Source organism: Canis lupus, chromosome 2 (genome assembly GCF_011100685.1).
Source record: "Canis lupus familiaris isolate Mischka breed German Shepherd chromosome 2, alternate assembly UU_Cfam_GSD_1.0, whole genome shotgun sequence".
NCBI lineage: Eukaryota > Metazoa > Chordata > Mammalia > Carnivora > Canidae > Canis > Canis lupus.
In genome coordinates this window covers 84228624-84472416 of record NC_049223.1, presented here as the reverse complement: position 1 = coordinate 84472416, position 243793 = coordinate 84228624, and the positions used below count along the sequence as shown (strand labels likewise).

At 53.8% G+C, this 243793-nt stretch overlaps 7 protein-coding genes, 4 long non-coding RNA genes and 1 other non-coding gene across 24 annotated transcripts; 7 read left to right on the top strand and 5 right to left on the bottom strand.

The window, feature by feature from the left end:
* The first annotated feature begins 561 nt into the window (after positions 1–561).
* Positions 562–12957, top strand: TARDBP (TAR DNA binding protein). Of its 4 annotated transcripts, none has more exons than XR_005356200.1 (8): positions 562–675; positions 928–1180; positions 3729–3892; positions 5267–5407; positions 6135–6305; positions 6698–6824; positions 7767–7906; positions 8638–12957. XR_005356200.1 is itself a non-coding variant. In XM_038532040.1 (7 exons), the coding sequence occupies exons 2-7, from the start codon at positions 943–945 to the stop codon at positions 7820–7822; spliced, it is 897 nt and encodes a 298-aa protein (XP_038387968.1). In that variant the 5' UTR covers positions 562–675; positions 928–942; the 3' UTR covers positions 7823–8617. The 4 variants fall into 4 exon arrangements, 2 of the variants coding, with proteins under 2 accessions (XP_038387968.1, XP_038387967.1); XR_005356201.1 differs by having other exon boundaries at positions 9696–12898; XM_038532040.1 differs by lacking the exon at positions 8638–12957 and having other exon boundaries at positions 7767–8617.
* Positions 10010–22273, bottom strand: MASP2 (mannan binding lectin serine peptidase 2). 2 transcript variants are annotated; one of them, XM_038532037.1, is made up of 11 exons: positions 22198–22273; positions 21896–22124; positions 21605–21782; positions 21160–21291; positions 19413–19609; positions 19192–19339; positions 16460–16578; positions 15294–15372; positions 13909–14043; positions 13342–13416; positions 10010–12108 (listed from the first exon to the last, which is right to left on the bottom strand). In XM_038532037.1, exons 1-11 carry the CDS (start codon positions 22200–22202, stop codon positions 11345–11347), a joined length of 2061 nt encoding a protein of 686 aa, XP_038387965.1. In that variant the 5' UTR covers positions 22203–22273; the 3' UTR covers positions 10010–11344. The 2 variants fall into 2 exon arrangements, with proteins under 2 accessions (XP_038387965.1, XP_038387966.1); XM_038532038.1 differs by lacking the exons at positions 10010–12108; positions 13342–13416; positions 13909–14043; ... (2 more) ...; positions 19192–19339; positions 19413–19609 and adding an exon at positions 20492–20608 and having other exon boundaries at positions 22198–22268.
* A 3275-nt stretch (positions 22274–25548) lies between these two features.
* On the bottom strand, positions 25549–28946 carry SRM (spermidine synthase). Its single transcript, XM_038529659.1, has 8 exons — positions 28706–28946; positions 28246–28366; positions 28053–28145; positions 27247–27400; positions 26661–26744; positions 26142–26287; positions 25935–26057; positions 25549–25830 (listed from the first exon to the last, which is right to left on the bottom strand). The coding sequence occupies exons 1-8, from the start codon at positions 28876–28878 to the stop codon at positions 25810–25812; spliced, it is 915 nt and encodes a 304-aa protein (XP_038385587.1). The 5' UTR covers positions 28879–28946; the 3' UTR covers positions 25549–25809.
* Positions 28947–29194: 248 nt separating this feature from the next.
* LOC106558426 lies at positions 29195–30521 on the top strand. 3 transcript variants are annotated; one of them, XR_005356199.1, is made up of 3 exons: positions 29195–29507; positions 29995–30132; positions 30434–30521. It is a non-coding gene; the product is annotated as an uncharacterized LOC106558426 (long non-coding RNA). The 3 variants fall into 3 exon arrangements; XR_005356198.1 differs by having other exon boundaries at positions 29856–30132; XR_005356197.1 differs by lacking the exon at positions 29195–29507 and having other exon boundaries at positions 29731–30132.
* A 3266-nt stretch (positions 30522–33787) lies between these two features.
* On the bottom strand, positions 33788–55140 carry EXOSC10 (exosome component 10). Of its 2 annotated transcripts, XM_038532034.1 has the most exons (25): positions 54983–55140; positions 53361–53497; positions 51578–51701; positions 50044–50148; positions 49610–49775; positions 49339–49453; positions 48178–48253; positions 47863–47973; positions 47521–47664; positions 46816–47006; positions 45723–45879; positions 45421–45569; positions 45192–45242; positions 44484–44595; positions 42295–42345; positions 42059–42137; positions 41863–41972; positions 40093–40188; positions 39705–39779; positions 38298–38385; positions 37259–37332; positions 36513–36684; positions 35762–35823; positions 34528–34601; positions 33788–33928 (listed from the first exon to the last, which is right to left on the bottom strand). In XM_038532034.1, the coding sequence occupies exons 1-25, from the start codon at positions 55091–55093 to the stop codon at positions 33898–33900; spliced, it is 2661 nt and encodes an 886-aa protein (XP_038387962.1). In that variant the 5' UTR covers positions 55094–55140; the 3' UTR covers positions 33788–33897. The 2 variants fall into 2 exon arrangements, with proteins under 2 accessions (XP_038387962.1, XP_038387963.1); XM_038532035.1 differs by lacking the exon at positions 53361–53497 and having other exon boundaries at positions 54983–55122.
* A 3512-nt stretch (positions 55141–58652) lies between these two features.
* On the bottom strand, positions 58653–178743 carry MTOR (mechanistic target of rapamycin kinase). The gene is made up of 58 exons (XM_038532031.1): positions 178624–178743; positions 176431–176606; positions 175691–175799; positions 174752–174984; positions 172854–173054; positions 171873–172007; positions 164228–164503; positions 164023–164131; positions 160932–161118; positions 159924–160052; positions 158763–159007; positions 157482–157697; positions 156936–157141; positions 154534–154656; positions 153841–153930; positions 153624–153716; positions 152787–152921; positions 152418–152547; positions 150840–151090; positions 139746–139832; positions 137098–137265; positions 136497–136609; positions 135803–135965; positions 134619–134711; positions 133609–133755; positions 129701–129843; positions 127004–127166; positions 126730–126875; positions 98952–99027; positions 95518–95657; positions 89762–89862; positions 87882–87997; positions 86604–86681; positions 86304–86411; positions 82839–82964; positions 82615–82746; positions 79172–79287; positions 78132–78249; positions 75709–75960; positions 74979–75079; positions 73984–74080; positions 73623–73721; positions 73198–73320; positions 72863–73045; positions 72350–72484; positions 71964–72138; positions 70405–70540; positions 69744–69891; positions 68987–69109; positions 67389–67471; positions 66222–66294; positions 65566–65640; positions 65048–65183; positions 64345–64410; positions 62354–62434; positions 62056–62136; positions 60122–60227; positions 58653–59563 (listed from the first exon to the last, which is right to left on the bottom strand). Exons 2-58 carry the CDS (start codon positions 176590–176592, stop codon positions 59548–59550), a joined length of 7653 nt encoding a protein of 2550 aa, XP_038387959.1. The 5' UTR covers positions 176593–176606; positions 178624–178743; the 3' UTR covers positions 58653–59547.
* On the top strand, positions 96910–100690 carry LOC119870513. The gene is made up of 2 exons (XR_005356196.1): positions 96910–98156; positions 99131–100690. It is a non-coding gene; the product is annotated as an uncharacterized LOC119870513 (long non-coding RNA).
* On the top strand, positions 114320–121044 carry ANGPTL7 (angiopoietin like 7). 2 transcript variants are annotated; one of them, XM_038532033.1, is made up of 5 exons: positions 114320–115159; positions 117578–117683; positions 118261–118455; positions 119096–119294; positions 119896–121044. In XM_038532033.1, the coding sequence occupies exons 1-4, from the start codon at positions 114790–114792 to the stop codon at positions 119268–119270; spliced, it is 846 nt and encodes a 281-aa protein (XP_038387961.1). In that variant the 5' UTR covers positions 114320–114789; the 3' UTR covers positions 119271–119294; positions 119896–121044. The 2 variants fall into 2 exon arrangements, with proteins under 2 accessions (XP_038387961.1, XP_038387960.1); XM_038532032.1 differs by having other exon boundaries at positions 114331–115159; positions 117578–117678.
* On the top strand, positions 129362–129468 carry LOC119870597. Its single transcript, XR_005356248.1, has one exon. It is a non-coding gene; the product is annotated as a U6 spliceosomal RNA (small nuclear RNA).
* On the top strand, positions 131783–140399 carry LOC119870512. Of its 2 annotated transcripts, none has more exons than XR_005356195.1 (2): positions 131783–132163; positions 137970–140399. It is a non-coding gene; the product is annotated as an uncharacterized LOC119870512 (long non-coding RNA). The 2 variants fall into 2 exon arrangements; XR_005356194.1 differs by having other exon boundaries at positions 137058–140399.
* Positions 178744–184614: 5871 nt separating the features above from the next.
* UBIAD1 (UbiA prenyltransferase domain containing 1) lies at positions 184615–194255 on the top strand. Of its 3 annotated transcripts, XR_005356193.1 has the most exons (3): positions 184615–185155; positions 189683–189933; positions 191179–191316. XR_005356193.1 is itself a non-coding variant. In XM_038532030.1 (2 exons), exons 1-2 carry the CDS (start codon positions 184630–184632, stop codon positions 193961–193963), a joined length of 540 nt encoding a protein of 179 aa, XP_038387958.1. In that variant the 5' UTR covers positions 184615–184629; the 3' UTR covers positions 193964–194255. The 3 variants fall into 3 exon arrangements, 2 of the variants coding, with proteins under 2 accessions (XP_038387958.1, XP_038387957.1); XM_038532030.1 differs by lacking the exons at positions 189683–189933; positions 191179–191316 and adding an exon at positions 193950–194255; XM_038532029.1 differs by lacking the exon at positions 189683–189933 and having other exon boundaries at positions 191179–193687.
* A 12285-nt stretch (positions 194256–206540) lies between these two features.
* On the bottom strand, positions 206541–210350 carry LOC119870068. 2 transcript variants are annotated; one of them, XR_005355118.1, is made up of 4 exons: positions 209561–210350; positions 209079–209293; positions 207205–208994; positions 206541–207005 (listed from the first exon to the last, which is right to left on the bottom strand). It is a non-coding gene; the product is annotated as an uncharacterized LOC119870068 (long non-coding RNA). The 2 variants fall into 2 exon arrangements; XR_005355117.1 differs by having other exon boundaries at positions 207205–209293.
* Between the last annotated feature and the right edge of the window lie 33443 nt (positions 210351–243793).

Genomic DNA, 243793 nt, shown 5'->3' with positions numbered 1-243793 from the left:
ATCTCTAAGGACTCACAGAACACCTGGTACGTCGCAGGCGCTGTCATTTGTTTATTTGAAACAAAGTCATTGCTCCCAGGTGTGGAGGTTGCCTGGGGGAGGGCGGAGAGGATGCACCCACCTGGCTGCTTAAACAAAGGGTGCCTGGCTCAAGCCTCCCGAAGGCCCGGCTCCCCGCCCGTGCTTGGCCACGCCCCCGTGCGGCGTGGCCCCGCCCACGGCCACGCCCTCTGGCCCCGCCCCGCGCCGCCTGGCCACGCCCCCGCGCTAGTCTCGCGCACTTTCAGAGTGCGCGAGCTCGGGCCGGGACCGGGGGCCGACGGTTGGTCGGGCGAGACCATCTGTCACGCTGCGTGGGGGGAGCCGACGGCCTGGGCCTCCGCGTTTTCTCAATTTTCAGCGTTTCTGGCCCCGGTGCTGGCGTTCCTGCGGCCTTTCGGTGCGCGCCGCCCTCCCGGCCTGCGAGCGGGAGCCCCCGGCCTCCGGGGAGGCGGTCGTCGTGGCCCCGCGCGGCCGCCCCCCCTCCGGACGCGGGGCCGGTGGGACAGGACGACGGCGGCGGGGGGAGGCGGCGGCCCTGGCGCCATTTTGTGGGAGCGAAGCGGTCGCGGGGCTGCTCGCGGGTCGGTCGCTGCTCCGGTTTCCGTGTCGGGCCTCCCAGCCGCGGGCTCGCGGGTGAGTCGCGGACGCCTGTCGCGGCGCCCGCCCGGGGAGGGAGCGGCGGGGCCGGGCCTGGGGGGGGGGGGCGGGGCGCCGGGGGGCGCCGGGCCGCGCGGGGGCTGCCGGGAGGAGGGCCCCGGCACGACCTGGAGCGCCGGCCGCGTTCCCCGGAGGCCCTGGAGCCCCGACGCGCGCGGTGAGCCGGGGGCGGGAAACGGTTGCTCGGACACGGGCGTGCGTCACGGGTGTTGATCTTCCCCGTTTCAGAGCCATAAAGAGAAGATGTCCGAGTACATTCGGGTGACGGAGGACGAGAACGACGAGCCCATCGAGATCCCGTCGGAGGATGACGGCACCGTGCTGCTGTCCACCGTCACCGCCCAGTTCCCCGGGGCGTGCGGGCTGCGCTACCGGAACCCGGTGTCCCAGTGCATGCGGGGCGTGCGGCTGGTGGAGGGGATCCTGCACGCCCCCGACGCCGGCTGGGGCAACCTGGTGTACGTGGTCAACTACCCCAAAGGTTCGCAGCCCTGGGCCCTGCGGCGCTGGGGGCACGGGGTCGGGCCCGGACGCGCAAGCGGCCCGGGTTCTTCTTCATTCGTTATTATTTGTTTTTTCCTTCGGAGATCTTACTTATTCATTTATTCATGAGACGCAGAGAGAGAGAGGGGCAGAGACACAGGCGGAGGGAGGAGCAGGCTCCATGCGGGGAGCCCGACGCGGGACTCGATCCCGGGACCCCCCCCCCCCCCCCCGGGGTCACGCCCTGAGCTGAAGGCGGCACGAAACCGCTGAGCGCCCCCCCCCCCACCCCGGGCTGCCTTCAAGTACTTCTTTAAACGCTGCTGTCAGACTGGTTTGGAATGCCGCTAAATTAATTGATGGAAATTGGAAATACAGAACAGTTTCTTATTTTTAAGACTTACTTATGATAAACACACAGAGAAGAGAGAGAGGGAGAAGCAGGCTCCATGCAGGGAGCCCGATGCGGGACTCGATCCCGGGTCTCCAGGATCACACCCTGGGCCTAAAGCAGGCGCTAAACCACTGAGCTGCCCAGGAATCCCCACTTTTTTTTTTTTTTTTTTTTAAATTTTTATTTATTTATGATAGTCACAGAGAGAGAGAGCGAGAGGCAGAGACACAGGCAGAGGGAGAAGCAGGCTCCATGCACCGGGAGCCCGATGTGGGATTCGATCCCGGGTCTCCAGGATCGTGCCCTGGGCCAAAGGCAGGCGCCAAATCACTGCGCCACCCAGGGATCCCTCTTTTTTTTTTTTTTTTTTAGAGATAAAAACTGTGTCTTTGATTATCTGAGCAAGTGTCGCCCGGTAATGCCAAACTTAAGGAGCTACTAAGAATACTTTTGCCACGATCAGTCTGTAGTAGTGAGTAGGTTCTTTTGAAGTGCCCCGACATTTCTGGGTTTTGTCCCTGTAGGCTTCTACCATTCATTCGGTTAATCTGACTTTTCCCTCCTTAAGTGAATATCAGTTGCAATCACCCAGATCCTGAACTAGTGCAATTAAAATTTGGGGATTTGGTCTTATTTTCTCACTGCCTGTTGTCACTGATGTTGTAAACCTAAAAAAAAAAAAAGGAAACGTGAAGGTTGCCAAGGAAGTAAGCACATTTTAGCAGTAACAAGTTGCTTTAGTTGATCTATGTGTTACTTTTATTATAACTTGATGTTGCAACAAAGTGTATTACTTGCTTAGCGTTCAAGACCTTGACTTAGACTTTGAGACTATCTTTCTTTTAACAGCATCAGCTTGGGTTTTTTTAGTATGCTCTTTCTTGAGCCATTGGCTGTAGATTAATACTTATCCAAATTTAAGACGTTTTTTAGATGATGTGTTAGTGTAGGTTCATCAGTTGTAACAAACTGTACTGTCCTGGATGGGGCGGATATGGATAATGGGGGAAGCTATGCACCTGCGGAGGTAAAGGGGCGTGTTGGGAAATCTCTCCTTTCCTTTCCATTTTGCTGTGGACCTAAAACTGCTTTAAAAAATAAAGTCCAGGGATCCCTGGGTGGCGCAGCGGTTTGGCGCCTGCCTTTGGCCCAGGGCGCGATCCTGGAGACCCGGGATCGAATCCCACGTCGGGCTCCCGGTGCATGGAGCCTGCTTCTCCCTCTGCCTGTGTCTCTGCCTCTCTCTCTCTCTCTCTCTCTCTGTGGGACTATCATAAATAAATAAATAAAAATTAAAAAAATAAAAAATAAAGTCCAGGGCAGCCCTGGTGGCTCAGCGGTTTAGGGCCACGTTCAGCCCAGGGCATGATCCTGGAGACCCAGGATTGAGTCCCACGTCAGGCTCACTGCGTGGAGCCTGCTTCTCCCTCTGCCTGTGTCTGTGCGTCTCTCTCTCAGGAATAAATAAATAAAATACTTAAAAAAATAAGTAAGCCCATTTTTAATTAATATACTTTAGAGATTTTATTTGCTTAGTTGAGAGTGCAGGGGAAAGCGCACAAATACGGTGAAGGGGGGCAGAGGGAGAGAGAGCAATGGACTCTGCTGAGCAGGGAACCCGGTACAAGGCTCTGTCCCAGGACCCTCGGATCATGACCTGAGCCAAAGGCAGATGTTTAATCAACTGAGCCACCCAGGCACCCTAAAGTCTATTTTTTTTTTAATGTCTATTTAGTGCTTCCTTTTCCTTTACAAATACAGGTTTTTTAAAATAACCCAAGATTTTTTTAACTACAAAATCAACATGAATTAAAAGGAAGAAAATTGAAATCACTCTTAAATCCACAGCAGGGGATAAAAGTTTGATCATTTTTGGTATGTGACTTTTATAAAGTCAAATGAAGTAGAATCATTTTTGTTGTGATGTACCTTTTGAGAGAGGAGAACAGATCATCATAACCTGGAGATATCACAAAACCCGAAGTGGGAGTCCCTTTCTTTGCACCAGCAAAGCCCCTCAGCCACTTCCTTAGTCCCTCTGTCGGTCTTTGAGAGCTCATCATCTTTTTGCTTATCGTTGTTAGGTGTAGGGGTTAATGTGTTCTTAGACCTGTTACATGAGGAGTTCTGAAAGGTTTCTCATTTTGTTTAGATAACAAAAGAAAAATGGATGAGACAGATGCTTCTTCAGCAGTGAAAGTGAAAAGAGCTGTCCAGAAAACTTCTGATTTAATAGTGTTGGGTCTTCCGTGGAAAACGACTGAACAGGATCTAAAAGAATATTTTAGTACCTTTGGAGAAGTTCTTATGGTTCAGGTAAACTTTGATTTTATATAATAATTTCTTCTGGTGAATGAACATCCAGAACTCTTATAGTTTGGTAACACTGCCCTTCATGCTCAGCAGACAGTAATTTGTTTTTAAAGACTTTATTTATTCATGAGAGCCACACAGAGAGGCAGACACATAGGCAGAGGGAGAAGCAGGCTCCCTGCAGGGAGCTCGATGCGGGGCTCCATCCTGAGACGTCCTGAGTTCAACCAGTGAGCCACCCAGGCTTTCCCAGCAGACAGTATTTTTAATATTTATTACATGCACATAAGGGATCCTGAAAAGAAATATGGGTTGGGGCCCCTAGCAGGCTCAGTGGGTAGAGCACATGACTCTTTTTTTTTTTTTTTTTTTTTTAAGATTTATTTATTTATTCATTCAGAGAAAGCGAGAGAGAGGCAGAGACACAGGCAGAGGGAGAAGCAGGCTCCATGCAGGGAACCCGATGTGGAACTCAATCCGGGGACTCCAGGATCACACCCCGGGCTGCAGGCGGTGCTAAACTGCTGCGCCACCAGAGCTACCCAGCACATGACTCTTGATCTCAGAGTTATAGGAGTTCAAGCCCTGTATTGGTCCTAGAGCCTACCTAAACAAAAAAACAGACAAAATTTGGGTTATATTCTTTCTCTTTACACATATATCCTGTATTTTTGCCTTTATTGTTAATAAAACCGTACTGCATAAGGGCTTAAGGGAAGAAGGTGACATTAGCCTGTTTCTTTTTAACTTAAATTGCTGGGAGATTAAAAAACACTTACTATTAAAGTGGGGTGGGGAGGGTGCCTGGCTGGCTCAGTCCAGGAAGCATGTGACTCTTGATCTCAGGGTCAGGAGTTGGAGCCCCACACTGGGTGTAGGGATTACTAAAATAAATAACTTTAAGGGTGCCTGGATGGCTTAGTCAATTGGAACATTTGCCTTGGGCTTAGGTTGTGATCCTGGGGTCCTGGGATTGAGCCCCAAGTGGGGCTCTGCTCAGCAGGAAGCCTGCTTCTTCCTCCCCCTCTGCTCCTCCCCCCTACTCATGCTTTCTCTTTCAAATAAATAAAATCTTCTGATAAAAAAATAACTTTTTTAAAAATCCACTTATTTTCTGCCTTTCCCACTTAAGATTTGTAGACATTAGATCTAATTTATTTTAGGATTCTAAAACATTGTTAAAATTCTGTAACATGATTATTACATGATCTGGATTTGACGTTTATTACCCTCCTGTTGCTTTTACCTCAAGAATAATTTGGTTTAAGTTTTAATTAAGCAGCTCCATCAAAGTGAAGCCATTGAAATTCTCAAGAAACTGATTTGGTTGTGTGTGTGGTTCTAGTAAATTTCAGTGATTTTTTTTTCCCCCCCTAGGTCAAGAAAGATATTAAAACTGGTCATTCAAAGGGGTTTGGCTTTGTTCGTTTTACGGAGTATGAAACCCAGGTTAAAGTAATGTCACAGCGACATATGATAGATGGACGGTGGTGTGATTGTAAACTTCCTAATTCTAAGGTATTTTTGCTCTTTTCCCCATACTTTGGGAATTTTTGCTGACAAACTCCCTTAGAAGGAAGACACTGTAAAATGTTGCACAAAATGCCCTTGGAAAAGGTGGTGGCAGGATGTAGTCCTGAAGCCTTTTGCCTTGTTAATAAAACCGTATGATTGTGATGCATGCCGAATATCTTATGTTTGAAAGGTTTAGTTTATTCCCCCTTGAAACTAAAAGTTTGTTCATTTTATTGTTATTTCTAGTGAGCAAACAGATTCTTGGGTAGTTACGTGTTAAAATTCAAGGACAGCTAGAATCCGGTAATCTTGTCGGGATGGCCTGACTTGTTCCAGGCAGGCAAGCCTGATTTGGAGAGTGAGCATCTTTACCAGGGCATTTCTGTCATTGACTTTGCTTAATCCAAACACACGGTCTTGAACTTTAAACTTTAAAGCGTTGGGGGCACCTGACGGGCTCAGTCAGTAGAGCGAGTGACTCTTGATCTCGAGATTGTGGGTTCAAACCCCACACTGGGTGTAGAGATTACTTAAAAATAAGGTCTCTTGAAAAGTAAATATTATTCTTCCCTGAAGTCTTAAAGAGAAGTGCTAACGCAGAAAACTAAGAATGTACCTACTTTTTAATGATAGAAAAGGCAGGTAGCTTTTGTTATATCCTCTATCATATAATGCTCTTCATCACTCATAAAATACTTTTCATGTTCTTCTTTTCTTTCGATTTGACCAGCAAAGCCCAGATGAGCCTCTGAGAAGTAGGAAGGTGTTTGTTGGGCGCTGTACGGAGGACATGACCGCCGACGAGCTGCGGCAGTTCTTCTGCCAGTACGGAGAAGTGGTAGACGTCTTCATTCCCAAACCGTTCAGGGCCTTTGCCTTTGTTACATTTGCAGATGATCAGGTATTTTTCTCTTTAATAATTTTGTCCCAGCTATTTAGGTAATTTGTCTTGAATTTCTCCCACCCCGCTAATTGCCATCCTTAGCTGAGCTCTCTGGCCTTGTGAGCTGTGGGATATGTAGGTTTACATAGTTGTGATAGACACTTGAGATATTTCTTCAGTACCTGGCATTTAACTGGGAGTGTTGTTTTACATCTTTTGAAAATAAGGTGAAAAATCCCTGTTGTCTTACTAGAGCTAAAGGCGATTTTATGCATTTAAATTAAGTGAGCGTTTGTTGCTAATTTTTTCTCCAGCTTAGTCAATGGCTTGAAATCTTAAGTGTTATTGCTACTTTTGCTGTGTGAGTCAGTGGTTTAATCTCCTTTATTTACACCCCTTATTTCTTATAGGTTGCCCAGTCTCTTTGTGGAGAGGACTTGATCATTAAAGGAATCAGCGTACATATATCCAATGCTGAACCTAAGCACAATAGCAATAGACAGTTAGAAAGAAGTGGAAGATTTGGTGGTAATCCAGGTGGCTTTGGGAATCAGGGTGGATTTGGTAACAGTAGAGGGGGTGGAGCTGGTTTGGGAAACAATCAAGGTAGTAATATGGGTGGAGGGATGAACTTTGGTGCTTTTAGCATTAATCCAGCTATGATGGCTGCGGCCCAGGCAGCGCTGCAGAGCAGCTGGGGCATGATGGGCATGTTAGCCAGTCAGCAGAACCAGTCAGGCCCATCCGGTAACAACCAAAGCCAAGGCAACATGCAGAGGGAGCCAAATCAGGCCTTTGGTTCTGGAAATAATTCCTATAGCGGTTCTAATTCAGGTGCAGCGATTGGTTGGGGATCCGCATCAAATGCAGGGTCAGGCAGCGGTTTTAATGGAGGCTTTGGCTCAAGCATGGATTCTAAATCCTCTGGCTGGGGGATGTAGACAGTGGGGTTGGTAGAGACTGGTGGGAATTCAAATTTTTCTAAACACATGGTAAGTATATTGTAAAATACATATGTACTAAGAATTTTCAAAATTGGTTTGTTCAGTGTGGAGTATATTCAGCAGTATTTTTGACATTTTTCTTTAGAAAAAGAGGAAAAGCTAAAGGAATTTTATAAGTTTTGTTACATAAAGGGTTGAAATATTGAGTGTTTGAAAGTGAACTGCTGTTTGCCTGATGGGTAAAAACCAACACACTACAATTGATATCAAAAGGTTTCTCCTGTAATCTTTTATCCCTGGACTTGTCAAGTGAATTCTTTGCATGTTCAAATGGAAACCATTGATTAGAACTACATTCTTTTCTCCTTGTTTTAATTTGAACCCCACCATATGGATTTCTCCCTTAGGAAAATCTCCTTTTTGGAGATCATGGTGTCACAGTGTTTGGTTCTTTTGTTTTTGTTTTTGTTTTTTTAACACTTGTCTCCCTTCACATGCAAAAGTACAATATGAAGCCTTCATTTAATCTCTGCAGTTCATCTCATTTCAAATGTTTATGGAAGAAGCACTTCATTGAAAGTAGTGCTGTAAATGTTCTGCCATAGGAATACTTCTGTCTGCACGCTTTCTCATTCAAGAACTCGTCAGCACGCTGCACAGGCCGCGTCTTTGACGGTGGGTGTCCCATTTTTATCCGCTACTCTTTATTTCATGGAGTCGTATCAACGCTATGAACGCAAGGCTGTGATATGGAACCAGAAGGCTGTTTGAACTTTTGAAACCTTGTGTGGGATTGATGGTGGTGCCGAGGCATGAAAGGCGAGTATGAGCGAGAAAAGGCGAGAGCGCGTGCAGAGACTTGGTGGTGCATAATGGATATTTTTTAACTTGGCGAGATGTGTCTCTCAATCCTGTGGCTTTGGTGAGAGAGTGTGCAGAGAGCAATGATAGCAAATAATGTACGAATGTTTTTGCATTCAAAGGACATCCACATCTGTTGGAAGACTTTCAGTGAGTTTTGTTCCTAGGTAACCCACGTTAGTTGAATGTGTTAAGTGAAACGATACTTGTACTTCCCCACCCCTTTGTCAACGGCTGTGAATGCTGTATGGTGTGTGTTCTCCTCTGTTACTGATCTGTAAGTGTGCTCATGTGACCTGAAGCTGGTGGGTTGAGAACATGGACTGAGCTTGTGGTGTGCTTTGCAGGAGTACTTGGAAGCAGAGTTCACCAGTGAGCTCGGGGTGTCGCACAGAAGGGTGGAAGTCCTAATGTCTGTTAGCTCCCCTAAGAATGCTGTCTGAGGCAGTTCTGTGTCCTGTGCTTGGATGCTTTTTATAAGAGTTGTCAATGTTGGAAATTCTTAAATAAAACTGATTTAAATAATATGTGTCTTTGTTTTGCAGCCCTGAATGCAAAGAATTCATAGCAGTTAATTCCCCTTTTTTGACCCTTTTGAGATGGAACTTTCATAAAGTTTCTTGGCAATAGTTTATTTTGCTTCAAATAAACTTATTTGAAAAGTTGTCTCAAGTCAAATGGATTCATCACCTGTCATGCATTGACACCTGATACCCAGACTTAATTGCTATTTGTTCTTGCATTGTCCAAAGCGAAAAGTTTTTTTTTTTTTCTTTTTAAATCTAGTTTTTAATAAGTCTGGGTGACCACACCTAAAATGGTAAGCAGTACCCTCCAGCTTTTTATTAGTGCCTCTGTGCATTTGGGTGATGTTCTATTTACATGGCCTGTATAAACCTCCATTGGGAATCCTGCCTTCTAAAAATATTCTTATTTGGGGGAGTGAGAAAAAAACAATGTTAATTATTTTGAAATGCTTTGTAGCAAAGCATAGCAGTCGAAAAGAAGGGAATACCAGCACCTTTCGAGTTTGGGATTTGAAAAGTGGAATTAATTGCAGTAGGGATAAAGTAGAAGAAACCACAAATTATCTTGTGCCTGAAATCCATTACAAAGCCTGATAGCTTTAAGAACTAGCAGGGTGGGTCGTCTGTCTGGAAGTGTTAAGTGGAGTGGGCTCTGTCCTCCACAGGTGGGGGAATAGAGGAAGGAATGTTGGACAAAATCGTTTACAAACTCAGATTAGACTCTCACGACGCATTGTGAAGAATGTGAAAGCAATAATCTATTGATCCTCTGTTGTACTTTTTATGTAACTACTGTGAGAGTTGAGCTTGTTTTCTGATGGAAGAATGTTAACAGTTTTTGTGTTGGTAGTTTTACCTGATGCCCTTATCTGATTAGAGTATGATAAATAGGTTTGTCATTTTGCAAGTTACGTGTTTTAAACTTTTAGAAATGAAGTCGTCCTTTAGACTTGTGATCGCCACGTTGTTTCGTTATTCAGTTTCTTCTGTAAAAGGATCTTGCGTTGTTTTAATTTTTTTCTGCATCTAAGTTGCATGATTTCCAAACCCTGTACCATCTGAATTTTGCATTTTAGCACTTGCACTATTACTCAGCAGCAGTAACATGGTAACACTTAAAATGGTATTCGGGGACCTCCAAAGACTAAACTGACAAGCCTCCAAGGAGCCCAGGGGTAAGTTCACTTGTCAATGGCATGGTTTTAATCCCTTATTTACACTTGTTGTAAATCTAGTTACCAGTCTTAGAAGGCTTTCAATGTGGAGCAGCCTTCTGTTAACATGTTTGTGGTACCAGTAGCTGTGGGTATTTAATTCTACCCTAAAAACTTAAAAAAAAAAAAAGAAAAGAAAAGAAAAAGAAGTCTAAAAGTAAACTATTTGGCAAAGATTTGTTTTTAAAAGTCTATTTGGTCATCTCAATGCATTCATTCTCAAGATTTTTTTGAACCCGTTGAATAAAAAATTTGTTGCCACCACAGTTTAGTGTCTGGAGTCTTACTGGAAAAAAAAAAAAAAAAACAATTTCTTTTTTATATGTGACAAAGGTGATGGAAAGTTACCTTTAACGTGCACAACAGAAATTGGGCCAAAACTCACGATGAATTTTTACATGAGTGGTAATTATTTGGCTAGAATGAAACCCTTTGTTGAAGGTCACCTATTAAAACTTGTCCAGGGAACATCCACTGAAAGTGACATGAGATCTTAAAGGTTAAACCAGAACCTAAATTGTGTCCTTAGGAAAAAGGATGATGTATGTGATAATTAGAGTCCTTTGTTGTTGAGTACTAGGTGAGTAGCTCTTCGCTGTGTGAGTTCTCTACTCAGCTGTTGTATGATTTGTGCTGTTGTTGTTAAGCGTGCCCAAGTATTTCCATGTTTATTGTAAGAGGGGAGAAAAACCCACTAGATCTACCTATAATAATATCACCATTTAATTCTGATGTGTTTCTTCTTAAGGAAATGCCACATTTGATTCCGCTGTCTTCTGTATGTGAACATTATTTAGGTTATTTCCAAGCACCACGAACATCCTCCCAGCTAAATTAAATTATTAACATTGGAATTACTAGGTCAGAGACCATGCATGCTGTCAAGGCTTTTCAGATCTATTGCCAGATTGTCCTTTAGAAGATGTTCTTTAACAATGCGAAATAGTGCTGTTCCATGTTCTCTTCGTCTGCCAATTTGAGGAGTGAAAAATTGTATCTCACCAATTTGTGATACTGGTTTTTAAACCTGGGAGTCGATCAATACCTAAGCTTAAAGTATAGATGTTTCCAATTTAAAAAAAAAAAAAAAATCACCATCCAAGGTTATTCCTGCGCCAATACTGCTATAATACACAAAGCCATGTTAGAGATCAGTGAGAAGCAGCCCCAAATGGTGGAGAAGTAGAGAACACAAACAGGTGGTTTATAGAAATGTAGATATCCGGTACAAAAGACTGGACTTTGTAAGTAAGTAAATGCAGATTTAACCAGTGAGTTTCTGTTGGATTGGGGAAGGTGATGCCACTTAATCGTTTGTATCCCCTTGGATCAAAGAGTGGGGGTGGGGTGGGAAAACTGGCAGGTGAGGAGCACCTGTGATGACCGTCTGGCCCGTAGGGTGGTCGGGGGTGTTCACGTCTCTCCGGTCACAGTGCTGCCAAGATCGTTTACAGGGATGTTTTAACTAAAGAATTGGTTGATTAAATCAATTGATTATGCAGACATACAAATTAAAAATTATTAATTATGTTCTCGATCCAGGGAATATAGTTAATGACTTTGGTATACACCCCATACTGATTGGCTTCCCCGCAATTAGTGGAACCCCAGGACACTATTCCTCCCACAAACCATCTCTGTGTCTCATTGTCTAGAAACACTAATGCCCCCCCACTGTCCCCTCTGCAGCTGTCCTTGCCCCCACCTTCTAAGCCAGCGCAAAGCATGTTCTCCGTGACCCTCCCCCCCGGGTAGGACAGCTTTTCATACGCAGCGGTACATTTCTGATGGTCGACAATTGGTATGTCAACAAACATTAGGTGTCTGGCAAGAAAACCCCTCTGGGTCAATCCCCATCCAGATGCGGTTCCAATGTCCTCTGACCTCATGAAGGATTCCGCTTCCTTTCTTGGCAGACAGATAGGCAGGACGTTGCTATTGATTACAACTCTGTTCTTCAACTTAATCAGTGCTATGTCGTTGTCAAAGCCAGCATCAGGAGTGTAGCCTTCGTGTATAAAGATGGCCTCGGCCCGGGCCTGGGTGTACTGAGCCGACAGTCTCTTCAGGGCACCCATCCTGATGTCCAAGGAGGAGGCAGCTGCCTTCTGTGTATACACCGCGTGGGCCGCGGTTAGGATCCAGTTGTCCCGCAGGAGGGCGCCCGCTGCCGTAGTCCGGCCCAGCAACAGGACTTGCCAGGGAAAGTCCCCCAGCTTGGCCTTCTGCCCTCCGTATATACGACCTTCTGTGGTGCGAGTGGATACTCCACAGACTGGGGAAAGAAGCAGATACACAGCCTTTGTAGCAACCCAGGGGCGTTACCTCCCCGCGATTAGTGCCACGTTGGATTTGGGTCTGACGTCACCCGGAGGTTGCAGGGGGTTATTAGGGCGTCCACCTAGACAGGCAAGTGAGGAGGCTCTAAGACCGTTCAAAGACCCGATAAAACCTCTTGGTATTAGCGCCTCATAAAATGAGGTGAGTGGAAATTAACTTTTAGAAACTAATTTGTTTTGCTAAAATAATTTGGTCTACACGATTGGGAAAATTACTTAATAGGGCAAACAGGAATTGTCTGAGCTGATGTACTGGGTGATGTGATTAGAGAGTAAAAGGAAGTGACCTTTTTCATTGCTTCTGTTTTCCTACTTGTAAAATTAAGTATTTACCTTGTAGTTCTGGGAAAGAGGAACTAAAGTCGCTATCCCAGGATTTGAAAATTCCTTGCACCTTTGAACATCTAAATGTTTTAAAAATCAGAATGTTGCACTTGTAGCCAGGAACGTCCAGGTCCAGGAATTCCTATTTTTGGTCTAGTTGATTCTTCCAGACTAAATTTTACTGTGTATCTGCTCATTAACGTAACAACTGTGTTTCTCCTTGTGGCAGAGAACTTGGATAGGACCCGCGGATGTTGTGTCAGCTACGATGTAGGGTCTTTCTTTGAACTGAGCCAGATAACACAGGAGTAATGACTACGTTACTACCTTTCTGATTTTTTTAATCACTGAACTCAACTATATCTCCAGAGCCAATTCTAGTAAAAAAAAAAAAAAAAAAAATTTAAGTACTATTAAAAGGCAAATTGCATTAATGTTTAAAGACTAGATGTCATTGAAAACAATTGCTTAGGGAAATAATGAAGTTATTAGCTTTGGGTTTTAATAGCAGTTTTACAGAGAAGAAAAGCAGCTCCGCAGCAGAACTCGTGTTTATAAATGTATAAATGGTTCAAGATAATTTTTAAAATCATTTAATTTTTTATGCTTGCCTAGTTGTAAGGTCAGAAATAATCAAATGAATGACGCAGTCAGCACCTAGCAACCTCTCCGCCCAGAAGGGGGATAATGAGAACGTATTATTTGGAAATAACAACTTGGTCTAAGAGCCAAGTGCTGAAGTTCATTTCTGCCTACCGCAGCGAAAGCCCAGAAAGCTCCGCTATCGTCTCCCACCCGCTTCTACTTTCCATCAATTACGAATCTCGTACAAACGTGTCCATTACCGGGCTCACAGACTGGGGGCGATTTTTCTCCTTTGGAGCTCGTCCAGAATCCATCAGCCTCACACACATATTTACCTGCAAATCATTGGAAAAGCAGAAATGTTTAACTGCATGCGTAAGGTGGTTGTCATTTGCTTGAATACCCCCTTGAAAAATGTTGATTCTTGAGCATCAGTGGGAAATAGAGGTGTCTGAATAACCATTTTACATGATTTCATAAATAGGAGGTCTCTGCATTAACCATGTTTGCTTGCAAAGTGGAAACCTTTTAGACGTGTAACTTGAATATGTATCAAGATCTCAAGTGCTTAATGATAAGGTTTTGACTTGTTAAATTAAACCATTTGGAATATATTGTGTGTTTGTAGTAGTCATTTACTAGATAAGATCTGTTTTCAGATTCCTGCAAATTGACATTAAAGTCACTTCAGCTGTGATACTTCACTTAGCGGGTGGGAGAAGTGCCTTTTAATCTTTTGTGTGGCCTTGGCCGAAAATGCTCCCGTTTATCTTCAGATCGTGCGGGCCTGGGCCCGCGAGCGACCGCCGCCCACCAGGTGTGCTCACCGTCGCCCGCGGTCATGGCGTAGAAGCTCCCGTCACAGTGGTAGCGGATCCCCGCTCCGTACGTGGTCACCCCGGGGCCTGTGAGGAACTCCACGCGGCCGGCGGGCAGGTCGTCGGGAGGGCCGCAGTCTACGGCTGGCACGGGAGGGCCGGTGAGCGGCGCGGCCCCCGCCGTCGGGCGTCTCCCCAAAGCGGGGAGTCGTTGCCCTGGCACGACTTTAAGGCCTGCCCCACCCCCCCACCCCCACCCCGTCGGGAAGCGCCTGGCTGCAGATAGGCGGGGCCCCGGGGGTGCCCTTCAGAGCGGGAGGGGCTTGAGCCACTCAGGGCTCCGTGTCGCCCTGGTCGGAGCCTCGAGGTGGCCGCTGAGCAGCCCTGCAGGGCCCTGGAAAGCGGTCCCGGCCTCAGTTGGGGCGGCCTGGGCGCGGCAGCACCAGCGAGGGCTTGGCCGCTGCTCGGGCTCCCCCCGGAGATACTTAGGACACCTCGCGCCGCGTGGGAATGGGCGCTCGTGGGACGGAGCCACTGTGGGCACTGCCGGCGGGAGCATGGCAGCGGCCCAGACGCCCCGGCCGTCCCCGCGCACCGCTCTACAGACCCATGTGTTTCTCGGGGCGTTTTTAAGGGTCACGCTTAGTTTTCCGCAACTTCGGGGCTGTGCGGCTGGTCCGGTAGGTGAGCTGCTGCAGCCGCCCCGCTCCGGAGGCCGAGCCGGGGCGCGGACCTGGCCCTCGGCTCCCAGCTCTGCCGCCTTCGCACTAAGAACCGACTGTCTCCTGGTGAGTGTGAATTCACGATAGGAAGATACTCAGCTTCCCTAGCAGTGTGTAGAAGCCTTTGCACGAAGTGTGCGCAAACCAATAGTGAAATGGGTTCGTGTACACAGCCTCGGAATGGAGGGATGGGCCCCGAGTCCTCAGTGGTAGTTTGGGGATTTGGGCAAGAGGCTCTCACCATGTTTTTGTGAATTTGTTCCAACTTACATGTATTTTCTAAGAAAAAAAGATTGAAAAGATGTGATTCTTACAGAATGGGAATGTCCGCGCTCACCCCAGCTTGGTGAGCCCCGTCCCTGCAGCTGGTGCCTGTACGTGTTTACACGCGTGTGCGAGGCGTGTGTGAGGAGGGACGCGGTAACGGTGGCATTCTGGGCATTAGGGGGTCTGGCGTTCGGTTTCCCATCCTCAACGAATGTTTTACACTTGGAAAAATGTTTTTTAAAGGTCACACTTTTCCAAAGGCAACACTCTGCCTGGTTACGTGGTCCCATCCGAACCCGTAAGAGCACGAGAGGCCCGGAGCTGGGATTCGAGCCCTGGCGGCCCGTGGGAGAGAAGGCGGCGGCAGCGGGGGGAAGCGGGACGCGGGGGCGGCCGAGGCCTTACCGCTGCAGCGCGGCGGCGGCTGGTCCCAGGACCCGTCCCTCTGGCACACGGCGGTGAAGGATTCCAGGGCCGAGGAACCCTGGACAAGCGTTCAGAGGACATTACTTCCCTGGTTTCCACCACGACGCCCCCCTGTGCCCGGCGGCAGCTCCCTGGGCACCCGGCGCACCCCCGCTGCCCGGTGTCTGTGCTCGCTTGTCCCACGCCCCGAGGGTCTGTCCCCTGTGGCTAGAGCCGCCCTTTCAAGGTGCCGCTGGCCCCATGGGAACCGGATGTCGGCCTCTGCAGCGATTTAGGACCGTCCCCCGCTTTCCACCGAATCCAAGGACAATCAGGCCTCACGAGACCCTGCTGCATTTGCCACCATTTCTTCACAGAAGGTGCCGACGGTGGTGGCCGAGGTTTGGGGAAGGCCAACGCCCTCCAACAGGGAGCAGAAGTGCCAGGGTTTCTCTAGGCCCTGGCCGTTACCTGGAGGACAGTCACTAAAAATACGTTGGTGGCCTTCACAGGTGCGCCGTGTTTATTGCTGGCATCGCTCACGGGCACGGGCACGGGGACGCTTTGCTCTAAAGGCCGTGAAACATCGCCTTGGCGGAGGGGCCTTTCTGCCTCACAGGACAGGACAGCGGGCTGCGGGGCTTTCCCAGATCAGACACCGACGAGGTTTGCGGTCCCAGGGGCTACGGGAAGGAGCCTGCGCGAGACACTCTGCAAGGCCGGGAAAGTGCCTTTTTCTTTTTTTTTTTTTTTGTGGCTTGGCCCCTCCGCGGGCGGGCTGAGCGGCCGCTATCCAGCGCTTCCGTGTTATTACTTTTTGCCGCTGGGACTCGGTGACAATTTTGAAGAACATAAAGAGGACGCGTTAATCTCTCACCTGCGCCCCTAAAGCAACATGCTAAGCATTTTTCAAAATTGTCCTCCCCCTGCCGGAACAGAGGTCACTATTTATAACTTCACAGCCTGCAGTTGCCCGCGGCCCGCAGCAGGTGCACCCCGGCCTCGCCTCCCACGAGCTGCCGCGCGGCGTCCACAGGGAAGCGTCCGTGGTGATCAGCAGCTTCCACTTGGGCCTTTGGAAAGCTTTCGGATCAGGGCCCGAGCCCGGGAATGAAGGCCCTCGGCCGCCCGCGCTGCTCGGCGCCGGCCCAGAAGCCGCCACTTACCCGGAGCAGCTCGTACCCGGGGTCGCAGGACACGGCCACGCGGTCCTCCAGCACGTACTCGGCTTGCACGGGGGCGATGCGGCCGTTAGGCGGCGCCACGGGACTGGGGCAGGGCCGAGCTGCGGGGGACGCGGGCTCAGGGCCACCGGCACCGGCACCGTGTCCCCCGGAGGGGAGCGCCCGGCCCCCCAGCGCCCTGGGCCTCGGTGGCCGCCCCCCCCGTAAGCTGGGGAGCCGAGACCAGCCCCTCCCGGGGTCGAGCCGACGGCCGAGGCCGCGCAGCAGAGCTGCTGTCTCGAGCGCCGGGCGGGAGCGGCCGCGGGCGGCCCCCACACAGCCCTTGGGCCGGGTCCACACGGCCGCCCGCAGAGGCCCGCGCTCCCCCTGACCCTGCGGCCTCCAGCCTTCTCCCTCCAGCAGCTGGTCCCCTGCAGGCACAGCCCCGGGCCGCCCGCGCCTCCCTCCTGCACCCCCCTGCCCCCACCGGCCTCAGGCCCGTCCTGGCCCTTCCCCCCGGCGAACCTGATGCCCCTGCGAGGGGCGCCGAAACCACACCTGAGCCGTGGAAGTCCTACTGCTCTGACCACGGGGAAAGCGAAAGACTTGCCAGAATGACCAGGAGACAGTGTTCTCCCTGCTGGACTCCCTCCTCCCGGCCAGTCCCGCCCCTTCCCACATTTCCAACAGGGGTGGCCCCACGGTTAATCTTTTTAAATCCAATTTTCTCACTTAAAAAAACTACTCCAATCCCTATAATCCAATTATCACTTCCCTGTGCCACACCCCGCACCCAGGGCTTTCCCCGCGGTAGCCCGTGCAAAACAGGTGTCCGCCTTTTGAAGGAGACATTTCCTCACTTAGAATAGTTGGGACATTAGGGCTCAGAGAAGTTATGTGAGAGGTTCGGTATCACACAGCTGGGACACAGGTGTGTGGCCGGACACCCAAACCTGAGCTCTGACCTTCCTGGGTGGATGGCTGGTTAGAGAGAAAGATGGAGGGAGGGAGGGAGGGATGGAAGGATGGATGGATGGAGGGATGGATGGATACAAGAAGGGAGGGAGCCAAAGAAAAAGAAAAAAGGAGAGGTGCTCTTTCCCTTAAGAGAAGGTGATCTTGCCCAGAACAATCCTTTCTTTTTAAAAAAATATTTTAGGGCAGCCCAGGTGGCTCAGCGGTTTATCGCTGCCTTCAGCCCAGGGCATGATTCTGGAGTCCTGGGATCGAGTCCCACGTCGGGCTCCCTCTGCCTGTGTCTCTCTCTCTGTCTCTGTCTCTCATGAATGAATAAATGAGAGACACAGAGAGAGAGAGGCAGAGAGAGAGACACAGGCAGAGGGAGAAGCAGGCTCCCTGTGGGGAGCCCGAATGCAGAACTTGATTCCGGGACCCCAGGATCATGCCCTGAGCTGAAGGCAGACATTCAGCAGCTGAGCCCCCCAGGAGTCCCCAGTCCTTTTTTTTTTTTTTTGCTTATAATTCCCTGCCCCACCTCCCTTCCTATGAAAACCCTCCATTGTGTACAACTCCCTTTGGAGCTCCTGGATGTACTCCCTTTGGAGTACATGGGATGCTGCCCAATTCACAGATTTTTGTTTTTTTTTTAAGATTTTATTTGTTCATGAGAGACACAGAGAGAGGGAGAGAGGCAGAGACACAGGCAGAAGGAGAAGCAGGCTCCATGCAGGGAGCCCGATGGGGGACTCGATCCCGGGTCCCCGGGGTCACGCCCTGGGCCGAAGGCAGGCGCTAAACTGCTGAGCCGCCCAGGGATCCCCACAGATCATTTAATAAAGCCCATCGGATCTTCAGATTTACTCAGTGGAATTTTGTTTCTTGTTTTTGATGAATGGACGTGAAGGGCAGCGGAACACACACTCCAAAATCCGCCTCTTCAGGGGCGCCCGGGGGCGTCGGTCAGCTAAGCATCTGCCTTCAGCTCGGGTCAGGATCTGGGGGGCCTGGGATCGAGCCCTGCATCTGGCTCCACACCTGGGGGGCCGTGGGGGGCCGTGGGGGGCGCCTGCTTCTCCCTCTCCCTCTGCCTGTCGACCCCCTCCCCCCCCCCGCCTGGGCTTGCTCTCTCTATCAAATAAACAAAAATCTTTTAAAAAATAAACAGAAAGTGCCTCTTTGGCGCAAGGGTTATTTTGAGCTGATATTTTCAGAAATAGCAGATGCAGGAGAAGCTCTGAACACAGAGAAGTTCTCCTCTTGTAAAGGGACTTTCTATTCACAAAGGAAACGTCCGTGTCGCGAGATCGGCTCCGTCCCTGTAGCAGGGGGACCACTAGGCACAGCCACGACCCCCCGCGGGCGGCCGGGCGACCTTCCCTCCGTTCACCGCCCCCCCAGCCCTCCCCCAGGCCCTCCTCTCTGTTGTCTTTAGCTGAAGCCGGTCCTGACGCCCGAGTCCTGGGTCCCCGTGTCCCTGGGGGATCTCCCCCGTCTGCACGACACACGCACCTTAACAAACTGGTTCCCCGTTTACACCTGCCGTAACTTTCCTTTTTCCCGCAACTGTGTCCTCTGCAAACCCCACACACGAGTCCGCAGGCCTCACTCTCCCTTTGGGCCTTTAGCTCCCCGTGAGGCCCCCCGGGCCCTGCCACCCGGAGCGTCGTCGCTCTCCCGGCCTCCCGGTGACCCGCCCTCTCCGTGTACCTTTGAGACCGGCCCAGGACCCCAAGAGGCGGGAGAAGCCCTCCGTGCCCCGCGCCCCCGGCCCTCACCCGAGCTGCTGTAGCGGATCCTCCAGCCCGCGTGCTCCCCCGACTGATCGGTCACAAAGCTGATGGCCACGGCGCTGCTCTGGGTCTCAATCCTCCGGGGCAACGTCGTCCCGCAAAACGGCCCATATTCCTCTTTGTCTGTTCGGACCTGAAAGCGCAAAGGGCCGTGTCACCCGAGGACCCTCCAGGGCCGGATGAGGCCCGAGGTCCCGGAGGCCGACCTGGAGGGAGTCGTAGGGGCACAGGGCGTCGGGGTGCGACTCCACGTCGAAGGGCGCCACGAAGTCCAGGACGATGCTGAAGCCCTCCTCCAGGCGGATGCTGTAGGTGCAGCTGGAGAGTTTGGGGTACGGCTGCGGGTATTCAGGGCTGCTGAGCACCCCCGACCGGCCGGTGAAGACCTGACCTGCGCACAGGGCTGAGGGGACGGGCCGCCATGAGCGGGTTGGCTCGCGGCACCACATCACACCGGACCCCCCACCCCAGGGCCAAGGAACCATCTAGAGTGTCTGGGGCTTCCTGGCTTTGGCTGAAACGGGCGGCACTCCGAGGCACGCGCTCCGGGCCCGCTCACACCCCCGGGGGCTCTGGGGGTGAAGAAGTGAGCGACGTCGACTCCCCAAGGGGGCAGGACAGAGGGGCGCCCTCATCCCCCCCCCAGCAACTCCCAAATTCACCCTCCGCGGGGCTCCCCGCGCACCCGCACCCAGCTCGGGCCGGTCCACCTTTCCGGGGTGCCCGTGGGGAGCAGAGGGGCCCCCCTGGGTCCTTCCCCTCCCACCCTGCGCCCGGCCCGGGCCCTGGGGGTTCGTCGAGGGAATTTCAAGTTCATGCGGAGCAAAGCACATCCGACGCCCCTTCCCGGGCCACGGCTCGCACCACTGCCCGCCCCGCCCCAGGCTGCCGGCGTTTGAACTGAGCGGGGAAGCTTCCAGAAGGGAGGCGTGGCTGTCCTCCCCCTGGCTGCTGGGACGTGGGGACCCAGGCCGCGCCCCCGTGGCTGCCCCCGGGCTCTGTGCCGTGGGCCGGGCTCCAGAGTCCTCCCCTGCGTAGGAGCCCGTCCGAGGGTGCTCCCGGCTCCGGCCCCGGGACCGGGGAGCACTCGGGCCTCCCTGCGAGCTCGGCCCGTCTCCATAATGGACTGGGGGTGCTGGGCAAGCCTTTCTGGCAAATCGGCCTGTGGCCCCACGGAGGGGTCCCACCAACTAAGCCTCACGCCACGTGACGGGGGGAGGGGAGGGGCCAGGGCGCACCCCACTGCCCTCGCCCCACCGCGGCACCCGAGACACGAAGCAGCTGCTGGAGGCCGAGGCAGGTTTATTGTTAGGTCCGTGGAGGGGGCGGGGGGGGGGGCTGCAGGCGGCATCGATCTCGGCCCGACCCAGGCGGGAGCCGGCGTGAGGCTAGGGGCTCTGCTCTGGAAGAGAGAACAGAGACAGGGAGAGACACTGGGGGAGACGCGGAGGGGGCAGGCGGGGCTGCTCCGAGGCTGGGGGCCGCCGCCTCCCCAGGGCCCCCGGGCTGCCCATCGGGGCACCTGGCACCTGGCAGGAGCTTGCAGGGAACGGGGGGGGGGGACGGGGGGGGGCGGGCGGGAGGGGCCGAGGGGGGCCCTTGGAGCACGGCCTGCGCCCCGGGGGTTTGTGCGGGAAGCTTGAGCCCAGCGCGTTCCCCAGTCCTCCACCTGGGAGCGCGAGGGGGCAGGGGGAGTACAGGGCCCAGAGCCGGACACAGGTACGGGGCAGCACGGGGACTCCACGAGCGCGCTGAGGGGCAAGGAGGGGGAGCCCAGGAGGGAAGGGGGGCGGGGGACTAGGGGCTGTGGAGATGGGCGGGCAGGAGGGGACAGAGGGGCGGGAGTGGTCCCTCCAGGCGCCCGGGCAGAGCGGTGGCCTTGAGGAGCTGCCTGGGGCCAAGGTGGGGGCTGGGCACCTTCCCAGCCGGGCTCCCCGAGCAGGTGCAGCTCACCTGAGCAGGTGCGCTTGTTCCTGTGGAGAACGTAGCCCTGGCGGCAGGAGCAGTAGAAGCCACCCAGGTGGTTGTGGCAGTGGTGGTCGCAGGGCGGGGCCTCTCCCGGGGACACCTGGCACTCGTCGATGTCTGGGCGGGGACAGGTCAGCCAGGCGGTCAGAGGCGGCGGGTGAGGCCGCCCTGGGGCCCGGGGGCAGGTGTCCGCTCGTGCCCGAAGGTGGCTGCCGTGCGGCCAAGCCTTTTACGGGCCCAGGTCGGCACATGGCCCCGAGGACACCCCCCGGGCGGTGGATGCAGGAGCCCAAGTGTCCCGCTCGTGGTCACCGCGCCAGTGGGCGGCAGGAGCCGCGGTCAGACGGCCGAGCGGGGCTGTGACCCGGTGCCAGCGGGTCCCGCGCGGCCTCCCGAGGTCTCACCCCTCCCGCCCCCTCCCCCGCCTCACCCTCTGCCGCATAGAAGGCCTCAAAGCCCGTGAAGGGCTGCTCGTTGGAGTAGTCGGAGCGGAAGGTGACGTCCAGGCTGGAGCCCGGCGAGCGGAAGGTGTCGTTGCCCGGGGCCCGCTCGGTGTCCGTGCTCTCCTGGCCGCACAGCGTGGCCAGCACCTCGGTCCCTGAGCTCAGCTGCGGGGGGTCGCGGGGGGCGGTGCTGGTGGTCTCCCCCTGACCTCCCCCCCCCGCCCCCCCGCTCCCAGGCCCCCGTCCCCGCCCACAGGGTCGCGGTCACCCGGCGGCACCTTGACAAAGTCGTACTCGCACAGGTAGGAGAGCTCCAGGTGGAAGTGGGTGAAGTAGAGGCGCAGGCGGTAGCCGGGGGGCGCCGTCAGGGCCCAGCGCCGCTCCTGGTGGTTGGCGTAGGCCCCGGGGAAGCCGGGGGACGCCAGGCGGCCGAACAGGGGCTGCGACCACGCAGGGCCCGGGGCGGCGGCCGCCCAGCCGCACAGCAAGCCCAGGAAGAGCAGCAGCCTGCGGGCGGGGCGCGTGAGGGCCGCGGGGGGCGCGGGGAGCCCCCACCCGCGGGGGACCCCGGGCCGCTCACCTCATGGTCCCGCGGCGCTCGGTGCCTCACCTTTGCCCTGTTTGCCCAGCGCCGGGCTGCCTGGGATTCCAGGAACTGGCCCCGTGACCCCGCAGGCCCGTGTCAGGCGTGGGGACAGGGGGCGCTGGGAGGCGGGGGCTGGACCCGGGCCACGAGCCCCCGGTGGGCCTCCCGAGGCCGCGGGGTGGGGGCCACGGTCAAGGCGGGCCGAGCTTCTGGGTGCAGGTGGGCACAGGCGCCTCTGCTCCCCCTCCTGCGTCGACTTCCCCCCCGGGACACGGACGGGGACACGGGGTGGGAGGCGGCGTCACCACTCGGAAACTGGGAAACGATGGACACGGAGGGGGGGGGGGACCGGCCTCGGGAAGCGACTCCAGGTCGGCAGGGGAATCGGGAACTGGCTCGGGAATCGCCAAGGCCCCAAGTCCTCCCCGGAGCGCCGGAAGCTGCCGCCCCCCGGTCCCGCCCCGACCCCCGCGGGAGCCCGGGCAGCTGGGACGAGGCCCCACCAAGGCGCAGGGACGCGTGATGAGCACAGGGCCGAGCGCGAAGGAACGAATGTCGAGGCCCAGCCTCCCCCCGATTCCAGTCCGAGAAGCCGGCAGCCCCTGTCCCTGGGCCGGCGTCCCCTGGCCTGGACCCCCCTGACCCTGGACCCCCCCTGGCCTGAAACCCCTGGCTCGGACCCTCAGCCTGGACCAGGGGGAAGGACGCCCCCTGGGAACCTTCTGGCAGCGAAGGGCTGGGCGGCCCCCGCGGTGAGGGCAGCGCCGGGCTCCCCCGCACGAGCAGAGCGTGAAGGGAGACCTCGGGGTGAGCGAGCCCGGAGCGGGGAGGAGGAAGCACCCCAAACCGAAGTGAGGCAAACATTACTATCTTCAGAGGGAAAAGGGAAACAAAAAGAGCAAACTATTTAAAAACAGCCTTCAGGGCGGTCCGGGGGGGCTCAGGGGCTTGGCGTCGCCTTCGGCCCAGGGCGTGATCCTGGGGTCCTGGGATCGAGTCCCGCGTCGGGCTCCCTGCGTGGAGCCTGCTTCTCCCTCTGCCTGTCTCTGCCTCTCTCTCTCTCTGTGTCTATCATAAATAAATAAATCTTTTTAAAAAAATCATGACAGAGAAACACACATTATGTATATTAATACTTCCTGTTAGTGAATATTCCATTAAGTGGGATAAAAATTAACTGTAAACTATAATGGGGTGAATACTAGGATCTCGTAACAAAAAAATTGATTAGCATTATGTGCAGATCCTCATGACGTGTATTGAGTCAAAAGATCTTTTTTTTTTTTAAGATTTTTATTTATTCATGAGAGACACAGAGAGAGAGAGAGAGAGAGAGGCAGAGACACAGGCAGAGGGAGAAGCAGGCTCCATGCAGGGAGCCCGACGCGGGACTCGATCCCAGGACTCCAGGATCACACCCCGAGTGGAAGGCAGATGTTCAACCGCTGAGCCCCCCACACGTCCCTGAGTCCAAAGATCTTAAAAAGAGTTTTTGAGATTTGGTAAAAAGTTCAGGGCTGAGCTGGTGATGAGTTTATTAAAAATGACGCAAATGTGAAGCTGCGCCTCCGGGGGAACAAGAAGCGGAGCAGGACGTGGGGTGTCTGGGTCCCCGGCCAGAGCCGAGGTGGGGTAGCCGCAGGCAGGGTGGGCTCAAGGATGGAGAGGACCGACCCCAGCCCCCTGCAGAGGGTCACCAGACTGGGGGGAAGAGGAGACCAACGTGGGGGAGGCCAGAGGCGTCAGCGGGCCGAGGGGCGCGGGCACCTTCCTTCCGACGACCCCCCCACTGCCGGGGCCCTGGAAGCGCGGGGCTCAGGAGCGCTCGGATCGGAGCTCGGGCTCCACGTGGGGCGCAGACCTTAGGGCAACAAACCCCGAGAAGCTGTAGGTGGGGCCGGTCTCGGCCTCGGGGTCCGGGATCCCTGGGACCTCGGGCCAGGGCCCTGCCTCGCTTCAGCCCGTGTCTACACCACGTCCGCGGGCTGTGGGGCGTCAGCCCCTGCTCGCTCCCTTCAGGGAGGCTGGCCTGAAAGCCGGGGCCGCAGGGAGACCTGCTGTGGGCACCTCTGGTGCCCGGCTTGGGCCCGACCCCCTGGGGGCCGCCGCTCCCCTCCCTCCACCGATGGGCGGTCCTGGCCCGGCCGCGTGACCTCCGCTGGGCTCCCGGAGCCCCTGGTGGCCTTGCTGGGCCCAGGGCGGCCGCTACTCCGCAGGGGCAGCTGTGGGCTCAAGGGAGGGCGGCTGCGTGGGGTCACGGCCCCACAGCGGCCGCCACGTCTTCCTTCCACGGACACCCGGGCGTGCGGCCCACGCAGGCCGAGCCTCTGCCTCACGCCCCTGGGCGGGGAGACCCGGGAGCAGCGTCTGGGGCGCGGAACGATGAAGCTCGCCTGCCACGTGCCACGGGCCAGACGGGGCTCAGGTCGTGAGGGGGGCGTGGAGCCCAGGGAGGGCAGCGGCTCAGGACGTGGGCCGTGCAGCCTCGGCGCCGCCCACCCCCACGACGGCCACGGGCCCAGGCCCTGGATGCCACCAGGTGTGCAGTGGTTCCCGGGGCAGGTGCGGGTGGATGGTGTCCCGGGCCCCGCCCCCTGCTGGGGCCACCCCCCCTTCCTGCCAAGTCTTCGGGGTCAAGCCGTCCAGGTGAAGGGCTGGGGAGGCCAGCTTTCCCCGAGAGTAGGGCCCCCTCCTGCAGACCCCAAGACACGCGTGGGCTGGGCCCTGTCACCCGCACCCCGAGGCGGCGGCGCCTGAACCAGGGCAGGTCTCGGGGTCAGGAGGGCGCGGGCGGGGCCCGGGGCGAGGCGCAGGTTCAGGACCTTGGAGAGGGCTCACCCCGCGGCGGCCGCACCCGCCCCATCCCTGGGGGCCACTGGATCTCGGGGAGCGCACAGGGGCAGGATCAGAGCCAAGTCAGGGCCGGCTGATGGGACCCCAGCCACGCAGCAGCGGCGGCCCCCCGTCACCTCCAGCGTCACCGCCACCCCCAGGATGGGCCCTGACAACCTTGCGAGTGACCCCAATTCCTCGGAGACAACACAGTCCCCGAGGGGCCCCACCGTGATCTCAAGCCCGCAGCCCGGGCCAGGCGGTCCCTCCATCCTCCGTGGGGCTGGGTAAAGGAACGGCCAGGGTCCGTCTGGTGACCGCTGTGGCCCCTGGCGCCACGAGAGGCCAGCCCAGGGATCCCCAAGGACCCCCAGGGAGGGCCGGGTCTGCCTGGGGACGCGGGGAGGACACCGAGAGGCCAGGCGGTGGCCGGCTCGGAGCCCCACACGCCGCGCCCGACAGAGGCCGATGTGCCACCTGCCCCGGCCCCACTCAAGGTCTGGGGACACACGATTCGAATTTGTTATAAATACACGTGTTTGGTGAGTGAGGGCGACAGAAGGTGGAGAAGGTGCTGTACACAGCTGGTCGAGGCTCGGAGGTGGACGCCACAGACAGACGGACAGTCCGCCCAGCAGGGCAGCTGGGGCAGCATCTGGGGCCTGTAACACTTGCTTGGTGGGCACGGCGGCGGGCGGGGGTCGCGTCCAGGGCTCGAGGCGCCCAGCACCCCGGAGGCTCCCGCGCAGCGCGGGCAGCGGCCGGCACCCGGGCTCAGCTCACGTCGTTCAGGGCCTGGGGGGACACAGGGCCTCATCAGGAGGATGCCGGGCCGCGTGAGGGCTCAGGTGGGCCCTCGGGGGGCCCCGGGTCCCCTGCCCCACCCCCCCGCAGCCCACCTTGCGGGCGAACTCGGGCAGGACGAAGGCCGCCTGGTGCACGTCGGAGTTGTAGTACTTCAGCTGCATCTGTTCCACCTGCTTCTGTGTCAGCTGCTGCACAGGCTTCTGGAAGTCGGTGCTCTGGGGCGGGGCACGCGGGCATCAGGGGGGCGCTCCCGGCGCCCACCCAGTCCCCTCCCGGCCCCAGGAGGGCGCCCAGCTCACCGGGTTTTTGCTGCACAGCATGAAGCCTATCTGGCCGCTGGGGTAGGTGGGGATGGTGCAGTAGGCGTAGGCCACCACGGGGAAGAGCGACTTGCAGAACTGCCGCATCTGCTTGATGAGGTCCAGGTGCAGCCACTGACACTCGCCTGCGGGGAGCAGGGGCCTGAGCGCCAGCCACCCGTCCCTCCTCTCCCAGGCTGCAGGACGGCGCCCTCCAGCCCGCTCACCCCCAGCCTGTCCCCCCACCCTGCATCCCCCCCAGCTTGTCCCCCCGTCCCCCCAGCCTGTCCCTCCCACCCTGTGTCCCCCTAGCTCATCCCCAGCCCGTCCCATCCCCCCATCCTGCTCACCCCCAGTCGGCGCCCCCAGTCCCCCCGCTGTGTCCCGCCAGCTCATCCCCCAGCCCGTCCCCACCCCTCACGCCCCCCAGCCCACTCATCCCCAGGCTGTCCCCTCAGCGCGTCCCCCATCTCATCTCCCTGGCCCGTCCCCCCCCTCACGGCCCCCCAGCCCACTCACCCTGGCAGCAGAGGACGCCGTTGTCCTTGAGGGCTGTCTTCATGAGCTGGTAATAGGACTCCTTGAAGAGACTTTCTGCAGGGCCTGTGGCGGTGGGGACAAGGGACAGTGAACATGCTGTTGCCCCACAACAGACCCGCGCGGCTGCCACGGGGGCAGGGCCGGGATTTGCGTCCTGGTCTGTGGATTCAGAAACCGACCACCAAGGGGGTGCTTGGGAGGAGCGCAGGGGGGTCCACTGGCCACTGCCTGGGGGGCTCCACGCTTCCATCCCATTCCCGGGATTTTCTCAGGTGTCAGGGACTGTCCACCCTGGGCCCTGGGTGGGGACTAGCTCCCACCCGCGCCCTGATGCTGCCTGTTAAGAGCAGAAAGGAAATCGGAGAGGAAGCTGGGGTCTCGGTGGGCCATGGCCAGAGCCCCCCTGTCCCCCATCAGCGTGTGACCTCGGGGCGGTGGTGTGCGCTCCCCCCTCGGCTGGGACACGTCTGGGGCTGGCCACACAGCAGGGGTGGGAAGGCACAGCCCTAGCTCTGGGCCGTCTGTCGTCCACTACGGGCGTGGAGGGAAGGCTGGCCCCGCTCACCCATGGGGTCTGACGAGTCCGTGATGATGACGTCAAAGGCGTCCTGGTTCTGCTTCATGAACTCAAAACCGTCACCCACGTGTAGGGTCAGCTTGGAGCTGGAGTAGCCCACGGCCATGCCCGGCAGGAACTTCTTAGAGACCTGGATGACGTCCTGGGGACGGAGGAGGGACCCGGCTGGGCCTGGGGGAACCCGCAGCCGCCCCCACGGCCCGCCCACTCGGGCAAGCCAACGGTTTGTGGCAACCGGCTCAGGAACAGGGGGCCGGCCCCTGCCTGCGCCTCGGCCCACATCCCACTGCCCACCTGTCCCTTCCCAGTGACTTTCTGGCTGCGTCAGAGGGAGGAGGACCTTCCGGCTGCCCATGGTCACCTGCTTCTCATCCAGGCCTCGCTGAGACCACCGGCCACCCCCTGAGCTGTGCACTGCCCCGCCTTCACCCCTGAGCCCGGGGTTGCCGTGCCTTCGCCCGGGCTCGCCCTCATGGGCCATCACCTCCGGGGACCGGTGCAGCGACTGGACCTGGCCGTCCACACCGTACCCCGCGCCCTGAGCACCGGCCGCCACGGAACAGACGCTCATTAAAAGCCCATGCGCGGCGCAGAGCGTGGGGGCACGGGCAGGCCTGGGGCCTCCCCGACCACCCCGTGGGGTCGCACCAGGGCCGGCCGGGCCACGCCGACTGCGCACCCCAGGCCCCTGCGAATCCTCCCAACGTGCTTCCCAGACGAACAAAGAGGCCGAGGGCTGGACCGGCGAGCGGCGGCCACCTCGGGGCAGGACGGCTTTGCCCGGCGGCGCTCACCTCGTCGATCTCGCACTGCACCACGGACTCCACGGACGAGTGCTTCAGCACCTCCCGCAGGACGCCCCCGTCGCCGCCCCCGATGATCAGCACCTAGGACGGGCTCGGTCAGTCGGGGGCTCCGGGCGGCTCGGCGGCCGCAGCGGGCCCGGCTCGGGCGGCTCAGGCGGTTCAGGCGCGGGCCTCGGCGTACCTTGCGGGGGTCGGGGTGGCTGCACAGCGGCAGGTTCGCGATCATCTCCTGGTAGGAGAACTCGTCCCGCTCGGTGCACTGGATCACGCCGTCCAGCACCAGCACGTTGCCGTAGCTCTTGCTGGGGGCGAGTGACAGTCGGGCCGGGCCTGCCCCCCCCCCCCCCCGCGGCCCGCGCCCAGGTCCCGGCGGACACGTGGCGGCGGGCGGGGCGGGTCCGACTGACGTGTCCGGGGCTGACACGTGGAGCGCGGCGCGTGGGGCCGGGGCTGTGCTGCCGCCCGGGGCCGCCCGAGCTCGGGGCCGCGGGGGGGGAGGGGAGGGGAGGGGAGGGGAGGGGAGGGGGGAGGGGGCCCGGGCCCGACGGTGCTGCGGGGGGCGGGGCGGGGCGGGGGCCGCGGGGCTCGGGGCTCGGGCCGGGCCGGGGCCGGGGCCGGGCCGGGGCCGGGGCGGGCGGTACCTGCGGAAGACGAGGATGTCCTGGTACCGCGAGCGCTGGTGGTGCAGCAGCTGCTCCACCTGCAGCGACAGGGCCTGGCCGGGCCACAGGCTGCACGTCTCGCGGAACCAGCCCTCGTGGATGTCGGCGGGGCCGAGGCCGAGGCCGGCGGGGCCGTCGGGGCGGGGCTCCATGGCGGCGGCGGCGGCGGGCCCGGGTGCAGGCCGCGCGGAGCCGCAGCACAACGGGAGCAGCTCCGCCCGCCGCCGAGCCGCAACCTAACCCGGGCGCGCGGGGCGGGGCCTCGGCGGGGGCGGGGCCGGGCGCGCTCCGCCAATGGGCGCGCGGTGGCGGGCGCGCGGCGCCGCCGAGGCCCCGCCCCCCGGCGTCCGGCGCGCGCCCATTGGCCGGCGGGGCTCGGCGCGGTGCCCGGAGGCTGCGCGGGCGGCAGAGGCGGCAGCAGGCTAGTGCGGCTCCGGGGCCACGTGGGGCCGGGCCGGGCCGGGCCGCGCCGCCGCCGCCGCCAACGCCGCCGCCGCGCCCCGAGCGCCCCCCCCGTTTCTATATTTACCAGCGGCGCCCGGAAGGGGCCGGCGCAGGCACGTCCAGCCCCGGGGAAGCCGGGCACGCGGGCTTTTTTTTTGATTTTTTATTTTTTTACTCTAGAAACGGCGTTGCCCTTTGGAGGGTGGGCGGGAACGTGCTGCTTTCAGGAAAATGTCCAGCCGCTTCTCGGAACCCACGGAGCCCGCCGACGACCACTATCCGGCGCTCACGGCTCTGCACGCAGTTGCCCGCGCGCCGGGGGAGGGAGACGCCGGGCGTGAGCTGCGGGGCGGCGGGGACGGGACGGGGACGGGGACGGGGGACGGGATGAGGACGGGGACGGGACGGGGACGGGACGGGGACGGGGATGGGGACGGGACGGGGACGGGGACGGGGGACGGGATGAGGACGGGGATGGGGACGGGACGGGGACGGGACGGGGATGGGGACGGGATGGGGACGGGACGGGACGGGGACGGGTCGGGGATGGGGACGGGACGGGGACGGGGGACGGGACGGGGACGGGTCGGGGGGTACAGACTCCACCTGGAGGCGGGAAGCCGTCCCCCGTGAGCCCCCACTACGCGCCGCCGGTGTGGGTGAGTGCGAACCCCCGGGCCCACAGCTACAGTGTATCCTGCTGGAGCTAAGCTACTGTTACGGGGAAGGGGAGCGAGTCCAATAAAAGAGCCACTAGTACAGGCCTCACACGAGGCTGTTTTCGGAGCCGGGTCATTCAGGTAAGACACAGCCCCTCTGCCCAGTTCCCGCAGGCCTGTCCGGCTTCAGTCCTACACTTACTTGGCTCGGGGTGTTTGCATCACAGCCTGTACTTCCACCATCAAGACACTGACCCCTCTGAGCTGTGACGGCCTGTTCGCCGCTGCGTCCCCAGCCACACTGTAAGCTCCAGGAGGCTGGGATGGTGTCCGGGGCCGAGCGCCGGCGGACAGGCTGAGCTGGTGCTGGAGGCCCGGGTGCTGGTCCCGGCACCTTGTAGTCAGCTGTCTTGGCTTTCCTCCAGGGACTGCACAGCTGAGCCCAGACGGGCCCTGGCATTCCAGGGTGGCCCCACAGCAGGGTGGGGGTGGGGGGCAGTGGGAGATCAAGTCCATCCCACTCCTCTTGCAAGCTGAACAAAGCTGCTCCAGCCTGTCTATGCTCAGGAGAGGACCATAAATGACACCTTACCCCCTCCTGCAGGAGGTGAAACCGCAGTTTGGGCCTCCACACCAACAGGGAATGGAGTCTCTAGGATGGTGTCAGCAGTAGCTCAGACCTTCCGAGTCCAAAGAAAACAAAGACCCTGAAGAAAAATACTGGCAGAAAGTCCCTAGATGTACGGGGCCACGATCCCGTAGATGTCACTCAGCTTCTGATCACAAGGAGCAGAAGCCTATGGTTGTGCCAGAAGTAACTGAGCCATCCCATCACAGCCCAGTCACATTCACGACGGATACGGAGGAAACCAAGGCAGAAGGTGAACGTTTCCCCGAATTCAGACCGATGCACAGCGAAGACTCAGTTGTGAGGCCGGGGGTCAGCACCCCAACCTGTCAGTGTGTGGGGACTTATCGTCGGGAAGGGGGGGGCGGGCAAATGGCCGAGGTCGGGGGCAGAGGCTGCGGTGGCTCCGCCGCAGGGCAGGTGTGGGTGTCAGGTCACCGGGAGACGTCAGCAGCTCATGCCCGAGCACCCTGTTCGGCCGGGCAGGCGGCCGGGGCTGCGAGAGCGCGTCAGCCTGGCCACTGCGCGGCGGGACTTGCTGAAAACGCTTGTGGCAGAGCCGAGGCACCCGACATCGGCGCGCCCCGGTGGGCAGAGGCCCTTGCGGTCTCCGTCCGCCTCCAGCCTGCGGGCCCTGCCACATCCCTCCCCCAGGGCCTCGGGATCCAGGCGCTCTCCCGGGGCTTGGAACTCCCGTGAAGGCCCTACAGCTTGTCTCCAAACATCCCCAAGGCTCTTGTCTCCATCCCGTGGCTCAGCCGTCCTGGACTTCGGGTTTCAGGGGCCAGTAACATTTCAAAGACCCATCTGGGGACCGACATCAGTTTGCCAACTCTTCCTTTTATGGGGATCCCTGGGTGGCGCAGCGGTTTGGCGCCTGCCTTTGGCCCAGGGCACGATCCTGGAGTCCTGGGATCCAGTCCCACGTCGGGCTCCCTGCATGGAGCCTGCTTCTCCCTCCTACCTGTGTCTCTGCCCTCTCTCTCCCTGTCTGTCTGTCATGGATAAATAAATAAATAAATCTTTAAAAAAAAAAAAAACAAAATTCTCCTTTAGAAAGGCCTCAACTAGCACTGTCTATGGCTCCCATCTTTTTATAAAACAAAAACACAAAACACTGCCACGGAGACAAAACGAGTAAGGGCAAATTCCAAACAAAGGACAAAGAATGGGGTGCCTGGTGGCTCAGCAGTTGAGCATCTGCCTTTGGCCCAGGGCGTGATCCTGGGGTCCCGGGATCGAGTCCCGCATCGGGCTCCCCGCAGGGAGCCTGCTCCTCTCTCTGCCTGGGTCTCTGCCTCTCTCTCTCTCTGTCTGCTGTGAATAAATAAATAAAATCTTCAGGGAGAAGAAACCAACAACCAAGGACAGAGAATCCCCTTACCTCTGTAAGAAACTGAACACGCTGTGTCCTTGCGGTTGTGTCACCTCCGGCCAGGGCTAAGCCCACCTGGGCTGCTCAGCAGGGCCCGGGGCACACGGCCGGCCCCACTCCGGAGGCTCTCCGAGTTCTGCCAACGGCACAGCGTGCGCAGCCCGGTCCCGGGGCCCCGTGCCGCCATCCGCCTGGCAGGTGTGGGGTGGAGCCCGGGCTTCCGCCTTTTGAAGCAGCTCCCGCCAGGTCTCTGGCAGAGTCCACACTCTTGAGTGGCAGTAATGACAAGGTCCTCAGGGATTTTCTCCCCTGCTCATCAAGGTCCAACCCAGACGGACCTTTCATGAAGCCTCCTCAGGCCATCCGCAGGAGAAAACCATTTTTCACTCTTAAAAATTCCCATCTGTCCTTTTTTTTTTTTTTTTTAAATCTAGCAGAGACTCTGCCATTTTGGGGGCAGACGGCTTATTGTGCCTCCATGTCTCTTCTCTCCAAATTCTGTACCAGAACCCTGGACCCAGAGGGACTCATGGACTGAAATGACTTTCCCAGCAGCCTCTGCCTGGTACGTGACTATGCGCCGGCCCACGGAAGTGCAAATGGGCTGCATCCTTTTTTTCTTTTTTTTTTTTAATTTTCTTTATTTATTCATGAGCGACACAGAGAGAGAGGCAGAGACACAGGCAGAGGGAGAAGCAGGCTCCACGCAGGGAGCCCGACGTGGGACTCGATCCCGGGACCCCAGGATCATGCCCTGGGCTGAAGGCGGCGCTAAACCGCTGAGCCACCCGGGCTGCCCGGGCTGCATCCTTTTAAAGGGACACCAGGTATGCATCTCCTCCTTCCTTCCTTCCAGCTGAATGGAATGTGGATGTGATGGACGGAGCTAGGCCAGCTACCTAGCCCATGAGGTGGGTGCCCCGGGTTCCAGGTGAGGACAGAAATGGAACAAGAGCCAGAGTGGGAACTGCCAGCGGCCACGCTAGCTCTGGACTGAGACTGAAGAGAGAAGAAAAACATCTGCTTTGCTAAGTCACCGAGAGTCTGGCTTTTCTGTCCGTTGCAACCATTCTAGTCCTAACTAGTCCAAACTTCAGCCCGTGTTGGGCCTGGGCTGCTGGCTGGCAGCAGGGCGACGTCGGGATCCATGCCCCCCAGGGTACTGCCCGCACAGCCTGCCCCTCTCACTCATCTGTGAGAAAAGCTTCTAAGAAAATACGTTAAGTGTCTGTGAAAACAAAACTAATGGCATCATTTTATGCTTTCTGGTTTCAATAGCCCATCCCAGGGTTAAAATCAAATGGAATTCTGAACAAGCTCCATGCCACGTTACTACGAAGGATACCAAAATGGAAACCTATGTGCTCAAAAATGGTGGTGGGGCTGGAGTGAATTTTGGGATGAGAAAAGACAGAACCTTGGAAAAGTGAAAACCTGTAGAAACATACACCCAAGTTCAGAAACGAAAATACACGTGGTACAAAGCGCTGACACTGGAGTGTGAACGCTGCCCTCGGGGTGGTGGGATTACAGAGGACGCGGTTCCTCTCTTTTCCTCATTTCCTACAGCGAATGTGCTATTACTTTTTTAATTGGGAGAAACAATGTTAAAAGCAAAAGGGAGCGAGACAGGAACGGGGAGGAGAGCCGGCCCTCTGGAGGCCACAGCCGGCTCTAGACTCCACCAGGAAATCCTCTGGGGCGTTTGTACCTTGTGGCTTCACTGGCAGGACCTGAAGGCACGTGACAGGCCGCCCTGACGTCCTGACAACGGAGAGTCCGTGCTCCCGCCTCGTGGACGCGCCCTTCTGAGACCCTGGATTTCTCCAGAGATCGCAGCGTCCTCAAGGGCACACTTACCCACAGGCAACTGAAGACGGTGACCTGAACAGGGTGGGGTCTGTCCTCTCCTGCCGGGACTGTGGTGGCAGCAAAGGAAAAGTCAGGAATCCCCCTTCTTCCAGTAAGAATTATTTTTAATGGCTTGAAAATGAGTCTGTACAAAACCAGCACCACCATTTGGTGCATCCGGTCCACTGGGGAATTCCAAGGGTCTCCTCCAACACTATCTCTTTGGCCAACTGTGCCTGAAACCCCTGCAGAGACGGTGGGAAAACAAGAGTTACGTCTTCCAGTTTGGCTGGAGGCTTATTCTCAGCTCGTTTGCAAAGTGCCGCAAACCCTACTAACCCACAACCGGCGGAGGCACGGTGTGTTCGGGGCTCCTGCAGAACGGGACTGCGCGGCCGCGTGACCCCCACGCCCGGGGACGGGACGGAGTGCACTGGGGAAGTGCCCTGGGGCCCTGGAGCAGGGCTGCGCCAACAGATCTAAGGGCAGTTTCCCTCCTCCGCAGGCCACACCCTAGGGGTGAGTCGACTCTAGGCTTTGCCCCGAGGATGTGGGTTTCATGTTTTTAATGGAAATATTCTTAAATGACAACCCGCATTTACTTATGGGGTTTTCCCCTCATTCCCCAGAAACGGGCAGGGCTGGGAAAGCTCTGAGCCTACCTGCTTGGAGGCGACCCGGGAAGCCGTATGGGTATAGGCAGTGAGTGACGGGGTCTGCGTCCTGGGACGCGGCGACGGTCGGGGGTGGCACCCGGCAAGGCCCTCCCCTCCGCCTGCCTCAGCTTCCAGAGTGACAGAGGGGCATCTGGGATCGCGGGGCCGCGCTGGCCTCGACCACGTACCTGTCTGACTTTCCGGTTGGAAAGGACATGCTTTTGTTTCCCGACTGTTTAAGTTTTTTGGGTGCGGCGCATTTCTGAAAAAGATAAAAACCCATTTGGGCCCAGTGACAACCTGACCACAGGACACACAGGAAACACTCATGCGCCCAGCTGGCCCATCCAAGACTCCGGCGCCACCGGTGTGACTGGTTTTCTCGCAAACGGACGTTTCTGGGCGCTTCTGAAGGCTGGGCCGGCAGGAGGAGCTACTACTGGGAACAGGGCTCCACGCACGCCTCAGCCTCCGCAAGCCAAACCTGTGGCCACACTTGGCTCCGACCGGCACCAACGCCCACGGGGGCAGATGCAGGCTTGTGCGGGCGCCCGGACAAGGGTGTGTGGCCTGCAGCTGTAATTCCCATGGTAGCAAACAGAAAACAGCCCTGCAAACCCCACACCCGCCTTCGCAGCCTCTTCAGCTTTCTTTTTATTGCTGGGGTAGCTGATGGGTATTGCGTGTACTGGGGAGAGGTGGGGGGAGGGAAAGGACGTGCAGAGGGAGAGGGCTGCTGGCCGGGCCGCCGTCTTCGCGGCAGAGGAAGAGGGGAAAAGCACCGTGGGCACGCGAGCAGGTGGCAGTTCTCATGGACGGGTTTCTTTTCTCTCTCTTTTTTTTTTAAATTTTTAATTTTATTTTATTTATGATAGTCACAGAGAGAGAGAAGAAAGAGAGAGAGAGGCAGAGACACAGGCAGAGGGAGAAGCAGGCTCCATGCACCGGGAGCCCGACGTGGGATTCGATCCCGGGTCTCCAGGATCGCGCCCTGGGCCAAAGGCAGGGGCCAAACCGCTGCGCCACCCAGGGATCCCGTTTCTTTTCTCTTTAGTGGCAACTTGTATTTTGTTTCTGAATTTTTTTTTTTTTTAAGTTTTTTTTTTAATTTTATTTATTCATGATAGTCACAGAGAAAGAGAGAGAGAGAGAGAGAGAGAGAGAGAGAGAGAGAGAGAAAGGCAGGCAGAGACACAGGCAGAGGGAGAAGCAGGCTCCATGCAGGGAGCCCGACGTGGGATTCGATCCCAGATCTCCAGGATCACGCCCTGGGCCAAAGGCAGGCGCTAAACCGCTGCGCCACCCAGGGATCCCATTTCTTTTCTCTTTAGTGGCAACTTGTATTTTGTTTCTGAATTTTTAGGCAACTCACAGCTGACATATATGACGTCCTTAATTGTATGTGTCGGGCGTATTTCTTACCTTGCCGGGCTGGGTCTGCTTATTTGGATCAAACTGGGAAGAAGGTTTGGATTTGCTGTTTCCTGGAAGGTAAGAGAGGCGATACCAGTGAGCACAGCGAGGCCGACTGCTGGGCAGGCACACGCGCCCCCGCGAGGGACTTAGGCTGACACGGATCACGTGTCGTGTGCTCCGTCCCGAAGGCAGTCCCTACAGCAGGCTCGTCTGTCACGGGTCTATCTCCGCGCAGGCAGGTGCTAAAGCGCCAGCTCCTCTCACTCCAAGGACATCCGTGCTGGTCCCTGCACGCCGGCCATTCCGTGCCACTGGCAGTCACGGGGCCCCGAGACACAGTCCTGCCCTGCCCTGTCTTCCAGACCGGGGCTCCTCCAAGGTGGGTGGACTCAGGGCTAAGGGGCCACGGAGCACCTCCCGGGCATCAGGTTTCTTCAGGTAACTCTGCCGTGTTTGTCTGAGAAAACGCGTTTCTGGGCACAAGCTACCGTGAAGACACATGGAGTCACTACTGGAAAGGACGGCACCTTGCTCGACTACCAGGGTGGCTACGGCGACTGAGCTCCAGCGCAGGGCGCCATGGGCGGTGCCTTCTGTCTGGCCCCGGCCCCGCTTTCCCTGGAGGGTGCGAGCCCTGCCTGCCCCGGGCTGCACGGGTGCCTATTCCTGCCTAATCCTGCCGTCTTCACTCCCAGCTCCCCCCCCCCCCGCCCCCCACGGCCCGACACTCCTTAAAGGGCACCAGTCCCGGCCTCACCAGCAAAAGCCTTGAAGTCCGACTTGCTGTAGTCGTAAGGGGTGAAATCTTTTTCTGGCGGATCTGGGTCTTTGGGCTTCTTAGCAGTTTTGAGTCGTTTCTTCTCTTGTTTCTGTTCTGTGGTCCTCGGGTCACTTGTGGTTCGCTCCCTCTTCTTGGCGGCACTTTCTAGCTGTAGGTGGGAACACACCGTGGGAAGGAAGCACGCGCGTGGAGGGGACAGGCCTACGAGCCCCCAGGCCTGCGCACCACTAGGGGGTCACCTGCCCACCGTGCCGGCACCTGTGGGCTCGCGGACAGGGAGAGGGTGCTGGCGGCCGAGAGCTGGGTGGGGCTGGTGCCAGGTGGGACAAGCTCCTCGCGGGAGGAGGACACCAGGTCATTGACAGGCAGGGGCTACGCAATCCGGGGGCTCGAGGGTGGTGGAGAACAGGAACACATGCGGGCAGAGCAGGACGCACAATGGGCTTGGCCACTAACGAGCTTCGGTCCCTTGTCTCCTACCAGAGTCGGGGGGACGGTCTGTTTACTATAAATCCAGCAAAACAAATCACCTAAGAGGAGTTCGGATGTAATCTTTTTTGAGGGAATGAGGAGGCACCGACTGATAACCAAGAGGAGCTAGAAAGACAAGTAAGCGTTATTTTGAAGTGCAGGGCAAGCCCTCCTGATGCGTGGGGAAAATCCTGACGGGGACCAGGGGCAACTCCTTTCTCAAAAGAAAAAGCAGAGGAGCCAGCACGTACGGCAGCCTGCTGTCGGACAGACACGGCCTGCTCCACGGTCGCTCTGTACTCTTCCTTGGCCTGGTCCCGGGCGGCTGCAAGAGAGCAGGGTCCATGGAGCTGCGGCCCCCAGCAGCCAAGCCTCCCCCCTCACCTGGCCGGGGCACCCCCTCCCCGCCCCCACCCCGGGAACCCAAACCGGACACGGCCAGCCCGGTGGTGCCTCTCCGAGGACCTTCCAGAGGGACGGCAACCAAAACACACCAAGGACCAGAACAAAACCATTTCCCCAGCGGGCTCTTGTGCGCGCTCACTCTGCGGCCGGCCACCCCGTCTAGTGGCTCAGGACCAGCCCTCTGGCCCCCACGGCTGCCCCTTCCTCCCCTGGGCCACAGGCCAATCGGTCCTCACGCGCTGTCAGCGTCACCATGGGGCCCATCGGCTTCGGGCCACCGCTGACCACCTCTGCTACCACGCTGCCCAACAGAGGCCCTCACCTGGCCTCCCGCCCTCGCCCTCTTTGCTGGACCCTCCACGGTCCCCAAGGGGGCTTTCTGAAGCTCAGTGCCTGTCACTGCTCCGCTCAAACCCTCCACAGCTTCCCAACCCGCTCAGAGTACAGGCTGCGTCCCGGCACCGGGTCCTGTGCCCCCCGCAGCCACACTGTGCCCCGGGGCACCCTCTGCGCACGCCCAGCGAGGAACCACCACAGGCCTTACACCCGGTGGGCCAACAGGACGGAGCACTCTTCCCCTGGAAGCTGCGGTCCTTGCGACTGTCACATTATCAGACCCGCTTCTGTAAACACCATGTGGAAGCAGCCACCGGGCCTCATGCCCACCCCGAGCACTTCCTACCCCGCTCCCTGCGGAAGCACCATCTGGGGGAATGTACATCACGGGTCCCTGACCCTATCCCCCAGGAAGAGGCCAGCGCACGGGGCGGGGGCTGTGCTTCGCCCCTGTCCCGCCGGCACTTTGTGGAACAAACAGAAGGATGTACGAGGCCCGTCCTCCGACAGACACTCCGATGGGCTCAGTCACAAGAAATCGAGTGCTACCTGTTTGCTCCGCTGCCTTCTCCTTGGCAGTTTCTTTAGGTTCTTTGTGTACCTGTACCTGGCTTGCCAGCTTCCAACGGTTGCTGATCTACAATGAAAACAAACAAAACAAAAACACTCCAAAACTCAGCCACCCAGGAATGCTTTATTTTTTTAATGAGGCGATGCCGGGCGTGCTAACCTAGCAGCCACGCACACTCCAAGTCACAGATTCCAAGTCTGAGGACACAAAAAATAAAATCTCATGCTGGCTTTTATAAAATACTGATCAAGAGGACAAAGCACCACAGTATTCCCAGCACAGGGCCGGACACCTTCCTGCTCATCCTCTCATCCAATCCCTTCTATGATCCCGGGAACAAGGCATTATCGTCACCCCCACTTTGAGACGGAAACAGGCTCTGAGAAGCTACGTCTGACGGGACACGGTTAGCAGACGGTAGAGCTGGGCTCCAAGGCAGGACTTCTCAGGGCGAGAGTGCTGCCGGGATACCTCACTTGGCTGCGGTGTTAGAACGCATCTCAGATACGACAGCTGGCGTGGGAAGGTGTGCCTGGGAGCGGGCCACAGCCAGCGGGGGAGAAAGGAGGCAAAAAATCCACTGGACTCCCCACCGCTAAAGACAACAGGCAACAGGCTAACACTAGCGACAGGAGGCCTGTGCGGTTCCGCCTGCGCTTGCTGCCTAAGGAGAGAGCGCCGGGCAGCGGGGGCCAGGCCCACCCGACCCGAGCAGGCACTTCCCGCAGGAAGGCTAACGATTAACACGCGGGCTCCCAGGAACATCTCATGGGGCTCCAGGGAAGGGGTTTCCTTATTCTTGTTCATAATGCTGTTAAAAACAAACCAACAACGGAAGACGGAGTGTTTTAAAACGTAAGCTGTCACCTGTGAGAGCCCTACAGTAACACTCGAACGTCCAGCGGTACGCCCAACACAGAACGCCTACCGCACGTAGGCTAAACTTCAATTAAAAGCCAAACGCAAAAACCAAAGGCCCGTTCAGGTTCCCAAATGCTTCTGAAAATCAGAATAAGGTTCTGGCCCCCCTCTCTCAAAACATTATCGGGACACCCGGGTGGCTCAGCGGTTGAGCAACCACCTTTGGCCCAGGCCATGATCCTGGGGTCCCAGGATCGAGTCCCGCGTCGGGCTCCCTGCAGGGAGCCTGCTTCTCCCTCGACCTGTGTCTGTGCGTCTCCCTGTGTCTCTCATGAACGAATAAAATCTTTAAAGTAAAAAAAGAAACATTGCTTATATATGTCTCTCTATATTTATACATGAAGTGTCCTTTGTATTCCTTTTCAGGAGGTTCAGGATGGGCTTAACAGAGACCTGGTTCAGATAATTAAGGAGTCCCCCCGTCTTAGAAAGTCCCTCTCGGAAAGGGTGACAAATCCACTTACTTCATAGATTTTTGACGAAGGATCAAACTTTGCTGCCTGAGAAACGTGAGCACGGTGTTCGAGGGAAGGCAGGAACTGGAGGAATGGAAGGAAACAGTCACTGAAACGCGCGCAGGCCCCGGACGGGGTTTCCTGTGGGCTGCACGTGGGAGGCCTGGTCCGTGCGTCGGCCCAGGCCACGGCTCCCGGACACCCGAGAGGCGTCCTTGCAGCTTTCGTCTTAGAGGACCCCGACTCTGTCCCAACCCGGACACCAGGCGCAACCGACACGCCGGGCTCAGAAGCTCCCTCTCCAGGACCGCTGGCCTTCCTTTCCGGGCAGGAGGCCCTACGAGCCGCAGAAGGCTGGGCCTACCGTCAGCCCCGGGCGTACACAGCGCTCCCTTACCATCTTAAACGGATTTTCGAAGGACTCCATTATGTTCTGGGCTTTCTTCTGTGCAACTGTTAATGGGCTCTTCCCGCTCTCTTCAGCACTGGGTTCCTGCAGGGACGGGCAGAAAAGGACCAACTTATCACCGCGACCGCTGTGTGGCTTCACGACGCAAGCCGCAGAATCCTCGTGGCGGCAGCAGAACAACCGCTACTCTTCGGGCCTCTCACACGTAGGGGGCCCTCTAGCAGCGTGGGCCAGCACGCAGGAGGGCGTCTTAACACATTTATTGAACCAGCGAATTCTCAGGGTGCCCTTATAACATATGAGGTATGTGGTATTATTCTCCCCACCTTACAGATGAGGAAACTGAGGCACAGTGTGGTTATGTCTTGCAGAGCCTGAGAGCTAACGGGGCAGGATGAAGACTGAAACCGGGTCTGGGTGGCTCTAGAACTTGAGGTTGTAAGCAGACACTTGCAAATTAAAAATCAGAAACCATTATGGGGAATCAGTAAAATCAGGCAACCGGGTGTTGCTTCCAACTGGGTTCAGAACGTGCTTTCCTTCTGCTTTCTCCGTGGCGACAGTCCCGCCACACAGCACAGGACACCCAAGCACAGCGCGCCCATGCTCACGCAGCCCAAAGCTCATGCTTGTATCTTTAGGGGCCGAGTCACCTCGTTGGCCCAGTTAAAGCTCGCGGACTGCTCTGCTCAGGAATAACCGAAGCAAGACCCAATCTAAATGTATGTGATAAGTGGGGAAAAAAAGTTAACTCTCGGGTAGTACATTTGCAGGTGGCATTTTGCCTTTCTGGCTTTGGCCCCGCGCTCTGGCACGATGGACCAGCTGTGACCTGTGATCCTGGAACCTACTGAACCACCAGCTGTTTCTCCCATGAACACGTGCTAAGCTGGATACTCGTCTTTATCCATACAGATCGTATGCTTGCTTCTCTTTCTTTCCAGAAATTGTGATTTTTCCTTTAGCACATCTGTTGTTTGCACTATTCAGAGTTTTATCTGTGCATTTTCCTTTCAAGCTGGTCATTTTAGTATCCACCCATCTTGACCAACAACTGCACCCTGGTCCTCCTCTTGTAAGGAGCCCGTAGTTCAAGCCCTGGCAGAAACAAGACAGACACCCGCTGGGTAGGACAGACTGGGACAGGCTCCGTCACCACCCGCTGCCGAGTGCAGGAGCACGGCTGGGCCCAGGTTGGCCACACGCGCTCCCGGACCAGACGGGGCCACTGTCTACCATGACGCAGCCCCTCTTTGGGATGGGAAACACATTTCTACCCACGTGCTGGTGCCTTCGTATCTTGCTCTTCACTGTCCCTACTCAGCCGCGCTGTACAGAAATGCTTTTCAAAGCCTCCTCTTTTTCAGCCTGAGCACGTGTAGGAGGCGCTGACTTGTGTCATTAAGGGACGCGCAGCCCCGTTGAGCAGGGGCTGAGGATGGGCTGTGCCTTCCCTGCAGCTGGAAGGGAAGGTCCTGCCTCTATGTCACCGCAGCCCACGCCCTCCTCCCGACTAGGCATTAGCCGGCGTCCAGATGTCAACCCTTCTTCGGGGGTTTCTTCTCCTGAGAGAACCCTCCACCCGCCTCTCATGGACCACTGGCAGATCTGTCCCCATGGCTGTTCCCACTGCTGCTGGCTTTTACTTCTGGCGTTAATCTCAAATGCAGATGCAGCAGGCCGGGCAGACACCTGTTTGATAAACCCAGTAACTGCCTACGGGTCTGCGTCACCTCACCGCCATCTCCTAGCACTCACGTTAAATAGTGTGATGACGGCAGTGGCGATGAGGCATCCGGTATCTGGCAGGGCCTCCTCTTCTCTTCGCTCAGGGAAGAGGCTTGCCTGTTTCTGCGCTGGCACAGGCCCTAGAGGGATGGAAGTCAGTACAGTCAAAGCCTCGTGGAGAGTGCGTGAGGCGGTTTCTGGGCCATTCCAGAGACCTCTACGTTACCGTTGCTTGGCATCATAGGGTAGCCGTCCGAAGAGGCGTGGGAGCAGTCGTGGGGTCCAAAGAGAACATTCTCCAATCTCTGCAGCAAAAAGAAACCCAAAGGCCTCGTGAAAGACTTGCAAGCATGCGGCAGCTCTGCTGCACGGCCGGGGGCTGGCTCTGACAGGGGGCTCATCCCGCCCTGGTGCCGACCAGTGTCCTCCCCCAGAACAGAGACGACAGACACAGCGCTCTACCTCGGGACCGGGCAGTGGGCCGCTCTTCTTCACGCCACTTGCGACTTCGGACTGGGGAAAAACAAAAGAGCATCTGAGGAAAGGTGCCTAGACGTGGCGACCACATTTCCCCAGCACAGACTGCGTCCCTCCACCGGACGCGCCTTACAAGAGCCCGCAGACGTTATGCCGCTCTTCATCCCTGACAGCAGTGCCTGGCACTATAACCACGTAGTGCTCAGCAATTATTTGTTGAATCGAAGAATGAATGAAAGAATGTCTCTATCACAAGACCCAATGCAGATTTCTGACAGCTTGAAAGAGAGTCTCCTCTAGAAACCAGGGCTTCTCTCTTTACTTGCCCAAACTGTAGACTGAATAAAAGAAATCTTTTTTTTTAAAGCAACGTTAACACGAAGACTGAAATGTGTATATCCTGACTTTCTTCTTTATCGCCCTAAAGGAACTGATTTAAGTCTTTCTGGATTCATAATCTCTCAAAAAATTGCTAATACAATTTATCATATACCAATATCACCACCGGGGCAACACAATAAAAAACTGTCCCCCCAAATTCAAATTGAAGCATGCAAATCTATCCGAGCACGTAGTCCCATCCCCAGAGGTGCGCGTGTGCACCCAGGCTGCTGTTCGCACCTGTGCACCGCGCGTGCGTGGAGACGCGTGTGTCTGGACTTTGAGCTGCACAGCCTGCCTTCACCCAAGTCTGCGGAAGTTTAGCATCTCCTTCATAAAATTAGTTCTTCCTGAATTCCCCATTTCTAGCCAAGGCTCTATCTTCCCAGCCACCTAGGCTTTATGTTGGGAGTGAGTTGTCTTTGACTCCACTTCTATCATCCTCCAATCTGCTTGCCGTTCAGAGAACGCTCTGGAGTACTTTGCAAAGTACTCAAAAAACCAGCAGCAACTTTCACGTCTGTTACTAAGTCACATTAACCCTTCTTCTGATAGTGCTTCTCATTTCTTTCTTTTCCTTTCAATTTCCATGACCACCAAACTCATGGGGCCTTATCATTTTACATCAGAGCATTCCAAAACATGCTCCTGGTACTGAGACCCCACTCCACTCTTTTTCTGAAGGTTGTTTTTGTTTTGTTTTTTAACTATTTATTTTAGAGTGAGACAGAGTGGGAGCAGGAGGGGGTAAGGGGAGGGAGAGAGGGAGGGGGAGAGAGAGAGAGAGAGAGAGAGAGAGAGAGAGAGAGAAGCTGACTCCTTGCTGAGAGCAGAGCCCAACGTGGGGCTCAATCTCACGACCCTGAGATCATGACCTAAGCCAGAATCAAGAGTTGGACACTTATCTGACAGAGCCACACAGATGCCCCTCGAGTTTATTTAAATAACCTCTACACCCAGCGTGGAGCTCAGACTCCTCACCCCAAGACCAAGGGGCACAGCCTTTCTGTGTGAACCAGCCAGGCGCTGTGACCCCCAATCCATTTTATCCCCAATCCAGATTAACTGCCTCTAAAGGATAGCTAACCGGCCTAGTCGTTAGACTTTACTTGATGATGGATTATCGAAGATAAGATCATAAACAAACAAGCAGGAATGGGGCGCCTGGGTGGCTCAGTCAGTTAAGCAACCAGACTTGACTTCAGCTCAGATCATGACTTCCAGGTCGTGAGACTGAGCCCCATGTCAGGCTCCAGGCTCAGTGCAGTTTGCTTGAGATTCTCTTTCCCTTTCCCTCCGCCCATCCTCCTCGATGGTGTGCACCCGCGTACATTCTTTTCTAAAATAAGTAAATAAAAGAAATCTTTAAAAAAAAAAGTAACAAGGAGTACATTTAGCTTTTGACCATCATGAAGAAGACATGTCAGGGTGCCTGGGTGGCTCAGTTGGCTAAGTATCTGCTTTCAGCTCAGGTCATAATCTCAGGGTCTTTGGATCAAGACCCGCATCAGGCTCCCTGCTCAGTGGAGAATCTGCTTCTCCCTCTCCCTCTGCTCCTCCCACTGCCTGTGCTCTCTCTCAAATGAATACATAAAATCTTTAAAGATTTTTATTTTTTATTTTTATCTTTAAAGATTAAAAAAGAAGAAGACACGTCTACTGCCTTTCCTAACCCCTATGATTTTCTCGGGGTTTTTTAGAATGGAGACCAGATCGTGTATGGAGAAGACCACAGGTGCCAGCAGAGAGAACAGGCCTGTCGACCTGGAACCTTTAGCAGCAAAGCTTCTTACCTTGAGCAGGGGCATCTCTCGAGCCTGCTGGATTAAAAGATGCATCTCATTGATCTGCTGCCGCACAAGAGGTGGAACAGGGTTACAGCAAGCTATGATACCCTGAGGTTCCCTGAAGACAAGAAAGAACACATTCAACTCGTCATTTAGGGACATGGTCCCCTGAGGTTCCCAGACGAGAACAGAGAACGACAACTAAGATGAAGACCCGGGAAACACATTCTTATCAGGGCAGCCTGGGCGAGTGGCTTCTAGGTGAGCTTTACTGCGCCAAGCTTGGAGTAGACACCTCTTGCCGCTCGCCTCCGGCTAGCAGGGAGAGCTGGAGAGGAGCCCCATAGCTCTACATGGTGCTGCAACGGGGTCAACAGAAGATTACGAACTTAGATTCTTTGGTTATTGTTCCATTAACACCAAAAAGCATTCACGATCGTTAAGATGTCTTGGTTTGGAACAAATTACAGCTCAGAGACACACTGAACCCCATCTGAGGCATAACCACCGAAATGGCTGAAGCTCAGGTTTAGTTCCTACAGGGTAGCCAGAGGGCAGAAATTCTACATTCCTTGGACCTGCGAACTTCCTTAGAGCACTAATCTTCTCTGAGTCAATAGCCTTGAGGTAAGAACTATCAGAGAAACTGATTCTGAAGGATAAAATCTGTCCCGCTGAGAAAGTCGGGACATAGCTACCAGTTCTCAGACTCACTTGGGCAGTTCTTCAGCTATCTTTAGCATCATGTGGTTTGGCAGTACGTATCTAGAACAAAACACACAGTGGGATCACGTTAAATTCTGCCAGAAAACCCCATTAAAGGCTACAACGCGAGGGAAAACGTAACCAACTTTCATGGCGAAAAGAAAAAAGGCCTTTATTTCCTTGTTACCCGAGCTGCTCGGTCTAGGAGCAGATATTAAAAGAATGTCTAATCCCTTACCCGTAACTTTCATCTTCCCTACGAGCTGTTTTATCCCTCCAGGCAAACAGCAGCTGAAAGGCCGTCAACTGCTGGGTGTTGAGATGCTTTTTCTGCTTCCTGTACAGTTCAAGGTAGGACTCATCCGTGAAGAGAGGTTTGACGAATTTCTGTAAAATATTACAGGACATTCAAGATCAATGGGCATCAGGATTGTGCCCTGGGCTCTTCAAAACACTTGGCTCTTTTCAGGAATGTAAAGACCAGAGCAAAGGATGAGGACCCTGTCAGAGACAGAGAGGCCGTGGCCGGCCAGGCTGTACCTTGAGGCAGATGTCCCTGCTGCGTTGCCACACCACCTGCAGCTGGACAGGCTGCTCGTTGCCTCGCTCCCACAGCTCCAGCCTCATTTTATCATAAATGTAAAGCAGGTAATGGGTGTCATCTCGGGCGTAGTTGAGCATTTCCTCAGGCAGAGGTCTAGAATTGCAACAAAGGAAATTATTTTGCTGCGAGGAGCAGCGACGTAATGATCCCTTTGATATCACAGCCAATGGCACAGGTATATCAATATATCCTCCATCTAATGTGACAAGCCATTGTTTTCACAGCTGGGAAGAGAGGGCAGCAGGATAACAATGTGGCTGAAAAGGGAGGCCCTGCCACCCTGAGTTTGAACCTCAGCTCTGCACACCTGTCCTTGGACAAGTCACTTAAGCTCTCTGGGCTCAGCTGCCTCACCTGCGGAACGAAAGGCACCTCACAGGCTGCCGTGGGACCACCCAGCACAACAGCCCTGAAGCTCTTAGCTCAGTGCTTGGCACGTGACAATGGCTTGGTAACAGGGGCTGGCGTTTAGACTTCTGTCAATTTTCATTTTCTATTTCCGCTTTATCAGATTCTCTTTAGAAATTCTGGCATGCGGACCTGGAGGGAAGTTGAGTGGCTTCTTCACACAACAGCTGCAGCCTCGGGGAGGAAGCTAGCCACCTGACAGTGATCGAGTGGAGCCCAAACTCCAGAAAGTGTCACAGGAACACCACGCTCTTACGCACTCATCACAAGGTGCAATCACCTACGTACCTTAGAATTCTCTCGGACCTCTGGGAGATCACCACACACCACCCCCATCCGTCCACTAGGGATCCGAGTGTCAAACCAGAGACTAACAGGGACGTAAATACTGACAAGGCACGCCTCTTCCAACCACTGTTTCCGCGAAGCACACACTCCACACGGCCACCCTAAAACTTCCAGCTGTGCTTATGTTGCTGAAAACAGCTGCAGGAAAGACTAGCGACATTCAACTCAAGATTCAGCTAAACGTCACAGCCTGCGCATAGGTCTGCGGGGCCGAGAGGCTGGTGAGCACCCACGCTTCCCGCTGCCGGCCACACTTCCCCATCAAGCACACACCGTATTCTCCAGTCGGCCAGCTGATACTGCTTGTTCGATTCCACACTGCAGTAGAGTTTGAGCAGATGGTCCAGGGAGTGCCGGCCCAGGTTAAGCAGGCGCGCTGCCTGATGGGTATCAAACATGTTCACTACGTACAATCCGAAGTCTTTCTGTAGCCATTCTATGTCTGAATCGGCACCATGGAAGACCTGAAGATAAAACAGGAGTCATGCGGCACAATGTGTACAAGGCCACTGTGCTCTGAAACAAACCCTGCCTCTAGGTTATTACAACATCGGAATTAGAAGCCAGAAGGAGGATTAAGATGGGTGCAGTTTTAAAAACTCCTTTTAATTTGGATCAGCGGCCTTCCGCACTCCTAACTGCACACTCGTAACGTCCGAAACTGCCAAGAGCCAGTGTTTCTAAGGAGGCAGCTCTACTAGCTATAAGGATAGTCATTAAGTCCAAAGGATCCTGATGGCTCGGGCTCGTTGCCGTAGTCATTAACATGATGTAACGTGTCGCCGGGTGGTAACGAGCTATAGCTTAAGCTGCTCTAATTGGGGCTTAGAAATAAAAGCAGTTTAGCGCGTGGGACCGGAAAGTAGGAAATTACAATTATTTCTCTCAACTTCACCAGGTCTGTGTTGAAATAATGATTCAGTAAACTGAGCAACACTTAAATCTCATGCACAAATGAGCTACAAAAGGCTGGCTGACCTTAACGATGGTGGGGTCTGTGAGGCTCTCGTTGAGGATGTACATGTCGCTTCGAAGCTCCAGGGTGTCGACAATGAAATCTTCTGTTCGGGTGGAGATTTGCATCAGGCAGGTCAGCCCCAGGAAGCTCCTGTATGAGTGGTGCTAAAACCCAGAAAGAGGGGAGGAGAGGGAAAAATGATTACACCAGGCTTTCCTTTACTGATTTCGGGAGGGCGGCTATAAAGGCAAAATTGTACGACTAATTTCTACCAAAACACGCATCTGCTAGTCTCAGTTTTATAATCCTCCGGTGGGAGAGAGCCCACAGAGAATGTAAAATTTCACTCAAGGTCAACGTACCTCTAAGTCTACCGCGAACTCTTGACAAGTCAAGAGCTTTTCATTAAGCTCCACCAGTTCGTCCAGGGAGGACACAAAATGGCAGGGCGTCTCTCCCACAGGCCTGTATAACTGGAGCATGAAAGCACAGGTAGAAAAAGAGAGGAACGTTATGAATCATCCTTCACTAAAGCACAAAATGAACTAGGAATTCAAGAAATGATCCGAAGTTGCAACATTTTACTTTAAAGTTATTTAAGGAAAGCCAAAATTGCACTGATTTGATTCTTCCTGGACTACTTGGATATCATCCACAAGCCAACTTTGGGTGCTAACCTGGGGTTGTGGCTTTTGAAGGACTGACTCTGGAGGAGTGAAGTGATCTAGTTCATACTGGTAAGGATGTGCAAACCTGAATAAAAAAGAAAAAAACCTTTTGATGAATTCTGTGATTCAAGGAGAAACGATGCTTTAATCCAATTTGTAAAAGCAAAGGAGGAGAGACCATTGTGAAAACATTTTCTTGCTATAAAAAGCACCATTATTTTAATAATTCAAGGGCATCAAAAAAAAGGTCATGCTGGTTCATGCTTATAATGTGATCATTAAAATTCTACTCATCTATAAAGATTTGAGCTCCTATTTCAAAACACTGCGTGGCTGCCATTGCGGATGATACGAAAACATGCAATGTGCAATTTCTTGTGGTCTGGAAAACACAACCCGTGGTGAGAGAGGGTGGGGCAGATATCTCAGTTGGTCAGATGCTAAATGCTATTTTTTTTGTTGTTGTTGTTCCTCTATCATCTCTACTTGCAGAAAAATCCTAAGTCTGAGTTCCTTGAGGGCAGGGCTGCCTCTCATCACCTGTATTTCTTTAGCACTTGGCCTGTGGCCTCATGGTGCAGAGCTGTGCCCGAAGGAATGCTGCTCAGGCCCATTCTGGCTCCGCGTGAGGAAAAGACCAACACTAGCAAAGTTCTTACCGTCTTTTTCCCTCGTGCAAGGTCCATTTGTCTACTTTAAGCAAGTGTCTTTTTTTTTTTTTTTCTTTAAGATGCTTATGCTGCCAGTGAAAACTGCCTTTTCTTTGCTGAGTTTATGAGCGGGCCCCTACCTCACTGTAGGAGTCATACCCGGTAAGAAAGGCAGAGCGGCAGGGGAGGAAGGACGGTTTTAAGAACACTTGGGGTTTCAAGTTCTGGTTGGATGGGAAGTCAGCACCCTTTGTTTTGTTTCTGCCTCTATACAGTGGGGGAGTGTGGTGGCTGCTTCCCAGGGGTGCAGTGAGGGTTACCCAAGACACCGTTTGTGCAGGCCCTCCATGAACACAAGCTGGAGGTTTTACCAAAGAGATCCACATTAGGATAAGGATAGCAATCACCCATTCCTCAGATTCTTTGTTTCATTTATGTATTTCACAAAAATGAAACCAAGTGAGAATGTGGCATAAAGGTTCAGGAGCCACAGCACGAAGTTCCAGCAGCAAATACTTACATGTCCTGCTCCACCTGCTGGGTTCTCTGTTGATGGATGAAATCAGCCAGGGCAGGGGGGACATCCAGGTCCTCCGGACGATCCTGCGGGCGCTCTCTCCTTTCTTTCGAGAGTGCTGGAGACCCAAGCAGTGACAACACCACCATCAAAAAAGAGGTGAAAACATTCACATCTTAACTCGTCACCGAGTGGCTAACTGGCTCTTTTAGAAGACAGAAAGGTGGGAGGGAGAGGTTTTCCTCTGTCCTTAGGCAGAGTTTGCATGCCTTACCCTGAGGGAGGGGTTTCTGAGCATTGGGCTTGATGAAGATCTTGGGAAGAAACGGAGTGTTGGAGTTGTCGATCTTTTCTCGGAATTTAAGCTGAGGCCGGACGATGTTTTTTGCATGAAGCAACCGAAAAGTTTCAGATTTTGTTTTTTTGCTATATTCTCCTGCCTGTGACAACAAGGAGTTTATAACATAGCAACTTGATGAATTAGAAAAGTAAATTCCCACTTATGCCTTCTGCAGGCATTCATTTAAGAAAGTATGTGTATGTGAGGTTGCGGGGTACAAAGGAGACAAGACGTAATTAGGTCATGTCTGTTTATGAGAACAAGTTGTGGAATGGCCAGTTCTGTGTCCAGTAAATCAGAACAGAAGAGGCAAAGGCCCTATTATAAAGATGACGTCTGAAGCTCCAGCCAATCTGAAAAGCCCTCACCTTACGGTTCCAGCTGGACACTATTGTTTTGGGAACCTGCAGTCCTGCCGGGAGGACAGGCTGTTGATTCTTATTCACACCTGATGCCTCATCCAGTAAAATACCCTAAGGGCAGAAGACATAATAGTTTAGCACCTTCCTTTCAGGGTTAACAAGTTAATTACCTAAGATGCTTAAGAAACAGATTCAGAAAATGACATGTAAAAATATTATATTATATTATACATTACATAATATATTAATTGTATTTAATTAATAATTATATTTATATATTATATACATGTTTAGCAGATACACACACACACACACACACACACACACACACACATATATACCTGAGAGAGTCATCCAAAGTAATTAAAGCATTATTTGCTCAAAGACGGGGCAGAAACTGGCCACTGCCCACCCCTGATCAACTCCCTTTACAGCTCTTGGTTGGGCTGACAAAGCAAAAGTGACTTACAGTGTGATGTGGCCCACCAAAAGAATGAAAAAGACCCTAGACTGTAGCTACTCAACACAAAAGGCTGGTACCCAGAGTGAGAATGAGGGTGCTCTGATCTACTCTGTCCCATCGAAGCGGACATGCAGTATCGGTTTGGGCGTCCAGGTCACAAGGAGTTACATGGCAGGACTTGAAACCATAAAATATGAGAAACCGCTGAAAGACCTGTGGGCATTTAGATTGTGGAAGAGATGACTTCACGGGACAGGAGAGCATGATTTAAACATCTGCAGGACCGACATGGTTGGGTGTTAGCTTTATTTTGGATGATCTCTACGTATTTCTGTAAATAATGTTCTGCTGTAGAGTTAGAGGAGGCAGAAGTCAGCTAGATCATATGATGCTCATTTCCTTCCAATCACACAAATCAGGCTGTTTAGCAGATTATAGATAACAGTAAAAAAAAAAAAAAAAAAAAAAGACTGTATTTTGGTTGGCCTCTTCCCTTGCCATACAATAGGATTTGCATATCTGGAACACAGATTTATAAGAGGCCTCCACTGAGCGGTGATAGGTTGAGGTAATATATCTGAAGACAACTGTAGTTTTTTCTTTGGGGAAAAAGAAGCCAGCTGTCAGGAAGGGAATGTTGTTGGAACAAGAAATGCTAAACTTGTCATTTCCTCGGATGTTCTGGTTTCTTTTGTTTTTTTATTTTATTTTATTTTTATTTATTTATTTATTTTTTCATTTATTTATGATAGTCACACAGAGAGAGAGAGAGAGAGGCAGAGACACAGGCAGAGGGAGAAGCAGGCTCCATGCACTGGGAGCCCGATGTGGGATTTGATCCTGGGTCTCCAGGATCGCGCCCTGGGCCAAAGGCAGGCGCTAAACCGCTGCGCCATCCAGGGTTCCCATGCGCCACCCAGGGTTCCCCTTTTTTAAGATTTTATTTTTAAGTAATCTCTATGCCCAATGTGGGGCTCAAACTCACAGCCCCGAGATCCAGTGTCACCTGTTCTTCTGACTGAGCCAGCCAGGAGCCCCTATTTATTAATTATCTCAAGAGTAAGATGAAACACTCACCACTCTTTCCAGAATGACATCATTGGTATCAACTAGTAAATCAAACTTATCCTCCAACTCTGTCACTTTACTTCGGTCCTTAATGTTGCTTCGACACCCGTGGTACTGCATTACCCTACTCATGCTAGGAAGGACAGAAAAACCAACGTTAGTTCATATACTTTATTCCATTTGTTCCCAATCTGAGAGAAGGCTTGAAAGGCTGGGCTCCGACTGTTCCCACTATTTTTTTTTTTTTTTTTAAGATTTTATTTATTTGTTTGAGAGAGAGCACATAAGAGAGATGAGGGGAGGAGCAGAGGAGGAGGGAGAGAGAATACCTGAAGCAGACTCCTCACTGATCGTGAAGCCCAACGCAGGGCTTGATCTCACAACCATGAGATCATGACCTGAGCTAAATTCAAGAGGTGGAGGCTTAACGGACTGTGCACCTCCCCAAATACTTTTTGATCAAACTAATAAAACCTGTACGGTCATAGCAGAAGCATTGCTAGTTGTGTGGTCTTGGACAATTCCCTAAATCTCACTCAGACTCCCTTTCTTCATCTGTTAATTGAAAGGGTGGAAGAAATTACCTCAAAGCTTCCTTCAAATTCTAAAAAATATATCATACTATGTAAATAATATACTTTGCATTCATTGCTTTATCATAAAATCTAAAATAGATGCTCTAATTTTTTTTTTTTAAGATTTTTATCTACTTATTCATGAGAGACATAGAGAGAGGCAGAGACACAGGCAGAAGGAGAAGCAGGCTCCATGCGGGGAGCCCGATGTGGGACTCGATCCCGGGACCCCGAGGGTCATGCCCTGGGCCTGAGGCAGATGCTCAACCACGGAGCCACTCAGGTGCCCCCAGATGCTCTAAATCTGTCATGCAAGTTAAACGAAATCACTATTTGTGTACTGTCCTCATACACTTATTAAAAAGCTAATACCCACGGCTCTGCAAGCTGTGTGAGAGAAATCTTGGCCTAGGCTTTCAAGTCCATCATTAACTCAAAGATTCACTGTCCAAAAATAGGTGCAAAAGTCAATATATTTATTATTTTTATTTTTTTAAAGATTTCATTTATTTACTTGAGAAAGAGAGAAAGAACACATGCAGGGGGAGTGGAAGAGGGAGAAGCAGGCTCCCCTCTGAGCAGGGAGCCCGAAGTGGGACTCAATCCCAGGACCCTGGGATCATGACCTGGGCTAGAGGCAGATGCTTGACTGTCTGTGCCACCCAGAGGCCCTGTCAATAATATATTTTTTAAAAGTTAAGCTCAAAATTTATCAAATAACATTCCCCTACTCAAAATAAAAAACATTTCCCAAATCAACATTGTGTAATTTATTTTTTAAAGATTTTACTTTTCTTAAGTACTCTCTGCACCCAACAAGGGGCTTGAACTCAATCCTAAGAGTCGTATGCTGTACTAAGCCAGCCCGCTGTCTCGTTTTTATATCTTATAGCTCTTTTTTAAAAAAGATTTATTTGAGAGAGAGAGAGAGTACGTACAAGCATGTGTGATTGCAGGAGGAGGGGGGCAGAAGGAGAGGGAGAAAAGCAGATTCTGTGCCGAGTGTGGAGCCTGACAACGGGGTCAAATGCACAACCTTGAGTTCACGACCTGAGCCAAACTCAAGAGTCAGACTTAACCAACTGAGCCACCGAGGTGTCCCCATAGCTCTTCATAGCACAGAAAAATACAGTTAAGAGAAAACCAATTTCAGGGGAAATTACCTATTTTTCTGTATTTGTATCTGTCGATATGAGAAAATAATAGATAGGACTTACCAGTGAAGCAACCTGTCTCCCTGTGTTTCGCAAAATGCCTGGAAGCCGGGAAAACTTCGGTAGAAATCATACTCGTCACCAAACTGTGGTAGGCCCCCGGATGCCTTGGTCACTGCCACCACCGACCCAAGGGCAAACTGTCAAAACCCAGAGAAACGAGCGTGGTTTACACACCCCTCCCCGTTCACTCGGTAACTCACTCCTCTCGAGATCTGCTGCACACGGGCAGCCCGCGGGGCTCAGCGGTTGGGCGCCTGCCTTCAGCCCAGGGCCTGACCCTGGGTCCCGGGATCGAGTCCCACGTCGGGCTCCTGCAGGGAGCCTGCGTCTCCCTCTGCCTGGGTCTCTGCCTCTCTCTCTCTCTCTGTGTGTGTGTCTCTCTCTCTCTATGTCTATCATGAATGAATAAATAAAATCTTTAAAAAAAAATTAGAGTAGGGATCCCTGGGTGGCTCAGCGGTTTGGCGCCTGCCTTCAGCCCAGGGCCTGACCCCGGGTCCCGGGATCGAGTCCCACGTCGGGCTCCTGCACGGAGCCTGCTTCTCCCTCTGCCTGGGTCTCTGCCCCTCTCGCTCTCTGTGTGTCTCATGAATAAATAGATAAAATCTTTAAAAAAAAAAGATGGGCCGCACACGGTACATTGTGCTGGATGGTGAGTCCGCCTCACAGTCACAGTCATTTAGCGCCGGTTTCAGCTCAGGCTCCGGGGATGCGGCGGCGGGCGCTGAGCGCGGAACCAAGTCTTGGAGCTCGCGGGCTTGGCAGAGTCGGAGGGAAGGACAAGAGCATCTCGGACAGACGCTCCACGCGGCCCGGGTTTCGTCTGGGCTCCGTTAGTCTTAACTGCGGTCGCGGGCAAGTGGTTTTTTATATTTTTATTTATATATATTTTTATTTATTTATTTACTTATTCACTTATTTATTAAGAGACTTTGTCCTTCATTCGTGAGAGACACAGGCGGGGGGGGGGCGGGGGGCAGGCTCCGGGGGCGCCCGACGCGGGACTCGATCCCGGACCCCGGGGGCGCGCCCTGGGCCCGAGGAGGACGCTCCGCCGCTGAGCCCCCGGTGTCCCTCGCTCCTATTTGTCGAAGATCTTCTTTACTTGTTTGTTCCCAAGAGACCGAGGGAGGCGGGGGGAGAAGCAGCGCCCGCGGGGAGACGGCGCGTGACGGCCGATGACGGCCGATGACGTCGGCGCAGAGCCGGGCGGGGTCCGCAGTGACGTCACCGCGCGCGGCCGCGGGCGCCGGCGGGGCTCCCGGGTAGCCGGAGCTCCCGGGAGGGGCCGGCGCCGGGGTCCGTCCGCCCGTATCTAGGGGGCAGCGCGCGGTTCAGACGGGGACGCGGTGACGGGAGTCGGGGCGGCTCCGACAGGTGGCGGGACCGGGAGGCGCGCGGGCGGGGCCGGAGCGGCGGGGGGCGGCGGCGGGGGCGGGGGGCGGGGGCGCGGGGCCCCGGGTCTGCAGCCTCCCCCCGGCGCCCCCCCGGGCTTGGCGCGGACGTGAGGACGGGCGGGCGCCCTGGGAAGCCGACCGCCCCGACCCGCGTGCGATCTGCGCCCGGAGAGGCCGCGGGGGCGCCGGCAGCCGCCCGTGGACCCCCGCGCGCCCGGAGCTCACCTTCACGAAGCTGTCCGCGTCCGGGAAGCCCGGCAGCACCATCTCCCCGTCGGGCTGCGCCGCGCTCGTGTCCGCCGGGGCCGCGGGCTCTCGCGGGCTGGGAGGCGCCATGTTTCCCGGCCTGGCGGGTCCTCTCGCGAGAGCGCCGAGGCCGCCGCGCCGGACGCCACTGCGCATGTGCGGGGCTGGCTCCCGGGGCCGAGCCGGCGGGGCGCGCGAGCCGCGTGTTGGCCCGGGTCCCCCCCCACGCGGGGCCTCAGGTCTCTGGTCCGACGCGGCGGGGCCCGGGACCGCGTTCCCGCCCTGCTAGGGCCGGCCGCCCCCACCTGTCCGCTCCCCGGCTCCTAGCGGCCACCTGCGGGGTCACCTGCGGGGCGCCCCACGAGCCCCAAGTGTCCCGCAGACGCCCTGGCGGCCCCACCGCGGGGAGCACGTGCCGCAGGTGGGGAAGCTCCGCGCCGGGCCCCTGGACTCCGGGGCTTCGAACGCGTGCCCTGAACGTCAGCCCGTCTCTTGTTCACGATCTTTTTTTTTTTTAAGGTTTTATCTATCTGTTGCGGAGAAACACAGAGAGAGGCAGAGGGAGAAGCAGGCTCCACGCGGGGGGCCCGACGCGGGACCCGAACCCAGGACCCCGGCGTCACGCCCTGGGCCGAAGGCTGACGCTCAGCCGCTGAGCCCCCGGCGCCCCAAGATGTCCTACTGCAGGAGACTTGCGTCCACCCCCCGCACCCAGCACGACAGAGACTAGCCCGGTCCATTTGAACAGCACGTGGTTTTGAGCTTATTCCACTTGGGTCAGCCCGACACCACCCGTCAGGCTTGCTCTGTGCCTCCCCTGGACTAGCTCAGCCTTAAAACCAGCTTTCGGGCTGCCTCATACCATTATCCGCAGGTTAAGGAACTTGTTCAGAGTCACACGCGGGTAGAATGGAGCACAGTTGAGATTTGAAAGTCGGGAATTTGAGGCCACAGCCTTAATTCTAGGTGCTTCCCAGAGTTCTGATGCCTTAGCCTGGAGAACCGTATCCCCCTGAGTGACTTATCTCACTTAGCATGATACTCCCTAGTTCCATCCATGTCATTGCAAATGGCAAGATTGTTTTTGATGGCCGAGTAATATTCCATTGTCTCTATGTATAGATCGCATCTTTTTTATCCATTCATCACCGGGTCCTGGGATCGAGTCCCACCTTGGGCTCCCCGCGTGGAGCCTGCTTCTTCCTCTGCCTGGGTCTCTGCCTCTCTATTTCTCCAGAATAAATAGATAAAACCTTAAAAAAAAAAAAGATACCATGATGGACGTCCGGGCTCTCTCCATAGTTCAGCTACTGTGGACATTGCTGCTGTGAACACTGGGGTGCAGGTGCCCCTACGGATCACCTTTGTATCTCTGGGGTAAATCCCTCGCAGTGCAATTGCTGGGTCTCAGGGTGATTGTATATTTGACTTTTTGAGGAACCTCCATCCTGTTTTCCAGAGTGGCTGCACCAGCTTGCATTCCCACCAGCAGAGTAAGAGGGTTCCTCTTTCTCTGCATCCTCATTGACATTTCTGTGGATTTTAAGAAACAAAACAGAGGAACACAGGGATGGGATGGGATGGGAAGGGACAGAAAAATAAAGCAAGACGAAGTCAGAGAGGGAAACAAACTGTAAGAGACTCTTAACCACAGGAAACACACTGAGGGTTGCTGCAGGGGGCCAGGGTAACCGGGTGTTGGGCACTAGGAGGGCACGTGACATAATGAGCACTGGGTGTTAAATCCAACTGATGAACCACTGAACTCTGCCTCTGAAACTAATAATACACTGTATGTTAATTGAATTTAAATAAAAAAAAGAATTGTACCAATGTGTGCAGGGATCCCGGAGGTCCTTCTTTGCCATATCCCTCCCTTCTCGCAGGGTTACGTGAAACCATCTGGATTGATAGGTTAATGACCCTGTCCTTCAAGGCTTCCATTAGCTCACGACCTTTGGTAATTCACCTCAACAAAGTTGGAAAGTTTTGTCTAGATGTAACTTGAAACCCTTTGGATTCACTAATGATCTTCATCCCAAGGACTCCCATCCTAAGGAGTAGGTCTTTCCAGTTGATGGCCACCATTCTCCGTAGTCCATTCATTCCCATACCCTTTATCTTTCACGAATGGTGACATCATCGGTCATTGATAGTTAGTTCTTGTAGATCCAAGAAAGTTACGGCGATCATATTTTCTGGAGCAAAAGAGTTGATGGTTTAGAATCATAGAAAATCTGAGGCCAGTATGAGACTTTCTCTCCGTGAAGGTTAGAACTTATCAGTATTACTATTGACATTTAAATTCATCTTTGGGGGACAGCCCAGGTGGCTCAGAGGTTTGGTGCAGCCTTCAGCCCAGGGCCTGATCTTGGAGACCCGGGATCGAGTCCCACATCGGGCTCCCCGCATGGAGCCTGCTTCTCCCTCTGCCTGTGTCTCTGCCTCTGTGTCTCTCATGAATGAATAAATAAAATCTTAAAAAAATTCATCTTTGGTTTTTGGGGCACCCGGGGTCATGATCCTGGGGGGGTCCTAGGATCGACCCTGTGTCTGGCTCCCTGCTCAGCGGCGTGTCTGCTTCTCCCCCTCCCTCCACCTTCTGCCCCCCCCCCCAACCCGTCCCAAAATAAATACCTAAAAAAAAAAAAAATGAATTCATCTTTGGTTTTAATAGAGGAGTTCTCCACCAAATGTGTACAGAGCACCACTGTGGTCCGGGGCTCTGGGAGATACGGGGTTACGCCATGTAAGACATGGTTCCCGGCCTTGTAACTCCTGCTCTCCCTGATGCAAGTCCTTTGACACTATCTCATGATTCAGTGTTTCTCACCGGGTGGCTGCGGCCCACAGGAATTTAGAAACAAAATTTGCTTGGACTGAAAATGCTGTTCTTCGGAAGCACGGTAGGCACGCTCTGTACAGCGGGCCTCTGTGGAGTACCGGCCAGCTGCGCCTAGCGTCTTCCCTCCCCGCTACTGTATGGTCCTTCACGAGGTCCTGCGGCGGCTACTTCCCCTTTACCTGTTTGACACTGGTTATCTTTTTAAAAAATACTACTCAGATTCTGCTTCTCCGTTTTAGAACTTCACACATTCCCTGTTGTCCCTGCATCAGGCTCAAACTCCTTGTTGAACCGAGGCAGGCCACTGACCCCAAACTCTCCTCTCTGGCCCCCCTTCAGTTGCTACCCTTCCCTTCGCTCTCTTCTGACCCCTCAGCCAGCTACGCCGAACCATCAGGCCCTTCTGTGTTTTCAAAACGGCCTAAGACTTGTAGTCGAATACGGTTCAGTACGTGCCATTCCTGCCAATATTGTGCTTTTCTGCTGAATGTCTTCGCTTGCTTCATCTGATAAACTCCATGCGTCCTTTGAAGCCCACGGCAAATGTCCCCTTTCCGTGTAGCTTTCCTGGCTCGCCCAGTGGAATTTGTGCCTCCTCCCACTGAGGCTCGCACCCTGGATGTGTTCTTCTCCCCGCGGAGCTTGGGGGGTCACCAGTCCACCCCGCCGCGATGCTGACCCCGCCACGTGGCCCCCATGTCTTGCACAGTCCTTAGTGTCACATGCCTGGTGGCTGCTGGCTGCTGAAGGATACCTGCTTCCTTTATAAACTTGTGACTATAGTAAAGACACACATACACGTGGTTTTAAAATTCTGATGTCATTTATTGGCACAAAAATTATTCAGATACAACATGGTGTCTAGAATGGCTACACTTGATACTTTGTGCATTTAGTTTAATATTTCTCTTGCTCAGAGCTCCCAGCAGGTACCAGACCTTCCTCTCCGTCAGCGGCCGCGGGAGGGACGGCATTTCTGTTTCCAAGCCCTTGCTCTAAACAGAGCGTCCCGACTTCACCGAGAACACCCCAGGGCCGTACTGGGGAAGGAAGGCCGCCGCGGGCTGCCCTACCACTCCGTGGTCTTCGTGCATCTGCTCCGCCGAGGCTGCCCAGCCATCGGAAGAAACTCCCCTCCCAGCATTCGGGTCTTGGGTTGAGGTGCCTAAGTCGCAGCGTCACAGGTGAGGCAGCGGACAGACACCTTCCCCCATTTGGGCGGCCAGTGAGGTAATGCGATGGGTGCGAGTGACCACGTCAGCTTCTGATTCCGAATACGTGTCCGCCATGGTCCGAGGCTTCTTGGCCGTGCAGTCTGCTGTATCCTTGTCGAGAGGAATGACGAGGCCACTCTTCTATCAGCAACGCTTATGGCGAGTTCTCTGATGAGTTAAGTCAAAACCCGTATTTCTAAGTTATGGATCTTCTGTTCCCCCGAATCAATGGCTTGATTTATGTCGTATCACCGTGTTGACTGTCCTGGGAACCAAATCAAGCCTTGTGTTTCTGACAATATATTCTTCAACAGCAGCTGGAGAGTTGGCTCAAACCAACCTTTACTATACAGTAGTACTTTTCATTTACATCTCAAGATATTTAACAAAGTCGAACTCTCTGACCGTGGTTTCAGTTTAGTGGAAGCGTATTCCAAAGCACGAAAGCCTCAGGAGAAACGCTGTGGGCATGTCTGGGCCTCGCGTTACCAGAAAGGACACCTAAGATGACGCAGAGAAAAGGATTATTTTAATAATTTGGGCTTTTTCAAAGCTTTTCAAACATACACTGACACTGGAGAGCCCAAGGTCTGACAACCCCGGGGACGACCCCTGAGATCTCCCTCGACTGTCGGACACACTCCTCACTTCTGGGGCTGAAGCCTGCTGCGGTCGCGGTCCCAGTCCCAGGAGGACGCTTCCCCGCCACCCTCCCTCTCTCCCTAGCTTCAGGCGCGCCCCAGAGTGGTCCTCGAGGCTACAATCCCACATCTTAGATCGGTCTTTGCATCTCTCCTCCTGTCGGCTCGGCGCTCTGTTCTCGGCCCTTCCCTCTTTCTCGGAATTGACGGCAAAAGTCCAAAGAGAATCCCTCTCCCTCCCAACAAAGGGGGACTCGCCTCTTTCCTAACCCATTTTTTAATGTAGATTTGGTGTTTCCCTCTGCACGTGCACCCACGTCTCTCAAGTTCCTCCCTTTTCAGGACCACGACCACCCCTCACGGTGCCCCCAGGCCCTTCCGGGCTCGCCAGGGCGGGGCACAGGTGGCGTCTGCTCACCAGCCGATGTAGCACTGACACAGGTTCTCGTGGGATGTGGCCTGTTTGATGAGCAGCTCGACTTGTGTCGGGACATCCAGGGTTTCATCGTGAGAAAAGTCCCGCCCTAGGAAGGAGAAACGCCGTTCTGCACCTGGCGTGGAACAAGGCCCTCGCCCGCTTCGCCGACCTGTGCCCGCCCTCGTCAGTCTGTCCTCGTCTGTGGGAATGAGCGCTGCGTGGCCGCTGGAGGTTAGATTCACCCCACGCGACGTGAATGCGCGCGTGTCCTGACAGACTTGGTTCAAGGAGGCCACGGGCGGGGTGGGCAGGGGGCGTCCGCGCTGCCCTCCCACCGCTGGGCCCCCTCCACCTGGGGGCTTGCGCCATCCTGAGCACGTCACCTCCTGCCCCGAGCGTGCTCCTGGAGCAGATGCCCCCGGGCTCCGTGCAGGCCGTGTCCGTCCCCCGCTGGCTCTCACTGTGGCACAGGCCCTCCCCCATCCTGCTCTGCTCGGGACCCACCTCCCCGCTCACTGTCTGGACTCGGGTGTCAGGCGGCGCTCCAGGCACTGCATCTGCTGGCGGGGGCACCCTCGGCCCTTCGCCTGTGACCCTGGGGACCCTCCGACCCCATGGCCTCCCGCCTCCCGGGGCTCCGCTGGGTTGCTGACCCCCTCGCACCACCCTTCAGACTTCCGCCCGCATCCTTGCGGCCCCCTGAGTGGCCAGGCCCCGTCCCACCTGGCGCCTCTCCGTCCTGAGACTCGTCCCTGCCGCGCTCGCCCTCCAGCCCCGCGGCCTGGCGCCCCGTCGTCGGCCCCTCGGGTTTTACCTCCCGAAGCCCTGGAGGCCACCTCCCTGGTCTAGTCAACTATCCAGCCGCAAATTTGGCAGCAGCCTCCCCCATCCACCCCCCCCACGCCGTCCCCCCATCCAGAGGAGGCAAGATGCGAACCCAGGGCCCAGGGCGAACCCAGGCCAGGGCGAACCCCTCACCCCCTCAAGCCCTCAGGGCCTACCCGCTGCCCTGAGGAGAAGGGAAGGAGAGGCTGTGTGTGACCCGCCCCAGCCCTCAGAGGGAAAGCACGGTGCCCTATGCTCCTCGCACCCCACTCTCGGGGCAGCCAGGCTCGTCTGCTTTCAGACCATTTTTCTGGCCAGGCCAGATCCCCTCCTACCACAGGGCCCTTGCACATGCTCGTTCCTTTATCTGCCCCTAATTATGTCCTCTTTCAGGTTTTAGCTCAAGGACTGTTTCTGGGGAAGCCTTCCTGTAACTCCGGCCCTTAAATTCCCTTGTGACCAGCATCACGGCTCAGGCCCTTTCTTGTAACTAAGTGTCCCCGTTAGATGCTGACCCCACGAGGGCAGGCAGTCTGTTGCTCTTACCAGCGTGCGCTTGTAGGTGCTCAGTAAATGCACCTCGACCACGACACTTCGGTGCCAGGCCCCAGTGCTGAGGCTTGGCATCCCACGTCTCATGGGAGCCACCTCCTGAGAGACAATCCTCCAGACGGACACACAGAGAGGCCCGGGGTCCCACAGGACGCGGGACAGCTGGGGTCTTCACCCCCCGACTCCCGTCTCCTGTCACACCCCTGGTCTACAGGACAGGTCTTGTTCTCACGAGTACACATTCCTGTCCCCCCACACGCTCGACTCCCTAACAGCCACCAAAGGGCAGGAGCGCCCGGGTTTGGTCAGGGTGGCTCCAGGATCAAGCCACGATAATGAGACGTTTCCCCGAATGTGGCTGACGTTGGACCCGAAAGAGCTTTACTCACCCCCGACTGCTAAAGTGAGAGGGGCAACATCACTCAAAGGAGTTCAGTGGCCGCGAGAATCCGAGCCCCCGGTGGCCGCAGGGCCAAGGCTTCGGGCCAGCAGCACTCCCTCACTCGGAGGGCAAGTCTCTCCAGGTTTATGTTCCTGTTCAGTGCACACACACTCACCAGTGAGCTTATCTCGAACCCTGTTAATTATCTGGATAGCTTTCTTATTTAGGGCCTCTGGCTTCACCAAACCGTCTCCAACTGGAAGACACAGAAGTAGAGACAACAGTCAGATCGGGGCGTCAGCACAGGTTCACCGGGTGCCCCTGCTCTTCTCCAATATTCACTTCTGAAACTGCCGAGTGAGTCTTCCCCCGCACCCGTCCGTGTTCGGGGCCGAGCGAGTCCACAGGCCGGCTTCTCGCCAAAGCCCCTCGCGGGCGCTCATCAGTGGTGCAGCTCCCCAGGGCGGACTTACTGAAAGAATGGATAGATTCCGGCACTGTGGTCCCTGTTTTCTTGTGGGCGGGTTCCCCAAGTTCCACACCATCCAAAATTTCTAGGAGAAAAAAGTCGATTGGCAGAACCGTCAGACAGCAAGAAGCCACGGCTGCTGCGAGCGTTTGCTCTGCTTCTTCCCACGCTGAAGTCCCTCCAACACCCGCCCTGCCTCAGAGGGGGAGGGAGAGAGAACGCTCACTATGTGTCTTGGAGATCTTACATCTCCAAGGCATGAATTCTCAAGCAAATTGCATTTTAAGTGTTCTGACAGAGAGAACAGGAGCATGAACGAATCCCTGGCGACAAAATCCATCAAAACCAAAACTGACGACAGTGTAAGGAGGACTGGCTTTCAGCAGGTCATGACCCAAGTGACACTCATGACCCAAGAGCTGTCCTTCGGAGGAATTTATACATCCTTTCTGCACAGAAAGTCCTGGGGCTTTAGGGTCACCCTCCACTGATTGTGGCCTCCAGGGGAGGAGTCCAGAAGCAGAGTATGAAGCTATTTACACACTGCCCTTCTATACCACAGGCCTTCAGAATGGACCCAGGGGCGAAAGACTTTCATGAATTACCACTTGGAACCTAACTTTGAAGCCACAGGAGAACCAGCCGGGGTAGCACTGTCTGGGGCCACCAGCACCAGCTGTCCTAGTCCCCCCGACACACCCCGATAGCACAGAGGAGTCCCCGATAATGTACTAACGAGGTGGGCCTGAGAGCTAAACCGACTAAGTCTCACATACTTTGGAGGAGACCAGCCACTTGCACAAGGTACCTGGACACCGGGAGTAGTTCAGGCAGTGTTCACAAACCCTGTCGGGGTGTCCAGGCTCGAGTCCACACCTGTTCCCACAAGCCGGGACCTCAATTTCTGGCCCAGGACACCCTCTTCCTTCTCCCCCATCCAGGAAGGCCAGCTTAAATCCCACCAGCCCAGGAGCTCCCTTCAACGACTGCTGTTCAGAGCGGTGCCCTCTTTCAGCCCCACGGCCTCTCCTGCCAGCCAAACTGCGAGCTGCTGGGTCACACGTGGACCTCACCGTTCTCTTACTAGTTCGTATACTATACAGTTTGGTCAATTCTATGATGTGACCCTGTGCTTCCCCATGGCAATCTCTGTGCGTCACTTTCCTTCTGCACTAACCTTACACATTATTTGGCTTAGCTAGGCAACTAGTTGCAAATGTTCCATAAATGTCTGTAGGGAATATTTACTTTTTTACACCTCAACAGTATTTCTCAACTTGTAGGACGTTGTTACAGGTTACGAGGGAGAAAGCAATGGGCTGGGGAGGGCGGTGCAGGGTGTGTGTGAGGGAAATAAAGTTAAACAGCTTTACTATGACACCTTTGAGAGGTTCCATACACAGACCTGCTCTGGCTCCTGGAGGGGCATTACCTTCTGGGACCCTATGCTGTGGACGCACTCTTGGGGAGTGTTTCCTATGGCTTCCCGGCCTCCTCCGCCAGCAGCGTGAATATACTCCTACTGCTTCCGCCATCCTATTCCCGAGCTGTTACCAATGCTCTAGGACCATTAATTATCTAATTAATTATCCTAGTCCCGACACCACTAAAGGGCATACTAAATACTGGCTAATATTCAGACATGCTTTTAATTGTGTTTTTATAGAGAGATCAGGCTCGGATAGTTTGATTAAAATTTCTGAGCCTTAGGTACCCACTCCATCCTGAAGGGGATGAAATAAAACATGCGCTCAGTAAATATTTCTAGACCGTCTTTCTGAAGTTAACTAAATGCTCATCAGATGCTATTTTGGCAGAATTGCTGCGGGACTGCAGCCCCGGTCAGAGCCTCTAGAAAACACGCTTCCTTCCTTCACGTTTGGCATCTGTTACCGTCTCCGCTATGCCTCCTAATAGCAATCACAAAGCTCGCCCTGTTCAAGACACTCTGGACAGAAGAGGACAGAACCTGCAGGCCCCAGGGGATGGACCCACCTACTGACTGGCCAGCAGAGTAGGAATCTGTCCTTGTTCGGGACCGCTTGTTGCCTTTGGTATTTGCTAGGGGAAGAAACAAAGAGAGGATAAACAGCACTTCAGACTTTGACTTGAAAGAAAGTTGGTTGATACGGTATTTTCTTACAGCCATAAAAATACAAGTTTACTAAAGGCCAAAGCCCCTAAGAGAGAACCCAGGATGGATCACTCAGGAGTCAGTGGGTGAGCACTGGCAGGGGCGTCCAATCCTATGGGACACTCTGTGTCGCTGAGCTGAGCTGAACTTGGACGCTGGGGACCAGACAGCCGAAGGCGAGAGTGGGACTGACTGGCAGTGGATGAGACATGGGGCTCGGTCCCCCTCTTCTGAGGAGGAGGAGCAAACGGGAGACGGGGATGCCTCTTCCCCAGCACACAACTGCTTGTGTGTCCTGTCGAGATTCCAGCTTGCTACTCTACGTGAAATCCAAACAAACACAAACCACCAGGGTTTATCCTGGAAGTACTGTAATTAATATCAATGGATGATTGGTGTGTTTTGTTCTAAGTAATAAGAAAAAATACTTGAAATTCATTTCTAGCCACTGGAACAGCTCTGTGAACACGTAACGCAACAGCCCAGTAATACAGCTCAGGTTCCAAGGTTCGTGAAATGTTCGGATATTTCCCGTTTGAGGCCCAGGCCCTCTCTGATACCCACTGTCCATCAGCCTCCAGTTCAGCAAGGGGTCGTAGACAAAGGCTTCCAGCACGGCCATGACGCTGTCCTTGTGTTCCCGAAGCACCTCCATCACCGTGTGGCACGTGATTCTGTAGTTGCCGTCCAGACCCGTAACCTGCAGGGCCCGAGCCAGTCACACAGAGGTCAGCCGCCCCCGCCCCGCCCCGCACGGCCTCAGGACCAGAAGCAAGTTGAGAGGGTCTGTCACCCGCACTAAGGAAGCAGACACAGGCCATTACTGATGTATCAGGCCAGGAATGTGGTCAGAGCCAGGGGTCAGGTCAGGCCTGGGATACGTAGGACACAAGGTCTGACGTGAAGGATGGTGAGACTCTCCAAGGTCGATCATTTCTAACACAATGAAAATACCAGGAAACAACCAGAGAACTAACCCAGGCGTTCGGGGGAACTGCTGAGACCCGGCAAGCCAGTCTGTGCAGAGCCGGTGCTGACCGTATTGGTCCCACTCCAAAGCCCTTATTCCCAGATCCACTCACCTCCATAGCATTGGTCAGCATTCTCGTTAGTCTAAATGGAATCTTCTCTGGGAATTTCTCTCTGGTCATAGCAACCTGTGGGGAAATGAAAGAGAAAAACCAAGGCCAATGGCTAGATGGTTTTCTTAACTTTCTTTTTTTTCCTTTGTTATTTTATTTTATTTATTTATTTTCCCCAGGCTAGATTGTTTTCTTTAACTAAAGCCAACAGAGGGCAGGTAGCTTTTCTTTGTATTGATTTCATTTGGGGCACAGAAATGAAGTAGCTTTAGTTTAGGGAGGGGACTTGTCACGGGGATTTAAAAACTAACTAAAAAAGAGAGAGAGACACACATACAAAGGGATAGAGGGAACAAAGAAAAAGGATAGATGTACATCACACCAGGGCTCTGGCCAGCGGGCCAATTCAGGGATGAAGATTCCTCCGCTCAGAAGGGGTGTGGACAGCGGCCCTCACCGTAAAAGGGGTTAGAGTCCAATGAGAGCAAGTATCAACGAGCATGAATTTCACTTCTGAGGTTGACTTTTTGTTGCTTTGGTAGGAGAGGCAGGGGTCAGGACAGTGCTTGTGGAACTCAAATTTGCCTGAAAGGTCAGACCACCAAAGTGTGACTGGAAAGGTGAGCTCTACATGGTGTTCTGGAACACGTGCTCACCTCAAAGCAGTCCCCAAAGTCGATGTGCAGGATCTTCCCACTCAGCCGGTCAAGCATCAGATTGGATGGGTGTCTGGGAAACAGAAGAGAGACCGTGGAGGGGTCACTAGAGCAGCACTGATGAATAAATCAACAAGGACATGATACTCCAGGCCCCATCCGCAGGCCAAAGCCAGCACCCCACCTGCGGGACACAGCCCTGCCTATTTGCCCCGTGTTGTCTTAGGCTGCTTTGGTGCTACAAGTGGACATGAGTAGCTGTGACACATCATATGGCCAGCAAAGCCTAAATTATTTCTTATCTGGCCCTTTACAGAGGAAGTTTGCTGATCCCCGCTCCAGGTCTGAAATAAAGTCTGGTGCCGGGGTCTCAGAGTGACAAGGCTCTATCTTTATCCCTCAGCACCCATCACAGGGTCCCATCTCCTGAGCCCCCAGACCCATGTAGGAAGGGTCACCTGGCTTTTGTCATTAGGAATTCTCCCGGCTCTTTTTAAAAACAAGGATTCATTGTTTTTGTGGGAAAAAATTATCTTTACTCTCAAATAACTGCACAAGACATGATCCCAGGAGAAAGGGTAGACATCAAGAAATTAATTTTTCAAAGACTTCTGGAGAGTCCATTTCTGAAATATTAACTATTTTTCTAGTCAGTACACGTGGATAAAATGTATTATGCAGAAATAATAGAAGGATCTACTTTGGTTGCTTTCAATTTCAGAAACAGAATTATTTATCTCAGCACAGTGATGACTGATAAATGTTTATTGACTCAGTAAAATCAATTGGATTCTTTAAAAAAAAATTAGATTCTTTTTTTAAAGTAAGCTCAGTGTGGCGCTTGAACTCACAACTCTGAGATCAAGAATTGTATGCTCCATCGACTGAGCCAGCCAGGAGCCCCTGACTGTGGTTTTTAACATATTAAACCAGCCTAGGGAGAAAACAGTGCCTTAGAACTAAGGTTTTTCTTCTCTTTAGTTTGCTGTGCTATTCTGTTGTGTGGATAATAAAAAAACACTAAAGCTGATGCTGAAAATAAGACCTGAAGGTATAAAATACAATTATTTTCCAAATGGTCATAAATCTTAGTAGGAAATAAAAGGAAATTGTTTAAGAAAAGTACAATGCAGAAAAAGACTTCGAAAACAAAATCAATTTACTCACCTATCTCCCAGGCCCAAAATATACCCAACCATGGACATGACCGCTAAAGAGCGGGTGTAGTTGGTTCTTCGGTCAAACCATACCTGGAACACAGGTGTGCACATGAACCGGGGCTCTGGACGCTAAGTAGCTTCAACATAATTACACCTCAATCAGTTGTTTCTTACGTTCCATCAGTAGCCAATTAATAACATATAGTGGAATAAAGATCTCATTTATAATTGGAACAACAATAAACTATGCTTGGAATAAACTTAGAGATGTACAGAACCTAGATGAATAAAAAAATTAACCTTTGCTTAGGAATATAAAAACCCAAGTAAATGAAAATATCGTAAAAATGTAAAAACCTTCCAAATTATTTGATACACTGAATGTAATTCCCCTTAAAATTCCGTAGTACTTTTTTGGGGGACCATGACAGAATGATCCCAAAATTTATTTGGAAGAAGAAAAAATTAAAATAGCCAATGAAAAGAGACTTTTTTTTTTTTTTTAAAGATTTTATTTATTTATTCATGAGAGACAGAGAGAGAGAGGCAGAGACACAGGCAGAGGGAGAAGCAGGCTCCATGCAGGGATCCTGGGTCCCCAGGATCGCGCCCTGGGCCAAAGGCAGGTGCTAAACTGCTGAGCCACCTGGGCTGCCCGAAAAGAGACTTTTCATTAATAGTTGTATTAATAGTATGGGACTCGAGGAAAAACAGGCTTAGAGAGATTAATGAAATAAAACAGAAGCTCCAGAAAGAATCCAATGGCATAAAAATATTTTTCGTATAAGAATAATGGACTCTCGAGCAGCCTGGGTGGCTCAGCAGTTTAGTGCCGCCTTCAGCTCGGGGTGTGATCCTGGGGTCCTGAGATCGAGTCCCACGTCAGGCTCCCTGCATGAAGCCGGATTCTCCCTCTGCCTGTGTCTCTGCTTCTCTCTCTCTCTCTCTCTGCCTCTCATGAATAAATAAATAAAATCTTAAAGAAAAAAAAAAAGAGTAATGGTCTCTCTTAAACAGCAGAGAAAGGGTGGATTATTTGGTGGATACTGTGGTGTTGGCTCAAAAAAATTTTTTTTAAATCTTAAATCCTGAATTGAGCCAAAGATTTAAATGGAAATACAGATTTTATAATAAGTACAAGAAAATGAATGTAAAAAGATATATAACCTTGAGGTGGGGAGGGCCTTTCCAAATATAAAGCCAAAGGCAGAAACTTCAAAGAAAATGATCAAAATTCAATAACTTCTAACTTTTAAAAATGCCCATATGCCAAAAACAAAACAAAAATCCCAAGCCAAGAAATATACCATAACAAAATTAAAAAGACAAATAAGCAGGAAATTTCTAACATATATGAAAAAGATTTAATATCCTTAGTATAAAAGCAGCTCAAATATTATTGTAAGAAACAGGAGAAACATGAATTTACTAAATCTGTATCTGCTAAACCGCATGGCTCACCCGCCTAATTTCTGTTAGAAAGGACTGCACATAACCTACAGCTAGTGGTCGCAAAGAAGAGTCCAGCAACAAACGCCCGTGAACAAACACAAAAGCCAGTCCCACTAGGAGCGAGGGGGCCCGAGGGCAGAGGGGTGCACGTACCTCGGAGCTAGGGCTTTTCAGCCACAGCAGCTTGGCCAGGTCGTCCCCGGCTGTGTTGTTGACGGCGTGCTCAAACACCTCCACCTTCTGCATCAGCGTCAGGTGATCGTAGTCTGGAGCCATCTGCATCAGGACACAGCATTCTGAGAGCAGCCCCAGCCTAGCAGCTTAACCCCAGGAAGAGGCGCCGCTCTGGGCCCGGGCAGAGCTGGGTTCTGATGGCACCACCCGAGTCCAAAGGAAAAGGAAGTAGGAATGGTGCGAAAGGAAAAACACGGGTGTGGCCCCTCGAACCTGCTGACCACGGGAAGTGCCAGGGGCTCCGGGTAAGTCAGCAGGCAGGGCCCACCCGAGCACAGGCCGGAGTACAGCCTGCTGGTATGAATGAGAGCCCTGGAGGCATCAGGGTTCTGAGTAACACACCAGTCTCTTTCTTAGGACCTGCCTACCTACTAACGTCATTTCCTCGTGTGACCAGTGCCCTGTATACATTAGGTGTTTGGTCCACACACGCTGCTTGATAAACACCGTCCAGTCTCCCCTCGAATGCTGAAAACCCAGTTTCTGGGCCTTAGGGTTCTGTGTCTCAGAGGTGATCTGCTTTAGGACTCACTTCATTGAATCTCCTTCAGTAGACAATTCTCCCAAACAGATTCTTCGGTGTTGTACACACAGAAGAACGACGAGCAGCTGCGTTCAGATTTCTCAACTTGGGAGTTGGGGTTAAGGCACTGGGTTTGGCAGCCTCATCACATACCCGCAACATGATGCGATGCTCGATGTTGAGAAGGATCTTCTTTTTCTCTCTGTAGTCCCGGATGAGGGCGTGCAGCGTGTCGCAGTGGGGGACCCAGCCAATGAGGCCCGAGTTGGTTGATAAGGGGATGACAGCGTACCTCTGGATGCTGGGGTTATGGGACAGGAAACGGGCCCACTCAGCACACACGGAAGCGGGTTGAAGGACGCACCCTGCACAGGGCTGAGCACCACCAGCCTCCTCAACCTGCCTGATGAACTCACAGCCCCGGGGGAGCAGCCTCGTGATGATTTCTAAGCCAAAACAACCTCCCAGCATAATACCCACGTTCTTAACAGGAAGAGGAGGAAGGGAGCAGGGCGGACGGGGAAAAGTGAAACACCCCAGATGCACAGCATCTCTAGTCTAGTGGCCATGGGCTGTTCCATTCCAGACCCTCTTTCTGGTGGCTGTTTCAGGCATTTCCCTAGAAAGTACGCTCAAAGTATGGATAATTCCTCTTGTTGTGTTTGACACCTTGGCTACTGACGACTTCCTGTCAGGTACGTTCGTCTATAGCTGATTTCGTGAAGGGACGTGAGCACATGGATGGGAAGTAAGGAAACCCTAGAAGACGGGTCAGATCGCTGCCCACCCCCACGCAGCACCGCGTCCTGGATACCTGAGGTTCTTGCGAAGAGACGTTGGGTCATTGGCCAGAAGGGTGTTCACCAGGCCGAAGAGCTGCATCACCCGCTCATCCTGCCGCAGGTCTTCGTGGCCCTTCAGGAGGAAAACAAACTCATGCCCGTTGCTGCCTGTGAGGAAGGTGGGAGCAGTTAGCACAACCAGCCCGGTACCCACAAGCTCCCAGAGACTACACGTTCCCTACCCAGCCCTATTTCCGCACAAATGCAAGAAAGTTCCCTAGAACTGATGCAAAGAATGGCCCTGCTCTTGATGTTCCCAATGAAATGTCGGTCAAATTAAAAACAAATACAATAAAAAACAGCCCTGTCCAGGGTCCCCGGGGGGCTGAGGCAGGTAAGCGCCTGCCGTCCGCTGAGGTCATGGTCCCGGGTCCCGGGTCCCAGGATGGAGCCCTGAGAGGGACTCCGAGCAGGGAGTCTGTTTCTCCGTCTCCCTCTGCTCCCCTGCCTGTGCGCTCTTTCTGTCTCAAGTAAATAAATACAATCTTCAAAAAGCAATGAAATAAAAACAGTTCTATGAAGATCAGGCGTGAGTGTGCACAGGGAGGCCATTCTGGATGCTCCCTCACAAGCCACTGTCTGCCCTTCTCGGTCTTGCTGGGGCCTGTGCAGCCTGAGCCCTAGAGACCGGGTCGCCCACCTTCCCAGCTGGGCCAACGGGGATACTGGCGGGAGGGAGGTCAGAGGGTGGGAGAGGGAGAAGCCAAGGGTTTGCCCCTGTCAGCCGGCCGGGCTCCCGTTCTAGAAGGTAGCAGAGTCCCCCCATCCGGGCTGTACTACTGGCGATGGCCTCTTTCCAGGTCGTGTGCTCTCAACAGGCTCCCCGGCCTTTCGGGCCAGGCGGGGGCGTGAGTCACAGCTTCCCACTGTGGGTTCTCTTGACTCTGTTCACAGCTTCCCTGGGAACAGGTCCTTCATCCGGGTCTCTGAGCAAATACCGTGGAGAGCCCGACTGACCCGTGTGTTCGTCCCAGGAGATGCCGGCCCACGGAGAGGCGGTCACTCGTGCCACGACGAACCGTGCTGAGTAACTACTGCATTTAAAACGCATGAGCCGTACGAGAGGAGAGAGCCCTCAAAGGGCCGCCAGGGCATCTGGATGTCCTGCAACTGCCCAGGTGCTCACGGAGCTCCCATGAGAACCCATTTCCACATCAGTTTGTTTCTCTTACAGAGTCATTTCCCACAGAGAGATACCCTGATGGTAAAAGAGAACATTCAAGAGCCCAGGAGCCCTTTCTTCAGCCCTGCTTGTCACCTGCCACACCTGCTGCACCATGTCAGTCCCCTGCAGTGCCTGCTGCCCCAGCTGCCCAGGCTGCACACCCTGCACGGCAGTGAGGCTTCCCATAAGCACGCACAATGGTCCGAGCACCAGGAGTCCGGAGGAGGATGCATGGACCTCTATTTCCCTCTCCACGGACACGGGAGAGGAGGGATACGAACGGCGAGCCGTGATTTCAGAAAAGTGGGGAGAGGTTCAGCCAGGGTGGGAGGGAGATGCAGGAGGCGGAAGCACACGTGTCCTTACCCATGAGCGTCAGCTTCCGGGGCCTCTGCTTGGAGGTGATGACCTGCAGGGACGGTGCTATGGACTGAATGCGAATGATGGGCTGGTTGGGGTCGTACGTTCCCGGCACGGCCAACTCAAGGTCCCGGCACATCAGAAGTTTGGGGGAAACATACTGCAGTTCCAGGGAGGTGAGCTGTGGATAATTACCACGGGGGTTAGCTTTCTGCCTCCAGGGAGGAGTGTAAATGCAGTCTAGGTCCTTCTCAATGGATTGCTAGTGGCAATGTCTTATCCCCACGTCTGCAGACAGCAGTGAGACCAGGTGCTTCGCAGTGAGGGCCAGGACGCTCTCAGCAAGAGAAGGGGCGATGACAGTTAATGCTGCTGGAACCGGACGTTCCTACCTGAGGCAGCTGCTTGGAGATCCGTCTGAACACGTGGTAATAGAGGTCCCAGGCCTGGGTGAGGTCCTTGACGTTCCCGGATTTCATGTACTTCCTGCACCACTCCTGGGCCTCCATTAAGTCTCGACCATATGCCTGCGGGAAGGCAGGGTGCAGACTCAGCCGCAGGTGAACCCCACGCACACAGCACAACTGCTCGGGCACGCGCTGCAGCGGCCGGACTCTGGCCCTCAGCCAGGCTCAGCAAGGGTGCAGCCCAGTCCTGGAGGCCCCCGCGTCAGGATGGCTCCCGGGCGCGGTAAGGAGAGGCAAGACGACCTCGGGAAGAACCTTGTGGTTTTCCGGGGAAAGCCTTGGAGGGTTCTCATAAGCTGGTGACAACGAAACTGCTGGGGTTTCTATGTTCTGCGACCTCCGTCAGAGTACGTTTTACTCAAGTCAGCACGAGGGCCGGGGGAAAGGGGTCTGGTACGGGCTTTGGGTCATGCCACGCCGTGCTTTCCTATCCCTTACCTGATTAAAAGATGTTTCCTTCAGAGTCTGGGGGCCCCGTTCCATCATAGCATGCAGGGGCTCCAGCACCTCAAACATGCCTTTCACGTTCCTCTCCCCAAAGTACAAACGTGACGCTTCTTCCAGGCCTTCGTGCCACATCTCGTGCCAGAGGATGGCCACGCGGATGAGCTCCTCACTCACCTGGACCAAAGTGGGGAGGGAGGGAAGGCGGACGATGAGCCCCCTCAGAAAGGCCCGTCTTGGAGACAGGAGCACCGTTGTGAGGAAGAGTCTCCCTGAAGACGTCGGCTAGGTGGTGGGTCGGCAAAGCCCCGCACTGCCCCCCGCCTCACCATCATGGCCTGCTGGACCAGGGTGTTGCTGTGCTCGCACATGTTCTTCAGAATCTTGTTGGCTGCGTTGTGGCGGGCCGTCGTGGTGGATTTAGAGGCCACGGTCAGGGGGTAGATGAGGGCCTGGGGCGGACACAGAAAGAACCCTCGCACACTCTCACTCTTGGGAGGACAAGAGAGGTGGAGAGGGTGCTGCTGACACTCATTTGAGGCCACCCGGCCGGGGCCACTCAACCTTGGGGTGGGTGGGGGCACCTTCTCTTGAGGGAAGCCCCGGGGCCGGGGCCTGGCAGCCGGACAGACGGGATGCCTGGCTCCTCGTTCCTGCACTGTGTCTCGAGAGCAGCTCTAGGGAAGGCTGCGATCCGGATCAAGAGGATCCGGATCCGCGGTTTGAGGAGAAACTGCCCCGGGGGCCCACATACCTGGGGGTGGTACCGGCCAATGTCTGTGAGAAGCTGGTGAATGAGGCGGCCCACCAAGGGCCGAGGCGTATCGATTCTCGCAATGAGCTGAGGTATAACCTGGCATTCGGAAAGACACGGTACGCAGCGCGTGAGATGCAGAAACAACTAGTTACGCTTCTGGGCAATGACCCGCTCTTGAAACTTGTTTGTGGGAGATGCTGTTAAGCTCTGAAACGGGTCACTCCCTTCAGTTCTCTGGGAGAAACTAAAGAAGATACGGGGTCTCGACCTTGGGACTGAGCCCCCTCTTCCCACTGTTCACCAAACACCGTGTGATGCGAGGGGGAGAGAGCAGGGGGGAGACCCGAGCCAGCCTCACCTGTAACCAGGTGTCGATCTGGATCGCTTTCACCCCCTCCACCAAGGCTTCGTTTACATCCGGCCAGTGACCATAGTCAAACCATAAGGTGAGGACTCTGGAGAAGAAAAATGAGAAAAATCACAGAAAATTTACTTTCTCACTTTTGTCTGTTTGGTTTTCTATCTTTAAGACTTGAAAAAAGACTAATCGGTGAAGGGGCATCTAGGTGGCTCAGCTGCTTGGGCGCCCAACCCTTGATTTTGGCTCAGGTCATGATCTTAGGGTCCTGGGATCAAACCCAGAGATGGGCTCCACACTCAGTGTGAGTTTACTTGAGCTTCTCTCCCCACCCCCACCTCTCCCTCCCCCCCTCACTCTCTCTCTCACTCTTTGTCTCAAATAAATAAATCTTTAAAAAAAAAAAGAAAAGGAATAACTGGCGGGGCCTCAAATCAGTGGTTTCCCCGCCCCAGACACGGTTCCCCTGTCTGGTGTCAGGACAGTGGTTGGCGATGGTCGTTAGTACTTGGCTCAACACAAGGAGGAGCATCCCAAGGGAAGGCTTACTTTATTCGAGATAATAGAGGGATCAGCGTGGCGTGAGCTCAGAAATCTCACAGATGAGCCCAGGGACGGTCCACGGACAATGTTTGCACATACAGAAAGCCATCTGTGGACCCGTGGCAACGGGGCAAACGTAGGACTTGGCTGTCCTAGTCACCCCGTCGTCTGCCGACCGGTCAGTCTGTGCCCTTTGTGTCGGCCTAAGTGGCCTCTAAAAGCTAAGGGGATCTCAGCACGACTGCCACAAACAGCTGCGCCGCCTCCTGCAGAGCCGAGCGCACTCCCACTCCCACTCTCAGGCCACGCCTCCCCCTCGGCCTTGGCAGGTGCAGGCTGCTCAGCGGCTACCCGGGGACGTGCTCATCGGGTGGGGAAGCAGAAGGGGACGTCGCGGTATTCTGTGTTCTGCTGCACGCATGGCCTGGCGGGGTCCCGCCCTCCTCTGATACCTCAGTGTGTCCTGGAGGTTGTTGCCTCGTGACAAGGAGATGGAACGGAAGAAGCCCTGGACGGCGGGGACCGTGTACATCAAGAGGGTCTTGGACAAATCCTGTTGGAACACACACGCCTGCCTTAGTGTTCTCAGCTGCCAAAGGGGCCTGACTGCACACTAACTGTCCCCGCCCTCAGAGATGCGACGAGGTTAAAGCAGTTACTGCGCCAGAAGCCTCTGGATTAGCAGCTGGCACGCAGCAGGCTCGCAGGAAATGCCAGCTGTGTCACGATCCCTATCATTGCAGGTTCGTGGTGGCTTCCTAAGCGGGCTGAGGCGGATCACGCGGCTCCCCGGGACTGCTGGCCACCCCGGGTCACTGGACGGACAACCGGAGGGGAGGGGGCCGCACGGGCAGAGGACGGATCCCGCGGGCCTCCGTTCTCAGGGGGAGCCGCACATGTGCACGGCCACCCACGCGCTCACAGGTGCAGGCTTTATGGGGATGACCTCATTCTTGTGGGAAGAAGGACCAGAAACTCAGTCTGCAGCTCGGGGGCTAGAGCCGCGCCTCAAACAAACACACGCGCGGAAGCTCCGTCTCCAACAGCGCCGGGTGGCAGAGAGGCCACACCGTCCGCCTGGTGGGGCCCCTCAGGGTGAAGCCCAGGCTCCTCCAGCGCCTTCCGCTCCTCGGAGCGCCTGCTGCCCCGCTCAGTCCTCGCTGGGGGAGGAGGGGAGGGTACCTCAGTGACCTTCTTCTGCAGAGGAGACGGGGTGGGGCTGTTCTCGGTGCTCTCGGCCTCACTCTCGCTGTTGCTGCCCTCGGTGCTGGTGGCCGTGGCCGTGGCCGTGGCTGCTGTGGTGGCGGCGGTGGTCGTGCTGGTGATGTTGGCCCCGCTGGCGTGACGCAGCTTCTTCTTCTCGTCCCGGGCTTGGTTCTGGTGTTTGTAGTGCAGCACAGCTTCAAAGTTCATCACCGCCCACGCATGCCAGGCCTGGTGGGGCGAGGGACGAGGAGGCTTGAGCGCCAAGGCCCTTAGGAGCACGAGGCTGAGGCCGAGGCCGAGGAAGGGCGCGGGGACTGCCCTTCTCAGTGGCCAGCAGAGCAGAGCCTCCCTCCACTGGAACCCTCGGGGGCGGGGCCCCTTCCTAGCTTCAGCCTGACTCGTTCACGAGGCCCTTAGGGCCTCAGGACTGCGGCGAGGGCGGCCGGGGAGGGCACCCGAGAGGAGCGAGCCAGGCACTTGCGTCGGGGACCTTGTGGTCTGCAGGGCAGGGGGCCTGCAACCCGAGGGCAGGCACATGTGAGGGGCAACGGGAGACGGACGCCGGGCAGCCCAGGGTCAGGGAAAGCTTCGTAGGAAGCAGGGATCTGGGGTAGGGACCGAGGACCAGCCTTCGATGGACAAAGTAGGGGACAAGAGGACAGCAGCAGGGACTTCCTGGCCTGGGGAGGTCAGGGATGAAGACGCAGGGTGGCCCGCACTGGGCGGCTCACAGGAAGCCAATCAACAGATCCGACTGGAGTGTGGTCCGTGCAGGAGGGAGGTGAGGGGGAGGGTTAGCAGAGTGGCAGGGTCGGATCGTGGACGGGCTAACATATTAGGCCGAGGATATTAGGCTGAGGAGGTCCCGTTTCGTTCTAGGTTTTAAAGATCCCTTTGGCAGCCGCATAGGATGCGCTATGCGAGAGAGCACAGGTGTAGGGGTGATGAACGTCGTAATCGGGTCCTAGGTCAGTGGGAAGGTAGTGGTCAAGAGCCTGCCACGGGGGAATGTGTGTCATCTGTCCAGCTCGCCCACCGGGTCCGTGGTGGCCTGTGCGAGAGCATGTCCACGCTCTGCAGTTGTGAGCTGCAGCGACACGAGGGCACAGCACGGCCTGGTGTAGACGGCATGGGGCACACTCTGGTTTGGGGCCCCGTGAGTTTGCAGCTGCGGCAGGACACTAAATGCTCCACTGAGTCGGGCTTTCTGGAAAACCGGGAGATTCCTTTGCATCCTTTGCTAAAACCTTTACCACAAATGTGTCCATTTTTCCACCCAAGCAGAGAAGGTTGGGTCAGATCGTGGATGAGTAACGACCCCGCAATGACCCAGCTCAGTCTCCCCTCAGCTTCACTTACTCAACAAGCAGCTCTTCTTCATCCACTACCTGCCGGGCACCGAGCCTGACACACCTGGGACCACACCACTGACAGCGACACAACATCAACCCCGAAGGGACCCGCACAGGGAAAACCTGAAATTCCCGGAGCCATTTTTTTCCCTCATAATCTGTTTCTTTTCTGAGATCTGAATGAAGGAAAGTAATCTGGTTGGAAGACACCTACTGACTGGTGAGGGGCCGGCTACTCCAGGGTTTACCGGATGTATTTTTGCAGCCTAGGGCGGAAGCTGTCCTAGATACAGTGGCTACTGCTGGTAGCACGGAATGGGCGTGTTTCAGATCAGAAGGAAGCACGCCTCCATCGGGAGAAGACTCTTACTGTAGAATGCTTCTGCGTCCTCAGATGCACGTTTTGATCTCAGAGGGTTTAATTCACAAAGTACTAGCAAGTTAAAGAAATACTGGAAAGAAACCCACGACGTCTGCTACAGCGAGCAGCTGTGACCGCAGGCAGGTCCCTCGGGAAGACCTCCCTCCTCCCCCAGTCAACCGCATCTCTGATACATTTTCTAATTCTGTTTACCTTCCTGGAAAGTTTCCTATGGCATAACAGGATGTTACCCTGAGCTTTCCAATAAAAATAGAGAAAGTGAAGTTCTTAGATGAGGAGCAGGCAGGGATGGAAATCAGGAAGAAGCCGGGAAGGAACAGATGACCCAAGGGAAGATAAAGTTCCAGAGATTAACCATGTGTCCAGATGCTCGCAGGAAAACAAGCAGCCGAGTCTAGAAGACAACAGCATTCCCCAGTGCCACACACAGAATGACGCTGTGATGCCGTGTTCTGCAAATCAAAGACCCCATCAAGCTTCCTGCATCCATCTAGCCTGTACAGGGCTCCGACACACTGGTTCCTGGCACACAGACAAGCAAATTCACCGCCTCGGCCGGCACCCGCCAGGCTGTGCCCTGGACCACAACAGCGCAGGCTGCTGGGCGCTGGGGTCCCCACCCGGAGGGGGGCACCGCTGGGGACCCCGGGCTGGTTCGGGCTTACCTTGTACCAGCTGCGGTCATGCTCCGTGGCAGCGCTGTAGTACTGCAGCACCTTGGGGATTGTGCTCTCGTTGATGCCCTGAAGGTTCAGCTGCCACTCCCCGAGTTTCAGGAAACACCTGAAGACACAGAGACCACCCCCAGGTTGCTACCCCCTCCCGCAGCCGCCCCCGGCCCCCAGGAGAACAGCCCATTATGTCTGAGGAGCGTGAACGCCTCCTTGGTATTATGCTGGCTCCCAGGAAGCAACCTGATGGAACTCCCAGGGTTCTCAACCACACGGAAGGAAAAAAATGGGCCTTAGGGATGCGTTTTTAACGTTTCACCTCTTCCCCTCGACCTTTCAATGCCAGCATAAGTCAGCACCTGGTACGGGGAGGTCGGTGTGGACCTACCCACACTGACATCACTTTTTGGTGGGTGTCGGCTGCTGAGTCACTTTTCCTATTGATCGCTACTGGCTTCCCCACTTAGCCCTTCTCCTCCGCTTACAATGATAACCGATAGACCACAGAGCAGCCTGTTACAGATGCGTTATCTCTAAGAGACCATATTTATGATGGTATTAACGCCAGCATTACTGACTGCTACTCTCTTCCAGACACGGCTCTAAATGGTTGAAGTGTTTGTTCCATTAACCCTCACACCGCCCTCTACCACCCTCACAACGAGGAGCTCTCATCATCCCCTCTGCCTAAGATGAGGAAACTGAGGCACAGAGCAGTTAAGTGACCCATTGAAAGTCACACCTCAAAGCAGCAGCACAGCTGGCATTTGCAGAAAGGAGTCTGGCTCTAAAGCCAGACGCCAGGAGGACAGCAGCACAGGGGTGCTCTAGGGCTGCCGAATCCTGGGAAAACAGCAGCAGAAGCTCTGGTGCAGCACGATTCTGTGGCTGCCTGGGGTCCCTACTGCAAAGGCCAGAGGGGGGTCAGCAAGCCACAGCCCAGGGAGCCTTGAGCATTCCTGCTGCGCTGTGGAGGCTGCTGCTGTTGGGGGGACAGGAGTATGACTGGCCCTGGGCACCAGCGGGGACCTCACCGGGCCATGAGTTTGTGCAGCTCTTGCTTGTGCTGCTGGTCCTCGGTCGCGATGGCATGCTGCGCTTGCTGCTGCATGGTCTGCACGAAGTGCTGCATGTGCTGGAAGGCATCGATCTGCACGGGATAAAAGCACGGGGTGCTGCTTGGCATTCGAGCTCGTCTCACAGGAAAGGACCCCCCTTCAGCTCACGAGCAAGTGAGCCAACCCCCTCCCGCAACCAGGAGAGCACCTTGGAGCACAGGGAAAGGGTCCCCTAGGACAGGCATGACGCTGGAAGACGGTTGGGCTTTTCAAGAAGACTCTCCTTGGCTAACTGTACCACTATTTAATAAGCCTTGGAAAAGCTACTGGCCTGGTTCCCTCGAAATAACAATTCATAGGAAGAAATGTGAAACAACTGCTTACTGCACCATCATCACGTTGCCCGCGGGGAAACCAGGCTCATGGGGGACTGTTTCGAGCCGGTAAAACTTTTAATATTTGTACCTTGGACACCCCAGCAGAGCCCAAACTATAGTTTTAAAAATCCAATAGAAGCCTCAGTACCCAAATAACACAGAGATGGGGTGAAGTCCCTCACCCATCCATCCAAGTGAAGCAGGGGGAAGACACTGGCTGAGCAGACATGTAGCTGACCGGGGAGGCTTGGGAGCAAAACCTTCACAGCCTCCTCAGGCAGTTTGATCTATTTACACTGCGGGACTCGATACAAAGGGAGCAGAGGCACTTGGGCTGGGAACAGGGGGCTGAACAGGGAAGAGCAGAGTCACAGAGCCAGAGATCTCGGAGCTACCAGCCATCGGTAGAAGCCCACACGTCCGCACATGCAAGCATCTTGATAAACGGGGTCTATGCTATTTTTAATGAACTTCACAGGTGGAAACAGAGCATATAGATGTGAAAAGCTCCCATGGGAAAAACGGTGGAATGTAAATCCACAACACAGGGAGGGGAAATGGTATGTGAGAGAAAGTGAAGAAAGAGGCGATGTGTTCTTTGCTGCAGAAGAAGAGGGGAAAAATCAATACTTCAAATAAGTAAGGTCAGAATGGTCTCCTTCCACTTTTTTAAAAACTAGAAACACGTCGGCAATGATGGTCTTGAAGGAAAACAAAACTACCTGGCTTGGGGGCCAGGGCTAACCTCAGATACTTTCCAACTGTAAGGAATTAATTGGCCTCAAGAGACAGGGCTCACCCCAGAGCCAGAGCGACGTGATGAACAATTTATCAGGCAGCTAATCCGAGCAAGGGGACGGGGCAGACACACAGATGCTCCGACAGCTAACAGGACACCTGTCCCCCTCAGACAGCTGCCGTTACAGGGTTCCATTACTCACCCTGGCTTTGAAAAATGAACTACATTAGCAGCCTGCACCTGGAAGTGATACATGCTCCTTTATTTTTTCCTCTACGAGAACTGCACTGACCGGACTTAAATTTGATTGGAAAGGGAAAAAAAAGAACCAAGAGGAAGCACCAGAAACATCAACCACGCAAAAGGGGACTGGTAGGTAAGTCGGTGCACTGAGCACCAAGCAGGAGCTCTGACACCGGGGCTGTCGGGGGCCTGCGAGCTCCATGTCGCTGGCAGTCCAGACAGTTTAGATCCTTTTCAGGAGACTCAACAGGGCACTGAACAAAAATTAAATTGCCCAAGCCGGGAGGGCTGCATAGTAGCTTGGATTTGAAGCTCAGTACTAATTTATCCAGCACAGAAGAATCCATATCCTTCCACTCCGTGGCATGGAGGCCGCTTATTTTCAAGGAATTCAAAGTGTTCTATTAAAATATTCTTTTCTCCACCTCCAGGAAGCAAGGAAGGGAAAAACTGATTTTTTTTTTCTGTCACGGATGAAGGAAAGGACTGGTCACTCAGAGGAAGGGGCTTCTCCGTGCCCAGAGTTCAGCTGCACGTTGTATTCCTGGTTTGGGGATAAGATCAGCGTCCTCAGCTTAGTGAAATTTCACAGAAGGACTGGCCTGTCTCTAGATTCCGGAAAACAGAGCACATACACCTACGGCCTGACACCTCATGCGGGGCAAAACACCACTGTTTACTGAACTGTCTGTGGTGGAGGAACGTAAAGCTCAGAGAAGGGCTTGTTCACTAGCACGACTGCTGCTACGTAGCTGGTCCTCTGAGTAACTGCCGCACTCCTGCGAAGACGTGGCACCTCTAGCTCTGGGCTCGGGGTTCAAGCACCTAACTTGAAAGAGGTTTCTAAATTTCTAATGCATGTCGTTTCATGGCCTCCCATCAGGAGGCCACAGCGTGGAGAGGTCGGGCTGTGGTCGTACGCTGGAAGAAGCCACTCCCTGGCTGACACATTAGCCAGGAGGCTCCTGCTGCCTGCCCTTCAGCAGGACGTTCAAAGACTTGGACGCTGTACATAGGAAGGAAACCAGACTACACTCAGATCCAGCACCTTCTGTTTTTCTCATTTGCCTGGAGGAAGGTCAGGCTTTAATCAGAACTGCTCTGGCCTGGGAAGTTTGCAGAAGACTTACAACCAAACCAAACCAAACCCCTAAAAACTACAAAAGAAAACAAAGCCCCCAAACGACACACGTGGAGAATGCGGGTCGTTACTACTGAAGTGAACCCACGTCGAAGATCCAGGGCTGCGGGGCAGGTTCCTGATCCCACTCTCAGTGGCTTTCCCAGGCACAGAGTCAGCCGCCCAAAAGAGGAGTCCAATTCTGGACACGGTCCTGGATTTCCTCGAGCAGGCCCTCCACAGCCACGGCCGCGGTGGTCGCTCTGTGCAGGCCCCACCACGGGGACCAGAGCTGGGACGCTCTCTCCGCCTGGTAAAGGGGATGAGGAGCCAAAGCAGGTGCTGATTTTGCCTCCAGGGCCAACTTTTCGTTAATCATCACCATCATCCAGGGAGACCATTTCAAAAAATAAAACCAAAACCCACACCAGGAACCACCTCTATTTCCCTGTCCAGGGAAGGACTCGTCTGTAAATAAAGTTAAGAGGAATTCTATGCTGGCTCCAAGAAGACGCTCCCTACTGGATTCAGCATCATACCCTGGGTGTTGCTGCCTCTGAATCCCAACTGATGATTGGAAAGGAGACGAGGAGTCTGAAAAACCAAGTTGGTCTTGTGAAATCTCTAGTCTATGTTTTCACAAATACGCTGCATTTTTGGTACCGAACGGCCCACCTTCTCTTGGCGGTATGTTCCAGCATCCTCTGTCTGCTAATGGGTATAACCGTGGCCACACCCTATAGTTGGATCAATGGTATACGTGCATGCCTTCGAATAGGATTCACTTTCGAAATCAGGGCAAACAGCTTCCTAACAGGAGCAAACTCCCTGGCACCCGGGTTTGGATGCTGTTTCCTTCTGGGCCCCAAGGCTGTGAGAAGCCGGTTAGCGAGCATTCTGGAGAGTTGTGGTCTACTGTTGGATGGATGGGGATACAGACCTTGCGAGTGCTCTTCCACATGTTTTTCATGTAGGCGTAGGTCACCTGAGGGTGCACTGTTGGCAGAGGATGGTCAAGCTGCCGAGATGGGTCGACTCCCAGGAGCAACACTAAGGTTTTATGAGCAAGGGCCTTAAGAAGGAGAGGGGCCGGTTATGAAGAGAAGGGGACCGGGAGCGCCGTCCCCCGCAGCCTCCCGCCCACCCTGCGTGGGGGCTACTCACCAGCCTACCGCTCTTCCCACACAGGCTGGCATACTTGAGCCAGGTCCTCATGTCCTCGTGAGGGCTGACCACCAGCGACCGCACCATGAGGATTTTCTGCCAGTCTTCCACGATGCGCTGGCAGCCCTGGTACATTCGAGAGGGAGAACTAGGTTTACCCTCCACTACAGCTCTGACCCCCAACAAGCAATAGCAAAACCTGCTTCGAATCAAAAAAGAAATTCATTTTTACAACCGCAACGTTCTCAAGTGAAGGGAACAGTGAAGAAAAACACGTCTCCGGAAGCTCTCAGGATGCAGGACCCGGAGAGCACAGGCTCTGGCGCTCGAATCCCGGCCCTGCCGCCTACCCTCCGTGTGAGCCGCACGAGCTGCCTCACCGCTAACACGGCGTGAACACGGTACCCCCTTCAGAGGGCTACAAGGAGGGCAGCATGAATTAGATTAATTTCTTTTCTGGATTGTAAATAATGCATGTTTAATTTTGATTTTTTTTTTTTTTTTTTTTGCTTCAGATCTCTGGCTGAGGGAGACTATCACTGATAAATTCAATTTCAAATGTGTCATTCAGGGGCACCTGGCAGGCTCCATCGGTACGGTGTGACTCTTGATTTCAGGGTTGTGAGCTTGAGCCCCACGTTGGGTATAAAGATTACTCAAAAATAAAATTCAAAAAAATGTATCATTCAGAATTTGAAAGATGAAGTAAGTATAAAAGAAGTTTAAGTAATTAAAGATTTTATCTATTTTTTCATGAGAGACACACAGAGAGAGGCAGAGACACAGGCAGAGGGAGAAGCAGGCTCCACGCAGGGAGCCCGACGCGGGACTCGATCCCGGGTCTCCAGGATCACACCCTGGGCCGAAGGCGGCGCTGAAACACTGAGCCACGCAGGGATCCCAGAAGTTTAAATACTTAAATTTTCAAATGATGCTGCCTGTAAGTAGGGGCATCAACAGTCCTGAAGTTATTGATGCCTAAACCTCCATGAAGACTTGTCTAGATTCTTTCTGCTTCATTTTCATTTGCCTCAGATAAAAAAACTGCATATAGAAGGAAAAGCGTTCATTCATTCACACATATAAATATTTTTTTAATTAAAAAACAGGGTGAACGACTCATTATCAAAAGGGATAGGCTAGTATCATATCAAAAACTACTGAGGGTAAGGGAGCCTCTTCTCTTCTATCCTAGCTGTAAGAAGTCAGACTCAGGGGCACCTGGGGGGCTCCGCTGGTTCAGGTCATGATTCCAGGGTCCTGGGGTCAGGCCCCACATCGGGCTCCCTGCTTGGCAGGGAGTTTGCTTCTCCCTCTCCCTCGTGCCTCCCTCCCGCTTGTGCTCACTCATTCACTCTCTCAAATAAATACATGAAATCTTAAAAAAGAAAAAAAAAAAAACCAACAACAAAGACTCGGAGACAAACCACGGGGAGCAGGGCTTATGGCTCCAGCGACAGGTCTATTTGAAAGGTGGATGGGACCAAACGAGCAGTTTTCCATGGACGTGAGCCTGAGAGTCTAGCAACAATAGCTGCAGGCTTTTAAATGTGACAGGATCCAGCATGACCTAAATAGAGAACCCAAGGCAAGTGGGGCTGACCTCTCAAGCTGCCCCACGGGAGACTCTGGCAGGGGATTTCAACTTAAATGACTTGACCACAGAGTGGCAGCCATCCATCCAACCAAGGCGGCTCAGTGAGCACTTTGACAGCAAGCCATCCATGAGAGCCAGATTTCTACCACAAACTTAATGCTTTATTTTCAGGCCTTGGACCATATCTTCCCATCCCATTAAGTGTGACAACAGTGATTTGGAAAGTTATAAAAACAGGAAAAAGTACATTGGGTGACTTGGGAACTTCTCACCATCTGCTAGTTTCTTCCAGATGCTGAAATAATCTGGCCCCTGTAAGCCTAAAAGCATCTTGTTGTCTCAAGGTAGGAAAGTCACGAAGGCCTCAGATGATGACAGCATCTTGGACGTGGTAAAGTCAAACATGGGTTTCCCCTCCCCTACACTCGTTTACTCCACCCCGGTCTGGGTCTCTATTTGAATAAAGTCGCCCTTGTTAGGATGGCGGAAGACTCCCCACATCTCTGATGTGGAAACACTTCACCCCATTATGGGCACTTAAAAAAAAAATGAGGCATGTACAAGTCAGGTGGGAAATGCTTGCTTTGTGGAATTCTTTTCTGGTGTCCAATAGACAATTTTCCATCAAAACATTCACTGGGCATTTCATAATTGCTAATAAAACATATGAAAGAACTGCATGTGCTCATTGCAGAGCATAAACGACTGTATTCACGAACACGATCCTTTGCCCGCTGCTCTTTCCTTGCCAGTGGAATGTGCCCTGAGCTTCCCAGACAGGAATGCAGCCTGGAGTGAAAAGGTTTTATCACGGCCTACTGAGGGGCCTGGAACCCCAGACCCTGACTGGCCTGGAGACAGAATTTGGAAATAGGTGTGGATGGGCCAAGAGAACAGTCTAAAGCCGAGGAGGCGGATTACAATGTGCAGGGGGATGAGCAGCTTCTGAACGTGTCCTCCTACCGACTCACAGAACGGGAGAGCTGTCGCTTCCAGGAACACTTAAGACCGCTGACTCCCAGATCTGGAACTGACCGCTCCTCACACTCAAGTGATCACGATGTACAATGAAAACACCGACGGAGGACCTGGAGAGGTTTCTCCATGAGAGGAACTTCAGTAGAAAAGAGTCTGAAGGGACGTCTGGGTGGCTCAGCGGTTTAGCGCCCGCCTTCAGCTCAGAGCGTGATCCCAGATTCCCGGGATCGAGTCCCCATCCAGCTCCCCGCAGGGAGCCTGCTTCTCCCTCTGCCTGTGTCTCTGCCTCTCTGTGTGTCTCATGAATGAATAAATAAAATCTTAAAAAAAAAAAAAAGTCTGAAGAGAGACAGAGGAGGACCCTGGCCTGAGGAACTGTAAACGGCAGGGGCTGCTTGGCTGAAACACGAGGCAGCCCCGTTTAAAAAGCCGGATGCCGGCGGCCAGTGAGTGGATTTAGAGCAGTGGTTCTGGTTGGCCACATATTGGAAGCATGTGGGGTGGCTGAAAAGATACTGATCCCGGGTCTATCCCCAAAAGTTTTCTTTTATTTGGTCTGGGAAGTGGCCTGGGAATCCAGATTTTAAAAACCTCTGCAGGTCATTCCATCGGGCAGCTGAGGCCAGGAACCACTGATCCCGAGGCTAAGATTCCCAACAGGCTGCCTGGAAGCGTCACTTACTAAGGACATTTCCTCGTGTTTCTAGAGAAGGGTCGGCGCAGGCTGGAGAGCTGGTCATCTGCTCACCCCTAAGGGCTTAGGTGCGCAGCCTTTGGGGGCTCTGCCTCGAATGCAACCCCAGCCTCCGTGGGGAGGCAGCGAGTGCGTGTTGAGCAAGCGCAGGGGAGCGAGAGGCGGCGGGCGGCCCGGGGCTTTCTAGCAGGCTCACCTGCAGTCTCTCCCACCAGATCTGGCGGATGATCTCCCGTCGCTCGGGGACAAGTTTGTACTGGATAACCTCCTCCAGCTCGGACAGCATGTGGCAAGAAACCATGGCCTGGTGGAAGCAAACCACATTCCGACTTAATACTGCATCAACAATCCAAAAGCCAGGATTCATTGCAATCATTCCTTCTGGTGACAGGGTATCTGCTGAGAATACACAGGCATGTTCCCAGCAGCCTGGGAGTGCGCTCTAGCCCAGGCTGAAAAAAGAACTGAAATGAGCCTCTAAACGTTCGACACTCACCCCATATGCCCGACTGTAGCTCTCTCCTGCCATAGCAGTTAACTCCGCATCCAGCAGGTCTCTGGCTTTGTCGATGCACTAGAAGGGAAACAAGAGAACCACAGAACTGAGCGCGGGCCTCGGGGTAGGGGTCGTGCTGTGTTTGCAGCCTGGCCAGTGAGCTGGAGGTTACTCACTGCTTAAAAATCAAGTGATGAAGAGAGAAGTTCGCTGAAGAAAGGAAGAAACCTTTTATCAGATCTGTAAGGCTAAAGAACATTATCCCATTTCTCAGAAAACACAAAACATGTAAGAACCGAAAGCTTCCCGTCCTGCATCCTGGGAACCGGGGAGGGAACGTGTAGGCTTAGAAACGGAATCACTGTGTTCTTGCACCTCCAGAGGCCAGTGTGGACCTGCCTGCTTCCATCTTCTCTGGAAGAAAAGCTGGACACACCTGTGAAACTCAACTGTGCGAACTCCCAGGGGCTCCACGTGGTCGTCACTGGCTCCTAAGCATCCTGCCCTCACGAGGGAGCCCTCTGCTACCAGCAGAGAACGCCCAATCCTGTCCATGTCACGGGGGCTTCTGTGCCCACGACTCGGACGGCGCAGGCCTCAGTTGGGGTCAGTCCGAGCTCGGAGCACGGCCACAGGACTGCGGGTGGGGACTTCTGTTTCATCAACTGAACACCTCACACGTGGAGCTTTTCTTTCTCGAATGTTTGAGATTAATGACCGCATCCTCATCCCTGAGGTGCTCAGGTCATTTACCCCAGCACTTCAGCCAAGACAGCCCAGCGCCTGTCAGGATGTGATGACCTCATTCTTTCATTCTGCGAGCCAGCACAGGATTTTCCCATACGTGCTATCTTTCCTGGAAGGTCATCGCCTAGAAGCTGGGACATAGCTGTACAGCCAGGAGAACCCAGTGGCCGGTCTCTGCTGCAGAGGGGACTGCTGCTGTCCAAAGCCTCCTTGGGGAAACAGCCAGTTTCTCTCCACTATGAGGATCGCTGGCAAAGTGACCACGGCATGCAGAGATGACCCGAGAAGCTAATTCCAGAACAGTGTAAACGGTGCCTTGTCCCTCTCAGAGCAGAAAGGGGCTCTGGCGGACGTGCCGGCAGTCCTCGTAGGAGTACTATGCTCCAAAGCCTAGAATCTAATGAGCTCACAGGGCCAAACACCAGAACTGAAGTACGTGAGCCCATTTCTAGGGGCACCGCGTGCCTAGGAACTGACGGGGTACACAGTTATCTTCTTTGTGAGATGCTCTGATTACACGTGAGTTTTTACCTGTTGAGCCAAGGAGAAGAGGTCCTGATGCAGCGCCAGCACGGCTCTATAAAATGCCCCATCGTGGGTGTCCCGAGGGATCATACAGGTGTACTCCTCCATGCTGTCCCACTGGCCTACAACACACAGAAGCATTAGGGCCGTCAGCTCGCTGCGCTAAGGCAGCAGCTCAAACAGGCCTTGTCACCGTTACTTGCATTTAGCTTGGGGCTCAGACAAGACAAACTTGTGCCCGATGTATCAAAACCCTACAGAGACTCTCTGTACTCCATGGGGTTGCGCGAGCCAATCTAACAAACAAAGCCACATCTGTCTTCCAAACACAGGCCTCCATTGCTGCCCCGGGGGCTTCCATGAAAGATGGGAGGATCCGCGTGAGTGCCAAGCCTACATGTCAAGAGGCTTTAATGTAGCACCTCATTAACCTAGAGAACTCTCCGGTTCCCCTAGGTGAGATGGAATGGCTTTCTTCCTACTCGCAAAGCAGCTCACACTTCAACGGTATGTTGGAAATGACATTATCCCCTAAGCAACTGAACACGGCCGTTACCCAGACAGGGGCAGGATTAGACAGATAGTTTGCCCGCCTCGCTCTGGCACTACCTGTGCCTCAGGAGGGAAGAGAGAAATATTTTAAGAGGCTGTGCTGTAACAGAAAGATGGGCTCGGTCATAGCACGGTGGGCTCTATCAGGGCAGACGGGGCAAACGGCTGCATCCGGGAAGAGAGATTCGCTTCCCCCGATGGGGTGAGCGGGTATCAAACGCCAACATTTCCAAGACCATCTGCAGAAAAGATATCAGCCTCATTAGCTGCAAACTGCAGGGCAGCTGATTTTACAAGGCATTTTACTGCCCTTCACTCCAGACCATCGGCTCATTCATTCTCTGTGCCTCTGGGCAAAAGCAAATGGCAAACGATGACTCCTCGGGAAGCAATTTGTTTTTGAAAAATGTTCTGGATCCAGCCCAGAGCTCATGAACGGGAAGGATATAAGCTCTGTGACTCCAGAGGGATGGAATGGAGGTAGGAGGTTACATAACCTTCCTCTGGGCTCCATAGGTGAACAGCCTGTGGATTCCTTCCCCTCCCGTTGAGAACATCTCTCGAATAGAGGGTAATCCTCTCAGCGGGCGCCTGCTGTCAGAAATCTACCCGTGCCTGCTGGACTAAATGGAAATCTCTGCCTTATAATACTCAGGGAGTTGGAATAAGGTGGGTGAGCGTTGGGCAAGGAGAACAGAAAATACAAAATTATCAAAATGTTTATGACTGTTGGAGAAGGTGAGGGCATATGGGGATGTATTGTACTATTTTCTTCACTTTTATATGTTTTAGGAAAGTTCTAGAATAACAGTTAAGAAATGAGAGAAGGCAGAAGGTTGTCTTCTCTCTTTATTCCTGCTCGGGTTACAGACACGATGGCTGGAGCTCCAGCAGCCACAACGTATCATGATGTAGATTCAAATATGGAGGCCTCATGCACAGCAGAAGATACGGAGAGAGGCTAATGACAGTGGAACCAGAACAGTAGGTAGGAAATTTCTACTTGTAGATTTTATTTATAACACAGAAAGATGGCCCAGTAATTTGTTTAACATAAATGATACCAAACAAACCCCATGATATATCTCGAGTTTGCTGCTTGCTCACCGGTTTCCTTGGGTTCACCAGGAAGGGCCATTTTTACCTGCGTCTCACGAGTTAGTCGTGGTCACCAGGTAGAAGGGACACCTGGGAGAGGTGCGTGTGCGTACAGAGCGCTGCACACTTCTGTGGACCTGACATCTCTACCTGGAGCCACAGCACCTTCCCTGTTGAACGTGAGCCCCCGGCCTCCCCCGACCTTGCCTGGGGTGCCGGCGAGGGAAGCCTCTCACCTAAGCCCCACGCAGCTGCAGCAGCCATGCGGGCCATCTTGGCTTGGGTCTCGTCATTAACCAGGGTCCACTTTTCACAGCACTGCTGGTGGAGCTGCCCCCTTGGAGGAGAAGAACCATAGAGTTGGGTTAGCTGAAATCACCTCCATAATCTGCTCCTCTTCCTCGCCACCTCTGGGTTAAGCTGGGCTCCACCGGGACTGGTTGACGAGGGCCTGCCCAAAACTGGGAGCCTTTAAATAAAAAGCACCCTTGACTGGGTCCTAAAATATAGGAGAAGTGGTCAGCGATTTGTTGTTTCTATGGCCTAGTGGCTTACGACTTGTCTGCGAGTTGACTTTATCAAAGAGAGGGACTGTGTCTAACTCTCTGTGATCTGAAATGTCCTGGCCCCCTTCATAAATATTAAACAGCTTCTGTCCTATGCCAAGAACTGCGGCTCTTCCCCCTCGCAGGCCTACAGAGAAAGCAATCTGAAGAGACACATCTGGACCCTCGTTTTGGGCTCAAAGCTGTAGGGGGAATGGGCTCCTAAAAGTGTGAGACAAATGGCTGCGGTCTGAGATGAGGCTCGAGCGAAAGCAGCCAGCACAGAAGGAAGAAGGCTCTACCACGGTCACACCCACCAAAAATCCAGATGCTCACTCAGATTTTGCACAACTCCCATGGCTGTTGAGATCTGAATGGTGCTCCACAGACCTGAAGCCACAGACAGCCAGGGACACAACATTCTAGCTCAATACACAGCTCAGATCAAAGAGAGGAAGGGGAAGTGGGCAGCCCTATGCACTGACTGAAGCTCAGGGACGGAGCAGGATGAAGGTGGATGTTGGCTTCCTGCCATCCACACCCAGAAACCTTCCCCTGCTGGGCCCCGTGAGGGCTGACCCGAGAGCAGCAGTGCTCACACTGCCTCTGCATCGCAACCCCGGGGTGCCGTCAAACTGACCGCTGGGTGTCACCCCTCGAGTTCTGACTCTGGAGCTCTGCACTGGGGCTAGCAATGCACACATCTAACAAGATTCTAGGTGATGCTGAGACTGTGGCCCAGGGGCCACAGTTTGAGAACCACTGGCTCAGCAGCAGGTTTTGCCCGGGGTCCTTCCTGGACGTAGGGGAGAAAGCTATCTCATCTCCGGATGGTCCCTCCAACCCTCGATTTGTAATGTGCACAGCTGGTGGCCGCAGGGGACTCACCGTCCTCTAGCCTTCTCTCCGGACCACCCAGTTCTGTGCCATGGGTCTGGGGTATAGCTTCACTTTCATCTGGAGGCAGGCAGTGAGTTCAGTATGAGACATCACAAACTGTTACCTCCAAAGACAAAACAGGGAGCAGTCCAGGAGCAGCATCCTGGAGCAGTGGCCCCTGATGTAACGGGCACCGCCTTCGGGCCACGGCTATGTCAACAGCTGCCAGCACACAGAGGTGGGTTCCCTTCTCATGAGCATTTGCTACAAATAAGAATACTGAACTCGAACTCTCAAAGGCAGGGGGAAACAAAATCTAATGAATAAAAAATATGAGACCATCTGTGGGGCAAACACCAGGATCTGTCTTCTGACCCCTCTGAGCACACCGGGAGAGAACCCTCCAGACTGTGACTCTCCCACCTGGCACCGTGCAGGAAGCTCAGAAAGCATCCGTTCGCGTGGACACCTGACTGGTTGGCTGCCTATCATCTCGCTCCCCAGCAGTCTGTTCTCCGGTACCCAGAGGCCGCCTTACGGAGCAGGGCGGGGAGCTGCTTACTTGCATTCACTGTGGCAGCAGGTAGGGCTGTGTGTGCGCCCTGGGGCGGGGCTGGGGGGCGAGCTCTTGTAGTTAGCTTCCTGGAGCCAGAGGAGCATGGGGGGCGGGGTGGGCTCTCAGCTCCCTGGGAACCCCCGATCACGGCTGATGGAACTGACCGAGCCAACCACACAAGCACACTGTAAGATGATCGGGAAAAGCATTCTGCTTCTTTCATCTTTTTAAAAATCCCTTTCAGTCTGCTGCATTTCTAAATCCCGTGGTCAGCATCACCAGCCACTTATACTTTATAGGTAATTATGAAACTGGAATGACTCCAAGAGAGTAGAGGTACTGGGGACCGAGTCCTGCCACGACAGGAGACCCGGATCACCTGCCCTCGGGACCCCTCAGGCAGGCTGTGTCGACCTCACACAGTCAACTTCCCTGAGTGTCACAGGGGATTAGATTGAGTCACATTGAAAGTCCCTTCCAGCAATGCCTGCGTGTCTCAGCGGTTGAGCATCTGACTTCAGCTCAGGGTGTGATCCCGGGTCTGGGATCGGGTCCCACACTGGGCTCCCCACAGGGAGCCTGCTTCTCCCTCTGCCTGTGTCTCTCACGGATAAATAAATAAAATCTTAAAAAAAAAAAAAAAAAAAAAAGTAAGAAAGTCCTTCCATACACCCAAGCTATCCCTACGTAACCTGTGGAAGGAAGTGCTTGTCATTAATTCCTAAAGTGCGGGAGGGGCTGGGAAGGGTCCCAAGGAGGGAGAAACAGGACAGGTGGTCTTTGAAAGGTGGGGAGAGTTTCAAAAAGTGGAAAAAGGAGCAGAGGAGGAGGTGGGCACTTCGGCAAAGTGAATGAACAAATGCAAACCAAACAAATTCTGTGGGGTTTGGACAAAAGTGAAGTTTGGCCAGAGTTCAGATGATGAGGTAAAGTTCACTGAGAAACGGGCTGGAGTCACAACACAAAGACTTGGATGCTCGGCTGTGACATTTACACGAAGCCCAAGGCCAACAGAGAGATACTAAAACATTTTAGGAACTGGTTAGACTTGAATTCTAGGAATGTTTACCCCTTGTGGTTTTTTTTTTTTTTTTTAATCTTTCTCTTAATAACATGGTTGCATGATAACCAATTTGATAGTGGAAGAAAATTATTTTTGAAATAATGTGGCTATTTCTCAACATACTATTCTTTTGCTTTAGATCAGTACTGTCCAAAAGAAGTTTGGAAAGTGATGGAAATGTTCTATGTTCTACATCTGCACCTCTGTGGTAGCTGCTAGCCATGTGTGGCTATGGAGTACTTGAAATGTGGCTAGTGTGACCTGAATGATTAATTTTATTTGTTTGTTTGTTTATTTATTTATTTTATTTATTTATTCATGAGAGACACACAGAGAGAGGCAGAGACCGGGGAGCCCGATGCAGGACTCGACCCCAGGACCCCGGGATCACACCCTGGGCCCACACAGACGCTCAACCGCTGAGCCACCCAGGGATCTCATTTTATTTATTTTAAATAGCTATACTTGGCTAGTGGCTAGTGCAGTTTCTAGATACCTGCTGGACATCAGAAAACAAAAACAAAACCCCCAATCCTTAGTTATACAAAGTAATGAGGCAGGTCTGATAGGATATGCTTCTTCACGGAGGTGAAGGAGTGTGAATGCTAATTACAGAAATAAGTACTTGAATCTCCCTGCTAATGGTTAAACCAGACAAACTAATTTCAAGTAATTTTAGAACGATTATCTGTATATGTGTGATCCAATGCCTAAGGCTAAAATCATTGACATTAAATTTTCATGCGGTACAATTACATCTCCTATCTTAAGAATACAGTAACAACCTTATATTAAAAAACAAAAATAGCAATCATTTATCGAAGAGTGTCTATAATTAGGCACAGAAGGAATGTGTAGTGGGAGGACATTCTTTTCAGAAGACTTCCTTTAATATTTTTTCCCAGTAACATTCTTAAATTGTCCAAGCTATAAAATGTCGAAACAAATCTACATTTGCCTATTTAGGTAGCCTGCCGTTTACTAACCTAGTGGAACATTACGCGGCCCTTCAGCACCTGTAGGCAGTGATGTGAAAGAGTGGCTCATACATGTTAAAAGTGGAAAAACAAGGTGCAAACGGTGCACAGGGCTCACCGTCCTAATGCACACAGGTGCACAGCTGTGGACCGTCGCTGAAACCTACAGGACAGGGTCGGTGCCCGGGGCACAGGGAGGCCGGGGGACAAGGAGAAGACTTGGTTTACACAATCCTGTCACTGTTTTGTACTAGTGAATTTTGTGCCATTATCCTTTCTAAAAAATTATGCTTTAAAAATAAAAGACGAATGTAAGAACGTAGATTAAAAAAACAAATCCTTCTGGGGCAGATCCACAGGGGGGGCGCAGGCCGTGGACGGCCCCTGAGGCCTGCTTGGTGGGGAGCCTCAGGCTTTGGGCTGATCTGGCCTCTGAGGAGCTCTGGGTGTTGGAAGGTCTTGCCTTTATTCCAGAAGCTAGAACTGTAACTCCTTCTGTCCTCACTTCCACATCGAATCAGCCTCCAAATCCTGTCAACACGCCTCCTAAACAGCCCCTTCCCTCTCCACCCCCACCATCTGTCCCCTTGGGCCTCTGAGCTGGTCCTGCCATCCCTTCTCTGGTCTCCCTTCAATTCACTCTCTTACTTTGCTCCGAGAGGGTTTTGTCCGAGTCCCTGGATGGCCTGTCAGTAGCCCTAACCCCTCACCTGGCATATAAGCCCCACAGCATCAGGGCCCTGGCTACCTCTCCTGCCTCACCTTGACCTTTCCACATCACCCCCGACCCTCCAAGCCATGCTGGACTTTCAGAATGCTGAACACACTGTGCTCACTCCTCACCGCACACATTCCAGTTAGGTATCACTTCCTCCTGGAAGCCTTCCGAAACCTTCTAAACCTGGATCGGGGCCCCTTCCTATCTCCCACGGCCCCCTGTGCTTCCTCTTGATGACCGTATTCGCTCTGTATCACGACAGCCCAGCTGTCTGGCCTGTGAGCTCTGGGAAGGCAGGGGCTGGGTCTGTCCTGCTCACCACTGCGTCCTTCAGGCCCGGTGCAGATAATGGCCACGAATAATTACTGGCTGAATGGATAAATGGGACCTTTGGTCTCATGTCTCAGAGAAAGTCTGGATCATCTACTCACGGGGAGTGGAATGGCATTTTAACGATTTAAAACCGTAAAATATCTCACTATGATACTAGGGCACTTTGTTTCAACTATTTTTAAAAACTGCACTTAGAGGCTGGCAAACAGAATAGGGGCCAGGTTTACTTCAACGTCCCCCGCAGGCTTCCCAGACCAAGATCTTGTCAAGTGTTCTCAGGTAAGCGTTACTGTTGCTTCTAGCTGGGGTACCCTCCCCACCCCCATCTCCTTCAGCTGCGCCTCAGTCTTACTCCTTCCTCCAGGGAGAACGGCGAGGCCACCTCGCTCCTCCCGCTGGCCTGCAAAGCTGTCTGCTCACACTGTTGTCACTGTCCTCCCCAGCTTTACTATCTGCAATGTGCTTGTCTCACGAGTCCCACGATGGGAGGAAGGCCTTTTTTTCTGTCTTTCTGGAGCCTGGTAGAGTGCTGGGCATGAAGCAAGCATTCTATAAAGATGAAGCATCTCAAGAGGGCAGGAATTTTTCTTCTTTTCCAAAATCATTAACAAGAGATAATAAAGAGAAAACTGAGGCTGCAGAGTAAGAACCTGAGGTCCTCCCAGTCAGAGTTCAAGAGGGAGCAGGTATAGATCCCAGGGGCTCACCTGAGCCTCTCCTGTCCTAGAGCACTACAGTTTAAGTTTGAAAAAAAAAAAACCCCAAAACACCCAGGTGGTAGATGATTCTCAGGAAGGTAGCAGGTGAAACAAACATAAGGGTCTAAGGTGAGAACTCTGCACGGGGGAAGCCCTTCCAGTCCTAAAACCCCAGCGAGGACATCGGTGGCAGCCACTTGGCTGCTGTGTGGACGCAGCTCACCATTCCCCCAAGGCCTCGAGGCAGCGCATGCGGCCCAGCATCAGCTCGGGGTCATCCTTGTTCGTGTCCATCTTCTTATCATAGGCCACCAGCGCATCCTCCCACTCATGCAGTTTCTCGTACCAGGTAGCCTGGATCTCCTGCCAAGTGGAAAAGAAAGAGGCTGTTGTGGGCGTGGAGAGCAAGCCACACACTGCCTTTCCTTTTTATTTTTTTATTTTTATTTTTTAAATCTTTTTTTTTTTAATTTTTATTTATTTATGATAGTCACAGAGAGAGAGAGAGAGAGGCAGAGACACAGGCAGAGGAAGAAGCAGGCTCCATGCACGGGGAGCCCGATGTGGGATTTGATCCCGGGTCTCCAGGATCGCGCCCTGGGCCAAAGGCAGGCGCCAAACCGCTGCGCCACCCAGGGATCCCCACACTGCCTTTCCTAAGGCGCTAGGTGCTTCACCCATCCCCATACGTCTTGGCTCTGGTTGAAAAGAACTTGAGAACGTCTGGAGCTATGTCTGGGGGTGGTGTGAATGCTGGTGACTTGGCACACGGACAGAACGATCCTGGGACGATCCAGGAGCAGATGGCAGGCTGTGTCCACGCCTCATCACTTCCTGCCCAGACGCCAGGGTCCGCAGAGCTCCGCATGTGGGGAGGCAACAACAGGGGAAATCGTTGGCGACGGCAGGAAGCCCCGACCAGGACTCCTGCAAGATGCCACGGCCTGGATCCGCTGGACTGCGGATGGCGGGCCACAGGACCGGGATGGCAGCCACTTTCCTGGCGGGGCCAGAAAGACCAAGCCTTTATGCATAGTTGTTAGAGGAAAATAACTCGCTTTTTAAAAGCTCCTGATGCTCTGCGTTTTTAAACTTTCAGGAAATAATGATTTAAAACACAATATAACACTGCCACTTAAAATTCTTTGGAAAACCTTTCCTCCTTCCACCCAATGTTCCCTCCTGCTCAGCGCTTGGCAGCTTCACCAGTGTCAGGGGCCAAAGGCTGGTTTCCATCACCCGGGCAGATGGTGTGCCATGCTGACACGTGGTGCTGGCCACGTGAGCACAGACTCCGGCTCTCTAAGTGGTCAGGGGATGGACTGTTTTGTGTCTCTTCCTGCCCCCCACCGGCCTCCCCCTCAGCCGGTCTTCTGGGCTTCTCTATCTCCAGCTCAGAAAGAGGATATTTCCCTACCAGGCCAGGGTAGTGGCTCTCCAGGGATCCTGCTAACAAGACGATTCTGCAGTGGAATCTGTATTCGATGCAGGCCCCACGTGAATTTCCCCCACCATCCTCCTCTCCTTTCTTTCTTTTTTTTTTTTAAAAGATTTATTTATTTATTTATGATAGACATAGAGAGAGAGAGAGAGAGAGGCAGAGACACAGGAGGAGGGAGAAGCAGGCTCCATGCCGGGAGCCCGACGCGGGAGTCGACCCCAGGACTCCAGGATCGCGCCCTGGGCCAAAGGCAGGCGCCAAACCGCTGAGCCACCCAGGGATCCCCCTTCCTCTCCTTTCTAAATAAAACCGGTATTTGCGTGGTACACGTGCTGACCGCTACTCTGCTGAGCTCGCTGAAAGGACCTTTCCTTCCTGAACCTCTGTAAGGAGGTCACTTCTACTTTCGGTTGTGAACTCATGCCGATGTCCCCTCGCTGGTCTCTGGCACGGCCAGTCCCCTCCGCGGGCCCTGCACGAGCCTCGCCCCAGCGTCCGTGAACGGCACGGCTCACCAACACAGGCACACCTGGCTCTGTGGCAGGTGAAACTACCTGAACTTCACTTTCTAAGCCTGTTGAGAAGAATATAAGAGAGAAAACAGAAGAGTCACTGTCCTTCAGAGGCGTCACTGTGAAGACAGCATCAAATGAAAAATGCTGAAACTGAAAAGGAACGCTGGTATTTTCCCATTTTGGGTTTCTGCCCGGGTGGGAAAGAGAAAGGGGCCCGTGACTGGCGGATGGCAGGCGCTCGGCAGGAACGGGCGGAAGGCAGAGGGAGCGGCATATGGAGCAGGTCAGGCAGGGGGCAGGATATTCTGAGTTGCAATAGATTGCAGAAACTATAAGGTTTAAGCAATGAATCACACAAGATCCTAATGGGATTGCTGTTACATAAATTGTGCTGAGAAAGCGCAGACTCTGCCAAGAAAAGGCAAATCGTTGTCGAGCCTAATGTGCTTCAGCTACCTAAATATAACAGAAAATCCACCCTGGGCTTAGCGATGATCCTGGCGCTCAGGGCCACGTTAAGGGCCTGGAGACGGAGGAGCTGGCCCCGAGGGCCGGTCCTCTGAGCCACGGGGGATAAGCTATCCGCTGGCAGACCACCTGAACGCCAGATGCTCGCGAATCCCTGCTTCTCGGGGCGCTTACTGTGGCCCACGCTCCAGGGTCACCCAAGGAGGGGCGTCTCTGCCTGGAGTTACGGGCCCCCTCCGCCGAGGATGGTGGCAAAGGTGGATGAGACACAGTCCCTTCTGCTGTCATCAGGAGAGTTGCCATCGTGGTCTAGTTACAGATCTGAACTCAGGACGGCAAAATGGTCCAACTTCCTAGCCCCCGTGTGAGGCAGAGCCTGTGAGGCAGCACCGATCTCTTCTCTCTCACACACCGGGCTCTGGACTCCAGCAAACCTGGGTAAGTGGCCTCCATGACTCACGAAAGGCTCATCGAATGGACCCAGAACTTAACATTCCGGGGAGTCAACGCTGAGTTGATGAGGTCAATGCTTTATATATGGTTAGGGAGTCACCAGAGCACCGCCAGGGCCACACAGGGTAATGGAGACGTTTACTAGTGATATAAGGCAGAGACGGCAGGAGAGAGGCAGCTATGCGAGCATGCACCAAGTGGAACAGCTCTTCAACGGCACGTGTCATCACGGTACGTGGCGTTCTGGAGAACTGGCCGTGCTTTCTTCTGAGATAGGTACTGAGCAGGAACCGTGGGCCAGCGGCGATGCTGGTGCCACAGACAGACACACAGTAACTCGGGCTGGGGTCATACAGGTGATGCCAGACGGCCTGGGTTCAGGTGCTGGCCCGGCCACGGATTCACTGCTCAGACAAGGCTGCTGTGCTGATGGGACCACAGGCTCCTCTCCTGTCGCACGGGGTAACGGTTGTACCTCTACTCACAGGGCCCTTGCGAGGACTGAGTGAGATGGAGAACAGAAAATACCGGAAGGGTCGGGCACACGCCAGGGGTTTGAAATCCACCAGCTATTACTATTCATCAGATCCTGTCCTCACGAGCTATATTCAGTGTGGACAGAATCCACACAGCCTTCATCCTCGCGATACAGGAAAGTCAGCATCGGACGTTGCCGACTGGGAGAAAGACAAAAGAAAGCAACTTTCTCAGGGGTGTGGCCGAGCGCCTCCCTAGCCATGTCTCTACCTCTTGCTTTTCCAAAAGGAACGAGGCACTTACCAGCTCTCCGAAGTGTTTCATGGCATATTCCAACACCCCGGCCGCTGCCTCTGGCTGCTGTAGCTTATTATTAATGCTGGGAAAACAAAAGGAAGAGGTGGTTACACTCACGTCAGGGGGGTGGGTGGGAGGCGTGGGGGTCAGCGCAGGCGGATGGCTCACCCGCACGTTGGGGACAGTGTCTTGCAGGTGCAGAGACAGCACCGACTTGTACGACCACCCAGCGAGCTCAGCCCGAATGACTTCAGCTAAGGAATGATTTCATCTTGATCCCACCCTCCTGGTTTGAGGGCGCAGCGTCTGGCAGACAGGAAGCCTCACTGGCTGTGGGGCCCCTTCTCCGCCAGCACAGACGGGCTTCCTCGCAGACACGGTCAGCCGGGCCGCATGCGTCTGTCCCCTAGAACCTAGAAGGCCTGCGTCCAAAATCGGCCCTGCGTCGAACACAACCAGATGAGGTCCCTCTGAACCTCTAGCTCTCGCCACCTCTCATCAGTTGCCCAGAGAATGAGACACGGCGGTGGCGCCGAGGCCAGCCTCCTGCGGTAGGGACAGGGCGCCCCGGCTACTGTGGCTGTGCAAGCATCTGACTGCTCCCCTGACAGAACCGGTCTCCTCCGCAGTCACACTCTTCCTTAGACCCTCCTCCAGGGCCAGCCCCCTGCTGCAGAGCCCACCCGGCCCGGGCGCCCCACGTCTGGCAGAGCGAGGTTTCTCACTGACGACACACTGTCGCCCGTGGGCAGCATGCGGCCACTGGGACCGACTGGGGGACTGTAATGTATGGGGACAAGCGGGCAGGAGCCGTGACGGTCTGGGCCTGGAGCCGGTTAACAGAGAGGCTGTGGAGAACGTCCTGGAAGCCGGACAGCAGCAGGGCTGACACCCTTGTTCCAACAGGAACGTACATATGAGGGCAAATGGCAACTAAGTGGCTGCTAATGTTCAGGAAGGAAACGGGGGATGGAGCGGGCCCGAGGAAGTCAGGGGCCAACGGTGACGTTCTCTGTTCAGGCGGGGAGCAAGCCGTCAGAGTCCAGCTTGGGAGTCCAGGCTGTTCTAACGAGTGAGGGATCCAGTTTACTGCCCTAAGTGCAAACTGTCTATCTGATTAGAATGAATTTTTAAGTGGTTTTGGGAAATTCCAGGATTGAGGTTTAACATGGTAATATGGCAACAGATTGCTGGTATAAATATTATTTTTCTGAAATTCAAATTCCACATTTATTCCAAGAAAACCACAAAGGAACTGCCCAAAATCTGTCAAACCAAAGACATTAACATTTGTGAAAGTAATAATCTAATGCCTCATGTTTACAAAGCACATTTCAAATAATCCTTCCAGCCTATCACTCCTTTGACCTCACGCATCCCCAAGACAGTGGGCAGGAAAGGTATTTTCAATTTTGTTTCACTCCTGGGGGAGACCCAGGCCTGAAAGTGCAGCAATTTTCCCTAAGGCCCACCATGAATGGCGGACAGTCTCTGTATGATCTGAAGCAATCTTGTGACTCTCCTTTGTTAAGGGGAGGTGCGGGGTGAAGCAGCTTTGGATCTGGAGTCAGAAAGCTTGGGTTTGCATTCCTGGAGGTCCAGTTCTGCTACGTATAAGCTCTACAACCATAAGCAAGACACCTTTTTTGAGTTTTACATTTCTCATCTATAAAATGTGGCTAATCCTACCTCTTCCACAGGCTTTTTCAGAGAACAAAATGGGATAAAGGGTATGAAATTGTGAAGCAGAGCCCGATAAACGCCTCTTCCTTCACCTGATTTTGTCTAAGAATTAAGGTTGCTACATACATGGCTATAGGCTTGTGTACAGAAAAAGTGCACACCTAAGGCCGAGACTCGAGCCAGCACTAGGGAATCATCAGTGCAGGTTCCAAACTCATCCTGGGCCCCTTACTCAGATTGTCAAGGGGCCCAGGCTCCAGGCTCTGCAACGGGAGGCCAGAGTCACCATACAGACGTCCTTCTCCTTTATTCATGGCAGGCAGGCGACTCTCGTGGGCTCCACTGGGCAGACCCACCTGTACTTCTGTGCAAAGCAATGAGCCAGAATGTTCCCTATAAGTCAGTCTGCTGCGGGGCTCAGAAATGTTCTTAGTTTCAAAGAGGAGCCATAACATCATGATTTCTTTCAGAAAGTCCTATATGAGGTTCTTTTAAAAATTTCTATCTATCATCTATCTATCTATCTACCTACCTACCTACCTACCTACCTACCTACCTACCTACCTACCGTAAGCTCTATACCCAATGTGGGGCTCAAGGTCAAGAGTCACACTCTCCGCCAACTGAGCCAGCCAGGTGCCCCTTATGAGCCTTTCTAACAAGCTCACTCACCTGGGGGCTAGGTGAGCTGTATTAATAATCAATATTAGTAGGTACGAACTTGTGATTATCTAGTTCCTTGAACCCAATAAAAATTTAGAAGCGTAAAAAGGCAAGAAAGGGAGTCCATGTATATTTATATGCCACATGTAAATACATGTAATTATATCATCTATATATTCTTTTGGGTTTCAGAGGGGACGACTAGGATGGCCACGGCATAGGTATTGACTGCTCTGGGGAGGAAGGCAGTATGCTCCTTACCTAAAGCAAAATAAGTTAACTCCACAAATCAGACCTAAAAATCCAGGAGTTTCAATAAATGTCTTCAATCCTGTGTTCTGCAGCAAATGCGATTCTCGGGAACAAATTACAAACACTGGCAAAGCTTGCCTCACTTGGGACAAAAGCAACACAAAACAAGAAACAAGCAAAAGGCCCTCCCCACTCCGTTCTCCCACTCATGATACATGAAAAGGAGGGCTTTACAACAAACTGATCCAAATCAAGAAGTAGCGACTAGGAACCGCAGAGGAGACGCAGGAATTTCACCTTAACATTGCTCCAGCTTCGATCGCCCTCCTCTAAGGACAAACGCAGCTTTGCAAGTTAAAAACACACACACAAACAACCAAAAGTCATCATATGGCCCCACTCCTTTATGGGAAAGTCCAAGTAAGTCACCAGCACCATACGTCCCACCTAAACGCGGGTGGAGGGGAGCGAGGCCGCAGACAGAGCCCAGCGCGAAGGACAGAGGGGGCTGGGTTCCTTGGGGGAACCACCGACCAGGTCTTCAGCAACCGCCAGGAAAACGGGAGGCGCGGCCCGAGGCTCCCGATAGGGACAATCACTGCAAAATCACAACTTCGACTAGATGACTAAACACAGACACGGAAAGGGAGTGGGATCAGCCTGAGAAAGGGTCCCTTCCCAGTACGAGGTCCCCGGCCTGAATCGAGGGCCCGAAGGGGAGGAGCTGGTGCACACGTCCCTCGATGGCTCCGAGGAGAGACCTGTGCGTTAACCAGCTGCAGCCCCCTTCTATTCTCTCCTCCTCCCTGTCCCCACTTTATTTTCCTGCAGGACTTTGTCCCTCTGGCCTCCCCGGGTGGGCCACAAGGAGGCTGGAGAGCGCAGCTGTGTCCCCACCTCCCGGAGCCGGAAGCCGCCACCACCCGGGACGCAGAGCCTGTGCTCTTGCCTGGGCCCCTGACTTCTCTCCGTCCTCCACCCCTTCTGGCGGTCCATCAGGGGAGGCGATGCACCAGGACAGCCGCGAAGGGGTCCCCAGGTCACGGGCAGCTTACTGCTCACGTGGTCGTCCCACCTCGGCGAAGGCGGTGCTAATACCGACCTTTCCACGCCACACGCGACCTGGCTGCGGCCAAGATCACAGGCTGTCACACGGCCGTGGGGACCCAGTAACACGAAGAGTGTGCGGCGGGAGCACCTGGCCAACCCTGGATGCGCCGCGCGGACGAGCAGCCCTGCGGCCTTTCCTGGCCACGTCCCCAGGGACGCCGAGGCTGACGCCCTCCTCCGGCCCCAGGTTCTCCCCCCTTCATGAGCCGCCCATATGCCTTGTGAGACCCCCCACCCGCGCCAGCGGGCCGCCCCGGTGGGCTTTCCAAGGCCGCCTGCTTGGGGCTGGGGCCGCACAGCCAGTGCAGGCTGCACCGTCTTCCGGAAGCTGAGCGATTAGGTGACAGTAGGCGTAAGCTGCCTACTCGGGTGACAAGAGGCTGTCCTCTGAAACTCCCCTTGCAAACTCAGACGTGATTTTTAGGAGTCGAGGGAGAGGCTGGCTCATGGGAAGAAGTTGCCTTCACTCCCAGGCCCCTGGCGAGCTCCTGTTAATGGGGCAGCTGGGAGCCCCTGAGCGCGTTCTCTCAACGCTCCCTTGCGAGCCCGTCTCCTGTGACTGCTGTGGGCGTAACGAGGCCGGACATTCCGACGGCGGGAGTGCTTCCCATGCAAAGCAGACCCTGCCGACCCCGGCCGGGTGGGAAGATCTCGCCACAAACCAGCTGGGAGAGCTGGAGGCCGGGCAGCCCCGAGCCCCCAAGAGCACGGCGCTGTGGGGTCCAGCTGCGCTCTGCCCCGGCCTCCAGCGGGAGCAGCCACTGGAGAACTTAGTCGTGCGTGTACCGAGCAACCAGAAACGGCCTATCCACGTACTAAATCCCAGCACCCGCCACTGAACCTGCCGACACAAGGATGGTGGAGACAAGCAAACCCAGCGAGGGAGGTCAGCAAGGGGCGAAGGGGTGGTTGCACGGTGCGTCCACTTTCACTCGTTTTACTTATTTATTTTGGAGAGACACAGGCAGAGGGAGAAGCAGGCTCCCCGTAGGGAGCCTGACGTCGGACTCGACCCCAGGACCCTGAGCCAAAGGCAGACGCTCAACCCCTGAGGCCCCCAGGTGTCCCCCAAGATTTAGTTTTTATCAAGGGAGGCTGAGTTGAGAACTAGACACTGGGAAGATTCTTGGCAACTGAGGTAAATGCTCTCCGGAGCTGGGCTGGATTAACGAACTAGAACAAGACACTGCCGCGCTGCCTCCCACAGCAGAGGACACCAGGCGCCTCCCCTCCACACTCTCCCCAAATCCCTCTTCAGAAGCGGGGAGAGCCTGCAGGGTGAGCGGGTCACTCAGACGGGAAGGGGCTCCTCCGGTGGCCTCCGCAGGCGCCCCAGCAAGGGCGACGGCCGAGGGCCAGGGCTGGGCGGGCGGCCCGTGTACTCGGCCGTGGCTCTCCCCGTCGAGCTCTCCTGTGCAGGATGAGCTGACCGGAAGCGTCAGGCACTGCCAGCTCCAGGGCGTAATGCCGGCCCACAGCAGCGGGAGGGTCTCCGGCTTGCCACCCACATGCCATTCCTGCCACCCGAGGAATTCCGTGGTTTCCTGAAGGCGTTTGGAAGCCACTGCTCCACAGGTTTCTGGACTGATGTCAAATCCAGTCACGTGGCCTGAGAACGAATTACTTCTTTATGGCTCACTCGGTCATCGCCCTGGTCTCTCGGTGTCTCAGCCTTGGTGCCCCAGCGACCTTCAGGCTGTAAGAGCAGAGCCCGAGCCGGTCAGAAAGTCAGTCAAATAAGGAGCATCTACGGTCACATCTGGGGGACCGCTCAGGCTTTCCTAGTGCTCCCGACAGGAATTTATGAGAACGTTATGCACCCGCTTCCCAAATAGCTCTGGGCCTTCTCTCTCCTGTTTCTAGTGCAGACCACAGTCTGTGTTTTATTTGGTTCCCCGTCAAGGAAGGATTCTCTGAATTCCCTTAGCGCTAGGCTGGTGACACACGCAACCCAGCCGACAGGGGACCTGGGCAGGTCTGACCGAGGAGCCCCGCGGCAGCCAAGATGGGGCCAGGCTGGACCTGCCCCGGGTCACCACCAGCGCCATGGAGCAGTCTCTCTTGCTTCGCCTACAGGTGGGGTGACTGCTCCAGACCCCTCCCTGACCCCTCTCCTGGCCCCGAGACTGAGCTCTGTGCCCCAAGCATGATTCAAAACAGAACGGCTTGGTTCCTGCCGGGAAGATCCGGAGCAGGCTGGGCCCCGACGCCTTTCCCAGGCAGTCACCCCGGGGAACTCAAGGCGGTGACAGTCTCCTGAATAGATAGTGGAAAGCAAAGGGACGGGAGCGAAGACAGAAGGCAACCCGAGAGCACATGAAGTGGGACCCGGAGAAAGGCCATGAAGGACGATTTAAAGGCAGGCTGTAGGAAAGTGAGGCAGGCCGGCTGGCCTCAGTCGTCCACCGAAGGTCGGAGGGAGGTGGTGGGGGACCGCAGCGCCCCTGGCTCTGGTACGGTCAGATTTCTCTTGCTGCTTCAGGAACTCAGGAAAAATCACTTAACTTCTCTGCATGTTAACAAAGACGAGGCTGGCCTCATCGGGAGGCTTCGTAGCTGGGACACGGGGTGCCCCTGGTGCTCTAGGGCACCTGAGGCATCCAGAGAAGAGACGATGTGATGCAGAAGAGGTGGCCTGCCTTGGACAATCCAGTGGCCTCCTGACGTCTCAGTCCAGAGTGTCTTAAGGGCAAAGAGCTCTTGCCTGATCTTCCCCCTTTCCTTCGGCTGCAGCTTAAACAGCGCGTCTGCCTCAGCACCTCCAGGACACGCTAAATCTGTATGTCACAAGGAGGGAATTCTCGAGAATTAAAAAAGACAGAGTGCTAACAGCTGTGTGGGCACGTGGATTAGGTGCAGGGGAGACAAACAATCCTATCCTTCTAAGATTGGGAAAAGGTTTGCCTTTTTGTTAAATGTCACTCCCATTTAATCCCCTTTCCAGAACAGTGCTTTCACCCAGGCATGTTCTATACAAATAAGTAAGTACTTTAGACGTCAGCGGTGAGCAGGGCACTCATAGAACTTTGTATTTTGCTTCTGCACGTAACCGAGATGTTTCCCACCTGATCCCGTCTCAGTAACTACCTGGGAGAGCTCCAGGATTTCCTCCTGCCGCGGCTCCCACGCCGGTGACCCATCTCCCGGGTACACCTTCTTGGCTGGCGGTGGGCAGCGCGGCACCAGGCGAGGTGCTCGGGAGCACATCCAGCGCTCTCCCACGTACACTCAGCGATGTTCCAGCGGAAGTCTGCCATCAGACGGGGATCAGAGCGCCCACCCCGAGGATGAACACGGCGCTCAGCGAGAAGCCAGGCAAGCTGTTCCGCGTGACCCATCACCTCCAGGCACCCGCCCCCGGCTGCACGTAGGGCCCGGGTACCTAGCCCGATCTGGAGTAAGTCACTGAGAGGCCGCACGGCCCTGGAGTGGCAAAGCGCACGATCTGTGCTGGCCGGGTTTCCAAGCCGGGGGCCTGTCAGAGGCGTGCTGTAAAAATGATGAATGGCTGTCACAGTTCCAAGGCTCCGGCTGATTTAGGGAGCCATTGGCAGACACATCACTCCCAGCATGTCAGCCGGTTAATTACTTCCAACTTTATCTTTCTTGTCAACACTTCTTGACAAATTGGCCATTATCTTTTTATTCTACAACAATGAGCACTGCTCCTTTTAGGGTGATGCCTGGAGGTTTTTCTCTTCCTTACTGCTTCTTAGGATCCAGAGCGAAAAGAAGAGCTCCGAGGGACACGAGTAGAAAGAGGAGCTGTGAGGAACGGAACAACACTGGGCTGGGCTGCTCGGGTGAACCCAAAGCTCATTTTCAACTATCTGACTCACAAGCACAGTTGATATTTTGGCTAAAATCCTGATTTGCTGGCTTTCCCCCCGATGTCTAAGATTCAGGCTCTCGTGGGGATAAGCTGGGACACAGAAGGTACACGAGCTGGCGTCTAGTGATCTGGGAGTTGGGCTCCCCTCGTAACTGAGTAAGCAGATGTGACACGGCTTCCTGCTCCGTAAGGAGAGGCCACGCTGCAGAAATGCCAACGTTCATTCTGGAATTGGGGAGAAGAGAAAAGAAGCCTCCCTCAGGGTAAGGACAGGCTGACGGAAGATGACCAGGACACACTGACTGGGCTGCCAAGACTCCTGGCCTACGAGGTGATCCAAAGATCTGGAGACCAGCGGTGTCCCCACCAGTGATATGCCATCACCAGATAGACTGTCAGAGGGGACTGTGGGGCAGAACCCGGCGCCTGTCACGGTTCATCAGCTGTAAGCCATGCACTTTGACATCTCTGAATCAGGATTGGGCATAGGATTCGAGGTTTCGGAGCACTGCGACATGGTTTAACTGCCTGCAGCAACCCCCGGCCGCGCCGCCTCCACAGTACATAGAACTCAGAAGTGGCTTCTCGGACTCACCACAAGAGAGGCCCCATGACCTTCTGGGCATCCCGGAGGCTGAGCCAGATACAGTGGAGGGGCAGACGTTCACTAGTGAACTACTGCAAGCTTCCCCCTTTGGCCTCGGGCTGCAATGAAAGACCCTCTGTCCTTTGGGTCAGTTTAGGAGAAAGCCCAGGTCTCCTCCCTTTGTCCCGCTCCTCACTGGTGGCCAGCTTCCTGTGCTGGGCAGCTTTCCTCGGGGTTTTGAAGGTGTTCTAGAACGACAAGCTGTTGTACAGCGGACCTGTAGGAAGTCTTCAAAATAGCCAGAAATAAACTGATGTTCTACCAGCGACTGGTGAGAGACTGACCTCCTGGGTAGGGCTGGATGTAAAAGGGCATTAAAGAGAAAGACAGGGTTCGGAAGATCCAATCTGTGCTGGTGCTCTGGCCGCACAAGGGCGTCCTCTGTCCATCCACCCTCTGCTGCGTGGACCTGCCCACGAGGGGTGCAGAGTCCTAGAGGCACAGTGCACTTCTGAAGTCAGCATGAGCCCACAGATTTGGGATGTGTTTCTGTCAAGAAGTGAGGAACTTTGAGCAAATCCTCACCCCTCTGGTCTGCTTTTTCTTCCAGCAGAGGTAGGGGAAAAGAACAAGACTCTGTACCTTTTCTGGAAGCCAGGAAACAACTGAAAAAGCAAGACTCACACTTCCAAGCAACACAGTGGTGACACCTTGGGAACGTGTTTAGAATTAAGACAGAGCGTGGGTTTTATTCACCCGTCTAGCCCCTCGCCCGTGGACTGCAAAGCCCAATCACACTTGCCATTAACTGGTTGCTCTGGCACAACTGGCTCAATTTCTCTAACATTCTCAAAGCATCACAGTCCCCTTTTGCCCTCAGTGCTGCCTGTGTCAGCGTGGCAGAGGACTGGCCGGAAGGGAAGCTCTGCAGTCCCGGCTGGGTACGGACGTGTCACGTATCCTGCACCTTGGACACGAGATCTCGTCCCCGATGAAGAGGGACTTTCTGGGCATTTCATTCCCTTTTGGGGACAGCAAGATTTGTCAGTTTCTTGGATAAATTATGGGCAACGCAGCTGCCCAGAGACGCAGCTCTTTTTATGGGGCCACGTCACTTGCTCTGTCTTCAACATTAGCGGCCACCTGTGGCCCTCGGGCCATGATGAGGGCTAATGAACAGGCTGGTGCAGCTTGAAGTAATCAGCTACGGCAGTTACACGGGCCTCTGTCATATGGCAGAGCAGGACAAGACCCTGCCCCACACGCTCTGTGGTCCTCTTGCTGGTCATCTTCATATGTAAAGAAGAGGGGGTGAGACAGCAATCAATGGTTTCCAGGGAGACAAAGTGATTATTATATAGCAAGGACGCTGCCTCCATTATTGATTAAGATACAAGGTTGAACCAAATGATCTCAATGCTTCCAGTTCCCACTTCCTTTGGTTCTGTGACTGACACCTATAGAAGAAAAATGGACTTGGAGCAAGAGAGAATGTGGTGGCCAACGAGGAAGGCCTCAGCATGACAAGGTACTGCCAACGAGCACGGAGAGAGACTCTACGTCTCCAGGACAGGTGTTTACTCAAGGGAAGAGAACCTTCCGCCGGGAACTCGTTCTTTCACTTGACAGGTTGCAACGAAGGCCCTCTTTGGTCTCAGGCTCTGTGCTAAGGGCCAGGTGTTAGAGCTACTGCAGTAAATAGATACGGTCTTTGCTTTTGAAGAGCTTCCAGGTCAGTTAAGGAGATATTAAAAAATCAACCCCAAAGTAAGTGCTGTGAAGCTAAATACGACGAAGAAAGCAGAGCACTCAGATGGAGACTAATGTGGAGGGCTTTTCTGATGAGATGACAACTGTACACCTAAATAATACCTTTTTAAAAAAAAATATTTATGAGAGAGAGAGAGAGAGAGAGAGAGAGCGCATGCAAGCATGAGCAGGAGGGACAGAGGGGGAGGGAGAGGGAATCTCAGACTCTGCGCTCAGTGTGGAGCTTGACGTGGTGGTGCTTGATCTCACAACCCTGAGATTACGACCTAAACCGAAACCAAGAGTCAGACGTGTAACCGACTGTGCCCCCCAGGAGCCCCTAAATACGACTCATTATTCGCTGGGCACTGACTACGTGTCTGCTGCTACTGTATCATGTGCCCTATCTTTTTTTTTTAAATCAATTTCCTAGTTGAAGGATATAAAAAAAAAGTATACATAGGGTACAGCTTGATAAATCACGACAAAGCAAAGACGCCCTAGTACCTGCCATGCAGACCGAGAAACAGAACCCAGTACACTGCCAGCACCCCAGAAGCACGGAGGCTCGTCCTGGCCAGGGCTCCCTTCCTCATCCCCGGAGGCAACAGCTATCTGACCTCTGTCACAACTGGTTTCACCAGGTCTCGAGCATCACCTCAACACTCAACACGACACTGGGACATGCATGCATGTTGCCACCTGCCCCGCGTCTCCCCTTCTACTGCTGAAGGTACTTCCATTGTGACTAACCACAACCTCCCCGTCCTGTGGCGGGTGGGCACTGAGGTGGCTCTCAGCTCTTGGCTACTACGAGCAGCGTTCCTACCAATGTTCTTGTACGTATCTTTTTTTTTTTTTTATTTTTTTTATTTATGATAGTCAGAGAGAGAGAGAGAGAGAGAGAGAGAGAGAGGCAGAGACACAGGCAGAGGGAGAAGCAGGCTCCATGCACCGGGAGCCCGACGTGGGATTCGATCCCGGGTCTCCAGGATCGCGCCCTGGGCCAAAGGCAGGTGCCAAACCGCTGCGCCACCCAGGGATCCCTTCTTGTACGTATCTTTGGTGCAGGTGTGCTCGTATTTCTGTTGGGACTGTACCTAGAGGAGTGCTGCTGGGCTACGGGTGTGTTCAGCTTTCAAGGACACTGGCAAATTGCTCTCCAAAGTGGTTCTCTCAATCTACATTTCCATGGGAAGTATATGAAAAGCCCAACTGCTGGGACACCTGGGGGGCTCAGTGGTTGAGCACCTGCCTTCAGCACAGGTCGTGACCCTGGTCTTGGGATCGAGTCCTGCACTGGGCTCCCTGCATGGAGCCTGCTTCTCCCTCTGCCTGTGTCTCTGCCTCTATGTCTCTCATGAATAAATAAAATCTTAAAAAAAAATAAAAAATCCTGGGCAGCAGGGCCCAGGGCGTGATCCTGGAGACCTGGGATTGAGTCCCATGTCAGGCTCCCTGCATGGAGCTTGCTTCTCCCTCTGCCTCTGCCTATGTCTCTGCCTCTCTCTCTCTCTCTCTCTCTCATGAATAAATAAAATCTTAAAAAAAAAAAAAAATTCCCAACTGCTCCACATCTTTGTCAACACTTGGTACTGTCAGTGTTTTCCACTGTAGCCATTTTAGTTGGTGTTTGGTGGTGGCATGTGATAGTTTGCATTTGAATTTCCGTCATGCCTAACGAGCGTTCACTGGCCTGGGGGAGACCCTCTTTCGTGAAGTAAGTGTCAACTGACATCTCTTGCCACTCTTTAAGTTGGCTACCCTCCCCCCCTTTTTTTAAGATTATTTATTTATTTATTCATGAGCGTCACAGAGAGACAGAGGCAGAGACAGAGACACAGGCAGAGGGAGAAGCAGGCTCCATGCAGGGAGCCCGACGTGGGACTGGATCCCGGGACCCCAGAGTCACGCCCTGAGCCGAAGGCAGGCGCTAAACTAAACCACTGAGCGACCCAGGTGCCCCTGTCTTAACTATTTTAATCCTTTACTTTATTTAACTAAAAGTCCCGTGAGGTAAAGTAGTTATGATTTTCATCTCCATGGCACAGATCTGTAAACCTCTGAGAAATAACTTGCCCAGGGTCACATAACTATCAAATGATGGGAAGGGATTAGAACCCAGATTTGGTGGATTCTAGACCCACCCAACTATTTCAAGTCCTTCACATACGGCCTCCCTAATCCTCAAACCAGATGATCCCTTCAGGGCATTTAATATGATTGCGTTACAATTTCAAGAAATTCTAATGTTCTAAGCCATTCATTTCCAGTTAAAAAATCTTGTTTGGCAACTACAAAAAGCCACTTTCCCAGTGAGAGTCAGGAAAACAGAGCACCAAGAGGTAAAGGCTGCTTAGATTCCTTCCAGAGCTCCCTCTGTCTCCAGAGCAGCAATCCCATCCCTCACGCCTGGCTCCCCCCCACCTCTCCGGCTTTACCTGTCCCCCCGGCCCCCGACTCCTAAGCCACGTCCAACGACTTGTGTCTTCCTACTTCCTACCAAGTCAAGGTCTTCCACAAAGCTGCACCTGCTCACCATGCCCCCTTCAGCTCGCATGCTCTGCTGGCTCACAGGACGGCTGTTTGCCACAAAGCCCGGGGAGGGCAGAGGAAGACTCCTGGGTAGGGGCTACAACGAACAGCGGACTCTAGGAGGAGGCCGGGGAGAAACCATTCCTAACTGTCCGTCTGGGGTGCGCTGTTTGGTAGAAGTGACGAGTGAGCAGCTTAGGGAAGAGATGGCCATACCTTCTGGGATGGATGTGGACCTTCCCTGGGACAGAACAGGACTGAGAGACGGAAGGGTCGGGTATGAGGTGGCCGCGGACAGTAGGGTAAGCTGCAACCCGTTACCAGGCTTCAGGAGAAGCAGAACATCCCCCCTCAGCACACAATTAATCTAACAGCAAGGTAGGTTCTTCTGAGATGAATTTGTTCAACAAACAGAGTCTGGTTCTGAGAGTAGCGGTTTCCCTCCCTCACCAATTTTGCAAGTAGTGGTTTAAGAGCAGGCAGGGACAGGAATATGCTAGAAAGGGAGGAGTCTCTCCAATGGGGACATTTTCAAGAAAATGAGACACGGCACTTCCACTTGGGTAGAAGGAGAGACCACCTCCAGGCCCTCCCCTGCTCTGTGCTCCTCGGGCCGCCCGAACGCCTCTAGTCCTTGGTGCCAGCCCAAGGCCGCGTGGCCCAGACTGTGGGGTTTCTGAGAACTTCCAGGCTAAGGGAAAGCTCACTGGCTTCTCTCATTAGGAATATGAGCTTGATTTTCATAAACATCTTTCCCAGGAACACCGAGCTGACCCTCTTTCACCACCAGCAAAATAGAGAAAAGGAAAAACTTCAAGGTGTCCAACACAGGCTTTCCAGATTTTCTCACTTAATTCCCATTTTCATGGTCACTTTATTCATGAAGGGCAGAGAAGGGAGTAAAAGCGTCCTGGAGAAGGAAAACCGGCCCAGTCCCCCACATCCTTCCTGGTTCTGTCTACTGGCTTAGCTGTACTCAAAACAAGGGTTTACTTTTCCTTCTTTCAGAGACTCAGAATCTAGGACATCGCAGCGTTATGGATGTTTGGAGGATGGATAATCTGGCAAGGGACCACTCTTAGTCTGCTAAATTTTTTAATTTGAGGGGGAACTTATTGACATTTGGGCAGCTTGGGTGATGTAAGAAAATGTTCGAATAAGGAAAGCCTCTGTCTCCACCTTAGGCCTCATGTTAGAAACTGGTTTTCAGAAAAACAAATGTCAGAGAGCAGGCATTCATGCTAACAGCTAGACGCTTCTGATCCAAACTCACGAACCCCCAGAAAGGATTGCTACATGGGCTGCAAATACAAATGACTGATTCACTTTCTGCCCAAATATGAGAATCTATTCATAACCGTTTCCTGTTTGGGCTGGGGAAGCGGCCACTGGGAAGAACAAACAGAAAGCTGGCTGGGACCCCGTAGAGGTCCACCGTTCCCTGGGACCGTGTACCGTGTTGCTGTGCGGCAGCGCTAAGACAGCGGCTCACACAGGACGTTCCGCACGCAGCTGCGGGACTCGGCACAAGCTGTCAGCTGTTGGCTATGAGGCTGACCCGAAGATCCCCCGCGGGTTCGGCAGGCCGTCGGATGCGGACGGCGGGGCCGGGTGCGCGTTAGTGACGTGAACTCCGCGGGGCAGACTAGAGAGGCCAGCCGGGGGCGGGGGCGGGGGGCATTTGCCAAAAGAGAGCAGGGACTAGCTGCTGCCTCTGGACGGGCTTCTGAGTGGAATGACAAGGCTGCCGTAGGGCGCCAGCCTCATCCTCACCCCTCCGAGGGCAAGGAGACCAGGGAGGGCGCAGACCATCCAGATCTACCCGAACCCTACTGCTTTTTGAGTCAGAGGGGAAAAAACTGCGCGGTAACTCCAGCCGCCTGGACAGACGTCTCATTTGGAAGAAGATTCCAGGGGATCCCGGCAGGGAAGGCAGGCGGTCAGGCATCGGGCTTGTGCGTGACGGACCCACACCGCACGGCACCAGCACAAGGACTGCCTCAGTGGCTCTGCATCAGGGAAATGGCGAGAGTGATGTTCCAAAGACAGAGTTAGTTACTGTCTGAGGACAGAGGGGCCTCTGCATACATTCTCAGTGAAAGGCTCATGTGAGGTATTTTAAGGTTTGCTAAAATCCCAGGTTTTTCTCATTTGTCTTCCAAGGAGTAGTGCCCTTCAAATACAGTGCATGAAAAGTGACAGTAACCCTGTTTTCAGGGATATATATCCTACAGAGAGAACAGCTGCAGATCTGCAGACTGTAAGACACAGGAAGAGGGCAATGAGACTGTAGATATGGATTATCAGGTGACGGGGATTCTTCTCCCGATGATTTAATGTACTTTCCAAGTTTCGAATCGAATCATAGGACGAGGATGGGCCTGTTCTCCGTTATGCCGACAGACTGATGAAGCGTGTGTCACGGTCCCAGAACCATGTCCAGCACTCCTGAGTTTTCGTCCCTGCTGCCCTCTCCAACACTTTCTTGCCAAATGCCAAGTGTGAGAAGCTAACGCTAGGCCACTGGTGACGGAGAAAGAATGTAAAGAGACGACTGAGTAAATCCTGTTGGACACGAACTACAAAGTCTTGTTCTGCCTCCTAAGAGGCTTACTCTATTTCTAGAGCTCTTCTAAATTGGAGATTTTCAAATGTGACACAGAGTTAGATCTAGGTACAATGGGGGTTTTGTAAAACACTGAATGATGATCAGAGAAAGGAATCACGAGCCTTGTTAACAGCACGCTCTGCAGGATGCCAAAATATACCAGATCCTCATATAAACAGCGTGGATTACATTAACAGGCCTCCCCGGGTGAGCGGGGAGTCTTATTCCCAACGCTCTCTGCCTACCTTACCCTCACCCCATGGTTATGTAACCTTGAGAATGGAATTTGGAAATTCTTCTGACCCTGCCCTGCTCGCTGATAGAGCTGAGCCAGTGGCTGGCAGGGGCATAATCTAATAGGCGAAATTGGAAACACACAAATTCACAGTCCTCTTGTCTCAGCCCCGAGACTAAGCAGGCAAGGAAAGAAAGACTCGCCCCTGTCTCCCTCCTCCCCTCTGGCCTAAGTTTACGCTGACTTCACCCAGCAGGCACCTGACCCTCCCAGATGAGCTGGGAGGGGCTAGAGCGCCATGCATGGGCCACAGTGGGGGTGGAGGTGCAGGCAGCAGACAATATTTAAGATGCTGAGTCTGTAGAGCGCTCAGGCTTGAGGAGGAAGGGTATAGGGAGTCCGATTAACCTGTACTTTTAAACTCAAGCTTTGAGCAAGGCTAAGAAAGAGACAGGGAAGAGAAAGCAACAGAGTAGTGAGCCCATCCAGAGAGAAAGTGCACAGCTGTAATTTGCTCCGGCTTTGCAGACCCCAGCTGGGCATACCCAGATCCCCCAAAGGAAGATCGTTCCTCACCCAGGCCCAAGAAAGATGCTGAAAAACACTCTCTCGGCTGTGACCTGGCTCTGCATTTTCATCATGGTGTTTGTCAGCCACCCGGCGTGGCCACAGAAGCCCCTGAAGCGCAAGACACCTGGGCAGCTCAAAGTGGCCACCTGCTGTGAGGAGGCCAAGGAGCTCAAGGCCCAGATCGCCAATCTAACCAGTCTGCTGAGTGAACTGAGCAAGAAGCAGGAGAGGGACTGGGTCAGCGTGGTCATGCAGGTGATGGAGCTGGAGAGCAGCACCAAGCGCATGGAGTCCCGGCTCACAGATGCGGAGAGCAAGTACTCAGAAATGAACAACCAGATCGACATCATGCAGCTGCAGGCAGCCCAGACTGTCACCCAGACCTCGGCAGGTAAGGAGAACATGTCCTCACGCTACCCATCATCTTCCTGCCCAAACCACTGAGCGTCTCTGCCTGCAGCATGGTTTCTAGATACCTTGGCCATCAGATCCATGACAGGGGGTTCCTTGGGGTATACTTTCCTGGGTACGTGTCACCAGCTCTAATGCTCTGTTAATTTCTTTAAATTTACCCAGTGTCTGCACCATCTCTTTTACTCACACCATATTTCAGCAGATGAAAGGTTTATATGCCATCCCGGGGCGCAGAGAGATGACCTAGATCGTCTGGAGTCACACTGCAGGTCTTAGAAACAGGGTTTAGGTTTCCCTCATTGACCTGCTTCCTTAGCCAGAGCTGACAGGCTGTATCCTCAGACCCAAGGACGCAGGCATGAACACCAGAACTGTAACATCTGTTGCTCCTGAAGCCAAGTTCTGCCAAAAACATTTCTCTCGTGTCCCTAAGATTTAGTGGAACAGGCACTAATGGATTTGTGTGTCCTGTCTGCAAACCTGACTCTTCCCACTGGCTCAGAATTAGGTGTAGATGCTGCCCAGGGCCAGATGAAGAATTACTTTGTGTTTAGGAGAGGACAGGCTCCTTGAGGTTCTTTGCTTCTGAGATTTCTATTTTTTCCCATGATCTCAAATAAAATTCTCCCACCACAGAAAATAAGAAAACACAAAGCTGAGATCTGGATTTTCAGGAGCCCCAAAATAAGATACACTTCATGTTTTCTTTTCTAAAACAAGTTTGTTTCTAGCTAGATGGCCTTAGACTGGCCCAGGTGAATTTACTGTTCAGAGAGAAGAGATCTTGGTTTCCACAATCATCAAGAAATTATTGCTCACAAGAAGAATATCCCGTAGCTATGTCACTTATTGCTGATATAAAAACTTTTGGTCACATCATAGATCAAGTCAGGACACAGAGTAAGTCACTGGTTACTCTCTGCTCAAAGGAAAGAAATTAGGCTTCGACATCCCATTACTAATAAACCACCAAGTATAAATTGCTTTCTAAGCATGACTTCCTGCCCCTCAGTGTGGGGCTAGAAAGGTATCCTTTGTAGTTACCTCTGAAACATTTTCCAGACAAGTGTGTCCTGATCTGGTCCGGGGAAATGAAACCAGCCCCGCGGGAGAGCGGGCCAGCCGGGGACCTGCCTGTGCCTGTGCCTGTGCCTGTGCCTGCACTGCCTCCTGCTCCTCCAGTGGGGATTTCCTGCCCTCCCAGCAGGAAGTTTCTTGGGGGGCCAAAGGCAGTTCCCCTGCTGTGCCTGCTCCCCGTCCTGCCCAGAAAATCATCCCTCAATTTTCTTCTCTATTACCAGCTGCTGGGGCACCTTCATACTGTGTAAAGCAGGTAGCCCAGCAGAGAAAGCAGTAAGCTGATTGATGCTTTCATCCTAACAGAAAGTGAAGTCTCTCCGCCCCCTCCTGAAACGTGCTCCACCTGGGAAGGCTCCTGGTGGACGTGCCGCCATCAGCATGTTCTTCTTGAAGGCTCAGGGCAGGAGCCACCAAGAAAAGAATCCCAGGCACAGAGGGTGGGAAGCATCTCCTGGCTAGCAAAAGTTCCTGCTCTTTGAATCCACCCTATCAGTTAAGGTGGTTTCTTCCACTGTGCTCTTGGAGATTTGCAAAATGGGGACAAAATCTGGCATAAAGCAGTAGCCCCCCAGGCAGCCAAGGAGGCATTTAAATCAACCCGAGTGAAAACCAGCCCGTCCAATGCTCTCGTTTACTTGTTTTAATAATGCTGCCAGGGAAGGCCTCCAAGCATTCCTCAGAGTGTTTGCATCTCCATTTGAGAATTGCGCAGTGTTAAGATGAGGGAGGGGAAAATCAGATGTGAAATCTAGCTCCCTTTATTAGGGTCCTAGTAGGCAGTCTAGATAAAAATAGCCATTCTCATAGGTAAAAACAGCCGTTACCTCTGAAAAACCATCATCACACAAACCAACCAACCAGGAGAACAACCGAACCAGACCCTATGAGATACTCATGACTTATGTGGTAAGAGAGACTGGCTGTCCCAGAAGCTGTATTTGTTAAACAGAGCATCTGTTATGCAGCCCTCACACATCGGAGTGTTTCCAGAATTCATGGCCTAGAACCTCAGCAGGATAATCTATTTCAGAGTTAACCTGAAACCACCTGTTTGATTGTCCACTGATGCTACCCAGATGGAGGGCTTCCCCACCCCTCTGCCCCACTACCAGTGAAGCCAAAATATACTCCTTTTTTAGTCTCCCAATGCCCACGCCGCTCCAAACTCTAGACACTGTAATGAACACTCATGGGAGTTTCATGGTAGAAATGAAATCTCAGTTGTAAACTTCCAATTGAGACATAGCACAAATGCCCACCACCGTGGAGCCCCTGGGTTTGGATGCTCACCCCGTGCGGTTTGCTCCTATTGCAGATGCCATCTATGACTGCTCGTCCCTCTACCAGAAGAACTACCGCATCTCTGGAGTGTACAAGCTTCCTCCCGATGACTTTCTGGGCAGCCCCGAGCTGGAGGTGAGGTCAGCAGAGCCCACTGCCCGTGCGCTCCCATCTGTCCTCCACCCCCTCCCAGAGCTGGGCCAAGGACTAGTCATAGTCTAAGCAAAGGGAAACTCAAGACAGAGAATCTAACATACCAAATACCAGAGAGCTATCCACACACTCCATTTTGGGGGGGGGGGGGGAGGGAAGAACCCCACACATCTGTTTTGGCCCTTCAAATTATTATCAACCAAACACCAAATCTTCTAACATAGATTAGACAATTCTATAATCTCCACCCAACTAGTTGACTTCTCTTGCCACACCTAGAGCAGTTATTCTTTGGGGAAGGAGAAAAGGGAGAACATGTCGAGAGCACACATCAACTATATGTGCACTTGCCCCCAGCCCCGACTTTCCAAATTCCTCCTCAGCAAACCGTCACTCTGCTCCCACTCGCCAACACGGCAGACCAGTCGCCACTGGGAGCCAGCGTGACTGGAAGTGCACACATCCACTGGCTCTGCAGAAATGGGAGGAAGGTGGTGCGGCCCGCCCCCACGCTCCTCTGCCCGCCTCTGTGGGCCCCTGACCAGAGCAACCTCTCTGCCGCAGGTGTTCTGTGATATGGAGACGGCAGGTGGCGGCTGGACCATCATTCAGAGACGGAAGAGCGGCCTTGTCTCCTTCTACCGGGACTGGAAGCAGTACAAGCAGGGCTTTGGCAGCATCCGTGGGGACTTCTGGCTGGGGAACGAACACATCCACCGGCTGTCCAGACGGCCGACCCGGCTACGTGTGGAGATGGAGGTGAGCATGAGGCCTAGGCCCCTAGGACTGGAGCAGGCTGCCACAACTGTGCTCAACTCTGGGGGTGCCCTTCTGGCTCTTTGTTCACAATAGTCCTGTGTATTTATGACGGCTTTCCTGCAGACTGTAGTACGTCGAGGGACAAGGTTTTTTCTGTCCGTTCCCCGCACCCCACCCCACCCTGTCCCCCCAAGCAAGGCTGCAGATACATGAGAGGCTGGACCCGGGCCAGAGCAGGGGAATCCAGTCAGGGGTGCTGAAACCCAGCGGTCCTCCCTGGCCTGGGGCACACGCAGCCCCACGCGCACACCCCTCTCATGTCACTCTCTGACTTCTCCCTGTGGGATCTAGCAAAACACACACCGACACCTTCCAGATAGGCGCAGGGAGGGCTATGGGAAGAGGCTAGTCCAGGCCAGCGGGGGACTCAGGAGGGAGGTGTGATCTAGGACCCTGGTTTCTGACGCCCAGCGTAGTGTGCTCACCTAACCACCAACACGGCCAACCTGCAGTAAAGCCCCGCTAGGTCCCTGGGAGACCCGGATGTGCGTGCGGCTGTGAGCGGAGGGGGAGTGGCAGGATGGGGGGAAACGAAGGCCGCTGCAGGGCCCCTAAGGCTCTGCCCCTCTCCCCCCGACAGGACTGGGAGGGCAGCGTGCGCTATGCGGAGTACAGCCGCTTCGTCCTGGGCAACGAACTCAACAGCTACCGCCTCTTCCTGGGGAACTACAGTGGCAACGTGGGCAACGACGCCCTGCTCTACCACAACAACACGGCCTTCAGCACCAAGGACAAGGACAACGACAACTGCTTAGACAAGTGCGCACAACTCCGCAAAGGTGAGATCTGGGGGCCGGGGGGCAGTCCCATCTGAGAAGAATGGATTTTGAGGGATGCCCAGGAGGCTCAGCAGTGGAGCATCTGCCTTGGGACCAGGGCATGACCCCAGGATCCTGGGATCGAGTCCCCATCGGGCTCCCCACAAGGAGCCTGCTTCTTCTTCTCCCTCTGCCTGTGTCTCTCATGAATAAATAAAATCTTAGAGGGCAGCCCTGGTGGTGCAGCTGTTTAGCGCCGCCTGCAGCCCGGGGTGTGATCCTGGAGACCCTGGATCAAGTCCCACATCAGGCTCTCTGCATGGAGCCTGCTTCTCCTTTTAAGGCCTGTGTCTCTGCTTCTCTCTCTCTCTCTCTGTCTCTATGAATAAATGAATAAAATATTTTTAAAAATCTTAGAAAAATATTTTAAAAAGAGGATGGATTTTGAGCCGCACAGCTGGTATTCTGGCTTTGGTACTTTTTTCTTGGATACCGGCTCTAACTGCTTAGCCACTGTTCCAAGAGCAGCGTCACAGATCCCGAGGTCTAGTGTCAGCTCTTTCCGAGGGGAGGATGCACCCGGCCTACCGACCCAACAGCCCCGATCTGTTTCTCGTGCCAGGTGGCTACTGGTACAACTGCTGCACAGACTCTAACCTCAACGGAGTGTACTACCGCCTCGGTGAGCACAACAAGCACCTGGACGGCATCACGTGGTACGGCTGGCACGGGTCTAGCTACTCCCTCAGACGGGTCGAGATGAAAATCCGCCCAGAAGACTTCCAGCCCTAAGTGGAGGCCTGCTGTGCGGCAGGGCTGGAGATGGGGATGCATGGAGGCTGGGTGAGGGCGGAGGAGGGGGAGGTGGGGAGAGGGCAGGACGGACAGCAGGATGGAAAATGGCCTGTGGTCACTGGTGAGAGTCAGGCTCTCAGGAGCACAATAAAATTTAAGTACAAGGGTGTTACCTAATTGGGATGAATTATTTTAACACAGTGGGTCGCCACATGTACTTCTCAGGGGGCTGGCCTGAGTGGGCTCCCTTGGCTTCAGATCCCTGACATATTCACTAAAAGCTTCTTTCCATTGATGTTTCTGTGAAAGAAAGGTAATTATGACATCACTTCTGCTATTCAGTTGAAGGCCCAGGTCATGGGAGGGCAGAAAATAGATCCGCTGCCTAAAAAGAACCATGTGATTTTGATCCTCAAGGACGGGACTTGTGGGTGTTAGAGAAAAGGCATGGTAGAGTGGTGTAGGAGAGTTCTGATTTTTCAAATCCGATGAAATTACCTTCAGTCTACATTTTTTTTTAAAGACAAAAATTATTCCACTGGCTCAGCCCCAGTGGACCTAGGTGGACTGCCCGAGAGGGATCTCTGGGCCCGGGCCTGGTGGCGGACCTCTGGCACCTCCCTGCTCCACCTCAATCAGGGTAGAGCGCTGGAAGGCAGAACCAGGTCTAGTGGTGGCTGGAGAGTTCCAGCACGGGGTGGGGATAAGTCCCTCGTGGATGCTTGCACAAAACTGCCTTAAAATGTCAGTCAATACAGATATACCTATTTTTATTTTTTACTCTGTAAGAAAAGGGCTCAAAGAGCTTTCTCTTTTAACTTGTCTAAAAAATACTGGCTACAGAATGAAGGTAGATGACACTACGGTTAATAATTCATGCTGTATATAAGCATTTTGCTTTGTGAAAATAAAATACTGTAGTATGTTGTAAACACTCAAAGCTTTTTCCTTCTATAATAAATTCTTTTGAAACTTGCTGGTTTTTAAATTACTGCCATTTTCATTTAGAGCAAGGTAAAAAAACTTCAGTGAAAAATCAGAGGGTGAGCAGTGAGAAAGAGACTGATTTTGTTGCAGTCTTCAGGGAAACCAAGGGAGGAGCTACAAGCCAAAGAGCAAAAAGGTAGAGGGACAAAAAGGGCAGCAGCCCTGGGGAAAGGTCAGATCCAGCCTCCTACCCAATCCCAGTGGTGCCCGGTGCCACTGGCAGAGTCAGATCCAGCCTCCCACCCAATCCCAACGGAGCCCAGTGCCACCACTCGGCTTCAGAATCCTTTGCAAACCGACACTCTTACTTTCTACTTGAGCAAACTAACACATACAGAGAGGGAGCATATCTTTAGTCATAACAGATGCCAAATAAAATTTTGAGTGTTTGGAAGTCATTTTTCCCTCGTCAAAAAGAACCATTCCCTCGAACCAGTCAGTGGAAGGTAAGCCATTATTCTTATTCAGTGTTTCCTATTGTACCTAGAGTCCTTGGATTGCTGGGAACCTATTTAACCTTAAAAAACAAGAACTCGGGGATTTTAAAAGGCATAGAGTGAGTAGAGAAGAAGTGCACTGGAGCAGGGCATCCCACAGGACAGGCATTCAAACAGAAACTTCCCGAGGCAGGCAGGGAGTCTGATATGCTTAGTGGCCAGCACAATACTGCCTGGGAAGGGAGGATAAAAGGATCAGGGGGTTAAGGGAAGATGGAGAAAAGCACAAATGCCTCTGGCAGAAGTAGCTAATAATTCTCTCTCTTACCTCCTCTAACCCCACAACTAAAACACACCTGAAACTCTAGGCACCAAAGGCTAAAATAAACGAGTGGGACGGCCTCAAACTAAAAAGCTTCTGCAGAGCAAACAATAAATACACTGAAAAGGCAACCTACAGAATGGGAGAAAAGATCCGCTATCTATAGCCCCTCATGAGGAGTTAATATTCAAAACATATAAAGGATTCATATAACTCAATAGCAAAAAATTAAACACACCAATTAAAAAATGGGCAAAGGACCTGAATAGACATTTTTCCAAAAAACATATTCTTGGAATGGCAAATAGATACATGAAAATGCGCTCAGCATCAGGGAAATGTAAATCAAAGTCATCCAACGAGATACCTTCCCACACCGACAACGGCTGTTATCAGAAAGGCAAGAGACAGCAAGTGATGGCGAGGATGTGCTGACCAGGAAGCCCTTGTCATTGCTGGTGGGAATGTAGATGGGTACAGCTGCTATGCGACACCGCCTGGTAGTTCTTCAAAAATTAAAAATAAAACTCCCTTATGATCCAGCAATTCCACTTCTGGGTATATATCCAAAGGAAAAGAGATCAGTGTCTCGAAGAGATATCTGCGCACCCACGTTCACTGCATCACTATTCACAGTAGCCGGGATACGGAAGCAACCTGAGTCTCCGTGATGGAAGAATGGATAAAGAAAACGTCACACACAGAGTAGTGTTCAGCCGCCACTGGACTCTCACGGGCACACGCTGGTGAGAGCTTCGAAGGAGAAAGAGCGAGAGCGAGAGCGCTTCTGTCTTGAGAGAACACCTATGTAATCGCGAACACAAGGGTAGTAGGATACGGAGGGTAAAGGCCGTTCTGATGGGTTCTCAGACAGAAATGAGGAACGGTTTTCAGGTAATAGAGAGATGGCAACCCCTTGTTACAAAGTGGCCAACAATCTGAAGTGTGCGTGTTCCAGTGCCTTGTGGAAGGGAGACCCTGCACGCAATGACACCGGGTATTAGCTGAGGAGGTCGCTAAGCCAAGGGCGAGGGGAGGCTTGGTTCCTCCCCACTGCTCCGAGTAAAATGAGAGAAGAGAGAAACGACAAAAAGTGGATTAAACCAAAAGGAGCCAGAACTTAGAGACCTGGAAATTCTCGGCTGTCCATACTGTAGGAAATGAGCACGTGTTTGGAAGAGAACACGGAGGGTACGGCCACGTGAGGCCACATGAGGCCACGTGAGGCTTTGCTAAGGGGATTCGTGTGGTGGGAACCATGGACCTAATCAGCTACTCCAGCAGGATAAACCACAAAACTCAACAGAAGGGGAAAGACACAGGAAGGAATGAAGGGAGGCTGTCGAACTTCTGGATTTTACAGACAAAACTATGGAGTTATTTGGCTGTGAACATGCACTATTCTTCCAGACGAGAAAAGAATGATCCCGAAGGCCAGCGAGAGATCGTCAGGGCTGTCTGCTTGTTTTAAAAAAGGAGGACCATTGCCTTGCTTTGAACAGGCCCAGTGGACTCTGCCCAAAGCTGCGAGGATACAGCCACGGGCAGGGCTGTGCGCCAGGTGGAGCTGTGGGGGCAGGACCTCTGCCTCGTGGGTCCAGGGGGTGGACCGTGCCCCAGAGGGCAGAGGATCCGGCCGAGATGGATTACTCCCAGGCCTGGAGATCTCTCATGAAGTCTGCCTTGCTTGGTTTTGGACTTGCTTGGGGCCTGTCACCCTTTCCTTCTTGCCCACTTCTCTTGGAATGGGGGATGCCCCAGCAGCATATCCTGGAAGCATGTAATTTGTTTGTTTTCACAGGGTCGCCTCAGGATGAATTGAACCTAGAGTCTCATCCCTATCTGTGATTAAGATGGTATTTACACGAGACTTTAGGGCTGATCCTGGAACAGGTTAAGGCTTCAGGGCTGTTGTGACAGAATGAATTTTGCATTTGAGAAGGATATGCATTTTGGGGGACCAAGGAGGAATGCTGTGGACCAATGTTCATATCCCCCCAAATTCCTATGCTGAAGACTAACCCCCAATGTGATGGTAGTAGGGTCTTTGGGAGGTGATTAGGCCACAACGGTAGAGCCCAGCATCCCAACCTGTGAGAAGGGTCTGTAGTTTCAGCCCCCAGGCTATGGTGATTTGCCACAGCAGCCCCAGCGGTCTGAGTCAGCAGGCCACAGAACTTGACCTCATGCTGCAGGCTAACCAAGTAAACGCCAGGTGTACGTGTATGCACGTGTATGCTTACAGATAATTCAGTACCCACTTAATCCTCTGTTCCCTTAAGAAGCAATCATACTTGATATATACAGAGGCTTTGAGGAGATGGGAGTGGCTCAAATTGTCTCAATGTTAGGCTGGTTTGGGGATTACGTGTGGGATTTAATTTGTCCTGGAGCAGATCAGTAATTAAAAGGGTCACTAGGTAGGGTGTCAGACAGATTGAGCCAGTAGCCAGAGAACAGTACTATCAACAGAACATACTTTTTTAAAAACAAAAACAAAAGGTAAGAAATAGCTTTGCAAAGATGTTTTTGTGAACTTGATTATTTAAGCCGATTATTTCAAAGAGAATTTGAGGCAGGTGACTCAAATGTATATATTAGAATAAACTTAAGTAAAAGTAGAAAAGGTAAAATGAGGCTGGCTGGGGGCAGTAGACAAAAGGGGTCAGGGATCCGTAGTCTGTTAGAGGTGGGCCAGGACCTGAGCTGTGAGCTTCCCGGGGCCACTGTGAGGAAGGCAGCTCAATCTATCACCAAAGAACAAGGCCTCCAACATGGGGCCCAAGTAGTAACTTGGGGACATATGACCCCAGCGGTCTGACACCCTTCTCCCAACCCGCCCCCGGAGAGGATGGGGCGGTGCAGCTGAGTTCACATTCTCTACCAGCAGCTTTGCCTAAGGCTGTCTCTCTCTTAAAACTTTCTGCAGTGACAAAGATGGCAGGACATTGCCCCGGTGCTTAGGAAAAGCAGTTTTACAAAAGCAACTGGGAAAAGCAGCAAATGGAAAGAGAAAAGAACAATGGGAAGAGGGGAAGACAACCAGAGAGAGGGAGGCTGAAGCGCAAGCTGACCTGAATAAGGCTGGGATGAAACCACACGGCCAGGAGCACTGGCTTTGCTGGGAGCACAAGCTTCCGCTTGTTTGTGTGAAAAGTCAAGGTCCAGGCAGCCCGGGTGGCTCAGTGGTTTAGCGCCGCCTTCGGTCCAGGGCCTGATCCTGAAGACCCGGGATCGAGTCTCACGTCGTGTTCCCTGCGTGGAGCCTGCTTCTCCCTCTGCCTGTGTCTCTGCCCCTCTCTCTCTCTCTCTCTCTCTCTGTGTCTCATGGAAATAAATAAAATCTTTAAAAAAAAAAAAAGTCAAGGTCCACCTGCGGGGTATTCTGAGGACGTGTTTTCAGTTATATTGGCTTAAGAGGTTAACGGCCTTCTTGAACATTTTTCCAGACCTCTGAGTCTATCTTCCTGCTGCAAATCTGTACGCACATTAATGCTTCTATGATTGTCCCAAATATGGGGAAAGCCCTGGGGTGGGACGAGGGAGCTCTCAGAGAGGTGTCAAAGAGAAAAAGGTCAGCAAGGAGGCTGGCTTGCAAGGCTAGGTATTTGACACCGACGCTGTTAAAGCCCTTGCCAGGTTTTCTATCAGTTATCAAGGAAGATGGTGTTCCCTAAGCCAGAGATGGGAGGAGAAGGAACCCAGGTTTTCACACCTGCTGTACCTAATCAGAAATGGAAGCCTGCTCCACAGGATGGCATGTTTATAACTGTGTTATCTGTGGCATTTTAGAAATCAACAGTCTCTCAAAGCTCCCTTTGGGCAAAAACGATTCTATTTCTATCTTTTTGGTCCCTTTTAAAGTGTTTAAAGGAATACTGTTTAGCGTTCACTCAAAAGCAGAGCTGGCAAAGAAGCTGGCTATCTGATGATTCTCTCAAATGAAGGCAGCGCCATACACAGCAGACTGTTTCAGCCACAGAGGAGGTACCTATTAGCTGGGTGATTTTCCCCTCAACTATCTGCAGTGAAATAATCAACCATGTTAGCATTTACATGAAGATAATTAGATCCCAGAGTTAATAGTCTCTGATAACCATTAGGGGAGGTGAACAGTTCTCTGGGAGCTGGAGCTAACATTTGAGGCTGCTTCTAATTTCATAACAGCAGAAAATTGATTATTTTTCCCATACCCAGAAGACTCAAAACCATCTTAGGAGAGAATGAAGCCAAACTCGAGATAAAGATCACTGAATCTCAGACTCAGCCCTGCCTGGTTTCACTCACAGAACACGGGAGGAGGGCAGCCCGGGGAGGGGGGCGGGGCTCAGTGGTTTAGCGCTGCCTTAGCCCAGGGCGTGACCCCGGGGATCCTGGGATCGAGTCCCGCATCGGGCTCCCTGCATGGAGCCTGCTTCTCCCTCTGCCTGTGTCTCTGCCTCTCTCTCTGTATCTCTCATGAATAAATAAAATCTTAAAAAAAAAAAAAAAAAAAAAAAAAAAGGAACACTGGAGGAGGAGGACCCAGGCAGTAAAACCCCAGAGGCCTTTGAGACACCGGGGCAGGTACTACCTACTCCGACCTGAGAGTGTAATCAAACGCGGGTATCAACTTCTATCGCTCCTAGGCTGCTGCCTCAGAAGTGCTTCTGGACTGATTTCACCGGGACACGCCAGCACATGTTGGAAAACCACGGGAGCCCGTGTGCTGAGGGTCAACAGAAATGCCAATTACAGCTCCTAGAGTGGAGAGAACCATCTGCGACCACATCTCACTTAAACCTGTTGGCCGGACCCGACGGCAGATTTCACAGAGCAGAAGCCTCCACGTGACTGCAGTGATTTGGCAGCAGGCAGCAGGGGGAGAGAGGTCATTTCAGATGAAGGCAGCAATTAAAAAGGGTTTAGAGCCTACCTGATGAGAGACTCTAGGATGGCGGGGGTGGGACCTTTCTGGAACTCCAGTTCTTTGTAGTGCAGCGCTTTGGCATATGCTCGGCACTTGGCTGCCCTCTCACCCAGCAGGACAATGCCATTGTCGTCTCTCAATGGCAGGGGGCCCTAGGGCAGAGCAGAAGCCACAGCATAGGAAAACAGCGGCGGCGTGACCAAGGGGAGGCTGCCTGGGTGCCTCTCCCCTCCCACCTGTTTTCTGTCAGGCTCCATCTGGACAAGGGGTAAAATCTCACCTTGTCACTGTGTTCCATGAATTCAGCCAAGTTTAAGAGGGTCTGCGTGACTTCGGCAATGTCCTGTGAGGTGAGGGCCAACTCGATGCTTCTGATGAGTTCATCCTGCTGGTCTTCATTCAGTTCAGACCAGCAGGACACAAATGCAGCATTAAAGAGATCCCTGAAGGCAGAGAGGAGTGAAAAAGATGCTGGAAATGCCTCTCGTGCCTCTGCCTGGTACCACAAAGTCACTTATCAATCTACTCCAGCCATCACTGATTTTGCCCATCCAGACCAGAGCTGTCCAACAAAACTTGCTGGAAATGGTCTATCTTTGCTCTCCAAAACAGTAGCCATTAGCCACTGAGTATTTGAACCGTGTGCTAAGTGTAACCAAGGAATGGAGCTTTAAGTTGCATTAATTTTAATTACCTTAATGCAATCATGCTGTGGCTGGTGACTACTGTTTTATAGCGCAGGTATAGACACTGTGCTACACAGGAAGCCCTGAGGTGGGGGGCAGAGGAGAAAGAAGAGCAGAGCTAAATAACCTGTTTCCACAGGCATATTTCTTGGCAGGATTTCCATCTTTTCTCTTCCCTGGAGATGAACAGAAAGGGAACTTCTAACATAGAAGCTGGGATTAACAGATTCAGAATATAATAATCTTCAAATGATTCTTGGGATGCTTCTCAGGCAAGATTGGAAATGGCAAAGGCAGCACCTGTGACTGCTTTTCGGAATACAATCAGAACCCTTAGTTGAATGGTCATAAACAACACAACAGAACTTAAGAAACTAGAAGCATTAGAAAATGGAATCCCAACCCATAAATCCTGGAAAGGTCCTCTAAGCCAGTGTTATTTCTGAAGACTTACAGAGACCTGGAAGCAGAGGTGCCATTTCTAAGACCACTAGGACTATCTTAAATCATTCAAGCAGCACATGGATTGGCATATTTGCTCTGCCCGACATCTGAACTTTAATCCCATCCCTTCTTTTTCGGTGAATGCTAGGAGGAGGGAGCTGGAAACTGTAAGATATGCTTATAATGTTTTGGTTGAGCACCTGCTGCCTGCACACATACTCTGTATTACACATTAAAAAGTTAAGTCAGACCAATGTATGTAATTTTGGAATCTGCTGGAAGAAACAAAATTCGAAACACAAAAGGTGACGTGAAGACCAAAAGAAGTCCTGTGTAAATTAAGAAACAGATTTTCTGACCTACATCCAAGGCCACATTGGATCCCAAAGAAGCACACTTGGCGCTATGGGGATAAACACACAGATGTAGGTTTATCACAAGCCTCTTTCAGATGACATTGTGCTCAGGAGTGACTTGGAGCAGAAGAGAGGTACACACTACCGTCAGCTGAGCACATGAAATCTGTACACTGTGGAGTCAGGGGAATCCTAGGAACTATTTTTAGAGCATAAAAAAAAATACCATTTTATGACTCATTATAAATAATAGTTGTGTGTTGCAGATAAATTTGGAAAAGAATAACAAAGAAAATACTCCCTAGGCCTTCCAACTTCATCAGTGCTCTATTACTTTCCAGTCCTTTTCCATGTACGTTTGTTTTTAACAGTTGAAATCACACACTTCCATCGTTTAATATTCCATTTTTTATTCATTTACGTCATACTGTAAACCTTCTATATGCAAATATTATAAACCAAACCTTTAACGGCTTCTTAAGACCTTATTTAAAGCAGTATTTATTATTTCAGTATTTTATGGCAGATTCTATTTCGTGAAGATGGCTGCAACAGTATCTCCTGTTCCACATGCTCTTCTAGGATCTTCCTACTTCTCTATCGAGAGATGACGTCTGTCTCTCCCCCCCAGAATCTGAGTGGGCCTCTGTGACTGCCCTGAACAACACAGTGTGGCGGAGGGACACTGTGTGACTTCCAGGCCGGGTCATACAAACACCATATAATTCCGTCTCATTTCCTTGGGGAGGACGCTCACTCTTGAAAACCCACCAGTCTTCTGTGAGGAAGGCCAAGCAGCCCACAGAATGACCCACAGGAAGAGGAACCAAGCCCCTAGCCAGGGTTCCCATCTGAAGGCCCCAACCTGCCTCCCAGGTGAATAAGCCACCCTGAAAGCGGGTCCCCCAGCCCCTGGACAGAGACCCCTACTGACACTGACCCAGAGACAAGCTGTCCCCACAGGTCATGTCCAAATTCCAGATCCGTGAGCAAAACAAATGACTGCTGCTGTTTAAGACTTGTAAGTTTGGGGGTATGTGTGATACAGCAGTAAATAATTAGAGTTCATTGCTACTGGAAAGCAGTTATATTAAACCGTTCCGTAGTTGTTTTCAGAGCTGTAAATGACTTTGCAATTAAAATTTTGGACCCGTGCTCGCTTCGGCAGCACATATACTAAAATTGGAACGATACAGAGAAGATTAGCATGGCCCCTGGGCAAGGATGACACGCAAATTCGTGAAGCGTTCCATATTTAAAAAAAAAAAAAAAAAATTTTGGACCCAAGTCTACTAAGGAAAGGTCTGCTACCAAGGGTAAGATGGATGCTTTTCCTATAACATGAGCTTGTTCAACCTGCCTTTATTTTTTCCCTTCACAAGTTGGCAAAATTAAAAAATACAAGCCCTTTTTATAATTACTGCTGATAAGATAGATTTGTGCTATCTTTGTGCTAATCCTCTTGGTCCCATCCCGAAGCTGGGGACATACCTGGCCATCGGGTTGTAGGCCTGAGCCAGGGCCCAGCACGAGCGCAGGGAAGGCGACGAGGAGTCCTTCAGGAGCTCCAGACTCAGCCGCCTCAGCCATTCCAGCCAGTCGTCTTTGGAGACCCTTCTGGCAGCTCCCCAGGCCTGTAATCCCCAGGGAACAATGGAAAACCATCAGCTTCCAGGCCAACTGTAAAGAGCCCTCGTCTATTTAATGATTAAATCCTGCCGCTCCTGCCGCTCGTGACAAAATCCCCTCAGAGCACAAACACAAAAGAGTAATACTTAATTAGAAGCTACAAAACAAGAGCAGCAACCTCTGGAATAGCCTGCTGTACAACTCACTCGTGCTGGACTCTATCAGCGAGGCAGGAAGCTCACAGAGCCAGAGTGGACGGGGCCGTCACACGCAGGGTGCGTTCCACAGAGCCTAACGGCCCCCGCGGCGTGGGAGCGGCCCGGGCGCTCCGCAGGACACAGGCTCGTTGCACAGCAGCCACACAGGGAAAACGGCAGGCTCGCAGCACCGTGAGTCCCAGCACGCCCGGGCGAGCCCGAGCCCAGAGCACACGGCCCGGTGCAGAGGGAGACAAGGGGGCTGAACAGATTTAACTTTTACTTTCTGATTTATCCCTTCCGGCTTTCCTCAAAACTCTAAGCACTCCAGGCATCCAGAGTTATGACCAGGGAAGCTAGGGAGGCGGACGGGAAGACCCGGGCTCTGGACACGGGCAGTCAGTGTCGTGGGCACAGCTGCACTCTGGAGCTTGGCAGCTTGAGTTTCACACGGCTGTTATCTAACTGCCTGGCTGGCTGACCTTGGGCAAGTTACTTCTCTCTTGGGTCTGTCTCCTCACTTGTAAAATGAGGGTAACAGTTCCACCTCCCAGGGTGTTTTCAGGATTGAGTACGTGTCACAGATTTGTACCAGCGATGGGCCCAAACTTCATGCTCTTGTGAGTGCCTATTACTGTCTGCTCAGAAACACCGCTTGGAATCCTGGCTCCGCCAGGGCAGCTGGAGCACTCGGGCCAAATGACCCGTATGCTGCATCAGAGCCCCAGTCTTCTGCATCAAGGGATAACACATCTAAAGAGCTCTTGCTAAAGAGAGGAGCAAAAACAGTTGCTCATATTATCAAAACGCCATCTTCTTGAGCGGGCCTAGCCCTTTTAAAATACATTCTTAGATTTTTCCAGCAGAATAGACATGTGTCCTCCTTAAACTAGGGAAACTAAGCTGAGCAGAGGTTCTCCAGTGAAGCCATCCAGGGAGCGGCGGAGATCCCCATGTGCTATACACCTAACCATCAACGACACAATCCATCCCGTCCCTGGGATAAGCTGGAGATCTGCTATGGCTTCTGAGGAGTTACCCATGAGTGATATCATACAAGCTACTGTTTTACGTCAGAAGAAAGTGAGCTACAGATGTTAAGGGACAAACTGAAACGTGCGTGATTCTCACTGATGATACAATGGGTGCCCTGAGCCAGGAGGAAGAGTGACACCTGTTACTTGACTTTTTTTAACTTGTTCTACTGAACAAAATGGGAGCATCAAGCCCCTTCTCCCAGAGGCCTGCCCCACAGCACCCGGCATTTCAAAAGCTGAACATACACAAGGGAGAATCACGAATGCCTTTCCCTCTCGTGATGTGGGGCTGAGCCTGCATGAGGCAGATGCAGCTCAGCACTGTGGTTAAGAGACTGGGCTCTGCAGTCATGCTACCTTGGTCAAATCCTGGCTCCACCATTTACTAGCTGACTTTGGGCCAATCACTTAACCTTTCAGGGCCTCGACCTCCACATCTGCAGAAGGTCGACAGTAACGATAGCATCTAACTCACAGGGTGAAGGGTAGAGTAGTCGATAAGCGTAACGTGCTCATATCAGTGCTTGACACGCGGGAAGCACTCCACGAGCGCTGGCAGCTGTCAGGACTAACATTGTCGCCACTTGAGAAATGGTAGCAAAGAAGTCTCCAGAAACCTTAGCTTCATGGACAACTGCAGGACCTTTCCCTGCTGTTCTTTCATTTGAAGCCTGATCCATTCTCGCTCCTCCGGGTTCCGTGGTAACCGTGTCAACACCAGCCAGCTGCCTGCTGCCACCGCCCACAGGTGACTGCCTCCTGCGGTGACGCTGGCACATGCGGATAGATGGCAGGTTATTCACTTAGGAGGCGTCCGAAGAGCTTCTCCTAAGACTGGAAAGGTGCTCGAAGTCCTGGCAGGCACCCTGGAGGCACACACGAACGGTTTCTCCGCCTTCTCTCCGTGTGACTCCCGTTAGCATAGCTCGTAGAAGGATGACCGAGGTGGGCTCTGTTACTCTGAGCGGCTCACACCGGTCACTGCACCCAACCTGAGCTACCAGCACATGAGGACGTGGAAGCACAAACGGGGCCAAGAGCCAGAGCTGCACATTCTGCTTAGGGTTCTTGGGCTGGGTCTGTTCTCTCAGGTGAGATAAACTAGAGACTCTTTCTTTTTTCTGTTTGGCAAAGGTCACGCTTCTTTTACTGAGTCTTGGGCAGAAAGCAAACCTTCCTGGGAGCAACCCAGACCACCGGGGAGTTTCCTAAAATAGGCAGGACAGAGCTGTAAGAGGGTGGACAGCTGTCCGGTTGGAAGGACACTCTGAACCCGGGCAAGCAGAAAACATCTGGGTGGAAATGTACATCTGGCCTCTCTGCCTGGCCCCTCCCTGAAGTGTGAGGGGTCAGCGGGTGGCCTCAACAGCTACCCGGGGACGCTGGAGGACCGGTGGCCTTCTCCTCCTGCAGTCTTGGACGAGCAGTGGCCCGCCCCACGCAGAGAAAGCGCATGCGCTTGCCCCCGGGGTCTTTCACCACTTCCTTCTTAAATCCCCCAGCACTCCTCGGGAGCTGGCACTTCACAGCTGCTGGCGTGGGGGGAAGGCTGGCTCCATAGTCAGCGATGAGCTCGTGTTCCCCAGCTGTGTGCACGTGGTGCACACACACACACAGCCACACACAGAGGGCTCTGTGTCCAAATCTTTACAGGCTTGGTCCAAAGAAGAGAACGAGCCAGCAGGGACCCAGCCCTGCCCAGCCCATCGCTCAGCCCATCGCTCGGTCCACGGCCATCCTGAAGTGTCACCGCTGTGGGTTAACTACTAACAAAGGAAGAATCCTACCACAGGGAGCTGCTCACAGTCGCCAGAAGCACGAACGCTAATGCAAAATGCGCAAACTAAGAGACCTGGTATATTTATTTAAAAGTCGGTGACATATCTCTGGTTACTCTGCTCAGATCTACCAGCAATGCTCTCAAACTGTTTTAAGGGGACGGCTGGTGGCACATACAGTGAGAGTTGGTTATATCCCGGGCTTTTGCCAGCACAGAGAACTTCCTATTTACCTGCAAAGATCTCAGAGCTCACCACTCAGAGTGTGGTCCCTGGACCAGTAGCACTGGTGTTACCTAGGGCTTCGGCAGAAAGGCAGAATGTAGGCCTGACCTCAGACCACCCAAGTCAGAACAAGCATTGTCACCAGCCCCCGGCAGTCCATAAGCCCATGAGTCACAGAGTCTGAGAGGCACCAGTCTCAGTGCTAACCAGGGGACTCGCTGGTTTTGCTCCATTCGCGTAAAAAAATGAGAACGTTATTTGCAACAAAGGATTCCACTATCAAAGCTCCCAGGAAGCTTCAAACTTTGTTCTACACTTACTCTTTATTTAAAAAATGTGTAATTTGGACACTTGGAAAAAGACCAAATGACCTACCCTAAGTTCATGGTATATATAATTTCAGAAAACTGCTTGGGCTGGTCTTTGGTTGTTTTAAGCTGATGGCAGTAAGAGCTAAGAGTTCTGAACAAGAGAGGGGCAGGGCTCTCCTCTCCAAGCGCCTCCCCTCATCCCCCCAGAAATCATGGACCTGCCTTTTGGAGGTTGATGGTGCTGACGTGCAGTTTCTTCATGGGTCCCGTTTCTACTGGCCCACTAGCCAACGCATCCCCTTGGCCGCTCCTCAGCATTCGATGCTGATAAATCAAAGGGTCCTCTTCCTCGTCAGCAAGGGTGTATCCCTGCAACCAGAGATTCACAGAAAAACCCTGCAACTCCACTAGGTCCTCCCAGTTTAGAAAACACCCTCACACCTTGGGAGGGTCTCAGCTTCTGGTAAAGTCAGGATGTCAACAAGAAGTAAAACAGTTGGGATCCCTGGGTGGCTCGGTGGTTTAGTGCCAGCCTTTGGCCCAGCGTGTGATCCTAGAGTCCCGGGATCGAGTCCCACAACAGGCTCCCTGCATAGAGCCTGCTTCTCCTGCCTGTGTCTCTGCCTCTCTCTTTCTCTGTCATGAATGAATAAATAAAATCTTAAAAAAAAAAAAAGTAAAACAGTTACATGCATGGACAAAATGAAGCACGGTGGGCATCATTCCCCCCTGTAGACCCGTCGTTGCTGGGCACTCTAGGTCACTGATGGCATTAACTCCGTAGGATGAGCATGTAGCTGGCGAAGCTAAAACTGTGGGCAATGACCAAAGGGCTACAAGAAGGAGGGCAAATGGCCCACTGCCTGGCTTTGTTTGGCCTGAGAGCCAAGAAGGGTTTATTTTCAAATTGTTGGGGGAAAAAAAAATCAAAGGAAAATTAATATTTTGTAACATGTGCAAGCTTTTAGAGAGGCACACCGTGGTGTCCCTAAGTAAAAGAGCGCTGGCAGGCGGCCAGGCTCACCATCTTCCAGGCACGTGCGGCTGCTTTAGGGCTACAGTGGGGTCCAATCACTGCCTCGGAGCCCACGCTGCCTACAGAGCTGAGAAAAACTCGCTATCTTTACAGAAACTGTTTGCCCATCGTTAGTTCAGAGCTAAAAAGCTAAACATGCTCCAATACTAACGGGGAGAGACAACGGGACTTTGGAACAGAAATCAGTGCAATTCACCTTGACGATTCTGCAGATGAGGACGTCGTAGCGCTGATGGTTGATTCGGTGTCGCACCAGGACTTTATTCACCATTGGAATGAAAATTTGGTACTGTTGAAGGAGTGGGAAGAGGACAGAAACGTTACGCTGCAACGTGGGAAGCAGAAAAAACAATACCGCCCCGCTATGTTCCAGCTAGTTCTCCTGGGTTTGGGTGGCTCTGTGTTATTAAGGAGAATCACCTCTCTCACACCTCCCCCGCTACAATACTAGTCCCCATCACCTTCGTCTAGGTTACCATGATGGCCTGTGATGGCTCTCTGCTCCCGCCCTTGGCCTAGTCTGTTCCTCACAGAGCACTGTGAGTCACCGGGTCAGACCACAGTACTCCTGTGATCAAGAGCCTCCAAAGGCTTCTAGTCCTGTTCAGAGAAAAAGCCCAAGCACTTGTAACAGCCCGTAACAGTGATGTGCACATTTCTGTGGGCGTCAGGATCACCCAGAGGGTTTATGAAACCAGAGACTGTTGGGCTCCACAGCTAGTTTCTGGTTCAGGTCTGGGCTCAGGCCTGAGAATATGCATTTCTAACAGGTTCCCAGCTATGTAGCTCCTGTCCGGGGACATTTGGGAACCACTGGTCTACAGCACCTCGTCTCTACGCCCCACCCCAGCCCCAGCTTATCTCTTTGACCAGAACTCCAAGCCTTCCCCACCCCCAGTCTCCCCGCTGCCTCCTCTGAAGCCACACCGCGTTCCTGCTGTTCCCTGGACCCTTCAAGCATCCTCCTCACACCTTTGCATCTGCTACTCCTTCTGCCAGCATCCGACTCTCTGGGCTCAGACCTTTATTTAGGTCTCTGGTCAAATGTCAACTCATTAAGAGGTCTTTGCTGTCTACCCTAAATACACAGCATCTCTCCCCATTCATACTCTGTGCTCGACGAGACAGACTGTGTGTATGAGCCATACCTCACTGGAATGTAAGCTCCATGAGGACAACAAGGTTATGTTAACCCCAGAACAGCATTTAGCCCACAGAGGTGGCTCAAGAAATATTTGCTAAATAAATGAAGGAACAAAAAAAGCAAAGGTTCCTAGTTCTTTGACGATGGCTGGGAGCTACAAGTAGAGACATTCACAGACAGAGTCATCTTCCCCAAGCCAGGCGGAAGAGCATGTTTGGTTAGGACTCCTGCCTCACCTTCTTCCCCAGTTGGAAGACCAGTGAAGACAATGTGTCCATGGCTGTGGGACGCAGCTCCGGGCTCTGGTCTAGCGTCCGAACAATCGGATGAATGATACGGGAGGCATAGTCAGTGAAGTCCAGGGACTCTGTCAGGCGGTCTACGGTCTCTAGCGCTGCCCTACAAACAATCGCAGACACACGGTAATTGCTAATATACGGTCCCAAAAAATGAGAAATGGCTGAGGGTTATCTTAACAAGCAGTACCAAATGGAAAGGCAGGGATTGGAGGCATCCCAGGTGACACGGATCCAACCTATGTCCCAGTGGGATGGGGATGGTTAAGAGCTCAAGAAACCTGGGGCATATCTGGATTAAATAAAGAGAGCTGAAGCTGAGGTTAAAAAAAAAAACAAAAAAAAAAAGGAAAGATGGCCTGCAAACTTAAGAAAAGGACATCTTGGGACGCCTGGGTGGCTCAGCAGCTCAGTGTCTGCCTTCAGCCCAGGGCATGACCCCAGGATCGAGTCCTACATCGGACTCCCTGCAGGGGGCCTGCTTCTCCCTCTGCCTGTGTCTCTGCCTCTCTCTGTGTCTCTCATGAATAAATAAATAAAATTCTTAAAAAAAAAAAAAAAAGAAAGAAAAGGACATCTTCAACAAAACATGAAAAGCTTGCTGGCTACTTAGTCCCAAAGCGCAGGTACTTACTTCCGAGACGGCAGGGGAACTTCCGGGGCGTCAAACAGCTTCACGATAGGAGGCAACAACAAATGCAGATAGTCATCCAGGTTGGCACCAAACAGCTGGATGGCAGCCAACAGCTGCAAGAGGGAGCAAAGGCCCAGTGATGAACAAATACAGGCAGGTACCAAGGACCCAGGCAGGTACCAAGTACCCAGGCACATGGAGTGGGGCAAGTGTGTGGGTAACTCCGAATTCTGTGGGGACTCTGAAAAGTGGTCTTGAGCTACATTTTTTTTGGTAGCACTCTCCCCATTTTATTTTGCTTTCTCTGAGCTTCTTTCAATGGATAAAGAATCAGTTGCTAGATAACAGAGAGAATGGGTCAAGGATAAAACAGTTACCAAGAATAATCCACTAAAGGAGATAAAACATACGGCCAATCAAGAGAGGACTGGCTGTAAACATCCTGTTAACTGCACGCATCGGGTATTAGCAGTCTTTGGATTCGACCTTGTGGTTCGAGCACCATTGTGTCACTCAAAATAGGGGCTTGCCTCTTAGCTGATCACCCCTGGACTCTTACAGCTGCTGGAAACGTCTCTAGAGGACGCCTTTCTGGACTCACCTTGATGGAGACGATGCGGCCTGGGCTGTTATCATGCATGAAGACGCGGAGCATGTGTGGGATCAGCTGGGGCAGGTAGAGCTTAAATTCACCCCCAAGAGCTACCACAATTTGCTCAATGAGAAGAATGATTGTGCTCTGGATCGAGGTGTTCATGACCCAGAATTCCTATGAAGAGGGAAAAGAGTGAGAAGCGAAGCCAAGTGCCTTTCTGCTGAACTAAGAAGTAAGGAACGGAGATGGCCCCAAAGAAGCAAAACTGTAGTGAGCAGTTGGCCCCGGGAGGGAGTCCTTCCCCGGCCTCCTCTCCCCAGGGCTCTTCGTATCCTAGCTCATAGTCACAGTGCACAAATTAAACTGCATTTTACCAAAAGCACCAGGCTCCTCCACTCCTCTGTGCTTTGCTTGTGCTGTTCTCTGCCTAGAGCTCCTCCTCTTGCTCAGCTAAAGCCCCACCTGTGTTTCTAGACCCGGCTCAAGCCTCACTTCTATGGGGGCTTTCCCGTTCTGTTACATACTCTGGGTCCCCTTGCCCCCTCTTTTCTAGCACCTGCAAGAACTTCACTTTGCCCCCTTCTCTCTACTAGACTGTAAACTAGTTAAGGGCAGGAAGCCCCTCTGAGCCACCTCTGTCTCCCCAGAATCTCACACAGCACCTGGCATAGTCCAGCCACCCAAACACACGTTTACAGAGTGAGTGAATGGTTTACTTCACTCGAGGGGCTCTCAGGTTGCCTCCGGTAGATTCTTTACTTTGGGTACCATCCAGTATCCAGCAGAGGGTGATCCCAGTGTTAAGTTTCCTGCCCTTTCTGGATTTAGACTTTGCGAGATATAGGTAGCGCCTGACATTTGTCCCAAATCATTTTCAGGCCTGGATAATGCCACAAAAGGAGTACTTTTTCTATACCCACGAAGTTATGTTCCACGTAAGTTACCAAAATAAAAACTGGGCCAAATGGCCACAGGATCTGGCTCGGTACCTAAACTGGTCTGAGTTTCTGACTCTAGGAAAAGCTGTCACTTCAAATCAACTCAAAAAGAAACTTGCCTACTGCCTTGTTTGAAACCTCCAGAGAAGGAGACTTGATGATGATAGAAGCCCTAATGATGATGGCAACACATGCATATTCATACTTTGGGGCCCTCAACTAAAAAAAGAAAGACAGAACTCCTCAGAAGTAAGGCTTTACAGAAGCTTGAAGTATTTTTATTTAAAAAGTGTCTTAAAAATCCTAACAGTTTAGAAAGTAAAAACCATATTAAAAGATGCTGGTAAAACATTCCCTCTGCTTGGAGGGAGAAGTATTCTCTCTGAAAAAGGCTATTTTCTCTAGATAAAAACCTTTGCCAAAGAAACACTTGAGATGTTACACCCCCACAGTTTGTCTGATGTGCAGTCGCTTAGCCCGCACTCTGCCTTCTTTGGACAGAGTCCGCTTGCCGTCTCCACTGTATTACTATTGGCTGCTTACAGGGGCTTCTCTACCTCAAAGAAGCCAGGCAGCCTGCCCAGGGATCGCTGTTCTCATCCCAGGCTCAGGGGTGCTCATTAAAATGCCCAGGATGGGCAGTCAGAGGAAGAGCCCCTGGTGCACCTCAGCCACCTTGGAGGAAATGAAAGCTGCGTTTTGCAGGTATGAAGCTCCCTGTCTCAAACTCCCACGTTTTGGTCCGAAGCCTTTTCTGGGGTCTAAGTCTCTGATTGGTGCTGCTTGGCTACCCCTGGCCCCTCGCCCACGCGGCCCGCAGCCCTCCAGCACTGCGCTCGACAGAGGCCTCCGTGGCAGGAGTCTGAGAGCCGCACGGTTTTAATTATTTGTACAGACAGGAGTTTTTCAGTTCTGAGACCCAGTTTCAGGGAAGTTCCAGTTTTGAAGTGAGCCACTTTGATTTTAGTCCTGCGGCTTCCTCCAGCTGACTACAAAGGGCTGGCAGAGAAGAGCAGAAATCAGGGAAGAATTGTCTTCCAATTCTTTGAGGGCACAGCCATCTCTGCAAAGCAAGCTTCCCAACAGAGACATTTAAATGATACAGAACAGCAGGAAGCAGGCCTCCTCCTCAGACAGAAAAACGATATTGCCACCGACGACCGGGGAATCTTCCGCACCTGCTTAAAGCAGGTTATAAAATCTGGGACGGGAGCCTTTCCTCTTTCCTCGGGTGCTGCTGCAGTCGGAAGGTGGCATTTACGCTCTGGAAGGCGGTGGGGTAAAGCCTCGCCTTCCTCCTCAGTGCCTGACAGGAGTTCATCATATTTAATAGTGCTAATCCCCAAACCTCTCTTAAGGCCACGGTTTTATGGGCCGTACGAAGGAAGGCTTTCATGGGAACAGTAAAGCACTGTTGTGATATTAAAGTGAAATTGCTTTGTTGTGTGCGAGGCAAAGAACTCGAGAGTCTATTTCTGGCAAAACAATAACTTCAGGACTTTTCCTCCGACTTCACACCTCAGGTGCTGGAGCCTGTGGCAGCTGCCCCCCGCCCTTGTCATCACCCACCGGGGACCCTTGTCCCACATTTTACACTCCGGATGTCACAGCTTTACGAAGACCCAGGACAAAAATGTCCATGCTCTCCCAACCTGCCTCTGCAGGTGCCTTGACCCAAACACTGAAGGACCGGCCAAAGCACTAACTTGTACTCACTCTCATGAGGGTGACTATTTCATCCATGTAAGGTCTGATGTGGCTCTTCACAAAGGACACCAACATTCCCAGCTGCTGGAACAGGAACTGCAGCGGAGAAGAGGGCAGAGAGCTGGCATCAGGAATGACGGAGAACTCCCAGGGTTACCCGAAGTCCGTGGGAACAAACACAGCTATGCAATCCGTTTCCACCACATCCATTTTCTGAGATCAAGTCTTAAAAAAACCAGACTGAAACCCTTTGGCGGTGATCGCAGTGGGGACTAGAAACAACTCTCAGTGGTTTTACACCCCGCCCCCAGCCTGACCGCACCGCAAGGGCTGCAAGGGCTGCAAGGCCACACTGGCCGTCGAGAGCCATGATGCCACCTCGGCTCTGTGACCTTCATTTAACCTCTCTGCCCTGGGCCTGTTCAGGGGCAAGAGGCAGATAACAGTACCTGTCTCCGGGCTCCCTTGAAATTAAGTGGAGAACCCCTGGGAAGCACCAGCAGCGGGATGTGAGGCCTCTCAAGTGCTACCACCGAAGGATTTGCCGGGTGACTCAGACTTCACAATGGACACGAGACTTTTCATCAACTATAAATGTATCTTTTGTCTCTTCAGTTCTAATTTACTACCACTTACTTTCTAAATAAATACAGTGACATATGACGGGTATTGTGGTTCACTTATAGTAATTAACTCAATTAATCAGATCTTAGTTCATTAGGTAAATTGTTGGTCTCTAAGAAACCGTGAGCCAAGACAGTAAGCAAACTGGGGGAGGGATGGGATAAGGAGATTCTATTCAGGTTGATTTGGTATAGGCATAAGAAGACATGCCTTCTGCTAAAACAGGCTCAGAATAAAAAGGCTTGAGTAAAGGTGATCCAGCTACTTTCTTGGCTAAAGAGGTCTTTATGGTATAGTCTTTATTTTATTATATGCAGTAGCAAATCATATTCTAAACCCCCCTCCTGGAAAGATTTTTATAGCTCTCTATGCCTCTGCCTCCCCTCATTAATAAGGACAATTTAGCAGTGAACATACATATTTCTACTCTTACCTGCATTTTGAAACGTGGGCAAGTTAGGGATAAGTAAAAAGTGTTGTTCCAAATAGCAAGTAACAGACTTACTACCTGGAGAGGTGAGACTCACATGACATACAGGGTTGGGCTCCAAGGAGTGTGGATACATTCTCTAAAGACAGGGAGGCCAGTGAATTATAAGGTGGTCAGAACCTGCCTATCCCATGGCACAGGTCTGACTCAACTCAGGACAGCCATCCCTACCTACCTCTTGGGAGCCACCTCATCAAATCATGCTGTTTTTGCGAAATAGTCTTTATAAGGGGACATTCCAGAAGTCAAGGGATGTGAGACTAAGTATAATGGATTTTAGCTACATTCTTGTTATGCAAAACCTGAAAGAAGGTAGAAAACCGAAGCTGGAGGAAAAGCAGGGCATTAGGGATGGCAGGGAGGTCAGGAAAACCACGAGACAGAAAGGACAGAGCCTTTTGACCCCTGCTGTCATTTCGCACTAGGTGTAATGGGGAAGCTCATCGGTGCTAAGCCACCTGCAGCGGCCACAGGATAGATGCCCACAGCAAGGGCCTTCTGCACAGCAAAGAGTCCAGCGGCCCCCTCATTTCTTCTCCCTTAGATTCTTCCACAAGCTTTTCTCCTCTTTCCCCCCCCTGAACATTAGTATTTTAAAAGGACAACACAGAGTTTTGATCTTGAAAATACGGTGGGTTAGATGTCTCTGCCATGAAAAGCCTAAAGATAACGCATAAACAATAAAAAATAACTGTATTGTTATCAGAATGGAAACCTTTCGCAGAAAACCAGACCTTCAGAGGGCTATGTGTTAAGAGAAATAGTGACCTCATCCCCCCCACCACCCCCAAATCTGTCCACTGGCAAAAGGAGACAAAGACATTTGTCAGGCTTGATGTGGAGTCTAGTAGGTAGGAAAAACGGCATCGCCAATAGCCTGTAATTTTAGGTCATTCCCGTATGAGTTTAGAGCGTTATTTGACTATGTGGACTGAGAAACTTTAAGTCAAGAAATTAACTTAAAGTTCTCTTTTAAGAGTCATGTGGCAGAAGCAAGTGCAAGTCTTCTCTGGAGAGATGCAACTTGAGAGCACATTTTCTAGTACTGCTCCAGGAAATGCCCAGCTGCATAGGCTACATGATCCAAAATTATAAGACACATAAGGACAGACCACTGCCCATGTGACTCAGCAGAAACAATAAATAGCAGGATCAGACCCACCAAGGATTTAATATATATTGGAATTACTGGATAAAAAATATAAAATAGATCTGTTTAAAATGCTTAAATCGGGACACCTGGGAGGCTCAGCGTCTGCCTTTGGCTTAGGGCGTGATCCCAGAGTCCCGGGATCGAGTCCCACATCGCACTTCCCACAGGGAGCCTGCTTCTCCCTCTGCGTATGTCTCTGCCTCTCTCTCTGTGTCTCTCATGAATAAATAAATAAAATTAAAAAATAAAATAAAATAAAGTGCTTAAATAAATAAATGTGAGAATTAAAATAACGAGTAAAGAATAGGATACCACCAAAAAATACTAAGCATATATGAAAGAACCTAGTATAACTTTAGATATTTTTAAAAATGTAGTTGAAACTAAAAACTCAAGGACAGGTCATCAACTGAGACACAATTGAGGATTCATGAACAAAAAGGGGTGTGAAGAAATATCCAGACTGGATCTCCAAGAGATCGATCAAGAGGAAAAATACAAAGAGGAAACTAATAGACATTAAGGACAAAGTGAGCTCTACATGTGAATCAAATTCTGGAAGGAAAAAACAGAGGGTGGAATTCTCATATTCAGGAAGTCCACAAATCCCAGAGAGGATGTGAGAAAGAATCTCTATCTAGATACACAATAATTGCAACTTTGGGGCAACAAATATAATGAGAGGACCTGAAATAGCCACTGAGAAAAGTGAATGAAATGGTTATGAAATGAAAAGGTTAATCGTGATTTCTCAATGACAACAACAACAAAAAAAAAATCAGAAAATGTGGGATCTTATCTACAGTTGTAGGAGAACCCAGAATCGTATCCTTTAGCTAAATCAAGATTTTAAATGATGGTGAAATAAACATTTTTTTATTTTAAAAATATTTAATTTATTTATTCATGAGAGACAGAGACAGAGAGAGAGAGAGAGGCAGAGACACAGGCAGAGGGAGAAGCAGGCTCCATGCAGGGAGCCTGGGTCTCCAGGATCGCCCCCTGGGCTGAAGGCAGTGCTAAACCGCTGAGCCACCCGAGCTGCCCACATTTTTTTTTAGATACACAGAAACAGAGAGTTTACTTTGATGGATGCTCACAAATGTTCCTCATTCTAAAGAAGAATAAAGATCCTAGGAAAAAGCCCTGAAGGGGGAAACAGAACACAGAGAATTGAGACAGGAAGCATGTCTGTGCATAAAATAGCAATGATGTTTAGTTTGATCTAAAACTAGGGGAAAAAAGGTAGGAAAAAAAAGTGATACCACAAAGAGAGAAGCAGACAGCCTGAGCAATCATTCTAAGTTTTGTATGTCATTCAGGAGAAGGATGAAGATATGGATTGATTTTTAAAATTAGGCATTAAAGTTAGGGATGGGAGACTAAATCTAAGGGTGAAAAAGACAAAATGAATCCATCCCTCATCCTGTACAGAGGCACATATTCCAAAGAGCTCAAAGATCTGAGTGTAAAAAAATCAGGGGGCACCTGGCTTAGTCGGAGGAGCGTGCGACTCATGACCTCCAGGTTGTGAGCTGAAGTCCCACACAGGGTATACAGATTCCAAAAAAATAAATAAAATAAAATAAAATAAATGTAAAAAGCAAGGCCAGTCAAGTACAGAAAAAGGTAAAAATGATGTACATACAAAGCTTTTTTTACAGGATCATTTTAAGTACCAAAAGAATGGAAAAAATGCAAACATTCATCCAAAGGGACAGGTCACATGGCTGTCCACACAGTGGAGTGCCATCACCTCTCAAGGAATGCAGGCATCCTGGTGCTGCCATGGCACAAACTCCAGGACACGCTGCTGTCACAGGGAAAAAAAGGTGGGGCGCCCAACATTGTTTACATTAAGTTCTCTTCTGAGGAAGGAAGGCAAGGGAAGATGGATTTCTTTACATTTTCAAAAACAAAGAATGAAAAGATAAAATAGAAAAATGATCAAATGGTTACCTTACGGGGAAGTGAGGTATAGGCAAAATAAAGGTAGGCCAAAGAAGTCTATGTCCTAAACCTTAGATCCCACAAATAAATGACCCTGTACAACAAAGGGGACTCCTCAAGACATGATCTAGGTTTAGGACTTTGACATATGGAGATTGTCCCTTAAAAGCAGAGAACCTTTGATGACAGTGCGCAGAGAGCTGGATCTGGCAGTAAAAGAAGGATCAGAGAGGCACTATTGCTGACTCTGAAGGCAGAGAAAGAGGGCCAAGGAATGTGGGCAACCACTAGAAGCCAGAAATAGCAAGGAGATGGACTCCCTTAGAGCCTCCAGGAAAGACTGTGCCTCAATGGCACCCTGACTTTGTTTAGTTTGACCTCTGTCAGACTTATGACCTATGGAGCTGTGAGATAATAAACTTGTGCTGTTTGAAGCCATGACATTGGTGGGGATTTGTTATAGTAGCAATAGGAAATGCTACAGGAAGAAACAGGGTATATGGATGGGGAGACAAACTATACATCACTGAACATATTTTATAGTTTTGGCTCTGAAACTATGTTAATGTCTTACATAACTAGAATAAAAGTTATATTAGAAAAACCTCAAAGAAATTTCTAAAAACTGAAAATAAACAGAAACTAATTTAACTATAAATCAAGTTGGTTGCACAATCGCTCAAAGATGAATTTCAAGAGACTTTAAACAGAATATTTTGGTGTGGGGATCCCTGGGTGGCGCAGCAGTTTAGCGCCTGCCTTTGGCCCAGGGCGCAATCCTGGAGACCCTGGATCGAATCCCACGTCGGGCTCCCGGTGCATGGAGCCTGCTTCTCCCTCTGCCTGTGTCTCTGCCTCTCTCTCTCTCTCTCTCTCTGTGTGACTATCATAAATAAATTTAAAAAAATAAATAAATAAAAATTAAAAAAAAAATAAAAAAAGAATATTTTGGTGTGTATCTCCAAAGGACACAGACTAAGAACCACAAAAAAAAAAAAAAAAAAAAAAAATCAAAAACCCTTGAACTACATTCAGAAATCTTACTGTTACTACTAATACCATTTATATGTATACAAGATACATGCAGGGACGTATTCTGCAAGATACTGCAACTACATCATGACTTATTTTTCCTCTTTCTAAAAATTACCTATTTCTAGTTCTGTTCACTGAATGGCTGAGAAACAGTGATACACCAGTAGCAATGAGCACCCAACACACCAACTCAGTCTCTAGCTACTATCTCTCACTTCAAGACACTACAGCTCCTTGGAAGTGGCCATGCCCAGCCTTCAGTGAAATGTACCTGACAGCTCAGAATAGCTTTTTTTTTTTTTTTGCCAGAAAGCAAAAAAGCGATCAAAGATTAAGACCACTGGCCAATATAAAAAGAACCCAACAGTCAGGCTGACTGGGATAATTAGATCATGAGAAAGAATAGTGCCTTCAATGAACAGAAATACTATATATAGCTCCATGAGTTGATGAGGATACTCCCTAAACAGCAGGGGTTGTGCCTGAGTCACCTTTGAGGAGTTGCAAGGGAGTTGATTCATTACGCTGAAAACACTGATAAACACAAGGAAAGAATCACGTACTTATTCTGCCCTTCTTGCATGAACTATACTTCAGATTAACTGAATAGCTGACAACATAAAGTTTTTATAGGTGATCGCTAGCTAATAAATCCAGGAAATAGAATTAGAAAATCACAGCTTTCCAGTCATTAATGAAATAATCATTTTAGAATTACAATCTAAAATCATTAAATCATTTTAGAATAACAATCTTCAATGAACACTAAATGAGTAGGAGAAAGGCTGATGGGGAACACAGGATCATAGTCCCTGAGCCCACTGATTAACCTTTACATCACTCAAAGTGGATCATTTACAAAAGTCTTGCTGACTAACTGTTGAAATAGGAAGTATTCAGTACCACCTATAAAGTATTTCTCTCCAAAAGAAGGGATCTTAATTTAATCAACTAAATCTAATTTGTTTACAAGAAGTTAAGATACCTTGAAGATACAATCAACCAAATCCAGAATGGGAAATTCTGTAAGACAAATGATCTGTTTTCTTCCACAAATAAGTGGCATGAAAAAAAGTGGGGGAAAAAGGAGGATAGAAGAAATGGATATATCAACTGAATGCCATGTACAAACCTTACCTGGATTCTGATTCAAATAAATCAAATATAAAAAGACATTTTAAAGACAAACAAGGACACCTGAAGAAGGCTTAGTATTAGAAGATATTAAGCAATTATTTTTACTTTTGTAGATACTTTTATTTCTAATACTTAGTATTAGAAGATATTAAGCAATTATTTTTACTTTTGTAATTTTGGTTATATGGGGGGAAAAGTATTGGTGAAAAAGTATGATATCTGTTATTTGCTTTAAAATACCCCAGAAAGGGGATCCCTGGGTGGCTCAGCAGTTTAGCGCCTGCCTTTGGCCCAGGGCACGATCCTGGAGTCCTGGGATTGAGTCCTGCATCGGGCTCCTGGCATAGGGCCTGCTTCTCCCTCTGCCTGTGTCTCTGCCTCTCTTTCTCTGTGCGTCTATCATGAATGAATGAATGAATGAATGAATGAATAAATAAATAAATATTAAAATAAAATAAAGTAAAATAAAATAAAATAAAATAAAATAAAAATAAAAATAAAAATAAAAATAAAATACCTCAGAAAAATGGGCAGTCCACGTGGCTCAGTTTAGCGCCGCCTTTGGCCCGGGGTGTGATCCTGGAGACCCGGGATCAAGTCCCACATTGGCTCCCTGCATGGAGCCTGCTTCTCCCTCTGCCTGTGTCTCTCATGAATAAATAAATAAAATCTTTTTTTTTTTTTTTTTTAAAGATTTTATTTATTTATTCATGATAGTCACACAGAGAGAGACAGAGAGGCAGAGACACAGGTAGAGGGAGAAGCAGGCTCCATGCAGGGAGCCTGACGTGGGATTCGATCCCGGGTCTCCAGGATCACGCCCCGGGCCAAAGGCAGGCGCCAAACCGCTGCGCCACCCAGGGATCCCCAAATAAATAAAATCTTAAAAAAAAAAACAAAAACACCCCAGAAAAAAATGTTTGTGTATGTGTGTGGGGAGAGATGGGGGGGAAAGGTAATAAGATGAAACCAAATTGATAAAATGCTAATAATTACTTATGAATATGGGAATTTAATATAAATTGTCTACTTTAAAAAAAAGATTTATTCATTTTAGAGAGCTTGAACACACATACAAGTCGGGGAAAGGGCAGAGGGAAAAAATCTTCAAACAGACTCCCCTCTAAGCAGAGACCAATGTGGGTCTCGTCTCATGACCATGACCTAGTGATCTGAGCTGAAACCAAGAGTTGGATGCTCAACTGACTAACCCAGGCGCCCCAGTTGTCTACTTTTGTTTACAACTGAAATATCCCATTACAAAACATTTATTAAAATTAAAGGTGGCCAACAAGTAGAGGGCAAAGGTAAGAAAATTAAAGCTCAACCAAGCCCAAAAAAGAAAGAAAAAAAGAAAATAAATAGATAAAGCAGGTCAAAAATAGGGGATCCCTGGCTGGCGCAGCGGTTTAGCGCCTGCCTTTGGCCCGGGGCACGATCCTGGAGACCCGGGATCGAATCCCACGTCGGGCTCCCAGTGCACGGAGTCTGCTTCTCCCTCTGCCTGTGTCTCTGCCTCTCTCTCTCTCTCTGTGACTATCATAAATTAAAAAAAAAAAAAAAAATTTAAAAATAAATAAATAAATAAATAAAGCACTACATCAGATGGTGAAAATAAACCTTAATATATCAACAATCATGATAAATATAACTGGACTGAATGCACTGATTAATAAAGATTTTCAGACTACGTTAAAGGGATAATCTAGCTATCTTATTATACATATTATCACGAGAGACCCATCTAAAGCAAAAAGTCACAAAATAATTAAAGTAAAAGGATAATAAAAGAGATACACCCTCCAAAAAAAGGTTGGTGTAGCTATCCTAAAATTAAGCAAAATAAATTTAAGGTATTATTAATGATAAAAAGAGTCCTTTCAAAATGATAAAAGATTCGACTTACCAGGAGGATACCATGATTTTAAATTTGAACATACCTAATTAACATATCCCCTCAAATATATAAAACAGAACTGACTTAACTATGAGAAATTAATAAACCCACCATTGTAAAGGAAGATTTTTATCTCATTTCTCTCAGTAATGGGCATATAAGAAAATAAGATGAAAGAGAATGCAAAAAAAAAAAAAAAAAAGGAACACAGTAGTAAGTTCAAATCTAATGACATATATGGAACATTGTATCTCACACATCAGTAAATACCCGCTATTCTCAAGCACACCGGAAACATCAAAACAGATCAGGCATTCGACTATTAAGGCCGTTTCAGCAAGCTTTAAAGAATCATAAACCCAGTGCAGTTAAGTTAGAAAACAGAGATCCAAAAATGAAATTCAAAATCCCATAAATCTGCAAACTAAAATATCTACTTCTAAATAACTCAGTGGTGAAAAAAGAAATCATAGGAAACATTAAAAATACTTATCTCTGAGTAATAATGACACTAAATTATTATTCAGCTATGAAGAAGGAATGAACTGCTGATTCATAATGAACCCCAAAACTACTATGTTAAGTGAAAGACGCTAGACACAAACCCACGTGATTCCAATTCTATGGGATATCAAAAAAAAAAAAAGGGCAAATCTATAGTCATGACATAAAATGAATAATTTCTTAGGAGTGGCTCTGTCAGTTAAGCATCTGCCTTCTGCTCAGGTCATGATCCTGGGGTTCTGGGATCGAAACTGCGTTGGGCTCCCTGCTCAGCGGGAAGTCTCCCTCTCCCTCTCCCTCTGCTTATGTGTGCTTTCTCTCTCTCTCTCAGATAAATAAAAAAATAAAATCATTTTTAAACAATGAATAATTTCTTCGAGAAATGTGACCTAAACTGTTTTTTTTTTTAAATTTTTTATTTATTATTTATGATAGTCACAGAGAGAGAGAGAGAGAGAGAGAGAGGCAGAGACATAGGCAGAGGGAGAAGCAGGCTCCACGCAGGGAGCGCGATGTGGGATTCGATCCCAGGTCTCCAGGATCGCGCCCTGGGCCAAAGGCAGGCGCTAAACCGCTGCACCACCCAGGGATCCCCTAAACTGTTTTTGAAGAAATAAAAAAGCTAAACCGATCTTTGAGCTTATAGTTAAAAAAATTTACAGGCCAATTCCACTCAGGAATGTTGATGTAAAAAATTTAAATTAAGTATTAGATATAAACTCAATGTGTCAAGAAATACATCATAATCATGATGGTTTTAAAACAAGAATTCAAAAAATTTTCAACATGTATCAGTGTAATTCAACATATTGACATGCTAAAAGAGAAAAAAATATGTAATTGTTACACCAGACAAATCAAAGACATTTGATAAATCCAATACCCATTCATGATAAAAACTCTAACAAATTAAGACCATAAGAGAACATTTATAACCCTTAAAAAGCTACCTGCCAAAACCTACAGCAAACATTTTACTTAGTGGGGAAATCTTAACAGCAGTCCCACTGAAGTCAGGAACAAGATTAAAGATTTCTAGTCTCATAGAGTCTAATCAACATTGCAGTGGAGGTCCCAGAAATGTAAATGAGAAAAAGTAGCAACTGGTTTACAGATTAAAACAAAAAACTAGAACTGCCTTTCTCTTTTTGCAGACTATAGGATTATCTAGAGGGAAAAGCCAGGGAAATTTATTTAAATTATCAGAATTTGTAAGAATTTGATAAAGGTCGAGTACATAAACTACGCTCCTGTACTCCAGGCACAGTGTAAGAGAATATACTTTCTAAAAAGGTATTATTTCCTCTATATGCACATCACATTGAATACATAATCACAGAGGGAAAAATGGATTTAAAAAATTAATTGAAGGGATGGCTGGGTGGTTCAGTCATTTGAGCATCCAACTCTGGATTTCGGCTCAGGTCATGATCTTAGAGTCTTGGGATCGAGCCCTGCATTGGGTCTCCATGCTCAGTGGGGGTCTGCTTGGGATTCTCCCCACAGCTGCCCCTTCCCCCACCCCCAGCCCTCGCGCGCACACACACATGTGCGCATGCGCTCTCTCTCTCTCTAAAATAAATAAATCAGTATTAAAAAAAAAGGCCCCTTGAACTGTATTTAGTAGGTTTGCTGCCAGTAGTGGCCTAAGTAGAGAATCACAGAACCACTCTGCATATTTTGCAGTTTAAAGAAAGGAAAGCAAAAGGGAGAGACAGACGGAAAGTGGCAAGTTCTACCTTACAACAAAGTGCCCACTGCTAGAAGTAGAAGAAATGGTAAAACTAGAAGTCCGTACTTTGCAACCAGTGTGACCAGGGATTCAGGCAGGGATTCTCCACAGATGCTCGGTCATTGGGTCAAGGGTGTCGGGGAAGAGGATGGTCACACACCCCAGATGACCTTACCACGGGCAGATCTAACAGAGACCGATTTAACCGTGTGCTCAAACTCTGGTTCAGCGCTAACGGGAGACGCTGACGTTAGATCTGCTAAGAGGTATGCATGTCACCCTGTAGCAGTCTCACTACAAATGATGGGCTTCAATCTAATGATGAGGAGGCCACACGTCTACGTGGTGAGACATCCTACCCGACAACCACACTCACCTCTGGATATGCACACACCCATCCACCTAGCCAGTCATGGTTTATCCATCCCAAGGGGATAACCCTGGACACTAGGCAGCCGACTGACCCTGTACCCTTAGGGGTCAGGAGTTAGGGGGAGGCGAGGTACTCGGCCCAACAGCCAAAGGAGGGCACGGGTAGGAAGCAGGGCGTGGGGAGCCGGGGTGGGGTTTTAGCTACTTACTTCCCGGATGGCCCCATCGCAGACCCGAATGACATTGAGGAATGTGGGCATGACCTGCGGCAGAAACTGCACACACTTGAGGCCCAGGGACTTGAAGATGAAGGTGATGGCCTGGACAACCATGGTGTGATGGTGCGAGAGGGACTGGTCTCGGAAGATCCGCATCAGCGCCACCATGGACACGGCGGGGTAGAACTCGTCCAGGGGCAGGTTGCCCATGTTGACCAGCATCTCACTGGTGCTGTAGTCGGCTAGGACAAAGTGATGGCGAGAATCATGAGCTATCCAGGACATGTCGCTGGCTTTAAGCAGAACCTGGCTCACAACAAACAGCTGTCGTTCAGCATTCACGGGGAGTACGGGGTCTATTAGGAACCCACAAACAGGCTCTCAGCATTAGGATTCAAGACTTTTTGGCTTTTCTATTACCCTGACCACAACAGTACATGACCGGTGCTCATTAAATTGCAATGTTTAACTTCGTTTATCATTACAGTTGACAACTTTGTGGTTGAAACCATCAATAAAAATCATTACTCCCCCAAAAGAAAGTAAAGGGAATCAAATTAGGCTAACATCTGTTCAGCAGCTGCTTGGTCCCCCTAGGGACTTCAGATGAGGGAGCGGCAAATGCTAGCTGACCTGAACAGCAAGGATCTCAAAGACTGGGTGAGAGGAGGATAAACAGTGCACTGAAGAGTCCAAGAACGAGACCAGCCAAGAGACTGGGTGACACCTGCAGGGGCCGGGCTGACTCTCCTCCTGACAGCCATGGGTCCCACAGGGTAACATCACAGCTAGGCTTCTCTACTATACAGAAGAACAAACCAGAAGCGATAGGATTCTATCTGTAGAATTTAGAAGTAAATTATTGAGGTGTAGACTCCACAGCTCAGGGGTGAGAGCACTGTTCTTATAGAAACAAATTATTTTGGGAAAACAACATTTTGCTGGAATAGTTGGGAGAGCCACCGCTTTATTTACTCTCTTTCGGAAATAAGCCTGCCCTGATGAACGATGGGTTAAGTCTAGGAAAATCTGCCAGAGCCCCATACCCTACCCAATCTCTTAGGCCACTTGTCAAAAGTAGAGGCGCTCCAAGGCTAGACCAGCTGATGAAAAAGAGAGCCCTGGATTCTGATTGCTTCCAGTTTGACCATCCCCTGAGCCTGGCCTCGGGTTTCCCTAGCAATTACAACAGGGAGAATAAATTCTACCCTCTTCTCCTTGGGTGCCGTGAGGATAGAAAACATCAAAGAAGTGCTAACAAAGAATGAGAGATGAACAGAGGTGACAGGGTGATAATTCGCATCTCTCTCACCAGCACCAAAAAGTCGGTACAGGCTTAGCCTATTGACCCTGGACAAAGAATCTGGACAGATGTAAGGACTCTGGACACACCGGGGAGCAGCATCCCTATTGTGATTCAAGAGGAAACTTGACTTTCCATTCAAAAGTCACGAAGTGAGCCAATATGCTATAATTTGTTATCCAGCCCAAGGCTCTTTCTAAGCAGAGCCAGCAAGGGCTTTGTGAGGCAGGAACTTGGCAAGTCTCTCACGGTTCCCCTCAACTTACAGGAATCCTGACTTGACTTGGATTCAGACAGGCTGACAGCAGAAGCGTCGCGGGACTGGTCAATCATGCCGATGTTCACTTTGTGCTTGTAGGGATCCAGGGCCCCCAAAAGCCCTAACACACGGATAGCCTGGGTGGGGAAGGGGACGGGAAAAAGAAAGCATTCACCACAACATCTGATGACAACGGGTTTCATGAATATTCCTCTCGTGTCCTGTGACACCCAGTTCATACCTGAACGACCGGCTGTATGAACAAAACGGAGGACAGGACACCTAATCAACACGCCGTCAGAGCATGTTAATGCCACAATCTCTCTCCATTCTTCCAGCAAAGTCTTTAAAGAACCAAGTCTGCCACGTTCCCTACCTCTCTCCGTGTACCCTGGTTCTGCTCAGTCTTCAGAAAATTCAGCAGGACCTCAAGCAAAGTGGGGTACTTCCGGTAGGGCTCCACCACGTAGCCAGTGCTGGCCACCAACTGTCCCAGGGTCCACAGAGCCACCTGGACAAGCAACAGATCATGTGGTTTGTTGAACCAGCAAGAGGGAAGAGAAAGCATGGTTTATACTCTCTGTTTAACTATTCCAATGAAGTGTTAGAGACTTTTACAAGAAAAGAAGTTTCCAGTAGAGGCACTAACCATGAACCTTGAGAGTCTGGGCATAAAAACAAGGCCACAAATCAGTGCAACAATCACTGGATAAGAAGACAAAAGAAGAGCCCCAGTGTTCTCAAAGGAAATACACAATCCTTCACATCCTGAATGATTAATGGGAGAAATCCGACTTAAAAGGAAATTAAGATTGTTCTTAATTTTAGCCTGGTCTCCTAATGACCTTGGTGACCAAACGAAAAGTAGCCAGGGCTGGGGCAGGGAGTGCTGAAGCTCTGCTTGCCTCCACAGCCACAGGCCCGGGCTTTCTTTTTCCCTCTAGGGGCTGGGGTTCTGACAGATGATCTGGATTTTCTGTTATCTGGAGGAAATGGCAGGGTCAGCCCTGAAACTTACTGAGCGACTCCCGGTCAGGATGACAGCTAATTCTGACTCCAGGTCTTTCTTCATTTTCCATAACACATACTTCTGAGTACCCACTAGGTGTCAAGCTCTGGGTCAGGCACTGGCTGGGGACACTAAGTGACGAAGAGAGGCAAGGGCCCAGGCCTCGCAGGGGACTGCTCTGCTCAGTCTGGAAGGAGTACTCACCTGCCTTTTGGCCAACAGAGAGGAGTCCTGGAGCATGTCCATGATGATAATAAAGAGTTCATCCACCCACTTCCTCATCTCTAGGCCACTAACCTGCAAAACGAAAAAGAAGGTGGGAGGTAAGATGAGAAATGATGGAATGAAGAAGTACTTTGATTTCCTTGGAGGCTAAACAGTACTCTTTCCATCCTATGGAAAAAAGCTGCTGTCCCCTTACCTGAGCCAATTCTCCAATTGTAGCCAAGACATTGTTGATCACACCTGGGTTTGGATCAGGGTCTGGATCTTTCAGTTTCAAAATTAAAGCCTATGAAAAGAAGGTATGATAAAATGAATGCAGAACAGGATCTACTAGAAACCTTTTACGTAAGTAAAATTCCCGAAAGACCATTTCAACTGTAGCTTAATTACTGTTATTTATGAATCCAGGATTTCTACAGAATGTGGATTCTAAAACTTTTCTCCATAGTGAGCCCACGTAGACACATGAGAGAGCTGAGAAACACCATGATTTAAAAACATTTCTTGTGCCTCCTCAAATGGTATCTCTGATCATTTGCCCAGATTCACCTACGTTTTGAAAGATTTCACATGCCTCTAACACATTCAGACTTTAAAGCTCATTTTTTCTTCCCTTTGAGGGAACTATTTTATCCCATTATCTACCTACTTCTTTCCAAGCGCATCTGATCATGTGCCCGAAGCACTGCATCTTATCTCTCATAAGGGGAGCCCTTCCGTCAACTGGTGAGATTTTTGCTGATTTTCCACTGAGAGTGCTTCATGTGGCCCTTGACCCTGAGCCTGGGGCCGAAGATGCTACCTATCGAAACACTTCCATTGTCCCAAAGGAGGTGACACAGGGTGACCTGGAGAGAAAGTGCCAGTGTCTCCAGCTGCCATGAGTTACCTTCAGGATGGGCTCCATGTAGGGGCGGATGAGCCGGGGGGCATTGGAGACCAGGTGCCCCAGCATGCGGGCACTCTGCTCTTTGATTCTTCCAATACCGCTGTGCTCCAGCTCTGTCAGAATCTGTAGGGAAGAAAGCCCAGGCGGTAGAGGGAGCTCTAGAGAGGAACGGTGTGTTGAAGAAGAAGCTAGAGGGAGGAACCAGAACTGGACCGCGGATCAAGTAGCCGTTGAATACTCCACGGAGGCAAACAGTCGGGGACACAGCAAAAGTGGGAAGGACTGTGGGAAACCAGTCCCCGCCCCCACAGTCCCATAGTCGTCCCGGAGCATGGCTTTCACAGTGCGGCACAGGGAACTAAGAAAACCAACAGGGACAGTGAGAGCAGGAGTCTGCAGAAACAAGGAATGAAAATCTTTGGGCAGCAAATCACTAAGAGCCTATAAATAATGACAAAAGGACCAGAGAACAGTTAGAACAGCTACGCTGTTGAAAGAAATATTAATACTCAGTATTGGTTTCAGGGACATCTAGATAAACCCAAATAGGAGGGATTCTATCAATCAAATCCCCTTGGACCTTAATGAAAAGGAATAACATGTTTGTTCTGACATCCTTAAAATACCAGCAAATCAACATGTCCTACTCATAGTGACACAGATATAAACAACCTAATATAGACAGATTTCTGGCGAGCTGAAGTTGCCAGAAGGAAATCTCTGGACCGTGAGAAAAGTAGATGCTAACTCTCTACCCAGAGGAGTCTATGATTTAATAATATATTTTGTCTTAGGTTATTCATTTAATAATCCTAACTTTCTGGATCCCCTGGCAGTCTGTTTTCCTCCGTCACAGAAGACAGCAGTGAGAGAGAGGGATGCTGAGAATGGACCCACAAGAGCCAGGAGATGGCTGGCAGGGAGGAAACAGGATTTGCGAGGAGAGCACAGATCTCTGGAGCACCAAGGGCCAAATCAAAGATCCCCAAATTCACTTCCAGAGCCGAGAGCATCACTGTGCCCTCACAATACCCAATGCCCACTCTGATGATCCAGGCATCAGAAAAGGCCACTTAAAGCACATTTGGGCAATGTCCCTTACCAAGGCATGAAAATGTGCAAGGTGACTTGGGAAGGTGTGTATCCACATTTGAAAACAAGGAAAATTAAAAACTTCGGAGTTTCAAGGGCTAAGCTCAGTACACGGTAAATTCATTTAACGGTGCTTCACATTCTCCAAAATCAGAACAATGAGATGGCCTGATAGCCCAACAGTTTATTGTAACCTTCTTGAGGACACAGGCCACGGCTGGCTTGTTCACGGATGTTCCCAGGGCCCGGCAGCACCTAGAACGTGGTAGATGTCCAAACATCTATTGATTGAACGAACATGCTAATATTCTCATTAGGAGATATTTCTATATCATGCTTTAAAGCAGGATTTGGCCAATACTTGAAGAAACAGATTCCAACATAATTTAATCCTCTAATTTATTGACTAATAATATGACTTAATAGTCACTTTACCTTCGATGGATTGTGAATACACAATGTTTCTCTAGGATGAAAGTTACATGTGTTAATCATTTTTCTGTGTTTATGTTCTTTATGTGGGTGGGTCAGGAAGCAGAGGAGGAGGTAGAGACAGGGTGGAGTCGGGACAGGAAAGGACTGGGTGAGCCACAGTGAGACCCAGAAGAGCTGGGTGGAAATAACTCGAGGCAGGAAGGATTGGACCATGCACCAATCACAAGGAGGCCAGACAATTTATGGGGTAGGTGGAGACAAAAACTGGGGAGCCAGGTTTTAGCTCAGATCCTGGGGCGCCTGGCTGGCTCAGTCGGTAGAGCATACAGCTCTTGATCTTGGGGTTGCGAGCTCGAGCCCCACGTTCAGTGTGGAGCCTACTTAAAAAAAAATTCCTAATAGACAGAGCAGCAAGGTCAATCTCAATCTTTGACTCTAGTCCAGCAGCTTAGTTTGGCCTCTGACGTGATTTATGAACCAAAGCCAGGGACCACAGACCAGGGCAATGACTACAAGAAGCAGTGCTGGAACTGTTCCCAAACCTGGCCTCTGTGCCTGACCTGGACTCAGCAAGAGCAGGAGAGTGGAAGGACAGAGAGGTGCTAGGAAAACTGACACCATGTGCAGCAGACCGAGTGGAGAGGGCCAAGGAGTGGGACCTCTGGTGACTTGCCAGGAACAAGAAAAGAGCTGCAGAAGACGTTCGCCTGGGATAAGAGGCCCCCTGGGGTCATGCTGCCAAGAAGCTGGGAAAACATGGACCCTTGGAGCCAAACAGGGCTTTTGTCAGGTATCTCGATCTTTCTCCCCTTCCTTGTCCTCATCTGTCTTTCCCCAAACGGCTCTTCCCCATTGCCTCTAGGTCACACCATTACCTGGATGAGCATCTTGCGCAGGAAAGGCATGACGAAGGCCGGGTTCATGCTACTGAGCCGGCCCACGGTGCAGATGGCCAGCTCCCGGATCTCAAACACCTGGTCGTTCAGGGCCACAAACAGGGCCTGCAAATTCTCTGCCTGGGCCAGGTGTGCATCAAAGCGCTCATCCAGGGACGCCAAGACACAGTAGCGGATGTCAGGGTCTGCAAGAGCAATTTCGCCTTTGAACGCCTCTTCAATGCCATCATCCCTCTGGTCATTTCCCAGTTTCTGACCCACTGCCTCTGGCCTAGTGAGAGGATGCCATGTACCTTTCTCTCATCTAACCTGTCAGCTTTTCCTCTACTCATAGGAGCAAAGACAACAGAACTAAAGACAGATCCTTTTACACCAGTAGGGTAGAGTAGCCAAGCCTAATGCTCTGGCAGAGACATCAGCTGGACATCGGCTTGCTGAGGCTGAGTCTCTAGAGAGCCATGCAATGAAACTGGCTAATTCCAACTGCCCCAGGCGCACGGACTGCTCCTGTCTCATAAACCGTACCAGGATCTGTTATCCCAACCACAAGCAGTTTGCTGAGCACGTCTGCCACCACTTGCACTGCAGTCTGGCTGACCACATGAGCGTGGCCACTGATGAGGTGGACGGAGGGCGTGAGCAGGCGGGAGCAGGTGCGGGCAGCTTCCATGCGGATCTCCTTGTGCTCGCTGTTTAGGAAATGATCCGCACAGTGGCGGACAAACTGGGTCAGAGAGTGGCCTGGATACAGAGGCAGAGAGAAAACAAAATAAACGCTGCGGCTTTGGTTGGTAGGTCTACAACTTGCTAGCTGCATTTTTCATTTCATGGTTACGAATTCAATTTTCCACAAGATATTGACCCAGAATTCTTCTCTTTAAAAAAAGGCAACAAATGGGTTTCCAGTCAGCACAGAGGCGGAAGGGAGGCGGAGGAGCTGAGAGACAGAAAAAAGGCATCCTCCCACCCCCCCATCTTAATCCTTTCTTTATTTCCTTCAAAGAATGAATGATTCTGTTTTATTTTGACCCAAACTTTTATATTCCCAGAGAGTAAGAACAATTCTTGACCAAATTTACCTTGTCTATTTTAGTCCCCAGATTTGAATACCAAAAGAGAGTCTGATGTAGGCTGGGTTTAAATATAGCTACTTTCTATTCATTAGACATAAATTATCCTGGGTGCTGATCAATGCAAGGGACGAACTACAAGAGGGAAACCACAGACGGCTGTAAGCATTCAGATGGCACGTTCAGACTTTTTGTACTTGCTTGTTTCCCCGCAGTCTTGAGCAATACCACCTACATGATCTTAAATTTCAAAAGTACCCATTTTTTCTCTCCTGAATAAATCTCCCTAGGGCACTGATGTGGGTTTATCTGCAGCTTAGAACTCCAAACAGAACTACACAGTACAGCACTCTTGAAAATCACATTGCCATAGGAATGAAACACCTAAAAGTCTCCAGCTTAAACATTTTAAAGCATTAAATACCATCTCAGCTTCATGGACAAGGGGAGGGATTCGGGGGGCTCCATCTCTGACCTTCTCATCTCTGAAGCATTAATTCCTTGATCAATGCATAATTTCCCTGAACACCATCTGCCCTCAAACTCAGGATGGAAGAAAGAAACGAAGAGGCATCAACAATACATGCAAAGAGCTTGGAGGCTGAGCCACTACAGGATCAGCTCCCGGTGTCTCCAGGATCCCCAGCAAGACACCGGAATTCTAGGAGCCCTCATTCTTTTCTTGGGGTTCCCGGGAACACTCGCTATCTTGGCAAGAATGGCTGTGATTCCTTACCTTCAAACTCAAAGCTGCCAAGAGTTCGCAGGGCAAGAGTAATGCTGCCCACATCGCTGGCCTCGGGGAGGGCTGTGAGGCCGGGGGAAGCTAGCTGGTGGGCCAGGCCCTTGGGCATGCCCGGGTGCCGGAGGGGTTTGTGCATCAGGACCAGGGACAGCATCTTCAGGAGCCCATCCTGGATGTCCTTCTTCAGCTGCGGAATCTGACGGCTCAGGTCGTAGAGCACAGCAGTGAGGGCAGGGCTAAGGGGAAGGAAATCAGGTACCTACGGCGCTGCACAAGACGTTTGTCTGTTCTTGAGAAGAAATAACCCTCCTTGTCAGAGAGGGGATTGGGCCCATACTGCGTGGTTTGTTTTTTTTTTTTTTAAAGATTTATTTATTTATGATAGACGTAGAGAGAGAGAGAGAGAGAGGCAGAGACACAGGAGGAGGGAGAAGCAGGCTCCATGCTGGGAGCCCGACGTGGGACTCGATCCCGGGACTCCAGGATTGCGCCCTGGGCCAAAGGCAGGCGCTAAACCGCTGCACCACCCAGGGATCCCCTGCGTGGTCTTTAAAGTACAAAGGATACTATAAAATAGAAATGTCCTGAATTCTCTTGGCCTAGTCAGAGATTTCCAAACAATGTACAGATTTCTAGTCTTTGCCAGGACTTACTAAATATAATCTAGACACTGCAGAAGACCAAGGCTCAATAAACAATCTGGGAAGCAAACTGAGAACATTATTCTTACTTTATAGCTTAAGAGAATGCAAGTGAGAAAAGCTAGGCAGTTTCCCAATGGTAACATAAACACCTGCAAATATCGCTCGAGGACTTCTTATGTGCAAGACCCAGAGACCAGAGTGACTGTTCCATCAATTCTTTCACTTAACCCCCTCGACAACCCCGGGCAATGGGAGCTGAGATTGTGGCCGCTCTTCAGGTGAGAAAACTGAGGCTCAGAGAAGTCAAATAACTTGGTCAGGATCACACAGCTAACTAGAGATGGAACCAGGATTCAAAAACCAGCCTGTGTGTTTAGCGTGAGCTCGCCTGCCCATCCAGTTTACCATGCAGACACCCATGCACAGCTCTCTCTCAGTGCCGTCCTGATGCTGCGGGTCAAGGCTCACACTACCTAAGATGGGAGAAGCTCGAGTTTCTGACACCCACCTCAGTCCCACTGCCAGCATGGGCTCCAGCAGCTCCTTGATATCTTGTTGGATGCCCGGCCCCATTGCCCGGGCCAGCATGCTGATGCAGGTGAACACTGTGGCATCCACCTGCATGGCCTTCTGTCTCCTGCAGAGGACCAAAAACGTGGCTACTTCAGACACAATGACATGGTGTGATGCCCCACCTCAAAATCGCCTTGGGGCAAGGAGGGCAGGTGATCCAGGCAGGGAACTGACAGCACAACTCTAGGGGCCCACGACACTGGAGACACTGGAGACTTGAATTTAACAACAATCCAGCAGATGGCAGTCGTGTGTCTTAAGGGGCCCCTTTCCGGAATTTGCACACAAGGCACCAATTAGTGCGGTGCTGGCCAAAGAACCTATTTAGGAAGCAAACCGATGTGTGTATCAAGGGCCAGGGTGTAGGGTGCATCCATCTTATGGGAAGAAATCCTTCTCCCCACCGTGAGAAGGCTGGGCTTTAGAATGCGGAGGCTTATGCTGTCACCAGAACGATCCTTGCTACTAACACAGCTCTGATCAACACTGAGCTGCGCACTGAGGGTTTTTCTTGTATTTTATTCACCTAAAGGTTCTGAAGGGTGGAATATTGCACCCAACTTCAGCAATCAGGAAAAAGGGACCATTAGTTCCCTTCAGTTCCAGTCCAGAGGCTCTCTTTTTAGGTCTTACATCAAAAGACCTCTGAAAGCCAGAGAAAACAGCAAAACTAGGAGATTCCCAGTTAATAACAATATTGAAAACAGCACTGGCACCTAACGTGTCCACAGGGTATCCAATTTCCCCAAATGTTTATATATCCATCACTTCATTTGAAAAAGGTTGGCACCCAACCAAGGAAGGGCTGGGCGGTGAATGATATGCTACCCCCTGAAGGTTAATGATGCAGAGAATGGGCTTAAGCTCCATGGAAACTGGGCTGGAGCATCCCTTCTCTCCGACCAAATGGGGCAGACGGTGAAATCATAATAGGGATGCTTACTTATGGGCAAAGTCCTTAGGGGGTAGGGCTGCACGGATGATGTCCAGCACACGAGGTAAATAGACCTTAAACTCAGATCTCACAGCCACGGAAAGCAGCCCCAGGGCTTGGAAGGCTGCTGTACGTTCCTTCTCCTTCTTGACGCAGCTTAACACATGGTTCATGGTATCTTGGAGGTACTGGGTATCTGATCACAAGAAAGACAAAGCATATGGGTCAGGGTTAAGGTTGGTGTATATATTAAAGGTCAGAGTTCCTGTGAAACACTTAAATTTAATAAATTAAAAGCGCAACGCCTGGGTGGCTCAGTCAGTTAAGCATCTGCCTTCAGCTCAGGCCAAGATCTCAGGGTCCTGAGATGGAGCCCTGTGTCGGCCTCCTTGCTCAGGGGGGAGCCTGCTTCTCGCTCTCCCTCTGTCTGCCCCCTGCCTGTGCTCTCTCTCTCTCTCTCTCAAATAAATAAGTAAAATCTTTCAAAAAAAAATTAAGATAGCTTGTTGGAAAAAGATAAAGAATTTCGAGGATGTATTAACCAAAATCTTATGCTTGATAATCACTCATCGGATATATCTTTTGGAAATATTAGAAATAGAAAAATTTTCCCCCCTTAATTAAAATACACACACACAAGATCTTAAAGGATCTCCAAAACAATAATATTGCATAATTGTCCCCGTTAGTGCTATACTTTGAGGGAAACACTATATGCTCTTATTTAAGAAACCTATATTAAATCTTGCTTAAAAACAAAGAGACAATCATCTAAACGATTTTATGTTACATTGAAATTTAAAGCAATATTGAATACTGTTTGCAATAAACAGGCCATTCTACCCAGCTTAGGCTGGGAAATCACTTTGCTATTACCCAGAGATTTCTGTTAGAGTTATATTCAATAGAACAAGATTTAGTCTGTAATTTGGGAGGCCACAAGTGTACTTTCATTAAGTTTACATCAGCCAATGTGCACGGGTAGGCGATTCTTGGGCAATTTAAGCCAAAGCGTTATTATTCCTCTGAAGGCTGGAATTTCCTGATTTTTGCCTCGCCTCTATTTCTTCCCCCTCCATCTTGCCGGCCTCAAGTCTGTGCACCAGCAGAACATACGTAGCAGTAGGGAAGGCAAGACCACACATCCACTAGAAAGTGAGGGGTGCGCAAGGCCCCCCAGAAGCACATTTAGGAGGCAGTGGAGTCCCAGACAGCATAGACGCCTCCCTGCATTTACTCTAATAAGAAAGGTCTTGTCTCGTGGCTCTCGTGATCAAGTGACGCTGTGGCACTCTGTGGCTTGAAAACAGAAGAGCAAGTGACGTAACCTTAAAATCAGAGCATGCTCACGAGGGAAAAGGGACCTCTGCACGGGGACAGCATTTCAGCAGGAAAGGAGCTTAACCCAGGAGGGTGATGTCCTTTGCCCGACTCAGCATCCTCAGACACTAGGAATCTGACACTGTTCTCAGGGTGCTTGAAAGGCCCACAGCCTGCATCGTTGGAAGTTCAAGCAATGACTTCCAAACTGCAGGTCTTTAAAAAGTGGCACTTTCCCAATGGGGCGTGTGCATGGAGGCTGTCCAGGCTGAATTTCCATGACACATTTTAGTGTATTATTTAATAAAACAACAAAAACCCACATCAAATGCCTAAACCTAGGGGACCTCTGAGCCTTGGTATCCTTGCTCCTAGGCGGTCCTTTGAACTTACTGGGGTAACTTTGATCAAATTCATGCCAGACTTTGATCAAATTCGGCCTAGTTATTACTTTCTTTTGAACCACAGACGTTCAAACCATGGTTATTTAAAGCTCTACTGAACAGGGGCATGTCTGGTCAGTAAAAAGGAGAACAGCTGCTGGGCACCAGGTAGGAAGAATGGAAAACTGGAAAGATGCAGCTGATTTCCATGATATCATTTCTCTCTGCTTCACTGATTTTATGTGGCTAATTGTCTCATCCTTACTTAACACATTCTAGTCTCACTACAGCACACTGGACACCAACGATGTATTTTTCTCGTTTCATCTGGGTGGTGTGCACTGGGAATGGCATCTGCTGAAGGTCAGGCTGACCTTGCCCTTCCACTCCTGGCTCTCATTTGCTCCTGAATCCTTCTGAAGCACAGGCAAGGTGCACCCCAGTGAGGTGCAAAGAGAAGCTCAAGACAGGGTCTCTCCACTCAGCAAGCAGGGAGGTAAGATAAGGATATTAAGTACAAACAGGCAACTGGAGTATTATTATCATTCTTGCCCTTGACCTTACTTCTAAAATGAATCTGAAGGAGGTAGAGGAGGCAGTAAAAACATAATAATGGTTCCCATCCACTGGGGCTTACTCCGGCCCTGGGACTAGGTGTGCAGCCATTAACGCAGTTCATCTTGCAAGGCAAGGACTGTCATTCTCATTTTAGGAGTCAGGAAGCAGAGGCCCAGGAAGGTCAACCTGTCTGGAACCTACAGTTAAGGACAGAAGCAGGATTCATCCCAGTTCTGATGCCAAACTTTCCACAGCTGGGGGCTATAAAGAAAGGTTGGGGCGGGGGAGAGTGCTTCCAGCTGGAGTCACCCAGGAAGGCCGTAGGCAGCAGCCAGCGTCTGAGCTGGGGCAGCTCCACGGCCAGGATTCCCACTGCCCAGGGAAACCAGGGCAGGAATATGGGAAGCCGCAGTCCCTCATCCCTCAAACCTGCCTCCAGCACCTCCAGTCCTTCCTCCCTGAGAGTGCGGAGGCAACCACGTCAGGGGCAGAGGCAGGACGGTCACCAAATCCCCCCGTCCCACAGAGAGGCTGCTGCAGGTATGTAAACCCACACTGCCCCTCCTTTGGTCTCTCATGACAGGTAGGCCTGTCATGAACTTGTCTTCCATACATGCAAGCTGCTTGGTTCCAGAACTGCCTCTGTCTCCACATTGTGATTTCTGCCTGTGTCTGCTGCCTGAACGTGGCGCGGCCGAAACCAGACGGGAGGCCAAGGCACCCAGACCAGCCCCGCAGTCAACGTCACTTCAAATGAGAGCAAGCGTGACTCTCTGACATCGCTTCCGTTTGGTTTCCCTTAAACGGGTAATGACAGGACACGTCCGCGACATCCTCACCTGTGAAGGCAGAAGGTCGGAACGCGGCCAGGCGGGGCAACAAATTAAGGATTGTCATTTGGATCAGCGAGTTCTTGCTGTTCCTGCACTTCAGCACCCACTGGCACACCTGAGAGAGGAGGACGCAGGGTCGGTGAGGGAAAGGGACCGCGGAGCCTGGGGACAGGGACGGGGCTTGGGGGGCAGCTGGCCTCTCGCTACTCACCTGATCGAACTTCTCCTCCATCAGGTCTCGGCAACACCGACTCTCCACCAGGGTGGACTTGGCTGGGCTGGGGGAAGCCCCGAACCCCATGAGGCCTTGGTGAGAGCTGTACCCCAGCAGTCCCACCAAGGCGTTGGACTGCGGGGGCTGGACAGCCTGGAAACTGGTGAAGGGCGTGATGTGGCGAGGTTTCGTCCCGAAGCCCATGAGGTCCTTGCAGTACTTGTCGTGCACCAGCTGCTGCTGCGTGATCTCCTCCATTTCTTCTCTCAGGCGCTGTACGGGGGGAGGGGGGGTCACCTTTACTCACAAGTGCCATGTGCTGAGCCACCGTGGGGTCTACCGGGCGACGCGTCTGCCCCACCCTGAAGAGGGACTATTTTCAAAGTGGGGGGTGCCCACCCCTATCTCTGTGGATTCCCCAGAACCCCGCAGGGGGCCTGGCTCTGTTCTAATTCAGGCGGAAGAGCACCACCTACCGAATGAGGAAGCAGTAGCAGGGGGCTGGCCGCCAAGGGTCCCTCCCCGAGTTGGGGCAAGCGGAGGAGTTGCACAGGGCCGTGACCAGACCGCAGGCTGCGGCCAGGAAGCCTCTGGCGAGGGCGATGCACAGCCCCACGCCGGGGTCCTGGCGAGGACATTCTCTGTTTCCAGGCAGAAACAACTTGGGCAAGTAATTTTCCGGGGATCTGAGACGCCGTGGCAGGAGGGGGCTAACCTGACTGCCTGAGAACTCACATCTATGTCCTTCGCAAAGCTGCTCAGTCACTGTCCAAACTGAGGAGGACATGAAAACGCTCGTTTCTCTCGACACAGATACTCTCGCTTTTCAGAGATCTTCCGCACTATCACGATCAAGATCACCCAGGACTACGAAGCTGCTACGTCGGCTGGTCAATTCTCAGTCTTCGTCTAATCTGACTTACTTCTGCAGCATTTGATCCAGCCTCGTGTATCCTCCTCTTTGAAACTCTTTCTTCCCTTGGCTTCTTGGATCCCCTGCTTTCCCGGCCTCTCCTCCCCTCCCAGAACCACGGTGCTCCTCCTCTCCCGACCTTAGCTTACCAGGCCCCACCTCTTCTCCAAGGACACCAGTGCTCTGCTGGTGGACATCCGGTCTCTGGACTTGGAAGTCTCTTGAGTCACGACTGTGCTGGTGACTCCCAAGTCAGTGTCTCTGCCCAGATCCCCCCGGAATGACTCACTTCTCTGCTCAGATGCCCAACAGGTATCTCAAACTTAACATGTTCAGAAGCAAACTCCTGACCTACCTCAAACCTGCTCCTTCCATCTCACTCCTCCCGTCTCAGCAAATGCCACATTATCCCCCCAGTGGCTCAGGCCAAAACCCTGGACTCCTCTCTCTCTCTCCCATCGACCCCCAAGTCCCAAATTCAGAACCCTGCCACCCCTTGGAATCCAACGTAGATGCTAAAAGTCATGCTTCCATAACACTTAAAAGCAAGCCAGTGGGTATATAAATTTGTTTAAAGAAAGCTATTTACCTTTTGAATACTCTGCATACAGAAAACCAACCTGAGTGATGCATACCAAAATGTAAACAACAGTGGTCAACGTTGAGCATTGATTTTAATTTTTAAAAACTCTACCAGTACTAGATACTGACTAGAGGAGAGCTTTGGGAAATAGAAATGAGCAGCCTGCACATCTCCCACTAGGGTGCAAGCCACAAAAGTCCTCACTAAGTCCTTCCTTACTGGACTCCTGGCATCCGCACGTGCCCTGTCGACAATCCACCCAACATGGTAGCCACAGCAATCCTTCTGAAACACGAGTCACAGGTCACTCCAATGCTCAAAACCCACTAACAGCTTCCCACTTCACACACACAGTCTGTATGGTCGCTCCTGAGACCCTACACAATGTGCCCCTTTCCTTACTCTAGGTATTCTTCCGACTCCATCTCCTGCCTCCCCTCTCCCGTCACGCAGCTCAGTCCAATGAGCTTGTTCCCCTCCAAAGGCAGCACGCTGTCGTCCTGAGGCCTCCGTGCCTGCAGAACCAGCTGTCTGGGTCTCTTCCCAGGTATTTATTTGTACGGCTTCTTTCTTACCCCCTTCACAACTGTGCTCAGAGGTCACGTTTTACAATGAAATCTTTGATCCATGCTGGCACTCCTGGTCCCTGTCCCTGCCCTAATTTTCTCCAGAACGTTCATCACCATATGATATACTACAGCTGACCCTTGAACAACAGGAATGTGAACTGCACTGATCCACTTACATGTGGATTTTTTCTTCTGTAAATACAGGACTGTAAACGTATTTCTCTTTCTTAAGAGTTTAACAGTATTTTCTTTCCTCTAGCTTACTTTATTGTAGGGACACCGTATATTATACACATAACGTATAGAATATGTATTGATTGTTTATGTTACCAGTAAGGCTTCTGATGAATAGTAGGCTACTACTAGTTAAGTTCTGGGGAGTCAAAAGTTACATGAGGATTTTCAACTGCATGGCGGCGAGGGGGGGGGGGTGGGTGTTGATGCCCCAATCCCCACATTGTTCAAGGATCAACTGTATATTTTTTTGTGTATTATCTCCTCCTTCTAGAATGTTTTATTCACTGTTGCATTGTTCTAGTTCTTAGGACTTGGTATAGCTGGCTCACAGTAGGTACTCAGTATTTGTTAAATGAATGGATAAGTTATGGAATCATACCTGACATCCAGATAGTTCTTCAGAATTTACAAAATTTACAAAGTACCATTTCATTTAAATCTATTTAGGTGATGGGGCCTCTGGGTGGCTCAGTGATTGAGCACCTGCCTTCGGCTCAGGGTGTGATCCCAGGGTCCTGGGATCGAGTCCTGCATTGGGCTCCCCGCGGAGAGCCTGCTTCTCCTTCTGCCTGTGTCTCTGCCTCTCTCGGTCTCTCGTGAATAAATAAAATCTTAGAAATAAATAAATAAATCTATTAGGTGACACTGTGCTGTTTTCCTAGAAAAAAACAAAGATCTCATGGCTGTGTGGGCTATGGTGGAAAGCCCACGGATACTTGGGTGGGGAATCTGTGAGGGCTACCACTTAGGGAATACCAACTCCACTGGGTGCTGTGCTAGGCCTTGGGCCCTTCATGTATACAGTCGACCCTTGAACAATGTGGAGGCTAGGGGCACAGACATGCTGTATGGTTGAAAATCCATGTGTAACTTCTGACTCCCCCAAAACTTAACTACTAACTGTTGACCGGAAGTCTTACCGATAATAAACAATTGGTTAGCACATATTTTGTGTATGTATTATATACTGAATTCTTATAGTGAAAAAGCTGGAGAAAAGAAAATGTTGTCAAAAAAACCATAAAGAAGAGAAAATATATTTACGGTACCATACTGTACCTTTCAATATCATAAGTGTATGTCATCTATGGATAAGATGAATCGTCTGTCAGTACCTACACGAATACTGTCCTATTTGGAGCAAAACAACATAGACGTTTGAGGTGTTACTAACACCAGACAGCAAAAATGAAAAGATAGTGTGAAAAAGAAATTAGTATTTATTTACAGATACAACGATTCAGGCACCAATAATGAAAAAGCAGCAGTAAGATTGTTTTAGACGGTTGCTTCGTGGTAACCTAGTTTATACCCTAATGAATGAGTCCTTATCACATTTTTATCACGTGTAGCACCACAGTCATATTTCATAACTTTATTGGGAACACCGATACATTTTTTTAAAACCCACTTACCTGTGATGATAGGTTGATATGCAGTTTCTCCAATTATGAGGGAGACATACTGTACGGCAACGAAATTCTTTGAAAGCTAAGTTACAAAACAGTAAGAAAACCAACACATTACTGACTTTAACTTTATAGCAGACATCGCTCACCTTACGCCCACACAGGGATAGGCTGTCTACTTCCACACGAGGTCTCACGTGATCAATTCGCAGGCAATGACACAAAAACATCTCTCAGTCTTGCCGTCCGGTCAATAGATTTCCACACAAAGACTCACAAACACACAGCAAGTTTATTAACCGTCTGGCACAATGACTGTTTACGACCCCCTAGCTGGCAGAGGCTCACGGCGAGGGTCTGCACCTCGTGGGTCTCACGGTGAGTAGGCTGAGGCAGAGGCGGGCCGGCGTGCTGGGTGGCAGCCGCGGAAGACGTGGGAGGGGCAGCAGGAGACTCGCACGCCCTGTGCAACGTTACAGAAATGCATCCTAGCTCGTTTGACTTTTTTGCTTTTTCACTTCTCCAGGAATGTCTTTGTACTGCACTGATCCTTCTTCCACGGTCTGCTTCACTTTTAGTGCCTGTATCATAGAAGGATCCCTGTCATAAAGGAAGTCAAAGCAGTCCTGAACAGTCAGCTGCCTTCTGCGTCCTGGCACTGCGGCTTCCAGGTCTTGCTCCTCCTCATCCGGCACCGGCTCGGAAACACTCAGCCCCGACAAGTCGTCTTCTGTTCATTCCTCTGGTGTGGCGTCTACTAGCTCCTGAAATTCTACAGAATCCATATCGCCCTTCAGCCCCCCACCTTTTTTGCCACATGCACTTTCTTCCAATCCTTTTCACGGTTTCCTTGACTGGATCTGCCGTTAAGTCCTGTGAAGTCATGCGCGATATCTGGCCAGTTTTCTCCAGCAGGAATTTCGTGTTTCAGGCTTGAAGGCATTTGGCTTTTTCTACAACAACGATGGCATTTTCAGCGGTGTAATCCTTCCACTTTCCATCAGGGTCCTCTTCCACAGTGTTGACAATCCTTTTCATACAGTACCATGTGTAATGAGCCTTAAAGGTCACGACCCAGACCTAGAGGCTGAGTTAGAGATGCTGGGTTTGGGGGCAGGTAGACCACTTCGAGGACTTTGGCGTTAAACTCATGAGCTTCAGGGCGGCCAGGGGCATTGTCCAATACCAACATTGTCCAGTATCAAAAGAACTTTAAAAGGCGATCCCTTATGGGCAAGGTGGTGCTTGGATTGAGACAAAGCGTTAAGGGAACAAATCCTGAAAGAGAATTTTTGTGGTGCTTGTAGCTTCCCTCAAAGCTCGAGGGTTAGCAGCTTTCTAGATCAGGGCCGTCCTGATCATCTGCTCCACTGTGTAGCACAGTGAGAGAATGAGCCTGCCCCTGCCTGCCTCAAATCCCGGTGCCTGTTTTGCCTCCTAATAAATGTCCTTTGTGGCATTTTCTTTTCCAGAGTGGAGCATTTTCGTCTGCATTAAAGCCCGTTCAGGCACATATCATTTCCCCTCAGTGATCTTCTTTATGGCACCTGGGTCAGCAGAAGCGGCTTCTCCTGTTATCTTGACTTTTTTTTAAGTCGAACCTCTTTCCAAACTTATCAAACCATCTTCTGCTGGCATTCAGTACTCTAGCTTTCAATACCTCGCCTTCCTTTTGCTCTAAGTTGTCATATAATGGTCTCGCTTTTTCTAGAATCGTATTAGGGGGTTCAAGTATGCCTTTCTTACAGCAATCCTGTACCCACATAAAAGCTGCCTGTTCAACATGAGATAAAACAGATTTCTCAAAAAGTACAAGATTTTTGTGCCTGTTGGCAAAGCTGAAGCAACAGCTTCACGGATTTCCCTTTTCTTTTTTTGCAAGGGTCCTTATGCTGGATTCATTTATCTTGAAATGGTGGGCAGCCACAGCTGCAGAGCTCAATCTGCAGTGCCTATCAAGCCATTCAATTTCTTCTTATAATGTCATGACTCTGCTCCTTGGGAGAACTTCACTAATGGCACTCGTTACGGGTTCCACAGTATTATTCAAGGTCTACGGTACTGCACTAAACACGATGAAAAATACATGAGAAGTGCGACAGAGCCCTTTTTACTGCAATGCGCAATTTACTGGAGGGGCCAACTGTGCACACAGATCAGCCGTGCACAGCGGTTTAACCAGATTCTCGCAACACGAGCTCACCGCGACGGAACAGAAGGTGGCTGCGGAATTACTACAGTGGGACAGCGTGCGCCACAATTAATCTTAGGCAGTTAGGATTTAATGTTGTACCTTCCTATTTGCTCACATTTCTCTCGACTGCAAACGGCGCCATGTATAGTCTGTAAATGCTGGTGTGCATAAGTTTGGGTAAATTTTTAATTTCAGTAATAGATTTGTATATATTTTGTGGTAGTAAATAATGTAACAGCCTACTATCTACTTGTATTTTATGCATTCATGACATATCGAACTTTTTAACATTTTCAGTATTTCTAGGCTACATGGGTCATCTGTGAGTTTTCAAATTGTCACGGACCTCCAAAAAATTTACCAATATATTTACTGAAAAAAAAAAAAAAAACCCACATGTACATGCACCCGTGCAGTTCAAACCTGTGTTCATCAAGGGTCAATTGTATTTAGAAACCTCACAGGAGCCTAGTAAGGTGGATGAGATCCCCGTCAAAAGCAAGGAAATATGATGCATAAAAAAATAAAATAATGTACCCAAGTCCACGGTATTGAGAGGGGTGGGGATTCAAAGCTAGACCCCCGTGTTCTACAGATAGAGCAGCAGGTGCTGCCCCGTATTTACAGCACTGCCGTTACCAAATGCCCCCCCCCCCCCCACTGGGTGTATTAAAGCAAGAAGCCCTGCGGCAAAATTTCACACCAACTCACTCCCATGCAGGAAGACACGATGGAGCTCTTCACCAAACATATCCATCCTGAAGCCAGTGGACTCACGCTGAATCTACTCTGCGTCCGCACTGCCAACACCAGTGGAGGCCACCACCATCACCCGCCCAGACTACTTCAGTAGCCTCCCAGGGCAGCCGGGAGAATGGGCCCCAACCACAAGGACTGCAGCTGACCAAGGGCCCCACTGTGACTCTGACGATGTCACCATGTTTGTGCCACAGCCACGCCTGCCGCGGTCGGCTCTAGCCAATGACAGCACGCATGAGGAATGCTGGGCGGGCCTCCCCCAGAGCCAACTGTGGCCTGAGGCCCCCACGGGGCGCTGCACGGTGGCCCAGCATGCTTCCAGCCCACTTTGCTTCACTGTCTTGCTCACTCAGAGCCAGCGCTGCCCTGCTCGCCAGGCCCTCCCTGATCCCTCCCCATGTTTTTTCCCTAACAAAAATGCTTACACTCTTAACCATACCCCCTTAACTAGTCTCCTGCTTCCTACCTGCCACGATGCAAGCTTTGCCCCACAAGCCGTCAATGATTATTAAAAATGGAGGCCCCCACAGCACTGCCCTGTGTACACACCTCCAATGTTTGCAAGGAGAATCAAAGCCAGTGTTCACCACGAACCCGAGAGGCCTCTGAATGTGTCCCCTCCCCTCTCCCCTGCTCTCCTGCACTGACCACATTCCCCTTCTTTCTGTTCCCTGAACTTATCAAACTCTCTCCCACCACAGAGCCTCACCCAGAACACAACCTCCCTGCCCACTGCAAGGCTCACCCCTCCACGTCATGCGGGTCTCAGCGCCAATGGCACCACCCAGACAGGAAGGCCACGCCCTCCCCCTGCTGCCCTCCATCTCATTACTTCATAGGACTTTCTGAAGTGACCCTGTTTACTTGCTTATTGCTTGTTTCCCTTACAAAACATCCTCTGTAAGGACAAGGATCTCGCCTGTCTTGTTCACAGAACGGCATGTGGACGCCAGACTCCCTTCTGGCATGGCTTCTCACCTCTCCCTCCATGCTGCTGATTCGGACCAACTCGTTGAGGATCAGCAAGGCTCCATGGATGCGATCATCCCGATTCATGCCCTTCTCCTTGGCCAATGTCTCATCAAACCCTTTCTCTGCTTCTTCAAACGTGTGCTATTAGAGATACAGAATGTGTTCATCAGCCAATGTCCAAAGGTAGACAGAACATAGGCCCACCCCCCTACACAGGGGGTTCTGCGGCTCACTGGCTTGTGCCAGCAAATCAATGACATGAATTTACCAAGCTCTCTTGTCCAGTTTACCTTCAACCCAAACGATACCATGACTGTCCTATTTAACAGATGAAAAACAGAGGCTCAAGGAAATTAAATGACTTGTCCAAGGTCACACAGCCAAGCCAAGCCTAGAACGCCGGTCTCCAATGCCACAGTCAGAGCTGTCTTTGTGGGACAAGCTTCTTGGTTAGGTTTTCTTGGCAGCAGCAATTGGCACAGGGCTTATGACACTGAAGGAGAGAGAACCAGCCCTTTCTAAATCAGTATCACTATGTTGCTGCTTCTCCGATACCCACTTTTCTATATTTTAATATCTCTGCGAACTCTTACAATTGTTCATAAGAAAGCAGTAAGTTATAGCTTAACTGTATCATATTTTCATTTTTTTTTTAAAGATTTTATTTATTTGGGCAGCCCCAGTGGCGCAGCAGTTTAGCGCCGCCTGCAGCCCAGGGCGTGATCCTGGAGACCCTGGATCAAGTCCCACGTCAGGCTCCCTGCATGGAGCCTGCCTTCTCCCTCTGCCTGTGTCTCTGCCTCTCTCTCTCTCTCTCTCTCTGCCTATCATAAATAAATAAATCTTTAAAAAAAGAAAAAAGAAAGAAATCACTGGAGACCAATGCGACTGTGACACTCGCTCTGTGGCAAGGGCCCCCACTTCAGCCAGGTAATTCTGTCTGTGAATGTGCTTTTGCAGGTGGATGGGATCGCGGCATGTGCTCACCCGATACCACTGAGGCTTCTGCATCTCCTTCGGCTCACGCTGGGTGGTGAGGATCAAACAGGCACGAAGGGCAGCCACAGCTCCCTCACGGATGGCCTGTTTGGGGTCCCATACAGCCACAAAAATGTTGTCAAAGAAGGGTTGCACTTGCTGGAAGAAGAAGGTGGGGACGCTGACAGCCAGCTCACGGAGAACTAGAACCTGGGAGGAAAAAGCACACGGAGGACCCTCATCTGTATCAGAGAGTTTAGCTCTATCCCAATATGGCCTCTTGTTGTCCCGGGGCGTGTATATGTATCAGGAAAAGAGCACACTTGTCCACCCTTCCAGCTAGGAATCTCTGAGGACCTAGGAGTAAAGCAAAATTGATCAAACATCTGTGTTCGTTACACTGGAGTATTTATAAACACGGGATGCTTGTCATCTTAGGACATAAGCTCTGGAAGGCAGATGTGTTTTAGACTTTGTATGCTGCCCTGCTGACAGCCGAAAAGCATCGCCAGAACACGGCAGTATCCAACAAACATTTATTGAATGAATGTTCAATATTTAATCTTGCTTTCGTGTTCATCTGACAGTGGAAGAAACTAGAGGTCAGAGGTTGTTTCAAGCTTCAGACTTAGGAAGGACAAAGCTGACTTGAAGCAGACTTCAGGTGTCTATCGCTCCCCCAGTACTGGGACCCCTCCTTGTGGGGCTGGCTCCTAAAGAGGGGGCCCACAGCAAAGATCCAAATGACGCTCTGATCCTCAGCACACACATTCCCAGATCCTTTCCCTTAAGGACAGACTCTCCCTCATCTTGCAGCCTGAAAGTCTGTCCCTCAAACCAGCCTTTTCCAGGGATGAACCTCAAAAAGCAGTGGGGATATTGGGGTTCCTGGGTGGCTCGGGTGACTAAGTCTCTCTTGATCTCATCTCAGGTCTTGATCTCAGGGTCGTGGGTTCAAGCCTACAATGGGCTCCATATTGGGTGTGGAGCCTACTTAAAAACAAAACAAAAAAACCAAAGCAGTAGAGATGCACTACAAGAAGAGGATAAGAGGCTCCTACATCCCCAAGTGAAAAACAGCCAATGGGGAAAAAGGAAGTTTGGGTTAGGTACCAACCAATCAACAAATGCCTAAAAAACAGACAAAAAGGGCGCCTGGGTGGTGCAGTTGATTAAGCATCAGGCTCTTGGTTTCGGCTCAGGTGCTGATCTCAGGGTCCTACGGCTGAGCCCTGCCACTGGCTCCACACTCAGCACAGAGTTGACTTAAGCCTTTTCTCATTCTCCCTCCAGCAAGCCTCCTACGCTCACACATATTCTCTCTCTCTCTCTCTCAAATCAATAAATAAATTTAAACAAATAAGTAAAAAAATAAATAAGGAAGGCCTGAAAGGAGGCAGGCCACTGCTTCCACTGGAGGAACTGAAGGCCCTGCTGCCCCGCGCCTCCCCTCCTCCTCGTCCTTCTGTATTCCTTCAGTACCGTACAGAGACCTTGACGAAGACACTGATGGGAAAGTACAGAGCGGACAGTTGTCTGGGGCTTTGGAAGCCTTTTGGCTCGCGGCTCTTTCCCTTGCCTATGGCTGAGGTGTGCCTTCTGTTTAGGAGGCAATTTTGATTCTAGAAAATTAGACATCAAGGTAAGCGCTGCACTTAGGGCTGCCTCTCAAGCAACAAAAGAGAACTTAAAGTTTGCCCTTCAGGTTCGGAGCTCAGGGCAAAAAGAGAAAGGGATTCAGGACGAAACCAAAGGCCCCTGAGAAGCACAGTGCCTTTGCCTGGAGTGTCCCCTCCTTTGTCTGCCTTTCAGCGACCTGAGCCATTGTGTGGAGGACCCCGACACGGCGCCACGGCTCCCCAGCCAGCTGTGCCCCCCACACCCTCACCCCCGCCACAGGCACTCACAGCTGCGTGTCTCCGGCCCTCGTTGCGGTCGGCGCCCAGCCACTCCAAGGCTCGCTTCACCTCAAACTCCACATACTCAGCCGTAAAAGTGTCCCCTGCCATGGCAAGGCGGCCAATGGCCTTGGATGCCATCTCCATTACAACTGGGTCATTAGAGGGGAGGAGGTTCCGAAGATAGTTAGCGAATCTGCCAATCCGAGTGGCATTCCCACCTTCCACTCCTATGAGGCTGGCTGGTTAAGAGAGGAAGGCAAAAGGTGAGGATAGGCACATCCTGTCTAGGAGCGTGCCCTGCCCTGAAAGGAAGGCTGGCAAATGACCCCTTCCTTCTACCCTGAGCACAGAAGGCAACTCCCAGATGGGAAGGATGCAGATAATTTTCACTTAAAAGCAACAGATTTGATATTTGTGCCAGAACTACTTACGTAAAGCAAAATAACCTCATTTTGGTACTTAAAATTTGTTTTCCCAAGAAGAAAAAGGAAGCAAACTAAGAATGAATAAGAATTCACCAGACCAGTCCCTGGGACTTGAAAACCACATGCTTTTTATCACTGTTCCCACCTCTCCCTTTCCATTGGTGAGCCCGGCTGGCTATACCAGACTGCTCTACAGAGACACCAGAGCCTGCAACAAGCAACACAGGGTAGCAGAAAGAAAGCTGGCTTTGAGTCTCAGCGCAGCCACTCTGTGGCCCTAGAAAAGCTGTGTCACAGTTCTGAGACTCTGTATCTGAAAATACCAGCTTTGCCCACATCCCAGGACTGTTGTTAGAATTAATATCTGAATAAGCACGCTGAAAGCCACAAGCCTCCTTAAGAAATTCCTTAAATAGGCAAGAATGAAGCATCGGTATGCAGCAGACACAGGTGCAGTGGACACAAAGGTGACCCACCCTTTATTCTCAGCTGTAACTGTCAGCAGAGACTCTGTCCTTACCTATGGCCAAGATGCCACCTTTCCTTTCATTGGCATCTGAGCTGGAAACCAGTTCAAAAATGTGATGGTTCAGCTGGTCATAGAAGCGAGTAGACTCCTCTTGACTCATCTGCAAAGGAAGATGTACTCAGAACAGCTTCCGAGATGTCCCTGATGCTGGCGGTGGGGGTAGGGAGTGGGGGGGAAGGGTGGCTTCCAAACGGGAGGCCTGAGAGGTGGCCTGCGGATACGGTTCAAACCAAAGAGGCCAAAGCTGCTGCCACTCTTATAGTTGTAAACTGTTGAGCAACTGAACTCGCAGTTCAGTTTACAGAATAAATGCTCATTTGAGCATCTACCCCAGGTAGGCCGCATCCTGAGGTTACAAGGATGAATGAGACACTGTCCTGACATCACGTGGGCTCCCTATCTAGAAAGCCCCAGGCTACCAACTCTTCAAACGCATCCCAACCACTGTTATCAGATGGAAAGAACTGAAGGTCTGGAACACGGTGGCAAAAAGAAAAAAAAAAAAAAACGAAAAGCGACAGCTGAACTCTACACTGACTCCTAAAATGCCATCACAACACAGAAAATGCCACAGAGCCGTGTAGCCACTGCAAAGGCACCTGTGCATTTTATGGACAGGAGACACTGGGGGCCTTCGTGTTCCAAACCCTCACTGAGCTGTCCAAAGGAATCTCAACCAGTGCTGGTACATTTAGGCCTAATGCTCCCCAACGAATCCCGGAAGCCCCAACCTCTCGGAGCTCCATGGTGACATAGTGTTGGAGCTCCTTGGCAGCCTTGGCCCTGGTCTCCTCATTCCGGCTCTTCAGGCCGCTGGCGAACTGCTGTAGGACGCTCACGTTACTCGACGTGGTGGTGGCTGCGGTGGCGGCAGCAGGTCCGGTTCCAAGCATCTTGACCTGAGGTTCTTTGGAGAGAAACTTCCTTTAATAGAATATTAACTGGATGACAAACTATCGTGATGAATTTATTTACGGCCGCAGTGCCTCAACACAGGTCTCCACCCTGCCCACGTCTGGGAGGGGATCCCAAAAGGTTGGGAGACCTCACCGAGGAACATACAGAAAGCCTTGATTCAGTCGCCAATGACTGGCATTGAAGACAGGCGGCCGAGCAGACAGGGTCAGGGTCAGGGTCACAGCATGGGCTGTGGAGCCAGACTACCTGGGTTCGGACCTGGTCTGAAACTGTATACTTAGTATGTCCCAGTTTCCTCACCTGCAGGAGGAAGGATACTAGCACCTAACTCATAGTGTTGATGTGAGAATTAACTGAGTTAATAAATATTAAAAAGTGCTTAGAACGGGGCCAGGCACACAGTGAGTTCTTAGTAATTGTTAGCTATTTTTATCATTATGACAGCCACATATGGGGCACAGTGCCAGGCACTAGAGATGGGGAATAAAACAAGCCTAATACTGCCCCTTTCCTCAAGGTGTTCAATTTAAAGAGGGACTTTGATTTTTATTCTATGCCAGCACCATGCAGTAAAAATGCAAGCCCTAACTGTAATTTCACATTTCCTGGTAGCCGTAACTAAAATGGTTAAAAAAAAAAAAAAAAAAGAAAAAGAAAACAGGAGATATTAATCATTTTTTAAAAAATCCCATACGTCCAAAATATCGTCTCAACACGTCACGAATGTAAAAAAGTATTGATGGATCTCCCATGCTCTTTTTGTACTAAGTCTCCAAAACGTACTGTGCGCTTCTCCGTTCACGGCAATCTCAGGGTGGACCTGTCACATTCCAAGCGCCCGGGGCCACCTGGGGCCGCTGGTCACTGTACGGGGAGCGCGGTCCTCCGACCTGTGAGGACTCGGAATGTGAGCGGAGACTGCGAGGTTCCTGGGGCCGCTCACTCCTTCAGTCAAGTGCTGTTCCTTCCCTGGGCACGTTCGCACCACGGGCTGGGCCCAGGCTGCTCGGGGAGCAGCGTGGATACGTATTCTGGGGATGCCCGGGATTCCATCACAAAATCAAGTTTTCAAGATCCTTATTTTGGAAAATATCCATGAGATGCGGGGGGGGGGGGGGGGGGGGGGGAGACACACAAACAAAACGCCACCCCAGGGAATAATCGGTTTTGTAAAGCTTTTGGATGCTCCAGGGCAGGAACAGGCCTGCAGGGGACCGGCACCCTTCGGGGGAGAGGCGGCCAAGGGTCCCCGCGGGGCGGGGGCGGTTCTCAGGAAGGAGCGACTTCCAGGGTCTGAGGCCCACGGCCCGCGTGCTCCGGACACAGTGCAGGCACCGAGGGGAGGCGAGCCTGGCACCCTCTCGGGCGGGGTCGCGGGCGGGGTCGCGGAGTGACGGCTGCGGCGGTCGGGGGGGAGCGCAGAGGGGCTGACCCCGTGGGACCTCGGCGGACCTGGGCGCAAGGGTGGTGCGGAGGCGGGGCGCGGAGGGTGCGCGGGGTGGTGCGTGGAGGCGGGCACGGAGAGGAGAGCGCGTGGAAGGGGCGTCGAGGGGGCACCGGATGGGGGCGCGGAGGGTGCGCGGAAGGAGCGCCGGGACCGCGCGGAGGGGCGCAGGGTGGTGCGCGGAGCGGGGCGCGGAAGGGGCGCGGAGGGGGTCGGGGAGGGGCCGCGGAGGGCGCGCGGAGGGGGGTGGGGGGCGCGGAGGGGGCGGGGAGGGGGCGCGGCGGGGGCGGGGAGGGCGCGCCGGGAGCGGGGCGCGGCGGGGCCGCGCTGACGCCGCTCCTCCCGGGGACGCCGCGGGGGGCTCGGGTGCGGGCGGGCGGCGGGGGCTCCGGGCGGCGCCTGGGACTCGCGGGGGGCAGGGGCTCCGAGGGCGCCCGGGGCGCGGGGCCGGCACCGAGGGGACCCGCGTCCCACACGCGCGACCTCCCGCCCCCACGGAGCAGGCTGGCGCTCGGCCCGGACAGCCCCGCCCTGGAGGCGCCGTGCCAGGCCCCAGACTCACCGCGCGGCTCCGGCCACGGCCTCGGCTGCCGCCACCAGCGCGGGCACCGCCGCCGCAGGCCCCCGGCCCCACCGCCCGCCTTCCCCGCTGTCCTCTAAGCCGGGCGGGAAGTGGGGCGGGCTCTCGGCCCCGAGGACCAATCGCCAGGCGCAAGGAGGAGACGGACCGGAGCACAGGCCAATAGGAACGAAGGAGCCGTGAGGCCTCAGGACCGGCTTCTCCGGGGGGCGGGGACTGTTCAAACAGACAAACCAGGCGGCCAGTGGCGGGCGACGGGAGCCCCACGTCCATTCGGGGGAGCCAATGGGTCGCGAGCTGATGTCCGCGCACTTCCGGCGCGTCGCGGCTGTGGCTCCCCCCGCAGCGGGGTCGGCGGCGCCTGCGGGCGGTGCGCGGGCTGCGTCGGGGGCTGTGCGTGCGCCCGCCTCAGCCCGAGCGGGAGCGACGCCAAGGTCCTGTGGTCACCGGGGCGCACACCTCGGCAGCCTTCCGCCCGGCGCTCCTTCCGCGCCCCCCGCTTTCCCTGTCGTCACGTGCGATGTGCCCTTCGGAGCGTTTTTAGTTAGAATCTCCCAGTTTTCCAAAAATTCTCGAGCTCGCCAGATCATTCGCGGGAAACCATAACCAAGTTTTTAACCCAACGGCCTACTCCTGAGTCAGTCATTTCCGAAGGGCGTCACGTGACAGCCCCGTCCCAGGGGGCACCGGGCGGGCTCCGTCGGCGGCGAGTTCGAGCCCCGGGCTGGGCGCAGAGCTGACTTAATAAATGAAGTAAAAACGCCCTTTCGAACAATCAGTGGCACAACGGAATTAGACTACCTGTCCATTTTTTTTTTGAATTACGGTTATTACGATAAAAAATTCCTCAATATCTTACAATAGGAGTCTGATTAAAATACGATGCATTCAAATTAAGAAAAACGTGCAGAGCCATTGATAATGGTAACGTGGGTGAATATTTGCTAAGAAGGAAGAGGGTTCAAGATTCCTTTAAAAAATGCAAGTCATCAAAAAAAAAATAAAAAATAAAAATTGCAAGTTATCTATTGAAGGGATTTAAGTTTCCGTAAATTCTAAACTGCCGAATTAAAGAGGGTTGGCAATGTCCTGTGGCTAACGACATGCTTTGGCAGATTCCTTTTTTTTTTTTTTTTTTTTCCAATTTAATTTATGACTACTGCTTTGGGTTGAGAATCTTTGCATTGCATTGCTTCTTCTCCGAAATAATTGTCCCCCTAAATTTCACATTTCCCACGTGTGCTCAATATCTCTATATGTCACCATTAAACATTCAAAAATGTCTAATCACTGTTCAGATCCCAAAATAAATAAAAAATTGTATTCATCGTGAAAAGTCTCACTCCACCCCTGCCTTTGCCCTTTCTTTTTCTTTTTCTTTTTCTTTTTCTTTTCTTTTTTTTTTTTTTTTTTTTTTTTTTTGGGCAGATGCTCAACCACTGAGCCATCCAGGTGCCCCACCCCCACTCCTGCCCTTTCACTATTTCCTTGGTTCTTATGTACCCCTAGAGTTTCTTTACGCAAATATAAATGCACATTCTTATTTTCCCCTTTTGTTACTATCTATGCTGCGCACTTTATAACTTTTTAGTAGATCGTGGGGTGCCTCTGGGGCTCAGTTGGTTGAGTCCAACCCTTGATTTCAGCCTGGGTCGTGGTCTCAGGGTCGTGGAATCAAGCCCCTCGTGAGGCTCAGTGCTCAGCTTAGAGTCAGCTTGAACCTCTCCCTCTACTCATCCCCTTGCTCACACACTCTCTCTAAAATGAATAAATAAATAAAATCTTTATTTAAAAAATTTAGTAGATCTTGGAGATCTTTCTTAATATATAGGAAGCTTCCTTGTTCTTTTGTTGTTGTTATAGCTGCGTAGAATTCCGTCACATGGATGTACTGTAATTTATTTTTCCTGTCCTCTGTTGATGGACATTTGTGTTGTTTCCAAATTCTTGCTATTACTAATGACGTGGCAATGAATGCCTCTGTATATATGTAGTTTTTCCCCCCTGGCAGCCATACCAAATAGACACCCAGAAATGGAATTACAGGGTCAAGGTCAACGCACATATGGCTGATGGACAACCTCAAATTGATCTCTATACCAATTTTCGTTTCCACCAGCAATATATGATATTTCAGCCCCCCTCAAGATGTGATAAAGCCCTGGTTTCTAATTTAAAAAGATATATATATTTTTAGCAACAGTAATCAATGCATTTGTAGGTCTCTTTTCAGTTTACAAAGAACTTTCTTATGTTAAATAATATTTATTGAGCACAACAGCATCAGGCATTTTGGTAGACATTATAAAGTAGGGGTTGAGGGCAAATCAGAATCAATCTGAAACTTTTCTCCAACACTTACTAGCTCTATGACCAGGCACTTAATCTCTTGGTACCTATTTTTTTGTTTTAATTATAAAAACGAGGGGAATCCCTGGGTGGCGCAGCGGTTTGGCGCCTGCCTTTGGCCCAGGGCGTGATCCTGGAGACCCGGGATCGAATCCCACATCGGGCTCCCGGTGCATGGAGCCTGCTTCTCCCTCTGCCTGTGTCTCTGCCTCTCTCTCTTTCTCTCTGTGTGACTATCATAAACAAATAAAAATTTAAAAAAATATATATATATAAAAAAAAACCGAAAGGATTATAATGTGCCTACCTCCGTAGGCTGTGTTGTGGGATTAAATGCTAATACATGGAAAATACCTAAAATATTCTATGACAGAGGTGAGCAGTCAATACATTCTATCACTTATTCCTTAACATTTCTATGAGGTGGGTTGTATTGTTCCCACTTTACACCTGAGTAGACTGACATAGAGTGGGATTGGGTCATAGAATTGCTAAGTGAGGGATCCCTGGGTGGCGCAGCGGTTTGGCACCTGCCTTTGGCCCAGGGCGCGATCCTGGAGACCCAGGGATCGAATCCCACGTCGGGCTCCCGGTGCATGGAGCCTGCTTCTCCCTCTGCCTGTGTCTCTGCCTCTCTTTCTCTCTCTGTGACTATCATAAAAAAAAATTAAAAAAAAAGAATTGCTAAGTGATAAAGCCGGGATTTTGAAATATCTGCTTCTTCCTTTTGTCCAACTTGATAGCATAGGACACTTGGGTTTGGCCAGTTTCACAAGTATGTGCTGGGTGGGAGGGTTGTAAATGCTTAACTGCCGGCTAGCCAATAAGGGAAAGGGGCATGCATGTATGTACGGGGCTGGCTTCACAGCTGTGTGAGGTCATGTTGCTCTGTCTTGAAATTTTTAATGATTTTTGAACAAGGGGCTGCACATTTTTATTTTGCACCGGGCACCAAAATTATGTAGTCTGTCCCATGTACATATATGTGTATATATATAACTTTCACCACATAAAGGATGCATTGCATAAAACTCATAAATGATAATAAATACATAATGCTTTTTTTAAAACAGATTTTATTTATTTATTCATGAGAGACACAAAGAGAGAGGCAGAGACAGGCAGAGGGAGAAGCAGGCTCCATGCCAGGAGCCCGACGTCGGACTCGATCCCAGGATCTGGCGGTCACGCCCTGAGCCAAAGGCAGAGGCTCAACCCCTGAGCTAACCAGGTTCAATGCTTTTTATTGCAAATTCCACATGGCAGATCAATTCTTTTTTTTTTTTTTTTTGGCAGATCAATTCTAACGGTGTGCTTTTTTTGGATATTCATGGCCTCTCTGTGGTTGCCACTGACCGATGAGTGCAGTCATGATATGAATGTTGATTGAAATTTTCTTTCATGTTAATGTGAAAGAGGAAAGTGAACTAATGAAGAGATACTTTGAAACTTCACAAGTTTGTCTATGACACGAGGGCTTCTCTGCTGCATTGGATAATGACTTTCCAATACCGGAAGAGTATTTCCTCAAATTTCTGCTGCTATTCACAGCATAACGCTACAGAGTTGACACACTTTTAAGTTTAATCTGCATTATTAACTTCTCTCTGTCACTTCTTAAGTCTGGATGATCAACAAAATAATCATCAAGCATCCTCTGATCTGTGTGGTATAAATACTCCCACTATGGCAGACTTCAAACTACCAACGGATGTCACTGGATGAAAAGCCGGGAAGAGACGAGCATATCATATTTCCACAAAAGAAGATACAACAGACATAAACAATCTGAAGAACGTAAACAGTAAAATGGAGTGAAATAATTAGGAGGTAACGAGGTTTGCTACCTTGGTTTCTAATATAATTCATCTCATTGTAAGTTTGTATAAATTTTTAATAATGGCTGTGCTTAATGACCAGCTCTGAAAATCACTAAACATTTAACACTTGGCTCCCTCCAGCCAGAACAAGCTACAGATACACACCATAAGCTTCCATAAGCTTCCAGAAATCGGGCAATGAAGACACAGAGCTGGCCATATGGTTGCGTGGGGAGGAGGGTGGTTATTTGCACGAGCAAGTGAGTATCCTAGACTACGGGTAAAGATGCAGGCAGGACTGGGTATGGCAAATGGTAATTGCACAATAAAGAGTGGAAACTATTGCTGTGGTGATTATTACTAGATTTTATAATTTCTTGGATATCCTCTCCCATTTCGGAGCTTCATTTCCTATTTAAAAAGTGGTAAGTAGGGAATCCCTGGGTGGCTCAGTGGTTTGGCGCCTGCCTTTGGCCCAGGGCACGGTCCTGGGGTCCTGGGATCGAGTCTCACGTTGGGCCCCCTGTGTGGGGCCTGCTTCTCCCTCTGCCTGTGTCTCTGCCTCTCTCTCTCTATGTCTATTATGAATAAATAAAATAAATTAATGAATTAAAAAGTGGGAGGTAAGGGCGCCTGGGTGGCTCAGCCGTTGAGTGTCTGCCTGTGGCTCAGGGCCTGACCCTGGAGTCCTGGGATCGAGTCCCGCATCGGGCTCCCCGCATGGAGCCTGCTTCTCCCTCTGCCTGTGTCTCTGCCCCTCTCTCTCTGTGTCTCTCATGAATAAATAAATAATCCCTCTCTCTTTTTTTTTTTTTAAAGTGGGACGTAAATCTACGTTTCTCATCGCCCTCAACGGGCTCCCTGATTTTTGCCCATTTTGTTCCGCGCTGCCTGTGATACAGTAAGTGCTCAATAAATGCTTGCTGAATGATGAGTCCTATTTTGGTGAGTGGAAGCTCTAGGTAAGTCGGGAAGCGACAGGCAACGGGGATCATCCTTGTGTTACTAAGTGAGGCTGTTTCCAGCTGCGGTCGGGGATGCTCGGCGGGAGGAGGGCTGGACGGCTGGGGTCGCCGCTGCCCCGCCCCCAGCCCCGCCCCCAGCGCAGACCCCGCCCCCTAGTCAGCCCCCGCCCCCAGCCCCGGGCCCCGCCTCCAGGCCCGGGGCCCGCCTTCACCCTCACCTCAGGCCAAGGCCCCGCCCCCAGCTCAGGCCCCGCCCCCAGGCCCGCCTCCAGCAAGGCCCCGCCCCTAGCCCAGCCCCAGCGCTGGCCCCGCCCCCAGGCCCGGGGCCCGCCTTCATCCCCCGCCTCAGGCCCGGGCCCCGCCCCCAGCGGCGGCCCCGCCCCCAGCGCAGGGCCCCGCCCCCAGGCCCCGCCTTCACCCCCACGCCTCAGGCCCGGGCCCCGCCTTCAGCCCCGCCCCCGCGTCGGGCCCCGCCCCCGCGTCGGGCCCCGCCCCCGCCGCGTCGTCGGCCCCGCTTCCGGGCGGCCTCCGGAGGCGGGCGCGCAAGATGGCGGCGCCGGTGCCCCGGGGCGGGCGGCCGCAGCTCCGCCGTGGGCTCTAGCCCGGGACTCGGGGCCCAGACACGGCCTTCGCCCGGGCGACAGGCGGTGTGGGCGGCGCCGCCGGGCCGCGTGGGCTGCAGGCACGTTCGCTGCTGCCTCGGGGGCCGCCGCCTCCCCGGCCCTGCCCGGGGCGGACCCGAAGGAAGGTTAGGCCCGCCCCCGCCCCCGCCCCCGCCCCCGCCGCCGCCCCCGCCGCCCCCGGCCCCGGGCTCCGGCTCTGAGCTCCGACTGCGGGCGGGCACGTGGAGCTCCATGGCGGCGTCGCAGGCCGCGGGGGACGTCAACATCCCGGCGGGCGACGCGGGCAGGCCCGGGGACCGCGAGCCGCCGGGGCCCGACTGTCCGGAGGCGGACCGGCCCACGCGCCGCTCCTGGAGGCACAAGTGCGCCTCGTACGTGCTGGCGCTGCGGCCCTGGAGCTTCAGCGCGTCGCTGACCCCCGTGGCCCTGGGCAGCGCCTTGGCCTACCGGGCGCAGGGCGGGCTGGACCCGCGGCTGCTGGCGGGCTGCGCCGTGGCCGTCCTGGCCGTGCACGGCGCCGGCAACCTGGTCAACACCTACTACGACTTCTCCAAGGGCATCGACCACAAGAAGAGCGACGACAGGACGCTGGTGGACCGCATCCTGGAGCCGCAGGACGTGGTGCGGTTCGGCGTCCTGCTCTACACCCTGGGCTGCGTGTGCGCCGCCGGCCTCTACTCCCTGTCGCCCCTGAGGCTGGAGCACTTGGCCCTCATCTACTTCGGAGGCCTGTCGGGCTCCTTCCTCTACACGGGAGGTAAGACCTGGCCCGCTCCCGGCTGCAGGGGCTGGAGACCACGTAGGATCCAGCGGCGCAGAGGAGGCGGCCAGGAGCTGCTGGGCTAGGCCGCCGCGGGCCATCGCCAGGTGTGGGGCACGTGGATGGACAGTATTGTTTGAGAGCAGCAGCCAGCAGAGAAGATGCTGGCTTGCTGTAGGGACGTTCGCTATCCTACACAAGGAAATGCTTCTATCTGCTTCCTTTTCGTTGTCTACATAACACCGCCGTTTCACATCTTCATGCAGTTACATTCAAAGAGCTCAAAGTCCTACGGCTCGTTACGCCCAGCTAGTTCGCTGCCTGACTCCTTGCAGCAGCTCATTAAGGTCGCGGTGGGCAGGTAGCTGGTCACGCGTTACCGAGCACCTGTTGCCAGCCCGGCAGTCACAGATGTTGGGCAGGGGCGCACGTTGTTGTATATGTAGACCTTGGGGACAGATCGTTTGTATGTATAAATCTCGAGGGCAGGTAGATAATAGTAAAGTCATGTTCAGGACGACCCGCCTGCTGGTTTGCTGAGGACTTAGGACTTAGGGCAGTTCCCGGGATGCCGGGACTTCCGGTTTGGAAATCGGGAAAGTTCCTGGTAAGCCCGGAGGATGGGCTGATAGCCCGATTATTGAATATAAAAACACGACCGGCGCTGTAGGGAAGACATAAGGAGAGCGAGGGAGGAGGACACGGGTGTCTGACGTAGTTCCATCAGGGTGGGCCTCCTCCAAAAGGTAATGTGAGCAAAGCCAGAAGGAAGTCAGCCAGGCAGGTACCGCAGAGGAAGGATGTTCCAAGTCTCGGGATGGTCTGGAGGCAGGCGTGTGTCCAGTATGTAAGTGAGGGAGAGAGTAAAAGGAGGTAGAGCGAGGGGAGTGGGTCTGGGGAGGCAGGGAGGTGCAAGGCTGGTGCGGGCCCAAGGTTTTACAGGAATCGGTCTGGCTGCGGTGTTGACAGTGGGCGAGGGTGAGTGGGCCAGGACAGACGCAGGAGACGGGGCTGCCGAGCAGTGGGAACGAGAGGGGTTTGGACCGGGCAGTCGTGGTAGAGAAGGGAGGGGGTGGCCAGATCCTGAACATATCCTGAAGGTAGACTGGTTTGCTGCTGGATGGGGTGCAAGGCAGGAGAGAAACGGGAATTCCACATAACTCAGAGGCTTTGGGCGGAGCACCGCCTGGAAGGACGGAGCGAATGTCCAGTCAGATGGAGGAGTCCAAAGGCAGGGTTTGGGGGAGAAAATGGGGAGACTGAGACTGACTTTGGACATCTTAATGTGTTAGATCTCTAAGTGGGGATGTCAGGTGGATGCCTGGCTGTAAGCCTCGGAGTTCCCGGGAGAGGCCCGAGCTGGAGCTGCAGATCTCTGGGGGTCTCTGGCATAGTGAGCTTGTGTGACTGGGTGAGATCTCCAGAGGTGGGAGTGGTGATAGGGACACGGGGGGACCAGGACCGAGCCCTGGAGCACCCCGACGATAAGAGGGGGAGAAAAGAAGGAACAGCGAGGAGAAGGTGATGGAGCTACCAGTGTGAACAGCTCAGTAAAGGAACTGGGCAGGGTGCTGTGGGCGACGCGCATGGAGCAGGGCAGAGGGAAGGGGCCTCTCTGTGAAAGTGACTCAGACGTGGAGGGTCAGGAGCCAGCCCCGGGGCAGAACTGGGTCTGATTTGGGTGCCAAGCCCTTCGGGGCTGGAGGAACAGCACGTGCAAATGTCCTGGGGTGGGGAGAGCTTGGCATATTCTAGATCTACAAAGGGCCAGTGTGATCGAGAGGGACAGGGAGATACTGCTGGGGAGGCCGGCCAGGATTGGATGTTCTGGTCTCACGGGGCCTCTGTCTCAGGCTCCAGCCCTTGGCCAGCTTTCCTCTAACTCTGTCCACTCCCTGGGTGGTTTTAGCCGGTCTCACGGCTTCATACGCCAACTGTTAACCTGGTGACTCTCAAGTGTTCAGCTCTGGCCCAGGTCTCGGCACTCAGCTCCAGACTTGTCCAGCTGCTTCCTCAGTGGCTTCTCTGCCAGCCCAGCGTGTCCCAAATGAAGTCCTGGTCTCTCCTAAGAAACCCGCCCTACGCTCGGCGTCCCCCAGCTCGCTCCACGGCAACTTCCCCCTGAAGTCACGGGCATCCTCCCTAACTCCTCCCGTAAGTCCATCAGCAAATCCTGTGGACTCTCCTTCGAGCGTGCACATGGGATCTGCGCGTGTTCCCCCACCGCCCACCCCACCCCCGTGTCCTGGATTGTGGCGGCAGGCTCCCTGTCCCTCTCTGCATCGGCCGGGGCCCGTGCCGGGGCCCGTGCCGGGCACTTCCAAGGGAGCGGCCGCAGTGTCCTGCTAAGACAAGGCCGCTACCTCAGGAGGTCCCTGCTCAGAGTTCTCCAGTGGCTCCCACCTTGTTCAGAGGAAAGGCCTGAGCGTCACCTGCGCGGCCTGTCCCGTCCCCGCAGCTCTCCCACCTACCCCCTTTCCCCTGCTGCTCTGCTGCGGCCGCACTGCCCTGCTGGCGGTTTCTGGTCCAGGCAGCGCGTGCTGCTGCCTCAGGTCCTTTGTAGGGGCTTTTCCTTGGCTTGGGACACGCGCCTGATTCACTGTCTAACCTCCACCCGTTTGCCCGCATAGCAGCTGTCTAGTGAGGCATTGCTTCCTACCCTACTAAAATGACCAATAAAGGGTTTTTTGCAGCAGCTGGAAATAAAATAAGTGCGCGCACACACACACACACACACACACACCCCGCCTGTGTTTTCCCCCACAATGTCTTCCCTGTTGTCCTTTCCTGCTTTGTTTTCCCTCACAGCACTTAGCGCTTCTAACACGCGGTCTGAAGTACTGACTTTGTTGTCTTCCCCTTAGACGCTCAGCTCCCCGGGAATAGGACTTTGCTCCCTGTGCTTTGCTGAACCCCTGGTGCCCAGAGCACCGCTGGATGTAGTTAGTACTTAATTCTCATTGAATGAACAAATGGGGAGACACAGAAACGTATATCGAGCAGAGTGACGACAATCTGATTCATGTTTTTGTGTTTTTTTTTAAACATCGACCTTTATTGATAAAACTGTCTTACCGTGAAGCGCACAGATCTTAAGTGTTCCAGTTTGATGAGTCTCGACAGATGCGTACGGTGTGACCTGCGCCCTGCCGCAGTACAGGACGTTTCCGTCACGCTCAGAAGCTTCCTTCCCTCTCAGTTCCCACTCCCCCCCCCCCCCCCCCCCCCCCGGGTCCAGAGGCCACCACTGTTGGGTTTCTCTCACGTCCCTGGTTTTGCCCGGCCTCGAACGTTGTGCGCGTGCAGCTGTTCAGTCTGGACCCTCGTGCCTGCTTGCTTCGCTCAGCACGCTGGGTTTGAGATTCGTGGTGTTGCGATGTGCACCCGTGGTGCCTCTTGCTGAGCGGGGGTCTTGTGTGGGCGAACCACGATCTGTTTACGCTCCATCCCGTCCAGTGCCATCTGGATTGTGTCCGTGTTTTGGCTGTTAGGCCCGAGCACTCGTGTGGAAGTCTTTCTGTGGCGACTTGTTTTCATTTTTCTGGCGTAGATGCCCCAGAGTAGACTGGCTGGGCCTTCGGTGGATGAACACGTAGCCTCCGGAGGTCTTCTAAAGTGATTGTGCCAGTTTTACGTTCCCGCCGTCCGTGCGTGAGGGTTGCTCCACGTCCTGGCTGATGTTCTGATTTAGGTTCTAAGGGTTTGCTGTGGCTGCTGTGTGGAGAACTCGCCCAGTCTTGCGCTGGGTTGGCTCACTTGGAGTGTTGGGACGGGTGGGAAGGCCTCGTAGGAGAGCGGGCCGCCTTCTGCAGCAGGCGAGCGTGTGAGCCCTGGGCTGCACGCGGGAGGCAGCCTTCTGCCCAGGGCACTACCATGTTCTCATGTCACATGACCTCCAGAAGGCTCCAGACCTCTCGGCCCCTGAGGGGGTGTGTGGCTGGTATCCAAGGAGGGGGTTATCCCTGGAGGCACAGGTTCCTGCTCACCGTTGCTCACGTCGCTCTTTGCCGGGTGTCTAAGGAGACCCAGCCAGTTGGGTGGTCTGGCCAGCGCCCACGGCTGTAGAGCTGTGGTGGGCTCTTCCGAGGCTGCAGAAGACACCTGCGTGGAGAGCTGCGAACGGGAGCGAAAGAAGAGCAGGCGGCTGGTGGAGAGGGCCGCGGGATCCCCGCCGGGACGGCTGGCGGCCTGGCGCTTCCCTGGGGGTGGCTCTCGCTGTGAGGTCCTGCAGGAGCCATCGGCCTGCTGATTTCTAGCGGGCGCCTGTTCTGCTTGAGGACCTCCTCCTGGAGGCCGTGTCCTCACCCAGAACGCCGCGTGGGGGTACTCGGGTACCGGCCGCGGCTGTGACGCTTCCCTGGGGACGCTTGCTCCAAAGAACCCAGGCTGGTCGCTTAGCACCCGAGCACCGACTAGAGGAGGTATCCGCTCGCGCTGCGTGGGGTCATCCTGTGGCACACGAGCGTACCAGGCCACACGCCGTCTGCCTTAACCCGGTGTCGTGTGTCGGTTCTCTTTCAATAGAGGTGGAAGAGAAACAGCGCAGAGCCCCAGCTACCAGTGTGAAGGCGACCTGGAGCTGAATCCCATCTTCGGCTGCCCCGGCTTCGGTCCCCTGCAGACCGTCGTCCCTTCTCACGTTAGGCGGTGGAAGGGCACCTGATGAGCCAGTACTGAGGCCTGGAGCCGGGAGCTTGGTTAGCCCGGGAGGGCCCCGGCCCCCTAGCGGTCTGTGTGGCCCACCCGTCGGACATTTAACCTCGGCCGGACTCCAGGTGCTTGTTACTGTAGCTCTGTGTTGGCTTCAGCCTTTGTGCCACGCACTGGGCTTCAGCCTTTGTGCCACGCACTGGACCCAGGCCCTGCCCTCACACGACTTAAGGGATTTTCCAGAGGTGGAAATCTGGGTGCCCTGGGTGCATAGTTATGCAGGGGGACAGGATGTGGCCCAGGGGTTGAGGGGAGGCTGCCTTGGGGAGTGTCTTTGGTGTCCTGAAGGGTGAGTAGGAGTTAGCCAGGCGGAGGCAGGGTGGGGAGAACCCCACAGGCAGGCCCCGAGAACCAGCAGAAGCATGAGAGGAGGAGAGGGGAGCCCAAGGTGAGGTGGGAGGCGGCAGGGCAGGCCCACAGGTGAGCTGCTGAAAGGTCCGCGGGCTTTCAGGGTTTTCAGGTGCATGTTGGCAGAGGGCTGTCGGATGAGGCTGCCCGCAGAGATTAGGTTGGGGGCCGGTCCTCGGAACAGGTGTCACAATGTCTCCCGCGTTGGGTGACCGTGACTCAGAGCTGGGGACGGACAGTGGTCCTCTGGAGTGGCATCGCTGGAGAGAACTGGGCAGGTTTGAACCAGGTGGTTTGGCCGGGATTTGAAGTGGGTTGGCAGTGCAGGAAGAGGAGTTGGGGGGGACGTCGTCGTGAGTTCAGGGGAGCCAGAGGGGAAGCAGCACTGGAACTTCGTCGTCTTAGCTGTTTTACTCGTCATCGTGGTTGGAAGTTGCTTTATGTGGAGTTTGGGCACCCTGAGATGTCACCGAGATTCCCTGGGGGTTTTCAAAACCAGATCCCCCTGGAGGTTGTGGAAGACGGAGGCAGAAAAGTACGAGACCCGGCGGGGACTCTGTGAGGGATTGACGGACAGAAGCCTGTCCTGCAGGGGGTGGTGGAGGAGAAAGAAGCCAGGGGACGGGATTGTCAGACCTTCTAGATCCTTTGCTGGCTCTCGGGTCAGACCCCGTGTGTAGAGGGAACCCACTGCTCTGTGTTGCAGGACTTTGCTGGGGGGAGCGGGAAGGGACACTGGGGGTGACTCTGAAGCCTAAGTAAGCGGGTGCTGAAGCCCAGAGCTGTGTCCCTGGAGCCAGGGTCGGGTTTGCTCTGGAGGGCACAGAGCTCACGGACTGGCCTGCTCTCCATCCGAGAACTCAGCGCTCCCGGCCAGGGGTAGCCTGCCTCGGGACTGAGGAACGGCCCCTCCGTTTCCAGGCCTTGATCTCACACCAACTCTCTGGCTTTTCTGGCCGTAGGAATTGGATTCAAGTATGTGGCTCTGGGAGACCTCGTCATCCTCATCACGTTTGGCCCACTGGCTGTGATGTTCGCCTACGCCGTGCAGGTGGGGTCCCTGGCGGTCTTCCCACTGGTGTACGCCATCCCTCTCGCCCTGAGCACCGAGGCCATTCTCCATTCCAACAACACCCGGGACATGGAGTCGGACAGGGAGGCCGGCATCGTCACGCTCGCCATCCTCATCGGCCCCACCCTCTCCTACATGCTCTACAACACGCTGCTCTTCCTGCCATACCTGATCTTCAGCATCCTGGCCACACGCTGCAGCATCAGCCTGGCCCTCCCGCTGCTCACCATTCCCATGGCCTTCTCCCTGGAGAGACAGTTCCGCAGCCAGACTTTCAACAAGCTGCCCCAGAGGACTGCCAAACTGAACCTCCTGCTGGGGCTTTTCTATGTCTTTGGCATCATTCTGGCCCCAGCGGGCAGTCTGCCCAAACTGTAAGGGGACAGGGGACGCCCCCCTGCCCCCTGCTGTCCCCTGGCCTTAGAATGTGTTTCTGGAAGGCAGAGAATCCTGAGGAGGGAGGGTAGGCAGGATTTGGCAGGCAGGGGCCTAAGGGTGGCTTCTAACCTCTTGCCTTTCTTATTATTATATTTCTAAAGATAAGGTTTTGCTTCTGTATCACTCCATTTTATGGTGAATGTTGAAACCACTCTTATCAGAAGTTGAACTGGATGCCTGGCCCTTGTTTTATTTATAATTGCCACTAGGGGGTGTTGTTAGGTCACTTTAAAGTATATTTATTAGAAGGCCCTAAGCCTTGGTGAAGGAGCCTCCAGGTTGGCCCCGCGTGGGAAGGCCCAGTGACTGGGCTCCTGCTGCCCCCCCCCCACCGCGGTAGGTGTCCTCCTGGAGGCGTGGTCCTGCAGGATGCGCTGGGATCGGAGCCAGGCCCCAGGGACACGGCGCATCTGTCTCAAACCCTGAGCACTTGGGCCTGAATTATGCTGCTCGAGAGAGAAAGTCCCTCATTAACAGCCTGACGTGGCTCCGGCTTTTTGCCTCGGGTGTGATTCGGACACTGTTGTCCTTCTCTCTCCTTTTGCTTGCTGCCACAGTGGAAGGAAGTGTCAGGTCAACGGCAGCAAGGTCAGCAAGGTCGTCAAGCTGAGGGCTGGGGAGGGAACAGCCGCCCGCCCTGGAGGCAGCTGAGAAAATCACTCTGCTTGTGGACAGAAACTGGTAGGGCTGCTGTTTTTCCCTTTGTAGACTCTACTGGAATGACAGGAAGGGCTCCAGCCCTTTTGGTAACTATTAGGAGCCCTGGAATCCTAGAGCACTGCTGTCCTTGTGGACTGCTCAGCGCCCCTGGGCAGCCTCTTCCCCACCCATCACCTTTCCTCGTGCTCCCGTGGGCCCCCCCATATCTGTCGGGTTCCCATCTGTGCGTCTCCCATCCGTGGAGCCTATTTGGGTAGCGGCTTAGCAGCTGAGTTGGGGACAGTTGTCATCTCCCACAGAACCACAGGACGAGCAGACCAGGGAGGTCCACTCATCCGTGAACGAATAAGCCGATAGACACAGGCCTGACCCCGTTCAGCCAGAGTGACAGGCCCTGCCAGGGAAGGCACCGTGTCTTCCTCTTTGGAGACAGATGCGCAGTATTGACCCTGCTTCTCCCCAGGGCACAAGCTGCCTTGTGCAAAGGTCTTTTGCTCCCAGAATGGAGGAATTCCAACGCTGCTCGTAGCTGCTTTTCACTTCACTGCCTGCAAAGTAGGATTTCTGGGCCAGAGTCGCTCCGTTGTGTTTGGTCCAAGCCTGAAATACGTTGAGACCATCATCATTATCCTTTTCTTTTTTTTTTTTTTTTCATTATCCTTCTCTGTTGTGATTATTGCCTTTCTGATTGGCGTTTCAGGGTCTCGGCCACCGAAAAGACAAGAACTGGTTCTTACCCCTTAAAATCAGGCTAATTATGATTTGGGTCCTGGAGTTAGAATTAGTTTCTCGGAAAAAACACACTTGGAAATTATAAGCGTTCCTCCAAAGATAAAGGTGGTTTGTCTGCAGAGACCCAGAGTCCTCGAGTGGTGGTCAGAGCCCAGTAACAAGGAAGGAAGGACAGCCCTCCTCTCCTGCCATTCCTCCCAGCACCATTTTTCTTATAGTCCAGGCCCGTGGCGTCGTGGTGTTCATAGGGGTCCTGCCTTCAAAGAGGGGCTCTCATGTCTCCCCTGAGAGCAGGCCATTGTCACACTGGGCTCCGTCCTGCGGCCCTAGGACCAGAGGTCCCTGCATCCCCAGACCAGACCCACCTTTGTGAGCTCTCACGTCGGGAGGTGTCGGCCTCTGCACTGCGTTGTGGTACAGATTTTAATGCATATTTTTATATATAAATGTTTCTAAAAGGCCAAGTTTAGTGCCAGGTTTTATATGCAGGTCACCATACTTTATATGACACCCCCTGATTCAATGAAGTTCTCTTTAGACTTGTTAATAAAAACAATGTTTATCTGTTGTCTTTGTTTTCCTCTTACTTCTTGTCTTATCGTGAACTCGGATCCATAAATCTCCTGGAGACCAGCCCAGGAGCACTGGGGACATAGGGTTGGGGTGGGGTGGGGGTGCGGCCCTTGATCTCCGGTGATGAATCTGGGTAGGGTTTGACCAGATTTGATGAGCCTTTAGGAAAGGCAGGAGGGACTGCTCAGAGCCAGCCAGGCCAGATTAACCTCACTCCCTCTGTCCTGAGCTCCTTTAATTTTTCTTTCTTCTTAATAGGGTCGCCGTGCTGATGGATGGAGGACACATAGTAGAGTATGTTTGGGTTTCGGCTAGGCATCTGACAACATGTCCTGGGAATGGATAGCCGTCCAGCCAGAGGAATTTGCAGGAGACCACACGCTGTGGGAGAGAGCTGGCTGGTCAGGGTGTCGTGCCGACGGGCCAGGAGGCCCACAGTACCCGTGGGAGCCTGCCCTCCGCCCTTCGCTGGCTGGGCCCAATGCCTGTGGTCAACGACTGGAACTAGCCCAAATCACGGGGCTTGTAAACCCTGGAGGAAGAGCTTAATAAATGGCCCCATTAGGATCCTCAGAAATCAAAAGCCTACTTTGATGGGTCAAAGGAGAGATTCAGCATGGGTGCATATAAATATACTTGGGTCCCCAAAGTCAGCCGTATGACATCAGAAGGGGGGAGCCATGGCATGGCAGCAGCAGATGTGGTCGGTATGAATTTTATCAACGAGCCTGGGGTATGGTATCAGGTGCCTTCATTTCTGATTTATTCTGCTCTCCAGTATGTGGCTGGAGATTCAGCTTCAGTCACCTTTGGGGCCACTCCCATCCCTCTGGGCTCCTGGGTCTCCAGGGGGTGGGAGCCAGGGGTGTTGGCTGGGCCCTGGCTCTACTTGCTCACTTCCCTTCTGCTTCATGCTGGAGTTCAGCCCTGGGATCCACCCTCGACTCTGAGGCATTGTTCTGGAAGCTCCCAAATGCCCCTGCCAGCAGGTGCTCCCTGCTGGAGTCCCGTGTGCCTGGAGGGCCCTCATTCCTGCCACCCAATCCCCGTTTTGCCTGGTCCCGGGGGAAGCGCCTGTTCCCTCCACGATCTACCTCGTCCACCTCCCCTGTTCAAAGCATTTCCCTGCTTCCCCCTCCCCGCCCTGTTGGACCTTTGCACAAAATCTCAGTGGGGTGGAGGGTCAGGGGCCCATTGCTGGCAACTATTAACGCCTCTGTTAATCTTGTATCCAAACACACTCCCCAAAGCCCGAGCCTGTTAACCTGGCCCGAAGGTCAGTGTGAATCAGTAACGAGGTCTGACTCCCATGAAGGTTAATGCGATCGAGGCCGAATTAGCAGGCGACCAACGTCCAGAACAAGGAAGGCGCAGGTCCCGCCTGTCCCTGTTAGCTGGGTCACACCTGGCGGGCTGGCTCCCTTTCCGAGCTCCGCTCCTGTCTTAGGTTTTCTTGTCAATATGCGGATGGGCCGAGAACGAGCCGGGGATGTAGTACGCTCGGGCTTCCGCAGAGCATTTGACGGTGTGGCGTGAAATGAGAGACGGACGAAAATGCAGTCAGAGGGGCTTTATTTCTGCGTGCCCTTGTGCAGGTGCGCACGCGTGTGTTTTCACACTGGTAACAGCTGCAGCAGAGATTTTTACGTGGCTCAGGACGGGAGCTGCATCTTGAAGATGTGATTCACAGACCAGGTCTTGCCAAAGAGCAGCGGGCACGCTGGGGAGGGCCCCTAAGCCCTGTTGGCTTGGCAAGGCCGCTGCGTGTGTGTGTGTGTGTGTGTGTGTGTGTGTGTGTGTGTGTGACTTTCCACAGCAAACCTAGGACCAATGGGTAGAAGTCATGTGGCCCCAAGGTTAAGCTCTCAGGCAGGAAGAACTTTCTAGCCATTAGGAGAATCGGCAGGAGGGATGGTGGAGGCCTCGCGGGGGCAGTGAGCTCCTTGTGACGAGAGGCATTCAAGTGAAAGGACAGCTTGTCAGAGACGCGGAGGCAAAGTGCTGCGCGTCAGAGACGGGGGGACCAGAAGGGCCTAAGCGCCTCCCAGTCCTGTATGATTCTTCCGTTTTCCGGGGCCCCAGGGGTCAGGAGGACAGAGGACAAGAGCTATGTCACCGTTTCCTCTCTGTGATGTCAGATTGTTGTCTGTGCCAATTTTAACCGGCACAGCTGTGATTAATATCCCTTTTTTTAGAGACTTGCACACCCATGCGCGCGCACGCACACACAGTTGATGCTGCCCTTGAAGTGAGGTGGATGGCAGGTCGCCCCCGTCCCCCGAGCCCCGCGGAGCTAATGGAGCTAATGGACTGTCAGCCTCCTCATTACGGGCCCCAGGCCTGCCGGGATGCCAACGGTGGCCGCATAACCCACGTGGGGTCCCCGCCTGCAGAGGGGGCGGGGCTGAGCCCAGGCCCCCCAGGGCACCTGCTCGGGGCTCCCTGGGGGGAGCCTATCATCGCAGGGCGGGGACCCCTTCAGCGCCCTGACCCTCCGGACGCCCCCGGGGCTCTGGGAGGGTCTCGACCACACGCTCTCAAACAGGTTTGGGTGGAAAGGGAGGCTGGTGCGGGTGTACCAGGGGGCTCGTGCGTCCAGAGGCGCCCCGCGTCCACGGCCTCACCCCTGCACATCCCTGCCCCGCGCCCCCAGCCCGCCTCACGGTGCGGCTCAGCAGGGAAGGCGGGGCGCCCTGTGCGCGTGTGCACGAGTGTGAGTGCGTGAGCGTGCACGAGTGTCAGTGGTCCCCGCGTATCAGTTTGCCGACATGCCTGCGGTCCGTGTCCCCCAGGAGGCGGCAGGCCTGGCCCAGCACCATACGTGCTCCAGGTCAGCAGGTGCTGGCCCCGGTGGTCCCTGCGGGCGGGGGGCCCTCCAGGGCGGCCCCCTGGGTGACAGTTTGCGCCGCTGCACCTCCCGGCTGGCCCTGAGCAGGGAGGACAGCTGGTGGCCCTCGGGGCGGGGACCGGAAGGGACGGAGGGCCGGGACTCCCGCCTGTCTTCTCCGCACGCGGAAGCCTGCACGTGAGTGAGCGTTTGCCGAGTGACTGAGCGATGCCACAGCGAAGCCCCCGTGTGAGGCGGCGGCGGCCCCGCAAAACCCCGTTCATGGAACAGCCCGCGGCCGAGGCATTCAGGCCTCTTGCAGGAGGGAGGAACCGGGCTCAGGGACTTTATGGCGCTTCCCCGGGGTCCCCGGAGAGGAAGCCACGGAGGCGCCGTGCAGACCTGGGCCCTTTCATCTCCGTCGTGTGCCTGCAGCCCCTGGTACGTTGGGGACTCCTTTCGGGGAGGGGACGTCGGGGAAGCGGACATGGACACAGGCTGATGGGGGGGGACAGGCTGACGGGGGGGGGGGCGGGTCAGCAGGGCTTGCAGCAGGGAGAGGAGGCCCGCGCTGGGCGGCTGCCCTATGGGCTTCAAGCAGCGTCCCTTCCCGTGCTCCCCGCCCTTGCCCTCCCCTTCCCCTGCCCTCCCCCTCCTGTGCCTCTGCCCCCACCCCTGCCTTCCCCATGCCTCCTGTGCCCCACACCCCTGCCCTCCCCTTCCCATGCCCCCTGCCCCTGCCCCCGCCCCCGTCCTCCACCCCTGCCCTCCCCCTCCTGTGCCCCTGCCCCCCCCCCGTCCCTTCCTGTGCCCCCTGCTCCTGCCCCCCACCTCCGGGGCTGGCTCCAGGGGACAGTAGTCCAGCAGCTTGCCTCACCTGCCCTGCTCAGTCTCTCAGCCCCGGGTCGTGGCCACACGGGGAGGCCCGGCCGGGTGGGGGTGGGTTTCTACTCCTGCGCCCACTGGCTGTGCTCGTTCCCGCGTTCCTCACAGGTCCCACCCAGCCACTGGCTAAGGGTGCCGAGATCGGGAACCGGGGGGTGACTCCTCCCCCAGAACGTGGCTGGGGGCACCTGGGGCCAGTGGTCACCCAGCATTCAGGCCTCAGGAGACTCAGAGAGACGGGGCTGATGCGTGTCCCCTGAAGAATAAACACTGGCAGCCACGGTGCTCTGGGGGCAGAGAAGGGGGTGCTCACTGGAGCCAGTCAGCAAGGCTTCCAGGAGGGCCTCCTGGAGGAGGCGCTGAGGATCTGATCGGGCTTCTAGGAAGAGGTGGGCACGAGGGTGAGTAGCTGCCTGGAAGCTGAGGTGCGGGCGGCCCCCAGCGCCCTGACTGCCGCCTGGAGTTGGGGTGAAGCCTCCCTAGCTGGGGGGCAGCACTGAGACACACCCGGCCCTTCCCCCGAGGGAGGACAGGCAGGCAGACGTCCTCCCGTCACCCTGGAGCCTGACAGCTCTGAGTGAGGTCAAGTCCGGGCCGTGTCGCTGGCAAGCTGGGTGACCGACCCTCTAAGCGGGTCCCTCCCCCACGTGCCCCGCGCAGAGGCAACGCCACCTCCTTGGGCCCCCCAGACTTCTCCATGGAAGGACGTTCAGGAAAGGTCTGAAGTCAGCCTCATCAGGTCGTCAGCATATTAAAAAAACGTGCCCACGTGTGCGCTCTGTGGGGCGGCGGGGGGGGGGGGGGGGCGCCCTCTGCCCCTTCTCCAGCAGGGTGATTGTTATTCTGGGTGTTCAGGAAGAGCCGAGAGTTAATGGAACCCAAGGCAACGAGCGACACCTTGTTAAACAATCTCAATTACCAGATACCCAGTCTCCGTGCAGTTCCGGGGAGGAGGGAGGAGGCCGCGGGGTCTGAGCACCTGAGAGCAGGGCTGAGGGCGGGCGGGCGGGGGCCGGAGCTTAGATCAGGGGGGGGGGCCCAGTGGGGCCTCTGTACTGAGAGCCATTCCTTCTCCTAGGGGTGGGGGGTGAGGGGGGATGGAGAAGAGCAGAGACCCGAGTTGGTCAACTGGGAAAGCGCTGTGACGCGTGGCCCTCCGGCACCCCTGCCAGGGTCGGTGGCTGCCCAGAGCTGGGCCACCTGTTTGGGATGGTCCCCTGGAAACCCCGTGGCTGCCCGGGTGACGCAGGGGTGGGGGGTGGCCGTGGCCCACCTGCAGCTGCTCAGCAAACCGGCAGCGCAGGCTCCGAGGTGACAGCCGAGCTCAGGGCCGCGGGGCCGGGGCTGCAGAGCTGGACGGGCGCTCGTTTGGTTAAAAAATCTCATTTCCAACACTTCTCCTTTCTAGTGAAGGGGAGAAAGCATGATGGGTTGTTGTTATTTTATAAATCTCATGTTGAATTTGAATCTCTTTAAAAATGTCGAAGGAACCACAGCTGGCTGGCTGCCACTGTGTCCCATGGTCCTCGTCCCGCTCCCCCCTCCCCTCGGCGCTGCCCCGAGCTCCCCCTGCACTGCTGGCCCAGCTGCCAGAGGAGGACACAGAAGGGGTTGGGTCGGGGGGGGCCCCACACAGGGTCTCGGGGCCCCCACGGCTCGGGAAGGCCTGGGTGACCCGCGCTGTGTGTGCGAGTGACCCAGGGCTCAGCCCAGCCATCCCTCCCTCCCTAGGCCGGAGCCTGTCCCCGCCCTGCTGCCGTGGGACCCGGAAGGGGCCCCCACATGTGTTGACGCAGCGGTGCTGCAACGCGGTTACAATGTCCCCATTTCAGAGCCGAGCAGACTGGGGCTCGGGCAGCAGGGTCAGTGCCTTGCTCTCCACGGCCCTGGGCGGATGCGGCCACTCACGGTCGCCGAGCTGCGGCCCCACTGGGGAAGGCAGGTCCCGTAACTCTTCCCAGCGAGCCCTACAGCGGGCCAGCCCTGACCCGGGGTCGGGAGGACTGGTGGCTCCCAGCTGCTCCCGAAACAGGGCCCGGCCACGCAGGAGGCAGAGGGGGCGGGGAGCAGCCAACGCGGAGGAGCCTGACGGGGGTGGGGGTGGGCGCAGGGGGTACCTTGGCAGAAACCGTCAAGTGCCAGGTGCTTCCACAGCTGCAGGGCTCCACCCCCGGGTCCGCATTGTCCCCGCCTGTTGGAGAAACAGATGTTCTTGTCCTCAGTTCCGTCCCTTTGTCCCCAACAAGCACTTAAGCGCAGAAAGGGGGTGGAGAACTGGGGACGGAATCAGGCATCTATTCTGGGCTGTTGCCGTGGCTGCTGTGGGGGGCGGGGAGTGGGGGGAAGTGGGGCAGGAGGGGCCTCCCCGGCCGGCGGGCTCCAGGGCTGGCGGGTGCCACGGGCTGGCTCCGGGAGGAGGGTGCTCGTCTCCTGGGCTGATGTCGGGGGCGCCCCTGGCCTTTTGCCTCCGCTTCCAGGATTTGGGAGGCTGAGTGAGGTCAAGGGCTGATGGGACCGAGGTCCTGAGTCCTATTCTTGTTTGGGATTCATCCATCCATCCATCCGTCCGTCCACCCATCCGTCCACCCATCCATCCGTCTGCTGAGCACGTTCTTAAAGGCTTAGCCGAGCTCTGGGAGCAGCACAGGTGGTTTGCCGGCAGGAACTTCTCTCGGAGGAGCAGAACATCCTCTTACCTCAGGTCACCGCGGCTCTGACTTGATGGGAGCCCAGAGGCTCTCCTGCACAGAAATAGCTCTGCAGCGACCTGCCCGCCCGTCGGCATCCCCGCCTGCCATCAGTCGGGCCTCCGGATGCAGGCATCTACTTCCCAGAGGCCCCCGCCAAAATACAAGTGTGAAACTGAGGAGGGCTGGGGGGGGACCTGCCCGTCACAGGGAGAGCAGACGACGGGGCCCAAAATGAATGCCACACACGGTGGATAAGCTTTGGCTGGAGACAGACGAGAAGAGAGACGTCCAGCCCCTGGGCTGCTGCCCCGGGAGGGAGGCCCGAGGGGCTGTGTGAGAAAATCGGGGGTGCAGGAGAGCAGATCCTAGAGGGACCTGGCCCTGAGCATCGCTGGTGGCCCCGCTCCGCTGAGACCTGCAGGGTAGGACGGAAGAACTAGTCCGGCCCTTCTGCTCCCCGCTGGAGTGCGAGGAAACTTATGCCCTGTTGACCCTCAAACCCCAGAAGCCCAGAGACGGGCCCCCTCTGTCCCCACGGGTGCCTCCCCCATAGCTCAGCGGGGTCGAAGGGGCAGAGATGGGGTGGAGATGGACCCACGCCCCCGAGTCCCCGCTGCCTTGGCTCCTGCCACCGCCTGCCGGGGCTGGGGGCCGATCCCAGGTGCGCTCGGGCCCCCAGCCACCCACTTCCAGGGGCAGGGAGTGCCTGGGGCCGCCCTGAAGAGTTGAAGGAGGAAGGCGGGACGGGAGCGCTGACGTGCCACCCTCCTTACCTGGTGGGCATTAGGCAGCTCGTGAACTGGGGAGGCGCCCACCAGGCAGAGGCGCCCTCCGTCACCTCTTACTGCTTAATATTCAAAACCTACTTCACCTCCCTGTAGCAGAACTTCTAAAAGAGTCACCTAATTAGAGCACATTAGAATTCGTTTGAAATGGTTTCCGTAAAGACAATTATTATCCAGGGGTGATTCTGGGTGAGCGCACGGGCTTACCCACTACCGGAGCCGGGGGAGGGGAGGCCCACACGCTCTCTTCTGCTTCTGCTCCTGCTCCGAGAAGCACTGGGGAGGGTCCGAGGAATAGTTCCCAAGGCGCTAATGCCCCCCCACCGCCTTCCACACCAGCGTGAGTGCGCCCCCGACACTTGCCCCGAGCCCCCACGCGCCCAGGACACGTGGACAAGGAACATCATCCAGGGGAAACAGAAGGAATCCAGCCAGAGCCCCAAAGGCTTGCTCACCTCCCGTGGCTCTTTACTCCCTCCCCAGACCCTTCCGCGCCCCTCCACGCTCACCCCCACCCACCCCTGCTCCCGTGCTCAGGCCTGTCGTGGCCCAACAGGTGCTCTCCCGGGCAAAGGGTTTTGCCCTAAGGATGACACTCAAAAGGCTTAGGATGGGCAGGAGGCCTGGGAAGTTGGAAAGTCATCTCCTCGCCCCCGAGCAGGGGCTCCCGATCCAACAGCCCTGAAGGCAGGGACCGAGCCTCCCCACGTCCGGGCACGTCGGCCTCTTTAAAGCACATTCCCTCGGAATATGTCTTTTTTTTTTTTTTTTTTTTTTAAGATTTTACTTATTTGAGAGACGAGAGCGACAGCGAATGAGCACTGGCGGGGTGAGGAGCCGAGGGAGAAGCAGGTTCCCCCGCTGAGCAGGAAGCCGCTCCTGGGGCTGGACCCCAGGACCCCAGGATCGTGCCCTGAGCCGAAGGCAGACGTTTAATGGGCTGAGCCCCCCGGGGGCCCCTCCGGATAGACTTTTAAAAGCCAATCCGCGGTGTCAGAGGTCAGGAGAGCAGTTGGAGGGGCCTCGGGGCTCACACGGAGCAGGTGCGTTCCCTCGGGAGGGCCCAGGCAGCGCACACGCGAGAGCCCGGCGCCGCTCAGTGTGCCTCGCGCCTCGAGGAACCTTTGCCCCAAAAGCCCTTTGTCAGGTAGCAACAAGTGCTGCCCCGTTACATCCCTGGACCTAAATGACCCCTCACAGGGAGAGCCGGTGCAGGCAGGAGGGAGCGGAGGGTGGCGCGCCCCGGCTTCCGACCCGCGTTTGGAATGAGCGGGTTACAGGTTATGCTAAGGGGCAGCTCCTGAAGACGCAGTTCTCCGCGTTGGAGTGACAGCGGTCCGGAAGCTTCCGGGTGGCAGAGAAGTCAGACTGAGGCAGCGGTGGGAATGTGACCCGGGTCACCTCCTCCCTCGCCCCTCGTCCCTCGGCTCCGCGTCGGCCGCCTGCCGTCAGGTGGTCAGGTGCCGGGGTGCACACTCCGCCGCCGCTTTGCCGGGAACCGCTCAGGTCCCGAAGGGGAGCCGCCTCCTCTGGGTCTGCAGGGCCAGGAGGGAGCCGCCCCCCGGGGGAGGGCCCCGGGGCGATTCCAGGTTGGCGACCGCGGCCCCAGGGTGCGACACCCCTGCCGTCTGCGTGCTCTCCAGCGTCCTTGTCAGCAGGCACGGTCCCTTTCCCGTCCCCGCAGATCTGATCCATCCCCGCTTCCCTCGCCGACGATCCGGTGGAAGCAGCGCTCGCAGGCCCGGCCCTCGCCCCTCTGCCCTCCTCCCCGGGCCCGGCCAGAGCCCCACTGGGCGTCCTGAGGGGCCAGAAGCTGCGCGACGCAGAGACGGGCTGTCACAGCTCGGGGCCCGGCCCGGCCAGCAGACGCCCAGCGCCATCTACCACACGTGTGCGCGAGGCCCGTGTTAGGTCCTCTGGCCGCCAGCTGACGCTCGTGAGCACGTCCGAGGCCCAGCCCGAGACCCCCGCCCCCCGCAGGACCCTGGGCAAGCAGCCGGGGTTCTCAGCCACAAGGTGTTGGGGGCGTGCGCCACTCGGGGGTTCAGAACCCGCACAGCTCCCGCCGCCCCTGCCTGGGCACCACAGGCCAGCGCCCCGGGGGACGGGACTGTGCCCTCGAGTGCCCGGCCCACTCTTCCCACCTAGTAGCCCCGGGAGCAACTGTTCTCGTCCAAGATCTGTTTCCTTGCCCATCCCCACCTGTTTCCGGGGCTGACACGGCAGTGCCCATTGCTCTTTATTAGTTTAATATATGTTGAAGCCTCCAAATAGACGCTGGGGCCCAGGTGGAGCAGATGAAATGTGACTAAGTTCTGGGGGGATGATTGATAATGAGCAGGGACTGGAAAATCAATTGTGTTAATTCCTAGTCTGTCACTGGGTCCGAGAATTAATGAGAGAATCTGTCTAACTTAATGGTATTTACACATTATACGGAGTGTGGTAAAATCGTCGGCAGGTGCGGCCTGGCATTCAATTCCGGAGGGGCCTGCAGCCTGAGGGGCAGGGGGTCCGAGCCCTGGGGCCCGGCTGGGCACACGCACACTGGCCCCAGCAGCCCACTGAGCCCCAGGAGGTCCCGGGACCCTGCGTGGAGCCGGGCGGCCCTGCTGGTCCCTGCCGTGTGTGGGGACGGGGGCCCGCCGGCGGCGCCTCTGGGGTTCGCCGGGGGCACACTTAGGGGCCTGTCCCCAAAGCCACGTGGCAAGGTGGGTCCCGTCTCCGGTGCTGGGATGACCGGAAGGACACAGACGGCCGGCCTGACCCGCGCGACCCCTTCCCCGAGGAAGGTCGGCACCAGCCCACCCGGCGGTCACTGTTGGGAGACCCCTCGGAAAGCCTCGTGGACACCGATGAACGAGGCTCGGCTTTGGGATCTGGGTGTTTGCTTTCCTGGACTTCTGCAGACCCAGGCTGGTCCGGAGCAGCGACACGGAGGCGCCCGTGCGGGTGGCCCCAGGAACGCTCGGCCCCGGCGGTGTCCTGCCTACGGAACAGGGCTGATCCGAGGGTCCCGTGAGGTCCGCAGCCGGACGGCAGGTACAGGTGGGGGGAGATGGGCGGGGCGTCCCCTGCAGGTGGGCGCTGTGGGGAACCCCCACGTATCAGCCCTTCACTCCCACCCAGAGCTGTGTTCCAGCGCAGCCTGCTGGGGGTTCGCGGCTCCCCAGCTCGCCCTGCCTTTCCCACCCCCTTGCCTTGAATACGCAGCGTCCCGGGTGACCCGAGGCCAGGCTGGGGGGTGGGCGGCCGCCCCATGGAGCCATCGCAGCAGCGCTTGGGGGACGCTCCTCACGGCACAGGGAGCCCTGCAGGTTTCGATCCCTGCGCTGTGTCCTCTCTCACTTCCTGGTCCACGGGGGTCCACGTGCTCTGCGTGTCTCCCAAGATAAGCCCCGGACGGGAGGTGGCGAAGCAGCGCTCTGCCTCCCACAGAGTGGGATCCGGCCAGGCGGGGAACCACGGACCCCGGGTTGGCTTCTGGGGGCTCCTGGCTCCCCCGCGGAGCCCGGGCCCCTCCACCCCAGGCGCTCACGCCCTGCGGCCTCCGTCTGGGGCCTGCGCCGATGCCCCCAGAGCCGGGTGCACTGGGAGCTGGGGGCCTGCGTAGCCCTGACGCCGCCGGGCCTCGCGTGGAGAGCAGGGTCTCCGAGGTCACACCGGCCTGGGAGCGAATCAGAGCTGTGCCCCTTCCCGCCGCGGGAGCTGGGCCCCACTGACCTCTCTGGGAGGCGGCCTTGCTGGGTGCACCGCGAGGACGGCGGCTGCGGGGCTCAGGGTGCGGGGCCTGCTCTCTGCGCCCTCGGCCGTCCTGTGCTCAGCGGGCACCCAAGGCGGCTGTCACCTCCCGGGACCCGCGTGGCCTGAGGACAGGCAGCCGCCCGTCAGGCCAGAGAGTGCCCACGTAACACGTTCATTCTGAGCCGTAGAGAACTCGGGGCACCCACCGGGGCGCTGGGGTCACGGGGTCAAAGTGCACATGCCGCCAACGTGCACAACAGTGGCCAGCGCCGGCAGCTCGCGTCCTAGGGGCGCCCCCCGCACCCCCTTGTCCCCGCCCTCGTGTCCCCCTGTGGGTGTGCGGGCGGGGGTCCCGGGTATGCAGGGGGGTGTCTGGAGACTGTCGCTGTCCCCTGCCCCGCCCCCGCCGCCCCCGTGGGAACGTGTTCCCGCCGTGACCCGGGGCAGGGAAGTCAGGGACCCTGTGCCGGAGGTGAATCCGGGGGGGCCGAGCCGCAGCGGGTCCCGTTCTGACGACTCGGTCCCTCACGGGGCTCAAAGGAGCTGTTCATCCTTTTGTTTCAACGGGATCGTAGATGCGGAAGCTGCAGCGCAAAGGGTGGAGAGGCCCCGCCTGCTCTGCCTCGGTTTCTCCCCCGGGAGCGTGTTTCGGCGGCGCAGCCCCAGGCACCCACGTCAGTACATCCGGCGGTTTGCAGGCACCGATTTGCGTGTGTGTTGGTGCAACGTTATCACACCTGGGGGTTTTCATGCCCAGTCCCGTCAGATGCAGAGCGGCTCCGCGGGCACAGGGATCCCCGTGTGGCCCTTGTAGGACGGCCTGGACCCACAGCCCCACCCGCACCCCTGACCCCTGGCGGCCTCGGGTCTCTTCTCCTAGATGATGTTGTTTCGAGAACGTTGCATAAGCGGACCCCTAGGGTGTGCGACCTTTGGGATCGGCTTTCCTTTGTTTTTCCAGCAGGCACACGTCTCTGGAAGCCTCTGGAAGCGCGGCTGCCGCAGGCCGGGCTCGTTGCTGGTCGCTCGTGGCTCCAGGGCACCGTCTGGGGCTCCGGCCGGGCTCCTGCGCACCAGCCGCTCTCAGGGCCCCGGGGTCCGGGGTCGAGCCTCCGCCCAGGGACCCGCAGGCTGGCCCAGGGGACACGAGTGTGGGCAGCCCGAGCGGCCCCCGATGCCGCGGGCGGATGTGTGCTGCGGGGGCACAGTCCTGTGTCCCTAGGGTCCTCGGCGCGCCGCCCGAGTGTGAGACAGACATTTGCGTCAACATATAAACAGCAGCGCTGCAGGAGCAGCTCCGGGCTTCCCTCTGGGGTCACGTGTTTGTCCTTTGCTGGGTGGCGGGAAAGGCCGGGAGCGTCCCCGGAGCCGTGGGTCCCTGCGCTGCCCGGCGGCGGGAACTGCTCGGATGCCAGCCTGTCACCTGCAGCTCAGGCCCCAGCGGCCCTCTGTCCTCGACAGACGATGACCTCCCCCTCCCGATGAACCAATGAGGCCCGAATGCACAGCCCGCTCCTCCCCCATCCCTCCCTGCCCCGGGCCCCTCCCAGGAAGGGAAGTCGGACCCTTTCCTCTGCGCCCCCTGGATTGTCCCCAAGGCCGTGCAGGTGTGAGCGGCCTGCAGCCCAGCTGCTGAGGGGGGCCTGCGTCCTGCCCTCCCACGGCCCCCCCAGAGAGAAGGGAGATGAACTACTGTCGTTGCTCCTTATGGTTCGTGTCAGGGGGGGCAGGAGCCTCAATTCGTCCCAGAGTCGTTTACACTGCGTTACTCATCTGGCCTGGACGCCTTCGGTGGGAGGGAGCCGCCCTCCTCTCTGCCCTCCCCCAGCTGGGGGGTCTCGCCGGGAGCACCCGGATTCCCCTGGGCAGGCTCCGGAGCTCAGCGGCCCGGTGGGGGGGGGGGGTTGGCGGGGGGAGCGCCGGGGGAGGGGGTCTGAGCAGGAACTCACTTGCCTAACCTATTTCTGGAAGATTCCTCTGGGGTCCAGAAGCATCTCACTGCTCGGAGGGGACCATGGGTGCTTGCTGGCGTCGCTCCTGCCGCCCTCTTCCCTCCATCCCTCCGTCCCCTTCCCCTAGTTCGTGTCCATCCGTAGAGGTCTGAGGCCGCGCGGGGCTGGGCCCTGATGCAGTAATTTCGGGGACGTCACATCACAGGGCTTAGTTCCCACCCAGGTTGCTCGGCATCGCAGGCCACTGGGGTTCTGCTCTGTGTCCTCCCGGTGGGGCAGCCGCTGTCTTGGACGTTGCTGCACATGCACCTGCTCCCAAAGCTGCTGCTCAGGAGCGACGCGCGTCCCTTCCGCGCCCAGTCCACGGGCCCAAAGCAGTCACGGCCGCGTCCAGCCTCAGGTGGTGGGAACGTGTCGCTTCAGCGTGTTCCCTGCAGGGGACAGGAAGGGACGTCTGTGAGTGCCCTGGTGGCTCCCACAGGGCCCCCGTCAGCCGGTCTTTCCTCCCCGGGAGCTCGGGGTCTCGGCAGGAGGCAGCCGGCTGGGCCGGGGTGACCGGGGCGCCCCGTGCAGGACCGGGCCTCGGGGCTCTGAGCCCTCGGGACTCTGGTTTTGAGCAAGGAAACTCACTCCTGAGCCTCAGTTCTTCCCTCGGGCACGACGATGGTGCCGCAGACGCAGCCCTACATGCAGGGCGTGTGGGAGAAGCGCGCGACGTAACGTCTGCAAAAACCTTTGGAAGGTGAGGCACCCGCACGGGCTGCTCTGAATTCACTTTTTCTCGGAATAATGAGAACAACAAGGCCGCGTAGTTTCACGTGGGCACACCCGGCTCCTGCACGGGCCACCCTCGGCACCCCCGGGTCAGGCCGGGAGCCCTCTCCAAGGGGAGCCCCCGCTCCGTGAAGTCGGTGATCACGCCCCACCCCGAAGACCCGCGTGGCTGGGGCTGGGGGCTGCAGAGTGACCCGAGGATGCTGACCTGGGGCTCACCTCGTGGGCCCGTAAGCCCCGGAGCCTGGAATGTTCGTTGCGTGTTGAATGCGTGCTTACCGGGCGCCAGCAGGTGCGAGCTCTGTGCTGAGGCTGGAAACGGGGCCTGTGACAAGACACGGCGGCTCTGGGTCCTCGGGGTGCTTACCTTGGGGGGCAGCTCACTTTCGCGGTGGCTGCTGTTGGTTGGCCGGATGCCCGGTGCCCCTGTGGCCGCCTCTGCACGCAGCCCGCACCTTCCTGGGCGTCGCTCCTCACGCCAGCCCGGCCCGTGACCCCCCTCGGACACCTGCCCCCGGGCTGCCGGAGCGGCTGTGCCCACTGTGCAGAGCACCGCGCGTGCCCCGAGGTCACCTTTCCCTAGAGGCACCCTCAGCCGGTGACTGATGAGCGTGGACGGCCGAAGCCCCACGCCCCGTGTCGAGCTCGGACACCCCCCGGGACGCAGTCTCTGTTCCAGAGCTTTCCCACACAGGTTCTCTGTCCCTCTTTCCCGTTCCCTTGCCAGACCCCGTAAGGACGTTCAGCCTTCATCTCAAGGCTTGTTTCCGGGGGCCTCGCTGACACCGATCTGTCCTCGGTGGGCGGGTGGTCAGCTCTGTTCTGGGGTCCCTTCCGCCGCACCCCATCCCCGTGTGAGTCGGCGTGAATACCACTCACTGTGACCAAACTCCCTCCCGTCCCCGTTGGCCTCGGTTGGGTCAACAGGAAGCAGGTGACCAGATGTGGCCCGGGACGCGAGATGGGGTGTCCGCTGGGGGCTCCCTGGGAACCGCAGATGAACCCACTCTCCCTGCTGGGTACACTGTGTGTGATGGCGGGAGCCCCGATGGCCGCGCCGAGGAGGCTAAACGGACACGGTGACCGTGGTGCAGCTTCGGGGTGAAAGGCACCAGGGGCCCGGGTGAGGCCAGCAAAGCTCGGGGTTCGTCCTGCCGCAGAGGGTCTTGTTCTCCTCCCGGTGCAGCCGATGCAGGGTGGGCCTGGTGTCACCTGCTGCCGAAAACCCGCAGCGGCTCTCACTCCAGCCGGTGTTCAGGTGCTGTGCGACGTGCACCGTCGGCAGGGCGGCGCCCCCGTCACACGGGTCCCCTCTGGTTTCCATCACGCACCGGGTTGGGGTGAGTCGCACACCGTCACGTGGCACGGCTTACGGAGTAGGCTCGCCGGGAAGAGGAGCAGACTAACGGGGCAGGGCCAACAAGCAGGCGCCAGCGGAGGCTTGGGGAACGCAAGGCCAGCTCCCCCCTCCTCTCTCTTCCACTAAGGACCACGAGTCTTGTTGCCTCCTTTGCCGTGGCCACCAGGCAGCCCAGAGCGCAGTGTGTGGCACCCGTCACGCATCGTTAGGACCTTGGGGCCTGCGCGTTCGTGATGTCCCCTCGGCCTGGCGTTCTCCTCCGTCCCGTGGGTCCCTCTGTACGTGTCTGTAATCAGCGTCCGTTAGTCTTTAGAGTGAAGCAGGGGATGCCTCAGTCTACCCTTCCATCCCCTGAAGCCGCCCTTAGAACCTCTGTCAGGGTGGTGGCTGCTGAGTGGCTCTCGGATCCTCCTCAGGCGTCGGCAGATGCAGGAAGAACCCAGGAAGGCCCTGGCCTCCGGCTGCCAGGGCGTCAGGCCCACCCTTCGGCCGCGTCTCAGCCGTCAATCCCTTGACACTACTCTCGTCTGCCAGGGCCTGGGGAGAGGGAGGGTTCCATCGCCGTGTCCCGAATACCAGAAAATCCTTTGAAATTCCCAATAAATAAATAAAAATAACTTTGAGGGCCTGTCGCCAGGGAGACCAAAGGCTTGGTTAGTTGTCATGGCGACCCCCGGGGAGGCTCTGCCTGAACCCGTCAGCATCGCTGACAGAGAAGGGCCAAGAGACGGAGAGACAGGACCACATGGCACGGAGGGGAGCTGGGCACCCGCAGATTTCTAGAGGCAGGCGAAGAGCAGGGCAGAGAGTGCGTGTGTGCGTGTGTACGGAGAAGCAGGGGGGAGAGCGCACCGTCTTCTGGAACTTTCTTTCCTGGCACACTGCTGCTCTGACACCCACATTATCCCAGGAGGCTCCTGATCCCTTCTGCCGGCCCCGTACCCCAACCGCGGCCCGGGCGATGCTGCCGCTGCCCCGGAGTCTCCATGACAACACCAGCCCCCACCTGTGGGAGCCGAGCCCTCGGCTGGGACCTTCAGGGAGTTGCCCGGGCAACCAGGCTCCGACGCCCCACTTCCCCGCCAACCGAACCTCCTCAGCCTCCCCCCACCCCGCCCGAGCTGGGAGGGCGAGCGGACAGGGTCACGTGGAGACCCAGCCCCTCCCCAGAGCACCTGCCTCACGCTGGCCATCGAGAGGGGATCTCTGGGGGCGATCCCGGTCTGGCTGAGAACACGGGGGCACGAGGTGCCCAAAGTCCAGAGACGACACAAATAAAGCCAATGACCCACAGAAGTAGTAATTACTAAAAGCCGAATGTGCGTCCGCCGGGAGTTTGCAAATCCGGGGCACTCGGGCCCCAGCGCGGAGCCCGGTGCGGGCAGCGAGGCTGCTGGCTCTGCGCAGCCCTTGGCTCTGACGCCGGAATCTTCCGGAACGCTAGGAAGCGGCGGCCACAACCTCGTATCAATCTGGGGAAACAGTTTAAGCTCTGCGTATGGTTTTCAGACGCATAAGCAGGAAACGACGCGGGTCGAGGTCGTCTGGCAAAACAAGCCAAGCTGAGCTCCGTTTGCCAGACCGCGCTGGTTCCGTCCGTTCAGAGAGTGTTCGGGGCTGGTCTCCCTTTGTCCTTTGTGTTTTGACCCCCCCCCCCCCGCCCCCCGATCCTTTCCTCGGCAGGCTCAGCGTATGACCGGCCCGCGTCGCACGATGCTGGGCTACGACCGTGGACGGGGGCAGGCTGAAGAATCCCACACGCGTTCTCACCCACTTGGGTCATGGGGCGGGGCCGTCCCCAGCTTCGCCATGCGCGTGGCTGCCGCTGCTTTCGTCCACTCGTCGATGCTGAGGGCTGGCATTTGGCGAGTGAGGGGCTGCGACAGGCGCTTAGAGCCTGGGTGTATCCGATGCGCTGCAGCGGGGGTGCGATGACCACAAGGAAACCGCAGCCGAGCATCTAAAGGTCCCGCAGAGCAGGGACTCCCGGGGGCCCAGCTCTGGCCGATTAGGTGGGTCATGGGGCGACACGATGCCTTCGCAAGAGGAACTCGGCGACGCTGCATCTCGGGAGGTGGTGTTGCTGGGGCGGTTCGCCTAGATGGGAACCAGGTGACTTCACGAGAGGCATTTCTATGGAAACAGAAGAGAAACAGAGGTTAATAGTTCAAGCAAATTAGAAATTCAGTTTCTGAGTTTGGAGAAGAGCCAGTTGGGGTTTGCGGATGTTGGGCTCTGAGCATCTTGAGCTGCAGCAAGGCCGGCAGCGGCCGTCGGACGCGGGCCCCTGGGTGCGGCTTGGACATCTCTGGTGACCTCTGGGCGGCCGCGTCGCACAGGCACGGAGCACGTCCGCGCACGGCTGCCCTGTGGCCTCCCTGACGCCGCTATCGGGGTGCCCGCGTGTACCTTCCACGGCTTTGGGAGGAGGGCAGTTTAATCTCGTGGTGATTCTGAGTCAGAAGAGTGGGAGGCAGTCGGAGATGTTGGTTTGGAAAGTTCTAGCCAAATATTGGCGGGAACTAGGAGAATTCAGGATCCGCCCCAATTTATAGGGTAGAGGGCAAAACCTCAAAGACCACGAAGGGCACTAGAATCCGATGCCCACACAGCTATGTTACTGGGACGTACTTTTCCCCTTTCGCATCATCTCCATTTCTATTAAAGGCGAAGACGAAGGTAGCAGGTCCCATTTGTTTGCAAATGAAGCCCAGTTTCAACAAACTGTGGCCTGATTATTTGCATAAGTGCAGCAAGAATCCTGATTGACTATATAGGTTCCTTCTTTTTTTTATTTTAAGATTTATTTATTTATCGGGCTCCCTGCATGGAGCCTGCTTCTCCCTCTGCCTGTGTCTCTGCCTCTCTCTCACACATCTCTGTTTCTCATGAATAAATAAATAAAATCTTTTTAAAAAATTTATTTATTTATTTATTTGAGGGAGTGAGTGGCAGGGGCAGAGGGAGAAGCAGACTTCCCGCTGAGCCTGGAGTCTGGAGCCTGAAGTGGGGCTCCGTGCGGGGTTCGGCATGGGGGCTCGGATGCGGGGCCCTGAGATCATGACCCGAGCTAACTGGGCCACCCTCGCGCCCCGCTGTCGGCGCTGAACTCTCCCCGGCTGGAACCCCGGACTGGACCTTCCGAAGCCTCCCGAGCTGCGGAGCCAAGCTAAACGCTGGTCTAACTACATCCTGCTACAAGAACAGGTTTTTCTTGCACTTATGCAAATACATACATTGTCATATAAAAAAAATAAGACTATTTAATAAGAGTTTCCATGGGATCCCTGGGTGGCGCAGCGGTTTGGCGCCTGCCTTTGGCCCAGGGCGTGATCCTGGAGACCCGGGATCGAATCCCACGTCGGGCTCCCAGCATGGAGCCTGCTTCTCCCTCTGCCTGTGTCTCTGCCTCTCTCTCTCTCTCTGTGTGACTATCATAAATAAATAAAAATTAAAAAAAAAATAATAAGAGTTTCCAAAATCTGGAGGGAGCAGTTTAAGGAGAAGAAAGATACATGTTTTGGCCTTGGTTGCATTTTACCAAATTGCTGTAAGTTACGGTCGCTTAAAAGAAGGAAAAGCGGTCCTTTAAGGAGAACAAAATATTAAAGAACCAGCAATGTTTTATTTTTATTTTTTATTTTAAAAAATATTTTACTGAAATTCGATTTGCCAACGTACAGCATCACGCCCAGTGCCCATCCCGTCACGTGCCCCCCTCAGTGCCCGTCACCCAGTCACCCCCACCCCCGCCCGCCTCCCCTTCCACTGCCCCTTGGTCGCTCCCCAGAGTCAGGAGTCTCCCGTGGTGTGTCTCCCCCTCTGATGTTTCCCCCTCAGCTCCCCTCCCTCCCCTACGATCCCTTCCACTATGTCATATTCCCCGTGTGAGTGAGACCATACGCTCACTGTCCTTCTCCGACTGACTGACTCCACGCAGCATCACACCCTCCAGCTCCAGCCTCGTCGAAGCAAATGGTGGGTGGTCGTCGTTTCTGGCGACTGAGTGATACCCCCTGTGCACAGGCCGCGGCTTCTCATCCATCATGTCAAGGACCCCGAGGCTCCTCCCAGTCTGGCTGTGGTGGACACTGCTGCTGGGCACACTGGGGGGCAGGTGTCCCGGCGTCCCCCGCATCCGTATCTTTGCGGTGACTCCCCAGCAGTGCAGTTGGCTGGGTCACACGGTAGAGAACCAGCAATGTTTTAAATGAAATAATAAAAATCACAATCATCTTCATCAGTTCATTCCGTTTTATGCAATTCCTTCCTGCTTCGCTGCATCTTGGGTTAGCATTAGTTTTGCATTAGCATTTCAGAAATTGTTACCCTCAGTTTAGAAATTTCTTAAAATTTCTATTTAACTGATTTTAAAGTTATCGGAAGCCTGCCTTTTAGAGCACTTGTCAGGGTCTTTTCCACGAACCTCTCTGAAGATGAAACACTTATGTTTGTTGTTGATTATTAATATTTTCAGAGAAGAATCAAGAGTAAAACAACGACTGTGAGTGAGGAGAATAAAAAATGATCATGGCTAACGGTCTGATAGGAGTTCACACGTGAGTGTGCGCACCAACACATGCACACTCGTGTGTACACACGTGCACGCACACGCACAGTGATGCAATTGACAAGTACATTTGGTTAGTTTTGTGATTATATAATATTTTAAGATGCCTGGAATTATGACCGATAACCTTGTATCAGGATATATGAGATATTTAGGGATTTCATATAATTTCGGAATCACTTATTTTAACGGTATATACATCCTGTATAAATAGGATCTAAGAAGGCTACATATCACTTTTTATTTGACAATGTTTCCCATGCGACTTAATCTAAATAATCACTAAATAAGCCTAAACAAGTGAACATTTCTCTTTCTACTTCACTCAGAATTTGATTTGGGAAAGTTTGTTAAAATTGTCAGAAGAGGGATCCCTGGGTGGCGCAGCGGTTTGGCGCCTGCCTTTGGCCCAGGGCGCGATCCTGGAGACCTGGGATCGAGTCCCGCGTCGGGCTCCCGGTGCATGGAGCCTGCTTCTCCCTCCTCCTGTGTCTCTGCCTCTCTCTCTCTCTGTGTCTATAATAAATAAATATATTTTTAAAAATTGTCAGAAGATTTAAAACACGATCAAATGAGATCACAGGTCACTGTGAAACAATACCGAGTTACCCATTCAACTAAAGTGACAAAAGATTTCAAAAGCAAATACAGAAAGTTACACGTTGTAAAAAACTTTAGGTCTTTTAATAACAGAGGAGACCCCAGGTTTGTTTTTCTAACTTGTCCACTTGTCAAAGACCTGCCAAGACCCTGTTCTGGAGCACAGGAAATTACCTTCACAAGATGTAGAGTCTTTGTTTCCTAGGCAGGTTACATTAAAGGTACCTTGTGTGCAATTTTTAAAATTAAGAGCAGACCCGTAATCTAAAAGCGCTGTGGCTCGGGGGCTCCCGGCTGGCCCCGTTGCTAGAGCGTGCGGGTGGCTCTGGATCTCGGGGTCGAGGTTTCGAGCCCCACGTTGGGTACAGAGATTACTTAAAAATGTTTTTGTGTGTGAGTTTAACAGAAGACCAAATCCTAATTTTGTACCAATATACTTTTGATATTAGAATTATCTCGTTTAAAAATTTAAGTCCACGGGATCCCTGGGTGGCGCAGCGGTTTGGCGCCTGCCTTTGGCCCAGGGCGTGATCCTGGAGACCCGGGATCGAATCCCACGTCAGGCTCCCGGTGCATGGAGCCTGCTTCTCCCTCTGCCTGTGTCTCTGCCTCTCTCTCTCTCTCTCTGTGTGACTATCATAGATAAATTAAAAAATAAAAATAAAAATTTAAGTCCATTTCAATCTAAGTCCACTTGACCACATGTTAAATTTCTTCTTCGAAATTCCTGTTCCGCGGACTTTCTGCAATTTCCTCTATCCATTTAGGTGTTGTCCTTTTTCTTTTCTTATTCTGGAATAATCATTGTACTTTAGGACAAAATTACTTTCTTTTTTCCCTTACCAAAACAGACAAAACAACCCCATGTCCCTCATACCTCTCCTTATCTAAAAAACATTCTATATTTCTTACCTGCTGTTCAGATATAGTCTTTCATCCTTGTTATTTCTGTTAGTTTTATTTTTACATGTTGATTATAAATTTAAATACCAGTAATTTTTGCTTTTCAGTGAAAACTAGGAAGCAGGTACTTCTGAATGATCACATATTAGCATCCTGTAGTAGGTTAATAATTTGAAAAGACATTTCAAAATTTCTAGAAATGTACCCTTCCTCATGGTAGATTTTTCAGTGTGGCACAAAACATGTTTATTAATAGACCCAAATATCTTTTGTCTGTCTGTAAAAAAATCTAAAAGCCAAAAGTAGATAAACTTATGTTTAGCACTTAATTATTATTTGGAAAAGATTTAGATACTCAATGAACATCCATTATTTAGTTTCACTTAGTATGAACTTTTATTTATATTTATTTGAATTACTTGGTTTTAACAATTACACTTGGATTAGACACTGAACAGCTAATTACCACCTAAAGTTATTTTTTTCATTGACAAATTTCGAAGACATGCCTGCTTTTATTAAACCAACACGCTTAAAGCAGCTTTTATTTATCAAAGATTATCCCAGGTCATGTGAATTTGAAAAATATTTGGATTAGTTCCTATATTCCTGAGTGTACTTGATTTATATAAACACCTCATTTTCTTTAAGCCATTTCAATAGAGCCCTTTTCAACTTAATTTTGGCAATATCATCCAAAGTTAGAAAAAGATCACATATCTTTACCATATGTACATGCTTAGTTGTACACAAACATGCAGGGAGACACACACAGACACAATAGGGATCTTAGAGCTTTTGTTTTAAGAATTTTAGCCACGTTTCAGGGCGCCTGGGTGGCTCAGCTGGTTAAGCGTCTGCCTTCGGCTCAGGTCATGCCCTCAGGGCCCCGGGATCAAGGCCCACATCGGGCTCCCTGCTCAGCGTGGAGCCTGCTTCTCCCTTTCTCACTCCCTCTCCCTCTATGTGCTGAGTCTCTCTCTCCAATAAATAAAAATTTTAAAAAATCTTAAATTTTTTTTTAGCCCTGTCTCAGGTACAAAACTCAAAAGAATAGTTGGATCCAAACTGCCTTTCCGGCAGTGGATTGAGGTTATCTGCACAGATGGGCAAAGTTATTTACTAAAGATTTTTTATTTGCATGCTCCAAGCATGTACCTTTTGGAGCTGTGTGTTTGGTCCTACAGAAGCTTCTGTATACCAATCAAAGAATTCATTCCATTGCCTTTGCGAGGCTTTGAACCCCTTCCTTTTAAGGGTGCTCCTTGACGTCGACTTATATAAGCTACAGTTTCCCTAAAGTGGCCACTACAATTCCAGAAGTTCTCACCTTTCCAAAAAGGCCCAGGAGCCAGGTGCACAGACCACATGGGGTCCACCTTTGTCGTTAGGCTTCCCAAGGTGTCTAAGCTGTCAGGGGCCTTGTTTTCTGTCACTGTTCCAAAACACAAGGCATCCCGTGTCCCCCTCCCTGCCCCTTTTGAACAGAAGAGTGTGACAAACCGAGAAGCTTCGGCAAACAAAACACAGACACGCACGAGAAGGTCTGAGAGCTCGGAATGCAAAGAGAGCAGAGCTCAGGTCCGGGAGGTGCTCCCCTCAAAGTCGAGGGTCATCGAGAAAGCGGCTCAGTGGGCTCCGTGGGGCCCAGCACCTGTCCGCTCGCCAGCCTCTGGGTCCTTGGCAGTGGTGTTTGGATTCCACTTCTGACACCGTGAAATGTCAAAAGGTCAGAAATCACACAAATAAAGCCAGTGGATCACAGAAGCAGCAACCGGGAAGAGCGTATGCCGCACGCGTCACAGGAACAGCGTGTAAACGAGGGGCGCTCGAGCCCACGTGCGGAACGAGGCGGCGGGGGCGGGTTATGAAGCAGCCCCACGCGGGCCTGCGGCGACTCGACTCCGCAGGATCGGGACTACCGGAGTTTCCTTCAGGGGCACGAACTGGCCAGCGGTGCTCTCCCGTCAGCCTCGGGGAACCAAGGTTGTGCTGAGGGTTCTCCGACGTGCACGCGCGAAGGGACCTGGTCAGGTCGTGCTGCAAAACGAGCTAAAGTTTACGAGCTGCCATTTACGAGCTCTACTGTGTGCAAAGCGCCCTAAGCACGACCGCTGTGTCTGGATGAGCACGCGGATCGGCTGCTCAGCGAATTGTCCCGGCCCGGCTCCGGTTCGGGTTCCCACAGGCCAAGGAGGGAGGTGGACCTGCGGGGGCCGCCCCGGCTTGGTCCTTCAAGGAGTGCCTGCGGGCGTGGGGGCCCTTCTCCCAGCCCAGGCCTCGTCTCCCTGCCCCCAGGCAGGTGCTAAGTGAGCGTCCGGCCCCCCCCCCCCCGCCACCCCCCCCACCCCGGAGTCCTGGGCCCTGGGGTGTTTGCCTGGGATAGGCGGAGGGCAGGCTGGCCGGGTGACCTTCCTGCCCCCGCAGCCTGTGACCCGCTGAGCTCGGGGCAGGGCTGCGGCTCCACCGACCGCGGCCAAGAACACTCAAGTGCTTAACGAGCATTTATTTTCCAGACAGAGGACACTTATATGATTAGTTGTTATTTTATCTTGCTAATAAAAATACATAAAAAACAAAATGGCCAATTAGCAAGGCCATTTATTCCCCAGGTCTTGGCCGTTTTAGAAAGCACCGCTCTCGCTCTCCGGCCCGCGCTGGCTACGCCATCCACCAGCTGCCGCCGACCTGACACCGCCGCCCTGTGATTCCCGCTGCGTGTGGCCGGCACCTCGGGGACCCCCGGCAGCCTCCGCCGCAGCTCACCGGACCACCTCGTTTCTCTCCTCCTTCTCTCACTTCCAACAGAACACCCCACTTTCACTACTTCTCCCCCGAGCAGACTACCTCCCCGTCCCCACCCTAATTTCAACGTTGCTTTAAATCCCTCCTCTTCCAAGAAGCCCACCCTGATCGAAATGGGTTCGGCCAGCTAAGGATTGTCACCTGCTGTCGGTTCAGCCAACAAGCTACCTTCTCAACCCTTGTCCAGAAAACCTGGACGCATCTACGTATACCCCTGAACAGTCAGAAATACGGAATGGGAGCTGCAGTGCCGGTGGCTTTGGGGTCTGCCCTGAGCCGGAATCTTGCACAACCTGACAGCGCCCAGGCCGCTGAGAGCAATCACGTGGATTTCCACGGTGGGAGATTTGTTGCTCCGAACAGAAAAATGAGATGGAACACGTGCCACGTTCATGACCTCTTGAACTGAAAGGAAGCAGGTGCAGCGGAGAGAAGAGGCAGCTGGGGAGGGAGGTGTGCTGAGGGCCCCCAACTGCCCCTGGCCAACCTGGGGACCAGTGAGCCCAACCAAGCATTGTAGTTTGGCTCTTGCCATGCAGGGGAGCTTCCTCCCGCGGGTGGGGGGGGGAGTGGGGAGGTAGCCCACGGGCATGAGCCAGGGGACCCAGAAAGACATGCTCTTGGGAACCTGGAGGCCCCAACAGCCCCAGCTCGACCCTGACACATGCAACCTGCAGAGTCATCCGCTGTCATCCCCATTTCATGGATGGACCAACCAAGGTGCAGAGAGAAGGCAGTGTGTCCACACGGAGGCTGTAAGCCACGGTGGCCGAGGGTATGCCCCCCGGGGGCGCTCACTCTGCTGAGAGTGTCCGCCTGATGGTTTCTGGCTGTGTGACATCGAGCACACAGTCTCGGCCTCGGGCTTCTTTATCTTCTCATCGCCAATGGGCTTATTATTTAACTCATAAGGTCACCGTAAGAGGTAAATGACAAAAATGCACGTCTGAAGGACTTAGGGCGCTTTGCACACAGTAGAGCTCGTAAATGGCAGCTTTTATCCTAGTGCGTCTCCTGGACACATCTCATCCCACCGGTCCCTCCATCCATCCCTCCACCCATGTACCCACCCATCCACGTCCATCCACGTCCATCCACGTCCACCCACGTCCATCCATCCATCCATCCATCCATCCATCCATCCATCCATCCCTCCATCCATGTACCCACTCATCCACACCCATCCACGTCCATCCACATCCATCCTCATCCATCTACATCCAACCATGTCCATCCACATCCATCCTCGTCCATCCACACCCATCCACATCCATCCACGTCCATCCTCATCCATCCTTCCATCCATCTTTGATCACTAAACACCTGATAAGAAGTGACTATGCGTGCAACAAGGGGCTTTGCAAATACACAGACACATAATCAAATACGTGTGAACCACGACAGAGGTTTGAACAGAGGCTGTGGCCGGGGCTGGGGGTGGGCCCCAAGAGGATAGTCAAGTCAGCTCACAGAGGCCTCAGAGGATGGAGGGAGGGATGAGGGAGTCCCCCGAGCTGGGAAGCCTTTTCCCCTGGAGGTGTGTGGCCAGGCCTACCTTACGTCCTTGGCCTTCCTCACCTACCTGTTCCCAAAGTCCCTTGGGTATAGAAAGTGGCTCATGGGTCCTGTAAGTAGGAAGAGATAAGGCTGAGAGGAGGGAAGGAAAGGAAACGTGGCCACAGAGCACCCAGATTGTGTTAGAGCTGACCGCCGACACCCAGGTGATGAAACCAGAGTATCTCATCCCTCCTTATTTGAGGGCGTTTATCCTGAGGTCCCGTCAGCGGGCTGGTTGAGCGGGGTCTGGGTCTTCTATTTCTTCTGCTTTTATTAAAATGGGTTTTGAGGCTCCGCATGTTGGCATCGCTTCATACGTGATGACTTTTGCTGAAATGCGGGGCTCTGGTTGGGTTCCCAGGAAGTTTGCCTCCGGCATTTGTAATTCCTGTACCTTCCTGGAAGACAGGTGTTCTCACGGGAGTCTGGGGTCTCGGGTCCTCACCACGGGAGCTTGGGCGAGTCCAAGGACCTTTCTGGCTCATCCGTGAGCCGCGGTGGGGCTTTTCAGGACTTCTGAGGCTCTTGGAAGTGGGATGCTCTGTAGCAGCCTCCTCCCCTCCTGTTCTTCCTTTGCCTTGACCAACAACCATATCCTCAGAAATTGTAACTTGGGGTCAACCGTTGGATCAGTGACAGGTTCTTTCAACGAGGTTATCAAGTCGCGGGAAGGCAACCCCGTCTGCCAGCGCGGCCACCCACCGCGGGGAGGAGGTGGGCGTGCATGCTGTGGCGCATAGAGTGGGAAGGAAGAGGGGAGGGGAAGACGAGCAAGAGGGTGTGTAGTCAGGGGAGCACGGAAGCAAATGTCTCAGTCGAGGAAGTGGGCTTATGCCGCATAACGCATCAGTCACCAAGCCAGAGGGCCCGGTGTGGCCCCGGGGGGCCAGGAGATGCTCCGCCCACACACCTGCCCGGGATTCAGGCTGATGGAGGCTGTGTCATCATCCATCTGCCACCTGCGACATCTGGAAATGAGCTCCCATGGTTGTCACAGAGCCGGTGGGGAACGTGGAGTCTGCACACGGGCTCGGAGCGTTTCAGCCCCGAAGGGCTCACGTGACTCGCACTCACAACCTTTCCACCAGAACAAGTCACAGGGCCCTTTGTGCCCGCAAGGGGTCTGGGTGACGTGGAGACGGTGGATTTTGGCGAGCTGCACGGGCACCTCGGTCACAGAGAGCCACCGCGGAAGGAGGGAGGGACTAACCACCCGAGTCGAGAAGCGAGTGCGGGAGGAGGAAGGGCCAGGGGGCGAGGGGCGCCAGTGAAGGCTCCAGCCGCCAGCCCCCTCACGCCGCCGAGAGCCCAGGGCCTGGCGGGGCGCAGAGCAGCCACCCTCGGGGGCTGTGCCAGCCGCAGTCTGCCTGTCACCCCTGGATTCCATTTCAGAAACTCATTTTGAGAAAGACAAGCTGGGCCCAGGGGGGCCATGTCTCTGTGTCCTTGTCCTTGGGAGGCGGAGAAAGGAGAAGAGGAGGAGGAGGAGGGCAGCGGGCGGGATGGGCCAGGCTCCGGGGAGCAGTAGTGGAGACTGGGATCGCAGCTGGGCCGCCGCGGCTCCCCGGGGACTTCAGCAGGGCTGCGCTCGGCTGGGCAGGTGCGCCTTGGCCCGGGCATCACTGGGGGGTGGATGCTGGGCTCTCCCCGGAGGTCCCGTGAACTGCGGCATGGGGTCCTCCTGCCGCTTGTCACACTCAGCGGCACCAAGAGCAGGGGCCACCCCACTCCGTCTCCGCATCTCTGTGGGCCCACGAGTCCTGGATGTCTTCCTGGGGCCGGCCTGTCCCCGAAGCGGGACTCAGAACGAGGACCTCAGCGTCAGCAGCTGAAGTGGGTACAGGCGGGAGGACAAGCAGGCGAGGCTGCGGGCGCAGGCCCCACGCCTCCCGCGCCTGAGGGCCGGCCCCACCAGCCGAGGGTCGCCCTGGCAGTGCCTGCGCCTCCGACTCTGGGCAGCACCCACCTAGCAGGTCTTGGGGCTGCGGGCATCCGGGGGGGGCTGGGTCCTCGCCGCCCATCCTCTGAGGCTGCTGCTAACGTTAGAGGTGCGCCCTGGGGACACAGCACCCGTACCCAGGCAGGTGCCACCGCAGCTGTCCCGGACACAGCCTCCTGGACTCCTGGGCCCCCAGGGTCTGCCCCAGAGCCCGACATGCAGCTCAGGAAACTCACCCCCGGGTCCCCCTGCTGCTCACCCCTGGGGGGATGTGGCTCCTGCCTTCGGCTCCTGGCTCTACTGTGAGGACCTCTCCAGGGCCAAGGCTCAGTGTGCCTGACACGCGGGAGAGCAGCCCAGCTGGCCCTGGGGGAGGGGGGAGCTCCGGGGCATTGGGGGGGTGGGGCTCGGGGGTGCTGGGGGGGTCCTGGGTCCTTGGGGGCACTGGGGGTGTCCTCTGGGGCGCTGGGGGTCCTCGGGGGCGCTGGGGGGGTCCTCGGGGGCGCTGGGGGGGTCCTCGGGGGCGCTGGGGGGGTCGTCGGGGCACTGGGGGTCCTCGGGGGCACTGGGGGTCCTCGGGGGCACTGGGGGGGTCGTCGGGGCACTGGGGGTCCTCGGGGGCACTGGGGGTGTCCTCAGGGGTGCTGGGGGGGTCCTCGGGGGCGCTGGGGGTCCTCGGGGGCACTGGGGGTGTCCTCGGGGGCATTGGGGGTCCTCGGGGGCACTGGGGGGGTCGTCGGGGGCGCTGGGGGTCCTCGAGGGCGCTGGGGGTGTCCTCCGGGGCACTGGGGGGTGTCCTCGGGGGCGCTGTGGGGTCCTCGGGGGCACCTGCCCGCACCGCCCGCCCCGCTCGCCTTCTACCGACGAGGCCGCTCCCGCCGGCGCCGAGCGCTCCTCCCCCTGCCCCCTCCCTCCGCGCTCTGCGGCAGCCAATCACGTTTCGCCGCGACCCCGTGACGCAGGCCCAGCGCCAGTGATTGGCTCAGGGGCAGACACGCGACTCAAGCTGGGCCAATCAGAATCCTTCCCTGGGATTGCGCACGGGCGGGAAGGGGAAGCCGTGTCTTGGTTCCCCGGGAACCTGGGGCTGGACGAGGCTCCTCCGAGCCGGGCGGTGACCTCCTGGGCGAAGGGGCGGCGGACAGAGGGGGCGAGGGGAACACCCTGCTGCACCGCGTGGACCGGGGGGCTCCTGTGCCTCTGGGGGGACCCCCATGGCGGCCTCCATCCCCGGGTGCTGCCGGCGCCTCGGGACCCTCTGGTCTTTTCCATTTGCAGCTGTGATGGGCCCTGCTGTAGGGTGGGCGGCCGCGCCCCAACACAGGTCTGACGGCCCTGCAGGTGGGAAGGTTAGATGTGCACGCAGGGGCCGTCTGTGCTGATCCCGCCGGTGTTCCGTTACCTGTGCGCCTCCACCGCCTCCAGGTGGGGCCTGGTTGAAACACGGGGTGTCCAGCTGCCTGAACTTCTCGCCTCCTTTGGGGTCAAGCCGCTCCCACCCTGCGCTCCAGACTTCAGGGCAGGGCCCTCCTGCGCTCCTGCAGCACCTCCCTCGCTTCAGACCCACGCTGGCCAGTAGTAATGTAATTCGTGCCACGTAGGCCGTTCAAAATGTTCTAGAAGAGACATTAAAAAAAAAAGGAAAAAGCAACAGAGGAAGTCAATTTTAATATCCAACACGTTATTGTGTCAATGTATAATCGATTTAAAAAATCACTAAAAAAAAAATCACTAATGAGCTATTTTACATCCTATTTTTCCTGCTGAGTTTTTATCCTCATAGGGCCCATCCGTGTGGACCAGCTGCACTCCACGTGCTGAGCAGCCACATGCAGCTGGTGGTGACACGCTGGACCGTGCAGCTCCAAGCCACCACCTGGTGCCTGGGAGAGTTTGCGTGTCTTTGGCCTTTTCCTGCCAGCTCAGCTTCTCATCTGCTCGAAGATGTATGTTGGCTTCTTGGGATCTGTGGTCAGATCTTGGCAGTTCGCCTGCAAACCAGATGCAATAAGGCGAGGCCTCGTAGCCAGAAATTCCTCATCCCTGCGGTAGGCAGAAGGGAGCCATGAGGGTGTTGTTTGTTTTTAACTTTTTAGGAGAATAACTTTAGATTTACAGAGAAGTTGCAAAGATGGTACACAGAGCTCCTGGACACCCTTCACTAGGTTCCCCGTAATAGTAACATCTTATATAATTACAGTACGTTTATCAAAACTGAGAAATTAGCATTGGTACAATCTGTTCAGTAAACTTCAGACTTGGATCGTATTTCATCAGTTTTTCTACTCATGTCCTTTTTCTGTTTCAGCATCCAATTCGGGATGCCACATTGCATTGAGGGGCCTCGAGTTTTAAGAAATAAGTACATCCATCTATCGGTCTGTCTATCTAGGTGGTTAGTGGTTATTTATGAAACAGCTTTATTGAGGCATGATTGATGTACAATGAATCGCACATGTGCACAAAATACACATTTTGCTAAGTCGGACGTACGTATGCACCGTGACACCCACCGCTGTCTGCAAGCCCATCAGGAGCAACGCGAACTAGGGGCGCCTGGTGCTCAGTCAGTTAAGCAACCCACACTTGATCTCAGCTCAGGTGTCGATCTGAGTCATGAGTTCAAGCCCCATGTTGGGCTCTGCGCTGGGCATGGAACCTACCGAGAAAAAAAAAAGCAACCGTGGAATCATCACACAGTAGGGATTTTAGCTGAACCTACAGCAACAAATAGCCAAACTCATTTAGAGTTTACTAAATGCCAAAACTATCTTAGACGTTTTGCATGAATGTGTATATTTAGGCCTCATCCCAACCTGTGCTAGATAGGATCACTGCTGTCGTCGCTCCGCGCCCTCCTACTCCGTGGTGCTCCTACGCCCTCTGTCCAGTGACTTGGCAGGAGCGCCGGCGCCAGCGGGAGTTGATTTTTCCATCTGCTATGGACCGAATCGTGCTCCTCCCCGAATCCATATGTTGAAGCCTTAATCCCAACGTGACTGTATTTGGAGATACAGCCTTTAAGGAAGTAATTAAGGTTGAATGAGGTCATAAGGCTGGAGCCCTGGCCCGACAGGACTGGGGAAGGGAAGGGGCGTGTGTGCACAGAGGAAAGGCCCCATGAGGACACGGTGAGAAGGTGACCGGCTGCCAGCCGCCCCAAAGCAGTGCCGCTGGCGCCTCAATCTGGGGCCCCCAGCCTCCGGGACTGCGCAGCGATCAGTGTGTGTTGTTGAAGCTCCCCCAGCCCCCCGCCCCCAGGCTGTGGTGCTCTGTTGGAGCGGCCTAGGCAGACGGACACCCCACCCTGCTGACACGGGGCTTGGCCGGGTGACTTGCAGGGATGTGTCTGCCGTGCACTCCCGCAAAGGTTTCCACCCCTCGATGGATTTGGCTGGTCTTTCCATGCTCATGTGAGACAGATGGAACCTGGGCCACGGAGAACGAGGACACGCGTGGAACTGACCTGAACCCCTTCAGGGCCCTGGACCCAAGAATGGCTGACCCTGAGTAAGTGCCTCCGAGGACCCCCAGCGCCCCCGAGGACCCCCTAGTGCCCCCGAGGACCCCCAGTGCCCCTGAGTAAGCCCAGCCAAGCTGCAGCTGCCTGGCAAACCTGTGCGAGGGAGGATGAGTGTAGAGCTGTCAGGCACTGAGCCTTTGGGGTCGCTCGTTACGCAGCCAAGACAGACCAATAACCAGTGAACCGAAATCCTCCTGTTATCCCGCGTGTTACCGGTGAGCTGAGGCACAGAGAGGTCAGTAAGTCGCCCAGCGTCACACGGCTACTCCTGTGGCCCTTCGAGGATATGGACCCGGGGCCTGGTTCCCGAGTCCGAGTCCGTAACCACTCCATGATGACAGGTCGCCGCGTGCTCACAGCTCATCCTCGGGTCGGGCGATGTATTCATCCTTTGACCTGTTAATTCATCAGTTTCGCGGCGAAGGCTCCGCGGTAGCTTCTCACTCGGCCTCTGTTTGCTCAGGGCCCGATCCGGGGTATGTCTAGGCTGCTCTTTGCCTCCTGCGGGCCGGGAAGGCCTGGGAGAGCAGGCCCCGGTCCTTTGTTTCTACTGGACATTCATCAGTAAGAGTCGCTAACTGCTCCCTAGAGAAACACGAGCCACGTGTTAAACGCTGGCGCCGGCGACATCTTGGGAGTTCCCGGGGAACCTCGGGGAGTTCCCGACACCCAGACACCCAGACACCCAGACAGGGACGCGAAGATGGATCCTCTATTCTGCGGCCGGGGAGGCTGCGTCCCTGAAGGCTTCACAGAGAAGATAAATAACTGGGATTTGAAGACTAAGGAAGAAATGCTCTGACTCACGAGGAAGGGAATCCCTAGCAGGACGGCCGGGGGAAAGGCTTGGGGGCCCAAGTGGTGCCGGGTGCTGGACCCTGCGGGTCGCTGAGGCCCGGCCGGACGGCAGGTGACGTGGAGGAGCCGTCTGAAGGCCACTGGAGGAGCGGCTGGGGTCGGATCTCCAGAGGCCGGGCTGGGGAGCTCGGAGCCTCCCGGCGGCCCCGGGGAAGCGAGCTGCCCGTCCCCAGAGGCGTTCCCGCCGCCGCTACAGCCGCTCTGCTGGATTGTGTGCGGGCCTTTACGCGGCAGACGGCGCGCTCGGAGGTTTGCTGGGTGGTGTGATCAGGGTGCCCAGAGCGGGGAGCACATGGGGGTGCAGAGGCAACCGGGTGCTTGGAGCAGAAGTTAGGTGAGCTGGGGTGCGGGCTGGCAGGTACTTAAAAGCAAGGGGACAGGAGCCTCGCAGCCTGCCCAAGGAGCGGAGGGGGCAGGAGGAAGGGGGCCGAGTCGGAGGGTGTTCTGAGTTGGAGCAGCGGGGTGACGCGATGCCCTTGGAATGGAGGCCGGGAGGAGCTCGACCGGCGGGGCGCAGGGCTGCTCGGGACGCAGGGGTGGCGGTGCAGCTGCTGGGGACCGGCCCGCGGCAGTTCAGACGCGCTGCGGCCGCGGAAGAGGTGAGCCAGGGTCTACTAACGGCACAGCAGCAACTGCCTGTAGGTCCCGGAATGATGTCGTCAAGAAAAAAAAATATATTCTTTTTTTATTATGGTAAAATACAGCCATACAGGGCAGCCCCGGTGGCACAGCAGTTAAGCGCCCGCCTTCAGCCCAGGTGTGATCCTGGAGACCTGGGATCGAGTCCCTCGTCGGGCTCCCAGCCTGGAGCCTGCTGCTCCCTCTGCCTGTCTCTGCCTCTCTCTCTCTCTCTCTCTCTCTCTCATGAATAAATAAAATCTTTTTAAAAAAGAGAGAGAAACATTTAAATACAGCCATACAGCCAACATACAATGTCCACGTCGTAACTGATCTTAGGTTCAGCGGCGGCCAGTACCTTCACGTCGTGGTGCCGCCACCGCCACCATCCATCTCCAGAACTTTCTCCCCACATCCGACAAACGTGTCTACTAAGCAGCAATAGGCTTGTTCCCTCCTCCCAGCCCCTGGCAACGTCCGCTGCCGGGCTCTGTGGATCCAGCTGTTTCCAGTAAGTAGGAGCCCCGCGGTATTTGTCCTTTTGTGATCTGGGTGTGATCTGCGTGTCCGGCTTAGTTCACTCAGCTCACGTTGTCCAGGTTCATCCGTGCAGCCCCACACGCAGCAGGACTCCGCGTCCACGGCCGGCTGACATCCACCCACCTGTGCGTGGACACCCGCTGGTGGAAAACCCCCCTTTGGCTCTTGTGAACGACGCAGCTACGAACATCCAGGTCCAAGCACCTCTGTGAGTCCCTGTGTTCGATTCTTTTGGGGGCCTCCCCAGGAGAGAAATCGCCGGGTAACTACGTTTGGCCACAGCAATTTTCTATTTGCCTTTGGTTAAGTCACTTCTGCTCTTTGGAGCTATTTATTTCCTCATATCTTTAAAATGGAGCTTCCTCCTAGGGCGCCTGGGTGGGGGGCTCAGTGAGTTCAGCATCCGACTCTTGATTTCGGGTCAGGTCCTGACCTCAGGGTCCTGCGGCCGAGCCCCACGTTGGGCTCCCTCCTCAGCGGGGCGTCTGCCGGACAGTCCCTCCCCCGCTCGTGCTCGCTCCCTAAACTCATAAATAAATAAAATATTTAAAATGTAGGTTCCTCTTGATTTTGCTTAGCTTTTCAAGTCAGGGGACTGGCTGGCTTGCTGGGAGACAAGAAGGGATGGTGGGTGGGGAGGGCTGAGGCCCGGCCTCGGAGGGGAGCCCCAGCTCGGGGGGAGGACTGGTGACCAAGAGGAGGCGGCAAAGGAAACAGAGGAGGAGTGTCGGCGGCGGGAGGGAGGAGGCACGGCTCGGCTAGGTGGAGGCCGAGGGACAAGAGGCGGAGAGAAGTCATAGCGTCACCCAAAGGAGCACTCGAAACGAGCTGCTAATCTGGTTTGATGAGATTGAAGTTGGGCTCAGCATGAAACCCAGGTGACAGTCAGCGGCCTCAGCCTCTGGGAAGCCGGACTGGGCCACGGGAGGGGGTCACCGGCTGCTGGTGTGGGGGGGTGGCTGGGGTCTGGGGGAGATGCTGAGCAGCCGCGTGGCCCGGGGCCGGGTCCGAGAAGCACCGAACTCCTGCTAAAGGACTGTATTTCCAAAGGGAGATCAGCATTCGTGCTGGAGGCGCATATTTACTTGGTTCCATATAAACTTCATTTTTTAAACCTTTATTTATTTATTCATGAGAGACACAGAGGCAGAGACACAGGCCGAGGGAGAAGCAGGCTCTCTCTGTGGGGAGCCTGAGGCGGGACTCGATCCCGGGACCCCGGGGTCACACCCTGAGCCGAAGGGGGACGCTCCACCCCGAGCCCCCCACCCAGGCATCCTGGTTCCATATAAAATGTGAAGAGGATGGATGGGGGCATCAGATGACAAATGCCATATTTTGGGGGGTTTGGCAAAAGATTGTCAGTAGGGAGAAGGTGAGAAGCCCCTCTCGTTAATGTCTAATAATAACCTATTTACTGAGCGGCAGATGAGCCCGCGTTGTCCCCACTGGTCTTCACACCAACCTGCAAAGACTTGGTTACCTTTCCCGGGCGAGCATCTTACGGGATACCGCCTTGTGCAGGTGGGGAAACCGAGGCTTGGGAGGAAGTGACGTCACCCCCAAGGACGAAGGGAGAGGACATCTGAACTTAGGGTGCCCGGCTCTGAAGTCCGTGCTCCGAACCTCTGGGCTTTGGAATCTGGGTCTTTACCCCTCGTCTCCCCCCACCCCCCGCTCCTCTGCCCGGTGTCCTCCCCCAGCCTGACCCCCCACGGGAGCCTCCTGGCCTGTGCGGAACACACGGCTTTAGGGAGCACTGGCTTTAGGGGACGGAGGCAGTGGAGCCGGGCGGCCCCGAGCAGGCTGCTCGCTCTTTCCGAGCATCCCCAGCGCCCTGCGGGGCTGTCCCCAGGGCCAGCGTGTGACGTCGGAGCAGCAGGGCTGCGGCAGGTGAGGGAGCGTCCTGCCCTCACTGCCCCGGGACCCGGCCCACCGCCAGCCTGCTCGCTCCCTGCGGTGCTTCTAGGGCGCGGGGCCTCTAGCCTCCTAGAGACCCTGGGGGGGCGGGGATTAGGAAAGGTCGCGGAGGGCTCTGGATAAGGGGGTGCAAGGGGGCGGACCCTGGACTGGGCACCCCTTCCCGTGCGTGCGTGTGTCTGGGTGTGCCCAGCGCCCCCACCGCCCTGCCTTGACCCAGCCTGGCCGCTGCAGGCAGCACCTGGCTGGCGTGAGTTGTGCCCACGGCAGCCCCACGGCGGCCCGGCCCCTGCTCCCCAGTCCTCCTGTCCCCAGGTGCCGGCCCTAGGCCCCCTCGGGCTGGGCCCCGTCCTCCAGGGTGCTCTGGGGGTGCTCGCTGCCCCCGCTCACAGGCTCCTGGTCCCCAGCACAGTACCTGTGCCCCCGGGGCAGCGTGCGGCAGGGAGGTCTCCTAGCTGCCCGCGTCGGGGTGCAGGCTGCAGTGGGGGGCTGAGGCCCACACGCCCCACAGGCCCCGCCCGGAGCGAGGCAGGTGCACTCTCCCTTCCTGGATTCCAGGCTTAGGGCCCCGGCAGCGGGCTGGGCGGACCGAGTTCCCAGACACCTGGCTGCTCCCTGCAGCCGCCCCCTGTCACTCCCACCCGTGGGCACTTTGTGGCCCCCCCAAACCCACTGGTGGGTCTGCTGCTGGTGCTTGGTGCTGCTCGTTGTCCAAGAGCGGGACCCCGCTTCCTTTCCATGGCCCAGATCGTCCTAGGCGGCCCCTCCTGTGCTGCCGGCACACGGCGACCCGACATGTCTTGGGCTCCCGGGTCGTCGGGGTGGGGGCGGGGTGCTGGGCCCTCCGGGGAACTCTGGCTCCCGGGCATGGGAGAGGCGACGAGTCCACACGCCTGGCCCGTGGAAGCTCCCCTGCAATCGCTCCCCCCGGGAGAAGCAGAGGGTCCCCAGACACCCCACCCTGGAGGCGGCACAGGACACGCTGGAGGAGCGTTCAAGGCCGAGCACTCTGGGTGGCCATCCCGACCCAGCCGCTGCCCCTCCGTGACCTTGAGCAGACACGTGTCGTGCTCACACCTGGGTAGCAGTGGTGACAGCGCCTTCCTCGGGGGTTGTGGGCGCTTCCTTGATTTGGGGGGACCCTGAGGGGCCATCTGAGCCCAGAGCTCCCTGCACTACCGGCCGTGGCCCCTGCATCACGGTGCACGGCTCTGCCTACTTCCGCTTTGTCCTCCCTTAAAAAGTCTCTACCTCTAGGTTCTTTTTTTTCTTTTTTTAAGCCATACCCCTGAGTTCTGATTGAAGGCACTTAATATTGGAGCCGGTTGTAGGAAATGGACTTTAAAATGGGATTTTTCGAGTTGCATCACCTGCCGGTCAGCTGGTAACCAGAACCCCGTCCCTGGAGGCGGGTGGGGAACCCATAGGACCTGCCAAGCGGTAGCCGCGGGGTAACCAAGCCTGTGCCTGGGGGGACCGGGCCGGAGCAGCCGTGGCCGGGGAGCGCTGGGCATGAGACCCCGGGGACCTGAGGGCTTGGAGGACGGAATAACTACAGGACTGCGGAGTCAGGCTGTCGCTGGGGGCGCGGGAAGGGGGGCGGCCGAGGGGCGAATCACCCGGGTAAGTGGAGAGTGACATCGGAGAGCCTGCTTGGCGGCAGGAGGCGCTCATCTCCTACGGCTCGGGGACAGCAGCTGGGGACCCGGCCAGACTGTACCACAGTGGAGCTGCAGGGAAGGACCTGCCGCTGCGAGGTCAGAGCCCGATTGGCAGGAGCGGGACGCTGATGTACGACGTGGGATGGGGACATCTGGGCGGATGCATTGGAAGGTCTGGAGCCACCACATTGTCCCGGGTCACCGCGCCCCACCCGGTCGGCGAGCGGAAGCCGCCTGCCCACTCCTCTCTTGAAGACAGGTGCTCGCCCCGGCTGGACGATGGTGCAGAGACCTCTGGCTTTGGAGATGAGTGCCTCCACTTCCCCTTCTGGCCCCCGAACCTGAGTGGAGTCAAGTTACGATACAACCCGGGAAGGAAGGGAAGGGATCCGGCCCAGACCTGGGGGTCGGCGAGGTCCCGGGGAGGAGATCCCGTGGTACCGCAGCGCGAGTGCGCGGTCACCGTGCCCCGTCCTCCCGCAAGGGGCCCTGCCCTCATTACCCGGTAACCGCATCCTGGGGAAGGCGAATGACCAGACACTGGAGACACCGTGGGAGGCGGGATCCGAGGGGCGGGGAACGGGAGGGGTCCTGCTGGGGGGGGAGGCGGATGGGAAGCCCGGCCCGCTGAGCGCGTCCACTGAGCCCAAGAACGCTCCCAGCTCTGATTCCTGGAAGTGGGACCCCACGGACACACGGGGTCACAGGACTCCCGCAGGGCTCCAGGGCCGAAGCTCTGCCGGGGGCGCAGGCCCCACGCGGGGAAGCCTGTGAGGCGGGCCCCAACCTGGCCAAGTGAAAAGCAAACCAAACAAACACCCCCGGGGGGGCGGCGTGTAGAGTCACCTCGAGAGACCCAAGCTGCCGGCTGATGCGCTCCTGCTCACGCGCGCACTAGTGTGGGGCGTCCACCTGAGCCGGGAGGATTCTAGAAGGTGAGCTGGGCTCCCATCAGCGCAGGTGCCGGTGGTTCTCCGTCCGCTCAGGCAGATCTCGGGCCTCGGGTACGCAGCGTGCGCTGCTGACCTGGCAAAGCCCCCCCCCCCCCCGTTTTTATTAGAGAAAGAGAGAGAAGGCGAGCGCGTCCTCTAAGGAGCCGGGGGCGAGGGGGGAGCAGACGCCCTGCGAGCGGAAGCCCGAGCCCAGCCGAGGTCCTGACCGCAGCCGAAGGCGCCCCTGCCTCCCGCTGGCAGGATGGGAGCTCCGGCGGCTTGGTCACAGCCTACAGGACGGTCCTGCTGACGCGCGCGACCCCTGACCCCCGCTGTCACAAAACAGCGTAAAACAGTGGGTTTGAGCAAAAACACTTGCGAAGTCGAGAGATGGTTCTGGTTAGGACACCGAAGGGGGTGGAGTTAGGGGAGCTGCTACCTGTCCGCAGCACAGGCCCCGCCACTGGGGTCGGAAGTGGGCCCAGTGCTGCACTGGGGAGGCCGGGACGCTCCGGAGCACCCCATCACTCCGTAGAGCACCCCATCATCCTGTGGAGCACCCCATCACTCTGTAGAGCACCCCATCATCATCCCAGGGAGCACCCCATCACTCTGTAGAGCACCCCATCATCATCCCAGGGAGCACCCCATCATCCTGTGGAGCACCCCATCACTCTGTGGGGCACCCCATCATCATCCCAGAGAGCACCCCATCATCCCAGGGAGCACCCCATCATCATCCCAGGGAGCACCCCATCATCCTGTGGAGTACCCCATCACTCCGTGGAGCACTCCGTCATCCCGTGGAGCACCCCATTACTCTGGGGCACCCCATCATCATCCCAGAGAGCACCCCATCATCCCAGGGAGCACCCCATCATCCTGTGGAGCACCCCATCACTCTGTGGGGCACCCCATCATCATCCCAGAGAGCAACCCATCATCCCAGGGAGCACCCCATCATCATCCCAGGGAGCACCCCATCATCCTGTGGAGTACCCCATCACTCCGTGGAGCACCCCATCATCCCGTGGAGCACCCCATCATCATCCCAGAGAGCACCCCATCATCCCAGGGAGCACCCCATCATCCTGTGGAGCACCCCATCACTCTGTGGGGCACCCCATCATCCCAGGGAGCACCCCATCACTCTGTGGGGCACCCCGTCATCCCGTGGAGCGCCCCATCATCATCCCAGGGAGCACCCCATCATCCTGTGGAGCACCCCATCACTCTGTGGGGCACCCCATCATCATCCCAGAGAGCACCCCATCATCCCAGGGAGCACCCCATCATCCTGTGGAGCACCCCATCACTCTGTGGGGCACCCCGTCATCCCGTGGAGCACCCCATCATCATCCCAGGGAGCACCCCATCATCCTGTGGAGCACCCCATCACTCTGTGGGGCACCCCATCATCATCCCAGAGAGCACCCCATCATCCCAGGGAGCACCCCATCATCCTGTGGAGCACCCCATCACTCTCTGGGGCACCCCATCATCCCAGGGAGCACCCCATCATCATCCCAGGGAGCACCCCATCACTCCGTGGAGCACCCCGCCATCCCGTGGAGCACAACTCCGCCTTTTATATCAGCTACATCGTGGTGATGGGTCTGGGTGAGCAAGCCGTGACAAGTACTTTGGAGGCCCAGTGAGACAGACATGCTTCAGAAGGTGGGGATGGTATATCAGTGAAGTTTTTGCGGGTACAGCCAGGACGTAGCCTCCAAAGGAAAGGAGAAATTATTGCATCTTGCATCTCCCAGCTCAGAAGGGAACACAGCATGTGATGCGCGTCTTTAGGTTCTTTAAGCAACACATTCCACACTCGACACATACTGCTGCAGCCCGCTTCGCCAGCTGTGGGAGGGGCCCACGGCAGGGAGGGTTTGCGGCAGCTCGGGGCTGCCTTGCGAGCACGTGACCCAGCAGACTGATAACAGACGTGTCTGTGGTGGGAAAAGACACAATGCGGAGTTTATGGCGAGCCCCGATAGCAGAATGACAACAGAGATCCCTAGAGCTCTGCACCAAGGCTGTGCCATCTGCAGTGGAAAACTATACGCTGTTTGAAAAATAGCTTTCATGAGCTTCTGGGGCTCGGTAGAGCCGGAGCCCCCCATCAGCCGGATAGAGGCGGCTTACACGTGACGCCCTCTGAGGACGGAGAGCGATCCTCCAGAACACGAGACAGCCCCAATTCCCGGCCACCGTCGGGTGCCATGTGCCCAGTAGGCAGCGTGGGGGAGTCTGGGACCCGAGGGGTGCAGGAAGGAGCGGCCTTGCTTACCCGTCGCTCCCAGGGACTCCCTTAGCAAAGCGCTGCGTGTCGGGGGGTGTGTTCTGGTTCCCAGATGGGGAGTGCTTTCAGCAGGGTATGGAGTAAGGGTTCCGTTAAACTTGAGCTATTTCCGCCAATTGGTCATTTCAGAGTCCCCGTACCGAGGCCAGCAGGCAAGGGAAGGAGCCACCCACCCGGCCGGAGAGGGTGACCCTCATCAACGGGTGGGAGAAGGTGGGGTTGCCCTTCCACGACGCCGGCAGAGAGAAGATCCATTTTGTTACTTGAGGGATCCTAACCCCTCCCCAGGGACCCAGGAGCGCCTCCTCCCCTGGGGGCCACGGGTCTGAGCTGGCCTCCCCCCCCCAGCCAGGCCTCCCAGACTCGCCTCTGCTGCTGTTCACAACCGCCTGCAACTCCGTTGCCTCCCGGTTTGCAGCCACACTTCATTGTTGCCACTTTTGATTAAATTTCCAGTCTCTTTTCACATTTATTTCCCCTGGGGCCCCTGGCTTGCTTGGAGCCGGGCTGGAGCAGAGGAGCGGAATCTCTGGAGATGGCCAGGGGAGTCAGGGGGTGAAGGGGGGCAGGGAGGAGCGGCCGTTCCCACTTGAGGGAGACACCCCCGTGACCCCCCGATGCCTGGGATCCACATTCTGGACAGGGGGGACTTGAGCCGACCCACATCCCGGACCTTCTTTCTTTAACTAAGTCTGTCCATCCCCACCAGCTCCATCCGCTCGCTCTGCCCAAGGCCTGGGACCCAAGGGCGCTTCTTGCAGCAGGAGGCTTGGCTGGCCCAGGGCCCACCCGCTGTCTCCCTCGACCCGCCTGGAGCGCTGGAGCGGATGCCTGGCCACTTGCTAGTCTCCGCCCCGGGCTCCCCAGACTCGGGCCTGTCCAGCCTCTCTGAGGCCTGAGCTTCTCCCCAGCTATCCCCGGCAGGAGCACGCCTTGTCCTTCTGCAGGAGGGATGGTGCTTACTTGGGACCAGCAGGTGAGGACATAAGCCGGGGGGAAGCCCCCTGCGTCCCAGACGCGCCTCGGTTTATCTGAGCAGTCACGTGACCTCTGGCGGGCCGTGCACCCTGGGCCTACGGGATATGCACTGACCTAGTTGGAAAGCATCCGAAGAGGCCCAGAGGGGGAAGCATCTGTCCATTTGGTGGCTGGTTCATCCACCATCCTGAGTCTCAGATTCCTTAGTGCCCTCCTCGCCCCCCACGTGGGGCTGTGGGGGATGTTAGGGGTGATGTCTCCAGAATGCCTGGCTCAGTGGCTGGCAGGTGGTCTGTGCTCAAAGACGGGCAGCTGTTATTTTTTTTACATTGATTGATGATTGATTGATTTATGAGAAAGCGAGAGCGCGTGCATGTGTGAGTGCGTGGGGAGGGGGTGGAGGGGCAGGAGGAGAGAGAGTCTCAAGCAGACTCCTCGCCGAGTACAGTGAGGGCTCGATCCCACGGCCTTGAGATCATGACCTGAGTTGAAATCAAGAATCGGATTCTCAACCGACTGAGCACCCTGGGCAGCCCTTGGGTTTCCTTAAAGGGTTGAGTTTAGGGTATGGAAGATTAACTTGGCTTCCCCGGATTTGGGGGGAGGGCTATGGGGGAGCCTCCGCTGTTCACCCAGCTTGGGCTGGTCCCTGGCTCTCAGGCCCGCAGGAGTCCTTTGAAGCGATCACGGGTAGCGAAGGCCCAGGACAGAAGAGAGGAATAAGGCGAAGAGGAAAAAGCCAGGAGGAGAGACGGAGGGAGTGGAGAGGACAGCCAAGCCGCCTGCTGGGGGCTGCAGGGGAGGGAGTGGCGAGCAGCTCATCGGTTTAAGAAAAGGCGGCGGGTCCTAGCTCTCCTGCCCTGGCCACGTCCTCCAGCCCAGACCTTCGGCTCGGTGGCCGCTCACCGTCAAGCTCCCGGGGAGGGGGAGTCCAGGCAGGGGACCTGGCGCAGGCCGGGGAGAGCCGCGGGGGATCGCAAGACTGTCCACGAACAGCTAATGTGGGGGAAGCCAGAGCTCAGAGCCCGAGTGACCGGGACGAGATGGAAGAGGCCCCCCATCCCTCGGCACAGAAACGCCCAGAAAAATTGGGGAGGATATGGAGTCATTTGACTCCTTCCAAAAGAGTCTTTTCCCCCCTGAGTGTTTACTTCTAGATTTTGAACATTTCAAACCGACAGAAGAGTTGAAAGTGCAGGCAACCCACCCGGTGTGCCCTTCCCCCGGCCTCACCGATTCTTGGCATTGGTGCTTTCCCGCGCTCTGTCTTCTTCCGATCGTGCGAAAGTAGGTTACGGCCGCGTCGGCTCCTGGCCCCGCGCTCATCGGCATCTGCGGACGAGGCCCTCGGGCCGTTCCCGCCTTGACGAGGTCACCACGGCCCAGGACTTTAGCCCCGGCCCAATAACGTTAGCTCGCGTTCAGACACCCCCCCGCCCCCCGACTGTCCCGAGAACGCCGGCTGTCGCCGAGTCCCCCTCTAAGGATCGTGCACGGCGTTCCGTGGTCGCGTCCCTCGGGTCCCCTTCCATGTGGTCTTTTGGCGTTTCTTGGAACTGGCGTTTTGAAGAGCCCGTGGCCCATGTCCTGTAAAGCGCCCCGGGTGTGACCATGCCCGCTGGTCTCCTCCACGGACCGGCTTCCGCGAGCAGACGGCGGGACGCGCGCCCTGAACCCGCTGGTGCAGCACCCGGAAAGGCACGCTTGTTAGCTTGTCCTTTTTTGAGGGACCTTCCGTTGGGTCACCAGATTTCTCCATTGCAGACGTGTCTTTCCCCTTCGTGCTGAGCGCGTCGTCTGCGGAGATGCCGCAGGACTGAATACGCCACCGCGGCCACCGACGGTCCTGGCCGGGAGCAGAGGTGACGCTGGAATCCCGAAGCCCGTCCGCCCTGGTGTGAGGCCCCTGTGTGCACCGGCCCGAGCGGGTGGCCCCACGGGTATGACGGCCGAGGGTCGCCCTCAGTGGCCCGTCTCAGCTCCTCTTTGTCAGCCTCACCCTTTGCTGTCCTTTGCCACCGGGCCTGGCTTCTCTGGCCGGAGAGCTGGTGTCACCGGCTGGAGAGTTTTGGGCCTTTGGGACAGGCCGGGTGGCGAGTGCGTGTGCGGCCGCGGGCGCTGGCTGGGAGGGCTGTCTGGGGACTTGGCACCCGAGGCAGCTCGTGAGCAATGTGCCCGGGAATTGCAGGGGGCTGGCTCTGGCCTTGGTTTCCATGGCAACGGCAGCCTCATTCTGCGGGCTGCTCTTGTCTGAACCGGCCGACGGTCTTGGGGTCCGGGGTGGGGGGCGGGGGGGGCTTTGGGCCAGACCCCGGGGATGCGATGGGGGGGAGGAGGCACCCTCAGACTCTCAGAGGAGGGAACCACGAGGCCCTGCCTCCGTTCTTGGGGATGAGGACTCAGGTGACTGCTCCCACCACTGAGCTGCGGAGCAGACTTTGCAGGGGGCTCGATGCCCCCGCCCCGTAGGACGACTCTGCCGTCAGCAGGTCTGTGACAGCACCTACGTGGCAGCAGGACCCAGGCCCTTTCTTGTGACTTCAACTCAAGACTAAGCAGATTCAGATCCCGGGCTTCTTGGTCTGATACGTCCGTGACCTTGGCCTTTGCTCACAGGCCTTATCTGTCCTGCTCTGCAAGCCTCGGTGGGAGGCCATTGATTCGACTCCTGTTGTAGAGGCACAGAAATCGGGGCCCGGGGACCAGGGCCACATGGCGCTGGGGGGCGAAGCTGGGCTGGGACTCAGGGAAACGGTGTGTCGGCGAAGAGCATGAGCTACGATGGCGGGCGGAGGGCTCTCATCTCGACTATTTTGCTTTCTGGCGGGGTGATTGGGGCACAGGAGGGGCTCGCTGGGGCCCCGGACCTGCTCCCACACTTACAAATGCAGATATTCCATGTCCTCAGTTCCCCCAAGGCTCTTGAGGGAGTCCCCAGAGATGGGTGCGTCCGTGTGACTAAGTCCTGGCCAGTCGGCGGGGAGCGTACGTGATAGGCTGGACTTCCAGGGCGTCTCTTTGCAGGAGAGGAGCCGTCCCTTTGGTCGCTTTTCTCTCTTCCTACTTCCTGCTGCCAGAATGCAGCTGTGATGGGTGGGGTGCAAGCAGCCAACTTGGACTATGGGGCACCTGCCCTGAGAATCCCCCAGGGAGCACAGCTAAGTGTGGACCCGCAGAGTGTGCCCTGGGAGGTGTCCGATTCTGGACGGGGCGGGGGGGGGGGTGGCGTGCACTCCCCGCCCGCAGCAGGGCCCGCCTCGCTCCTAAGCAACTAGGATGCTCAAGGTCAGACTCGGTGCCCCCCCCCACCCGCGGGCGGCAGAGGAGGAATGCTCTTTGCATACAGTCGGCAGGTGGGTCCCACGTGACTCTCCAACCCCGTGGAGAAAGCAGGGGCGTCCTGGGCCTGGGGGCCGCTCTGCCCTCGTGGGGACGCAGGACACGCCCGCCTCCTCCCTCCTCTCGTTCCCGCACCTCTGACCCGCCGTCTCTGATGGCGCATCCGGCCTTCCTGTTGCTGATGTCAGTGCTGCTGAGCTCGGCGGGCCAGGCCCGTGAGCCGTGGTGGGCAGGGGGAGCTGCCTTCCAGAACCTGCTGCCGTTGGGCCCTGCCGGGGCGGACCTGCTGGTTTAGGCTGCATCGCATGGTTCCCTTTCCTGCTCTGGTTGCTCCTTCTTGCAGCTCAAGGCGCTGGGTTGCGACTCGCAAAGTCCCAGCCCCCAAGTGTCAGTCCTCCCTCTGCCTCCGGAGGGGCCCGGGGGAGGAGGATGCGCGTCATATTCTGGTGTCGTCCTCTAGGGCGTCGTCCGGGTGCTGGGGGGATGCCATCAGCACCAGTGGAAAAGCAGATTTCCCACAGTGCGAAGCTCATTGCCCAGATTCATGGCCCATCCATCCGGCCACCCGAGACCCCTCCACCCGCCGAGCCGACACTTATGGGGCCTCCACGTTCCCGGCTCCTTTGGTCCAGGAGCCCACAGGCCGTTATCAGACGAGTTCTGCATGCGAGGAGAGGGGAGCGGGCAGGTCCCCAGGAGCACAGGGGCGCAGCCACCCCAGCTGGGGCATCTCCGGGTCCTGGAAAGCTTCTGTCTCCAGGTGGTGTTTCAGCTGAAACCCAGAGGAGGAGCGGGAGCTGGTGGGGGGGCGGGGGCCCCCAAGCCTGGCGTGATCAGCGCATGGCCGGCCGTCGGTGTGGCAGGTGCTCAAGGCCCCAGGTCGTGAGGGAGCCCGGGGGGCGGGGGGCAGCAGGACGTGGCCTCTCCGCAGCTCCGCGAGTGTCCGGTTTGCTCGGGGAGGCAGGAGGGAAGAAACAGTTCCCGGGGTGAGTGTCCCAACCCCACAGCCCTTCTCGGGCAGGTGTGTCATTTCTGGCCCCGCACTGGGGGAGCTCCCTCTTCGTCCCCTGTCCTCCCAGAGGGAGCCTGTGGCTCGGCTCAGCCCTGCCCCCTCTGCCGGGCCTTTGACAGCATCACCCCCCGAGCTTCTGGTCCTTTCAGCCAGCAGGTCTCACTGTGCTCCCGCCTCTGGGCAGCGCTCTGGTCCTGGGGGGCCCGGGCGTGGCCCGACCTGGTCAGGGGGTCCCGACGGCTGGAGGGGCCGCTCCCTCCCCGGCCCCTTCTCCAGGGTGAGGCCGCCCCTGGGGTTCTGGTCACCTCGGGTGCCCTGGGGTGGCCCCACTGCAGGGTTGGCTGTTATGGTCAGTTTGGCTGAAAGGGGCTCCCGAGGATGAGGACGAGGGCGGGCAGCTCAGGAGTCACCTGGCCCAGGCCTGGCCGCACCCGACGGGGTCCTGCCGGCTGCTCTGCCTCGGTCGGAAGCAATCCCGGGGCAGAGTGTCCTCGTCCTGTCCACGACCGTAAACCCCCACGTCGCGACACACACGTCCCCCCAAACCACGCGCACCACACCCCCGTGACTCGCACTCTGCAGCGCCCGCGCCCCCCGCGGCCGGACCTCAGCGTCCCGCCCACGGCAGGTGAGGTCAGCAGGTAAGGTCATAAGGTCAGCGTCCCCGAGCTTGGCATAAACAAGCCAATGGAATCCTTGCAGCCGCTCCGCGCAGGGTTTACTGCATCCCCGAGCTGCGAGGTCTCGCGGGAGACGGCCACGCCCTTGCCCCCCGTGTGCGTGTGTCCCCGTGGCCTGGACAGGGTGATGACCCGCGGGCCCCCTCCGTCCCCCTCCCTCCACCACCTCCGCCTCCAGGGATGGGGCAGCGACAGGCGACGGGGCCTCAGCCAGGCCCCTTCTCTCCAGCAGACAGTGCGGTTGCCACAGTGACGATCGTGGGTTCCCAGCTCCCCAAGGACACAGCCCACCTGCCAGGACCCTGCTGCCCCCCCTCCCCCCGCAGGGCTGCGGCTGCTCAGCCTGTGTAGGTGGAGAAAACCCCAGATCCAGCAGCCCAGGCTCAGGCCGCGCTCACCTGCCCCCCCCCCCGCCCCCCGTCCCCTCTCCCCAGGCCGGAGGGTCCTGTCCACAGGGCGCCCCCGTGTCCTAAGGGGCCTCAGTAGCCGACTGGGCCCCTGGCCCTCAGCCGCTCTCCCTCTGCTACCCGCTTCTGTCTGGGGACGGCCTGGGGTGTGTGCGGGGGTCCCCCAGGGGCAGCAGCCACATGGCAGCAGAGCTCTGCGCTCGGCGGGGAGCCTCAGGGAGCTCTGGGGCTTATGCTCCCTGGAGGGGACCTGCCTGGCCCTGGCCCTGCCCGGGGGAGCTGGTGACGGGCCGCGGTGAGACCTGGGGGCTGGGCTACCCAGTGGCCGGGAGGTGTCCCGGTGGCTCAATCCTGTCGGTCCTCCAGGACTGCGTCGTCCCCTTGGCCCAGAGCGTGGGCCACGCAGGTCCGCCTGGGGGCCTCCGGGCGAGGGGGCACCTCCCTAAACCCCCTGTGTCCAGGCAGGAGGTGTGGAGGTGGATGCCCCTCCGCCCCCACGTCGTACGTAGAATGTAGCACTTGGGCCTCTTGAGGTGCGAGGGGCGGTGGTCGGTTGGCACAGTCGAGCCGGGGGGCGGCAAGCGGGGCGCCGAGGGGCCACGACTCCGGGACGGTGCTCCGGGTGCTCGGCCTTGGGTGCCAGGTCTCCCGGTGGGAGGGGGGCCCTGGGGCAGCCGAGGCAGAGGCGACCTGCCCTGGGCAGTGGGCAAGGGCCTCGCGAAGCCTCCTTCCCAGACGGCGGGTCATGGGTGTGGGAGGCGCGGGAGCAGCAGGTAGGAGGGGGCGGGGCAGGGAGGGGGCGCGGGGAGGCGGGGGCGGGGGGCACCCGGGCAGGAGCCTCCCTTGCTCCCGAGGGAGCTCTGAGCTCACCCCTTACTGAGGGATCCAGGGCAGCCCGCCCCCAAATAACGCCCCTGTGGCCTATTGATCATTTCGAATTAAAGTTATTTAAGGAACAGCTGGTCTAAGGAGGACACTGCGCTCCTCCCCGTCCGCGGGAAAGCAGGAAATAGTCTCCCATGTGACAGGTGCCCTCCCTGCAGCAGGAGAAAGACGGACATCGGACATCGTATCCCCAGGGACCGGGATTCTGGCCTGAGAAGGCCCTAGAAACAAACCTGCTGACTTCCTCTCCGACTGCTACCCCAAGCCCCAAACCCCTTTTGTCAACTCTTCACAGATGGATTGTTTCCTTGTCAAAAAAGTCATAAAAGTGGGGCCCCCGGGGGTGCTCAGCGGTTGAGCGTCTACCTTCTGCTCGGGGCGTGACCCCAGGGTCCTGGGATCGAGTCCTGCACCGGGCTCCCTGCGTGGAGCCTGCTTCTCCCTCTGCCTGTGTCTCTGCCTCTCTCCGTGTTTCTCATGAATAAATATCTTTTTTTAAAAAAAAGGCATAAAAGCTGCCTGCTTTGGTCACTTCTTTGAGTCTCCTATTTTTATTCATAACAGATTTTATATATATACATATAAAAGCTCCACGCCCAGTGTGGGGCTTGAACTCACAACCCTGAGATCAAGACTCACGCGCTCCACAGGCCGAGCCAGCCGAGTGCCTCTCATATTATTATTTATTTTAAATTGATTTTTCTCCTGTTAATCCGTCTCGTGTCAATGTAATTATTAGACCGGCCTCAGGATCTAGAAGGGAAGAGAGAAGCTGTGCCCCCACCGCAGCTTGGTCCCCCCACGCCGGGGACCCCCCTGTCTGGACACCGCTCACTCGGGGGCTGCAGCTGAGAGCCCCTGGTACCTGTGACAAGGTGACATTTCCTGCCAGCCTGGCTCTAGGATCTCTGCCTGCAGGGATCTTTCCTTTTCTAAAAGTAGATTCATGGGGGAAATACCTGCAGAATTAGCGCCTGGGGTGCAGCGACTCCGGAGAGACTGGGTGAGGGGTACGGTTTACTATGGATCCTTTTTCCTGCCACAGATGGTCATTGTTCTCTTTTGTCTACTTTACGACCAGTGGGAATATTCTCTCCGGTTTCTCCCAGCCCGAGGATGGATGCGTACCTGAAAAAAAACTGGGAGGGAGATGAACTTTTGGCTTGGAAGGGCACCTGGTCCTGTGCTAAAGGGCGGTGGGCGCGGAGGGCAATGTGATCCCTGTGCATTGGAATAGCCCTTGGGGTGCCCAGGGGGCTCGGCGGCCGAGCCTCTGCCTCGGGGTCAGGGCGTGACCCCGGGGTCCTGGGATCAAGTCCCGCGTCGGGCTCCCCGCACGGAGCCTGCTCCTCCCTCTGCCTCTCTGTGTCCCTCATGAATAAATAAATAAAATATTTTAAAATTTAAAAATAAAATAAAAACCGAGCACTTGGCAGGGGGGCGGGGAAAATAAAATAAATAAAATAAAATAAAATAAAATAAAATAAAAATAAATAAAATAAAATAAATAAAAATAATAAAATAAAATAAAATAAAATAAAATAAAATAAAATAAAATAAAATAACAAAACACAGGGCATCCCTGGGTGGCTCAGTGGTTTAGCACCACCTTTGGCCCAGGGCTGATCCTGGAGTCCTGGGATCGAGTCCCACGTCGGGCTCCCTGCATGGAGCCTGCTTCTCCCTCTGCCTGTGTCTTTGCCTCTCTCTGTGTCTCTCATGAAGAAATAAATAAAATCTTTATTTTTTTTTATTTTTTTTGTTTTTTAATTTTCATTCATTTATGATAGTCACAGAGAGAGAGAGAGAGAGGCAGAGACACAGGCAGAGGGAGAAGCAGGCTCCATGCACCGGGAGCCCGACGTGGGATTCGATCCCGGGTTTCCAGGATCGCGCCCCGGGCCAAAGGCAGGCGCCAAACCACTGCGCCACCCAGGGATCCCAAATAAAATCTTTAAAAAAATAAAATAAAATACAAAACAGAGCTGCTCTCCCACCAGGGAAGGCAGGGCCCTACAAAGCTGGGGCTTAGAGCTCAGGAGGGTGGGGTGGGGTCACTCTCTCCTTCTCCCGGTGCCCAGAGCTGCGCTGTCGTGGGACCCAGAGGACGAAGAGGTGCTGATGCCGGCGGCGGAAGCAGGACTGGACCGAGCCAACAAGCTTCCAGAGCTGTCTCGGGGGCCGAATGCATTGGACTTCACTTGGGACTTTCCATCTGGCTGCTGCTGCTAACTGTCCCTAAAGATAGAGGAACAAAACCACCCATCCTGTTGTTGATAAAAATAAAAGTTACTTACAAAGAGAAAAAAATAAAAATAAACACCGAGCCCCTCACAGTTGCTGCCTTTCCTCTTTTGGGCGAGCTCTAGGATGAACTTCCTGGATCTTGGGAGGGCCGCACCTTCTGCACCATCTTGTGGGACACCTCTCAGTGCTTTGAGTTGTTACTGAGATGAATATAAGACCTTATTCATCAATGGCCAGAGGATCAATGGGTCCTCTGAATTGGCTGTATTTGAAAGAAATTTTTATTTTTTTTTAGAGAGCTCTCATCCTAAACAATCATCTTATTGGTACCTTTGGAAAGATCAAATTAAAAATTAGACACAAAGAAATCTAACAACTAGCCTTAGGGACTCCCTTTCAACAAGATGAAAGAACAGAAATGAGAATGAAAATTGACGTCCCCATCCGACATAACTTCCCCGTCTTAGAATTCGGTCCTGTTTTCTCAGCATATTCCTCTAGCCTCCAGACTCCTCCACGTTCCCCAGGAAATCCCTTAAATATCAGCTGCTTATTTCAGCTTCCTTTTTCCTACAAGATTTACAGAGAACAACCCAGCCTAATCTCTAGGCCCAGGATACACTCATGCAAATGCAAAAACCCAGGAAATAAATTTAACAGAAGCATCCAGGATGGACAATAAGGCTTGTTTTGCTGGACTTTATAATCAGGCTTTGCCAGATTCAGGCCTTCCTACGCAGGGTCCTTCGTGGGTATATTCTAAACCCCCACCCAAAGAATTCACGTCCGCTGGACAGCAAGACATA

Bases quoted from the DNA above. Each gene is read 5' to 3' on its own strand.
- MASP2 (XM_038532037.1), bottom strand. The intron at 21,783-21,895 runs GTGCCGCCGGGT...GACCCCCCGCAG, and splicing joins GCGAGTACGACTTTGTCAAG to CTGAGCTCAGGGACCGAGGT. The intron at 15,373-16,459 runs GTAAGTGGCGGC...ACGCTTGTCCAG, and splicing joins CCGGGTACGAGCTGCTCCGG to GGTTCCTCGGCCCTGGAATC.
- EXOSC10 (XM_038532034.1), bottom strand. From the start codon at position 55,093: ATGGCGCCTCCCAGCCCGCGAGAGCCCGCGGCCCCGGCGGACACGAGC. The intron at 36,685-37,258 runs GTACGTGCTGGC...TCCCACCTACAG, and splicing joins CTGTCCGACAGCAGGCTGCC to CTAGAAAGTGCCGCCAAGAA. The intron at 33,929-34,527 runs GTACGTGGTCGA...CCGTCTCTGCAG, and splicing joins CCAACCGGAAAGTCAGACAG to GGGTTTCAGGCACAGTTGGC.
- TARDBP (XM_038532039.1), top strand. From the start codon at position 943: ATGTCCGAGTACATTCGGGTGACGGAGGACGAGAACGACGAGCCCATC. The intron at 1,181-3,728 runs GTTCGCAGCCCT...CATTTTGTTTAG, and splicing joins CGTGGTCAACTACCCCAAAG to ATAACAAAAGAAAAATGGAT. The intron at 6,306-6,697 runs GTATTTTTCTCT...TATTTCTTATAG, and splicing joins TTACATTTGCAGATGATCAG to GTTGCCCAGTCTCTTTGTGG.
- MTOR (XM_038532031.1), bottom strand. From the start codon at position 176,592: ATGCTTGGAACCGGACCTGCTGCCGCCACCGCAGCCACCACCACGTCG. The intron at 69,110-69,743 runs GTATGTGATGAG...GTCCTGATGCAG, and splicing joins AGCATCGCATCATGTTGCGG to ATGGCTCCAGACTACGATCA. The intron at 62,137-62,353 runs GTAAGTCCGCCC...TGTGTCTTCCAG, and splicing joins GGAATCTATCCATTCTTTCA to TTGGAGACGGTTTGGTGAAG.
- UBIAD1 (XM_038532029.1), top strand. From the start codon at position 184,630: ATGGCGGCGTCGCAGGCCGCGGGGGACGTCAACATCCCGGCGGGCGAC. The intron at 185,156-191,178 runs GTAAGACCTGGC...TTCTGGCCGTAG, and splicing joins CTCCTTCCTCTACACGGGAG to GAATTGGATTCAAGTATGTG.
- SRM (XM_038529659.1), bottom strand. From the start codon at position 28,878: ATGGAGCCCCGCCCCGACGGCCCCGCCGGCCTCGGCCTCGGCCCCGCC. The intron at 28,367-28,705 runs GTACCGCCCGCC...ACTCGCCCCCAG, and splicing joins GACATCCTCGTCTTCCGCAG to CAAGAGCTACGGCAACGTGC. The intron at 26,288-26,660 runs GTGAGTGGGCTG...TGCTCCCCGCAG, and splicing joins CGGCGTCCTCTGCTGCCAGG to GCGAGTGTCAGTGGCTGCAC.
- ANGPTL7 (XM_038532032.1), top strand. From the start codon at position 114,790: ATGCTGAAAAACACTCTCTCGGCTGTGACCTGGCTCTGCATTTTCATC. The intron at 117,679-118,260 runs GTGAGGTCAGCA...TCTCTGCCGCAG, and splicing joins TGGGCAGCCCCGAGCTGGAG to GTGTTCTGTGATATGGAGAC. The intron at 118,456-119,095 runs GTGAGCATGAGG...TCCCCCCGACAG, and splicing joins GGCTACGTGTGGAGATGGAG to GACTGGGAGGGCAGCGTGCG.